Genomic DNA, 283,720 nt, shown 5'->3' on the forward strand with positions numbered 1-283,720 from the left:
TGTCCCAGCTGGCAGCCTCTAAAGGGAGAGCTTCCTCCCCTTTTCCCAGAACACTGCCATCTGGCCACCTAAGATAGCGATGAAGACCACTGCCTTCCTCCTGAGTGTGCTTTCTGGAGCTGCAAGTTGGGGGGTGCACAACAGGGTGTGGTTGCTGTCCCAGAAGAGGGGGCTGCCCAGGGCAGATGACAACAGTGGTAGTGATGACGATAGCTGATGACATTTACTGAGCCCCATGCTAAACACCTCCTGCTGCACTCACCCCAATTCTGGGGTTACAGAACAGCCCATCTCATTAACGCACCTCCATTACATGGAAATTCAGATGCGAATGGAGCCATCCACAGGGAGGAGAGAGAGGTGCGTTAATTTATGAACTTCGCAAAGGGACCCTTCTTGCTGGGGTGGGGGGATCTAAGAAACAGCTCCCCCTGTGTGTTTAGGGTAACAGTCCATGTCCAAAATGTCAATTTTCCTGCCTGGATTTAAAGAACGTGTTTAGAGAACCAGGTCAGCTTTAGGGTCTCTAGACCACTGGCCTACAGCCAGGAGAGGTATTTCAGAACCCTGAAGAGCGCCTTGGACTCCAGGAGGTGGGTGGAATGAGGAGGCTGTGTTTTTAGAACTGGCTGGTGCTGCCAGGCGAGGTGGCTCACACCTGTAATCCCAGCACTTTGGGAGGCCGAGGCGGGTGGATCACCTGAGGTCAGGAGTTTGAGACCAGCTTGACCAACATGGAGAAACTCCATCTCTACTAAAAATACAAAACTAGCTGGGCATGGTGGCACATGCCTGTAATCCCAGCTACTCGGGAGGCTGGGGCAGGAGAATCACTTGAACCTGGGAGGCGGAAGTTGCCATAAGCTGAGATTGTGCCATTGCACTCCAGCCTGGGCAACAACAGCAAAACCATCTAAAAAAAAAAAGGGGGTGGGGGGGCCTGAGCCCTGAAGGAACATGACTTGCCCAAGTCATTCAGTGGGTCGGCCTCGCTGCCTGGGGCTATATCTCCTGAAGCAAAGGCAAGAACAGGAGCAGCCCAGCTTGCTGCTTTGTGCCAAGTCTGCAAAGACACAGGTGTCTTATTTTCTGCATTCTAGAAATTGTGAGCAAATAGTAGCTGTAAGTCAAATCTTATCCCCAACACCATCCTGCATGGCTCTGGGCTTGAGAGCAGCTCTAGGTTGTTTTTATAGGCAGGATGTTGAATGATTATAGTCACAGCCTCTGCAACCTCACTGCCTGAAATTAAACCTGGACTCTGCCACTCAGGCTGTGAGACTTCAGGTGCATTAAGCACCGTATGCCTCAGTTTCCTCATCTATAAAATGGGGATGATACTCACTTCTACATGTTATTGTGAGAATTAAACATATATATATATATATATATAAAACTTAGAGCAGTGGTTGGCATGGACTTATTGCTGTAAAAATGTTATTTTTAACCCCAAGCATTCTGCCCCAGCTCTGATGCATGGCCAGGTTTTTCCCACGGTACCCCTGCTCTTACCTCCAGGGTCAAAGGCTGGGAATAGGCAGATAATCCTTGGGCTCGTAAGCCATTGGAGTGTCTGCAAGGCTGTCTAAGGAAGTATTAGTTTGGGAGACTGGAGGCCCCACTGCCCTAGGCCGGGGAGTCTGGGACCTTGAGGAGATGCTGGGCCTTGGCACCAACTTCCCCGTTCTTTCTTCTTTTTTGTAGTGGTTCCAAGCATGGTCTTTAGAGCCAGGCTTAAATCTTGGCTCTGAGGTTTACAGGCCATGACCTTGGCGAGTCATAATTAGCCTCTTGGAGTCTCATCTGTGTATGGGTCTAACAGTACCCTTGATGTGGTTGTTTAGAGGATTACAACGAGAAAACGTAGTGCAGGCTGAGCACGTGTGCATGCTGTAAGTGCTTCATAGTCGTGGCTGTCACGTGGTTGTTCTCCTGACGTCTCTGTCTCACTTTGGGTCTCTGCCACTCCCCTCTCCCTCCCAGTGGGTGAGGCTCTCCTTCCTTCTTCTTGACTTCCAGGCTTGGAAGCACCAGAGAACTTGGAGACTTTGGATCTGGCCTGCCCAGACTCAAACCTCAGGGAGCGAGGCTTTTAGAAGACAAGATCGGGGGCTGGTCTCTTGTGGCTCATTTCTTGTGACCTCACTCCTTCTCTCTGCCTTGTCTTAGTGTCAGTGCTCTGGAGTTCTGGACAACTCCTTTGTGCCTTAGCCCTGGCCAGACACCCCTCTTTACTCCCAGCTCTGCCCCATTCTAGGAGAAAGTGACAAACATTTACCTTACTAACAGCTCAGATTTGACAAGCATGAACTGAGCAGGTTGTGTGCCTTACCACGTGAGTTAGTTCATGTATAATCAGCATTTAATTAGCATCTACTTTGTGTCCAGCATGGTAGGAAGCACTTTATACACATGTTCTTGTTTAATCATCCAGCAGCCTCTAGAAGTGGTTATTATTACTAATTTCATTTCTTAAATTTTCTTAAAAAATTTTTGTGGATACCAGGTGAGTCAGTCAGATATGATTATACTTTTATCTCACAGGGGCGGACAATGAGACCCAGAAAGTTTGGGTGATGCTTGGGCCTCATGGTGGGGAACCTTGGAGCTACAGGGAGGAAAAATTGAGCTAAAGCTTACGAAGCACTTGGCATCATGCCCAACATACAGAAGGTGCTCAATAAAGGGGACTAGGCCAGGCGTGGTGGCTCATGCCTGTAATCCTAGCATGTTGGGAGGCCGAGGTGGGCAGATCACTTGAGGTCGGGAGTTCGAAACTAGCCTGGCCAACATGGTGAAACCCTGTCTCTACTAAAAATACAAAAAAATAGCTGGGCACCTGTAATCCCAGCTACTTGGGAGGCTGAGGCAGGAGAATTGCTTGAGCCCAGGAGGTGGAGGTTGCAGTCAGCTGAGATTGTGCCACCACACTCCAGCCTGGGCAACAAAGTGAGACTCCATCTCAAAAAATAAATAAATACATAAATAAAAATAAAAAAATAAAGGGGACTAAGCCCTGTCATCCTGGATGCCCCATGGGACCCTCAGCCTGGTTGACTCCTCTTTGTGCCCTCTTTCCCACCCTTGTACAAGCTCTTCCATTGGTCAGAGAATGTATTAATTTGCACTTGGGTCAGACGCAGCAGTGGAATTTCAGTGAGAGTTGGGTGGGGAGACACAGAGGGTGGCCACTGGCTCCACGACTGAGGCTTCTCCTCGCTTGCTCCTGCGGGCAGATTCAAGCAGGACTCCCAGGAGCCGGGCTGCAGAATCACCCATGATGATGTGGTTCTAGATACTGTGATGTCTCTGGTTTCATGAACTCTCACTGGTCGACTATTCATTCTGCCCAGGAACTTGAGCACAACCCCACTCCCTCGCTCCTTCCCTGCAAACTCTCTGGGCCTGGGGTGTAGGGGGAAGTGGGCCAGGGCTTCAGGAAATCTGTTCTCTTTCTGCCACTGTCACAGGGCCTGGCCTTGACCAAGATGCCAACCTACGTTGCACAGAAGACCTAGCTTCTCAGTTCAGCTCTGCTATGAACAATTCACCATCAGACCCAGGGCAGGTATTGACCCTCTTTGAGCCTCAGTGTCCTCATCTATAAAATGGGAGGGGAGAACTGGGTGTTCTTTGAGTGTTCTCCCAGCCCTGCCATGCAAGGCAGTAGAGAATCCCCGTCCTCCCCTCTGCCTGCCCCATCACGGGGTATGTAGCCAAGGACAGGGACAGAATAGGATGCAAGGAATGAGGCAGGAGAGAGGGAGAGTCTCAGATGACTCCTAACTCTCTGACTTGAAAAACTGGTAAACTCAGGTACTGTTTACTGAGATGAAAAAGGGGCAAGGGTAGACTTGGGGAGGGATGATAAGTTCAGTTTTGAATCCACTGCATTTGAGGTGCTCAAGGGATGGGCCTAGGCAGCCAGCACAGAGCGGGGCTGGGATTTGAACCAGGGATGTCTGCTTCAAAGGCCATGCTGTCTCTGGCACACACCACATGCAGAGGGTGAGGTGCACAAAGTCAAACTACTGAGGGCCAAGGAGGGGCCAGAGAGAGTTCATGTTCAGAGCTGGGAATAGTAGAGGTGGGGAAAAAAGAAGGCTTCATCATGGAGGGCTTCCTGGAGGAGGCCATTGACCCTCGCGTTTTGAAGATACCAAGAGAAGGTGAGTCCTGAAGGAGAACAGTTGGAAGGGTCCCTGAAGGCTATACCCAACAAGAATATGTGACTTCCCCGAGGTCACACAGCTAACAAGTGGCAGGGCCACGGTTCCAGCCAGGCCTGCCTCATTCCAGGGCCTCTGCTGTCAACCTCATAGGACAGTGCTCTCAGGGATTGGGCCCTGGCAGCGGGAGAGAAGCCACAGAGTTGAGGGGAAGACTTAGTCTCTCTCAGGTCAGGCCATCTTTCCCCAGCCCATGCATGGTCAAGTTCCAAATAAACAAAGAGACAGCAGAGCTTTGACTCTCAAAGTGGCAGGACACAGAGCTAGGATTGTTCCAGTTTTAAGACAGACCTGACTCTAAGTATAGGGCCGTCCATGAATGTAGGTAGGCTGGGCAACTACTCAGTACCTGTGGGACGAGGTGCGCTTAGAGTCTTCCCTGCCCCTTAAACTGCTCTGCCACCAAGTCTGAGAGTCCATTCACACACCCTGACTTTGGAACAGACATTGTCCAACTGGGCTCTTCCCCAGGGGAACATATTTTTGGCCCTACTCATCTCACACAGAGGGAACTTACTAGACACTTTTCTCCTAGGCGGAAGGGGTGGATGATCCTGCAAGGGGACCCTCTCTCCCAGCTTTGCAGAAGGCCAGTCTGCCATGCAGGGGACAGGCTCGCCTGACAGAAGGGCAGGGAGCCACTGGGCACACCAGGCTGCAGTAGTAGCAGCAATGGTGAATGCCAGCAGCTCACAGCGAGTGTGCAGTGTCAAATGGGGTGCATTACTCTCCCTGCAAATTAAAAATTAAAATTAATCAAACACTCAAATTGATTTCCTTCCTGTCTGTTTGCTCTGCTGTGCCAGTCAGATGCCGGCCTGCCCACCCAGCCCAATATATCCCATCCTCATGCCAGAGCTGGACAGCTCAGGCAGCTGCAGGGGTCTCTGTGAAGGGCCTGGGGGAACCTCAGGTACCTCATTCCAGCCATGGGAAATTGGGTAAGGGTCAAGCCAGCCAGACTCGTGACCCTGAGACCCAGTGCAGGGTTTGGAAAGGGGGGCAGGCAGAAAGTGAACATCACTCCTGTCCAAAGGTAACACCTATGTTGGGCTGGAAGGCAGAACTCTAGAGAATATTCCTGGGGCCATCATTAACTGATGTCATGAGCCTGGGCAAGTTTTGTTCTCTCTCTGACTTGTTTCTCTGTCTGTGGAATGGGGAGAGGGGGCAGATGGAAGAGGTCCCTGTGGGTTCCAGTGCTGGCCTGTGGGCTGGGCCAGCCTTACCTGGGGACTGACCTCTCCCACCCACCTTCAGCCACCTCGGGGCCCTGGTCTTCTCCTTCCCCAGCCGGGACCTGACCTGCCACTTATCAGCTGGGCAACCTTGGGCACAATGGGCACGTCATTTAACACCTCTGTGCCTCAGTTCCCTCATGGGTAAATGGGGATGATAACACCAGTGTGGGCAGGCTGGTTCCCTAGAAAGCAGACTCTGAGGGAGATCCACGTGAAGGCAGGCAGGATGGGGCCAGGGGAGCTGGGCCATGATGCCATTACAAGGCAGACTCTGTGAGGAGCTCTGGATCCAAGCTGTCTCTGCAGAAGTGTTCTGAGATGGGACAAAAGGGGCAGCCTTTATCCCATGCTTGGAGCAGTCATTGGATGCAGCTGTCCCTAGAAGGGTAAGGCCTTGGGCAAGGAGGCTCTCTCTTCAGCCTCCTCGTCAGGGGGAGGGTACTCACCTGAGGCCTATCAGCTCTGGCATCCCTGCAGCAGGGGAGAAGGCCACTGCCCAGAAGCCCCTTCAGGCTGCAGCACTCCTGCCCTTCCAGGGGCAGCTGCATCCAAAGACTGCTCACAGCAGGTGTCCGGGTGAGGGTTCCCTGGAACAAGGTTGTGAAGCCTGGCAGGGGTCAGCTCCCAGGAAACAGTTAATCTGCTGAAAAGGCCTGGGGGTCCCCTCCAGCCCCACCCCACTCACCATCCTGCTCCTTCCCCAACAGTGGAGGTACTTTCATAGGTTTCTTTCTGTGCTCATGCTGGTCCCTCGTCCCTCCCTCTCTCCCTCTCCCCGCTCTTCTTTCTTGCATTCTTGCATTCAAACACGTCCATGTGGCCAGCACATACTCCTTGAACCCCTGCATCGGGCCAGGCCTGGGCTGGTGGGAGTTGAGGACTCAGAAGGGACATGGACCTAGTCGTGCTTCCTCCCCCAGGGTACTCCCCATGCCCCAGGCCCTTTTCCCCAGCCCAGTGAACCATCGCCTCTCGCCTCTCTGGGAGAGCCAGATTCCGCTGATGCCTGCATAGATGCGTCGCCAGGCCATCCCTTCCTCAGGTCCAGGCTCCATGGACTCCTGACTCTCAGTTCTGTGACACTGCTGGCCTCCAGGCCCCACCCCAACACAGTGCCCACTCCAGAACTTGGAACCTTGGCCTTCCTCTGTGTGCATGGCTATCCATGTGCCTGTCTGCCCACAGCCTGTGTGTTCCCTGAGGATAGACCCCATGGGCCCAGCACAGGGCCCACCGTGGTGAGTGGGAACTGCATGGCCGGTCAGTTCCCCAAACTATGCATAATCCCAGGTCTCCAGATTCCCACCACCCACCCCCACCCCACTCCTCGGCCTTCCAAAGGGCAAGATCAGTCCTATCTCTATCTCTCAGTAACAGGCAAGGTCCACTCTCTGCCCAGAACCCTGACACCCACAGCTCCTGCTGCCCTGCTGCCTCCAGCACCACCCTTTCCTGAGGCCCTGTTGTGTGACTGTGCTGGACTGCAGGGATCCAGCGTCCAGATGGCCATAACCTTGCACCTTGGTTTATTTATCTGTACAATGCGGATAATCCCTGTTCCTGCTTCCCTGGGCTGTAGGGCGCCTTCCCTGAGAAGACACGTACAATTAGACTTGCGGACAGCAAAGCACTCCCCACGTTTCAGGTAGGCATGATCAGTATAAAAAAAGCTGATGTGGCAGACTGTGGATTGACCTGGGCCCTCTCAACAAGCTGGCCTGGCCCCTGCTCCATGAGCTCAAGGCCCTGTGCTGACCTGGGGACAGCACCTTCAGGGCCATCCCCACCTCTTTAGGCAGGGCCCTTAACAAGGTAAGGCAGCCTCCCAAGCAGAAACTGCAACTCACACAAAAGAAGAGGCCCCTCACACAGATGGCAGGGTGCAGTGTCACCTGGGAGGGAGCAGCTGCTTTCTGAACCTGTGAGGGAACGCAGTGGGGGATGGGAGATGGCACCGCACACAGTCCTGCTCCCCTGGACCCACCCAGGCAGTCAAGGATGGGGTGAGGTAGGAGGGCTTGCTGTGGTGGCCTGGGCCAGCCCCTTCTGTCTGGAGCCTCAGTTTTCCAGCTGTTAATGGGCTCTATAATCTTGTCTCTGCTCACTGGTGCCCACGACGGCAATACAGTCCTACTCAGGGGATGCAGCTGGCTACAACTTTTCAGGGAATGTTTTATGGGGTCAGCTGGTGTGTCTGTGGCCCACGGTGGTGCTGACTTCAGGGTCTCAAGAAGATGCTTGACAGGAAGGAGCACTCCGGCAGAGTAGCTGATGGTTATGACAAGAATTCCAGTTCCCACCGTCCTCTCCTGTCCAGGGAGACAGGAAGAGTAGAGAATGACACCCTTCCACAGCTGGAAAACCAGAGGCCCAACAGTCCAGCTGAGCACTGACAGGCCAACAGGGACTCCCGGGCATCTGATGCAGTTGCCAGGCTGATGGTGGAGACATGGGTGAGGGTGCAGGTGAGGTCTGGAGTGGGGAGACGAGGAAAGCTTCCCGGAGTGCCCTCCTTGGGAAAGGCCAGGGGAGGCAGGCTCAGGGGTGGAGGAGGGATGGGAAGGCATAGGCCAGCAGCAGGCCTCAGGCAGCCCCTCTGCCCACTGCAGGGCCAAGGCCCTGGAATCTGGCCTGGGTGGAGTCATGCTGTATCTTCTCCATTCCCTCATTACAGGCTATGGACGAGGATCAACCAGAGATGGCAGAAGACGATCAGTCCATTCTTTATAGTTCTGGGGGACACGGAGGGGCAAGTGCTGCCCGGAGGCATCCAGCTAGCATCTGACGAGAGGCGGGGCCAAGGCCTCCTGCTCCGTCATGAGGCTGCCCACTCAGACTCCCCAGGATGTCTCACCTTGTGCCAGGTCCTGGGCATCAGAGAAGAGGGTGGAAGTGGTCCCTGGGTGCAGAGCGGTGGGCCGGGAGGTGATAGTTGGAGGAACAGTGGCAGCACTGTCCTCTGCTTTGAACCTCCAGGGCCAGCCCAGAGCCTCTAGGCTAAAACCCCAACTCCTTCCTGGTCCCACTAGAACCTATTGTCCTGACCCATGCCACCTGCACCCCCATCTCTAATCCTCTCTCTTCATGCTCTGGCCACATGACTTTTCTCTCTTTCTTCTCACCATGGGGACTTTCAACACGTTATTCCCTCTCTCTGGAGTCCCCACTTCTCTGGGTCATTGTCTACTCCACCTCTGGTGCTACGTTGAATGTTGCATCCTGCAAGAAGCCTCTCCTGACTCCCTAGTCCAGACTAGACCAGGTCCCCACAGACCTTGTCACAGCACTTGTCCCAGTTGTCATTTTACATGTTTGCATGGCGGTTTGGTTTCTTCCTGTCTCATCTGGAATCTGAGGTCTCCACCATGTATTCCCCATGCCTGGCACAGTGTGTGGCATGAAGTAGGCCCACAACACATGTTCATGGAAAGAATAAAGAATGTTAGCTCTCAGTTCAAATCCTGGAACCTCTCCCTGAGCCTTGCTTTTTTCTTCTCTGAAATGGGAATGATAACACCAAGATTAGCGTGAGGGTGAGCCAATGAATGAAAATCTCCTGGCCACACTCTGCCAAGAGTAAAGAGAAGGAGGGAGGAGGAGAGAGATCGGGTGCTTGACGCCAGCTGCTTAGGGATGGAAGGACTTGAGACATGTGGAAACCAAAAGTTGATGGGGACAGGTGGGGAAAGACGTGGAGGTGGGGAGATTGGATGTGTTTAGAGACGGCAAGGAGACAGCCCAGCTGGGTAGGGCATTTCTCTGAACCCTTGGTGACCTACTTTTCAGCCTGGCTTAGGAAACCAGGGGGTTTCAGAGGAAGTGGGTGGGAAATGCCCACTGCCTCCTCGAATTCCATGTGGGCCACTCTCAGTCTCAGCTGGACCTGGTGTGATGATTAGATCTGGAACACTGCCAAAGTTCTCCATGACTGGCCCATGAAGATGGCCGGAAACAGCAGAGCGGCCCTGGGCAGGCCTTTGTGGGGAAACTGACCCAGCCTCTGTGGTGGGAAGCAGCCAGCCACCAGCCCCTGGTAGAGGAGCTACCTCCTGGAGCTAGCTGCCCAACTAGTCTTGTTCCTGGTCCCTGCCCCAGGCCCCCAGCTACTACTGCTCTGGCCGTAGAGTGGGCCTGGTCATTATTCATGCCACGCCTCTCTGTAAAGCCTGCTGGAACGAAGAGGTGGCAATAGCCTCTGGCCACCAGCACAAGGGCAGGACACAAGGGGATCCCAGAGCAGCCTCTGCACATGACTGCCTTTGTGCAGAACTCCTGGATAGAGGGCCTAGGCTTGGACTTGCTGGGGAAAATAAATGACATAGACTTAGGTTCGTCATCCCTGTGGTGCATACCTGCTTGCTCCCATACTTACGGAAGGAGTTAAGGCTCAGAGAAAGTGTGCCACCTATTTGAGTTTGCACCTCATAGCTGGGCATAAATTCCCAAGCACGGACCCAAAGGCTGTGTGGCTCCCAAGACAGCAGAAGTAAGCGGGAGATCTGGATGGTGAGAAATGGATGGGGATGCAGGATGAAATCGCTGCTCTGCATGGATGTCAGAGACTCTGGGGAAAGGCTGTTTGTCTCCGTGTGGCTTCCCTAGGGCTCACCTGGAAGCCCTGGGAAGACTCCTCAGGAGGCGTGCTGAGCCAGAGCAGGCAACAGCCACGAGCTCATCTCCCTTGAGACCCCCAGGAAGTCTGGTAGGGAGGTAGAAGGAAAATGGCCAGGGAAAGAGGGAGAGGGGAGACAACAGGGACTTTGGGATGGGCCACAAAGCCAAGCTTTGTGGAAGAAAAGACATTTTCTTCTTTTCTTTTTCAAGACACGGGGAAGAAAAGGCCATTTGCCGCATGCCCGCTGTGTGCTGAGCCATTCCTGAGCATCGTCCCTCGTGGATTCTTTGCCAGTCACGTTACTGGCAACGTATTTTTATTCCCATTGTACCGAGGAGGACACTGAGGCTGGAATTGATACTGGATCTGCCTGATACCAAAGTCTGGGGTCTTCACAGGGTACCTTCATGATGGGTGGGTACAGGAGCCTGGCCCTTCTGGACTCACATCACAGCCACAGCGCAGCCTGGGCTTCTACTTCCAGCTCCGGACAGCAGGGGGAGGCTGTGCTGCGTCTGGCTGTGGATATGGGCGCAGAGGTTGGGTCTGGGCTTAGAGGGGAGAAACAGAAGATGGGGTGGCCTCTGGCAAAAGCTGCTGGGTTTGGGAAGCCCTTAGCCATACCTGTGATGGCTGAAAGGTGGGGGTGGGGGCTGCTGCCTAGATTTGCCAAGCGGCAGCTCTGCTGCTGCCCCAGAACAAAGTCGAAACTCCTCACATCAAGGGTTTATATTTTCTCTTCCCTCCAAAACACCCATCACTCCATTTCCCACTTCCAGGTCTTTGCACATGCTCTTCTCTTGGCATGGGATACCCTTCCTGTTCCTTTCTGCCTGGCCAATTCTTACTCATCCTTCACTACCTGGCTTCAATGTCACCTCCTCCAGGACCTCCTCCACCCCCCATAGCTCTATCATACCTCCCTTGTTCTTATTTTCTGAAGGTAGGAATGTGTCCAAATCATCTGTGTCTCCAGGACCTAGCACAGAATGGGGCACATGACAGAAACTTCCTAAACAATGGGCAAAATGCATCCCTCTGCAGGGTTGGAGAGCAAGGGACAGCCTGGGTGGGAGTAAGGGTGGGGAGGGGGCCCTGAAGACGAAATGCTCACGTGCCAGACTTGTCCAGGATCAGGCTGACCGGGAGCGTAGGGGTGCACTTTACTTCCCAGGGGTGTCATGAGGGTCCAGGGAGACCTTGGATGTGAGAGAGCTCTGCAAACGGTAGGTCCCTATACTGACTCAACTTTGCCTGGTTCCCTAGTTCCCCTGACGAGGCAGTTGGAAGGAGGAGGCAGACCAGTCCTGGTGAGTGTCCGGGGTGGCAAGGATTGCAGTCTCAGCGGTGGCCTCAGCTGTCACAGGCAAGGAGGTGGGACTCTGGGGACTGAGGGACTACCTTGGGACTCCCCCTCCTATGGGGACCTAACACCATATCAGAGCTGGGCATGGGCTCAGAAATGATGGAAGCCATGCCCTTCCAAAGGGGGTAAACTGAGGTGCAGAGAGGGGTCGGCATTTGCCCAAGGTCACACAGCAGGAGCGGGACGCCAGCCCGTGAGCCCTGTCCTCCCAGCATGACAGGTGTCTTCACCTGGAGTTCAGACTCAGACGGCAGCTTCCCTGACCCCCCTCCCCGGCCACGCAGTCCAGGGCGCTCAGCCTACACCGCCGCACACCCATTGTCGGCCCAGAGGCTTGGCCGCTGAGCGCCCCCTGGATGGCGTGGTCCGGGCAGCTCCCGACCGTCCTTCTCCTTGACTCACCTCCAGCCCCGAGGGCCGGGCTCCACGGCGGCGGACAGGGCGTCGCCCGCACGGTCCCGGCTGCGCCACCTCCCCGGACTGTTCCCGCGCGGCGAGGTCCCCTCCCCGGCGCCCCCGGGTGGGGCCGGTCGAGCCGGGTGCGCTATCCCTTTAAGCCCGGGCGAGATGAGAGCTGTCAGCGGCAGCCGAGGCTAGCGCGGGACGTCGCCACCCTAGAGCCAGGCCGGAGCTAGCAGCCGCGGAGCCGCGGAGAGCGGAGGGGGCGGCGGGTCCCCTCACCGCCCACTGCGCGCTCGAACCCTGGGCCCCGCGAGCGGCGGGCGGCACCCGCTGTAATGCGGAGAATGTGAGAGGCAGCGCAGGGCGGTGGGGCGGAGGGGGCGCGGGAGAGGGCGGCGGCGAGACAGACGGGGAGCAGCGGGGAGAACGAGGACCGGGCTGGGCAGGTGGGAGAAGGCAGGGAGGCGCCGGAGAGGCCGGACTGGAAGTGGGGAGAAGGGCAGCGGCGCCGCGGAGGGGGCCGGCGCTTCCTGCAGGAGTGCGGGAAGCCAGAGTCGGCACCTGGGCCCGGGTTCGGCCTGGGAGCGCGGCCGCGGCCCAGCCAGGCAGGGTGCGGGAGCCGGGCCGCTCACGGGGTCCCTCCGGGGAGCAGCGGGGCACCTGAGGCCGGCGGGGCCCAGGGCTGCCCTCCGCAGGCTCCGGCCGTCCCGGCAGGGGGTCTTTGTGAGCGCTCCAGGAGGGCGAGTCGGGAGTGCGGAGCCGGGTGTGCGCGCCCGGGCGTGCGCGTGTGTGGGCGCCGGGCAGTGGGGGCGCGCGGTAGAGATTCTGCCGGCATCGCGGCGTGGCGAGCAGGAGGCAGGAGCGGGACGCGCAGGGGAGCCGGGACCCTCCCGCGCACACGCACATGCACACGCTGCGCGCTCTCACGCGCACACACACGCCCTCCCTGCCGCGCTCGCCGCCGCGGCCACCATCGCGGAGCCGAGCCCTGCGGAGCGGGAACCGGAGCCGGAGCGAGGACCGGAGGCAGCCGAGCCGGGGGATGCCGGCCCGGAGCGGAGCCGCGCGCGGACGGCGCGCCCGGGACGGTGAGTGTGGCCGGGCCGGGCCGCTGCAGCGGGGCCAGGGCCGCAGGGGCGCAGGCCGGGGAGCCGGTTTGTCTGCCCGCCGGCGGCGCGGCGTGCGCGGCCTCTGATTGGGCGGGAGCCTCGGGGGCAGCGGCGGGGGTGGGGTGCTGGGTGCGCGTCCGTGGGGGGCGTGCACGCTTGGGGCTGGGATGGGGCGTGCTCGGCACCCCAGGCCGCGGCCCCGCCTCACCCTCACCTGCCGCTGCAGCCCCGGCGACTTGCAGCAACTTTGTGGAGCCCCTGGGCCGCGGCGGGCCGGGAGGGGTGGGGACGGAGGCGCTTTCAGGGTGCAACTCCGGCCTTCCTTTCCAGAGAAGAGAACGCGAGGGGAGCGAGGCGGGGGCGCGGGCCAGGCTGCCTGGCGGGCGGAGGGGTGCGCCTCCACCTCCTCAGTCGCCCAGCCACCGGCTCTCTGGGACACCCACCTAGGCCCGCGGCGCCGCGCTGGAGCCGCTCCGGGCGCCAGACTACTGTGACCCCGCCAGGGTCAGGCGGGACCGCGCGGCGACAGCTCCCAGGCCCAGGGCCAGGGAGGTTGTCTTTGCAGGCAGGCGGAAGACACCAAGGTTCAGCTGGGGGAGTGCGGAGACGTGCCCGGGCGTGTATGTGTGTGTCCCCGCGCCTTTTGCTCCTCAGGACGGTGGCTGGAAGAAGGGAACTCGCCGCAAGGCGCGCCCCACCAGACCTGGACCCTCAGGAGCTCCCAAGAGGCCGGGGATGGGAGGGGGCGTCTCCAGGTCTGCCGGCCTGGTGCCCCATCCCTGCTTGTAGCCGTGCCCCCCCGCGTGCCTCGCTCTGCATTGAGGTTGTGGCTGTGCTTTGTACCCTCTCTCCTCGTGAGTCTCCTCCCACACTGGACCTGTGCTGGCTGCCTGAGGGAACCTCCCCACACCCCTAACTGCCAACCCAGCCAGTCCTGTGGAAGATGGGATGGAAAGCTGTGGTCCAAGATGGTGCCTCTGAGAGGGAGAGAACCCCGTGTCTCCTGGAGTGAGAGGCCCAGGGAAGGGTCTGGGGTCAGGACTCCTGCAGGGTCCTCATCCTCCTTGTTTCCAGGGCGGGTTTTTCCTCCTCTAGGAAGCCTTCTCTGGTTGCTCCTGAGTCCTTCCAGCTTGGACTTCCCTGGGGTTGTAACTGCCGGGATCCCAAGCAGCCCCCATCCATATGCCTTCTTTCCTGCCACTCGCCTGTGAACCTGTGTGGTTAGAAGTCTTGATTTCAGCCTGGATGCTGCGTGGAGGGGTGTGGTGGCTGGACCAGTCAGTATCTACCTGGGTCTCTGGAGTATGGTAATGTCTATGGTAATACCAGCTTTCAGGCTTAAACCTTACTTCCACCTCCATTATCCTTCTGGAATCTCTCAGCCACTTTGTGAGAATGCAGGACCGGTGGGCAAGTTTCTTATGCATTTCACAGAGGAGGATTTTGTGGCAGAGATGGAGGTAGTTTTCTAAGTCTCAGGACAGCCCTTTTCCACTGCGAGGGTATCCGCCGACGCTGGTCTTTGGTGAGGCATGGAGGGCACCCAGGCCTTCTTTATTGGCCTGGCAGGCGGGCTCCTGCTGCGTGTGGCACGTTTACTGGGCCAGCGGCTGTTCTCAGCTGGAGGCAGTTGAGCAAAAGCTCCTGACCTGTGGGACCTTTTGACCCTAGCTTGGTTAAATATGTGCTTCCTGGATTTGGGGCCAGAGGCTGTCTGTGCTTTGCCTGATGGTTTGGAAGCCCGGATCCTGTCATCCTCTGCACAGCTCTGGGATTTCACTACCATCCCAGGGATCCGAATCACTCCCGCCCAGCCTGGCACTCTATGCTGGGTCCTGGCATTGTCCTTGTGTTTGGGCCCCAGAAGCCTTCCTACCCTCTCCATCCTAGAGCCCCTCTGTGGGCCAAAGATGCCCCGTGGAGATCTAAATGTGCACTGGGGGAATTGGAGAGGACTCTGGTGGCTATCGTGGCCACTTCCTCCCCAGGTGGCCCACCTGAAGAACAGGAGGTCAGAGCTGTCAGCCCCAGGCAGGCTTCTGTGACTTCCCTCAGTCCTGCTGGCAGCCTGGAGTCATTCCCAGGGCCTTCCGGGTAAGAGCTGTTGCCTGGGAGTTACCACTGGGGGTGGGGCTAGGCCTGCTGGATCCTGGCGGTGGCCTCCTCAGCCTTTGCTGGCTTCCCCCTCCCAGGCGGCCTCTCTCTGCCTCTCCCCGCTCCTCCCTTGTTGGCTCTGGCTGATAATGGCCTTTCTTTGCCATTGTTTTTTCCTTCTCTCTGTCTCTCAGCTCCTCTTCCTCTTCCCCTGTGACTCCCTAAGCTCCAGACTTTTGCATCCTGAGTGTTGACCAAAGCTCTGGTTGACATCCAGGTGGCTGGAGCATGGCAAGACGCCTAGCTTGGTTCCACCCCTATCATCCATGCCTGCTTGAACCCCTGCCCCGGTTCTTCTGGTACCTCCACTCCCACCTCAACCAACTCCGCAAAATGAACCCTTCATTTGGGGTCCCAAGCCATGGTGAGGGGGAGACCAGGGGCACTTATTTGGCACCTGGTCTATTCTGCCGGGGGTGAAAATTCCAGCCAGGGGCTCCCAGACCCTACTGGCTGCCACCTTTAGGAAAACAGCCACTTCCTCACCCCAACCTCCTGACTGGGAGGGAGCAGTGCCCAGTGTGACCCCCTTAATTTCCCTCCCCAGGCAAGACCTGACCCTGCTATATTTGTGTTTTAAATTGCAAAGATATTCTAACAAATCCAGTGATAAGAATTTATTGAGTGGGCTGGGCCTTGGGGTGACTCAAGGGGAAAAAGCTGCCCCTGACCTCTCAGGCATAGCTTTGTGGGGGCTGAGGGCTACCCTGACCAGTCTCAGAGTTTCTTCCGTGGGCTTCTGGGGCCCAGACCCCTGTTCCCAGGAACCACACCTTGGCTCTTACTCTCCATGGCCTGGTGCCTCACTTCACATTTGGAGGTATCTTCTGGCTTGAGACCTGGACTGAGTGCTGGGGATACCAATGATGAGCCTGGGCCCCTCCCCGGATGGGCTCTCAAAGGGGAAACAGATTTGGACCCATACCTCTGAGTATTAGTGAAGCTGGCTGGGTAACCGAGAGGCTCCGTGGGGGAGTGGCAAGGGGCTGTTTCAGAAGGAGGGGACGGGCAGGGCCTTGACCTGCTGAGATTTTCCTGCACTTGATCGATGCTCAGTAAATAATTGTTGACTAAATGAGTGAATGGAGAATGCGAACGTGAGTGGGGGCTTTCTAGGAAGATGGCACGGTGCTGGCAAAGGCATGGAGGTGGGAAGCGCTGGGCAAGGGTAGAACGTATTTGCAATGGGGTAGTTCACACGGGGGCATGGAGAAGGTTGGCACCAGACAGAAGAGGATCCTCAGTGCCCATCTGAGGAGTGTGGGCTGATTCTGAATTCAGGGCTTGCAGGGTTGAAGTTCTGGAGGAACACAATTAGATTTGCAATATAAACCACTTCTCTGGTGGTCTTGGGTGGGGTTGTCCAGGGGCTGGGAAGACTTGGGTGGGGTGATCTAGGTCATCAGAGTTCGGCGAGGGCTCAGGATTCACCAGTCCCACCACCTGGGCATACAGAGGTGGCAAGTGTCCTGAAGTCATAGATGCAGCATCCAGTACTGGCCCTGCCACTGTGTGCACTTCAGTAAGCCCCTGAGGCCCATGGGTCTGCCTCAGTTTCTATGTCTGTAAAGTGGACACGTTTGTCTCCATGGATAACTGGAGTGAGTTTGAGTGGGATTTTGTAACCTCGGAGGAGGGCTACAAAGGAAAAGGGGTAGAGGGCTGTTCAGCATTGCTGTTTGATAGAGGAAGAGCTTGAGGCCTAGAGCGGGGCAGTGACTAGCACAGGGTCACTAAGCAAGTTGGGAGTGGGCACTGCAGTCTCTGGTTTTTCTGGCTGTGCCTGTGCTTGCTGGGCAGGGGTGGGTGGGGTGGCCAGGGCCTCGGGGCCTCTGCAGAGGACGTCCTTAGGCAGTCGTTTCAGCACTCCAGCTGTCAGAGAGCATATGAGGCCATATGGTCACATCAGGGGAGGTGCCAGCCACTGGAGGAGGGATAACAGCTGCCACCATGGTCTTCTGGATCTATGTGGGCACTGCCAGCCACCAGGGTCAGGGCGAGAGGGGTCAAAGTGGAACTTCGGTGTCCAGATTGGTTTGGACATGGAGGCTGGGCCTTGGCAGGTGGCCCAGTTCCAGCACCCATCTGCCAGGGCAGCCAGATAGGCAGCTCCATGCCCAGGACTGATCCAATTAGCTCAAGGCCAGCTGTGCCAGCCACCCTCCTCACATGCCCCACCCAGCTCTGATGGCCTTACCATGGGATGGCAAAGTGCCTCTGCTGTCAGGGTCACTGGCCTCAGTGGAGTGTGTATGTATGTGACATGTGCCCACACCCTAAGCGCTGATTCTGAAACTCTGAGACTTTGGGGTGTGGAGTGGCTCCTCGAATCAGCCTGGCGGATCCAAAGGGCCTGGGCTTGGATGCCAGATGGAAATGGGTTTGAATCTTGGCTCAGCTGCTTCAAGCTGGGTGAGCTTGGGCAAGTCACTTTACTGAGCCTCACTTTCCTCGTGGGTGTCATGGGGAGATGATGTCTACCATAGCCCACTTGGAAATAATGCATGTAAAGCAGCCACTAGCCGGAGGCATTGTAGGATCTCAGTAAATGTTAGCTGACATTTTGCCCTCTGCAGGAAAGGGAAATGGGTCAGGTTGGAGTTTCAATGTCCAGGTAGAAGTAAAGAGGAGCCTTATTATTATTATTTTCCAAGGCGAAATCTGCTTTATAATTTTGTGTTTTTATACTCCTTCTTTTGTTTAGTCCTCATGGTAGTTCCAATAAAGTAGGCAGACAACATTGTTCCATTTCACAGATGAGAAAACTGAGGCCACGGTGGGAAGTGAGTCTCCAGAAGCCACACAGTGGGTTAGGCTTGACCCTGTTTCTGGACTCCTGGTCCAGTGTTCTTGCTCCACAGTGAGGCTTTCCAAACTTCTGGGGTGGAGACTAGGGGAAGAGTGGCTTTGTCTTCTGTCTAGACCAGCTTGGGTATTCTAGAGACCCCCTTCTCGGCCCTGTTTCCATTATAGGTGCAAGGACAGGCTGTCATGGACTGGTAGCCAGTCTCAGCTGGGGCTGGAATGAGGCATGCTCAATGAGGCAGCATCTGCTGTATTTCTCCATCTGCCCCAGCACAGCGAGGGGCTGAGATTGGGGGGCTTCCTGGGGGCAGGAGAGCCCAGGGATGAGTGAGGGGTGGACCTTCACCTCCCAGGCAACCCTGGTCATGCCAAAGCAAGCAGGCCTGAGCCTTCTGGGACAGGGTGGGGAGGGCGCTGGGCCCTGGCCCTTTCTGGTGTATAACCTTAGATCACTATCCTCTTTGAGCCTCGGCTTTCCCCTTTGGACACTGGGCAGAATGATCTCCCTGCCTGCCTTACAAGGCTATTTTTGAGGCTCTAATACGTATTTTTCTACGTGGCAGGGCATTATAAAAACATGCTATTTCATGGCTGTAATTCCAGGACTCCCCTGTCCTGCAATTTGATGATCTATGATCATTCAATGAATCACTGTTTGGGCGCCTCCTCTGGGCCTGGCTGTTCTGGGTGCTGTGGGGACAGAGATGAGTAAGACCAGCCTCTGCCCTCTTGGGGCATGCAGCCTGGTGGAAACCATAGACAGATCTTCCCAAGCCCAGGCTGGCTGTCATGCTGTCACCCAACACCCTTCCAGCACTCCCTGTTAACTCCAGGCTGGCGTTCCGACCCCTCGGCACCTTGCACAACCCTATGTCCCACCCCAGCCCTCTCTCCCAAGCACCTCTCTGTGTCCCCAGGCTCCAGCCAATCAGGTATGCTGTCGCTGTCCTCCTCCATGGCCCTTCCACCTGAGAGTTCTCCCCCATCTCTGTCCATGGAGATCCCACCCACTTTTTAAGGCTCAGCCCAAATGCCACATTAAAAAAAAACCTTCTATTGGCCACCCCTCCTGGAATGAGCCCATCCTTCCTCAGAACTCTGAGAGCAGTGTATCAGCTTTACCTTTAGGGAACATTTATGATTTACTGTGTACCCACTGTGTGCAAGGCCTGGGGGTGCTTTGTCTTTATTTTGACTTGGGAGCACCTTGGTGGCAGGGACTGGGTTTATCCATCTTGGGTTCCTTGGGCGTGCCTGGGGGCCAACCAGGCTGATCCCGGGCATGCAGTGCCTCCCTTGGGGCCTTTGTGGCCACTGCCACTTCCTCCCTGGGTAGTCCCTTGGGCCTGGGGATTTGGGCTAGGCCCAAAACATCTGTTTGAGAAGCTCCCGAGTTATGGGCTGCTTTGCTGCTGAGATGCTCATCATAGATACGGCCCTCCTTGTCCCTGAGGGCTGTGCCAGGATGGGGCGGGGCCACCCAGTCACTGGCCATACATAACTCTCCCCGATGAATTGCACAGCTCTCAGCAATTAGCGATTGATCATTTGGGGTACTGATAACTCTCCATTTTCGATCCATGGAGGCGAGCCTGGCCAGTGATGGCGAGGGTCAGCTGGGCCTGGCTGGGAGATTGCGATCATGGCCGTTTATTTCTGACCAGGAAGCTCGATAAACAGGAGCCAGAGAAAGAGACGCAAACCCCCATCTCCGACCCACACTGCCAGGGTGGGGATAGAGGGCTGGGGAGGAGGGGGAGTTGGAGCAGCTGGGGAGCTTTTGCCCACCTCCTCCACCCTCTGTTCTCCACCTGCCTTATTTTGCTTCCAGTCTCTTCTGGCCCTGGGCCTCAGCTTTCCCATCTGTTAAGTGGAGATTTCAGTCTCTTTGTCCGGTGACACTTTGCCTTTGAATGAGATGCCCAGGCAGTTACTGACTTGTCATCATTTCTGCTCCACCGGTAGGGGCATCCTGAGGCTCTGAGAGGATGGAATCAGTATCAGGACCCCCATCCCTGGGCTGCTCTGCAGAGGGCATGGGGAGCCTGGTGGGTGGGGGAGGTGTGGTCACAAGACAGCAGTCACCTCAATAAAGGGCAGCGTCTGGCTTCTGAATGTGTTAAGGCTTTTAAATGCGCAGCTAGGGCTCAGTGGAATTTGTGAAAAGCGATTTCTAGGGAAACAACATAAAGGAGATGGCAGGGGGATGTTTAACCTACTTCAGAGACCCAGTTGTCTTTCAGGCATACCAGGAGCACCAGGCATTGTGTGTGGGGCTCCTGCCTGGCTCACGTGACTGTGCTATTTTTTTTTTTTAATTTTGTTGGGAACATTTTCAGACATACGAAAAAGTAGAGAGAATAGTACAGGGAACTCCCATATACCCCTCATCTAGATTTAACAATTGTTGACATTTTCCCACATTTTGCTTTATCTGTTTTTTCCAGAATATTTTAAATTATAGACATCAAGCCCTTTCACCCCTAAATATTTCAGCATCCATCTCTAAAAAGTAAGATAAAATATTTCTGCCTAATCATAAGTGGTCTCAAATTTTTTTCATTTTGTCCTTGGGAGATAAAGAATCTGACAGATGAGCAGACTGGGGCCTCTGAAGCGACTTGGCCTGTCCAAGGTCACATAGCAGCGAAGGGGAGGGTCCTCTGCAAAGGCCCTGAGGCCCCGGCCACCCCACCCACCCCTGCCCAGCAAGCCACAGGCACAGCCAGGAAAACCCCAGGCTGGAGTGCCTGCTCCCAGCTTGCTTAGGTGGGATCTAGGAGGCAGGCTGCGGATGTAGCCCAGGATTGGACAGACACAGGAGAGGTGGGGGAGGGGAGAGGTGGTCTGGAGCTGGACTCCTCTGAACAGGTTCCTCTGGCTCAGGCTGGAGGTTCCACCTGGAAACAGGAAGTGACTGACCCTCTTTTGGGCTAATTATCTCTTTCTTTTATTTGCTGTGAGGATTAATCAGGAACTGCAGTGTCAGGAAAATCTAAAACAACTTCTTGTTTATTGTTTAATTTAGGAGAATGTTATCAGGCTCGGGCCATGCAGGGCCAGGGGAGCTTCTATTGGCACAAGCAGCTGGGCTGCCCCCACCGGCCACCCTGTGGGTGCAACCAGGAAGGTGGTGGGAAGGCTGGCCTGGCAGGAGGAGTTGGGATCGGGTCTGGACAGCTGTGGGAATTGGGGTGGGGGGCGGTGTTGGGGGCTTGGGGCTGCACCTGAGATCTGGGCTGGACCAAAGACTCTGTAACCTCGGAACAGAGATCGGAAGTGAAACTCAAGGGGGTGAGCTTCTGAGGGATGTGTGGACATTGGGGAGGGCCTTGGGCTGCCTGAGGCCCTACTGAGGAGCTCTCCTCTGTCTTCCGGCCTCCTGCCCGAGCCTGGACTCCTCCCTGGGAGGCTGCAGCAGGATGACTGCCATCTACCAGCCTAAGGTAGCTATAGGTCTCCCTGGGCTTCCCTGCCTCCTTGGGGTTAGGGTGATCTCTCCCCCAGCACTCTCCGATGCTTGGGACTCCCTGAGGGGTCCCAGAGGTCACAGGTATGGAGTCACAGAATGCTAGAACTAGAAGACATACTTAGAGATGATCTCATTCCTCCTCTAGGTTCCAGATAGGAAACTGAGGCACAGGGAGTGGCCAGTTCTGTCTCTCGTCTCATGGTGAAGTACTGCAGAGCCTTGGCAATAAGTCAGGCGTCTGGCTTCTCAGTCCCAGGATCCTCTGCTTCCAGGCCACATGGGCTTGTCGTTCAGGACCCACTAGTGCTCTCCTGGGTACAGAGCCGGGAGGCTGGATCAGCTGCGGAAGGGCTGCCAGTCATCCCAGGGGGTGGGCCTAGGATTCCCCTATTAGGGTCTGCCCTCCTCGCTCTCCCTCTCCTCCCTAGATTCCTGTGTGTGTGTGCACGTGTGTGTGAGTGTGTGCACGTGTATGTGTGTGTGTGCGCCTAGTTACTTACCTGTGTGTGTGTGCTTGTGTATGTGTGTGTGTGTGCATGTGTATGCGTGTGTGTGTTTGTGTGTGTGCCTAGTTACTTACCCGAGAGGAGAAGAGCTGTGCAGGTTGGGGAGGAGGCCTCGGTGGAGTGTCCTGAGGCTCAGCCATCTGGGGCTGAGACTGGTCTCCTGTCCATAGTGAGCCCCCACAGCAAGGAGGAGTGCCCCGATTAGTGCCAGGCTTACTGCTGGGCTTATTCTTGAGGTCAATGGGGGAGTAGGGTAGGAGAGGCCACTGGGAGAAAGGCAGCCAGAGCGGGAGTGAAAGGCAGAGACATCAGAACACCTCCTGATCCCTGCTCTCCAGCCCTGCAGCGCCACCGGACCCACAGCAAGCCTGTGTGTTCTCTGCAGTTGGCGAAGAAGAGGAAACCACCTTACCTAGGACGAGTGGCTCAATGGGAGCTGTGAGACGGGGGCACGTCGCCACCTCTCCTGGGCAACTGTTTCTTCCCTGGCAAAACGAGGCAGGGGCTGGGCCTCTGCTCTGAGAGCCAGGTGGGGAGGACGGGACATGGCTGGCTGTAGGTTGGTCCTTCACCCCCCTGCCAGGCAGGAAGTAGACTGGAAGGGTCACAGGAGACAGCACAGGTCCTTGGTGTCCCCTCAGCCCGCCAGGCCTTCCCTCTGTTCTCCCAGTGCTGTGGGAGTGGGGGGAGGGCACCATGCTTACAGTCCAGGAATCAGGGGTCAGCGTGGGGCATAGCCTCTGTGTGTTCCCACAGTGACTATATGCTAGATCCCAGAGGGACCTGGAAGAACGTTACCCTGATTTGTGTGCACAGCTGTTCTGCAAGGTGGGCATTATCGACTCCATTTTACAAATGAGGAAACGGAGGCTCAGGGTGGTCACCCGCCTGGTTAGGGCTGGGGGTGAGATTTGAGCCCAGGACTGCCTGGCTTCCCCATATCCCGCTGTCTTTGAGGCCTGGTTTCTGCTCTCATCCTCATCACTGCCTGCTGGGTCTTGGTGCTTGCCTTTGTCCAGTAGGGCTGGGAGGATGGCTGAGGGCTGACCTGCAGGCCTCGGGCTGGAGGGAGGGCGTGCTCTTCGTCCCTCTGGGAGGCTGAACCTCCATTCACCTCCTCCACCTGGCCTGGCAGATTCTAAGAGCTCTGGCTGAGGCTTACCAGCATTCTTGGAGGAATCCTTCCTAAGCCAAACAAAATGGGAGGATCCTGGCCCTCTGCTCAGGGATTGGGCCTCCATGTGTGTGCAAAGCTCTTAGAGCCTCCAGTGCCCTTTGCTCCTAGACGGCACGTGCCTTCCAAGTGAGCATTTATTGGGTGACTGCATGTGGAGTAGGAGCCTGAGTGCGCATATATGGGCCATCGGGGCCTGGGGAGTCACACCTGAGGGTTGAGCGTGAAATAAGGCAGAGGAGAGTTCGCTGAACCCCTGTTAAGTGTTGGGCAAGTGCCAGATGCTTTACCTGTATTACCTCATTTAATCCTAACAGCAACCCCATGAGATGTGCACTATTACTATCCCCATTTAACAGATGAGGAAACTGAGGCTCAGAGAGATTGAGGGACTTGCTGGAGATCATGCAGCTAACGAATGGAGGAGCTGGCATTTGAACATAGGAGCATTGCTTCTACAGGAGGCTATGTCTGTGTGCCAGACAGGGGAGTCTGTGCTGCAGCTGGGACGAAGGCAGTGCGGTTTCAGGAAGAGGTGTCTGCTCTGTATTTGGAGGGAGGAGGTCAAGGGTCCAGCGAAAGTCCAGGTGAAGGAGGGATTCAGCAGCAGAGGCCTGGCTGGCAGGCCAGCATTCGGGTCTAGGGCTGTGTGATCTTGGCTCAGCTTCCCTTCACTGGATCCAGATCCTCAAACCTGCCTCACCTCCCTCTCAAGGCCTTTGCCCCGATACAGGAATGCATCCTTATGCTCCTATATCTGGGCAAAGGCCTTGCGGTGAGACTGACTGTGGCTGCTCAGAAGACAGTCAGGGCAGTGTGCCACATTGGGGAGCATCTGCAGATGAGGCTGGAGAGGGGCCCAGGCTGTGCAGGCCTCCAGTGCCAGCCTGCAGTGGTGGATGTTCTCTGGATTTTGAGCAGGGGAGAATTGCGTCCAGGTCTGAGGTTTACAGGATGGATCTCTGATGGCTGGGGGCCATGGGTGGTGGGGAAGGGGTGAGTTAGCAGGGGGCAGCTGGGGGCTTCTCTCCCCCTTGCCCCAAGCCTGCATGGGTAAGTCTCATCTCCTTATCTTCGATTCTTTCCATCCCATTCCTTGCCTCCTAGAATGTGGAGCTGGGTGGGGAGCAGAGGAGGTCCTTGGCCCCTTCCAGGCCCCTCCCTCAGAGACTGTAAATATTTTGTCTCCACCATCTCTGCTGCTGGAAATTGCTGCTCTTAACGCCTTTTTTCTTTTGCTTGATACAAACGAACGCTGGAAAAATTCCGTGCCGGGCGCTCACTCTGTTGCTTCTGCTCATGCCCAGAGTCCCCTCCAAAAACTCTAATTGCTTTTAAGCTGTGATAGTTGGCAAAAGCAGTTTTCTTTACATTATGGAGGAAAGGGGAAAATCCACCAGATTTTCTTCTTCCTTTCTTCCCCCCTGTTTTGACTCTAACCTTTCGTTTTGAGTTCTCTGCACTGCTGCTGTGGTCCTGGGAGAGAAATGGAGTAGAAGAGACGTGTGCAGGGAGGCAGGAACACCCATAAACAGGACATTTTGCCTCTTTGCACCTCAGTTTCCCCATTACAAAGTGATTATATGTCCATTCATTCATTCCCTAGAGGTTCCCTGAGCACATCCATTTGAAGCAACTTGAGGGCCAGGACTGGCTGCTGCCTGACACATAGTGGGTGTTCCATTAAGGTTGGCCAGTTGGATAAACAGCTCCACTGGCAGCCAGGCACTTTGCCAAGCACCAGGAATGCGCAGGATGAATCTGAAGCAGCCTCTGTCCAGGAGAGCTCACTGATTAGAGGGGGCACCACCACACAAATATAATCACTACATTACTGAGTTGCACTACAGGTGGGTCCTGGGTATGAGGAGCCCAGAGCAGGGCATGCCGGGGGACTCGGGAAAAGCTGCAGGAAAGAGAAGCATTTGGACTGCGCCTTGAAGAAGGGGTAGGAGATGGGATGAACTGGGCCAAGGAGGAAGGAATTCCAGGCAGGAAACAGCATGCGAAGGCAGGCAAGGGTGACCTCTGAGAAGCTGGGTGTGGCTGGAGCCGAGGCTGCCCAGATGGGCCTGAGCTGCTAGGGAGAGCTTTGCATGGCAGGTGGGGAGTTTGGACTTGATCTCAAGGTAACGGGCAGCCCTGGAAGGGTTCCAAGCAGGAGACTCATGCAGGGAAGATCCCTTTGGCTCCACATTGTGGATGATAGGGGAGGAGAGATGCTGGCTAGGAGGCTGGTCACCACGAGCCTGGGGGGAGATGGGAGGATGGTAGTGTGAATTTGAAACAAGCCTGGAGACCCAGATCCTGGCACTCACCTCCTCTGCCTGTGCTGTGGGGAGAGGCACTCCAGGTCTTCCCTGGACTGGGGGGTCAGGGTCCCCTAGAGTATCTGGGGAAGCAGGCGTCCAGTTCATAGGCCTCTGCCGCTATGGTTGGGTTTGCTTCATTCTCTGTTCCTCAAGTGTATAGCCCTTTACAGTTTGTAAAGCCCACTCACCTCTGACCCCTAGATAGATCTGAAAACAGTCTCCTGGGGTGGGCAGAGCAGGATACCCATCCCCTGTGGACAGATGTAGGTCAAGCTCGCCCCAGGGCCCTGAAGGCAGGTGGAGCTGGGGAGGGGATTTGAACCCAGGCTGCTGCCTGCTCCACTTCTGCCGAGTACCCCTCCGCCCTCGACCCTCTTCCTCACCTCTCCTCCTGAGCCCTGTGCTTCTTCCCTGTTTGCAGAGAATGTGGGGCTTTTCAAAAGCCTTAATGATAGAAAATAAATTGGAATCGGAGAGGAATCATCGCTGGGCATTCTCGGAGGGCCGCCTCTGCCCTCGCGTCTCTCAGCCATATTGAAGCCGGCAGCCGGACCGGAATATGAATGAGTCTGGGGCCAGCATTGCTCTTAATCTGCCGGGAAGCCCTCCGTGGTCAGATGGCACTCACCAGTGGCAACGCTGTTTGCAATGAGGCTTCGGCAGCTGCTGGACATCACCAACCAGGACTGATTTCTCCAGGATGGACTCACAGTCCATGGCTGCTGAGGAGAGGTGGAGGGAACCTCAAGCTTAGGTCCCCACTCCCGCCAAAGCCCTCTGCTGGGGTCACAGCTCTGAGGTCAGCCCCGGGTGGGGTCAGGTATCCCTGCCTGAGGAGAGGGGGTACATGGAAGACCATCAGTGGTTCTGGGTGTCTGTGTGATCCTCATCTGGGTATTCAAGGCCTCCTGTGAGTCCTTGGCCCTCTTGTCCTGTCTCCTTCAAGAAACCTTCCTTGATCAATGCCCAGCTCACACTTGCTCCCATTTTTAAGCTTCTTGTGGCCTTTGGAGCCTATAGGGGCCCGGCAGGAAATGCATGGAGGAAATGCATGGAGCTGGCTGGATGTGTTGCAATATGGGGTGATAGAGACTGTGGCAACACGGAGGCACCAGGACCACCAGTTTGGAAGCCCTACGATGGGCACTTCCACACAGTTTTGCTAAGTAGACAGTGCCCTTGCTCCACAGCCGCAGCTCTCATCTGCCAACTAGCAGAGAGCCCCCTGAGGGCAGGCCCCAGTCTCTGCCCTGCAGCTTGTCCTTCCACGGCAGGCCCAGCTAGGCATGGGCTGGGCACCTGGGCAGGCCTCCCACAAAGCATTAGACTCTGGGGACCTGGGGTATCACTCAGAGTAACCCTCTTGCTTAGAGATGGGGAAATTGAGGCCCAGAGATGGAGGGTGGGTGGAAGGTCTCTGTTCTGTTCTGTTATATGGTGCACCCCTGCCCTTATTAATCTTCCCAGCAGGAGTAGGAGGGCAATTTTTGTATTGTGTTTTAGAGAGGAGGAAACAGGCTCAGGTGGCTGGATCCAGGGAACACTGCAGGCCTGCATTTGAATTAGTCTGTTGGAACCCCAATGCTGGCCATCTCTTTCTGGCAGAATTAGAGGGTGCTGAGGCATGCACAGAATCATCCAAGGGGGACAAGTTGCATTTGTGCCCAGAGTAAGCCCAGCCGAGGGTGCGAGGCGTGGGATCCTGGCTCAAATATACCACCAACTCCCTGTGTGACCCAGGCCAGGCTGAGGGAGGCCCCTGGAGGGGTCAGGAGCAGTTGGTGGGGGGCCACTGAGGCCATGTGGCGTGGGCTTGGCTGCCAGCCGTGCTCAGCACTCCCATCCAGCCGCTGGGCTCCCTTGGCCCCAGGCTCATAATGAACCCTCTCACTCCTGTCATCTCTATGGTCACTATAACGTGGGAGGTGGTAATCGTAGTACCCAGGAGGGACCTGAGGCTCTGCAGGCTCACTTAGCAGTGTGGGACAGCCCAGGCAGCCAGTAGCCTGCTGCAGCTGGGAAGCAGGAGGATGAGAGAAGTGGGCCTCAGGCCGCTGCTGGGTGGGCAGACTGCACAGACCTCTCAGCCCTCCAGCCTGGAGCCGGGGCCAGGCCAGCCACACCCCTGCACATCCTTGCACACACTCAGACTCACGTGAACCACCTTGTCTAGTGAGACTCAGGGTTGTCGCTTACTCACTCTGACCTCTGCCCACCCAGCCTGTGCTCTCGCCCTCCCCGATGGGGAGGGGGAGCTCACCCCTTACCCAGACAGCTTGCCTGCCTTGGACAGCTCCCTCACCTCTCTGGCCATCTACTTCTAGTGACTCATACATGGATCCTGGCTTGGGGCCCGGGGCCACAGGACTTGTCCTAGTCCTTCCCCCCAGCACTCTCTCCTGATGTGCGGCGCATATCGTGCCTGGAGTCTGCGTTCCTATGGGGGTTAGCCTTGCCCTGTTCCTGCCTGGTGCTTCTGGATCTTTGGGCTGGGGGCCCCTGGAGGAATCTGATGAAAGCCATGGCCCTGTGTTAGAGACTGCAGCCCAGCCCCTCCTGCATGTGTATCGTCATAGCCAGTTTTGTGCAGTTTCGGGGCTCACAGACCTCTGTAGTCTTCCCTCCCTGGGAACCCTGTTGGGAACTCCTGCTTTACTCATTCCCCAGGTGACATAATTAATGTCACCTGTTGTGCTACCTAGGATGAGATGCAAGGTGTCCCAGCCCCCAGGCCACACCCTTTCTGCTCTACCCTGCTGCCTTAAGAAGGTCCCACTGTGTGTGGCTTAGGGGCTGAGAGCTGTGTGTATTAGGCTGTTCTTGTGTTGCTATAAAGAAATTCCTGAGACTGGGTAATTTATAAAGAAAAGAGGTTTAATTGGCTCATGGATCTGCAGGCTGTATTGGAAGCATGGTGGCAACATCTGCTCAGCTTCTGGGGAGGCCTCAGGAGCTTTTACTCATGGCAGAAGATGAAGTGGGAACAGGCACTTCTTTTTTTTTTTTTTTTTTATTATACTTTAGGTTTTAGGGTACATGTGCACAATGTGCAGGTTTGTTACATATGTATCCATGTGACATGTTGATTTCCTGCACCCATTAGCTCGTCATTTAGCATTAGGTATATCTCCTAATGCTGTCCCCGCCCCCCCCGCCCCCCACCCCACAACAGTACCCGGAATGTGATGTTCCCCTTCCTGTGTCCATGAGTTCTCATTGTTCAATTCCCACCTATGAGTGAGAACATGCGGTGTTTGGTTTTTTGTCCTTGCGATAGTTTACTGAGAATGATGTTTCCCAGTTTCATCCATGTCCCTACAAAGGACACGAACTCATCATTTTTTATGGCTGCATAGTATTCCATGGTGTATATGTGCCACATTTTCTTAATCCAGTCTATTGTTGTTGGACATTTGGGTTGGTTCCAAGTCTTTGCTATTGTGAATAGTGCCGCAATAAACATACGTGTGCATGTGTCTTTATAGCAGCATGATTTATACTCCTTTGGGTATATACCCAGTAATGGGATGGCTGGGTCAAATGGTATTTCTAGTTCTAGATCCCTGAGGAATCGCCACACTGACTTCCACAATGGTTGAACTAGTTTACAGTCCCACCAACAGTGTAAAAGTGTTCCTATTTCTCCACATCCTCTCCAGCACCTGTTGTTTCCTGATTTTTTAATGATGGCCATTCTAACTGGTGTGAGATGGTATCTCACTGTGGTTTTGATTGCATTTCTCTGATGGCCAGTGATAATGAGCATTTCTTCATGTGTTTTCTGGCTGCATAAATGTCTTCTTTTGAGAAGTGTCTGTTCATGTCCTTTGCCCACTTTTTGATGGGGTTGTTTGTTTTTTTCTTGTAAATTTGTTTGAGTTCATTGTAGATTCTGGAGGGAACAGGCACTTCACAGGGTGAAAGTAGGAGTGAGAGAGATGGGGGAGTGCCACACACTTTCAAATGGCCAGATCTCAGATCTATTGAGAACTCACTATCACGAGGACAGCACCAAGTCGTGAGGGATCCACCCCCATGACCCAGCCACCTCCCACTAAGCCCCACCTCCAACACTGGGAATTACCTTTCACCATTAGATTTGGAGGGGACGTCCAAACTATATCACTGTGAGAACCCATTCATTCATTCTATAAACATCTTTTTTTTTTTTTTTTTTTTTCAGATTTTTTGTCTGTTTGTTTTATTTGGAGATGGGGTCTCGCTCTGTCGCTCAGGGAGTGCATCGGTGTGGTCTTAGCTCACTGCAGCTTCAAACTCCTGGGCTCAAGCGATCCTGCCACCTCAGCCTCCTGAGTAGCTGGGACTAGAGGTGTGTGTCACCACTCCTGGCTCAGTCTATAACATTTGTGCCCAATGCCTCCTCTGTGCTAGGCCTAGGCTGGGTTCTAGGGTACAGAGAAGAGCAAGACCCAGCCCCTACCCCTGGGGAAGTCAGACCTGTCAGCAGTCACAGCTTAGGGGATGAAGGTGGGACAGAGGTGAGTACAGGGTAGGTGTACCAGAGGGGCTTCACCCCAGCCCTGTAGGGAGAGGCTTCTTAGAGGATGGTGGGGACTGGTCAGGGAGGACAGGCATCCCTCAGGGGGAACAGCAGGTGCAAAGGTTTGGAGGCTCAGTTCTGTTGAGGAACACAGGAGGCCCAGTCTGATTGGAGGGTAGTATTGGGAGGCACTGGGGTCAGGCATGAAGCTGAAGGCCACTTGGGGATGGGCCCCAGGGGGCCTGGTGGTCCCAGTAAGGAGTGCGGGCAGGGAGCAATAGGGAGCCATAGAAGGGTGTGGAGCAGGCAGCCATGTGGTTGGATCTGCATTTTGGAGTGCTCCCCTGGTAGCTGCAGATGGAACATGGGTAAGTGTGGAGGTGGGGAGAGGAGACTTCCAGGAAGCTGTGTTAGTTGTGGCTCAGACCCAGGTAGAGAGTGTCATTCACCACTCATCAGGAGGAGTTTGCTGGTCCCTGTAGTCCCTGCTTCTTGGAGGAAGGTGGAACACGAGCTGTGCAAACAGTTGTTCAAGGGAAGGGGGCCTTCTGGAACTGGAGGGGGCTTTATGCTCCTTCTGGGCAGTTTTCTCTGAATTTATTGATTGACTCACGAGTGGGAGGGGCATTTCCAGCATGGCCTGATCTCTGCAGTTTCCCACCTGCTCCTGGCCCCTCTGCAGGCCTGCTGGCTGCCTATACCTACTAACATACACACAAACACACACACACACACACACCTTGGGGAACACCTGGGGGCACAAGACACACCACACACACTATGCACACATATACATGGGTCTGCTGTGTTCCTCTCCCTCCAGACACACACATGCTGTCTCTTTGCTGTCATCCCTGAGAGTGACAACACACATACACACACACTGATTCTAGATTACAGACACGCCTCTGCACCACTTGGAACCCACACACCCTCCAGAGTTCACCTCCGCAGACCCACATGTGCCCTCTATCTGTAAGCACCACATACCTGCATGCCCCAGTCACCTCCACGCACCCCATGGGCTCATCCCCCCACTCTCTGTACGTATAGGGAGAAACACACCCCAGCTTCTCCCTCTTTTCCTCCCTCTCTCTCTCCCTCCCTGCAGCACTGGAGCCTTGAAGCCCCCCTTTCCTGGAGTTTTCTGCAAAGGCCCTTTCTATTTTCCCTTTATCCCTCAGCCCCAGTTCTGGGTTCCCCAGGGCGGTGACCATCTCAGGGTTTTCTGGACACCTAGAGAAATCCCTGACCCTCACCCGGGAGGGCCGGAGCCTTGCTGAGGAGCCACAGGCCCTGGCTGCCGGCATACCTTGAGCAACCTCCTGCCCCTGTCAACCTTGGCCTGGGGGAGCGTAGGCATGGGTTCCACAGTCTCCAGCTGAGGTTCTCAAACTGGTCCTAGAGCCCTAGCGTTTCCAGAAGGGGCCTCAGGGATATGAGGGTGGGGCTGGGGTTGGATAGGGCTGAATAGATGGATGTTGGTCCCCTCCCCCTTCAACCAGAGCAGCCCTGCTTAGATCTGCATTTCCTATTAGGGTCTGAGAAGGATTAAAAAAAACCCCATTAACTCTTTATTGATTTTGTTTTTCTGATTACAACAGAAGACCCAACAATACATTTGTGGAAAACAGGCCCTGAAAACCCCCTGTCCCACCGCTCGGAGGTGATTGCTGTAAAGCCTGGCGTATTGTCCTCCAGCCTTTTGGGGCATATAGCAACAAATCGTTAATTACAGAAATAGGCTCATGCTGAAATAGCATTTTACAGCTTGATTTTTTTCTCTGTTGTTATACATAGACGTGCCTCACTCTGTCAGATGGCTGCAGAGTGTTCCATAGCGTGGACATGCTATATTTTATTTGAACTTTCCCTTATTGATAAACGTTTAGGCTGTTTCCAATTTCTTTTTCAGTCTTACCAGCAATGTTTCCATGAGCATCCTTGGGCATGTATACGTGAATGCTTGTGCTATTATTTCATGGGAGAGGCTCTCAGAAGTGAAATTACTAGGTTGTAGAGTGTTTGGGTTAAACTGTTAATCAATGTTGCCAAATTACCCTTCCAAAGGTTGAGCCAATTCCCCCTCCATCCAATGGTCTGGGAGTGCTCATTTCCCCACATCCTCGCCAGCACTGCTTGTTATCAATCATTTAAATTTTTCCCAATCTGATAGGCAAAAAATGGTAGCATGTTGCTTTCATTTGCATTTCCCTGATTGCTAGTGAGATAGAACATCTTTTCATGCATTTATTGGCCAATTTAATTCCCTCTCTGCAGATTTCTAATTCACTGCCAATTTTTCTCTTCTTTTGACTTTTTTCTTATTGATTTGTAGGGGCTCTTTGCATATTAGCAGCATTTTCTTCCATTGTCTCATTTGCCTTTTAACTTTGTTTATGTGTCTTTTTCTGTACGGATGTACAGTAGTTGGATTTGTTGAATTTTCACTTTATGGCTTCTGGATTTAATGTCTGGCATAGAAACGCTTCCTCCACTGCATCAGATTTCATTTCAAATAAGAATTTTATTGCTGAAAAATCTTTGCACAGCCCTGGTTTGTAGGCTCCTTCCCAGCTGTGTGTCTGTTCCTCTTGGCAGCTGCAGGCCTGGCTCTGGGGGAGGGGAGGGGTGGCCCCATCCATCCATGCTCCATCTCCATCTTCAACTCTCTACTCTTCCTCTGTCCAGCTGGCTTTGGGGTCACTGCTGCTCTGTCTCTTTCAGAGCCTCTATCTCTCGTATGCTCTGCCCCCACTCCTCTGTCTCAGCTGTTTTCCCGTCCCCAGCTGGTTTCCCATCAGGCAGCAGTAACTAGGGACGTGAGGTGGCAGTGGTGGCAGCCCTTAGTGGGTTGGGGACAGAATGTGCCCCCCTTGCCCTCCACCTGCCAGCCTAGCACCAAGTCATGTGGGCTGGAAGGGGAGGCCCTAGCCTGGTTCTCTCTCTGGAAGAGACTCTTTTCCTGCCAGAGCCCAAGGGAGGGCTCTGAGCCAGTCCTAGTCCCTCCTGCATCAGGAAGCCTTCCAAGACAGCTTCTTCGTCCCTTCCCACAGCTCTGAACCTGCCCCTCCCTTCTTTCCTTGTGGGTCTTTCCCCGTCCTGCCTTCTCAGTGCTGAGCTTCCTGGAGTCCACCTGGCCACCTCTCAGGGCCTTGGTTTCCACCTGTGTAACATAGGTCCTCGGCAGCTGTTGCAGCTGCTGGGAGGCATGGTACACACAGAGCTGGTGGGTTTCCAAGCTAAACTCTGGAAGGTGTTCCCTCTTACTCTCTCAATACAGCCCCATCCCTCAAAACAAAACCCACTAAAAATCACAGGGGAGAGCTTGCATGCTGCCGACAAAGAGATAGGGACTTGTGTTCCTTCTGTCAGGATGGTGGCCAGCAGGGCTTACTGGTTCTCTGCTCACCCCAGGTGCAATGTCATGCCTGGTTTATGGGAGGTGCCCAGGAAAGAGAGAGAGAAAGGGCAAGGACCTAATGAACAAAGCGGGAACTGCTGAGGCTGGGGGAGGAGGAGGCAAGTCTGGGGCCCACATTCTTTGAGTTACTCCTGGGTAGCAAGGCACTTTCTTCACAGTCCCTCACTCCTGGGGCCTGGGGTGCTAATGAGAAATACCCACCTTAACCTCCTGGAGGCGTGGGCCCCAGGTGGACTGTAAGGGGGACTTGGGCTTGGGGAGCAGCTGGGAGAAAAGCTGGGGAAACTCAGAGGTCTCTTAGAAGCATGGCTCAGAAGTCCATAACCTAAAACTCTGAGGGACCCTTCCCTGGGCTCCTGCAGTCCCTGGCCTTCTGGCCTGGCGCCCACCCTCTGATCATGACGGTCTGTCTCCTCTGAGCAAGAGCAGTGTCCTTTATATCTCTCTGTTCCAGTGACCAAGCACATGGTAGGTACTTAACAAAAGTAGAATGAATAATGAGGAAATAGCTAGGGGTATTGATCAGAGGGCTCAGGTATGGGGAAGAGGAGACCTGGGCTCTGGACTTGGCTTTTTGGTTGACTTTCTGTGTGACCCTGACCCTGGTTGGACCTCAGTCTCCCCATCTGTACAGTGGGCGTGGGCCTCTCAAGATCTGTGATTATGCACCATGTTGTCCAGAGCAGGCACAGGCCTATGTGACATACCCACACAGCACACATGCCAGGGCCCTGCTTTCTGATCAGTGTTTGCTGAGTGTATACCGGGTGCCAGCCCCGCTCAGTGCTGAACCCACTTTGTCAGAGTCCTTGAATAGCTGTTTCTGTGGAGGTCTCACGTTCTCCGGGGCGTTTGTTCATTCTGCTGAACACACAGACTACACAGGCTGAGAGCTCCCTGGGCTCCACTGAGGTGGCAAGGAGCCAAGAGGGCAGATAAGAGGCCCCCAACCTTGGCTGCAGCCCCCTCCACCCTCCTTGGCTGTGAGGCCTGCAGTTGGGGTTTCATGTCTTTCTTGGGACCTGGCACACTGGCAGACCTCGTGTCCAGGAGAGTGCCCGGCTCCCACTGCGTCTCCTCCCCTGCCCCAAATCATTGTCATGCTTTGCCTGTGGTCCCATTTCCATAGCAACTCCTTGTGATGACACAGAGGAGAGTGGGAGCTTTAGGAAGGTTTGGAAGGTTTTGGGGGAAGGGAGCGGGAGGCCCATTCATTGTCTTGGAGCATGGCCGCTGGGGGCCCGGAACGGCACTGTGGGGATGGCTTACCCTGCCAGCTCAGGTGGAGCTGGGCTCAGGGCCGCCAGCCAGGTGGTCTGGAGGCCTTCCAGGGATAGGGCTGCCCGGGTTGGCCTGGGCCTGGCTGGCTCGTGCCAATCTATCGGGATCCAGCTCGGGAGGCCGCTGACAGCGCCCCTGTCTGACTAGACCTGGCTTGGGGTACCCGGGCCTGAGAAGCTGCCCAGGCTGTGCTACCCCTCTGTCCCAGGTTGGCACCACTATGTTCTGTCCTGTCCTCCAGGATCAACAACCAGTGGGATGCACCCAGGGCCAGCTGGCAACAGGGGCCTAGTTTGGGGCTGGTGAACCGTGGGACTGGGCAGGCCTCTCTTCACTGGTCTGGGCTGCTTCGTGGCTCTGTTGTTAGGATTGGAAAGCCAAAGTGGGCCCTGGAGCCTGCTCAGCACCCACTTCTCTGCCTCCTTAGAGAAGTCTGCAGCCCATAATATAGGAAGACCCTGGCCCCAAAGCATCTCCTACGTCTTCACCTACCACACGGCTAGAAATTCCAACATTTGCATCTTAGATTTGTTAGAATGTTGATTCTGGGAGGGACCCTGAGGGCTTTTCCATCTTCTGCCCATATTATAGCAGTCACCTGGGAGCCCCATCCACCCATCCTTCCATCTATCCCATCCGGAAGGCCTTGTGAATGCCCCTGGGGTCCTAGGCCTGTGCCGGACGGCACCCAACAGGGAATCGAGCAGAAAGCAGGGGCTGGCCTGGCCCTCCAGGGAAGACAGAAGCTGCTTGCCCTCTCAAGGGCTGCTGGGAGCCAGGTGCTGGGTTCGATGCCAGCTTCCTGAGCTTCCCTTTCACCATCACAGTTGAAGCCACCCCTGGGCACCACCTGCACTCGTGTTTTCTTAATCCTTGTCTTTGTGTTGACTTATGTTTGAAGGTGGATTACCATGATGCTCCCCAAGCACACATCCAGGAAATCACACCTGTGATGTGCCTGTCATGTTTTTCTTTTCCAATACACAGAAAGAGAAACACGTAACTATGAAAACGAAAACATTTGTCTGCACACCACGAAATCCCCTTGTGCACCCCTAAAAGCGCACACACTTTTCCTACTTTGGGAAACACAGATCTAATTGAAACCTCTCGGCAGCAGCTCAGAAAGATATTTGGGACTTGGTCTGAGAGGTTGAGGACACTGAGGTACAGAGGAAGAAGCTTTGCCCGGGGCCACCTGGCCAGGAGGAGGGAGAGCTAGGAGTTAACCCGCCTCCTTGGACTTTGAGCTGAGGTTATGTCCTACACCATGGAGGCCTCAGAGCCTTGCCAAGTAGCCAGAACTTCCTAGTGCCCTCCCCTACTCACAGAGGATGGAGGGTCTGGTCTAGAGGAACCCTTGGAGAATATATGACGAAGAAATAAAGCAGGATGGCTGGGCATGATGGCTCCGCCGATAATCCCAGCACTGCGGGAAGTCGAGGCAGGAGGACTGCTTGAGGCCAGGAGTTTGAGACCAAACTGGGTAACATAGTTTACAAAAAAATTAAAAAATTAGACAGGCGTGGTGATACACACAACTGTAGTCCCAGCTCCTTGGGAGGCTGAGGTGGGAGGATTGCTTGAGCCCAGGAGTTTGGGCTACAGTGAACTATGATGGCACCACTGCATTCCAGCCCAGCCTGGGTGGCAGAGCAAGACTCTGCCTCTTAAAAAAAAAATGGCAGGAGAGGCTGGGGAATGGGAGGGTGAGTAGGTGGGGGGGTTGAGAAGTTGAGGCTCAGGCCCAGGGAGAGGCACCCTGGTGCTGCCCATCATCCCCTCTCAGGGGTCAGCCTGGGGCCTGCCTCCTGGGAACTGGCTGGGGAGGAAGGCAGGCAGTGGCATTGGCTGGACACCTACTGTGAGCCAGGCCATGTGTGCCTTCTCTCTATCTTCCCTGCAGTCCTGGCAGGAGAGATGGTATCTCTCTTTTATGGATAAGAGAAGTGGCTTTCCCAGGGCCACAGAGCCGGTTGGTGGGAGAGGCATAGACTCCAGCCTGCCTGGGGCCACAAACTCTGCCCTTCCCAGAGCCCTGCCTGCCCCCAGCGAGTGCCACGAGTGTGTGTGTGTGTGTGTGCGTGCATGCACGTACAGGCATGCACAACTGACAACACATCTATGTGTGTAAGCATGAGTTTGCCAGTGAATGAGAGTACATGTGTGAGTGTGTGCAAGTGTGTGTGTGTCAGAGAGTGTGTGTGGGGGATGTATGAGTTTTTAATGGCTCAGCCAGACGGGATCAGACCCCATTTGCAGGCGTGGCCCCCACTGCACCCCAATCACTGGCTGCCCTGCTCTAGCTGACAGCCACCTCTTCTTTCTCCCCACAGCCTCTGGCACCCACAGGCCCTGAGGCTCCAGTGCCCACAGGCAGAGAGGGCGACTGAGTCCAGCCCAGGCTGAGCCCTGCCCAGCTGTACTCCCCAGACACCCACCCAACCCGAGGTAAGATGCCACTCTGGGTGGCGGGGCATGGAGGGTGTGGGGTCTGTAGGGGAGGCTGTCATGGGGCCCTCTTTCTGGGGGTTTCCTCATCAATCCCTCCCCACATGCAGCCACGTCCAGGAGGTTTGCTGTGGTGGTGCCACTTGCTGCCAGCTCTGGCTGAAGCAGGGCTCCGGCAGGCAGCTTGGAAGCGTGGGGCGTTCTTCCCAGCAAGTGGGTTTCACGGACTGTGCCGGCTAATGGGTTCCCGCGTGGCATGGAAGGTCTCCAAGGGCAGGCTGCAGGGCTCTGTCCTTGGTCCTGTCACATTGTTGACCAAATGCGTGTCTGACTTCAGGTCGGGAGGGAGCCAGAACATGTGGACTGAGACAATCAGGGTCCAAGAAACTGTCAAGAGGCTGACATTGGCTCTAATGTGTGGAGTTTAACAGGGCTCCACACCAGAAACAGCATGAGGGTCCAGACACCTTCAGAGCGAGATGAGGCTCAGACCCCAGGTGTGTTTGTGCGACAGGCACTGGCAGCCAGGTGACCTTGGCTCTCTGTGAACAGAGGAGATGTGTTCTTGGACTGTATCACGAGGAGCAGGACCCCCAGAATGTGGGAGGTGACAGGTCCTCTCACTTCATCGTCCATGTGAGGGGATGTGGAGAAACGACAGCATGTCCCAGAGAAGTGGGAGATGGGGAAGGAGGGGGACCTGGGTTGCTGCCTGGCTTGACCCCTGGCTTGCTCATGACCTTGGACAAGTCACCTCTACCCCATATCTGGGCCAATCCCCTGTTCTCAACAGGCCTCTGTCACCCATGACAGGGCTGCAGAGGGACTTTGCTAAACAGAGGGAACCGTGGGGTGGGCTCGGGGCAGCAGGCTGGCTTGGCGTATTGTCCTCATTTTTCAGAAGAAGAAGCCTGGTGGCAGGCTTGGACTCCCTTCTCCTGAGGGGTAGGGTGACGGTTGTATGTGGCTGAGGCTTAGCCAGCCCTGTCCTCACACTGGGAAGCTGGTGGGAGCAGAGGCCTGGATTTCCTTCCCAGACACTAGGCCTTGCTCCGAAGCCCAGTTAGCACCATCAAAACATTTCTGCTTTGGGAAGCTGAGGCAGGCGGATCACAAGGTCAGGAGATCAAGATCATCCTGGCTAACATGGTGAAACCCCATCTCTACTAAAAATAAATACAAAAAATTAGCAGGGCGTTGTGGCGGGCGCCTGTAGTCCCAGCTACTTGGGAGGCTGAGGCAGGGGAATGGCGTGAACCTGGGAGGTGGAGCTTGCAGTGTACCGAGATCACGCCACTGCACTCCAGCCTGGGCGACAGAGTGAGACTCCGTCTCAAAAAAAAAAAAAAAACCAAACAATGTATATGTATTTCTGCTAATTAGTTGGCTCTGGGTAGAATGAGCAGCTAATTAGTCCCTCCAGTTTAACCTGTAATTGCTGCTGGGAGATGGGTGAGAGGATGGGGTCAGGGTTGTCTGTGCAGCAACTGGGGTGACAAGGGCAAGGGGCAGGGGTGTGAGCAGCCTCCCCACTGCCGAGGCAGACGGCGGCACCCACAGGCACCACAGCCCGGGGGCATTGGGAGCTCAGTGGGCGGGGAGATGCAGGCGAGAGCTGACGCAGGGCAGGAGGGCCACAGTCAGCTGGGGGTCTGGCAGGACTTGTTGGAACAGGTGACACCTGGGCTAAGCCTTGAAGTCTGTAAGGTGCTTTTCAAACATTTTATTTTTCTGGTTATAAAAAAAGTAATGTGTGTTCTCTATAGAAAAGTGTGAGCGCTTGGGTGTTTAGCGCGTCAGTCTTCTACAAAACATGTATTTATGACATAATTGGGATCAAGCTGTACTTACTGTTTTCTAACTTGCCTTTTACACTTAATCGCATACCAAGATCGTTTTCCCATCATTAAATATTCTTCTATAATGTGATTTTTAATGGCAGTGTAATGTTTCAGCCTGCATGTACCATAGTGCGTTTAGCCAATTCTCTGTTGTGTATTTTGATGGTTTCTGATGTTCTGTCATTATAAATAATGCCTGAATGAAGAGAGTCATGGATGTAGGGTTGTGATGGGCAGGGAAGGGTTAGGGCGGCAGGGTAGGCCCAGCCTGAGCAAAGATGCAGTGGTAGGGGAGTTTGGAGTGTGTCTGGGGAGTGGTGGGGCCAGAAGGGGCCAGGGCTGGCATGGAGCACCGGAGGCTTGCACCGGAGGCTGAGGAATTGGAGGTTCACTCAGCAAAGCTCTAAGCTCCTGGAGGAAGCTCAGGTTTGTCCTTGCTGCCCGTGCTTCCTTTGCTCCCTCCCTCGGTGCTCCAGTGATTAGAGGGGAGGAGGCAGGATGCTGTGTGTTTGGGAGGAAAGGGCAGGCAAAGCTGGGGGTCCCAGATGACCTCTCCCTCAGTGGTGGGATCTGTGGTGTTTAAACCAAGCCCCTCTGCTCTCTGTGGAGCCTTGCCCAGGTCTCCCCCTGCTAGGCAGGAGGGATGCAGGCACCAGCTCTGAACACTTATGGACTCCTGGGTCAGCGCAGCTGGTCAGACCTGCCTCTCCTTCATCCCCTCGCTGGGGGTTGGCTTATGACAGGGACTCTGGAGGGCCAGGGAGGAGGCTGGAGGTGGTTTGTCGTTTCTTCTAGGAAGCTCCCCTGACCTCTGGGTAGAGCTGGTGGCCTCTCCCTAGTGCCGCCCTCCCTGTGCACATCTGTTGGCCCCAGCACTGCTGTCGTGCTGGGTTGGGATCACCCGTGGGTGTGGGCCTGTTTCTCCCAAGGATGAATGTGCAGTGGTTTGTTCATTCTTCCTTCAGCCCATACTCACTGAGCGCCTGCTACACATGAGGCATTGTTCTGTGTGCCCAGCATGGCATCCATGGGTGAATAGGTTAGACCATGGCATTGCCCTCATAGAGCCTAAATTATAGCAGAGTAGACAGAAGAAACCAGATAAGTAAATCCATAATATAAGATTAGGGAGTAATAAATGCCACAGAGAAAAATAAGGTTGGAAAAGGGGGCAGGCATGAAATTGGAGCTCTTCTCTGGAGCCCTTCTCAGGAAAGGCCTCTCAGATGAGGGGACATTTCAGCAGAGGCCTGAGGAGAGGGAGCAGGCCCTGTGGAGCTCTGGATGGGCTTTGAGCTGGGTCCAGCACAGAGGCCCTCACAGCTGGGCAGCCCTTGAGGAGGAGGGGCTGAGAAACGAGGCATGCAGGGCCAGGAGTTACAGAGTGATGCCTACTGGAGAAAGGACTGTAGGGTGGGTGGGCAAGAGTAGAAGCTGGCAGGCCAGTGGGAGACCCCAGCATCAGTCCAGACCACAGATGGTGGGGCTGGGCCTGGGCGGGAGGAGGGCTTGCGTTTGGAGACTTCGAAGGGGTTGCTGAAGGATGGGCTGTGGACTGGGAGAGGGCCAGCCTGGGAACGGGGTGGGCACTGGAGCCTTGGCCGGAGCCGAGGAACAGGAGTGAGTGTGGGTTTGGAGGGAGAAGCAAGATCCTGCTTGGAAGTGTTTCAGGTGCCGGCATCATGAGGGGAGGTTGCACAGACAGTCAGCCTGCAGTTGTGGGAAGAGCTGGGCTGGAGAGGCAGTTGTTGGGGGAGTCAGCATCTGGGTGGTTTCTGAAGCCTCTGAGCCTGGATGAGATGATGTAGAGAAGAAATCTGGGCCTCGTTGCTTGGGGTGAATCCAGCCCTGGGGAGCTTCCTGCTTATGGGTGGGCTGTTACTCTAACTTTGCAGACAAGGTCCCCAGATTTACCAGCCTGGAGAAACTGCTACCAGCTTGCCCTCCCGGCTGCTCCTCCCAGTTGGCCTAATGGCTGGCACCATCATTCTGTAACGCTTGTCAGGGCTGCTGTTGGCAGAAAGTGTGGGGCTGATACTAGGCCTAATCCTCTCACCCTTTCCTCTTGCAGGGGACTCTTAACTGGTGAGTCTGGAGCAGCCCAGGCCCTTCTGAGCCCTACTAGTGGTGATTACTGCAGACCTTCCTCCAGGTCATGTTCCCCCTCAAGAACCTTCAGTGGCTCCCTGTTGTTTAAGGTTGACATCAAGAATCCTTCTCCTGCTTGTACAAGGCCTTTCATGGTCTGCCTCAAACCCATACTTTCTTCCCGCCCTTCTTTCCAGCAGGTGACTCTCCTCCTCCATCCCCCACACACCAGGCTCAGCCTCACCTTCCATGTAGAATGCTTTCTTAACCACCAGCAAATCTCACATTTTCCAGAATGTCTTCCCTGACCCCCCGCCTCCCTAGGCCTCCTTGCATGTCCACGTGTGCCTTTCGCCTGTTCCCCCAGGCCTCATGGCTTGTGGTGAGCTATCCTGTCAGGTCACCCCAACTCATCGATGTCGTGATCCTCAGCTTGTCTTCCTCTTTGCCCTCCTCATCCTCTTGTCCCTCATGTCTCCTGTCTGCATGCTGCCCCACCCTCAAGTACTGTTGTCAAAGCTCTTCCCAAACAGAATCCCATTCAAACCATGGTGCTCTGTGGGCCAGGGTGCCCAAGCCTGGCTCTGCATCAGGACCACCCAGCGATGTTATTAGAGACAGGGATCATCTGAGGTCCACCCAGACCTTCTGATCCAGGGTTGCTGGGAGAACCCAGGAATCTGCATGGTTCACAGCCCCATAGTCACCTTTTGATGGTCAGCCAGGTTGGGACCCATTGGCCCAACCCAAGCTCATGATGAGGGAGTATAGGTATCCTTGAGATCATGGTCCTCTGACCTTTACTTGCACACCTTCAGGGACAGGGACCTCACTCTCTCCAAGGCAGCTCAGGCCATGGAGGGAGCTCTTATATGGCTCTTCCTTATACTGACTGAGCTGAATCTGCCTCCCTGAAGTCTCCATGGATGGCTTTAGGGTCCACATGGGGCAGGAGCTATGTTTAGCACCTGGAAGCTCTCCTTTTCCACCCCCCCAAGCCCAGCGGGGGGCCCAGCACCTGGTGGGGATTTCGGCAATGTCTGTGGCTTGGTGGAGGACCTGCCTCCCTCCACCCCTGCCTTCCTGGGGCCTCCCCAGGGCATTGTTCTCATCTGTGCCTCCCCAGTCTTCTCTTAAAGAAGAGAACTCACGGAGCAGTGCAGGGCTTGGAAGACCCCCCTCCCCCACCCTTACCCTCAGGCCCTGGCTGAGGCCACACCACCCAGCCCCTCTGTGTGTCTGTTGTTCCAGCCATTGCCACAGGTGTCGAGAGCTTTAGTATTTCCAGAACACAGCCCATCCTACATCCCATCTCCTCCTTATCACAGCCACATGGAAGATGGATGCCGCCATTCCTGTTCATTCTTCCAGCCAGCATTTACTAAGCACCTCCTATGTGCCAAGCAGTATTCTGGGGATAAGTTGAACAAACTAGGGTTTAGAGAGGGGCAGGGGCGTGTCCAGTGTCCCAATGTGAGGGGCCAAGTCAGCACTAAAACCCAGGTCTGTGGGTGTATTAGTTTGGTAGGCTGCTATAGCTAAGTACCACAAACTGGGTAGCTTAAACAGAAATGGATCGTCTCACAGTTCTAGAAGCTGGAAGTCTGAAATCAAGGTGTCGGCAGGGGCTGGGCACTGTGGCTCATGCCTGTAATCCTAGCACTTTAGGAGGTTGAGACAGGAGGATCGCTTGAGCCCAGGAGTTTGAGACCAGCCTGGGCAACATGGCGAGACATGGTCTGTACAAAAGATAAAAAAAAAAATAGCTGGTCGTGGTGGCACACACCTGTGGTCCCAGCTACTCGGGAGGCTGCTTGAGCCTGAGAGGCTGAGGCTGCAATGAGCTATGATTGAGCCACTGTACTCCAGCCTGGGTGAAGAGCAATACCCTGTCTCAAAAAAACCCCAAAGCCCCAAAGCCCCAAACCCCAAGGTGTCAGTAGGGCTGGTTGCCTCCAAAGGCTGTGAAGGATGATCTGTTTCAGGCCTCTCTCCTTGGCTTGTAGATGGCTACCCTGTGTCTCTTTACACAGCCACATTGCCAAATTGTTCTCCGTACAATATTTAACTATTTAATCATTTTTTTTTTTTTGAGATGGAGTCTCACTCTGTCACCCAGGCTGGAGTCCAGTGGCTCTATCTCAGCTCACTGCAGCCTCTGCCTCCTGGGTTCAATCAATTCTCATGCCTCAGCCTCCTTCATAGCTGGGACTACAGGCATGTGCCACCACACCCAGCTAATTTTTGTATTTTTAGTAGAGTTGGGGTTTCATCATGTTGACCAGGCTGGTCTTGAACTCCTGACTGCAGATGATCCACTTGCCTCAGCCTCCCAAAGTGCTGGGATTACAGGCATGAGCCACTGCGCCCGGCCATTGTGAGCCACTGCACCCAGCCAGTATTTAACAATTTAGACTGTATCTCCAAATCCCTCCTTCTTATGGGCACAATAGTCGTATTGGATTAAGGGGCCACCCTACTCCAGTATGACCTCATCCTAATTAGCTAATTATATCTCAAATGGCCCAATTTCCAAATAAGATCACATACTGAGGTATTGGGGTTAGAATTTAAGCACGTCATTTTTGGAGGCACACAATTCAATCCGTAACAGCAGGCGGCTAGAGCTATGATTTTCACAGCAGTGAACTGTCCCCTGGCAGCCTTGGCGGTGGTGAGCATCTCATGCCGTGGGGTGCACAGGAGGAGTATCGAGGCCGCCCTAAGCTGTCAGGAACATGGAGAGGAGGTTCCTACCTCATGGCCAGGACCGGGGCTTCCCTGAGACCAGTTTCAGCCTGGGGTGTTAATTGGGGCCCAGGAACATGGTACATGGTGTGTACTTGTCGTGATCCAATCCCCGTATCCTTTGGGTGAAAGGCAGGTTCCCATCACTGGGTTAGGAGGAAGAACCCCTGGGCTCTGCCGCCTCTTAGCAGGGTGCCCTCAGGTAGTGGCTTCCACTTCTGGGCCTCTGTCTACCGGACTGAACTGGGGACTAGTCTGCCTGCCTGTTTTTGTCACAGGCCTATGGTTAGGCTCACAGGACAGAATGAATAAGAAGGTGCTTTGTTTTTGTTCTTTTTTCTGTGTATTCACCTTACAAACAATTACTAAGCTCAACTGCATGCTAGGCCCTGTGCTGTCCCCAGGGACACAGAGATGGTCCTGGTCCTGGCCCTCAAGGAGGACAGAGGCCATGGGTGGGGCAGCAGGTATAGGTGGTAGTTGAAGTTATGACCACTCTGGAGCCAGACTGCCGGGACTCAGTCGCAGCTCTGCCATGCGTCAGTGGTGTGAATTTAGACAATTTCCCTAAGGCCTTTGGGTCTCAGTCTCTTCATCATCTGACTGGGAATAATGAGAACGTCTACCTTGCGTGGATAAAGTAGGTTGAGGCATGTAAAGGGCTTAGAGCCGTGTCTGGCACATAGTAAATGCTTGATAAATATGAGTGGCCAGTCAAGGGGAGCATGATAGAGGGCTGCAGAGGGGGTTATGGGGGGCAATCATTGAATCATTGAATTTAGGCTCTTGGAACCCGACAAACATGGTGGCCCAGGCAGGGCAGGGTGGGGCTGGCATCGCCTTCATCTTTGAGCTACTTGCCGCCCTCCACTCCAAGTGTCCCGCTGTGGGTTGGGGTGATGAGGAGGGGTATGGAGCAGGCATGCCCATGGGGAGAGGCAGGAGCCTCCTCACAGTTGGTGGAGCTCCGGGGGTCTGTGTGGCTCCCGGGTTCTATGCGGTGGCTCAAGGCTGCCTCTCCTGTCTCTGGCCCTGGACAGCTCCACGTCTTAGGAGGTTGGCAGCTGGTGCCTGGTGCTTGGCTTTGTTAGCCTTTGCGTTTAGTCTGCAGGTTCTGGGGAGAGGAGATGGTGAGGAAGCAAAATTAAAATTCCTCTTTGAGAAGTTAACAACTTCCCAATTAAAGGATTCTTATTTGTGAGATGCCTTAGAGGCCTTTTCAATCAAGAGGCTCTTCTGAATAATAAAAAGGCTGAGCTGGGGTTGGAGTGGAGCCTAAGCTGCCGGCAAGGAGGTGGGGACGCTGAAGATGGGCACACCGGCCTCGTGTGGGATGGGGTGGCAAAGGAGTGGAATGCTTTTCCGCTCAGCGGTTGGCAGGGAGGTTGGCATGGGGAGGGCAAAGAGGAGGGGACTGTTCCCACCCCCACCCTGCACAGCCCTGAAGCCACTTCCAGTCCCCAGCCTGAGCCGCATGCATGGGACTCCTCCACCAGGACCCCTGTGTCCTTCTGGCCCACGCCCTGTGCTTAGCCTCTGCACACTTCCTGGAGGCTCCCTGCAGCTGTGTTTCTTGTCCTGCTTGGCTCTGGGTTTTATCAGTGCCTGACCACTTCCTGACACTCAGCTATCCCGGGAGCACCCTGCCAGGCTCCTCTGGCTCTTCCCCTCAAGCCAGGAGAGAGGAGGGGGCAGGTGGGAGAGGCGAATTGGGATTTGCTAAGGATGGTATGCAGCGGTGGACGCAGGCCCGACCGTGCGCTCTGGATGGGGGCAGCGTCCTCTTGGCTTCTGAGACCCCAGCTCCCTGCCCATGCCACACCTGCTAGGCTGTGCTCTCACAGGGGTGGTTTTGTTGCTATTTGTTGGGTATGTCTACCTGCCTTCAGCCGGGCACCCCCACCCAGTGTGATCCAGCTGGTTTCCTGGGAGACTCTTGGGTCTGTCCCAGTTGGAGCTGAGTGTCTGTGGGTGTCCCACGAGAGGCTCAGCCTCAGGTCCTGCGGGGCTGACCAGTGTGCAGAGTACCCTGAAAGTGCCAGGCCCGGCTGAGTGCTTCCCATCTTCACAGCACCTGAGAGGCAGCTACCACTTCCCTTCTTATAGAAGAGGAAGCGGAGGCTCTGCGAAGTGAGGTGACCCTTTATGCAGAGAGGGGTTCTTGCTGAAAGGACTTGTCATCTTGTGTCCTCCAGGGCCTTCCAGGTCACTAAGCAAAGAGGAATTGGAGACATTGGCCGAGCCCCTCCCCTCAGTGGCCAGCCCAGGCTTTGACTCTGCCCCAATAGGGGCTGCCCCAGCAGTTGCCAGGGTCATTTGAGGAGATGATGCCACGGGTGGCTCCTCTGTCCAGGCAGCATGGAGGGCGGTGGGAGTGTTTGTAGCCCACACCTGCCATCCCCTCCCTCCTCTGCGTGGCCTACTTTCCAGGCGCCATCGCAGCTGAGGCCGTCTGTGTAAATACCCACAACTGTAGGAGCCTGGCCCCTCCAAAAGGTCAAATAGCCATGCAGGCACTCCCTAGAGGCCTGGGGTTGGGGACAGGGATGGGGCTATCTAGCAGTCTGGGCTACCAGGGAGGGAAGAATGGATCCTGCGGACCCCAGGGGTCGTGGGTGGGATGAGGTGAGGTGTCCTGATTGGCTGCCCTGACCAAGTGGGAGCTGAAATAATTTGGATTCAAGTCCCAGCCCTGCCACTTACTGGGTGGCCTTGAGCAAGTGACTCAACCTCTCTGGACCTTTTTTTCCTCCCAAGTGGCACAGTAAACTTCCTGAGGGATGGTGAGGATCAGATGGGATGGCACAGGTGAACTTGCTGGGCCCAGGGCTGGTGGGTCTTGCATGTGGAACCTGGATTTGTGGGCTGTGTCTTAATGGCACTGTTTGGTGGTGCTGGTTCCTGTCCCATCCCTGCTTGCTTCTTGCAAGTGATTCCTTTCGCCTAGTCTCAGTTTCCCATATGCACAATGGACATAATGACACCTACGTCACGGAGGCATTGTACTCCCTCAGCGGGAGTCCTCTGTGCCCTTCCCCCGCATCATTGAATGAGCCTGTCCTCCCTAGGTACACAGTGGGATTTGCCTGGGGTTGGCCGCCACATCATGAGTAGGTGACATGGTCCTTGCCTCTGGGTAGCAACATGAAGTTAGAGGGATCAAGGAGAAATGCCGTGAGCCTCAGGAAAGGGAAGGAGATAAAAGCTGGGGAAGTCAGGGAGGGCTTCCTGGAGGTGTCTGGTCCTTAGAGCTCAGGAGGATTTGGGGAAGCTGGGGGTGGGAGAGAGTGACAGAGAGCATGTGTGGTTGGGCAAAGTGTGAACAAAGACCAGGTAGGAGGAGCAAGCCCAGGACAGGGCGTGAGCTGTCCGAGAGCTGCTGGGGGCTAGGGGTCAGAGCCCTGAGAGGTCCCAGCCCTGGAGCCCTGGTAGGGGTAGAGGACCAGGAGTTGGGGGTGGAACCACTGTCTCTTGACTAAGGGCAGAGGGACAGCAAACATGCAGCCAGGGTCCTGGGACACAGCCTTACCTGGGGGCTGCAGGGAGGGGCAGGATTTAGCATAGGGTCTGTGGACAGGACTGCCCACACTCCAGGGCCTCAGATGGGAAGTGCAAGGGCCTGTGTAAGGCCTGGGAAGAGGCTGGTGGCTGCTGCCCAAACTGGCAGGACCCCACTTGTGGAGGTCAGCCTGCGGGCCGCCTTCAGCCAAAATGTGTGAACCAGGGGCTCTGGCTGCTTGAGGGCCAAGAGAGGGAGATGTGGGAGGGGTCTGCAGTGGGCTGAGAGGGCTGGGAGGCTCACCCTTGTGGAGCACCCACTGTGTGCCAGGCCCTGAGTCAGACTTGCTCCCAACTTGGGTTTGTGTAATTTGCATGACAGCCTGGAGATGGCGCTGGCTCTTAGACTCATTCTAAGGAGCTGGAAACTGGGAGAGGCGAATGACTGGCCTGCCCTGGCTGTGTTTCAAATTGAACTCCACACATCATGCTTTTTCAGTGGCCCCATGCTACTCCCCAGGGCTGTGGTTTTTAGAGGTGATGACCCCGGACTTCCCTGGGCAGGCTTGGAAGAGCTATACCCAAGTATGCAGTCTTCCTTGGCTTTGCCTCTCTTAGGGAGGCTCAGAGAGGTCGAGGGAGTGACCCAATGCCACACAGCGCTGGGGTCTGCAGTACCTGGCTCCCTGGAGGGCATGTGCCATGATCCCTTCTCCCTGGGGTCTGTTGGCCCCAGCCAAGCCCTACCAGGTCTAGGAACCCAGGGGACCTTCCCAGATATAAGACTACTCGTGCCTCTGAGCCACTGAGAGAGGCTTTAAAATCTCAGCCCCAAATTAAAACCTATGAGCTCCTCAAAACAATGAAAAATTTCCCTAATAAAAGGAGAGGCACACTCAGGCATGTCCTAAATGAATGGAGTGACTTCAGGGATTAATTCAGGATGTATGGGAGGGCGCCCAGCCGGGAAAAGTGTGCAGCGGATATTGTAACAAATTGTTTGCTCACAAGAGGAATAATTCTTAATGTGCACTGGCTGCAAGGGGAAGCTACCTTGGCTGCCTGCAGCATGATCCCTCATCAGCCGCGCTCTGGGCAGGGTCTCTGCTAGGGCAGCCTTACCCGTAAGCCTCTTGGCCTTCAGTGACAACCTTCCAACCTCACAAGCTGGCCTGAGTGGGACTGAGTGGGCCCTGCGTGTGTCCTTAGAGCCCCATGGCCTTCCGAGTTCTGCTCTCTCCTGCTGGCTCTGTGCCTTTGGCTAGGGTGGGGAAGGTGCTGGCTGGAGGCCAATTCCTCCTCCTCTGCTATGCGAACCAACTCTTCCGTTTGGGACCTCCCGGAGACCCCGGCCTGCCAGTCCCCCCACCTCAGACCACCCAAAGGAGGGTCCTGACAGATTGTCTCTCAGCATGCCTCAGTTTACCTGTCCCAGGCTTGGGCAGCTGCCTCCTCCCCAGCTCCCTTGCTTCGGGGATGAGTGGGGTGGGGGCAGCACCGTCCTCCCTGGCCAGCTCTCCCAGCTTCCTAGTGTCTCTGTGCCAAACCTGGAGGAAAGGCGAGGCAAAGTCAGTCTGTACCCAGGAACATAAATGAACACCACTGAGGTGCAAACGGAGAAAGGCTTCCTGTATCCCACCTCCCACTCCCGGCTGGAGTGGGTCCAGCACAGAGGAAAAAAAGCACTGGCTCCTGAGTCAGGCGAGCCTGGATTTGGGTCTAGCTTCCCTGCTTTCTGACTCTGGGACTCCAGGCAACTCCCACAATCTCTCCAGCTTCTTCCTCTATAAGAGATAGGATTTGTTTTAGCAGCGGGAGCAGCATCTCACAGTTTTGAGATACCGTCTCATCCATCCACACAGCAGTCCTAGAAGTTGGGACCTGGGATTATCCCCATTAAACGGACGAAGAAACCGGGCTCAGAGAGGTGAAGCCTGGTTCTCTCTGCTTCCTTGTAGCTGCTTCGTGAAGTTGTTTAGAGAAAAGGGCCCTGATTATAGATTCTGCTCCATGAATGTCGGCCCCACCTACTCCCTTTCCTGAGCAGAAAAGGTGCTGAGGCCCTACCAAGGTAGGGGCAGGAGACTTTGGGAGCAGGGACCCTGATCCTTCTTACCTGTCCCGTCTGGCTTGGAGCCAGACTGCCCTTTCATTCACTCCTTCATTCACCCGCTCATCAAGTGTTGATGCAACACCTACGAAGTGCTGTATCCCCAGCAGCTAGAATGTTATGCACACTGCTCCTCCCCTCAGGTAGCTTCCCGTCTTGAGGGAGCGACAGCATGGCAAACAAGTAATTTGAGTAATCTCAGACTGTGCTGAGCTCGGGAGGGAAATGACAGGGCCGTGGAATAGGGAGTGGCTGGGGCGGGATGAGCGGCTCCGATGGGCATCCAGGCAGGCCTCTCTGAAGAGGTGACTTTGAGGCTGAAGGGGCTGAATGTCAAGGCAAAGGCTGGGAGGTGGGAAGTAGCTGGCTGTGTCTGGAGACCAGGAGGAAGACAGTGTGGCTGGTGGGTGGGGAGTGAGGGAGAGAGCAGGGACAGGGGTGGGAAACAGAACCTTAGCCGCCCTGCTGAGGAGCAGGGGGGTGCTCTGGAGGGGATTAAGCCAGTGAGTGACAGGGCCTGATTTGTGCTTTCCAAATTCCTTTCTGGCCTCTGGGTGGAGAGAATGGATTAGAGGCCATGGCAGGGAGAGAGGGAGCCTTGAGGGGAGGTGGGGTCGTGGCCACAGGGTGGGGGTGCAGATGGTGAAGAGTGGGTGGCTGGGGGAGGGGTTGGAGAGTGGCCATGGGATGGGAAGGCTTAGAGTCCTGGTCGGGGCGGGGTCACTTTGGCCCGAGTGGCACCGTTTTCTGAGATGGGGAATACAGCACAGGTGGAGGTGCAGGCATCCTGGTTTGGACTTGTCAGGTTTGAGGAGCCAGTAAGCCATGCAAGTGGAGCATCAGGCCTTTGGTCAGCATCGGGGACCTTCTCACTTCTGGTCCAAGGTCAAAGGCTTTGCCCTAATATGTGGGTCATCTCATTGTCAGCCCATTTTTCAGATGAGGACACTGAGGGGCTCACCGCAGTCCTTAGACCGCACATGGCCTTCTTTCAGACCCCTGGCGTGGGGCGGAGAAAGCAAGACCCTGAGTGGTGCCTGATAGGAAGGTGGCAGGAAAACTCGGGGAGTGGGAGCCTAGAGCCACCTCCTGCTGATGCACATGTGTATGCGGGCACGTGTGTGTGTGTATGTGTGTACGCGTGCACACACTTAAGCATCGTGTGGAGCCCATTAACAAACAGAGAAATAAATTAACAAGTATTCAACCCACCAAATGTTCCTTCTGTTCTGTATAATAGAGCACAGGAACATAATTTTCCCCTGGAGCAAATTGCTACAGCTGAACCTGCTCCTCGTTTTCCTCCAAAAACTGCTTAAAATTCTGGAACGCTTGTTGATTTCGGGTCCTTTCCCTTTCTGGCTCCTGTCCCCAACCCCCAGGCTGCTTCCCTCCGCCTTCCCGTGCAGGGCCTCTGAGGAGCCAGATTGTCACAGCTCCAGGGCTACCATTTTGCAGATGGGAGGAACCTGGGAGGCGGCAGCTCCGGCCGGGGGCCCTGAGGGCAAGAGAGGCTTTCGGTGTGTGGAGCATGAATGAAATATCCAGGACTGGCAGAAAACACCGGCAGCTCCCCACTGGGCCTGCCACAGACCACTGTGTGACCTTGGGCAAGTCACTACCCCCTCTGAGCTTCAGTTTCTGCCTGGCAAACACGGGGCTGATCACACCTGCCATCTCCATGTGAACATGCCTGGTGGTGTGTGGAGTGCGGAGTGTGATGTAGATGTGAGCTGCTTCCTTCTGAGGCACCACGTGCAGTGACTGGGGGGCCTCCCACCCCCAAGCGTTCTAAGGAGCCTTTAGATTCAGGGACTCTTGGCCTGCTTCTGAAATCCTCTAGGGCACTTCTAATTTTCTTAAAGCAAATTAATTTTAATCCACTTTAATTAAACATGTCTTATGAAAATGTATATTTATTTATAGAGCTTCTCACTGCATTCCTGATCATTGCTGCCATTCAGAGCCCAGCTCAGATCCCCACTTCCAAGCAGCCTCCTTAGGCGTGGGAGCTGGGTGAGAGGGAGGCTTTTGCACATTGATTCCTGGCTGGCTCCAGCCTGGCTGAGTTACCTTTGCTGGAGGCAGAAGAGGAAAACTGGAATCCAGTGCTCAGGAGCCAGAAATTCCAGCCCCCTACCCATGCCTTCAGGGAACCGGCTGGACTTTATGCAAGATGAAAAGTTCCATCAATCTGGGGACTGCCCCTGTGCTCCTCAGCAGAGAAATTAAATCCCAAAGAAATCACTGAGGATTTGTGGGCCGGCTGAAGGATGGGCCTTGGCCAGGTCTGCGATGTCCAAGGTACAGTCAGCCCAGGCTTGTCTTCTTTGCTATGACAGCCCAAAACCTCATCTCCTTCAGGAAGCTCTCCTTGACTTCTTCATCTATCTTAGTCCATGCAGGCTGTGACAATAGCATACCAAGACTCGGGGGCTTGAACCACACAAGCGCAGTTCTGGAGGCTGAAAGTCTGAGATCAGGGTGCTGGCATGGTCAGGGTCAGAGGGAGGGCTCTCTTCCTGGCTTGCCTATGGCCACCTTCTTGCTGTGTCCTCACATGGTGGGGGTAGGGGGAGGAGAGCAAGTGTTATGTGGTGCCTCTTCTTATAAGGACACTAATCTTCTCAGATTGGGGCTCCATCCTTGTGACCTCATTTAACCTTAATTACCTCCTTACTCCAAATACAGTCTCATTGGGGGTTTGGACCTGGACGTATAAATTTGCCAGGACAGAGTTTAGTCCATAATGCCACCCCTGTACTCCTGTCCCCTGGCTATATTGCATCCACACAGGCTGGCATTGTGTTGCAAACTATTTGGTTTAGTATTCCCCAAGGTCTCCTCCCAGCACAGGCCTGGGCATACTAGACACTCCATAATGACACTGTAGCTTGAGCTGCTTCCCAGATGAGGCTGCACTTGGGGGCATTTCCAACCGCTTACCTTGGTGTATGATAGGTGGGCCCTGTACCTCAGCCTCTCCCCATGCCTAGGCTGCGTGTTGGCCATCTGAGTGGGGAGCCTTCAGACCCACACACCTACCATGTTCTCCCTTTCAGTGGCCCACCATTGTCCATGGGGAGAAGCTCAACCCCCCTGGCCTGCTCTCCAAGGCCCTCAAATACTTCCTGCCCAGCCCACTGGCCTCACTTCTTGTACCCTCCCCTGTGTCAAGAACACATCCTACTATTTTGTTCCTGGTGTTCATCCCTGCCATTCCACCTGCCAGCTGCGAAGCTGTCTCTTCCAGCCAGTGAACTCCTACTTATCCTGTAAAGCCCTCCTCAGCATGGCTGTCCCTAGCCCCCTGGGCTGAGTTGATCTCTCCCTCTGAGCTCCTGTGGCACTCTGGGCTTCCCCATCACTGTGTGTAAGACCCTGGATGGTCCTTATCAGGGGTGGTATCTGGCTCACCACTGGGCTCCAGTATCCTCCTGGTGCCTGGCTCCATGCTAGCCTACAGGGTGAATGGATGGGTGAATAGTTATTGAGCACCTACTAGTCCAGGCACTGTTTTAGGATCTGGGAGGCTGTCATCACGGAGCTTGCTTTCCAGTAGGGCCGGGGTCCACAATCCCTGGGGACCGGCCCTGTTAGGAACTGGGCCACACAGCAGGAGATGAGCAGCAGTGAGCGAGTGAAGCTTCATCTGTCCTTATAGCCACTCCTTATCGCTTGCATTACGGCCAGAGCTCTGCCCCCATAAGATCAGTGGAGCCTTTAGATTTTTATAGGAACAAGAACCCTATTGTGAACTGTGCATGTGAGGGATCTAGGTTGCACTCTCCTTATGAGAATCTAATGCCTGATGATCTGTCACTGTCTGCCATCATCCCCAGATGGGAACATCTAGTTGCAGGAAAACAAGCTCAGGGCTCCCACTGAGTCTACATTGTGGTGAGTTGTATAATTATTTCATTATATATGACAATGTAATAATAATAGAAATCAAGTGCACAATAAATGTAATGCACTTGAATCATCCCGAAACCATCTCCCTAACCCTGGGCTGTGGAAAAATTGTCTTCCACAAAACTGGTCCCTGGTGCCAAAAAGGTTGGGGACTGCTGCAGTAGGGGAGAGAGATATTAAACAAGATAAATAAGCAAAATATATACTGTATTAGGTAGTGATCATGTCAAGGAGAAACAAATACAAGGAGAAGTGGGGAAAGGAAATGTCAGCAGTGGGGGTGCCTCCCTGAGAAGGAGACTTTTAGGCAAAGTGGGGTGTTGAAGTCAGGGAGCCACATGGAAGCCTGGGGAGACCATTCAAAGCAGAGGAAACAGGGGCATCCAGGTGGGCATGTGCCTGGCCTGTGTGAGGAGCAGCCAGGGGAGAAGGAGGAGGCCAGAATGGGTAGAGAAGGCGGTGGGGGTGAGTGGTAAGAGAGGGGAGGAATTGTTGTCAAGGAGCAGATGGGTCCAGAACTTGGAGATCGCTCTCAGGGCTTTGGATTTTGCTCTGAGTGAGACTGGAGTCACCGCAGGGTTTTAGCAAAGGAGTGACACGCCGTGACTTGGGTTTTAAGGATTCCTCTGGCTGCTATGTGGAGGACACTGTGGGAGGCAGGACAGAAGTAGGAAGCCCTAGGGGGAGGCTGTTGCAATAATCCCGGAGGGAGATGGTGGCTTGGTCTGTGATGGTGGCCGTGGAGTGGTGAGAAGTGGTTGATTCTGGATAGATTTTGAAAGTTCAACAAACAGGCTTTGCTGATGGCAGATCTGCTGCAGGATGAGAGAAAGAATTGGCCCCACAGTTTTTGGCTTGGGCAGCTGGAAAGATGGAGGTAACCTATCTGATCTGAGAGGGGAAGTCAGCAAAATCAGCTGGGGTGAAATGAGGCACTCAGCTGTGGTCATGTGAAGTTTGATGTGCCCATTAGTTGTCTGAGATGCGGTGTTGAGCAGGTAACTGTGGCAGGCAAAACAGTGCCTTTCAATGATATCCAGGCCCACATCCCTGGAACCTGTGAAATCTGCCTTACCTGGAAAATGTCTTTGCGGAGTGATGGTTAAGTATCTTGAGCTGGGGAGATGATTCTGGATCACCTGGGTGGGCCCTGAATGCAATCACTAGTGTCCATATAAGAGGGAGGCAGAGGGAGATTTGACTGCAAGGGAGGAGAAGGCCATGTGACCACAGAGGCAGATTGGAGTGATGTGGCCACAAGCCAAGGGATGACCATGGTCACCAAAAGCTGGAAGAGGCCAGGAACGATATGCTTCTGGAGTCTATGGCAGGAGCCAGTCCCCCCAACACTTGGTTTTGGCCCAGTGAAACAGATTTTGGACTTCTAGCCTCTAGAATTGTGAAAGAATGAATTTCTTTCCTTCTTTCCTCCCCTCCCTTCCCTCGCTCCCTTACTGCCTCCCTCCCTCCCTTCCTTCATTCCTTCCTTCCTTCCTCTTTTCTTTTGAGACAAGGTCTTGCTCTGCTGCCCAGGCAGGGAGTACAGTGGTACAATCATGGCTCATGGCAACCTCAACCTCGCTGGCTCAAGTGATCCTCTCACCTCAGCCTCCCGAGTAGCTGGGATCACAGGTCTGTGCCACCATACCTGCCTAGTTTGTTTTACTTTTTGGAGAGCTGGGGTCTAAGTTTCCTAGGCTGGCCTCAAACTCCTGACCTTAAGAATCCTCCTGCCTCGGGCTCCCAAAGTGCTAGGATTACAGGCATGAGCCACTGAGCCTGGCTGAGAATAAATTTCTGTTTATAAAATTTTTTGTTTTTAAGCCACCAAGTGTGTGGTGATTTGTTACAGCAACACTAGGATACTAATACAGTGACAGGCCTGGAGGGAGAGTGAATGGCGTGCACTCACACTGTATTCCGAGGCTGTGTGTGTGTGTGTGTGTGTGTGTGTATATGTTTGTGTGTGCACGTGTGTGTATATGTCCAAAATCTGTATAAGTCCAAAATCTGTTTCACTGGGCCAAAACCCAGTTGTGTGTGTGTGTGTGCATATGTGGGTGTGGTGTGTGTATTTGTGTGTGTATATGTGTATGTGTGTATGTGTGTGTATGGGAGGGGCAAGTGTGTGCCCCTTTGCAGTGGCGTGTGAAGTCAGAAGGCCTACAATGATGGGGTCAGACCCCCCACCGTGGTAACGACAGTAATCAATAATACCACCACATACCACTGGCTGGTTGACCACACCGTAAATATTTGATCCTCACTATCCCCTGTAATTGAGGCTGGGGCTGGGGAAAGGCTGGGGTGAGCACCTTCCATGTGGCAGGCCCAGCTCCTGGGCTTCCTCCCGTAGTGCTGTGTCAGCAATGAGGGTCATCTCTGCAGGGTGGGCCCTGGTACAGGACTGAGATTTGCCTAGATGGTGGGAATGCCCCACCTGGCCAGGCTGGTAGTGGCTCTAAGCAAAGTCTTTAGAGCCAGGCTCTGGGTCCAGCCTGCCTGACTTTGAATCCTGCTTTTCCACCTAGAAGCTGGGTGGCCTTGGCTATGCCTCAGTGTCGTGTCTGTAAAATGAGTGTATTAGCAGTGCTGACCTCATGGGGTCTAGTGAGGCTTATATTAGTTAAAATATGTACAACACTTAGAATGTGTCAGCTCTTAACCCTCTGGCCTTGAGGGCCGAGGCTGTGGTAGAAGGAGCTTTGCAGTCCAAAGATCTGGGTTCAAATCCCAGATTGCCTCAAGCCGGGTGTGGGACCCTGGACAAGAGGCTTGTTTTCTTCTTGGTAACACCAGCCCCCTGCACAGCCATGGAGGACATGGTGGCTGATATGCAAAGGGCTTATCATATTGGGGCCCCAAAGTTGAGGGTTCAGCCAGAGTCAGCTCCCTTCCTTCCTGCTAAAGCCCCAGGACAGGTGACCTGCTCCCCAGACCACCTCCACCATGAGCAGATTCTGTCTTAAGGCTTACAGGGCAGGAGGGAATCCATGGTAGAAGGGGTGCTGGGAGGGCCCTGGGCATGGCAGGGAGGGTGGCCAGGGCAGTCAGAGTGATGCCTTAATGCGCCCAAACAGCTGTGGCGGTGCATTCATGGTTGTGATGACCTTGGGAACAGCAATGTATTCAGGCCCCATTAGAATCTGCAGGGAAGACGTAATATTTACAGCCCAAGTCTCCGTCCCCATAAAGGGAGGCAGGGGGAGGAGCTGGGAGGGGGAGGGAAGGGCTGGGCTTTTGGATAATGTCATAAATGGAGACTGTCTCCCTGGAAACAGCCGTGGTGGTGGCGGCCACAGGCTGACAGATGTGCACGCTGTAATATGGGTCCATGGAGGCGGTGACGAGGACATTGAGAGGGATGGATGGGCTGTAACTCACCAGGCCTGGGGCTCAGAGACATCAAGTTGTGCTAATGAGGGCAAGGGGGGGGATGCTGACGGAGGAACGAAGGCCTGGAACTGGGTGTGTGTGGGGCAGTGGGGTGCCCGCTGCTGTGTGGGGTTTGGGGAGACCCTCCAGCCTCTGGCTTATGGCCCAGGGCCAACCTCAGAGACAGGCCAAGCTGGCTGGGAGATATTTTCAGACTTAGGAAACTAACTCTTTAGCCATGTTGGGCTGGGTCTAGAGAGGCACAAACAGAGGGAGGAGGGCTAGAGAGCCTCGGCTCAGGCATGGGAGGCTGTATGACAAGGAGCAATGAGTGTGATATGAAGCAGGGGATGACCCAGTTATGCCTGCTGTGCACGACCCTGTCAAGAGCTGGGTGTGGTGGGCCCACACTACCAGAGCTGCTGGGGCCAAGGCTTTCCTTAAGTTGTCTCATTTCAGAGAGAGGGAGGACCTGGCCTTCAGCCACCCAGCCAGTTGATGCTCCACTCTGAGCCCCACCTAAGCCCACAGGGACACTAACAGAAGGTGGCAGGCAGGAGGGACCGGGACCTGCAAACTGGGTACTGGTAGGCTCAGGGGCTGCACTTGCTGTCTAGGAATGTCTAAGGGCCTGGAACCCTTGCCCCAAACTTGGGCCTGCAGTGGGCACCCACTGCTGCAGGGCAGAGCCAGGTCCAGGGAGGGGAATCTCAATTAGAGCTGCAGATGGATGGGCTGCCTTGGGTAGAGGTGTGCTTGCTGTCATCAAGTGGGAGCTTGAAGGCCATGGCCAAGGAGACTGGAGAAGGAGTTCTTGGTGGAGAAAGGGGCGGGTTGGAGGCCTGTCCCTCTAGCCCTGAGGTGCTGCCATCTCCAGTTCCCTGCAGTAGGATGACCCATTGTCAGCATCAGGCCTGTGGCTCTGCTGCCCTCAACATGCATCGCCTCTGAGCCCCAGCCCCAGGTGATGGGACGTGTGGGTTCTAGTCCCAGCCAGGTTCTGACTTGCTGTGTGACTTTAGCTGGAGCTCTTGGCCTCTCCAGGGCAGGATGCAGGAGCACTGAGGCTGTGAAGGTGCAGGGCTGTGGAGGGAGAACACTGGGCACTGAGGCTGGGTGCTGAGTCCAGCTCCTTTTGGGCACTCTTCTCTGTAGGTGGATAGAAATCCAGGCGCACCCACTGATGACCTTGTGACCAGGGTCAGGACCCAGTACGGGGTCAGCAGGCTTCTTTTCATCTCCTTCTGCTGCATGGCCATCAACCCTGTTAGCCTGCTGCTCTCATTAGTGACATCACCACCCTGGGGCCCAAACTAGGTGGGCCGATGGGCTCTGTGTGGTGGGTAGGCTGCGCTGCTGGGCTCATGCCCTGCTGGGGATCAGGCACCCGGGATTGTGTGTGTGAGTGTGTGTGTGCACTGAGTGTGGGCAGCCTTGCTTGATCTCACAGGGCAGCCCGTGGAGTTCCCGTGGGGTTCCTGGCGGGGTTGGAGAGGGCTCCTGTAGGATGCCCTGCTGCCTGTGGTGTCTGGGGGCTGGGAGTGAAATTGGTGGGGGCTGCTCCTCGATTCTGAGGTGGAATCTGATCGGAAGGTGCTTGAGGGGAGATGGGCCCTGGGAGAGGTGGGCGGAGGGCTGAAGGCTGTTGGCAGAGTCTGGCTGGGGACCCAAGTGGGCATCTGGCAGTCAGGCGAAGCCAGTGCCAGCTATTTCATGTGAATGAAGACCCCCATTCCCCTGCTCAGCTGTAGATCTGAGTTAACTTCCTCCCTGCACACTCACCACCCTCTAGGCTGTGCCCCCGCACCTGGGGGAGGTGTAGGGCTCACCCATTCTCCCTGTGGAGGGCATCAGCAGGCCCACAGCATCCCTGGAGCCTCCGTCCTCAGGAGCTGTGCAGCCAAGGAGGGCAGTGGGTGGGTAGGGGCTCCCCATGTCGGGTCTTGCAACTGCTGCTCCCCTTCAGGAACTCCTGACCCCGTGTCCCCTTTGGAGCCATGGAGGCGTGGGACTGAGGAGGGATGTTGTTTGTGAGGACCAGCAGGAGCCTGAGGGGGTGTTCTCAGGATTTAAGGGAGAGAGTGGGGAGCCAGAGACCCCTGAGTAGGTAGGACAGCCAGAGAAGGCCACTGCCCCTTGGGAAGGTCCCCAGACTGAGGGCTTTAGAGGAGAAGCTTTGCCCTGGGCAGGGCCTCCGGGGGCTGACCGGCCCCAGAGTGAGTTTCCAGGGCTGTGAAGTCACAGAGAGGTCATATGCTTAAAATCTTCACTGCCCAGGCCGTGTGACCCCAGGCAAGTGCCTTCGAGCCTGTGTATCAGTGCTGGGCAGCCTTGGTCAGCTTCTGTCTCCAGGGTCGCTTGTGCTGAGAGGTGCCCAGGCTGGAGTCATGCCTGCCTTCTTGTGTGGTGAGGGAGCTGAGGCTGGACTCCAGGGCTGGGAAGGATGGGCTTCCAGGGTGGTGGAGGGGCACAGGAGGCCAGGCATGGTTTGGACTGCATTGGTTCAAATCTCACCTACCAGCTGTCACCTAACTTCACTGGACCAGCCTCATCTGTAAAGTCGGGACTCTGCCAATATCAGGGGCTGCTGTGTCAAGGTCAAGTGAGTCATTTCACTCAAGCCCGGCACACAGTGGGTGTTCATTCATGCTGGCCACATTGTTATAACGCTGGAATTGAAATTGCTCAGAGCTCCTGGCAACTCCCTTCCCCCACAGCCTGCTGCAACATGCCAAAGCCTCCCAGGAGTCCCATGGATCTTCAGCAGTCACATGGTCCAGCCTCCCATTGCTCAGATGTGGAGACTGAGGCCTTATAGGATAGGGCTATGGCAGGGACCTGGGCTCTGGGGCCTCCATTTTGGCAGTCTCTTCTCTGGCCTTTCCACAGCCACCTTCTCCTCCCTTCATGAGCCTATTCTCCGTTGCCATGGGGAACGCCCACCTTGGCTCGTGACCAGGTGTCACCCAAGAGCAGATGCCCATAGACCAGGTGAGGCTGAGTGGGTAGTAGGCTGAGGGATGGTAGGAGGTGAGGGAGAGACTGAAGCCCACTCCCCTGGTCCCCCAGTCCCCAGAGCCGAAGCTGGTTCCTGCTAATTAGCGCCTTAACGAACCATGCTAAGGCACTCCCCCTGAGCCTGCTCCCAGACAGGTAATTACATGATGTTTTTGGCTGCTGGGGGCAGGCAGCTGGAGGTGGGGGGAAAGAGGGCTTTTCTGGCTTTATTACTGTCCACAGGGATTTTCAAACTTACCCACTCTCGCCTCATTTGGAGAAGGAAAAAAATGTGTTAATGGACCTTTTTCTGCAGCTGAGAAGGACAATTATGATAGAGGTGACAAATTTCATTTTAATGAGAGGCAGATTCCACTTTATTTTAAACCATAGACCCCCACCCCAGCCCCCAGCCGAGTCTGTGGATTTGGGGCGTTGACAGCAGAAGCCAAGGTGTCAAGTTGGCAGGACCTGGGGAGGCTGACTGCTCAAGGAGCAGTCAGAATTCCCACCTTCAGAGCCGCAGCGTCTCCCTGCTCACATGCTGCGCTCCTGCACACTCAGGGATGCTGGAGGCCGGTGCTTGCACCCTCCTCCTACGGATGAGGAAACCAAGGTTACAGGAAGTTAAAAGACTTGCCCTAAATTGCCCCGGAATTTTAAGGGTTGGTGGGTGAGATTGGAACCCAGGCTGCCTGACACCAAACTCCATACTCTTAGCACTTCATCTCACTGCCTGACCCTGGTGGGAGACTGTCCACCCAGGTCACTCTCAGGGACAGGGAAAGGAAGCTCAGGTTCGATAAGCCAGGTAGAGTCTACCAGCCCTGGCCAGCCCTGGCCCTGGAGCACCTGTGGCTGCACTGGCCCGGGAGGAGGCCCAAGGTTCCTCTTTCTGTATGGAGGGTACTGCTTGGATGGCATTTGCTGCAGGCCTAGAGGTGGGGTGCACAGTGGAGGTGGGTGTCCCATCTTCCCTGCGGTCTCTAAATCAGAGAGTGGTCCCTCCAATGAGTCTACCAGATCTTGGAGCCAGGCTGGAGGGGGATGGCCCAACCTGTGAACGAGGAGAAACTCAGGGCCATTGAGGGCAGGCGACCTCGGGGCCTGCCAGGACCAGAGTCAGGAAGGGGAGCAGGTATCCTGTACACAGGCATGCGGAGCTGAGCCCAGGCCTGCCCCTTCCCTAGTTGCTGCCCCTGTGGAGTTTCCCACAACACCCTGTCAACATGCAGGCAGCGGGTGGCCATGGCTTCTGGAGTTCCCAGAGTCCCATTCCTTCCTGGGCCCCACCCCAGCCTCCTAGCCTAGCTTCCAGGGGTCTCCTCCTCCTCAGGTGTCCCCATGAGCACTGACTTATCTACAGAACTCGGTGGGGGTCTTGGAGGCTGGGACCAGGTTGGAGGCTTCCTTCCCATGATCCGAGAACTTGCTGTGGAGAATCCTAGGACTGGGAATTCAGTGGCTCTCAGACCCTTGGTTTTCTAGGTCAGAGGAGTCTATTGAAGACTCTTGCCCTGACCTGGGATAGTGTGAAACATGGGGACACTAGACTGTGGGGTCAGTGTCCAGTGGCTCCACATCAATGTGCCGGAGTCAGACCCCAGCCCTGGCCCTTATCACTGGGGACCTTGGGCAAGTCTCGTTCCCTCATCTGGAAAATGGGTGAAGAATGCCATGTCCTGCTGGAGTTGGGAAAGGTGTGAATGTGATGCTGTAATGATATTGCATGTGTAGTCAGTGCTCAAAAGTGGTTGCAGATATAAAATTCCCAGGATCATGATATCTTAGAATCCCAGATGTTTGGAGGTCCAGGGGGAGGTCGGGAGGAACCTTATGAGCTGCGGGTTCAACTCTCCCTAGAGAAGGGCTTCTCCTCCTCCAGGTCTGTGATACTGTCATCCCATCTCTGTTTGACCCCTCCTCTCTCTCACCCTGCCTCACTTTGAGGTGCTGGTGCACGGAGAGGTGCTGTGTCAGAGGTGGGGTTCAGCTTTCTGAGTGATTTGAGCCCAGAGAAGGGTCACAGTCACTACTCAGGGTCCTGAAGATGGGGACCAGCCCACTGCTTCCACACCCACTTCCCTGACTGGCCTAGGCAGGAGGCTGGGTAGGCGGTGGGCATCTGGGTGCTCTCTCTGGCCCTGGAAGGCAGCCTGCCAGGCCAGACTGGGAGTTCCCTTCTCCTGTGTCCCTGGCCCTGGCCAGTCTAGGGCTTAGGAGGGCCTGTTGATCCCTGTTGAAGTGAGGAGGATGCATTGTGTCCTGAAGGGTCCCTGGATCTGGAGTTGGGCTTGGATTTAAACCCCCTCTTCCTGGAGTGAGGCCTGGGTGGCTTTCTTAAGATCTCAGAGCCTCAGTTTCCACCTTTTTTTTTTTTTTTTTTTTTTGAGACAGAGTCCCGCTTTGTCACCCAGGCTGGAGTGCGGTGGCACGATCTCTGCTCACCGCAACCTCCACCTCCTGGGTTCAAGCAATTCTCCTGCCTCAGTCTCCTGAGTAGCTGAGATTACAGGCATGCACCACCTCGCCTGACTAATTTTGTATTTTTAGTAGAGACGGGATTTCTCCATGTTGGTCAGGCTGGTCTCAAACTCCTGATCTCAGGTGATCCACCTGCCTCAGCCTCCCAAAGTGCTGGGATTACAGGCTTGAGCCACTGCGCCCATCAAGTTGCCACATCTTTAAGTGGTAGCAACAATCCACTCCTCTGGGCAGTGGTGAGGATTCAACCAGATCCAGTCAGTAGAGCCCCACCCAGCGCCTGGTACTTAGTAGGGTCTCTCCTTGGAAAGAAGGCATTGGTTTCAGAGCTTGCTGCTCTGGGGTGAGCCTGGGAACACCATAGGGTCCCCCTCTCCAGCTGAGGGCACTAAGGCTTGTTTGCTTCCTGGGACTCAGGCCCCAAGTTATGTCTTTCTATCCCAGGGACCCCCATCTCAGGTGGACCCCGGGAAGAAGAGCTCCCCAGGACAGCATATTTGGCCTCAGGTCCTGGCCCACCATTTACTGCAGTGTTTCTGTGGACAAATCACGAAACCACACTGCGTCTTGGTTTCTTCACCTGAAAATGGGGCAGATCAGGTCTCAGAATTGCACAGGCTCATGTGTGCTGCACACGTAGGACACGGCAGGTCTTTGTGAGGTGCCCACACTGGGAGAGACTTGCTGATGGCTGCTCTTTCAGGTCCTCCCTCCCTGGCTCCTTTTCCAGGGAATGCCTCTGCCCATAGCGTGGGGTTGGGGCATGAGGTGAGTAGATAAATAGCCATCCAGCACTGTTGGGTGGGGGCCCTGTCCCCCAGGGGTGGGTGGGGGCTGAGGTGCTTGGCTGTCTTCCCCCAGCCTCTCTCCATGGCAGTCCTCCTGCCTCCATCGTTGCCTCCAGTTGGCTTCGACATTGCCCAGTCCAACCTGGGGTATGGCTGGATATGGGGAGAGCCAAACCCTGATAGCTCCTCCCATGGGAATATGCCTTCTCACTCCCTGGCTGACCCTGGCCACTCCATCAGCCATCAGATCTGCCAGAGCACGTCCCAGGGTGTGCGAGCGGGAGGCAAGAAAGGGCCCAGTCACAGGGGAGGCTGGCAGGGGACCTTGGCGGGACTTGAAGATAGTTACTGTGGGTAGGTAGGAGAAGACAGGTGGCCCTGCCAGAGGTGGGGATGAGACAAGTGGGGTTTTCTTCCTCTCTTTGAGCTCCTGGCAAATTTCTGCTCATCCAAGCCTCAGCCTTGGTACAGCTCCGCTGGAGGCCTTTGCTGCCTTGAGGCAGCCAATGGGGGCTTCCCACCCTGGGCCCTACCCTGTCATGGATAGCCTCTTCTGTGGCTTTGTGGCCCTGAGGCCCTGAGCCTGGCCTGGTGCTGGCTGCGGCCAGGGTCTGGAGCAGGGAGGCCAGAGACTCAGGTAAGGGTTGCACACCAGGGCCCATAAATTGTCCCTGACAGCAGCGGGAGCCATTGAAGGGTCCTGGGCAGTGGAGGCTGGGATGACAGCAGGGTTCTATGGAGGGGACAGGGCAGAAGGCCCTGCAGTGATGGGGCTGCAGTGGGCTGAGAGAAACCCCAGGCAGGGGGACCGGTGGCCACACCCCTGCTGCCCCGCAAGGCTGCAGTGCCTCATCTGCCCTGAGTGGGGGATGAATCCACGGTGTAGATTACCCTGGCGAGTGGGCATCGATTTCCATTAAAGGGCTGGGTCGTGAATTTTTCTCTCCTGCCGTCCTCTGACAGGCCCAGGGCTTGGCTGCCGAGAGGGGTGGGGAGCAAAGGAGGGGAAGAGAGACAGAGCCGAGGGGTAGGGACATTCATGAGCCTCTCTCCCCCATATATTCCTTTCCTCCCTCCTCCAAGTCCAGACACACAGGTCTCTGTCACCATCCCAGCCTGCCCCCAGTGTCCCTGTGAGTAAACCAGGGCTCCCCTCTCAAAGACCTGGTTCTCTTCCTTCATGGCTCTCCTCACAATGTGTATTTATTGCTTTATTTGCTTAATGTGAGGACAGAGGCTGTGGCCGCCTTTTTCGTAGTCTTGTCCCCAGTGCCTGGGATGGAGGAGGCACTTGAAAAATATTTGTTACATGAAAAATAGAAAGAAAAGTTCATTAGGCGTCTGGCGGGGCCTCCCACCTTCAGGAGGCACCAATCAGGGAGGAGGAAGCTGAGGGCCTCCTGTCTGCCCAGGGGACCCTGCATCTGGCCCTTTTATGGGAAGGGATGGGAGGGACCCAGGTGTTCGCTGGAAACCCCGCAGGGGTGGAGGCAGGGGCTGCTGGGAGGCTGGGGTCCTGGTGGGTGGGTGTACGCAGGACAGTGAACATTTGCAGGTTAGGGCAGGAAAGCAGGTGTTTAGGAGCTCAGGGTGGCCCCACAGAGGGGAGGGAGGTCACTGTGTTGCTTTATCACAAACCCACAGTCTTCTGTCCTTCCCTGGGCCGTTTGCTACTCCTCTGGCGCAACCTCTTCCAACAATTTTTGTGGATTGTTTGAGTGTTTACTTCCCTACTTCTAAATAACTGGCTTATTTGCTGGTTTTTGGTTTTCCTTTTTCAGGCATTGACTATTGACTTTTTCTATATAGGCTGAGGATTTAGCTTCCACCCCACTCACCCACATTTTTGATTGGCTGAGCTATGTAATGTACTCTGATTACGTTTCCTTTCTTGACAACTCGGTTTTCCCCGGAGTTAATGACTGTCTTTTTAGGGGGGTGGAGAGAGGCTTTCTGAAAATCACTAATTCGGTTCCCAACTTTCCCCAGTTGAGTACAACTGCTCTCAACATAATACATGAAAGCCTCTACCAATGTTATCTTCTTGAAGAAACTCGCTCCCTGAGCCTCTGAGCTGCTCTGATTTGGTTTATTTTGACATCCTCTGTGCAGCAGACATGCAGGATCTCCATCTCCATGACCCTGGGGATTCCTCTCACCACTCTTGCATTGGCCCTCTTGCTCCCTGGACCCCACGTCTTCCTCTTGGTTTGCACTCCCATTTTGTGAAGCACACGCTGTAATAGCTTCCAGAAAAGTTGCCTGGGAGGTACATTTTTGAGACCTTGCATATCTGAAAACTTCTTCATTCTTTCCTGAATCCTGACAGTCTGACTGGATGTAGAATTCCAGATGGAGATCTTTTTTCCCCCGGAATTTTAAAGGGGCCCCTCTCTTTAAAGTCATTGCTTACAGTGCTGGTGTTAAGAAATCACAGTTGCTCTGACATTTGATTCTTTGCATGCTACTGGGAATTTTTATTTCTGGAAGCTTCTAGAACTTTCTCTTGCTCCCTGTGTTGTGATAATTCACTATATGCTCTGTCTTGGTGAGGGTCTGCCTTTTCAAATTGGGAATCCATGTTTTTCGCTCTGGAAAAGTTTTTGTATTGCTCCTTTCATGTTTCCTAACCTCTGTGTTTTTCTCTTCTCATTTTCTGGAACCCTAGGTAACCAGATGTTGTGCTTCCTGGAGGGAACTCTGGCTCCCTTATCTTTTCCCTCCTTTATCATTTTTTTAAAAAATATTTATTCTCCTCTTTCTAGGAAATCTCCTCAATTTTATCAATCTGTCCTTCCAATGGATTTTTTTAAAAATTCTGCTTTATCAATATTACATTTCAAAGATTCTTTTTTATTTGGTGAATATTCTTGTATTGGTCCATTCTCACACTGCTATGAAGAAATATCTGAGACTGGGTAATTTATAAAGGAAAGAGGTTTAATTGACTCACAGTTCTGCATTGCTGGGAAGGCCTCAGGAAACTTAGAATCGTGGCAGAAGTCAACCTTCTTCGCAAGGCAGCAGGACAGAGTGAGTGCAAGCAGGGGAAATGCCAGATGCTTATAAAACCATCAGATCTCATGAGAACTCACTCACTTCACGAGAATGAAAGGGGAGCCATCCTCATGATCCAATTACCTCTACCTGGTCCTGCCTTTGACACGTGGGGATTATGGGGATTACAATTTGAGGTGAGATTTTGGTGGGAACACAGAGCCAAATCATATCAATTCTCCTTAAAATATATTGCAGTCAGTTCTTATTCATGGATATCGTATTTTGGGTTTTTTTGTGGAAAATAAGGATAGGTTGTTTTTTTTTTTTAAGCTTCCTTCTGTCTGCATTGCCCATTTATTTTCTTTCTTTCTCTCTCTCTCTCTCTCTTTTGTTTGTTTGTTTGTTTGTTTGTTTTTTTTGAGACAGGGTCTCCTTCTGTCATCCAGGCTGGAGTGCAGTGGTGCAGTCATGGCTCGTTGTAGCCTCTATCTCCCAAGCTGAGGTGATCCTCCTGCCTCAGCCTCTGGAGTAGCTGGGGCTACAGGTGCACGCCACCATGCCTTGCTGACCCAGCCACTTGTTTTTTTCACATTGCACTTTTGTTTCTGTTTGCTTCCCTGTTTGGGACTCTGTCTTTCATATTAGAGATTCCCTCAGTTAATTCCCTTAGCAAACATTTATTGCGTACCACCTATGTGCCAGCTCCATTCTCTAGCCCTGAACAAATGGTCAGAAGTCCCTGAGCTGGTGGAGCTGACATCCAAATGCTTGACGATGCTCAGTGGGTTGTTTCTGTTTAGGAGTGGGGTGCTAAAGGCTGGTGTCCCTTGTGCAGGGGTGGGCCTGTCAACCATGGCTGCCCCGTGGCTGATCTTCCTGGGCCAGTTCACAGGGAATCCCCAATGGCAGCATCTCCTAGAAGGACTCTGATTCTTCTGGAGCGAGTGGGAGAGGAAGGCTGGGATCTGGACCTGAAATTCAGCATGCAAACTCAACTACTCCTTCAGTTTTCAGTATGGGTCCTCACTCTCCACCCAGGCTGGGTGGGCTGGGTGCCTTCCAGGCCAGAGACCCTCAGTTTGATCCTCCCCACTGGAAAAAACTCACTACCAGTCTTCCCTGGGCAGAGGTAGAGAAGGAGCTCCTTGGGGTCTGTCTGCTTCTCATACAGACTTCCAAGCAGTCTTTCATTCCTGTGTCCAGGGGTGCCTGGTGCTACCAGTTCCTGAGCCTGGATTCTACCAGTTAATAGGAGAGGGGCTTAGGACTCTGCTTTCACAGTTCTGGTTTTTGGTTTTTTTTTTTTTTCCTTCTGAGACACAGTCTCGCTCTGTTGCCCAGGCTGGAGTGCAGTGGCATGATCTCGGCTCGTTGCAGCCTCGACCTCCTGGGTTCAAACAATTCTCATGTCTCAGCCTCCAGAGTAACTGAGATTACAAGTGTGCATCACCGCAGCTGGCTAATTTTTGTATTTTTAGTAGAGACGGGGTTTCACCATGTTGGCCAGGCTGGTCTCCAACTCCTGACCTCAAGTAATCTGCACGCCTCGGCCTCCCAAAGTGCTGGGATTACAGGCATGAGCCACCGCGCCAGGCCTGCTTTCCCAGTTCTGCCAAACAAATCACCATTCATCCATCTGCTCTCTTAACTTTCAAAACCATGTTGCTGTTTCGTCTTCTTTCATTCTTGGTCCTTGTGGATTTATGCACAGAAAAGATTCTTCACTGTTGTGATGGGGTTTTGGAAGGAAGTGGAGGTAAATGCAATGCATGCCTTCAATCTGCCGTGGTTCATCTGCACATCCACATGGACCTCCTTTCCTGCTGGTGGATATCTACAGCATTCCTCCTTTTCATTCTTACAAACATGGCTGCTGTGAGCATTGTGGACATTCCCCTTGTGCATGTGGGAGACTCTTGGAGTGGAACTGCTCTGTGATAGGATACATGTATCTTCAGCTTCACAAGATAAGGTCAAATCGTTCCCCCCAGTGCTTGCAGCACCTTCCATGGCCAACAGCAACGTATGAGAAGTTGGTGTTGCTCCAACGATGCTTGGCACTCTCTGGCTTTTTAGCTGTCCACCAGCTTAATGAGTGAAGGATTGTGGCATTTCTCGGAACTCTGCTGAGCTTCGGCAAGCCTTGTCATGTGTTTATTGGCCCTTCAGCGCTCCTCTTCTGCCAGTTGCCTGTTCCTATTCTTTGACTTTTTTAAAAAAGTGGGTGATTTGTCTTTTTCTTATTGATTTGCAGGATTCTTTATATAGCCTGGAAACAGTTTTTTTGTCAGCTATATATGCTGCAGGTATATTCTTCTGGTCTGTCTGTGGCTTGTCTTTTCCCGTTGTAATGTCTTTTGTTGAACGGATGATTTAAATGGTAACAAAGTCAAATTTCTCACCTTTATGGCTTATGCTTTTTATTACATGTGGGGGATGAGCATTTTTAAGGCTCTTGATGTATATTGCTAAATTATCACTGAGAAAAGTTGTCCTAATTTGCCCTCGGAAGGGGCAGAGAGATGACGGGCATCCCAGGTGCACATATGGTGGGCATGAACGCAGACAGAGTGGGGATCAGGAGTGGGATAATTAATGAACAACTCAAATGCGTACAGTGCACAAGGCTTCAAAGTGCTGTGGGGGAAAATGCGTTACTTGATCCTTGACACCCTCCTAAAAGGCCCCCTTCTTTGTTCTCCTTTGGAGAACTAAGGCCTCCCGCCATGGTCACAGGTGACTTTGATTCAAGCTCAGCTCCAGCTGAGGTGTCTGGGCTGGGAGTTGAGGAGGCTTGGGGGAGGGTGGTTAATTAGTGTCCAGGGGAAGGGGGGATGAGTGGCCACCTTTTCCCATGGCAGAAGCCCTGTGTTTTTGCTGGCAATGGGGTGTTTGTGCTGCCTGGGGAAGTGGGAGGGGCTTTGGGATCACAGAGCCCTGGGTGCTGCCTCTTAACAGCTCCAGACCCTCAGGCAGGCTCTGGACCTCTCTGAGCCTGTCTCCTCCCGGATAGAAAGGGAATGATGCAGATGCTGCCCTCAGGGAGCTGGAGGGCTGAGTTAGATAATGCAGGTAAGAGTTCCTGAAGCCAGAAAGGTGCTCTCAGGTGGAAGATCTGTTCCCCGAGGAGAGCTATGGGGGAAGGGTGGGCACCTGGGAGAACGGCAGAGCAGTGGGCTGCATGGGGACACATTCGAGGGTCAGTCAGTGGGGGGTGGGCAAAGCCTGCAGTGGTGGTAGGAGGGATCCAGTGCCCTTCATTTCCGTGTAAAAGGTCCTTTTTGAGAAACTGACCTTGGTCCAGTGACTGGGGAGAGGGGATGGGTGAGGGCTGGGGGAGGTACTAGGTCCCCAGAGTCAGGGGGCCATCCCCATCCCCAGCCTCTTCTCACTTGTATCCCTGTCCCTCCTCCTCTCCGGGCCCCAGGCTAGCCTTCTACCTCCTGGCACACCCAGGCCTAAGGGGTTAATTTTGAGGCGCCTGAGCGAGCCTGGCGTGGCAGTATGTAAATCCATACACTTTCATAAACTGCTTAATTAAGCGAATGTTAATGAGACGTTAATTACTGTTGTGCCCGCCGATCCCACAGAAACGGGGATTATGTTTCTCTTCAAACATCCCGTCTTAATTATAACTTGTGCTTAATTCTGCATCTTCCACCAGCCGGGCGAGGGCGGGGTGGGCACCTCCCTTTCTCGGCAGTTCTCTGATGGCTCCTCATTTTTGGTCTTCCATTCGTTCCTCAGACATCTGGTAAGCACCTACTATGTGCCAGGCACAGTCCTGGAACTGGTGCTGGGGTGACAGAGGGCAATCAGCCTCGGTCCCTTAGGGAGCTCCCTGCCCTGTAGGGAGGTGGGTTTGTAAGTGTGTATTGCAATGAAGGCCCTGGGGCAGGGAAGAGGTATGGGGGGCTGCTTGCAGGCACGGGTGGTCCCAAAGAGGAAGTGGTTTGTCTCTTCGGGTGGTGGATCAGGGAAGGCTTCATGGAGGAGGTGATCTGTGGACTGAGTGTTGAAAGTGGAAAAGTATTCACCAGATAGATAGGAGGCGGCTGAGAGTTTGGGTGGAGGGTGGTCCTGCTTGGCCAAAGACCTGGTGTTCAAAGCCTCGACCCCTGGGTGCTTTCCCTCTCTAATCCAGATCTCTTAGCCTTGAAGCCCAGGAGTTTAGGGGGCTCCTCAGAGAACCTTGGCTCTGCCCAGGGCCACCAAGTGGCCCTGGGCAGGTATCTGCTCCTCTCAGGGCCTCACTCCATCTTACTCTGAGGGCCTGGCTAGGAATTGATTTGGGTCTTTGGTCTCAATCCAGGGAAGAAGGTGGTCAGGATAGGCTTCCTGGAGGAGGCCTCTCCACGGCCTGCTCCTCTGGAGCTATGAGACTCTGTATTTTGCTCTTGCATTTGAGCCTCTGAGCGTAGCACACACATGCGCTTGGTGTGTGCCATGGCCCCACCCTCCAGGCCTGACCACCATAGCCAGGAGCCTAAAAGACTAGCCTGCACACACTGTCCTCGTGCCACAGCTTCTACCCACCCCTTGGTCCACTGTGCCTTCCCCTAGCAAGGACTGCTTAATGCTGCCTCTGCCTCTCCTTGCTCTCTTTCACCCTCAAGTACCAGGAAGCCTCAGCCTGTTCTGGCTGCAGCCAAACCTGCCAGGGTGAATTAAGGGCCGAATCATCAAACTCTAGGTCTCAAAAGACCCAAGAGGTCATAAAGCCCCATTTTAGAGATGGGAGACCTGGGGCCAGAAAGGGTCAGGGCCTGGCGTGGAGTTGCACATCACATCCAGGCCTCACTCCATCACTCATGTCCACCCCACAGATGGGAATACTGAGGCTCAAAGAGGCTACATGCCGGGGATGGAGGCTCCAGGGGCTGGGCATGTGACAGGGCGTCAATGAGCTTCTTTGGGTCATCTCTTCTGATGCCATTCCCCTGGAGAGGGGACCCTTTCGAACAGGCTACAGACACCTAGTGAGAGGACTCCACTCCATGTCCCTGAAGCTGAGAAGCTGCCTTGGCTCCCCAGCCCTTGGGGCCCTTTCTTCTGCAACTCCTGTCAGAATCTCTCCTTTGAGCACTTAGTTATGGTGGGAGATGATTTACCTGGAATGTCCTGTACCTGACTTGGACCAGATTAATGGCATTTGTAGTTTTGGACATCTTAACTCAAAGGAGCACAATCACAGAGAAAAAGGCCCTTTAGCCCATTACGTGTATTTGAACAATTACAACTCAGCCCTTTAAACTGGTTGTTATATCCCCAAATATGAAAATAAAGAATGCCTGTCCCAACTCCTGCGCCATCAGCAAGACTGTGAGGACAGCGTTTGGTTGCAAGTGGTCCTGTGCCTGTGGACTGGGCTGCTGTGGCCTTGTTCCTCACAATTTGCATTGTGTTCACAATTTGATGGTGGGTCCCTGTATTACCCCACCCAATGCACTGGAGCAAATTTTTGGTTTAATAGAAAGGTGTGAATTAAAAATGGATACTTGGGCCAAGCGCAGTGGCTCATTCCTGTAATCCCAGCACTTTGGGAGGCAGGTGGACTTCTTGGGAGGCTGAGGTGAAAGAATCACCTGATCCTGGGAGGCAAATGTTGCAGCGAGCTGAGGTGCCACTGCACTCCAGCCTGGGTGACAGAGTGAGAAAAAAAAAAAAAGATACTTATTAACAGTCACAACAAAATAAAGCTTTTTAGCAAATTTCTGTGGTTTCTGTTTCTGGCCATATTCCCAGTTTGGGCCTGGTGGTGAGTCCTATTACCCTCACCTCCTTTCCCAGCACCCAGGATGTATTCATTTATTCCTCCTCCTGTGTCCCAATTCCTCCAGCCCCAGGCAGGACACAGCGGGAGATTTAGATATTTGGAACCTCAGAACTGGAGTCTGGCTCCCAGTGAGTGGCTAGCCTATGGGTCTCAAACTCAGATGCCCCAGGGGCCAGGCAAAGGGGCTGGAAATGAGCAAAGCAGGTTGATAAGGACTGTGGATAACTGGAGGGCCACCCATCAGCCCCAGCGGATTGCTACCATGTGGAAATAAATGCGGGCCCTGTGTGGCCAGATTCAACTTTTCCAAGAGAAACCAGAAATCCAGATTTCTATGTAATTTGCAAAAGTTGGCAACTGATTCTAATCTTTTAAAAAACCACTGAGCAGGCCAAGCAAAACATTCTGCTGCTCAGTTCGTAACCCCTGTTGCTGGTTCAGCCCCTGCATTTGCAGACAGGGACTGGAGCCTGGTGGGGCTGGGGGACGGGACCCTGGACACCCTTAGTGGCTGGGCTCACTCCAGAGGCCCCCTGGTCTCCCACCTCCTTTAGCCTCTCCATATTCAGCCTGGGCTGTTAGATGTTCCCCTCCCCTCCCTACCCCAACCCCGGCAGGCACCCCGCTACCTTCACCACGGAGGAGGGAGTCATCAGGTGTGTGGAACGACAACCAGAAACACGGCTGCTGCAGGGAAACAGGCATGAGTCACTGCCGCGCTGTCTTTTAAGGAGGAAAAAAAGCCGCCTCCTTAGAATCGTCACCCAGGCCCACTCTGAGAGGCGGTGAGTGGGGCTCTGAGACCTGGCAGTTTATTTCCGGGCCACGTCCCCTCTGGGGTGGGCCATGGCTGGCACCAAGTGAGCAGTAGTGCCCTGGTTATGGGTGTGGTTCAGGTGCCAGGCTCCCCACGGCCATGGCCAGGGCAGAGCACTCAGCATGTTTGTTCAGTTATGACTTTAAAAAATAACACAGGATTCTTTTATTAAAACGGCTGTATTATCAATCAACACGTTTTAATAGGACACTCAATTAGAGCAAGATTTACAGAGAGGTAGATGCCCCCATGTAAACTGGCACCTTTCTCCCCAGTCGCCGGCTCCAGCGCGTCACTGTCTAATGTGGTCTCCTTTCTCAGCTGGGCGTGAGACGAATACTTCTTTCAGCTCTCCTGCACTTCTGAAGTTAGGGGAAGGGGCATCGAGGTGAAGGCGACACTTGCTGAGCACCTATGGTGTGCTGGGCACTGGTCCTGGTGCTTCGATATATAACCTCACTTACTGTTGACAGCCACCTCGTGAGGTCGGTGTCATTGGCTCCATTTTTTCAGGTGGGGAAACTGAGAGAAACTTGCCCACAGCTTGCTGCCTCAGGCCCACTTGGACCGAGTTGGCTCTGGTAGTTGGCGAGTTAGCAAGCCTTGCGGGCCCCTGGCCTCCCTCCCAGCTGCCCTCGAGCCTTCAATCTGGGCAGAACTTTCGAGTCCATACCTCTCCTCCATGCCAGTTCACTCTCAGGCCCAAGGGTGCTGGGGGCCACAGGGGGCTTGTAACCTCAAGCCAGAGGCCAGTGAAGGAAGGGGAAGCTATGTGCAAGGAGTGTGTGGGTGTGCGTGTGCATGTGCGTGGGTGGCTGCACACACATGGGCATTTACTCTGCATAGGTCACGTGCCCATCCCCTGGGTGCCTGCTACTTACTTGCCTGCCCTGCTGTTAAGTGCTCTCCAGGTCTTCAGAGAAAGCCCTGATTTTACCCCTTACTCAGGGAGGGTTGGGTGGTTTGGTCTCAGGTACTCCCTCTGTTAGGGGTCTGGTGGGCTCCCTATGGGCTGAGTGGAGTGGACCCTACTCTGGAACACCTCAGACAGGCCCAGGCTGAAGTGGGGATAGCACTGGGGAGATTCGGGACCTTACCCAACTATTTCCCTCCTCCCCTTCTGGCTGCCCTTTCCTTGACAATGGTGATCCTCTCATTGCCGTAGTTCTTCCTCTCTGCCAAGCACGGTATGAGGGGCTTCTCATAGATGGTGGCCCCGTCTGATGCTCCCAAGACCCCCATATAGGAGGCAGTCTCATCGTTTTTCAGATGAGGAAACTGAGGCACAGAGAGGGTAAGCAGCTTGCCAACGTCACAGAGTAAATGGGAAAGCAGGGATTTGAGCCCAGGCATCTCACTCCAGATAATGTGCTCATCAAGAATATGAGGCTTGGCTGTCCTCCTGGCCCAAACTCAAGCCTCTCCTCCTCCACGAAGCACACACCCTGACTGCCCCTGCTGGCTCTGAACTGCCCCAGGTACAGCTGTCTCTCTCTTGCAGGGTGGCTGTCTTGGCCATTCTCCTCTCAGAGCTTGCAGATGGGCCACACAGTAGAGGAAATACCCAGGAGAGGTCAAGTGAGTTGGCTTTGGAAGCTGGAAAGGAAACGGAGGCCTGCAGATGGGGAGTGCCCGCCTTGGGGCGCACAGTCAGTGAGGGGTGAAGCCAGACTCCCAACCTCCAGTCCAGCACTCCTTCTTCTGTACCTACTTGTTGCACTGATTTTATTTCAGAAACATGCCCAGATGCATGATGGGGGAGAGACCAGAGGGGAGCCTGGCTAAGACCCTTTTTCCTTTCCTTTGCCTCTAACCCTCAAACCATGCAGGCTTGCACATTTCCAACTTCCCTCCCATCCTTCACCTTCCCACCATTAAAACAAAAATTGGGAGGCGAGGGAGGGGCGAGCCGTTGACTTAAATGTTTAAATTAGCCTCACTTTGCTGAAAGCTGGGTGTCAGGATAAATCCATTCCTACAGTGTCATATATCTTTTCCTGAGTGGGAAGTTGGTGAATAAATGAGTGTTCTTCATATATTATTATGGCCTGACACAGCTGAGGCAGGAAAAGGCGGCCCACGGTGATTAACGAGCAGGTCTGGGCTAATGCGCCGGAGGTTGGGCTCCTTATGGGGGGCCTATGTCTGGCGCCTGGGCCAGGGCTGGGGACTGAGCCCCTGTTCTGGGGCATTCCAGCCAGCCCTTGCTTAAGCTAGGAGGCCTATGGTGCCTTGCCTTCTCCTCCTCCTCTTCCATCTGTCCCTTAGGACAACTCCCTGCCCCTGCTGGCTCTCTTTGCCCTGTCCCCACACCCTGTGTCCTCTTATCTGGGGACTTGAAGTGACATCTTTCTGGTTCACGGTCCATGGAGGGAATAGAACCCTGCAAGGAAAATACCATGAGACCTTGACATCTACGTGGTATTAATATTTTTAGATTAAAAGACACCTTGACTTGGTCTTCACAGTATCCCCATCGACCAATGAAGGAACTGAGGCAGGAAAATGGAAAGGAATCCCTGTGAGCCTGTGGGGGCCCAGCCTCTGCCTCTGTGGTGCTCCCACAGCCACCTCAGTATTTCTGTGGCTGAGTGGACCCCCCCATATGATGCTGGAGTCAACCCCTGTGCATGGTCAGTGCCTGACAAGCCCAGCCTTGGCCACTCTTGTTCTGGGGGCTCAGATACTCTGTCCTGTCAGACCAGAGCCTGGGCCCCTTCGGCAGACTGCCCAAGATAACCTGTCTCAAAGATATCAAAGTCTCAAATGTCAAACCAACATGATCCCTGAGGAGCCGGAGAGGCCTCCTAAAGGAGGTGGCCCTTGAATCAGGGACACTGACACTGGTGGGGAGGGGAAAGCAGGGTGGCTTGGCCAAGGAGCGGGGAAGTAGGGCCTCCAGCATCTAACTTTGCCCAAGAACTGTGGGATCCTTCCCAGGCTTGAGCTTCATTTCCCATTGCCCCTCTCCCTCTCCCAGACTGTAGGGGCTGAAGGTATAGGTGGGGAAACCTGCACAGCAGAGGTGGGGGCCCCTCCCCAAGGCTGAGCTCCAAGGTGTCCCTGAGGGATGAGTGTGTGAACATGGATGAGTCTGTGTGGGAGGTGGTGCACGTTGGCATTGGGGGGCGGTGGAGTATCGGGGTGTACATACGTGGGGACATTCAGTGCCCTCTAGGGAGGCGGAGTGGGTGACATGGGGGTTCAGGGTCATTCCCCTGAGCACGTTCTCCTAAAGTGACACCTTTGCAATTGTCTTTCAAGTTAGCATGTTGATGTTCTTAACACTGCGATGAAAATGTGCAGAAGTAATTGAAAGCCAGACAGTTAGACGCCAGATGCGGGAAAATGGTCACGTTCACTCCCTCACCAACCACGGCTGCTGAGCCTGAGCTCCCACCTCCGGCTTGGCCCTCCCTTGATGGTATGTGTGTGTATGTTTATGGTACCTTGTCCGCAGGAATGTGTATGTGTGTGTGTGTGTGTGTCTGTCTGCATTGTATGTCAGTGTATTGTGAAACCATATATGAACACATTTATGAGTGTGTGTCACTGTGTGTTTTGTTGTGTGTATGTCTGAGAATGCATGCTTGATTGTGTCATTCCTCTGTGTGTGGACATGTTTTTGCCTGTGGGTGTCAAAATGTCTGAGCTTTTTTGGGCCCAGTCTTCCTTGTGGACCTTAATGAGAGTTATGGGCTCCATAACTGTAAAGCATTGTCCACATGTGATGATGGGTCATTTGCTGCGATCACAGGAGGAGGGATGCAGAGATCAGGACCCTGCAGTGAAGAAAGTGGGCTGGGTGGGGCAGGGTCTAGCCTGGGCCTGCCTGGCCCTTCTGCGTGTACCTGGGCCCACGCCCTCCCTGTCGCTGAGGCTCTCTAGCCTCTCCAGCCTTGCCTTAGCCTGGCCTCAACACCCTGCCGCCCCCCTACTTCCCACCAGCAAGCCTTTGCTGAGCCACACTGTCCAGACAGGATGGGGAGGAGACCCTGCTCCCACCGAGGAGTCAGGATGAGGAAGAACTTGGGAGCAGTTAAATGTTAAACTGCATTGGGCTGGATCAGCCTTTGGAAGATTGAGGGGGAATTTAGCTTTGCTGGGGGGAGGAAGGAGGAAACATCAAGGGCAGATGTGTGACATCAGGAAGGAGGTGGGAGTGTGGGGGAGATAGGGAGGCAGCCAGGTGGGGTGGCGCCACTGACAAAGGCGCGGAGCTGGAGAGGTGGCTGCAGAATGCCCAGCGCATAGTAGGTGCCGAGGAAATATCTGAAATGCAGCTGGGGGTCCGGTTATGGAGTTTTCCTTGTGACCTTGGGAAGATGTTAACCAGAAGGTGTAACTGTAACATAAACAATGATAGCAACTCTATTTCCTAAGCCCCTGCAGTGCAGGCAGCACTGTGCCTGCCACCCTACACATATTATCCCAGTGTATTATTTCGTTTTACAGATAAAGAAATGGGGGGTCAGGGAGGTAGTGGCCTGCTCAAGGTGACAGCACAAATCAGTGTTGGTCCTAGGATTCAATTCCAGGTCTGACGCCAAAGCCTGTGCTGCTTCCCCTTCATGCCTCGTTTTCCTCATTTCTACCATGAGGGCCTGGAAGAGAGGACTTCATATTTGGCTTGCTTTGGGGCTGGAGCCTGTTGACCCCAGAGTTCCCTCTGCTGAGTAAGACTCTGTGCCTGGCCTGGGGAGCGTCCTCCTTCCCCATCAGATCCCTGGGGCCACCTCCTTTCCCCTAGGCCAGCATGGGGCCAGGCCTGGGATGGGCAGGAGCAGAGTACCGAGAGCCTTTTGGAGGGAGGGGCGTTGCTGCGCTCCTGAAGCGAACTGAGTGGGGACCTGGCTGTGCTCCAGTCTGGTCCTAGAAGGAGGGCCTTGGCCTCAAGGGAGTTGTGCATCCATCTGTGGCTTGGTCTCCTTCCCTACAGATGTGGCTGGCAGAGGGAGAGGCCATACCTTTTGTGTGCACAGCCCCCAGATAAGTCAAAAAGTATCTGCATTGCCTGCCTCAAACTTCACAACAGCCTTGGGAGCTGGAGACCACCAGGCCCCATCTTTTAGGCAAAGACACTTGAGTTTCATGGAAGCCCGTGAATTTCCCAGGGTCCTCAGTGACTGAGGACAGAGCAGGGCTAGGCCGTCTTCTGCCTACCGGACCTACCCTCACCATGGGCCTCTGACAGGCCAGGCCAGGGACTCTGCACTGTGGGGCACAAAGGGCAGCCCTGACTTCTGAGGAGGTTGCCAGAGGCAGGGCCTAGGGCCGGAGGGGCCACTCTGCAGGCTCTTCCTTCTCAGAGCCCCACCGCCAGAACCCCCAGCACAGCCTAGGCTGGGACTGCCACCCACTGTGCACTCCAGAGGCAGCTGTGCTGAGTTGGGTGGAGCGTCCTGTCGCCCTGTCCCCAGGACGTGGGTGTGCCTAATGAATTAATTAATGTTGGCAAAGCACTTGGAGAACTTGGGCTGAAAGGTGCTCAATACATGCAAATCAGAGTGATTGTTATTATCCATAATTATGGAGTTTCTGCCGGAGAAATTATTCAGAAGCGGACGGCGGCTGGGCCAGCACAGGGCCCTGCCAAGATCTGCTTCTCAAGAATGGGGGAATCTGTCTTCCTTCCCTCCCTTCCGCTCTTCCCTTCCTCCCTTCCTTCCTTCTCCCCTCCCTCTCTTCCCTCCACACTTCTTGCCATCCCCTTGCCCCCTCACTCCCTCCCTGCTTTCCTCTTTTCCTTCCCTTTTTCCCTCTTTTCCATCCTCTCTCTCCTGCTCCCTCCCTCTCCCTTCCTCCCCACTCTTTCCCTTCCTCCTTTTCCCTTTTCCCCCTTTTCTTCCCCCTTGCCTTTCTGCTCTCTCTTTCCCTCATCCCTGCTCCCACTCCCTCTCCCAGCTCTGGGCCTGTTTCCTGCTTTTCCACAACAAATGCCTTCTTTGTCTTGTCTCTCATGAAGACAGGCACCTGGCAAGGTTTGGAGAAGGAGGAGACTGGGCAGTAGCTTCTCACTCACTGGAAGTGGGAAGGATCCAGAAGCTGAGCCTCACTTTTTTCCTCTGTTAAATGGGTACATAAGGGGTTCCCTGCCTCTTTGGGTGAGTGGCAGTGCCCAGGAGGGCACTCTCTGGGTTGCAAGTTTCACGCTTGTAAGGCTCTGCCATACGTTGTTTAGATAAACATTGTGTGTGTGTTTGTGTGTGCACACTTGGTGTGTGTGTGCGCCTCCAGCCCCCTCCTCCCTCAGACCGTCTTCTCAATATGGCTTTGTGTCTTTGGCTGTTGGTTCCCTGATGGCTGAGGCTGACCCTCCTCCACCAGACTGAGCGAGCGGCCCCATGCTGACAGTCCTTGGCAGTGCCCAGAAACAGCAATCCAAATAAACTCTCTCTCAGCTGCACCCTACTTCCCTCCCCCTACCCCCAGTCCTCTGTCTCCATGGCGATGTTCATCTTTTGTGCCCACCAGCCCCAGGAAGGGCTGTTCCCAGATTCAGCACCATGAACAGCGCCTGTCTCAGCTGGGCCCACAGTCTCCTCCCAGCCAAACACAGCCTCCACAGGTCATTCTGACCCAAGCCCTACCTCCACAGCCAGACACCAAAGCCAGGAGAATGCCAGTGACTTATCCAAGGGCCCACAGAAGTTTAGCTTTAGAGCTGACCTACAGCCCTGGTCTCTGAACTCCCCGTTGCATTACAAGGAGGCTTTAGAAGGACTTCCTAGTGTTTGGTCAGCAAACACTGGGCAAGCACCTACTGTGTGTCTGCCTCTATACCAGGTTCGGTGATGGAGGATAGTTGGAGGCAGTCAGGTCTCTGTTCTCTTCAGCACACGGGACCCATGAAACAACAGCCACAGCCATGACAACAGCGAGAGAGCCAGGGATAGCAAATATGACAGTATGTATGTGCTTGATTTTGTGGTGTCTGTGAGAAGTACTTGAGAGATATGAGGCAGAGCAGGTCCCTGTAGGATGGAGCACTCAGGAAGGCTGCTTGGAGGAAGTGGCACCCAGCCTAGAGAGGCAGAAGGGAGGGGGAAGCTGGTTGCTGAAGAGGGGGCTGGAATGAAGCTGGTCTGTGTGTGAGTGACGGTGAGAAGTCCATCCAGTGGGCTCAGGGTAGCTGGTGGCAATGAGCCTGGGAAGGTCTGCAGTGCCCCATGAGGGGCTGGTCTCTGTCCTGTGGGCACATGGGAAAGCTGACCAGCACAGGGACACAGTGGGATTCCCCTCCCCTCTACAGTGCTACAGCCTGCTCTGGTATCAGAATCCGAGCCTCTACCTCTCCTTCCCTCCCTTACCCAGGGTTGGCTGATTCCATCTGGAAGTGACAATAAGCTTTGGTTGTCTATGGGGCCTTTGTGCCATATCGCCCAACCTGTAATCTTTCCCATCCAACACAGGCTCCTTTCTTTTCCCTGGCATTTGTCAAAAAGATGGGACAGAGCCCCAGAGCCCTGTGGGGAGGCTGGGCCAGAGAAGGCCTCTTGCTGCCCATCGATTTGCGTTGCTTTTGCCAGCTGCCTGAGCGGGTTTGCCGGACACCATGGGGCTGTGTTTGGCTTTGGATAATGAAGTAATGTCTTCGCCGAGGAAAGGAGAAAGCCTTTGCTAATTAGCTCAGCTGCCTACTTTTAGGACAAAAGTCTTTACTGTTCGCTCCCGTCGCTGGCTGAGTGGTGAGGCTCTGCGGGGAGCCTGTGGGGTGGGCAGTCCACCTTGGGGGAGACAATGGGAGGATGAGAGGGGCTGGGGCAGGCAGGGCCAACATTTTCCAGGGACGCTATCTCCTTGGCCTTCTGTCCCCCAGCAGCATTTTCCTGGCACAGGTGCAGCATGGGGTAACGAAAGGCCTTGGGATGACGTAGATCCTGGTTCTGTCCCCAGCCCTGCCACTTGCAGGCCTCGTGGCCTTGGGCAAGACACAGCTGACTCTCTGGGTTTTGCGTCACCTCCTCTGAAGGAGGCATGGTCACATGTGAGAGGGCGGCTCTTGGGCTTGGTGAGATGATGGAACAAAGCACCCGGCACACAGTGGGGACTTGGGAAATGTGGGTGGCTTCATGTTCATTACTTAGGATCACAGCCTTACCTTGCTATTGGCTCGGACCTTGTTCATCTAGAGCTCAAGTGCCCCGCTGTCCACCCATCTGACCCCGTAGAAGGGTGAGATCTTCTTCCCTAACTTCTCCCAGGGACTGGGAGGCAGTGGGGCCAGTTGAATGGCTGTATTCAAAGGCAAAAGCATTTGAAGTGTTCCTTCCCCTACAGTTTAGGCCTTAAGGCTAGTGGGAAGGGGCTGAAGATCAGGCCAAGTGATCAGAGGAGGGAGGGCCAGGATGGAAAGGCCTGAAGCACTGACCCTTCTCCAGGAAGCCCTCCAGGGATGGGCTGGAGGTACTCTTTCTCTGTGTCCCCCCTACCCCATAGGCTTTCACTGTGTTCTTCCCTGGGCATTGCCCCCCACTATCACAGGTCTTATGCTCACTCCCATCTCTGTGAGGCTTTCTGGTATTCTAAATTTCTCATACCTGTGACTCGTGAACCTCACAGGCGAGGTGGATAATAGGAGCAGTAGTCATGGTGTTCAAGGTAATGATCCCAAAAGCAGCCAGCCTTGCTGAGGACTTACCATGTGCCAGGCACAGGTCAAGGCACCCTGCAAGGATCACTCCCTTACTTTTGGTAGACACGGTGGGATTGACTCCCATTTTACAGAGAAGGAAGCTGAGGCCTGAATGGGAGAGGGGCCTCTTGAGGGCATAGCATGAGTAAAGGCAGAGATTCACACCTGTGCTCACACCTGGCTCAGGTCAGTTTAGGCTGACAATCATGATGGCATGCCCACTCTGTGCCCCGCCCTGGACACAGAGAGAGAGATGGTACATACTCAGGCCCTCAAGCAGGTTATGGTCCGCAGAATACCCTCCACGCTGCCCTTGTTCTTCCTGACCTCCTCCTCGCCCCAACTCAGAGGTGCCAGCTGCGTCTCTCCCACTGGATTGGCCCTGCCTCTGACTCTGGGGTCCCTTCAGTGTACGCTCCACAGGCAGAGGCTCCAGTCTCATTGGCCAAAGTATTTCTGGCACTTACCAAGCCCTGGCACGCAGTAGGGGCTCACCTAATACTTGTTTAGTGGTGGAATAAATGTCATTGTGTGGATTAAATGAGACCATGTATATGAAGTACTTGGCACTCAACCAAGTATTTATTGAGTGAAAAAATATCTTTGGGTGGAAAGGAGGTGGTGCAGGGTGTCAGGTGTCTGGCTCGTAGTAGGCTTAGCACAGGGGAATGGCAAAAGCCGTAATTGTTGGCATCCATTCTTCTGGAAGGGGTTGGGTGGGTGGACCAGACCAGAAGCAGGCCCAGGAGATGGGAGAGAGAGACAGGGAGAGAAGCAGGCACGCACCGGAACTCCCAGGAAGAGGCAACAGCAGGGAGAAGGCTGGTTTGCAGCTGGGGGCCCTGACACCTACTCCATGTGGAGCTGAGGACTGGAGCGCGTGCGTGTGTGCATGTGTGTGGGTGGCTGTGTGTGTAAAACAAATAACTGGAAAATGAATTTAATTATAAGGCACTTTTAATAGTTATTTATATTTAATCCTGCTAATTCTGCTTCTCATGTAGCCAAACTGTAATGCTATTCTTCTTACTCATTTGCTAGTGAGAGTAGGGGAGAGAAGGGAGCAGGAGGCAGCCTCATGGGAGGGCAGCAGGTGTCCCCCGACCCTGGGGTGGGCCCAGCTCAGGGGTGGATACTGAGGGCAGTGAGGAAGGGGCCATTGGCGAGGCTTTCTCGGGGGGCATCTGGGACGTGGCCCCTACTCTGACTCTAGGGCACGTGTTCACTCAGCCCCTGGGGTGGGTGTTGGGGAGTCATGGAGAGAGCCCAGCCTGAGTCAGGCAGACCCAGGTTCAAATCCATGTGTCTTAACTTCACAGGCTCACTTTCTCCACCTGTAAAGTGCTATCACCCACTCCCCACCCCACCCTGAGAGCTGCTAGGAGGATTAAATTGGAGAGAGCCGGCCTGCCCCATGGCAGCTTGTCCAGAAAGGCCGGTTCCCCACCCTCCTATCTCTCACCAGCCCTCAAACTGGCCCTTGGGCTCCGGACACGCCCAGCCAGCCCTCAGCTTATTGGCAGAGAGAAGATGTTTGACTAACTCTATGGCCAATAACTGACTTCTGCCCCTTATTTGAGGATGACCCCTTAGGAGAGCTGGAGGGCTGAGTTGGGTTGGAGGGAGCAGCTTCACTGGGCAGCAGGGAGTGGTACACGCAGCAGCCGTGGGAGTGGGCAAAGGGGATGACACATTCCTAAGAAGGGTCCATGGCATGGGCCACATGGTGGCTTTGGAGGAAGGAGGTCAGGAGTTAGAGACCCAGACCCACTCTGCTGTGGAGAGTCTGGGAAAGCTGGTAGCCTCTGCTGAGTCTCTTGTTTTCTTACCAGGCTGTGAGGCCAGGATGTGAAGGACTGAGCGATAAAACCAGGGAACAGCTTCAGGCAGGTTTAAGGCCTGGAGATGGGGCTGCTGGGAGGTGCTGAGTACTCACTGGGCCCACCTGGGGAACGGCATTGGGCTTGTTTTCTGACAGTGCTTCCTGTGGCCAGGTTGAAGGCAGGGGCCTCAGAGTAGCCTGGAGTGGAGCAGGCAGGTGATGCTGGGCTCAGACCTCTCTCTAGGGACCCCATAGAAATTGGGCTGGGGGGCCAGGCTCAGTGGCTCACACCTGTAATCCCAGCACTTTGGAAGGCTGAAGCAGGTGGATCACCTGAGGTCAGAAGTTCGAGACCAGCCTGACCAACATGGCGAAACCCTGGCTCTACTAAAAATACAAAAATTAGCCGGGCGTGGTAGCGTGCACCTGTAATCCCAGCTACTCAGGAGGCTGAGGCAGGAGAATAGCTTGAACCCAGGAGGCAGAGGTTGCAGTGAGCCAATATCATGCCAGTGCACTCCAGCCTGGGAGACAGAGCGAGACTCCAAAATAAAAAAAAAGAAAAAGAAAAAAGAAAAAAGAGAAGGAAGGAAGGAAAATAAATAAATAAATAAGGCTAGGGGCCAGTCACTGTGGCTCTTGCCTATAATCCCAGCACTTCAAGAGGCCGAGGTGGGAGGATTGCTTGAAGCCAGGAGTTCAAGTCCAACCTGGGCAACAAAGCAAACCTCTGTCTCTCCCCCACACTGCCCCCCAATAAAAGAAAAGAAAAAAGAAAAAAAAAAAAGAAATTGAGCTAGGACTGGGGTCCATGACCTCCTCCTGGAGCAGGGTTGTGGGGAGGAAAAGGCAGGGGCCTGCCTTCCTCCATGTGTTGCTTCTTCCCATACTGTCCTGGTCCCGCCCACTATGCTGGGGCCACCTCAGGGTTCCTGGGCTCTGCAGGGCATCAAAGGGGTTGGCCACGCCCAGAGGCTACCCTGAGGGCGGGCCCTGAGCCAGGCTCTGTGCGGGCTTCTTCCTGATCTTCTCTCATGGAATCCCTGCAGTGACACTGTAAAGTGGGTGCTACTATCCCCATTTTATAGATGGGGAAACCGAGGCTCAGGGAGGTTGAGGGACATGGTTAGAATTTGGGTCATCTGACTCCAAAGACAGTTCCTTTGCCCACTGGCAAACTCTGGTGGCCCAAGGGGAGGAGGAGGACGGCATAGTCAGAGTGCAGGGTGAAGGCACTGCCCTCTTAGGAACAGCTCAGAGAGTGTGGTGCTGAAAAGGTTTCCAGTCCTGGTGTTCACACCCCCTGGGGCCCAGCAGTGGTCGCTCTGAGGCCCTGCAGGGCTGTTGGTGTGGCCAGTGTCTTAACCCACTGGAGAGGGTGCCTCAAAGGGGCAACCACAGTCCCTGTTTAGAGTTGTGTGGAGGGTGAAAGGTTGGCTTTGGGCTCTGTTGCACCAGGGTTCAAATCTTGGCTCTGCTACACACCAGCTGTGCGCCCTTTGGCTGACCACCTGACCCCTGATCCTCAGCATGGCCACTGCTGTCTGGCATGCAGTACACACGTGGTACCACCCACCCACCCTCCTCCTCCCTGCCTCCTTCCTCCACTGATGTGTGGAGGTGGGTAATGACTGAGGGTATGATTCTCTCTGGGATAGTTTCACTTTAATAAGAGACTTTAATGTCTCCAAACCCCAGTGGAACGATGTTTCCCTTTAATGGTGACATTTCAGGCGTGGTGACAGCTGTGGGGAGATTCTGGAGGCGGGGGCCCGCCTGGCTCTGCATTGGTGCAGCCTCCTTCTCTGGCCCTTCTTCCACTCCCCTCCCCCAGGGCTCACGCTGCTCTCTTGCAGGCAGGTCAGTGTTTCGTTAATTTGATTGAGGGATCTGTTCTGAGTGTGCTCACTCTACAGCTCCTAGAAGCCCAGATTGGGAATTGGTGGGCATTCTGACACAGACAGGGCCAGCCTGAGCTCTGCTCTTCTAGGCAGTGAGAGGTTATAGCAAAAGAATGAAGAGGCTTGCAGGGGGAGTGATTGATCTGCTTGGGAGAACCCTGGAGGTCTTGTCCCAGGGAAGAGTCTCTGGGCATGCTGAGCTGAGCATGATGGATCTTACCTGTTCATTAAGACAGCACCCACCCCACCCCCAGGACCTGTCTGCACTCCAGACGACTTGCGATGTCCCCTCATCCACTCAGTGCTACCAGAAGTGCTCCCAAGCCCTGGCTGTGTTGCCAGGGGAGAGGAGGAGGAAGAGATGTGGCCCCCTGCTAGGCCTGGGCAGGGGACCAAGGGACAGAGGATTGGAGCTCTGGAGGAGCAGTCTTGGGCCTGTGGATGGGGTGGTTGGGTATTCTTCTTACCTAACTCAGTGGAGCTAAAGGCAGGGAGGGTTTGAAGAGGTCCCGAGGGAGAGATCCATGGGCCGGGCCTAGGTGCCTGTGTTCTAGTCTAGATTTTGCAGCTGATTCCTGTGTGACTGTGGGTAAGTCCCTGCCCTCTCCTGGCCTAAATTTTCCCATCTGTCCAATGGGGGTTTTGGTCTGGGCCGGCTAATCTATGGCCCCTTTCAGCACTCTCCTTCCTGGGAGTGGGGGGTGGTCTCTGGAGCTCAAGGAGCTGGAGAGGGGTGGGAGGCACATGTATGTGCTGCTGTGTGCTGTGGCCAGCACATTCATTAAGCATCTGTAAGATGGATACACCCCCCAGTTCACCTGGCACACGAGCCTCTGGATTTATTTCTTCCTGAATGGTGCCATCCATCATGTTAGCTTTGCTGCCAAGGGTGCAGCTGGCTCCTGCCTGAGCCTCCTGCAGGGTAGGGTGCCTTGTTATCCTCTAGGCAGGGCTTCTCGCCCCCAGCCCCCAGCCTTGCTCCTGCACCTGACCGCCCCTCAACTTGTGTGGCATGGGGGCAATTCTACCCCTTAGGTCTGCCTCAGTCCCCAGCCAGACCACAGGTTCAGGGTGCTCTAAGGGGTTCTGGGGCAATCAGGGCTGGCTTCTTAAAGGAGGAAGGAGGTGGCAGTACTGGCTTTAGACCTAAAAATGTATCTAGGCAGGAAGTGGACAGGTGGAAAGAAGACTAAGTGCTTTCAGTATTGGCGTTGAGGGAGGGATGGAATTCATGGAACAAAGTGAGGGAAGTCCCACCCTTATACTCACGTTGTTTATACCCATTTTGCTTATGAAAGGTGCCCAGGCAACAGTGTTTATTGACTGACTGATTGATCCTGTCCCCAGTTCATTTTTTTTTTTTTTTTTTTTTTTGAGACAGGGTCTTGCTCTCTCTCCCAGGCTAGAGTGCAGTGGCGTGAACACAGCTCACTGCAACCTGGATCTCCTAGGCTCAAGTGATCCTCCTGCCTCAGTCTCCTGTGTAGCTGGGGCCACAGGTACATGCCACCATGCCCAGATAATTTTTTCTTTTTGTAGAGCTGGGGTTTCACTTTGTTGCCCAGGCTGGTCTCGAACTCCTGGGGAGCCTCCTAAAGTGCTGAGATTGCAGATGTGAGCCACCGTGCGCAGCTCCTGGTTCTTATAATTTCCTGTTCTTTCAGACTCAGGTGCTCTTTTACCCTTCCTAAGTGGCTCAGGAACTATCTGGTGACCCCACCCCAGCCTCTATCACACAGTCCCCCACAACATCCATCCCTGCTAGAGGCATGCAGAATATGGCAAAGTTTGCCCCACCTTGGATAAGCCACTTCATCTTTTGAGCCTTGGTTTCCCCTTCTATGAAATAAAGATGGCTGGTCTTGCCTGCCAGGGTTGTGAGGAAGAGAAGAGCAATTATGTATGAGGTGATCGGCATAGGGTCTCGTCTGCAGCAGGGTCCCAGTGCATGTGGGTCTCCTCCTTCATCCTGAAAAAGACCTGCAGGTTTCACTGAAGAAAGGACATTTGAGATGGTCTCCAGGAAATGAATAGAAGCTCAAGCTCAGTGGGCAGAGCCAGGTTGGGGTGGCAGTGGTTCTGGATTTTGGCAGGACACATGGAATGGTGCTAAGGGTCTCTGCTGGGGACAGCTTTTTTTTGTTTTGAGACGGAGTCTCGCTCTGTCGCCCAGGCTGGAGTGCAGTGGCGAGATCTCGGCTCACTGCAAGCTCCGCCTCCCGGGTTCACACCATTCTTCTGCCTCAGCCTCCCGAGTAGCTGGGACTACAGGCGCCCACCACCACGCCTGGCTAATTTTTTGTATTTTTAGTAGAGACGGGGTTTCACCATGTTAGCCAGGATGGTCTCGATCTCCTGACCTCGTGATCCGCCTGCCTCGGCGTCCCAAAGTGCTGGGATTACAGGCATGAGCCACCGTGCCCAGCCTTTTTTTTTTTTTTTTTTTTTTTTTAAAGACAGAGTCTTGCTTTCTCGCCCAGACTGGAGTGCTGAAGTGCAGTGGTGCAATCTCGACTCACTGCAACCTCCACCTCCCAGGTTCAAGCAATTCTCATGCCTTAGCCACTCAAGTAGCTGGGATTACAAGTGGGTACCACCATGCCCGGCTAATTTTTTTTTTTAAAGTAGAGATGGGGTTTCACCATGTTGACCAGGCTGGTCTCGAATTCCTGGCTTCAAGTCATCCCCCTGCTTTGGCCTACCAAAGTGCTGGGATTATAGGCGTGAGCCACTGTGCCCGGCTAGGGAACAGCTTCTTAAGCAAGGTGCAGTGGTTAAGGGTGAGGCCTCTGGAGCCAGCCTGTCCAGCTGTGATCCTGGCTGCACTCAGTAGCTCTGTGTGCATGACCTTGGGCAAAGCACTAGACCTCTCTGTGTTTTGATTTCCTCCTCTGAAAGGGGACTACTGATAGAACCTAGCTCACAGTCTTGTTGTGTTGATTAGATGAGTTTATACATGTAAAGTTTAGAATAATGCTGATTACATATTAACTGTTTAATACAAGTTAGCGGCTTTTATTTTATTTTTATTTTGATATAGGGTCTCACTTTGGTTGTCCAGGCTGTAGTGCAGTGGTACCATCTTGGCTCAGTGCAGCCTCAACCTCCCGGGCTCAGGTGATTCTCCCACCTCAGCCTCCCGACTAGCTGGGATTACAGATGTGCGCTACCACACCAGCTAGTTTTTTGTATTTTTAATAGAGACAGGGTTTCACTATGTTGCCCAGACTGGTTTTGAACTCTTGGACTCAAGCAGTCTGCCCACCTTGGCCTCCCAGAGTGCTAGGATTACAGGCGTGGGCCACTGCGCCAGGCTGGCTTTTGTTATTCTTACTGAGGGTCAGAGAGGTTAGGGACTTGCTCATAGACACGCGGCTTGTTAATTCCAAAGCTATGCTCTTTCCTCTGCTCCAGGCAGCCCTGGTGCCTGCCAGAGGTGCCTGATATGCAGCCAGTGTCCAGGCCTCATTTGGGGAGAGGTTAAAGCAGGCTCTGCCCACAGTGAGTTCTCTCCCGAGGCTCTTTAAGAGCAGGACCTTGTCTGTCTCACTCACTTCGGTATCCACTGGGGACCCTCAGGGCCTGGCATATAGTAGATGCTCAAGAAATACTTGTGGCTTGGCTACAGATGGATCAATAAGTGAAGGCAGGGAGGGTTACCTGGTTGCTTCTAGGGCTCCTGGTGCTCACCGTGGGAGCCCCTCATACCTCCATCTTCTGTTCCAGATTGGGAGGACTCCCCCACCCCCACAGTCTGGCTTTCAGCAGCACCCCCTTCTACCCCCTTCGGCCCTTTTGATGCCCACCCAGCTGCCTGCCTCTCCCTCGGAGGCAAATCTTCAGCCTCCCTCCTGCGTCCCTGGGTTCTCCCCGCTTGCTTGTTAACTCGAGAATAACTCCCCAGCCAGCCCTGAACACGATGCTTTTGCCTCTGCTTTTATCTTGCGTTGTAATTTGACTGTCTAAAGGTTCTTAGAGAAGAGAGAATAGCAAAATCATTCCCTACTCTGTGCCCAGAGTAGATTTCTGTCTCCAGGAGGGATGGGGCGAAACCTCCCAACCCGCTTTAGACTGGGGGTCTTTGGAGCCTACCTGTCTTTAAGGTAGGGTACAGGGCACAGGCCTGAGGCCAGGAAGCCTGGGCTCTGACGCTGTCCCCTCAAGAATCTGTGCCCCTCTTAGCCCCTTGACTCCCTGTAATGGGGGAAAGGAGTCATGCCCCTCCTTTTACAGAGAACATAGGGGCCCTGGAGCTGTCTGTCCCCTCTGCCCTGCCCCTGGAGAACGTTGGGTGCTTGTGCCAAGCAGAGTGAGTTCCCGGTGAAGGTGTGCTGGAGGTGGGCATAGGTGGATGGAGGGAGGAGGGAAAGGTGCTGCCTATAACTCCTCAGTGAGGCCCTCCTGGCAGGGGGAGCATGGGGTAGGGGGTAGTCAGGAGAGCCAAGGCAGCATGGAGCCCAGGAGGGCTCTCCTTCTGCCCCCCACTCTTTCAGTCACTCCATCTCTCCCACCTTCCTCACCAGATTCTTCTCAACTTCTGAGAAGGCGAGGTTGGGCATCAGGCTGGGGGCCCTGTGCACCCGTGCACCACTGTGGGTTCTGTCCATCCTCTCGCCACACCCCAGGCTTTCTTGGAGCATCATGGAAATGCACCGGCTATGAGGGTGGACACCTTGTGTCTGGAACTGCCAGGGCTGGTCCACACCTAGCTGCTGAGAATTCCTCCCCTTCCAGCTGTTTCCTTCTTATCCTTCCAGCCGTTTTGGCAGGCTCTCTTCTACAGTCTCTGCCAAAGGTGAAGCTCGCCGTGCTCCCACTCTCCCCGGACAGCACACCAGTCTTTGGAATTCAGTCCCCCTGACTGCCTTGTAACACCAGCTCTCCAGCAGGCTGAACGAAAGTTATGGTTTTGCAGAATATCCAGCTTTTTCTCGTTTTTAGCTGGGAGGGATGCTTTGTGGCTTCTACATCCTGGATGAGGCAGAATCCCTCTGTCTCTGGCTCTCGTGGTTAACAGCTTTGGATTTACCCAGATCTGGGTTCAAATTATGCCTCCACCAGGTGCTGGCTATGTGCCTTAGGTGAGTCATCCCAACCCTGCACCTTAGCTTCTCCTCTGGAAAGGGGGATACTGGTGCCCAGCTCAGTGAACTGCTGAGAGGGAGGTGAGCTGATCTGCCCGGCACCTGGAAGTGCTCAAGAAGTGGCCATCAAGTGACTCTGTGAGGCCCTGTTCACTGTGCCTCTGCCTCCCAGAGGCTGTGGGGAGGAAGGCCAGGGAGCAGCTCTGGCTGGGCTGGCCTGCAAGCTGGGGTGGGGGCCAGCCTGGGCCTTCTCACCTTCAGAGGCTCTGGAGAGAACACTCTCCTCCACACGTGTCCCCAACAGCTTCTCTGGCCCAGCCTGAGCTAGGCTTGTGGGGCTCAGCCAGGTCCGTTAGCTCCCTGGGAGCGGCCCCTCTGCCAGGCCTCTCATCTTACCAGTGCCTGGCAGTAGGCCCCACCCTGCTTGGATGGGTCCATGGAGCTCCTGGGCACAGAGGGTGATGCTCAGCACCTTTGCCCAGCGTTGGAGGCCCTGCCCATTGTGGATGGCCCAACCCCCTCTCTGCCCTTCTCCCTTGCCCATCTCTTTCTCTCCATCTGAACCCAGGATTCCTCTTGGCCCCTCTCCTCTCTGGTTTCAGCTGAGGTCTTGGGAAGTCTTGTGTTTTGACATTCTAGGTGAGAACATTCTAGGCCAGGCTTTCTGAGTATGTATGGGGACCAGGGCTTCTTTGGCCCCCAGAAGCAAGGCAGGGCTGGTTGCACAGAGCTTCCTTTACCTCCAGCTGTACCTGATGCCCACAGAGCCCGCAGCCTCAGGGGACTGCACTGGGGAAGCTGAGGCGGGAAGCTACTTGTCTGCGGAACCACAAGGTCAAGCGGTTTTGTTTTCTGCTGGCAGTGGTGGGCCCTGGGGAGAGCGGCTGGCCACAGCATAGTCTGTGGGGCCTGCGGCCTGCCCCTCCTGGGTGGCCAGGCCCTGTTTCCAGGGCTGCTGTTGGAGATGCTGGGGCCTAGGCTCCTAAAGACATCAGGGAAGGGTGGCCAGGGGCCTTCCTGGGGCAAGAGCCCTGGCCTCTGCTATATCCTCTAAAGGTGGCTGGGGTAAGGGGTCCTCAGGGCCCAAAGGCAGAGGGCGGAAAACCTGAGACTGGCCAGGGAATGTTCCAGGAGTTTCCCAGCCTCTCAGGACAGTATAATGTGGGTGGGGCGGGGGTTGGTTCCCTAAAGGCTCAGACTTGGGGTGCTGCTGACTCATGTTCCCAGGAGCTCAGCCAGGCCAGAAGCCTAGAGGGCAAAGAAGCAAATCTAGAGGGGGCACCTCTGGGGCTTTTTGCAGGGTGTCCCCTGCTGAGAGTGCCTTCCCCAGCCCAGCCAATGTCTCCTTCCTGGAGAAGCACTTCAGGTGTCTCTTGCCCCCGCGGGCTACTCCTCCAGAATCCTGGTTCCCTTCCTTGGCCACATGGTGTGGTAGCTGCCTGACTCCTGATGTGTGAGCTCTTCTGGGGGCGAGGACAGGGCTGGGGGCTGGGAATGCCTGAGCCCCAGGAGATGGACATACGTGGACAATGACTGCTTAGGGACAGGAGGGAGGCTGCTGCCACCTTTGGCCACTGTTGCCGGGCCACATAGCTCGGCGGAAGCACTGCCTTCTTGGAGCCTCAGCTTCTCCTTCTCCTCCTGGCCTTTTCGGGGGTTGAAGGTTAGAGATCTGCTTGGGCAGGCCTTGGTCTTTAGGTGCCCACCTCTGCAGGTCTTTTCTGAGCCTCTGTCCCTGCTGCCCTGGACTCCCCACCCTACTATCCAAGTCCTTGTGTATTCAAAGCCCCGCCCCACCCCTCCAAGAAGCTCTCCCTGATGCCTCCAGCCCTCGCTGATCGGAGTCAAAACCTCCTGAGGGTGCTTCCAGTTGTTCTCTTCCCCTTGACACACACCCTTGGCTGTGAGTGGGGCACCAAGTACGCAGAGGCCCCACAGCATGACCCGTGTGGGCAGGTGAGCCTGTAACATCCCATAACAGGCCAGCATGGTCTGTGCTGGGTGGGGAGGAGCACAAGCATGGGGCCATTGAGGCAACATTTGTGCTGCATCTTGGAAGGAAACGCTGGAGACAAGAGGGTCTTGGGGGCAGACATCAGGCTAGGAAAGGCCTTGAATGCCAGGTAAGTAATTTGGGGACCTGGCCTTTCTCTGCAGGCAGAGCACCAGGTGAGAGGCTCTAATTGGATGGTGCACTCCTGGGAGCAGACCCTCACCATAATACCTGGAGCCCTCCACCCACACCCTCTGCCTAGCGGTCTCATACTTGTTTTTCAGACCTCTCCTCCAAGGACACTTCCTCAGGGAAGCCCTCCCTGACCACACTGTCCATGCTGTCAGAGCTCCTTGACTTTTCCTTTAAAGCCCTCATCCCAATGTGTCTCCCACCCAAGTGTGGCCATTGATTAATGACTGCCTCTGCCACCAGGCTTTACAGCCACTGAGGGCAGGAATCAGAAGGGTTTGGTGGTCCCCTGGGTCCCCAGCTCTCAGCTTAGTGCCTGGCACAGGATAGGTGCTCCATAAACGCTGACTGAATATGTGAATGCATGCAGGGCACAGAGCCCAGGAGCAACTGGCTGGAGGGGCTGCTGGCTGATGGGTTGTGGGGGAGGCACAGACCTTCAGGAAGCAGGGGCAGCTCCTCTGTTCCAGCCGTGCCAGCCAGCGCTGTGCTCCCTTTGTGTATCATAGGTGGCTCTTTAAAGAACCACTTGCAGGAACAAAAGCTGTCTTTGGCAGCACCTCAGTGGGTGGGCTGGGCCTCCTGAAATGCTTTGAGAACAGGTGGACTGAGCCAACTTGTCACCCCCAGGCTGGCTGGTAACTCTTGGGAGAGGGGGCGGTCACAGTGGCGGGGGCCGTGGGAGGCAGGGTGATTGGTGGACCCAGCCCTGACCTCACCAAAATTATTTTTAAAGCCTGCAAGAGAAAGGGGATATTTTTAACCTTTGTTCCATCAAGGCATCCCAAGGGAAAAAGAAGGGGAAAGGAAAGAGATGGGGAGCTGCAGAAGGGCACAGAAATAGGGCCAGGGGCTTCTGAGGGAGGGGAAGCAGCCCCCGAGGCCCCCAAGGACTTGCTTTTTTGTCCCTAGCCCTTTTAAATTTTTTAAAAGCTCCAAACACCAAGAGGGACTGTGGAGTTCATTATATCGAGTTATCTCCTCCGTTTCAGGCAAAGATCAATCTTCTGGGTCTTGCAGCTCCAAGGGGGGAAGGGAAGAGAAAGAAAATGGGAGGCGAAAGGAAAAAACTCCCTGGACCAATTTCCGCTGTGAACACAATTACTGGGCTGCCTGGCAGCGGCGCCAGCTGTTGGCAAGCATCCTGGCCCCCCGCCAGTCGCGTTCAGCTGCCGGCCGCCCCCAAGGCTCCCTCCTGAATGGGACAGGTTGGCAGGTGTGAGAGCCGCAGACCCCCTGGGGTGGGGGCTGCTGGCCCTGTTATCCCAGGGAGGCTGGGGCCCCACTGCTGTGCAGTGTGTGCCGCTGCGCCAGCTGGCCAGTCCTCAGTCTCGCTTCCACCTCCCTGCCTTTGCAGTGTGTCCTCCCTGCTGGGTGTGCCCTCTGGCTCCTGCCTGCTTCTTCGTATGGGAGGCAGTTCGTGTAGGGAGTAAGAACACAGGCTTCGGAGTCTGGTAGAGTTGGCTGTGGCCCTTCCTTCGCTTCCTCCTTTTCCTTTTCCTCTTCCTCTTCCTCTTCCTCTTCCTCTTTTCCTCTTCCTTTCCTTTCCTTCCTTCTTTCCTTCCTTCCCTCCTTCCTTCAGCAAATATGTATTGACTGTCTCCTGGGTGCCAAGCACTGCACATAGTACAGAGGTGAATCCAGAGGTGAACAAGGTGGCTTCGGGCCCTGCCTGCCTTATGGAGTTTATGTTGTGATGAGGAGGCAGACAGGAAACAAGGCCACACATAAATAGACAATATAATGTCAGGCGGAGGAAATGCTCAGAAAATTGGGAGAGACTGGGGTGCATGGTGGGCATTTTATGTAGGGTGCCTAGGGATGGTAAGAGGGCTCATTTGAATGGGATGGTAAGAAAGTCTGGGGGAAGAACCTTCGGTAGAAGGATCGAGAGGGCAAAGACCCTGAGACTGGCCCGTGTGGGAAGGAAGCCGATTGTGCTGGAAGATGATTTCTGAGAGGTGGGCAGGGACTCGAAGGCTTTGGAGAGAGTTTGGACTTCAGTCTGTACCATGGGCTTATGGCAGGGAGCCACAGGGCCTGATTCTCTCTGTCATCGTGCTGCTCTGATAGTTTGGGGCCAGAGGTGGAGGCAAGAAGCTGAGTGAGGGAGGAGGCTGTTTCAATAATCCAGGCAAGAGCTGGCCAGGGTGGGGCAGAGGAGCTGGGGGAAGCAGTCAGGTTCTGGATGTGTTCTGGGATAGACATGATAGGGTTTGCTGATGGCTTGGGTAAGGGCCAAGGGAGAAAGAGAGAAGTCAAGGCTGAGGGAGACGTAATTTGGGGATAAAAATGAAGAGTTCTGTTTTGGACAGGTCTGTTAGATGAGCAAGCGGAGATGACAAATAGGCCTCTGAACACGAGCTGGCACTCAGGAGGGAGCTGAGGCTGGTGAGAGGGACCTGGGGGCACAGCAGAGGTTTAAGCTGAGGAGTGTGCAGACAGGATGGGATGGAGAGGAGGTCCTGGTGAGCCCTGGGGCCTCGGATGCTTGGAGGGAAGTTAGGTAAGAGGGGAGAAGGTGTAGGAGGACAGCCAGGAGAGGTCAAGTCCTGGAAACCCAGAGATAAGATGTTACCTGATGGAGAAAGCAATCAGCCATGTCAGATGCTGCTGAGAGCTCAGGGACCAGTGAGGGGACAGAGAATGACTATTGGGCTGGGCAAAACTGAGGTTTCTGGGGGACCTTGATAAGAGCAGTTTTGTGGAGTGGTGGGGACAGAATTGGAGAGGGAACTGGAAGTGAAGGGGTGGAGACAGTAGAGACAGCTCTTGAGTTTTGCTATTAAAGGGAAGCAGACAAATGGGAGGGCATGTGAGGTCAAGGAATTTCTCTCCCTCCTTCCTCTCCCTACTTCCTCCCCTTCCTCCCTTTTTCCTTTCTTCCCTCCCTTCTCTTCTCTTTTACAATATTGAGGCAAATTGCTATGCTCTGTGACTTTGGGCAAGCAGCGTAACCTCTCTGAGCCAGTTTCGTTTTCTGTAGAATGGAGGTGACAACCCAGATGTTACTGGATCTGATGCACAACAGGTGCTGAGTAAACGGGAACTGTTCTAACTTAGGGCTCACATGGGGAAATGGACAGTTGCAGATCAGTACAGATGTTTTATGGAGGTCAACTTGGCAGCAAGTATCTACATGTAAAACGTGTATACCCTTTGATCTACCCTTTAGGAAGGCACCCAGAGAAATACTTACACGTGTATGCAATGAGACAGGATGTTTTTTTCCAGCAATGTTTGAAATAAAAAATTAGAAACACCTAAGCACTCATCCTTGGGGGCCTGATTACACAGGTGAGGGTACACCCCACCTGGCATGCCTCAGTGCAGCACCATGAGAGCTCAGCTGTGACAGTCCATTGGGAAAACATGCTGGAGCTTCACACCCCAGATCCAAACTTTGGCTCCACTATGCCCTGGCTGCACACTCAGGCGGCTTACTGGTCACCACTCTACTCTGCACCTCAGTTTTCTTTTCTTTTCTTTTTTTCTTTTCTTTCTTTTTGGTTTTTCTTTTTTGGAGATGAAGTCTCATTCTCTCACCTAGGCTGGAGTGCAGTGGCACGATTATAGCTCGCTGTAGCCTCCACCTCCTGGGCTCAAGTGATCCTCCTGCCTCAGCCTCCTGAGTAACTAGGACCACAGGTGCACACCACCATGCCCAGCTAATTTTTAAAATTAATTTATTATTTTTTTTTTGTAGAGACAGGGTCTTGCTATGTCACCCAGGCTGGTCTTGAACTCCTGGGCTCAAGCGATCCTACCCCTTCAGCCTCCAAAGTGCTGGGATTACACGTGTGCGCCACCACGCCTGGCCCACTTCAGTTTCTCATCTACAAAATGAGGATCAAAACAGCACCCATTTAGGGAGCTATTAATAGAATCAGATGAGGTAAGAGGTACAGCACTCAGCCCAGGGTCTGGCACACAGTAGGTGCTCAGTGAGCACAAGCATGGTTATTGCTATGTATGGACAGGGAAAGGTCTCAAAAATCTGTTGTGAAGTGAGGAATGCAGGTGCACACAAGCACAGGGGCTGTGCTCCCTGGTATATACCCCCATGTCTGTGTGCACCTCAAGCGATCCTACCCCTTCAGGTAGGATTGCACACACATTTGCACATGTGTGCAAATGCACAGTTAAAGTTTCATGCCAAAGGGATGGCAGTCAGTACCTCTGGAGAGGTGACTGGGAATGAGAGTATTTACTGTACAGACTACTGTATTTGAACCTCTTAAAAAGAGAATGCTTTCATGTGTTATTTGCATAATAAGGCCATAATATTTGAAGGTAGTCATTTAGGTCTTTGCCTCTTTTAGGAAGCCTTCCGTGACTGCACCAGCCCACAGCCCGCCCCTGTCAGATTGCCTTAGTGTTCAGAAGCCACATTTCCACTGTGTCCACTGGGAGTGAGATGTGTGTGCACGCATGCATGTGTGTGTATGAGTGGTCTCCCATTTAGCCTGTGAACTCCTTAAGGGTGTGGTGTGGGCTTTGTACTTTCCAGGCTGGACACATCTTCAAGGCCAACAGTTCTCAAAGTCTGATCCCCAACCAGCAGCATCAGCATTACCTGGGAGCTTGTTGGAAATGCAGATCCTCAGGCACCCCCACCCTCAGGACCTGCTGGTCAGAAACTCTCGGGGTGGAGCCCAGCAAGCTGTGTTTGCACAAGTCCCAGCAACTCTGCTGCACCTGCCTGTACTGATGGGAGGCACAGTGAGGGGCCCAGGGTGAGCCAGTGACAAAGCTGAGACTGGGCCCAGGTAAAGGCCTCAGGCAGACATGGGAAGGTGGCCGTGGGTACTCCCTTCCCACCAGCTCCTCTGTGCTCTTTGGGACCATGAGCCACATGCGGCCTCAGGAGGGAGGATTTGAGGTTCAGCCCTGTGTGTCCAGGAACCAGAGAACTGTGACTTCCGCTGCACACAGGCTTGGATAGGTGGGGGCTGCGCTGCAAGTCTAGTTTGTGTGTCCTCCGGGGCTGTGCAGGTGCCTGAATCCCAGCCTGCTGTGGCCCAGGCCCTTGCTTTACCAAAAGTGCAATCTGACTCTGGAATGAATGTGGCATCTTTAGGCTGCCCGCGAGCTTCCAGAGGGCAGGGTCCAGGTCTCCTCCTGCTCTATCTGGCCCAGTGCACGGGAAAGCCCAGGCTGGGCAGAGACTTGGGTGGGATTGACTGCAGGACGGTCTACAGGCCCCAATCTGACTGTCCTCTCACCTCTTCCCTGCTGTCTCTTTGCAGGTGTCCCACTGAGGAGGCCCTGATCTTGAGCCCGGAGCCCTGAGCCCTGAGCCGATGCTTGAGTGAGTTGAGCAGCTGCTGTCTGTGTTGGTGGATGCAGCAGGGCCAAAGGGTCTGTGCAGAGCAGCAGCCCTCTCTCTGCCACCTCATTCTCCTCTCCCATCTCCTGGACCCCCCTTTCCCTTCCCTAGCCATGTTCCAGGGGAGGGGCACTTTTGAGTCACTGGGCGAGGTAGGGGGTGGGAAGGTTTGGGGATCAGCTTTTAGGAGAAAGGAGGAAGGCAGCTCCCTGGTCTGATGGGTCAGGGTTATAGGTGCTGGGGGCCCTTGGAGAGCAACCGCTGGGGCCCCGGGGAGTGTGGGTGCCTGGCTCAGGCACCAGCCAGCCTTGAACTTGGAGATCCTGGAGGCTCCTCCTGGAGGAGGAGCAGAGCTGTGGGCCACTCAGGTGAGGTGGGCAGCCTGTGGGGGACAGGCCAGGAATCTGTTGGGTCTGGGGGTGCTCTGGGTGGTCAGGCTCTGACCTTAGGGCCTGGTTGTGCTCTGTGATAAGCATTTTTCAGATACTATTCCTGTGTCTGGGGATCGCTGTTAGATGAGGGGCAGCAAGGCTGACCCCAGTAGCCCCCAACCTCGACTTCAGTTCCAAGGACACTCTGTCGTGGGGATGATTACAGGGAGGGTTTCTGGTTTTGTTTTGTTTTGTATTTTAATTAAAAAAAAAAAAAAATTCCATGTTCTCCCTCCCTCTCCGGAATTCTGGCCTTAATTTGGTGTCAAGGGCCCAGGTGTCTCTTCTGAGTCAGCCTTACCTGTGTGCTCAGGAGGGAGCAGAAGGGGTGTGAAGTTGGGGAGACGGCACCCCTCCTCACAAGCCTGCAGCAGCAGCACTAACAGATTTGAAGTAGTGGGGGCTGGAGGGGTGTGGCTGTCCATCCTCCACCCTCCCCTGGCCTAACTTGCCGCACGGCCCAGGGCAGGGGTTAACTGAGATCAGGAGTTAGGGCTCTGGCTTCAAATTTCGGTGTCTGTAAAAGAAAGCTCCTCATAGCTCATCCTCCTGAGCACTGTGTTGTGTGTAGAAGGCCAAGTACCAAGAGCCTGGCACACAGTTGGTGCTCAGTAGATGTGAAAACACACAGTCATTTTGCAGCAGAGCCTTGGAAGGAGTTTGAAGGACTCTGGGGATCCAAGAAGTGCAGCCCTCAGCAGCTCAGATGCCCCTGCAAGGGCCAGTGCAGCCTCCTGTCATTTGAGAGAGGAGAAACTACGCTCAGTGGACCTGATCCAGGCAGACTGCCTGGAGGAGGGTTGCTAATTGTGATTAATTTGTGATGGTTGATCATCTCTTTTTAAGCGTACAAGAAACCGTCTTCATACTTTAATTAGCTCATTAATCTTAGCAACAGCAACCCAGGAGAGGGAGCACTTTGTTCCCTTCCTGAGGCCTCGGTCGCGAGGTAGGATTTGGTCTTGGTCTCCACTCCAGGTCCCATGGGTCTATCCGTCTCTCTCGCTACACTTTGTCTCCCAGTGGTGGGTCACCTGAGAGGAGGGCTGTGGTTGGAGGCCACGCCCTTGGCCACCATATCCTCTGGTCAGGCCCTCAAGGGTCATGGCATGGGGGTGGGAGCTGGAGGCTGCATCCATGAAGATGTGTGTGTGGACCAGGCAGCCACAGCCAGCAAGATTGTGAGGGAGCCCCTGGGCTAGTCTCTCGGGTTCTCTGTCTCTGGGGCACATCCGTCCTTCCTGGACATGCCCTCTTCCCTCTCCTCCGCACCTGGTCACTAACAGCCCCCTCTGCTCGGAGTGTGCCTCCTCTGAGAAGCTACCCCACAGTAACTGCCCTCAGCTGCCATCCTGTGGGTGGCTGAGTGGGCCCCAGCCCCACTTGGTTCAGTGAGAATGAGTTCCAGGCGCTTGTCCCGACCTGGATGGGGGAGCTGTGGGGGTGGCCGCTGCACGCTGAGAGGGCCTGGAAACAGGAAGGAGGGTGGGCAGGCAATTCAGGGATCTACAGACACAGGCTTCAGTGGAAGGGGTGCCATTCAGGGGAGAGCTGGGAAGGGGCAGGCTCCAATCCGGGAGGCCGGCCGCGGCCGGTGGGGAGGGCTATCAGTCAACACACCTGGACGCAGCGTCAGAGCACCTTCGATTATTTATAACTCGTGGGATGGCCTCGTGAAATCTTTGAAATAAAAGCAGCCTGTGTGCTGGATCAGAGCCTGAATGTGCGTGCTCGAGGGCATGGGAGCCGGAAGGAGGCATTATGCAAACCCGGGAGCCACAGTTACAACAATGGCATCTGTGAGTGCAGAGCAGGGAGCCACCGTGGGCTCTGTGTGCAGGCAGGGCTGGCGTGGGGTGTGGCCAGCCTTGGCCGGAAGCTCTGCCTCAGGGGAAGCCACACTCGAGCACTAAGGGGTGGACACCCATCTGACGGGACTGCACATGTGAAGGCCACTCCAGAAGGGACCTCAGTCCATCTGGCACAGCCCAGCAGGCCTGGGGAAGGGGTCTTGCTTGGATGGGTGCATTTGCTGGGCACCTCTCGCCACCCCATCATCACCACCAGAGTTTACCGGCCTGACATTTTATGTTAGCCTGAGACGCGGATGCAAGCTAGCGCTATCTTCATTTCTAAAACAGGAGAGCAGAACCACGGGGGTGGGTGTTAGGCCAGTTCCCTAAACAACATCCTATACTTGGGGACTTAATTTTTAACTTTAAGGTCAAAATGTGTCTGCTGCAAACACTGCTGTTGGTTCTCACCTCAGTCCAGTGCAGAAGGGAGGCCCCGTTGCTCTTTCTGCCAGCCCTCCGGTCCTGGGCATTTCTGAGGAGCTGTGGGTGGACCTAGCAGTAAAGTGTAGAGTGCAGACCTCAAGTCCTGAGCTAGACTTGGGTTCATGGTTTCTCTGTGCTTCAGTCTCCTCATCTGTAAAATGGGCACAGCAGTTGTTTTCTCATAGGCATATTGGGAAGAGGAGATGAGATGATGCATGACCTGGCACGTGGTGAGGGCCTGTCAATGGAGTTGTGATTGTCATTGCCGTGGTTGGTGGCTGGTGGGGTGGGCAGCAGAGCCAGTTCAGTCTGAACTGGGTGACATTCGGGTTCATGTATCCAGGCTGCTGTGGTTGTGGTGGGGGAGGCGGCTCCAGCTTCTTCCCTGCTGTCACCCTCTGGGTGTCAGTTACTGAGGGCTGCCAGGGATAGTGCTGGACAGGAGGGAGCTGGATGTGCAGCTGGAGAGAGCTTGTCCCTGCTTCAGTGACAGGAGCTTTCAGCCACCTGGGTAGGGGAGGCACAGAGGGATGAAATCTCTGAGCCTCGAGGAAATAAGGAGGCTGCTTTAATGGGACACAGAGAGGTAGCAGTGGCAATGCTGGGGTTGAGCGGAGAGGCCTGGCACATTGGGATGGTGGCAGGGAGGAGAGTGAGGAGAAGGAACTGGCACAGGCTCTTCACACATGGAACATCGTTGGTTCTCACGTAGGAGAGGGATGCCATGATTCCTGTTTCCCTATGAAAAATGGAGGCCCACATATGGAAGCTGAGTTGACCCAAGTCACAGAAAAGGCAGAGCTGGAATTGAATCCCCTTTCCCATGTCCTGTGCCCTGGAGGGGCTGAGGGCACCAGGAGCGGGGCTGGCTCTAGTGCCGGGCTCTGGCTGTCCCGGGCAGGGGACACGCGTGGGCCTGGATGTGCATGCGTGTGCATGTGCATTTGTGTGCTGAGTCTCTCCCCACTTCAACAAGGAAGCTCTCTGGGAAACTAGGGCAGTGGGGCGGCTCTCTGCCACCTCCTACAGTATTGGCACCTGGGGGCGGCTTCTACATTGGATCCTGGTGTCTGGGCCCAGCCTGTTCTCCCGCACATGTGCCTCCCATGACTCTGCCCCCACCCCAGCCTGCCTGCCAGGATGGAGGGGTGTCTGGGGGGCTGGAAGTTACCCCAGGGTAATAAAAATAATTCTCAGCTAATACATTGTATGCCAAGCATGAGTAAACATCATTCTCCCGTTATCCAAGGCCAGAGGGGCAGAGTGACTTGCCCAAGGCCACACAGCTAGGCAGTTGTGGGGCAGGATTCTGACCCTAATGGTGGCCAGAGGTCCTGGGGGACCCAGCTCTGGTTTTTCTCAGTGGGCAGTCCCAGGATCAGCACTTCAAGGTGCTGAGGAGCCAGGACCCTGCCCCAGCTGTCATTTACCAGCCTTTCTGTGGCCAGGCCTGAGGGAGGCATGGGCCACACCTCCCCTCAGCCTAACCTGCCTGCAGGTCCTTCCTGTTCCCATGTTACAGATGTGGAGACTGAGGCTCAAGAGGGCCCCATGCCATTCTGATGCCGAAGTCTGGCTTTTTTCCCCCTGCCTTGCTGCTCCAGAGCATCTACTGATGCCCTCTGCCTGCATCTCCCCCAGGTTGATGCTGTGGCCCAGGCCTGATGCTTGCCTGTGCGGCTAGAGGGAAAGAGAGAGCCTGGACCAGTCTGGATATAGAGGGACAGAGAGGCAGGGGCAGCCCCGGCACAGACGGGTACGGGGCAGGCGCTGGACCATCTCAGTCTCAGAAAGTCATGTGCACCGCCCGAGCCCCTGAGGCAAGATGGGTAGCTACTGAGAACCTGGTTTGTGGCATCAGACAGCATAGCATGAGTCCCAGCTCCAGTACTTACCAGCTGTGTGGCCTTAGACATGTTACTTAAGCTCTCTGGGCCTCAGTTTTCCCATTGGGTAACAGGAAAATGATAGCAGAACCCACCTCACAGGGCTGTTAGGGGATAAATGGCATAGTCAGGTACTGCGCTAGGAATGACACTTGGCATGTAGTAGGCACTCAGTAAATTCTAGTCAAAGTTGGCATTGTTATTAGCAGGGCTATAGAACATTCTAGGGTGAGAGCAGAGCCTTCCTAGCTCCTATGTGCAACTAGATGCCAGAGCCAAGAGGGACAGGGCTGGGGCCTGCTTCAGCCTTCCCCTACTCCCCCCACAACACTCCCAACCCCTGACCTCCAGTCCTGAGTTTTTCATTCCCTGGGGAGCAGGTAAATGTGGGGGGGACGGAGGGGATTTGCCATTTTGCACATTAACTATTTTTATATTTATACCTACCTTATTCCAATAAGTATTTGTGAGAGCTAAGCATAATTGTGATACCAAGGTAGACAATCCAAGGCAGGGGAAAATAGGATGCAATAGCAAGGAAAAGCTTGGGGAGCATTAGAACATGGACACAGAGGGTCCAATCTTGGGCTGAATAGTTGATTCTATGACTCCTGGTAGTCAGAATGAAAAGGGAACTATCAGTTACGAGAACTGTGCTGTCCACAGGAGCAAAACAGCATATAGTCCTTGAGAAGGAGTAGGTTTCCTGGAGGAGCGGAGCCATGTCTATTCAAACATCTCTGCAGCCCATGGCAGCTCAGAGTGTGGGGAGTGGAAGTCAGATGTCTGACCTGGGTCAGGGGGCTGGCCAACTCCAGGCAGGGAGATCCTCTTCCTGCACAGAGTGATCTGGGGCCCAGGACAAGGACCACTGGGCCAGGAGGGTCGGGTCGGGTAGGCACTGGGCCACAGCCCCTGATGCTTGCCCTGCTCTCCCTCCACCAGCTTCCCAGCCCTCCCAGCTCTGGATTCTCCTGTCTAGCTGGGTCTGCACAGGTAGGAGCAAGGGTTAAGCTGGGTCTGCACATCTGCAGTCCTGGGCCTGAGACCAGCTCTGCCTGCTCTGCCCTCCTCCTCAAGGACCCTCAGTGTCTCTTCATTGGCTGATAATCGGCTGCGCCTCCCTGCACCTGGCCTCTGATCTCCGATCCTGAGCCTAGCTCAACCCTTGGGGCTCCTTTGCACCCCCTTCCTTAGCCCAACTCTGCAAGTGCTCTCCGACCTGGATGTGCCTCCATCATCCTCCCACTGGCACCGAGCTGCCCAAAGGCAGAGTGGAGTCTTCCCAGCTTCCTTCCCAGTGCCGGCTGGGCCCTCCTAGTGCCAGCTGGGCTCTTGGGTGGGTGTGGGTGCCATAAGCCTTGCAAGGAAGGAGGGTTAAAGAGAACGGACATTCAGCCATCACAGAGGGTGGGTTTTCCACTTTGCAGAATACCTTGCATATACTTGGCCAAGTCCAGACCTCAAAACAGCTCTGTGAAATAGGACAGCAGCAGCAGACCGAGCGTAATAACAGCTCCTGTTTCCTCAGTGCCCGCTATGTGCCAGGCGTTGTGCTAAGCATTTTACAAATAGTTATTTATTTAATCCTCACTACAATCCATGAACTGTTTCTACAGAGAACTGAAGTGCAGACAGAGGATGAGAAACTTGCCCAAAAGTACAGTCCTTAAGTGGCAGAGTGGGGATTTGAACCCAAGCAGTCTGGACTACATTCCAAGCATTTGTCTTCATTGCTCTTCCCAAGGGCTGGTGAGGGAGAAGCGTGATGCCCACATTGCAGACATGGCAACGGGCCCAGAGACAAGGAGGCCTGCCTGAGGTCACATAGCTGGGAGGGAGTGGATGAGGTGGGGTTCCCATTAGCTGCATCCCATCCCCAAGCTGGAGCTGGAGCTGCCCTTAGACCCCTCCCTGGAAGCTGGGAAGAGAGGGTAGGAGTGAGGCTGTGAGGGCCACAGGAAGCCCCCTTCCAGGTGTGGCCCCTGTGTGTGGCACCCACTCCCAGCCCCCAGCCCTCAGCAGCCGAGACGAGCGAGGCTTTGGTCTCTGGCCTGGCCAGAACAGGGTGAGCTCTGGGGGTTGGGACTCAGCAGACGCTGGTGCAGCCCACCTGCCTCGAGCTGGTGAGCATGTGGCATGTCCGTGATGAGTGGGCTCTTCGCAGGGTGAGCATTAATCACACTGCCAGGCAGCAGGAGAGGCAGCTGCCTGAAATGCCTGCACCTGGGCAGGATCGATCACCGCCAGACCTGGCCGGGCCAGGAGGCTGAGGGCAGCCAGGGGCCATCTCTGCCAGGCAGGCAGTCAGGGAAGAGGCCTGGACTGGGGAAGGAGACACAGCCCTGATCTGGGGGTCTCAGAAGAGGCCTGGTAAGAGGGGACTCCTCCTCTTCTCCCAGGGACGGCCCTTTAGTGTGCTGCAAAGCCATTTATCGTGTTTTAGGATGCATGGTTAAGACTTGCCTCCTCCAAAAGCTGTTGTAGAGTGCCCATGTGTCAGCCCTGGACATTTTCTCAAAGGAATGTGTAGCGTCCCCGGGAGCCAAGCAAAAGGGCTTTGAATCCGTGTTGTCACCTGCCAGCTGTGTGACCTTGGGGAAATTACTTCACCTCTCTGAGTGCTAGTTTCCTCATCTATAGGATGGGGATGAAGCTCATTTTTTCCTTTTCTTTCTTTTTTTAAATTATGCTTAAAAAAACATATAAAATGTATCATCTTAGCCGTGTGTAAGTGCACAGTAAGGCAGTGTGAACTGTATGCCCCTTACGGTACACCAGATTCCTTTTCATCTTGCATGACCAAAATTTTGTACCCACTGGACAACAACCGCTCCTTTGGCTGTCCCCACAGCCCCTGGCAACCTTCCTGCTACTTTCTAAGAGTTTGAGCACCTTAGATACCTCATACCAGGAAACCATATATATGTGTCTTTTTGTTACTGGCTTATTTCACGTAGCATAATGTCCTCTATGTTCATCCATATTGTGGCATGTGACAGCGTTTCCTTCCTTTTTTAAGGCTGAAAAATAGTCCGTCATCTGTATACACCACATTTTGTTTATCTGTTCATCTGTTGATAGACAGTTGGGTTGTTTCCATCTCTTGGCTATTGTGAATAATGCTACAATGAACATGAGCGTGCACATACCTCTTTGAGATCCTGTTTTCAATTATGATATGTATATATATGCACACACATACACACACCCAAAAGTGGGATTGCTGGATCGAATGGTAATTCTATTTTTAATTTTTACAATTAATTTAGTGGCTGCCCCATTTTACATTCCTACTAGCAATACACAAAGGTTCTGATTTCTCCACGTCCTTGCCAATACTTATTTTTCTTTTGGTAGTGACTGTCCCTATCTGAGGTGAGGTGAGACCTCCTTGTGGTTTTGCTTTGCATTTCCCTGGTGATTAGTGATGCTGAGCATCTTCCCATCTGCTTGTTGGCCATTTGTATATTTTCTTTTGAGAAATGTCTATTCAAGTCCTTTGCCAATTTTTGATTGGATTATTTTTGTTGTTCAGTTGTAGAAGTTCTTTATGTATTCTAGATATTAACCCCTTTCAGATATATGGGTTGCCAACATTTCCTCCCATTCCGTAGGTTGCTTTTTCACTCTGTTGATTGCTTCCTTTGTTAAGCAGAAGGTTTTAAGTTTGATGTAGTCCCATTTGTCTATTTTTGCTTTTGTTGCCTGTGTTTTTGGTGTCATGTCCAAGAAATCATTGCCAAATCCAATGTCATGAAGCTTCTCCCCTATGTTTTATTTTAGGAGTGGTATAGTTTCAGGTTTTGTGTTTAGGTCTTTCACCCATTTGGAGTTAATTTTTGTATATGGTGTAAGGTAAGAGTCCAACTTCATTTGTTTTGCATGTGGAAATCCAGAAACTGAACAGAGGCCATAGCAACTGCAAGCTCATTCTTTCTTGTGCAGGGTCTGGATATCTGGGTGCCCTAATGAGGACAGGACCTGTGCTCCTTCCTCCTGATGATGGCTGTTGCTCTGGCCCTGAGTCTTTCCTCCTCTGGGTCTTTGGGTCTTGCTGTACCCAGGCCAGGTGGGGCAGGATGGGGTGCCTGCGGGGTAGGCAGGATGGGGTGCCTGCAGAGTAGGCAGGATGGGGCTGCCTGTGGGGTAGGCAGGATGGGGTGCCTGTGGGGTACGCAGGATGGGGTGCCTGCGGGGTAGGCAGCCCACTGCAGGGATGCAGGCTTCTTCCTCACCCATCTCCAGTGCTTTGGAGACCTCTGGGTGGGGCCAGGAACTCCATGAGACACCGGGGGCGGAGACACAGGTGCTCAGTTCACTCAGGAGGACTTGTGTAGAGTCAACAGCCCAAAGGGTCAACACTGGACACTGGTCTGGGGGAGAAAAAGGTCTCAGTGGGGCAGCTTAGGGCTGTGGCCTCCTCCTGCCCTAATCTTCCGGTGACTCACATGAAGGTGCTGAGTCCCACATTTGCCAGTGAGAGGCAGTTCTCACCGTGGGTGCTCGGCTGGCGGAAGCTCTGAGCTGAAACCTACCAACCAAATGGAACTCTGCAGCCAGGAAAATGAAGTTTTGCACTTGGGCTCAAAAACTCAATGGCCAGGGGATGGATGCAGGAGTAGGGGTGGGGCGGCCGCTCCATGTACGCTCCCTGGGCATGCTATGCTGGAGCCATCTCAAACCAGCTCTCTCTTAAGCCCACGGACACATGTTCAGGAATTTTCCAAGCCAGTTGTTCAACACAGGAGTCCACCTTCCAGGCTCACATCCTGGCTTTCCCAGGTCTGGCAGATGCAGGCTCTACCTCTCACAGGAGCTGCCTGTCGCTTTCTGTGTGACCCAGCAGGACTTTTCTCCACTCTGGGCCTCTGTTTCTCCATCTGCAAAATAACCATTGTACTTTTCTCAGGGAAGTTGTGAGGGTTAAACAAGATAATAGATTATTTGTTTATTTATTTAGAGACAGGGTCTTGCTCTGTTTCCCAGGCTAGAGTGCAGTGGTATGATCATAGCTCACTGCAGCCTCGACCTCCTGGGTTCAAGTGATCCTCCTACCTCAGCCTCCCCAGTAGTTGCTACAGTAGTTGGGTGCAACGCCACCATGCCTAGATAATTTTATTTTCTTTTTGGTAGAGACAGGGTCTCGATATGTTTCGCAAGCTGTTCTCAAACTCCTGCGCTTGAGTGATCCTCCCGCCTTGGCCTCCCAAAGTGTTGGGATTATAGGCATGAGCCACCTCGCCCAGCCAAGATGATGGATTTAAATTCCTCTGTGGAGAATAAGTACTGATGGGGAAACTGAAACCCCCAACCCCCATGGCTGAATTCCCCATTCCGGGCTTTCTGTCCTTCTCAGGTCCTAGGGCAGAAAGTCAGCAGAGCCAGTGTAGACCTGCCTCTGGACTGGGCATACCCAAACCAGCTTGGACACCCAGAAGGGAGCCCCACCATCAGGAAAGGGTGGGTATGGGAGTGAGGTCCTTCTGCTCTGATACTTCAGCACGGCTAGTGTGACCAGCACTGGGAGGCCTGGGAGGAGGCCAGGCCTTCATCTCAGGCTCTCCTGGGGTGGGGCGGTGGCAGGGTCCACCCACCATTTGGGAAGCAGTTGCTGATACCTGCCCTGGGCTGGGTGTGGGTGATTTGGCTGTGGGCTTTTTCTTGAAGGCCTGCCAAAGTAGACTGTGGGGGAGGGCATAGTTCAGCCCCTGAACATGAGCCTGGAGCCTGGCCCAGTGGTGGGCTGTGGCCAAGGGAGGTGGTAGGGAGAGTCGTGGGTGCTTACTGCCCCTGGGTGCTCATGGCCCTCTCCCTAGTTATGGAAGCCCATGTTAGGCACTTGATGTGCCTCCCCCTCATCCAGTCCTCACCATAGCCCATGAGGTGGGTGCTGACCTTATCTCCACTTCACAGATGAGGAAACAGCCCGGAGAGGCAAGGTTGAAACTAGAAAGTGCCTCTGCCACTGCAGGCTTGCTGGTGACCTTGGCCAGTGCCAGCACAGTTTCCTCATCTCAACAACGGGGACACAGACGGGCGCAGCTGGGGGAATGTGTTCGACATTAGTTGCGTCTTCTGAAGTGGTAAAGGGCCCACAGACCTGATAAGTCCCCACGTTTACAGACCAGCAAACCGAGGCTGAGAGAGTCATAGCCAAAATCATCTCCTGGCCTGGCTCATGCCACCCTCCCTGCCCAATTCACACCCCTAAGGTTGCTCTGGACCCCTCGAAAGCCCCTGATGCTGAGTTGGTGCGGATAGGCTTCAGTCACGTGTGCATCTGTATGTGTGCATGTGTGTGCACAGGTGTGTGCTGGTATGGGGGTACCTGGAGGAAGCGGGCAGAGTTGAGCAGACCCTGGGGCCATTGAGTAAGAGGAAGGGGCTCCCCTCCCCACTCCCCGCTCCTCCTCCGGGTGCAGGGAGTGGGAGAAGCCCCGGGTGACTGGGTTTGTGCCCACTATATATAGCCCAGCTCAGACACGCACGCCTGGCTATTTCTGTGTTCCTCCTCCTACTGAGGCAGGGGGAGGGGAGAGAAAGTAGTCCATCTAAAAATATAACCTGGGGAAAAATATCACAACGCCTGAGCTGAGCCTGAGAGATCTGTCTCTTTCTCTCGCCTCCCGCCCCCGCGCCCCGACTTACCTCACAGCCGCCTCGGCTCCGTTTGGAACTGTTGCCCCCTCCCCCACATGTGCCACTTTCCCCTGATGCCCCCAGCTGGGGCTGGGGTCGGTCCACCCACATGTCACAGGTGAAGAAACTGAGGCCTGGGGAGGGCTCGCTTGGGTGTGGCACTTTGTGCTGCTCATCCCTCCAGGATGCCCAGGCCTGAGGGGCAGTCCCTCCCTGCCCTGCTGAGCCTGGACTAGGGTGGGGCCCGAGTCCAGGACCTGGCTGTGCACTCACTTGTTTTCATCTCTCTGAACCTGAGTTTTCCCAACTAAAAGGGGACAGTGATACCAGTTGCCTCGTAGGTGGTGCTAAGGGTTGATGGAGAGGCGCAGGTAAGGCCCGGGACACGCGCCAGGCACGTCAGTCAGAAGCACGCAGAAATGTCAGTCTCGGTTATTGTCATTGTTATTATTTTAATTATCCACCACCTTCATCCTGGCCACAGAAATGTCTCTTCCCCTAGGAGCTTCTTGAGGGCAGGATGACTCTTAGCAGGTCTGCATCCAGGTGCTCGGCAGGAGGCCCGCCTGCTCACAGCAGCATTCAATAGATGGCACGGTTGTATTTAGGTTCGCAGAGGAAGGCAGGGGACTCTAAGGTTGATGAAACCCCTGCCTGAGGCCACGCTCACTGCTCTGTGGCTGTCTTGGTCCTCACACTTACTCCCCTCGGTGCCTGCCTCGGGGTGGGGGCGGGGTGGGATGGAAGGGGAGGATGGGATGTTGTTACCATCCCCATTTTAACGACAGACAGAAAACTAGAGCTCAGAGAGGGAAAGCGATGGGCCCTGGGTCACACAGCTGGGACGGAGTCTGGACCTGAGATGGGCTGCCTGACTCGAGGCTCCCAGGTGTGCTGGTCCTGAGAGCCCCTGACCTGTCTGTCTCCACTCTGTGAACTGCAGGAGCCTCCAGGGGCACTGTGAAGGCCCAGCCCCGGAGCACCCTGCTGGTGCTTTCCACTGCCCTGCTGCTGCCCTCCCGGGTTACTGCGTGAGGGGCTGGAGAGTGCACCCCTGGGTTACTGAGCATCCATTGGGTGCCCGTGTGATGGTTCTCAAATTCCATGCTCTGTCAACCAGCACCAACTTATGACCAGCCCTGTTTCCTCTATGCCCACGCACTCTCCACCACCACCAGGTTATTTTGATGTTGTATAATTTTTTCCATAAATATTTCAGTGCATATCTCTAAAAGATGAGGACCCTTTAAAAGACAGAACCGTGATACCATTACCACACCTTAAAAATTAAATGTTACCTGGCACAGTATCCACTTCCTGAATCACTCTTAAAAATTGCCTTGAGGTAGGAGTTAGCATCGCCATTTTATAGACGAGGAAACTTGAGGCCCAGAGAGGATTAGTCACTGGCCTGAGTTCACATAGCTTGTAAGTGGCCAAGCAGGGATTTGAACCTGGGCTACTTGACTCTAAAGCCAGTGCTCATTCCTCTTTCCTCGGCCAGGCAGGGCCCCAGCTTGCCTCCTGCCATCCCCAAAGGGTTGCCATGCCCTGTGGCCCTAGGGCAAGGAGCTCCTGGCATATTTTTGTTGGGGGACAGTCTAGTGCCCGGGCCTGCTGAGAAACCGAGAGTCCAGCCCCGAGGCTCAGCCAGGTTGTGTGCTCAGAGACGGGCTGCAAGTGAGCTGTCTTTCCTGGCCAGCGTGCTGAGCTTTACGGGGGCATTAACAAGCCATTTAAAAAGCGCTGACAACACACTTTGCAGGCTCCTATTTAAGATGTACTAAAAAATAAGCACCTTTTCAGGGAGGAAACTGCAGCATGTCGGGGTGAAGTATGTCCATGGTGTCACCTACGCACGTGTCACCCTGCAGGTGCAGAGGGGCGGGAGCAGCGAGCACCCGGCCTCATCCCCCTGACAGGCGGTCTTGGAAGGTGAGCAGGTACTCGGTGAGCAGGTGGATTTGTCAGCATTTCCGGCTCTGCAGCGGGAGGAGGGAGGCCATGCTTTGGGGGGTCATGTTAGAGGTTGGGGTGGGTGGGGGCATAAGTAGGGGGCAGGAGAAGTTATCTGCTCCAGGCTGCCCATTTCAGATGGAGAAGCTGAGGCCCGGGGTGGGAGGATGAAGTTGCGAGGTCACACATCCTGAGAGCTGCCTCGAGCCTGGTCCCCAAGCCCAAGGCCGACACTATGCAGGAGGTGCTCCTGTCTTCCTCTGCCCCTCCTCATCCCACCTCAAAACAGACTTTCTCAGACCTAGAGCAGGCCTGGACCAGGAGCCGAACACTGTGGTAGGCACTGGGGATATAACAGTAAACAAATAAAAAATACAGTCAATCAAACTGGGTGCTTCATGGAGCTTCTGTAGTTGAATGGAGGTGACAAATAAAGAATGCCAACAATGTCGTGAAGCTGCGGTGTATCTACCACCAAGGGGCAGATGTGGGGTGCTGTCAGAGTAAGAGGAGACCCACCAGGTCGGGGAGGCAGGGAAGGGCTTTGGGAGGAGGTGACACCAGGGCTGAGCACTTCAGGATGAATGTGTGAGCCGAGAGGGTGGGAGGCAGTGGCTGGGGGAAGAGGGGCAGCAGGCAAAGGGAAGAGCACATACCAAGGCCCTGTGGCAGAGGCCCCAGGGGATTCTGAAAGGCCAGTGTGGCTAGAGTGGAGTGAGCTTGGGAAGGTGTGGCTGGAGGGGGCTAGGGCTGGGTCTCACGAGGGCCATGAAGGGGGACGACTGGGGCAGGAGGGTTAGACACTTGGATTTGTGGTATGGACAGATTTCTGGCTGTCACAGGAGGAAATGACCTTGGCTTTGAGTCAGGAGTGGACTGGGGAGTGGGTAGGGGTAAATGTGAGCATTGAGGCAGGAGGGGCGGTGGCTCAGACTATGGTATTGGTCAGGCTGCCCTCTGGCTCTCCGTTGTTTCCCTGTGTCTTCTCCAGGCCTGCTGACCCAGGAGAGTCCCGGAAGCTGTCTGGGAGGGACAGTCCTTCAGCCGTAGCTGGAGAGATGAGGGAGGCAGGGAGGCTTTGCTGAGCCAGCTGTGAGAGGGAGTCATGGTGCTGGGCCCTAGGCCTGGGGCCTTCCCTCTCTGGAAGGCAGCTGAAGAGGCAACTGGGGTGTGAGCACAGGAGCACGCGGAGGTTGTCACGTCTGCCTGGTCTCCACTCTGAGATCTAACCCAAGGAGGAGCGGGTGCCCGAGAGGGGAAGGGAGCTCAAGAAAAAAAAAAAAAAATAGCTCGCTTGACTTAATTATGACTGATTGTGACAGCTTGCATCTTTAGTCTGAAAAGTATCTATGGGGTAAGGACTGCTTTTCTCAATTGGGATAATTATGTTAATTAAAATGCTTTCTTTATAGCAGTTCTGATTAATAAAAACAGTTCCACTGCTCTCTTTAAACACTCTAACCTTCTGTTGCATGGGGAAGGAGGCCCTTTCTCAACAATTTATGGTTCTTCATGCAGATTCCAAGAGGCGACCTGCTGCCGGGTGGCCTGGTGGCAGGCACTGCGCTCACACACGTGGGGGTGGATGCAGGCAGAGGGGCAGGCGCGTGGACCTGGTGGGCGGCGGGACTGGCCGTTGGGGCAGGGACAGGCCGGGGCACCGCTTGGCTGAGTCGGCTGCAGAATAAAAACGCCACTTACTCCTCTAATTGCTGTTTATTTCCTCTGGAAAGCATGGAGATAATTAATGAGCTCCCAATTAAGAAAAATTACATGTAGGGGACTGAGGTGCCAGGGCCAGGATCGGTACTGGAGTGGAGGGGTGGGGTGGGGCTGGTGGTAGGAGCAGGGGTCCTTGGTGAAGCCAAGGGGGTGATAGTGTGTGTGCTACAAGAGGTGGATGCAGGTCAGCGGGAGGGGTGGTGAGGCAGGGGCTTCACTGCCAGGGAGACTGAGTGGACGGGAACAAGAGCTTTGAGCACAGCTTCACTGTCCCCAGCCTCAGTTCCTCTCTTTGCCTAAGTTAGAGGTCACAGGTGATGGCTCAGAGGCAGAATCTGTCTCATAGTTGTGTGTGTGTGTGTGTATGTGTGAGAGTGTGTATGTGTGCACGTGTGTATAAGTGCCAGTCTGCGTGTGTGTGAGTACATATATGTATGAAAGCGTGTGAGTGTGCATGTGTGTGTGAATGTGAGAGTTTGTGTATGTGTTTACCTGTGTGAGTGTGTGAATGAGATTGTATATATGTGCGTGAATGTGAGTACACATATGTATGAGAGCATGTGTGTGTGTGTGTGTGTTCTAGCCACAGAGTGTGGCAAAAACCTCAGCCCACAGATCGTTGGAAGATTGAGAGGTTTCTCATCAAATCTGGCTTCTGGAGTCTCTTGGAAAGTCAGAGGCCCAGCAAGCATATGCCGGCGGGAGCCAAGGGCTGCGTAGCGGCTGCCCCCGTGTGTCTCCCGTGACTTCCCCGTCCTCATCTCCATGCTAGCCTGACCTGGGAGGCGTTTGTGTTTCATGGCACTGTGTGGCTCTGATCTGCCTGTGAGGGTGGAGGTGGGGGATGATCTTACATGGAGAAGGGGCACTCAGTTGACCACCATCCCTTCTCCTAAAGGGACCGAATGGAGATGGGGTCCCAGAAGCCCCGAGTAGAAGTGTCTTGGTGCTGGTGCTGGCAGGAGACTTTGTGGGGTTCCTCACTTCACCACCCAGCCACCCGAGGCCTGGGGAGCCGCTCAGTCCTGTCACTGACCAGAGGGGCTCAGGCAAAGCTGGCCTCACTCTCAAGGAGGCAGTAAGGAGGACGTCCCAGGAGGTGCCCTTGGGAGGGAGAGTTGACTGCCCACTCCTCCCGGAGGCCCCAGTTCTCTCTAGACCCTCTGCCCTGCCTGGACAAGCTCCTCATTTACGGAGGACTTTGGCTGCTGTGCCGCTCAGGCAGGTCCACACTCTGCCCCAGACACAGACTGAGGCCTTGTCAGTTTCCCCAGTTCCCTCCACCCCAGCCCAGCCCCAGCCTCTCTTGCTGCTAGAGATGAGGAAATAAGGTTAGGGGCTTCTTCTCAGCCCTACCACCTGGTTGAGGAAGATGCTGTGGCAGTCAGGGAGGCCCCGGTAGCCCACAGAGTACATGGACCAAGAGGGTCAGGGGCTTGGGCTGGGGTCACACAGCTGGGAACCAGGGGCTGGGGCAGGCACAGAGCCCAGGCATCCTGACCCCGGCGGGTTATGAGGGTGACCAAGGCCACGCAGTTGTGACTAAGGGGTCTGTACTGCCAGAGGAAGTGATGCTGATGGGTCCCTAGACCCCTGCCTCTTTCCCATGAGAAGACTGCAGGCCGGCTCCCAGCATGCATCTCTGGGGTCCAATTTTGGGGTCCAGAGGCTTGCCTGTGGACGTGTGTGTGGACATGCACCATGCAAATATGTGTGGATGTGTGAGTCTATACATGTATAGGCACACAATACATACGTGTGTGGTCCTGTACACACATACGCACATGGACGTGTGTGTGTGAGCTCATCCAGGTGTGCATGTTGACACGTGTGTGTATACATGTGAGCGCTGTGTGCATATCATATGCACAGCCATGCGTGGGCATGCTCCTTTGTATACATGGGATGGGCATGGGTATGCATGAGCATGTGCATTCATACATGTGGCTGTTAAACCCGTGTGTCTGGGGTGCTGCACTTCTCCAGCTCTGTCCCTGCATGTTCACACATACGTGTCTTCCTGCGTAGGTCTGTGTGTGAAGCTGAGGGCCGTGGCAAGGCCCCTCCGTGGGCCCTGGAAGAAGGTGGCTCCCTAGGTGGGTGGTAACGAGTCAGTGATGTGAGCTCAGGCCTGGGCTGGGAGCCCCGCTCCCATGGGGGATGGCGCCGTCTCTGTAGCTGCTCGTGAGCATCCTCTTGGGCACCAGCTTCTGGGCAGGCCTCGGCCCTGCTCCCAGCTCCCTGGGCCTCCAGCCCTGGGAAGGTTCTGCCTGTGCAGAGGGAGCAGAGGCTGTATCACCTGCCTCATGACTCCACTGCCCAGATGAGCTGATGATGGAGCAGGGGCCTTCCTTGTCCACTCGGACCCTCCTTGGGCCCCTCTGAGGTCCAGCCTGGCTGGAGTGGGCCTTTCCCCACCATAGTGGAGCCAGACCCTAGGTATCCAGTGGGGTCTGAGGTGGGCCTCCGCTGCACCCTGTCTGCTGAAGCTGCCTCCTGTGCAGAACAGCCCAGGCCTGGGCTTGGTGGGGGCCACCCTGCCCCAGGCTCCCGAGGCCGTCTTCCTTCTTAGTGCCGGCTAAGGTAGAAGCGGGCTGAGCCCTCCCTGCCTGTCTGCCTCTCCTCCCCATTCCTCCCCAACTATCGGGGCTGAGCTTCTGACCCTCTGCCAAGAGGGAAATGTGCTTTCACAGGCAGGACAGTTCTGATCCCCTCACACGTGGTGTGCCAGTGGAGGGCTTTTGAGCACTGTGAGCACGGCTGGGGCGCCAGTTCTGGGCAGTAACACCCCCCTCGCCTTGGTAGACACACTGGCTCCTACATGCATGTGGCGGCCCCACAGGCTGGCTGGCATCTGGGCCTGCCATCCCCACCTCTGCCCGCCTGGGGGCTGCCCCCCCCCACCTCCACTGTATTTACGTGTCTATTTTATGATTTCAATTTTTAATGCCTCTGCTCTTTGAAGACGCTTAATGCTTTCGAGTGGAACATTTCCTTCCAGGACCTGAGCGCAGATTGAGGACAGAGCAATAAATCAACTAATAACTGGAACCTCATTTTCTGCTCCACGGCAGAGAGTTAACCCCCGCCTTGCTGCACTCCTCTGGGTGGCAGCTGTGGGCGAGGGGCGCTGGGGAGCAGAGTGCTGAGCTGAGCACCCCGCGGCTCAGGCTTCCCCTCCTCCGCATCTCCTCTCCTCCTGGGTCTCTCTCCTCTTTCCTGTTTCCCTTCTTTCTCTTAATGTTTTCTCTTCTCTTTTTATTTACGTCCTACTAAAAGCAAGTGAGAATAAGGGAAATTGCTGGAATCCGAGATTCTGGAGGTGACCCTGGGAAGCCATGGGGAAGCATTTGTTGGGAACTCCCTGGGCCCTGACTTGCTGCATGAGCTGAGGGGAGTGTCCAACCCTCTCTGAGCCTCGAGGTTGCCACCATTACAAAGGGATCTTATCACATGGGGGGACTGAGGTTTGAAATGCTGACATCTAGGACAGACTTGGCAGTGGAGGTGGACAGTACCTGAGTCTCCACCATTCGCTCCCTGCCCACCTTGGCTTGGGAGGAGGAGAGTTGGGAGACAGAGACACTCAGGCGATGAACTGGTAGTAGATGGCTCTTCACTCATGTTGTGTATGCCTGAGTCTGTGTTACTAATGCTGCATAGATGTGTGTGTGTGTGTGCGTGTGTGTGTGTATTCCTGCACGTGTCTTGGACTCCAGGATCACAGTGTATATAGCCATACACCTAGGATGACTCTTGACTCCCTGCAGGACTAGTGAGACGGCCCAGCTGGATGTGGTGGTGCACACCTGTAGTCCTAGCTTCTTGCGAGGCTTGGATGGGAGGATTGATTGAGCCCAGGAGGTGGAGGTTGCAGTGAGCTGTGATCACACCACTGCACTCCAGCCTGGGTGACAGAGTGAGACCCTGTCTCTAAAAAAAAAAAAAAAAAAAAGAAGAAGAAGAAGAAAGAAAAGAGCCCAAAGTGGGGAGCTGTGTCTGTATTGAGAAGCCGAGAGGAATGGACACTCTGGGGCCACACTGCCTGGCTACAAATCTGGCTTTGCCATTTATTGCTGTGAGACTTTGGAGAAGTTACTGAACCTCCCTGTGCTCAGTTCCCCCTTCTATAAAATAGAGATAAGTGTGCCTCCCTCATAACTCATTGTGCAGGTTCAATGAGCTGGTCGCCTGTTAAGTGGCCGGCACATAGTAAATGCATGTTAAGTATTCGTCGTCATTATTGCAGTACACATCCACTCACACACAGTATGTTTCCCTCCCTCAGCTGACCATGAGATACCAGAGCCGTACCAGCCTCAAACACCTGATGTGCACAGCGTGCCAGTGGAGAGGAGCCCAGCCCCCTTCAGAGCAGCCAAGGACACCTTCCTGGAGGAAGTGGTCCTAGCACTTGTCCTGAGATGAATGGAGAGGAGGGTGGCCGTGGGCACCTGTTGGGGACAGGCAGAAAGGATATTTGGAGACTACTAAGGCCCAGGTGGAGGTATTTATGAGGAGGAAGTAGGAAATGATGTGGGCCCCAGCTCAGGGGGGGCTGGGCTAGTGTTTAGTAGGCACCTACTGCATGCAGACATCTTTTTCCCATTATTTCTTTGTGGAGATTTCTTTGTGGAAACTGCGTCTGAGTACTGTTATGTGACTTGCCCGGGGTTGCCCAAGCTGTCAGTGGTACAGGTGGGATTTGAATTTGTGTCTGTTTGGCTCTGGAACTCCACTCTTCTTGTGGTCCAAGTCCCAGCATCACAGGGCTGGAGACTCTGTTCCTAAAATGCCCTGCTCTGCTTGGACACCGCTGGTGATGGGGAGCTCACTACCTCTCAGGACAGTTAATGACATTTCATGTAATCCCACTCATTCCAACAGTGATGTTCAGGCTGGGCCCAAATCTGGTTGTCACAACTGACTGACTCCTCAGACCCCTCCTAGGTCCCCAAGCCACACCCTCTCCAGCCCTGAGGCCGCCTGCTGGGCCCACGCTGATAGGGCTGCCCCATTTCCTCCTAGCGCCCCATGGATGTGTGAAAGGGGTGGAGAGTACCCCATATGGGGTACGTGCAGCATGCCAGCCATGAAGTGTGGCATTGCCACATCCCACGTGTGACCACAGTCACCCTGCAGAGTAGGCTGGCCAAGCTCGGGTGGGCTCAGACCCAAGAGCTCAGTGTTCCAGACAACCAGGCCCACCATTGGCATCCAGGACCACTGGGAATAGCACTCAGCCCTGGAGTATTTGGTTTTCAGAGTATTTAAACAGATGACTCGACTAGGTGATAATTTTAGCACGTTACGGCTGATGTCTTCTTGGGACCATAAAACAGCAAACTTTTACCACTGGAAGCAGCTCCCAGCCAAGATGTGGGGAAATGATCATGTCATCCAGTCATCTGGGTATCAGTTATTGTTTGGGGGAAAGTGGAGTGTGTGGGCGCGTAGAGACGTGCGCACCCTCCCCCATGCCCAGGCAAGCCAGCCTCATCGCGGGAGGAAGAGAGGATGCTGCTGAGAGGGAGGAGAGCAGGGAGAGCTCGCCCATTCACTCCACAGACATTACTGAGTGCCTGCCACGCTCCAGGCACTGGCTGTGCACGCTTCTCATGCCAGTGGGGCAAACAGGGAATGCTAATGGTGCAGCGATGGGATGAATAGGGACAGCTCGTAAGACGGGGCAACAGGGCCCTCAGGTGAGGGAGCACCTGTGGGAGGACCGTGAGGGAGATGAGGAGGCTATGTGGCAAAGGGCAGTGGCAGGGGGAGAGAGGGCCAAATGAGGGCATTTGCATGGCACTCTGGGGCCATGGGATATTTTCCAAGGGGCAGGGGGCAGTGAATGAGCTTGGGTTAAGCAAGGGTGGTGACAATCTGATTTAAGTTTTAAAAAAGATCTCTCCAGCTGCTGCAGGAAGGGCCAAGTGGGGAAAGAGAGTGAGACAGACGTGATGGAGGCCTAAGTCAAAATGGTAACCATGGTGATGGAGGTGGCAGACCCCATCATGGCAGCAGAACTGGGGACAGGGAAAGGGTCGTGGAGAAGGCAAGAAGGATCCTCAATTCCTGGCTTGAGCTGCTGCGGTCATCCTCTGAGATGTGGAGGTGCAGTGGAGAATCAGGAGTTCGTTTTTGACCACCTCCTTCTGCAGAGGTGTCCTATTGACAGTTGTGGTCACAAGCCTGGAGCTCAGGGGAGAGGTCTGCATAGGTGATGGGGACATGGGAACCAGCAGCTGTAGATGGTGTTTAAAGACCTGGGCAAAGCCAAGGACCACCCAGGAAGCAACATGGATGGTGGAGAGAGGACCAAGTCCTGGACGCTGGGGTCACCACCATTTAGAGTTGAGGGAGGAGAAGGAACCTTCACAGAGGCTGGGAAGGCACACCTAGGGGGTGCGAGGAAAGCCAAAAGGATGTGGAATCCCAGAAGCCAGGAGAGGGTTCCTAAAGGAAGGGCAAACTCAGTCAGCTGCGGGCATGATGATGCGTATACCTTTACCCAGCCTCATATAACTCCAGGACAAGATCAGAGACAGGTCACTGACGTTGGCACAGTCCACAAACCTGATTCTAATTTCACTAGTTATACATGCACTCGTGTGTGTGTGTGTGTGTGTGTGTGTGTGTGTGTGTGTTTATATATAGTCCTGTGTGTGTATCCAGCACCACAATGGAGACGTAGATCTGCGCCACACTACAAGACTCCCTGTGCCAGCACACCCCTCCCCTCCCATCCTTGCTGCCACGCCTCCCGCTTGGCTGCTACTAATTTGTCCACCTCTGTAATTTTGTTATTTCATGAGTGTTACATAGATGGAATCATACAGTATAGCACCTTCTGAGATTGATTTTTTAAAAACCCAGTATAGGCTGGGCACAGTGGCTCATGCTTGTAATCCCAGCATTTTGGGAGGCCGAGGCAGGCGGAGTGCTTGAGCTCAGGAGTTCAAGACCACCCTGGGCAACATGGTGAAACCCTGTCTCTACAAACACACACACACACACAACTAGCTGGGCATGATGGTGTGTGCCTGTAATCCCAGCTACTTGGGAGGCTGAGATGGGAGAATTGCTTGAGCCTGGGAAGTGGAGGTTGCAGTGAGCCAAGATTGTACCACTTGACTCCAGCCTGGGTGACAGAGTAAGACCCTGTCTCAAAAAACAAACAAATTAACAAACAAAAAACCAAAACCTCAGCATAATGAAGGAAGGGGATTTTTAAAGGATGGCGGATACCAGAACACAATTGTTTGCTGCTGGGAAGAACAAAAGACCCAGAAAAGAGGGAGAGACAGCTGATGTTGAAAGATAATGTAATGATGGGAGGGAGCTGAATTCCTGAGGACAAGAGGGGTGGGTTCAGAGTCCGAGTGGAGCCATTAACCTTTAACAGCAGCGAGACCCCTCATCAGGCAGGAAGCGGGGTGCAGGCTGAAGCTGGTGGGCTTCTAGAATGTGCAGGGGCAGAGGACTGGGGTTCACATTTGCTGGCTTCTGCTTCCCCAGTGAAAACAAAGTGAGGTCTCAGTGGAGAGTGATGGGTCAGATGGAGGAAGGGAGGCAGGAGGAGGGTGGAGGTGGGGCCACTGCCAGGTTGGAGAGTGGGGAGGTGAGCTGGCCAGTGGCTGGAGCTGGGACTGCTGGGCAGTGCTGGAATTGCTGGAGGTTTGGGATTCAAGCTCACAGAGGGCACAGCCTGCACGGTGGGGTCATTTCTCTAGCTGTATTTGGCCTCCCAGCTATAAGTGCCAAGATGTTTTTTGGGTTCATCCAGGTTGGGGTTTTATGAAAGTACTGCTTAGGGGGAGGGGGGCAAGGCATTTCAGCATCCATTATGCTGATGGACCATGGAACTCAAGCTCACCAAGGGCAGTGAGGGCAGAAGGGCAGTGATGGAAGGTGAGGTGCGAAGGTCTGGGTGCAGTGAGAGGATTGTAAGGAGAGGAGCTGGAGGGCCAGCTGGGAGGTTTGACCAGGAGCCGTGGTGGTGACAGGCCAGGGTGTGGCCTGGGATAGAGGCTGGAGGGAATGGCAGCTGCAGGTGACTGGAGGCAGGCGGTCGGGGCACCCGCAGCATGGGGAAGTCACCTAGAAGGATGCAAGGGTTGAGGTGCAGGGAAGGACAGACAGGAGCCCTCTATGGGTGAGGGGAAGTGGCCAGGAAGTTCCAAGGCAGAGGTAGGGGAGGCACAGCCACCTCTTAGGCCCCACAGGGACAGAACCACTGTAGATGGGAGGAATTTGGACCTGAGGTCTGGAAGAGCCCCGAGGAGCAGGGAGCACATCAGCCTGTCCTGGCCAAACAGAAATCATCTGCAGAATGTCGCTGTGTGCCCACTCCTCAGAGGGGAGAACAGAGGCCCAGAGAGGGTAAGCACATTTCAGAAGGAACAAGCTCCGCTGAAGTGTGCAGAGGGTCTGCTTGAAAGTCAGTGGCGTGGTGGAGGCTGGATTCCAGAGCCACCTGTTGCCTGGGTTTCAGTACTGCCTCCTCCAACTTTTCTGGGCCTTTCTTAATTTGTGAAATAGAGCAGAATGACAGTCCATACTCCCAAGGTGGATGTGGGGATTGAGTTTTAATACATGCATCCTGTGAATCCTCAGGCTAACCCTGTTTACAGATAGGGAACCTGAGGCTTAGAGAAAGGAATTGACTTGTCCAAGCCTCAGTGTTCCCCAGCCTCCCTGTCTTTGCCCCAGGGCTGCCATCTTTACCCACACTCATTCAGCAGCCTCATGAAGGAAGCAGGATGCAGGCCTCAGGCCCACTTGGAAGTTAGGGAAACAGGGCAGGAAGGTGTCTTCTCTCCCCGTGGCCCCCAGAGTGCCAAAGGAGGATGGAATCTTCATTATCAGCCAGTCTTCACTGTTAGGGACACAGAGGTGACACAGGCACCATGCCTCTCTTTAAGCCACAGTCTCATAGGGGAGACAGGACAAAATAATAAGCAAATAGAGTAATGTTAAACAATGGAACATAGGGCAAGTAGCAGTTGTTCAAGGAAACAGGGATTTGGGGCTGAAGTTCTTGGAGAAGAAGAGAAAGATCCAGGGACTGTGGTGGCAAAGGAGGAGCAAGGGTTGAGCTGGGTTTTGAAGGGAGGTGTGAGTTTAATGAAATGGATCAGAGAGGGGACATTCTGGAGGGGAAGAAGGGAGGGCTCTGGGTGAGCAAAGGCTCAGAGAGGGGGCTGGGGAAGAAGGCACCCCACTGGAACAGGAGAGGCAGAAAGCAAGGCCGTGTGGGCTGCCTCCTGCAGACGTCTCAATCTTCTCCCAAGAATGGTGAACCAGAGGCCCCTGAGGCCTGTGAACAGATGCCAACAGCGGGAAATTGGCCAGTGGATCCTCCATGGCCTGGCACCATCAAAGCTGCCAAGAGCAGAGAGGCCCTGCAATCTGGGGGCCTGGCGGCCCGGCACGGTTGGCCAGCTTGCTGTGTGACCTTGAGCAAGCACGCTCTGCTAAATGGGGTTACCCCAGCCGCCCCGTCCTCCCTCCCAGGTGGGCTGTGTGAGGTGTTCCAGCCCTGTGAAGTCTTCTTCAGCAAAACAAAAGCCAGCACTGTGGCAAAGTGAAGGAATGGAGGTGAAGGCTTTTAGTTCCCTGGCAGAGACGCCCAGCAGAAATCCAAGGCGCGTCAGAAAACGGAGTTTCTGGAGAACCTTTGATTTAGAGAACAAGGTTTTGGCATCAAACTGTGATCAGAGAACAGAGGCAGCCTGCCACACCGTGAAACTGAGTGCTGTAAACCTCATTAATCTGATGCCTCCATGTTCAAAGCAGTTCCTAATTAGGAGCCGAGACTGTCTACCAGCCGGGTGGCCCATTGTTCGTGCTGGACAAGTCCCACCAGGTGACTTCAAAGCCCATTCCTCACGTCCCTCTGCCGCTCAGCGCCAATTAACCAGCATTTAGAGCTGGGCCGCCTGGGCTGGCAAGCTTGGCCATGCTCCTGCTTCATTTGGTGTCGGAGCTGAGGGGCCTCCATGAAGTTCTCCAGCAATGCAGGCAGACGCGTGGAGAGTGGAGCTGAGTGCCGGGTGTCAGTGGGGATGAGGGACAGCCCAGGGCAGCCCCTGCCCCCCCTGGGGGTCCAGAGGCCTGGAAGGAGCAGGAGAAGCCATAGGAGCTGCAGCTTCCCTCGGCCACCCTCTCTTCTCCCTTCCTCCTCCACGGGGGCTCCTCTTCTCTGCTCCAACTCCCCAGTGCCCTTCTCAGACCCACCCTTTTGTCATCTCTTTCCATCCTCCTGAGGAGGGTCTGGGATGCCCAGTCAGAAGCCAAACTAGGTCTAGGGACACCATGTGGGGTCTCACTGGGTGGTCTGATATGCATGGACTCAGTCCCTGATATGTTGGCTCCCACCTTCCCTGTTTACCCCCGCCCTCCACTGTACCAGGGCTTTGTACACAGTAGGTGCTCATCAAGGGCCTGCCAGCCAGTGTAGCTTCTCCATAAGCCAAGTCATGTCTGTGAAGCCTGTGGCTCCATCAGGACAGGCACATCAGAGCAGTGGGCCTGCAGCGCCACTGGAAAGCTTCAGGAGAGAGTTGGGAAAGACCTTTCAGCAGTGATGCCACTTTTAGTCTGGAACAGGCAGATGCAGGGAGGCTGGGTTTTTCTCTCCCTTCCAGGACATTGAACCACAGTTGAATCTAGAGACAGAGAAGGCACAAAAGGAAGACCCAGGGCAGTGGGCCTGAACCAGCCCCAAACTGGCAGTCAGGATGCGGGGATTCCAGGCCTGCCGCTGTCCCTGACTGGCCACTTTGTGCTCTTGAGCAGGTTCTTGGCCTCAGTTTCCAAATCGGTGGGAGGGGAATGATGACCCTGTCTGTATGGCTCCCTGCATACAGTGAGGTCAAATGGGAGACTGTGAACCTGCCTTGGGAGCTGTCCAGAGTACTGGGGGCACTGGGGGTGCTCCAGCTTTGCTCGCACACCCCTGCAGGTGGGAGGCTCATCCCATTTTGAGGCCATTTTCCATGGCCAGATAGTTGCAGTTGTTAGAACGATTATTGTGTTAGTTTTTTAGAGCTCCCATAACAAATTACTATAAACCTGGTGGTTTAAAACAATAGAAATTACTCTCTCACAGCTCTGGAGGCTGGAAGTCTGAGATCAAGGTGCAGGGCCGTGCTTTCTCTGAGGGCTCCAGGGGAGGATGTTCCTGGCCTCTCCCGGCTTCTGGTGTTGCTGGCATTCCTTGGCTTGAAGATGCATCGCTCCAGCCTCTGCCTCCACCTTCACGTGGCCTCCTCCCCTGAGTGTGTCTATGTCCACGTTGACCTCTTTGTTGTGGTTGTTGAGACAGTCTTGCTCTGTCACCCAGGGTGGAGTGCAGTGTACGATCTCTGCTCACTGCAACCTCTGCCTCTTGGGTTCAAGCGATTCTTCTGCCTTGAACCCAGTAATCTCCCGGTCTCGAACTCTTGACCTCGGGTGATCTGCCTGCCTTGGCCTCCCAAAGTCCCAAAGTGCTGGGATTACAAGCATGAGCCACCGTGCCCGGCCAAGTTGACCTCTTGTATAAGAACATCAGTCATTGGATCAGGACCCACCCTATTCCAGTATGACCTCCTTGTAACTAATTACCTCTGCAAAGACCCTATTTCCAAATAAGGTCACATTCTGAGGTTCCAGATGGACATGAATTTGGGGGGGCACTATTCAACCTAGTACCTTCGTTTTCCTTCTGAGCCCAGACTTCCACCCTGTGGCCTCACCCCTGTGGGTTTTCCCTTGCTCCTGACCAGCCCCAGCTCCATCAGTTGCCTCTGCGCCAACAGGGTTCCAACCTCCTGATTCCCCACTCTGCACTTTAGGGCACACAGGGCTGCTGGTGTCACAGAAACTTTTCTGGTTAAGTGTCTGTCCTCCTTCCCAGGGCTTGCCATCCACCCTCCTGCTCTTCTTGCCTTTTATATGTGAAAACTCGTCTCTTCACTCCAGGACTCAGCCTGGGTCCCAGCAATTACCAGCTTCCTTGATGACTAACACTATAAACCCCTTCACCTCATTATAGGAAATTTCTTTTGAATGGCCTTTAAAAACCATCTCATTACACAGGAAGAACTGTAATTACCTTGCGCAAGATAGAAATTCTGGGCAAGCTGGTGCCTGGTGCCTGTCAAAACTGTGGGACAGGGTTCCCCGCTGGCTGGTTTGGCCATAGGAGAGAGCTCCTTCTCTCCCTCATCTCATCCTTTCCAGCTCCTTTTCTTCTGGGACCTGTGGTCACCCACGTTTCTGTTGGTGGCCCTAGAAGGTCAGGACCTCCCACAGAGAATAGAACCACCTTGGATTGGTGCCTGTGCTCCTGCCTGGCATCCTGGCAAACCTTGATGGTCAGAGCCTCCCCCAGGGGTTCTCAAGGGCTGCCCAGCCTCTTCCTGAGCCTGCCCTCCTGGAGGCTGCTGGAGCTTGCCCAGTGGTTGCAGAATGTCACAGCTGGGTGGGACTCTGGAGGTCAATAGGTTCAGCCTCCTGCCCTCAGCCACTTGTCCAGTCCTTTTGCCCACCAGCCTCTGGGGAACCATAGCCCTTCCTGGGATGAGGGTTTTTCCCCGACCTATTTTGGGGATTTTCTTGATGTCTGGCTAAAATCTCTGGTGCCCCAGTGCTGACCTGATTTTAAGCTCCATCTCTTGCTGGCGGTGCCACCTTGGGCAAGCCATGTGGCCATTCTGAGCTGTTTTCTCATCTGCAAAATGGTCGGGATCATTTGTGCTTCAAGAGTCACGGTGAGCAGGGTCTGTGGCCACAGGCCTCAGGTGCCCATCATTGGGCATGTAGCAGGAAGTGAGCCTACATTGCTTCTACTTTCCAGGGGAGCTTGACCATGGAGACCCTTTTCTTCTCCTCTGTGCCTAATGTGGGGTGGAGCAGACTTCCATTTGGACTTCTCCTCCTCCTCCCCACCATTTCTCCCTCTTCTTTCTCTCTGTCTCTCTCCTGGAGCATCAGAAGACATGGCACATCCTGTTCCCCTCCAGCATCCCTGCCTGCAGCCTGCCACCTGCTGAGGCAATTTGCTTCGAGAACACCCAGCTGCTGGCATGGTCTCAGTAGTTGCAGGTCCTTCTCTGCTCAGTCCCTAGCTGTATTGTCTCCTGCAGGGAATCCGTGTGGCATCCTGGCACAGCCACAGCCATGGGCATTGCCCACGGAGGCAGAACCATGCCTATCCATGTGTCTCTCCTGCCAGCATCTCCTCTGGGACTCTGGCTATAGCTTCTGGATCTGGCTGGGGAAGCAGAGAGGATGGAGTCTCTGGTCTGCTCCTCAGCAGGGATTCCTGCTTCTTGAACACCTGCTATGTTCCGGGTTCTGTGCTAGGGGCTAGGCATACAGTGAGCAAGGCAGCCATCGCCCCTTTGTGAGTGAAGCTCACAGTTCTTCTTGGGTTCAGGGTGGCGACAAGTAGTAAGTAAATAAACAAGTAAATGTATAATTGCAAATTGTAATGAGCGGAACAAGAGAACAATAGAGAATGCAGCTAGGGGGCTTCTGGCACACTGAGACTGGGCAGTCTGGGAGGGCTTCTCTGAGGAGGCGTCTTATCCCATTATCAGATGGATAAGAAGGAGCTATGTGCAAGGAGCAGGAAGAGCATCCCATGTCCTGGAGAACCTTGGTGTGTTGAGGAGCTGGAAGGAAACTTGTGGGGTAGCAGGAAGAGAACCAGAGGAGGTGGGGCTGGGTAGGTGGTCAGGGCTGGGTCAGACAGAGCCTGAGGCCAGTAGTGAGGAGGGTGGGTGGGTTTTGGTCTGAGAGAAAGAGGAAGTTGCTGGAGGGTTTTAAGCAGGGAAGGGACCTAATCTAACTTAGGGTTCAACAGTGCTGCCCTGGCTGCCAGGTGAAGAGCAGAGGGACACAGGGACACAGAAGAGTAAGGTGGGCCACTCCAGGGGGTCTGGCGGGCCGTGGTGGGCCTGGCCCAGGACAGGTGCCGGGTTGGGTGGGGATATCACAGGGAGGCGAGGTTTCTGGTTTGGGCAGCTGGGTTGGTGGTGGAGACGTTTGCTGAGGCAAGAGCCCTGGAGAAGGAGTGGTTTGGGGACGAGGAAGGATGAGGTGTTTGTGGGACATCAAGGGGAGATGGCAAGGATATTAGGATCTTAGTTGTGACAACAATGGGATTTATATATTATTATCCCCATCTTACAGACAAGGAATCCAAAGCTTAGAAAGGTAAAGTGTGGCCTACCCCGGGCCACACAGCTGGCAGCACTCCAAGCCAGGGTGGGACCCAGAGCTGTTGGCCCCCATCTCAGCTTGCATTTGAGAAGAGCAGTGCTTTGCCCCACAGGGTGAATGAGTGGTGGGATTTCAGGCATCAGTGGGCCCCTCACCTCCAGTGTGACCATGGTCGTCTTCACTTGGGGCTGTGTCTGGAGTCAGTGGCTGACTCTCCCCTAGGACACACAGCCCAGAAGGCCTCAGCCACCCTGCAAGCATGGGAACAGCTCAGCCCCTTGGCGCCATTGTGCCTGAGAGGATCCAGAATATCCCATTGTTCAGCCTGAGAAGAAGTAAAAAATTAGCTCCAAGTCAGGGCTTTCCAAGGGTGGCAGAGCCCAGGACAGGGTGGCTGAGCCCAGGAAAGGGTGGCTCCCCAAGGCTTTGCCAGCCCCTGCCACCTCACCTTCTTGGTCTTGGGAGGGTGCTTGGCACTTGCCTGCCCCTGCCACCTCACCTTCTTGGTCTTGGGAGGGTGCTTGGCACTTGCCTGCCCCCACCACAGGGGCCCTCCTCTGCCAGCTGGGTGGTGGGGGCACTGAGGGGAGGGAAACCCCTAGGCAGCCAGAGGACTGGGTGGAAAGAGCCCTGGACCAGGATGGGAGCCCTGGGGCCACCATGCACCTCCCAGTGACCTCAGTTCCCCCCTTGGGCAGTGAGCCCCGGGAACGAGTGAGGCATAGCACCCTTTCCTTCCAGTATTCCAGGAGTCCCACCTTCCTATCTTCTGAGGTGGGAGCCAAGGAGCATCTCCAGGGCTTGGGTTGTAGAGTTGTGGTCAGGGAATAAAACTGGTCAGGGAACCTGGAAAGCAAGGCCCAGGGTGCTGGAAGTGGACTGGTGTGTGTGTGTGTGTGTGTGGCGTGGCAGGGGGAGGAAGACATCTTGAGGCAGAGGCCATGAGGGAAGGTGTGGGGAGGGTGTGGACAGGGAACAAGAAGGATGGGCCCACAGGTTCCCCGTGCCCCTGCCAGGGATGAGCCGGCTTATATGACAGAAGATTAACCCAGCAACTGCTCCACAAGGAGTTGATAGCCTGGCCACTGTCCCTAGGGCCTAGATCATGACACTGGTCTCTGGTGCAAACTGGGCATGGTGGCTGGTGACTGTCAGGGCTGTGTGCAACCAGGGTCAGGATTTACATTGTGGGGCCAGAGACAGGGTTCAGGGTGGGACCAGGGCTCAGAGTGTCCACAGTCAGGGCTCAATATGGATCCAGGGTCAGAACGCTGTCTATGACTGGTGTTAGGGCTCGCACTGTGTGACCATTGCTTAGCATGTCAAGGGTTAGAGTGTGTGACGAGGGTCGGGGCTCAGTATGACCAGGGTCCGAGCCCAGTCTGTGACTAGTCTTGGGGCTCAGTGTGTGACCAGGGTCGGGGCTCAGTGTCTGACCAGGGTCAGGGCCCAGTGTGTGGCCAGGGTCAGAGCTCAGTGTGTGACCAGGGTCACGGCTCAGCATGTGACCAGGGTCGGGGTTCAGTGTCTTACCAGGGTCGGAGCTCAGTGTGTGACCAGGGTTGGGGCTCAGTATGTGGCCAGGGTTGGGGCTCAGCATGTGATCAGTGTCAGGACTCAGTCTGTGACCAGGTTCAGGGCTCAGTGTCTGACCAGAGTCGGGACTCAGTGTCTGACCAGGGTCAGGGTTCAGTGTGTGGCCAGGGTTGGGGTTCAATCTGTGATCAGGGTCAGGGTTCAGTGTGTGACCAGGGCCAGGGCTCAATGTGTGGCCATGGTTGGGGCTCAACATAATGCTCTATGTGTAGCCTCAGGGGCAGATTGGAGGCCCTGCCTCATCCACACTCCCTCTGAGCTCTCTGCTTGTCTCTCCCATGGGGCCTGTTAGTCAAGTGCTCAAGGCTGATGCCACCTCTCTGAGCCTTGATGAGCAGAAGCTTGAATGGTCGTAGCTTCTGCAGATCCTTCAGAACTTGCCGTGTGTGAGGCACCCTGTGGGCCACTGATGGTGGGTATTATTGCCCTCATCTTACAGAATAGGAAACTGGAACTCAAAAAGATAAAGTGTCTTTCTGAGGTCACAGCTAGTTAAGTGGGAGAGCCCGGGCTCAAACTCCTTGTCCCCTTGTTCCTTTTCAGGCTCCCTCAGCATTTCTCCCTGGGCCAGAGGGACCTTTGGCAGAGCTCTCTTCCTATGGGTCCCCCATAGAATCTTCTTCCTCTTTCTGCCTAGACTGGGGACTGTGAGTTCAGCCTTACTCAAGCCAAAACTTCCTAGGAAGGCCAACTAGGCCTGAGGATGGACAAGGAGACCTTCCTGCAAGGTCTGAGGCATGCAGGCAGGTCCTGTCACCAGCAGCTGAGGACTGGGCATAGCCTGTCTGTAGGGTCCCATAAACCCCAAGGATCGGGCCTCTCTGTTAGAGATTAAAGGAATGTGTCAGCCCCATTGGAGGCATTTTGAGTGTGGTGGTCCTGCATTTTAGAGCTCTGGAGGGTCCTTCCCAGCATCCCTGACATCACCCCACAAGCATTTCCTCCTTTGCTTCCAGGAAGTGGTGGGAAGATTGCCACCTCTCCTGCTGTGGGCCTGGACACCTTATATTGCAGATGAGGTTCAGAGAGGGAAAGACACTTGTTCCAAGACACAAAGTGTGTTAGTAGTGGAGGGGCCCAGAACCCTACCTCCCACTGCCAATATTCCTAGGTGTTCCCTCCTCCTGGCTCAAAACCCCGGTAGGAACTGAAAACCCACGAGGACACGAAACAATCACGTTCTAAGAGTGGGACTCTAGGCACTGTACCAGCTGTTCTCTTGGGCCTTCCTGACATTTCTCAGTTACAAGAATCCCCCCATTTGTGAGTCATTTGGAAAATTTCATGGGGGAGCTGGTCCAGAATTTAAGTGAAGTTCCGGGAGGAAGGGACTCAGGGAGAGTTGGAAGGAGGCCCCTGCTGACATGAGGAAGGAATAGCCCCTTGCCATGGCTTATCTGCGAGCCTGCGAGATGGACAGAGCAGTTCACTTCACAGCTGGGAGATCTGAAGCTCAGTGAGGCAAAGCAATGTGCCCAGCAGTTCCCAGCTCAGTTCTCATTCACATCTGCCTGGTCCAAAGCCAGCGGGTTCTTCCCAGTCCCCTCTGTGTGGCCGGACTGTCTCATAGAAAGAAGGAAAGAGACTGTCGCCTGCCCTCCAGGAGCTGCTGGGAGAATGAGATTTAAGTCAGAAGTATTAGGGAGCAAGAGCTGCATTGTTGAAGTCTCAGTGCTGTGTGGCACAGAACACAGCCATGCCGCTGAAGCTGCTGGGAAAAGCTGGGTGGAGTTTACATAGGAACAGGGATTGGGAAGAGTAAGCTTAGCCATTGGTGTGTGTGTGTAGCCCAGGCGGACTGCAGGTAGTCAGGTAGTCAGGAAGGCAGCTGTCCGGGGTGCTGAACCAAACCACCACCATGGGGCCGGTCTGCAACTCTTTCTGGCCACTTTGGTCTGAGCCTCAGTTTCCTTACCTAGAGAATTAGAATACTGATACCTGCATCACGGTCTCATTGAGAGGGTGCAGGAAGGCCATGGCACGTTGTGCTGAGCATGCAGCCTGTGTTCTGTTGAGGCTTTCCAAATGGGAACACCAACTGAAGGAGGCAAAGCCTCCTCCCCAGGCCCCTGGGGTGGAGGGTGGGGTCATCTGTGATACCTGACCCCAGGCACATGATCCCTCAGGAATGGGAGGTGCTGTAACAGGGTCAGCACTCCCGCTTGGCATGGGGAGAGGCAGCTTGTCTGGAGCCTTTCCACCCGCCTGATGCAGGTGTCCCCCAGCCTGTAGGCCTGGACACTTCATGTTGCAGACAGGATGACTAGGAACCAGAGAGGGCAAGACACTTGAGCCAAGAAACAGTGTGTTAGTGGAGGATGGGGTAGAGCTCCACAGCCCTACCATCCACTGCCAATATTCCTAGTTGTTGCCTCTCCCAGGTGCAAAAGCCTTGGGGGAACTAAACACCTTGGAGCACCCAAAGGAATGAAGCTCTAGTGTGGGCCTTCAGGCACCACCTGTGACACCTGTTCTCTTGGGCCTCCCTGACCCCCTCTACTAGCCTCAGCCCCCAGGTGGCTTGGGTCCTAGCTCTCGACTGGGCCTTCATCTCTCTTAAACCACACCCCCAAACTCCTGGCCCCATGCAAGCTCTCTTAGTCTGTTTGTGTGTTACTCTAAAGGAATACCTGAGGCTGAGTAATTTATAAAGAAAAGAAGTATGTTTGGGTCATGGTTCTGCAGGCTGTACAAGCATGGTGCTGGCATCTGCATCAGGGGAGGGGGCCTCAGGGAGCTTCCACTCATGGCAGAGAGTGAAGGGGAGCTGGCATCGCATGACAAGAGGAAGGAAGTGAGGGAGCCATGGGTGGAGGGAGGTGCCAGGCTCTTTTTAACAGTCAGTTCTCATGGGAACTAATAGAGTGAGAACTTGTTACTCGTTAGAGGGCAAGAAGGGCACCAAGCCATTCATAAATGATCTGCCCCTATGACCCAAACATCTTCCACCAGGCCCCACCTCCAACACGGGAGGGGGTCACATTTCAACATGCTATTTGGAGGCGACAGACACCCAAACTATATCACAAGGCTTCTCAGGCCTCTTGATCAACCTGGGGCCTCCCAGATTCCCACCCCGCCAGGGAGGTGGGATGCTTTGGGGCAGGAATTTGGTGGGTATAAAGCTGCTGGAAGCCAGAGAAGAGACCTCTCTCACTCTCCCCTGCCTCTTTTCTCCTCATCTCCTCAGCCTGCCAGACCACCTTGGCCCTGGACTTGGGACAACCTGCAGCCACTGAGAGGAAAGCCAGGAAGGGTTCCCCCCAAAAGACCCCCCCCAGGCCTGTTGGTTATGTTTGAGATGCACCCAACTCCTGTGTCATTCACCTTTCAGCCTTTGGCATCTCCTTGTCCTTTAGAACCAGACAGTGCTAAGTGTGCATCCCAGCTCTGTCATTTCCCCTGACCTTGGGCAAGGAACATATGCCTCAGAGCCTCAGTTTCCTCATTTGTCAAGTGGGAATAAGAACACCTATCCCACAGTGTGTGGTTTCATTGTAGGGGTGCGCATAGCAGGGGACACTGCCGCTTTCCTCCTGCCCCTGGTCCCTCTTCCATGGTGATGCTGGCCTCCCACCCACCCCTGCCTGTTTAGACCAAGAGCTGAAGCCTGGCCCGTGGGTGAGGTTGTCCTGCGGAAGACAGGAAGGGAGAGGCCACGGGTAGCAGGCCGCACATAGCACCAGTGTTTTTAACACTGTGAGGGCACCAAGCTGAGCTGCTGCAGCCATCTGTAACCCCTGACCTTGTTGGCCCCCAGCTTGGTTATGGAAGATTCCCTCCCCCACCCACCCCTGCTCACCCAGGTTTAGCAGGAGCAGCTACTTGCAGTGATGTGAAAAACACTTGGAGTAATACAACTCGGAGACTTTGACCACTGGTAACGCCGACCCCACCTACCACCCCGCCTGCAGCTGGCCCAAGGCTCAGGCCCCAGTCACCTCCTCCACCAGCCAGTCCAGCCAAACTAAGAGTTAGGAGGGTCAGGTTTGGCTTCAGCTCTGCCTCCATTTCTCTGAGTACTCATACAGAGCCTGGCACAGGTATATGCCCAAAACGCTTTAACTATTAGTAGCAATAGTAGTAAGAGTTGTTGTCATCATAGTAGAGCAATCCCATTTCACAGAGGGGCTAGGTGAGGCCCACACAGTTGAAAAGCTGCCACCTCTGTGAAATCTTCCCAGCTCTGCCCCTTCTCCCAGAGTAGGCATCTCCTTCTGACTTTTTTCAGTTTCTCTGCGATGTTCTTGTTAGGGGAGAGCTTGGTAGACAGTGGGATAGATTCTAAGATAGGGAGAGGTGTGTTGCGGGGAGGAGCTCTCAGGGCTGAAGGTGCCCTGAGGAGGCCTGGAGCAGGTTTAATGGGCAGGAGGCCGATCTGCCCAGGGACCCTCTACCTGGGAGTGCCCTGCCCTCAGCCCTCCCCTCTGCTGGTTCCCCAGCGACCTCCTGAAACACTGAGAATGCTAATGTGTGTGGTGACAGCAGGGCCTCTGCCATCCCTGTTACCTTGGCCTCTGTTGACTCCTTCCTTGCCCCCTGAGGCATCTGTCAAGTCCTCCTTCCTTTAGCCTCTTCCCTACTGGGTCCAATGGACAGAATTCTGACCTGATCACATTGCTAACAGCTGGTTAGCAGGTAAACTCAGCCCATAAAGTTAATTGAGCACTTAGTGTGTTTGAGACAGTGGGGATGCTGAGGACTGGGCTCTAAGGGGCCCTGCCACCAGGGAGGTGGAGGGGGGGAATGATGGTTAGTATGTGCTTACTGTGTGCAGAGATGATGGTTAGTAGGTGCTTACTGTGTGTGGGGATGGTGGTTAGTATGTGCTTACTGTGTGGATGGTTAGTATGTGCTTACTGTGTGCGGGGATGGTTGGTATGCACTTACTGTGTATGGGGATGATGGTTAGTATGTGCTTATTGTGTGCAGAGATGATGGTTAGTATGTGCTTACTGTGTGCAGATGGTGGTTAGTATGTGCTTACTATGTGCGGGGATGGTTAGGATGCACTTACTGTGTGTGGGGATGATGGTTAGTATGTGCTTATTGTGTGCTGATGATGGTTAGTATGCATTTACTGTGTGTAGGGATGACGGTTAGTATGCACTTACTGTGTGCAGGGTCTGGGCTAGTGCTTTCTGACCATCGGTGAGGTTGGAGCCACCCCAGTTTGCTAATGAAGAGAGTGGGGCCCAGGGAAGCGAGGGGACTACCAAGGTCCTCAGCAGCAAATGCTAATGTTGGGGGTAGATAGGGCTGGACTTGGGGGAAACGGAGAGGAGGAGTTGACCAGCAGCTCCTGTCGTGGCAGCGTGAGTGAGCTCAGGAGGCAGTCAGGCTGCCCTTGGCCTTTCCTGACACATCCCTGGGCCCTTAGGAGCCACCTCTGAGGAAGTTCTTCCTTCTCTCGGCTCCGTAGCCTCCTATTGAGCACAGAGCAGCCTGAGGCCACTGCACGGGGCACCCACTAGGGCAGTCCAGGGGCCTGCTCTTGTCCACAGGGACTCAGGGACTCTGCCTCCACCTCTCCCCTCTCACTGCAGGCACTTTCAAAGAGGCAGACCTGCTCCCGATCCTCCTGCTGTGCTCACCTGACCTTCTCACCCTCTGGCCCTGCCCGCAGTCTGCTGGGCCTAATGGCCCTGCCATTCCTGATCTGTGTCCCCTCACCCTTTCCAGCCTCCAGCCCATGGAGGTCAGCCTCTCTCCGCGACTGTGCCTCCTTCCACCCCACTATGTCTCTCTGGTTTCTCATGCCTGCCTTAGAGGAAGAGGTGCTTCTCCTCCAGACTGAGGCTCGTCCCTGCCCCGGAGGACCATGAGCCAGCCCCACTGTCAGGCATTCCCTTTCCACAGCTCCTGCCTGGCGTGTGACCCCACCCCTTCCCCAACTATGCAGGGCATCGGGGTTCCCAAACCGGTAGTAGGTCCTGGTCACTCCTGTAGAACTTGGGCAGCATCTGTGAATCTTAGTTTTTCCTTCTGTTGGGTGGGCCAGAATGGTGCCTGGAACGTAGTAGGCACTCAACACATGCTTGTTGAATTAATGAACTAAGTAAGCAGTAAATTCCTGGCCTGGCTGCCTCACCTGAGTGTTGTGCAGATCAAAGTAACTAATGGATTTTTTACAGAGTTAAAGATGCTGTTTGGACAGAAGGCGTGGGGGATGCTCAGTGGGACGCTGGCACTGTGGATTATAACTGCCGTCCTCACTTTGCAGTTTCCGCCTCCCAGAACCCTCCCTCATCCACCCTCCTCTATATTGCTGTACCCCACCTCTCCCCTGGCCACTGCCTCATTCCTAACTCACTTCCTCCTGTCCTTCCGCCTGCCTAAAATCCATCCTCCCCCAGGTGGCGGCTGGAATGATCTTTCTGAAGCACGAATCCAGACTCTGGGTACTCCCCACTTAGAACTTCAAGCTCCTGCTGGCTCCTAGGATAAGAGCTCCATCCCTCGTGGTGCCTACTAGGCCCTGCCTGAAGGAGGGGGCTGCCTCCCTCTCCAGCCACTGGGCCTTGTCACTGGTGCAGTCTGCGGTGCCCTTCCCCACTGCTTCCAAACCCAACTCGTTTTCCTTTAATACCCCTTCAAAGATCCTTTCACCCCGGAAGCCTTTCCCAAACCCCAGCCCTGGATCAGATGCCCCCTACCCTGTTTCCACAGCCCCTCAGGCTCCTGCTCTCACACAGCCCCCGAGTTGTCATCTCTCACCTTCCTGTGCTCCACCCCACATCCTGCTCAGGTGTGTTTGTACCCTTACTTCACAGAAAGCATTAGAGGGCATTTGCTGAATGAATGAGTGAGTGAATGAGTGAACTGGCAGCTCCTCCAGGCTGTGGGAACTCTGGGCTGGACCTTTGGGCCTACCGAGGGGAGTGGGCAACACAGCGTGCCTCTGACCTGTCCTGGAGTTGGCCTCCTTTCTGTGTGTCCCACTGGGCTCTAGGCATCTTGCCCTGGAATTGTCCCCATCTGCAGGCCCTGCAACAGCAGTGGCTGCATCTGCAGCGAGGGGTTCTGAACCATTCCAGGGATTTACTACAGGTTGAGGGTGGCATAGGAGCCCTGAGAACAGAGCCTGGGGTCTGCAGAACCTTGTCACCTTGTGCCCTGATCCCCACCCTGCCACCATCATCTGACCCTCATGCCCACACGCACAGGTCAGTTCTGACCCCCAAGACCTTTCCTGACCTGAGCTGCTCCAGCACCTATGCTGCCCTGCACCAGGAACCTGGCACTGAGCCCCGGCTCTATTGCCCAGGCTGGAGTGCAGTGGCATGATCACAGCTCACTGCAGCCTCAAGCTCCTGCCCTCCTCTCTGCTCCTCTGAACTGGCCCCAAGCCCTGCCTTGTGCCTTAGCCAGTCCTGCTGATGGTCCAGCAGACCCCCGTCCTGGGATTTCTGGCTTCCTGGCCCGGCTACCCTGGTGCCGACCACCTTCCCATGAGTGTCACCCCTCCGTGGGCCCCGCCCATGCCTGTGGTATCACCCTAACCCCTGCCTCCAAGCCTGCAAATTGGGGCAGGCCCGGGTGCCCAGTCCTGAGTGTGTGGGTGGGGGTTGGGAAGATGAGGAGGGGTCCGTTCTGCTCAGGGGAGTTTCCTAAAACTGAAGCTCCTACTCAGCCACTGGAAACGGAGGGCCCAGAGGTGGGGTTCTGGCTGTAGGTGCCCAGGGTGGGAGACACCCAGAGATAGGGGGCAGGGAAGGTTTCCTGGAGGAGGTGGTGGTGCCCTGGGTGAGCCGGTGAGGATGAGGAGGACAGGGGGGCCCTCTGCGGTGGGCAGAGCAGGCTGTCCACTCTGTGCTGGGCTCCATGCCAGCTTCACGCTTACCCCTGGCATGGCCAGCCTTTGGACGGATATTATTAGCTCCATCTAAGAGACAGGAAAGCAGAGATTCCAAGAGGCTCAGGGACTTGCCTGGGGTCACCTGGCTGACCAGTGGCCTTGTCAGGCCTCCACCCAGGTCTGGCATCATTCCAGGCTCTTATGGAGGGAGGAAGAGGAGAGTCTGGGGAGGAGGGAAGGGAGGCGGGCACCCGCCACAAACATCAAAGCAGCTGCTGGCTGTGACTCTCCAGGGTGGGGGTGTGGGATGGGGTTGGCTTTCTGAGTCGGTCCTGCTCCCCCCTCCCCACCGTGGGAGAGCCCTCACGATGCGAGGTTCCCACCGCCCCCTCCCTGGAGAGGCCGGCAGTTTGCCTCTTCAGAGGATAATTCCCCATTATACAGAGATATTTAGCCTAATAGAAGCCGACAGATCATTCAGGGCAGTAATGTACTCCGGCTTCAAGCGTGTAGTTTCCTCAGCCTGAACTCCCAGATTAAAGGCTCCTTGCCCAGCCTGCCCTGTGCCGGTGCCTGTGACCTTGACTGCAATGATGGGGTAGGTTTCTCCCTTCCTCCTTCCCTCCTCCTCCCTTGCCAGTTTCCTCCTCCCTCCCTTTCTCTCTCTTGAAAAAAAAAAAAAAAGATATTTTTCTTCTAAAATGTTCAGTGGAAAGGCTGTTGCTTAAACCTTGCATGCTCTGGGGACAGGCTGATGGTGCTGGGCTGCCAGCCGGCCTCGGGAACACCTGGCTGGCCCAGAGCTCAGCCACAGATCGGCCGGCATGGTGGGCAGCCTGGGCGGCTGGACACTCCAGCCAGGCTGGGGCAGGGGGAAGCTGGGAAGATGGCCCTGCCCAGGGCCAGAGCTGGCCCCTCTTCTCCCTCAACCCATTTCCCTGCCCCAGGGCTGGCCCACAGGGCCTGACCTGGGGCCTTCAACGAGTGGGGGTTGCCTTTAATGATTGGGGAGCACTCTCAATGATTGGGGGCTCCTTGGGCCTGGGCATCTGGGGATGAGCCCAGGGAACACTAATGGCTAGATATGAGGGGCAGATGGCACCAGGGTGGCCTTGCAGGCCTTGCGTTGATCAGGAGGGTGGCTTCCAGAGCTGCCTTCTTCTGGCCCTGCAGGGTTCCCCTGTCCATTCAGCAGTCTCTGCTGCTCTCTTTGTCCTTTCTTTGTCTCACCTTCTCCCTCCCACCCCACAACCGCCACCTCTCTCTGCCTCCCCCTGCCCACCCCATCTGCTCACCGGGCTGCCTCTTTGAACTGCCTGGCACTTCCACGAGGCAGCAGGGAGCAAGGGACATAACCAGATCTTTGGAATCAGTCGGCCCTGGGTTCAAATTCTGGCTCCAGCACTTACAAGCTGTTTCTTTCCATTTAATATTTTTAATTTGGACAAGTTCTTTAATCTCTCCCAGCTTTCACTGCCTCATCTGAAAAGTGAGATGCTCCCACTTGGCCCTCAAGACTATCCTGGGGTCTGTCAGGGCAAACTGCTGGTCAAAAATTAAAAAAAAAAAAGATTATCCCGAGTGTTCAGTGTATGATGTAGTGCCAGTGGGTGGCAGCTTCCCCACCTGGCAATCCCAGGCCCCCCGGGGAGACCCCACCTCCTGACACTCCTACCTGCCCAGGCGCCCTCTCTGCCTGTCTGGTAGGAAAGGGGAAGGTGGTCAGAAGTGGTCAGGTGGGCTCCGGTTGCCCCTGGCCCACAGCAGCTGTAGGTGTGGGGTAAGAACGACGCCTCATGGGAGGGACCCTACTTTATTTCATTTCTGGGCAAAGCCTATTATTTGGTACTGGTCTAATTTGAAGGGACCAACTTAAGGGGCTGTGGCAAAACCACCAGGGGTAAAGGGGGACAGAGTGGAGGATCAGGGCCTGTGTAACCAGGGGGGAAATCTTCTAGGCTGAAACCCCCTCTCAAGTTTTGGGGCAGAGGGCAAAGAGTGCCTCTAACCCCCAGGGATGGGAGTCTTGGCAGCTGGATGGAAGCCTGGGTGGAGTGGGGAGATTCCTGCGTCTTCCAGGGCAGGGGTGGCGGGGTGACTACCGGGAATGAGGGAGGAGAAGGTCCCTAGGTGTGAGGCCACAGAGAATCTGAGGCTGATGTGCTGTGGAACCCTGGGCTGATCCCACCCCCTCTCTGGGCCTGTTTCCTCATCTGTTAGACTGGGCTGATCATGCTGCCCTATCTGCCTCACAGTGTGGGCTGCAGATCCAGGTAGAGAATCAGTGGGGTCGTTCTGTGATCTGTAAAGTCCTAATAATAATAATAACTATTATGCTGGACGTTACCTTGCCTTCCCTTGACTCTCTGTAACACCCGCTTCAATCCATGCAATCTAGCCCTGATTCATGTATTGACAGAATTAAAGAAACTCATGGCAGAAATCAACCTCCCCTTTTAGTGCAAATCCCCACCCAACACACATGGTCCCTAGACCTCTGCTTGCATACCTCCAAGGACAGGAAGCTCACTGCTTCTCATGCTGAACAGAGATCTGTTTCCCTGGAATGTTTTCTCCTTAGGCCTAGCTCTGCTCTCTGGACACACACATGCCAAGTCTGTTCGTCAGAGACCGGAAGTCCTGATCAGGCCCCCGAAGTTTCTTGAGGGGTGGAGTCTGGTTGTGAAAGCAGTCCCTGTCTATGGTAGAAACTCTACGAGTCTTCCTTCATTACTCTCCTTTTCTTACCCCCACCCCCTCACATCCAGCTCATCAGCCAGCTGGTTCTGCCACAACACACTGCCCGAATCTGTCTGTTTCCTCCCTCTCTGTGCCATCACCCTGGCTGAGCCTGTCTTCTTGTCCTTGGGTGATTGTGACACTGGTCCTCTGCCCCAGGCCTGATCCCCTTGAGTTCAGTCTCCACTTGGCAGCTCTAGAGAACTGTTAACAATGAAGAAAACATCATAGCACTTCCCTGGTTAAAACCCTCCAGTTACTTTTCATTGCATTTGGGATGAAATCCAAAGCCCTTACCCTGGCCCTCAGGGCCCCAGCCTCCCGCTGCAGCTTCATTTCCCACAGAATAAATTCCAATGCGACCGCTTCAGAAAGACCTTCCTTGCCGCTCTAGCTTGAGTAACCCCCCAGCCCCAGCCCAAGTCTTCTCTTTCACATTACCAGGTGTTATGATCATTATTGCATGTCACTCTTTAGAATTATCTTGTTTATGTATTTGCTTATTTATTTACTTATCCCCTGTCCGCATGAGAGTACCAAACTTGTCTGTGTTGTACCCCAGTGAATCCTAGCCCCTATAATATACCTAGCATATAGTAAGTGCCAAATAAGTATTTGATGATGAATGAAAAATAACACAGAAAACAAGAAGAAATAGCAGATGATGCCATTGTGGCTGTAGTAGCAGTTAATGATATGACAGTTTTGTGTGTGTGCGTGTGTGTGTGTGCACACGTGCACGTGGGTGTGTAAGCTGGGAATCACCTGCCCTTTTAATCACCTGGGCCTGAAGCCCTGCGTGCGTAGGAGACACACGTGTCCCTGTGGGCCATGTTCATGCACACTCATAAGCACACACACAGGCGTTTCGTGTTCAGTAGCAGTGTGACCTCTGGTGAAGTCTTTCACCTTTTGGGCCTCCGTTGCTCCACCTGTGGAATGGGGCTGGCTGGGGCTAGAGGTAGAGGCCTGGATACCAAGGCGTCCTGAGGTTCAGCACTTGCCGGCATCTGGAGCACTGTAGGCAGCAGGGGCCCCGGAGGCGGGAGGGAGCCAGGAGGTGTTTATTGAAGTTTACCTCTGCCCAGGGCTGCTCCCTGCTGCCCTCGGAGGTGAGGATCTCACCCAGGCAGGAGGGAGTGGTCTCAGGTCAGGAAATTGGCAGAAAAGCCTAGGGACATGAGTTTTGCTGCTGGGAGGTGTATTACATTCACAGTCGAGGTCTCTCGGATGCATCCGCAACTTCAATCTGATAAGTTTTAATTTTTGTTTGTGTGCTTGTTTTTTAAAAAACCTTTTCCTTGCTACATTTATTTTACTTCTTGAACTTTCTCCATTCAGTTGCCATACAAAAGATTTGCCGTGAAATTAAAAAGGAGAAAAACTCTCCATCCGTGTTTCTACTCCTCCATGGCAACAGCCACTCCCTCCCTGCCCCTTTGTCCTCTTCCTGTGATGACAGTACTAGACCTTGCAGAATATTTGGGAAGTAGAAGTGGCCCCAGGTTACCTAACCTCTCTGTGCCTCAGTTTCCTCGTCCAAACAATAGAGGTAATCATTGTTCCCTCACCCAGTTGTTGTGCAGGTTCCATGAGTTAACTTTTAATTTGTGAAGTGCTGAGGAAGGTTCCTGGCACTTAATAAGTACGATGTACATATGTGTTTACATAAGATGAGTAAGTAAGAAGGAAAGGGCAGCCATATTGCTGCCATCATGGCACAAAGGGCAGCTGTAGAAGTCTGTCTTTGGCATCAGAAATCAAGGGTTCAAGCCCCACTCTGCCCACACTCTCCATGGAGCCAGGAGCATGCATGTGGTTGCTTTCTCTGAGCACCTGCTCCTCCTGTAAAATGGGTCTGTAATCGGGACCCTGTGATGCCGTAGCGTGGGTGGGGGTGACAGATGGGAGTGGGCGTCGTACACCCTGCAACCCGACCCCGACCTGCACTCATTTTGTCAGTTTTCTACCTCGTTATTGTCACGAAAACATTACTCGGTGTCACTACCGGTCTCTGCGTTGATCATTTTTAATGGCTGTGTAATACTCTCTTGGCAGGGGTGCCGTGAATCACTCCGTCATCTCTGTTATGGAGTATTTAGGCAGCCTGCAGTGTCTTGCTGTTATAAATAACGGCTCTGTGCCCAAGAGGCTTCCCTTCTGAGTGACAGTTTTCCGGGACAATCTCAGGACATGCATTGGGGCTGCTTTGCTAGAGCGGCTGAGGGAGGGTCCAGTGGCAGTGACTGGAGGAGGTAGGTCCCTTCAAGGGTGGCCTGACACCCTTCCCCAGGGACATCCCTTCCCTAGGGATGGCAGCATGGGTATCAGGACAGCAAGACACTCTGCTGGCGATGGGCATGATGGGAAAACACGAGGCCGTGGTGGGAAGGGCAATGGGTGCTATGGAGGGTCAGGGCTGGGAGTTGGAGGAACTGTGTTTGCCTTTGCCACGCTCTCACTGTGTGACCTCAGGCAAATCCCTTCTCCTCTCTGGACCTCAGTTTTTCCCATGTACTGTGGCCAGGAGGCAGGCAAGGGTGGATCCAGAGCTGTGTTGTCCAGCGAGGTAGCCACTGGTTACATGTGGCTATTTAGACTTAAATGTAAATTAATTAAAATAAAACAAAATTAAAAGTCATTTTTTTTATCACACTATCCACATTGCAATATCCGCATATGACTGGTGGCTGCCATATTGGACAGTGCAGAGGCAGAACATTGTCATCGTGGTAGAAAGTTCTATGGAACAGTGCTGGTCTAGAGATGCTTCCAGGGATCTTCCTTTGGTCTCACCTTCACCAAGGTGTGGCCACCTTCTGCCCTACTTCCTGTACCCCTCAGGCCCCTTGTGAACCCTACTACTCACTCTTATTTCTCTTCCTTTCTAGGGCTCTTATAACCATGACCTGGCTACCTTGAGTCTGTGGGGCTACATAGCCTTCAGCCTGCATCTCCAGGGCTCTGACTCTATCCAGCTCCTGGACCAGCTCCCAAGTCTACTCCTGACCCCAGCCTGGGCCAAGGGGACTCCTCAAGCTTTGGGACCCCGCAGGACACAGCAGCAGTCAGGGTAGGTGACATCCCCCGTCTACCCATTCCCTGGCTCCTGGAGATATCCAAGCCTTCTTGATCCCCAGAACGAAAGGGATACCTTTCTGTATACTGTATCTATCATGGTCCCTTTGATTGTAAGTAGCAAACTACAAAAACTAAAACAAACCCTACTTCATTAAAATGAAGTTATCAGCTCTTGTAACCAAAGTGTTCAGTGGTAAGATGGGCTTCAGGCAGGGCTTGATCCAGTGAGTCAAACGGTGCAACCAGAACCTGGTTTTTGTCTGTATTCCTTCATTCCTCTCCTTGGTGATGGCTCCATGCTTAGTGGCATTTGGCATGACATGGTCAAAAGATGCCTGGCAGCAGTTTCTGTGGTAACATGCTTCTAGGTTTAGAACTAGGGTTGGGGGTGGAGACAAAATCTTCCCTGATAGAACAAATGAAAGTCCTCGAGTTGATCTCGATTCAGCTCATCCTGAACCTTTAACTGGGTCCACAGGACTTAGAAACACTGATGGGCTGGGGCTCAGTGTCTGTCCTTCCCCAACCATGTGACCAGGAATGAGGGGTGAGTGTTTCCCAAAGGAATCTTGGGATCCTGCTGACAGGAGAAAGGAGACCCCTCCCCAACTAGGGAAGGCAAATAACAAATAATCATTCTAGATGGTGTCTTAGATGGATGTGGACATGCTGTGTGTCCTTCAACAAATCTCTATGCCTCTCTGAGCTTCAGTTTTCTCACCTGATAATGAACCTCACCTGGCAGGGATGCTGCGAGAACTACCTGAGATGATGTACAGAAAGGACTGACATCTAGCAGTTTCTCAGTAAATCCTTGTTCCCTTCCCCTTCTTGCTCCCCCCTCCAGGAAGTTTGGGACATCGCTGGTTTGGTTTTTTTGTTTGTTTGTTTCTTTTGTTTGTACTTAGAAGGGTGTATTGTTGATCAGAATCCTTAGAGGCAGAGCCTGAGATGAAGATTTGTGTACATGAGCTGTATTGAGGGCAGGGCCTCAGGGAAAGGGAGGAAGAGAAGAAATTGGGGTAGGAATGATAGCGCAGGCAAAGATGGGCCTTGGGCTGGTCCAGGGGACCCTGGAACATAATTCACACACATAATTACCCTTCCCACCCCCCACAAGGAGGTCGGGCTTTTGGGCCCCTGTATCAATCAGTCATTGGCTGTGAGCCACCCATGGGAGGGCCTGGGTTGCCCAGGTAAGGTGGCCCCCGTTTGTGGAGGGCAGTTCTCTAGAAAAGGGGGAGCATTGAGCTGCAGCAGCCCACCCTCTGGGCAGCTGGGGGACAGGGTAGCACACCAGCCATAGAGGGTGTCTGGGCAGCCCACCCTTTAGCGCAGGGAGGCGGGACCTGTGTCCCAGCCTGGACAGTTCTGGACCTCCTGAGTGTGTTTTCTCCTCTGGTTTTTGCTCCTCCTGCCCCAGAGTGCCGGTGCCTTCTACCTTAGGGGGCTGGCAGCCAGCCTGGGGGCTGGTGATGGGATGGGACCTTGGCCCCTCCTTTGGAGAAGCCTCTTCCACACCCAGGCTCTGCACTTGCCCTCTGCCTCTGCTGCTTCTCCTCTAGTAATTCCTCTTCTCTCCTCTCAGCCTTCACCTGCAGTTCCCCCTGCCTGTTATGCCCTTCCTCACTCTCTTTTCAAGGCCCAATTCAGGTCTCTTCTTCTCCAGGAAGCCTCTGCTGACTGCTCCGGCTTGTGGTTTTCTGCGTTAGTCCATCTTCCAGCTCCACCCTTTCACAGATGAAAGACCAAGGCCCAGTGTGCATTGCCTCATTCATACTCTGCTGGTCACTGCATCCCAGCACCAAAGTGCATTGCTGTCTTTGTCTTGACTGCCAGGAAGCTCATATTCGGTTTACGGCCTATTTGATAAGTGCCCAGGATGCTGTGGCATGCAGTTGCTTAATAACCTTGTCTCTGGCTTCTTCTTTCTCATTTTTCCTTTGTCCTGATTTCTTCCTTTGTTTTTCAGCATGTGCTGCTTCTGTTGTTCTCAGCAGCCTCCAATTCTTTTGGAGGGAGGTGGGGTATAAATAACCAACAGTGGCGGGAAATGAAGCATTCAGTGCTGACTGCAGCCAAATGCTAGGCCCTTGCTTTCCTAGGGGCAGCTCGGGTGGGAGGGTTTCCCCCAGGCCCAGGGTTGAGCCTGTCCCCAGGGAACACTGAAACCTGCTGCGGTGGCCCCAGTACAGTGCCCACTCTGCCCTCCAAGGGTCAGGACTAGCATTGTTCTGCTGCCCGCCCTCTTCCCTCCCTCTCCCCATCTTATCAGAAGCTAATGAAAGAGGCTGGGAAACCCAGTCCTCTGGTAATTAAATTTACTTAACGGGTATTCAAGTGGAGTAATGAGAAGTTTAATGCAGTGATTAGATTTTTCTTTAATTAATTAAAATGAGAGCCATGTGTCTTGCCAGCAGACCAACTTGACCCTCTGCTTGAGAGTAGCAGAGACAGTGGGGGGCTTGGCTGGGCGGTTGGGAGGCTCGGGGGCAGGTGCCGCCTCCTGCCCTGGCCCTGCTGTCCTCAGAGGCAAGCCCAGCTCTGATGTCCATCCAGGCCAGTCTCTGAATTGGCCCTTGTTTCTGAGGTTTGTAAGTGAGTAGGCTTGGGTCAAACCTGGGTCACCCAGGGCCAGGGATCCAACAGCCCATGCCCTCGGAGAGCTGAAAACTGAACCAGGATGGAGGTTTCAGACAGGGCGTCAGCAAGTGTGGCTTAAAAGCAAGGAGCCACTGGGTTGAGCCTGTCCGCAAGGATAAACTGAAGCCTGATGGTGGTGGCCCCAGGACAGTGCCCACTCTGCCTTCCAAAGGTCAGGACTAGCATTGTTCTGCTTCCCTCTTTTGGGAAAAAGGGATTTCAGGCCATGTGACGGGAGGAGGTATTTTGGGTCGTGCATCTCAGTGCTGCCATGTGCCAGCCAACACCCTCACTTTCATGTTCAGCCAGACCTGGGTTTACCTCCACTGGCACTGGATCACCTGGGCAAATAGAATGGGGCAGTGGGTGGATAACCCACTTTTTCGCTTTGGCTTGGGAGTGCATCCACGCTAGAAGGCTGACTGTCCTCGCTGTGTTTTTGAAGGCTAGGTGGGGAGGCAAGGAAGAGCTTCCCTGCTTGAGCCACTTCTGCTAGGGCAGAGGGAATCGGAATCCCAGCATAGCTGCCTGGAGTGGAGCATAGGACCAGCCTAACCAGGAGAGAAGGCAGGCATAGTAGGGGCTCAGGAGACAGGCCCTGGCCCCTGGAGGGCAGGTTATGTTAATTGTCAAAGCCCTGGGTAAGGTGGTAGAGAGTCCTGGGCTTTTCACAGTGGGGGACAGAAAATGTCCCTCGTTAAGACCTGACCCCAGCCCCACACTAAACCCTGGTCCTGGACAGATTGAACCTTGATCCTGGTTCTACAATGAGCCCTGACCTTAGTTGCACACTGAGCCTTGATCCCAGCCTCACACTGAGCCCTGATCCTGAATCAACTGAACCTTGATCCTGGTCCTGCAATAAGCCCTGACCCCAGCCACACACAGAGCCTTGATTTGAGCCTCACACTGAGCCCTGATCCTGAACAGACTGAACCTTGATCCTGGTCCTACACTGAGCCCTGACCCCAGCCACACACTGAGCCTTGATCCTAGCCTCACACTGAGCCCTGATCCTGAACAGACTGAACCTTGATCCTGGTCCTACACCGAGCCCTGACCCTGGCCCCACACTGAGCTCAGCATTGTCGTGGATATGCCAATAGAAAAGCAGGTGCCAGGGTAGAAGGGGTAAGTGGCCCTGTTTGTCCATTCCCACTGCCAAGTCTGCTGTCTCTGGGCAAGGCTCCTGTGCCAGGCCCTGCTCTAGGCTCTGGAATTGCCTAGATGAATCAGCCATGATCCCTGCCCACAGGGCTAGTGGGGGCACAAGCAAACAGGTGATGAAAGCACCAAGTGAATAGAGCTGAGGTAGGGGAGACCCAGGGGACTGGCAGGGACATGGCTCTGCATTCAGAGTGTTCCTCTGGCAACAGGTGAGAGATGGAGGTGCTGGAGGCAGGGGCCAGTGAGGAGGCTGCGATGGGGTCCCCGAAGAGGCAAGGATGGTGCCCATGGGCAGTTTAGGGAGTCTAGGGTAAGTGTTCTCCCAGCATAACTGACTGTGACCCCCCAGACCACCTCAGCTCATGGTGAACCAAGGGACTTACCTGTGAGAGGGCTGATGATGACACCTTGCAAGGGAGGCACGTGTATCCATTCCATGGAAGAAGAAACAGAAGCACAGGCACTGCCTGATGCCCCTTGGCTCGAAGTAGCCAGGCTGGGCATGTTCCCGGGTCTTGCCTGCCCCCAGGCCTGCACGCTGGTATTGCTGGGGGTGAACTTGCAGTAGGAGCTGGGGGCTTCTTTATGACTCCTCCGCTCTCGCCTGGGTGAACATAGCCTGGGCATCGGCGGGAGCAGGGGAGCCAGTCAGGGGAGTCTGGGCCAGTCAGCCTGGCATCCAGGGCTGGGGCAGGGCTTCCAGCACAGTTGAGGTTCTCAGAGCAGGGGGAGTGGAGAGGGCCTCAGTTGGGCGGGGGACGGGGGACATCAGGCTGAGGCCTCCGACCACAGACTTAGGGCTTGGGACTAGCCCAGGAAGGAGGATCTTCTGCCTCCTTCACCTTCCCCTCCCCACTCCGGGTCCCACCCCTTGGATTTCCAGGCACTCACACCCATTGCCCTCCTGCCATGCTCCAGCTGCTTCCGAATAGCCGGGCTGGAGAAGCCACCCAGACAGCCGCCCACCACCCACCTGGGGAAGCCCAGGCCCCAGGAGGGTAGGGACCTGCTCAGGATCATGAGGCTCTGCCTCCTGCATTGCTTTAAGGGGAAGAGTCTGAAATCCCATTATCTTGAATTTACACTTTTACTTATTTATTTTTTAGAGATGGGGTCTCACTGTGTCACCCAGCCTGGAGAGCAGTGTTGCGATCATGGCTCACGGAAGCCTCACCCTCCTGGGCTCAAGTTATTCTCCCACTTCAGCCTCCCAAGTAACTGGGACTACAGGTGCACCACCATTCCTGGCTTTTTTTTTCTTTTAAGACAGGGTCTCATTATGTTGCCCAGGCTGGTCTCAAACTGCTGGCCTCAAGTCATCCTCCCGCCTCAGCCTCCCAAACTGTTGGGATTACAGGTGTGAGCCACTGCACCCTGCCTAAAGTTGTACTTTAAACAAGGATTCTATGTGTTTGAATACCTACTCTGGGACGGGAGGCCTTCAGGGGCATGCATGCGTACGAGCTCGCTGGTACACAGGCAGACATCCCCAGGGAGCACCATACCCACACATGTCCACTGCCTCCCTGGGTTCCAGGTGCCGTAAACCACTGTCTCAGTTAGTCCCCTCAGCAGTCTGCGAGGTTGGGTTATTCGTCCACAGGTGAGGGAGCCAAGGTCCTGGAAGCAGGCCACAGCCACACTGCTAACTGCAAAGGCGGAGCTGGCCTGACAAGCTCAGATCCTCAGATCCTCGGTCAAGCTGCCTCCTCCACAGATCACCCCTTCCTTGCTGGGCTGGAGGCACAGCTCCTCCTCGATCTTTCTCCAGAGGCCTCTAGCATACCCACCCACGCCAGCCCCTGCAGCTTCCCACCTTGCTCCAGCCACAGCCAATGACTCTTACCCCCACTCTCCACACCCACCCCCTCCAGGCCCTTGCTGGAGCTGCCTCTGGCTCCTGGAGCTTCCCTCCCCCAACTCTTATCTGCCCACACCCCCCATCCTTCTAGGCTGGGCCCAGGTGCCACTGCCTTCATGGAGACCCTGTGCCTACTCACCCAGTCAGAACCCAGAGCCCTCCCCGGGCACTGCCCCGAGCTTGTTGCCCAGCGCCTTGTAGGCTCTGGCCTCCCTGCGTCTGACTTGGCAGCTCCATGGAGGGCAGGGGAGTCTCTTTGCCCTAGCTTCCTGGGCCAGTTGCCCCCTGGGCCTGGCACACAGTAGGTGCATGGGAGGTCACTGGGGTCCTTGCCTGGGGAGAGACTGCAAACCCATCCCTTTCCTTGGCAGTCCTGGGTCAGCTGGCTGTTTTGGGGCTGGTCCCCACACCCAGCCCAGCCCCCCACCCAAGAGACCAACCCCGAGGGGCCTAATTTAGTCCTGGCTGGCTGGGGACGGGGGCTGGCTTCTGAACCCAGCAGACCCTGGTGTACCCTCCACCATGCCCAGCTTCTGCAGTGGTGGGGGAGCAGTTGCTGGGGAAGGCAAATCCCAGCTTTGAGCTCACAGGCCAGTCTTGGAGCCTGGCAGGTACAAGGACCAGGGGTTTTCAGCCCTGTGTGCTAAGCACTAGTAGAAGCCTGCATAAGACCCTCTGCTTAGGTCCACCTACCCCCTCTAATTACTGGCTGTGTGAGCTTGAGCAAGTCATGTAACCTCTCTGTACCTCAGTTTCCCCATCTGTTAAATGAGGTGATAATAAACCTATCTCAGAGGGTTGCTAGGATGATTCAATGAGTCAATATAACGCAAGGCACATTGCACAGCCCCCAGTGAACGATGTGCACTTCCTAAATGTCGACTGTCACCACTGTTACATGTTACAGGAGCAATGGGCCCATGAAGGCAGAGTGTGGGGGAGTGTTTGGGGAGAGTTTCCAGAAGGTGGTGACACCTGAGCAGTTACTTAAAAGGCAAGGCACAGAAGGCAGGAAAGGGCATTCCAGGAAGAGGGACCCATACAGGACAAAGGCCTAGAGGCAGCTTGGGGGACATTTAAGGGAGTTGGGAGCGTCTGGATTTAAGGTAAGGCTGGAAAAAGGGAGACCAGGGCTGGGGGTGCCCAGAGGCTGTGTCCTCAGGATCCTAGGGTGCCACGCCAGGGAGTTTGAACTTTGTCCTGCAGCCTGTTGAGGGGTTATAGGAGGAGGAATATTTTTTTTTTTACCATAGAAGCAATATTTGCTCAAGCAAAATTAAAAAACGGAAACAATATAGAAGTGTGTCCTGTAAAGTAGGAAAGTCCCCCTTTGCCTTTAAAGCCCACTCTGCCCATGTCCTGCTGCTGTTGGCCTGGTATGTTTCCTCCCAGAACATTTTCTGTGCTGTTGCAAACATATTTATCGTGTATTGCTAAAAAAGGAAACGGAATCATATTATGCTTATGACCCCACCAGTTCCATTTTTCACTTCCCAGTATATTGTGGGCATCAGTCAATGTCACGGCACCCAGATCTGCCGTGTTCTTTTTAATCGTTGCCTAATATTCCATTGTTCGTACAAAGCATAATTTATGTAACTAGTCCTGGGTTGATGGATATTTAGATTGTCTTCCATTTTTCACTCTTGCAAATAATGCTTCGGGGAACATCCTTATATATATCTTGCTGACACCCGCAAGCCTTTCTGCAGGATAGATTTCTAGATGCGAGTGGCCGGGGTGAAGGGTCTGCTTGCTCAGTTTTTATAGCAACCTTGCTCTTCCCAAGGTTGAGCCAGCTGATGCTGTCCCCTTGGTATCTGAGAGTGACCATTTCCCCATACCATCCTCCACATTGAACATTCTCAATCTTTCAGATATTTGCCGATCTAGAAAAATATCTCGCTGTGGTCTCCACGCTCACTCCGCTTCTCCCCAGTGAGGCTGAGTGACTTTTCGTGCAGTTTTTGCCCATGGGTGTTTCTTCCTCTGTGAATGGACTGTTCACGTCCTTTGCCCATTTTTCTTTTCTTTTTGCCTTTTTCTTATTGATATAAAAGAGCTTTTAGTGCATTAGGAATTTAAAAACTTTTGTCTGTCTTGTGTGTTGGAAATACTTTCCCTAGTCTGCTGTTTGTCTTTTTTAACTTTGTCTGTGGTATCTTTGGCCATAGAGAAGCTTTAGATCTTTATTTAGTCAAATCTGTCAGGCTGCTCCTCAGGGCTTCGGAGTTTCGCGTCTGGCCTGGCGAGGCTTCCTGGGCGGGTTTTAAGTGGAGCGGGGATGAGGTCATATTTGTGACTGGGAAAGGCCGTTCTGATTGCCACTGTGTGGATGGGGGTGGCTGGCGGACTGCAGGCAGGAGGATAGGAAACAGCTGAGACCTTTGTGCCCAGAAGGGGGTGGGGAGAATTGGGGAGAAGATGAGTTTGAGAAATATTCAGGAATTGGCTGACTGTGGTGATAGGATGCGAGGTGAAAGAGGGAAAGAGAGGACTCTGGAGTGATGCTTGGGTGTTTGGCTTGGGGGGGCTATGTGACTGATGCCACCACCACCCTTAGTTGGGGACAGGACTAGGGAGGGAAATGCATGCAGGTGCACATGAGTGGTCACCTTGGCAGGGACACATGTACATAGGAGCACATACATGCACACATATGTACATGCTTAGAAATTCTGGAGATTGGTGCCTCTGTACCGTGGCCCCATGGGTGTCTGGTTTTTGTGAAGTGCCTATTCTTTACCAAGTACTGTACGAGACACCACACACACACACACACTTTAATCTCTATTGCCATATGAGTGTGGCATTAGAGATAGGGAACCAGTCCCAAAAAGGGTAGGTAATTTGCTGAAGGTCACAGAGTTAGTAAGTGGCAGAAAGAGGAATTTTTCTCCATCTTAGATCTGACCACCCACAGACAGAATTTCTGCCAATGGCATCGAGGAGGAGCTTCCATTCATTTCCAACCTCATCACTGCGGTTTTATCAGGGACTCTTAGGGACGAGTGCTGGAGCCAGACTGCCTGGGTTTGAAACAACCCCATTCCTCTCAAGACATTTCATCTTTCTATGCTTCAGCTTCCCCATCCTGGAAACCAGGATGGTCAGGGTACCCGCCTCGAGGGCATGTGTGGGAAGCAGATGAGTTAGCAGAAGGAAAGCACTTAGCCCAGGGGGCTCATTGGGTGCGATTTATGGGGACCGTGATGATTATAACAACCACAGTGGCAATGGTGCTCACCCCTCACCTGGGTGTCTGCCACTTTCCCTCCTCCACTCCCCTCCCTTCCACCCTCCCTCCACCTGTCCCCTCATTCCTGTGCCAGCACTTCCTCCATTCCCATAGGCGCTGCCTTCACCATTTGCCTCTGAACCTTTGTCCTCTGTGTTCAGCCCCCTACACCCTTGGCAGACAGTGAACTAAAGCCCAATCAATCAGCAAAAACCATTCAAGGGCAAACGATTCATGTTGCATTCAGGGACTCCTCCCTCAAAGCGATTCTTGTCAGGCATTTTCCAAGAGCCTGTGCATTCATCCCAACATTGCCTGGGCCTCTGTGAATTAGACCATTAAGTCGAAACCTACAACCCCTTCCTCCCTGAGTGAGATGCTCAGGTGAACTTTGGAGCTGAGGGTCTGAGCTGACCCCAGCCTAGCCAACTCCACTCTAGCCAGGAGCCATCCTTGCATCCCTGACCAGTTCCTTATCTCAAGCCTATTCGAGCAAATGCTACGGCCATGATGGTGGATGCAAAAGGTGTTCAAGCAGGGTGAAAACCTCAGCCTGCACCCAATTAAACAGGTCTCATTTACAAAGAAAAAAAAAACCCACAGAAATGACCGAGTGTACCATTTTGAATTTCTCATCATCAAAATTAACTCCCAAGTAGATAGATGCTCAAAACAAAGAATGGAGCAGAGACTGCTGGTTTCCTGGTATGACTTTGTTTTCAGTTGAGCTGGATCAGTCACACCTGTTGATTCTTGGTGGGTGGATTCCACTGCAGCCAAGTCTTACTTATTGGGGAAAGTGAGAAGTCGCAGGGGCATTTATCAACGGGAAGGGCTTTCCCTTGGGTCGCCCGCTAGTGCCCCTGTTATCTTAAGGGGTAGCCTCTTCTCCTTGTTCCTTGTGTTGTCCCATAGGAACACACAACATTTAAGGTGATAATTGCCAAAGTAAAACACCAGTAAGTTCAAAATATAAACCGGCAATTAAGGTGATAATTGCCAAAGTAAAACACCAGTAAGTTCAAAATATAAACCGGCAATTAAGCTTGCAGCTCCAAGGCCCTGTGGGAGTTATCCTTATCCCCCTGAGTTGTGGACAGATGAGTGGAGGGTCCCAGAGCCTTTCTGGGAGCTGGTCCTGGACCCAAGTCAAGGATAAAGCTCTGAAGATGCCCCAGCCTTTGCTCTAAAGTCAAGTTCAGGCCCTCGAATGTAGGCGTAGGCCCCAACTCTCATGGAGATGCCACTACCTGCCTCAGCTCACACCTCCCTTCTGCATGTGGGGAAGGTCCTGCTGGTGGAGCCCATTGCAGGGCCTGGAAGCTCCCCCTTTTCCTCGTGGATAGGGAACTCTTGAACTTGGGAACTGAGATTATTCTGCCTCCACTGAAATTTTAGTTACTTAGAAACTCCCAAATGGGGCTTAGTTCTCTCACTCAGAAAGTCACCCAAACATGTTCTAACAGCAAATGCAGCAAGGTGACCTGCCCACAAAGGGGCAGTGGGGATGTTGTAGGATAGGCCAGGTTGTGCTGCACTAACCGGTACTCTCTGAACTCTCAGTGATTTCTTGCAACAAAGGATCTCTTCCTTGCTCCGTTTACCACGTGAACTCACATTCCATGCCCGGTGTGGGATGTGGACAGGGTAGTGGAACTCTGCTCCACACAACAACTCAGGGACCTAGGCTGCCAGGAGCTCCATCATCTTGTAGCCCCTCCAGAACACGTGGCCTCCAGTCACCATGGCAGAGAAGAGACAATGACGAGGTTACGCACGGGCTCTGAAATGCTTTGGCTCAGCAATGACACGTATTGCTTTTGTTCACAGCCCATTGGGCAGAACTTCTCATACGGCCCAACTAACTCTAAAGGGGCTGAGGAAATGCCAAGGAAATGTGCTGACATTCAGTGAGCAATAAAATTCTCTGGTACAAAGGCTGTTGTGGGACCATTTTCAGAGGCAGGTTTCAGAAGAGCCAAGGCTGTGACTCCTGTTTATTCTCTCCACCTGGGGCATATCGAGTGGTTGCTATGGGCTGTGTAATACCCTGATCACATCTACACTGTCCGGAAGGCGAGGAAGAGGATGGATTCTAGTGGGAAGCTAATCAGGGAGCTTCCAGATACAGAGTTTACAAGGACAATGGATCCCTCCACGGGTGTTGCATTTAGGGCTTGGCCAAGGACCTAGTCAGGTGTTCTGACTCCGACACGTGGGATCAAGGACTGGCTCAGCCCCTTATTAACTGTGTGACCTTGGGCTAGTTGCCTCTCTCTACCTCAGTTTTCTCTTCTGTAAAATGGGAGTATTGATAGCATCTCTGTCTTTTGGGGCGGTTGTGAGGACTAAGTGAGTTACTATGAGTAAAGCACTCAGAATGGTGCTAGGCAAATGCTAAGGGCTCTATAAATGTTAGCTATCACCACCTCCACCAGCGTCATCACCACCATCATCGTCATCATCATTATCCAGTACCAGATGCTATTCTAGGTATTGGGGGAATAAATACCAAGGTCTCTGCTTTCACACGTGATAGAAGAGATGGAAAATAAATAGGTAAATAATTTAAATAATTAAATTAAGATGTTAATCTCCAATAGTGATGGCACTAAAAAAATAAATCAGATAGATGCTCATCATTATTAGTAATTAAGGAAATGCAAATTAAAACCACAATGCAGGCCGAGCGCGATGGCTCACACCCGTAATCCCAGCACTTTTGGAGGCCGACGCGGGTGGATCACCTGAGGTGAGGAGTTTGAGACCAGCCCGGCCAACATGGTGAAACCCCATCTCTACTAAAAATACAAAAATTAGCTGGGTGTGGTGGTGCGCACCTGTAATCCCAGCTACTCAGGAATCTGAGGCAGGATAATCACTTCCCCACCAGGGAAGTGGAAGTTGCATTGAGCCGAGATGGCGCCACTGCACTCCAGCCGGGGTGACAGAGCAAGACTCCATCTTAAAGAAAAACAAAAACAAAAACCAAAAAAACCCACAATGCAATACCACTACATATCATTACACTGACTTTGAAAATGGCTAATACCAAGTGTTGGCAAGGGTACAGAGCCACTGGAACTCTCCTAGGTTGCTAGTGGGAATGCAAAATGGTATAGCCAACTTGGAAAATAGTTTGGCAGTTTCTTATAAAGTTAAAAATAGGCTTACCACACAACTCAGCAATCCTACTGTTAGGTGCTTAACCAAGAGAAATAAAAACTTACATTCACACAAAAACCTGTATGTGAATATTTATAGTGGCTTTATTCATAATCTCCAAAAACTGGAAACAACACAAATGCCCTTCAGCTGCTGAATGGATAAACAACGGAGTACTACGCAGCAACAAAAAAGAAAGACATTCTGATTCAAGAGGCAACACAGATATTAATAAATCTGAAATGCATTATGCTGGGTGAACGAAACCAGACTCAGAGGGCTACATGTAGATGACTCCATTTGTATGACACTGGAAAACGCAAAACGACAGGAATAGAAAACAGATCAGTGGTTGCCAGGGGTAGGGGCTGGGAGGAGTTGACTACAAAGAGACAGCATGCAGGGATTTGGGGGTGAAAGGATTGTTCTGTACCTGGATGGCCATAGTGGTTATACAGCCACACGCAGTTGTCAAAACTCATAGACTGCTCTCTAGAGAGGGTCAGTTTTACTGTGGGGTAATTATACCTCAATAAACCTGATGGAAAAGTTTGCTGTGGGACGATTGAAACAAGGAAAACCAAATAACAAGTCAGTCTGTCAGGGCAGTGAGACATGGTGAGGATGGCTTCCTCAGGGGTGACCTATGGAGGACATTGGAGACCGTGAGAAGGAGGTGGTCACAGAGCTTTCTGAGGAGGTGGCAGGTGGCCGTGTGGTCTGGAGGGGAGGTGAGGGTGGCCCACAGGTCAGGGCTGGGTTGGGCAGTGCCCTGTGGGCCAGGTTAAAGGGCTTCACTCTCCTCTGGGCGTGATGGGTGCCACTGAGGGCGTAGGCAGAGGGTGATTGAAGCACAGGTGTGGGCAGGATGGTCTGGGAGGAGGGAGGAAGGGAGACAGCACCTGTGGCCATGTCTAGGATGAGTGACAGAAGTGTAGTGAAGAATGAGGAAGGGTGGATCGGGGTGTCACAGAGTATTCCCAAGGGGGGTCAGCTGCCAGAGACCACAGGCTGAGGTGGGAGAGCTGGGGGTACTGATGGGGTCCTTGGGGACCTTGCTGGGGATCTTGAGGGGTGCTGGGGCTGAGGACATGTAGGTGAAGCTTCCAGGAGGCAGGGGACACATTTGTTGGTAGCAATGGGAGTCTCAGAGAGAATGGGGTGGGGTTGTCCATCTGTGTATCTGTGCACGTGAACAAAACTTGCAGAGGTGGGCTGACCTTTGGAGTACATGGAGAGACAGTGAGAAGTTTAGGAGCTTAGACGGGGCCTTGAATGCCAGGCCAGGGAGTTCATGCTCCTGAGGATGTGATCCGTTAAGGGCTGGCCACTCCAGGGTGCTGGGGAGTGGGTAGGGATGGCGCTGAGGAGCATGTGCTGTGCTAGGAGGCAGCACCTGAGCCTCGCTGGGCTGGGCAATGGGGATCCCTTGTGGGGAGCTGTGCTGAGGTGGGCCTCACCCGGGGTAGCAGGAAGCCCCGTCTTTGCCCCACTAACCTTCTTGTTCTTCCCGCACAGTGCATGCTGGGACCGCGACGGACAGGCTACCACACCCCAGGCCCCCAGAGGCCAGTCTGTTTGCCTCCCAACGCCATCTGACCCAGGTAGGGGAGAGTGAGGCAGGCTCACCCTGCCTCATGCTTCTGTGCTTGGTGGGAGGTGCTGGGTGTGAGGATCAGGTCCCCCGACTCAGGCTGACCTTTAGCAAATGAGCCTCTGCCAGGGGCCATGGTGGGGGACACAGTGTGGGGTTTGAAGGCCCCAGCAGCAGAGGGGCCTCCTGTGGAGGAGTTCCTGACCTCTGAGAAGGAAGGCCACCCCTCAGCCATTCTTCCTCACCAGGCTGTGTCCCCGGGATGCTCAGAGGCACTGGGACACACCATCCCTGCAACCCCAGCGTTGCTGTCCGGTGCTCACTGTCTGCATTTGCTCAGGCTCTGTTTTGCGCCACACACCTGCCGAGTGCCTTGGCTGCAGGAGGTTTTGCATCCCAGGTTCAGCTCCCTTTGCCGTCACCTGCCTTTTCACTGCCGCTGCCCAGTGCAGTTCCTGATGGCGCTAACTCTGGAAGTTCCCAGCTCTCTGTGGGACATCTGGCAGCACCCGGAATGAGCCGTCTCAACTTTCAGTCCCCCTCTGTGGTGGGCCTGAGAGAGGCCATTTCTCCGCCACTCCTGGACATCCTAGGTGAAGGCTTTCTGCCTGGTGCCAAATCCCCCAAGGGATGGGATGGGGTAGCAGCTAGGGTTGCCAGAAAAAAAATACTGCTGTCCAGTTAAATTTGAACTTCAGATAGACAACAAATAATTTTTCAGTGTAAATATATCTCAAATATTACATGGCACATACAATTTTATTTGCCAAATCTGGCAACCCAAGTTGGGGGGCTGAACCCCCAGTCTCCCTCCTCCTCTGGCCAGACCTCTTTGCTGGGCTCACCCTGGCCTCCTCAGATCAGCTACCTCCAGTGGCTGTTGCGGGTGTCCTGGAGCCAGGGGCAGCCAGCCTGCCCAGGCCACAATCAAGGGCATTTCCTGATCCCCCAGCTGCCGCAGGCTGTCCCTAGGACAGAGACCTGGCAGTTCTCGCTGGGGTCTGGGGCAGCAGTCCTGGTCTTTGGGAGTGCTGTAGGGTTCCTCGTCTTCCCCCCTCTGGCTCTCTCCCAGCGGAGTCCAGGCTGAGGAGGTCATGGGACAGGGCGGGTTGGGCCTTTGTGCCTGTGAACAAAGCTGAGAGACAGGCGTGGAGCTGTGAAAGGAACCGGGAATAGAAAATTGCATCGTGAGCTTGGAACCCAGAGCACTTTGGGGAGCCAGAGTGGAGGTGGGGGTAACAGGGATGAGGCAGTGAGGGGTTATGGAGGGCTTGGAATGGCTTACTTCTGCACCCTTTAATATTGGGGAGTCACAGAAGGTATTTTCTCCCTAAGCAGAATCATTTTTCTGATTATTAAGGTAATATGTTCTCTATATGTTACCTATTATCTATGTATGTATGTATGTATGTATGTATGTATGTATGTATGTATGTATCTATCTATCTATCTATCTATCTATCTATCTATCTATCTATCTATTCATCCGTCTATCTATCCATCTATCTCTCGGTATTTAAAGCATGCAGTTCAAGCCCCTTCTGTAGTCTTTTCCTCCCAAGAGCTAACACGGATAACTCGTTTGATATGTCCCCTTCCAGACTTTTTTCTATGTACTTATCAACATATTTTAAAAGGAAAAACATGGGCTCATGTTAGTTATATTGCTCCAGCACTTGATTTTTTTTACCTAACAATGTCATATGGATCATCCCAGGTCCTTCCATAGAGTTCTTCCCCACCCTTTTACATCCCTTGTATGATGGTCTGCAAATTATTCACCAATTATTAATCCTGTTGGCAGCCGTTTAGGTTGTTTCTGGCATTTGGCTATTTATAAACCTCACTCAGGGAACCTCTGGGTTTGCACATCTGTGTGTGCTTGTGCTGTAGTTCTTTTGGGAATGTTTCTGGAAGTGGACTTCCTGAGTCAGAGGGCACCCACATGTCCACATTTGATTTGTTCTGGACAGCCAGATCAACCTGCAGAAAGTTGAGCCGATTTATGCTCCTACAAACTGTATGCAAAATGCCCCATTCCCTCACCCTTGCCAATCACAGGAATTATTAATCACTTAATCCCTGCCAATTTGACAGATAAAAATGATTTTACTTTATGTTCTTAGACTGCTAATGAGGTTGAGCATATTTGCATATGCTTGTTGGCCATTTCTGTTTCTTCACTTGTAAATTGCTTGTTGATGTCAAGTCCTCTGCTGCTGTATCCATTCATTCAGGAAGTTTTACTGAGCACCTACTATGTGTCAGACACTGCTTTGGTTAGGGACCAAACAGTGAACAAAACTCACGAAATATACCTGCTCCAAGGAATGTAAGCTGTGATGGAGGAGAGACAGACAAGGAAAAATACAGCATGTGTATGGGAGTGTTAAGTGCTAAGGAGAAAAACATCAAGCAGAGGGGGATGGGAAGTGTTGGGCAACTTGGACATGGTTGTCAGGGAAGGTCTCTTCGAGAGGTAGCATTTAAGTAAAGACCTGCAAGAAGCGAGAGACTGAGTTGTGTGGATGTTTTGGGGGGAGCGCCTTCCAAACAGAGGGAACGGCAGGTCTGAGGACCCTGAGTCAGGAGCAGACCTGGCTTGTGGGGACATGGCAAGAAGGCTGGTTGGTGTGGCCGGAATAGGGTGAGTGAGGGAGAGAGTGGGCCATGCAGCCAAACAGGGACCACGCGCTCATCACTGAGGGCCTGCAGGCCACCTGGAGGACTTGACTGTAACCCAGAATGAAGTGGGGAAAGCCATGGAAGGTTCTGCGTAGTGACATGGCATGATTGGAATTACATTTTAACCAGATCCCTCTGGCAGCTTTGAAGCAGGGAGATCCGACAGGAGGCTGTTTGTTGCAGTGATCCAGGGAGGAGGCGATGGAGGCCTGAACCAGGGAGTCTTGGTGGAGGTGGGTAGAAGTGGATGGATTCCACATGCATGCTCAAGGTAGAGCCAATAGGATTTGCTGACAGATTGCATGAAGTGGTGTGTGAGAGGGAGAGAAGGGAGCCAACCATGACTCCAGGGGTTTTGGCCCAAGCATCTAGGAGGGTGGGGTTGCCATAGATGGGGAGATCGGAGAGGAGGTGGGGAGATCAGAGAGGAGCAGGTTGGTGTAGGGGAGAGGAGTGGCTCAGTGGTGGACAGGAGTGCTGAACAACCATGAGTCATTTGGAAAAAATGGTTACATAATGTGTGGGACCCAGAGCACAGTGAAAACGGGTGACTTTTTGCTAAAAAAAAAAATTAAGAATTTCAAAGTGGGAGGTGACAATAGAGCATTAAACCAAGCCTGGGGCCCTTCTGAGTGCAGAGCCCAGGTCACACACCTGTGAGCCAGCCCTGGCAGTGGACACGTAAATTGTGAGATGCCTGTAGACAGCCTGGCAGAACCATGGAGTTGACAGGTGGATGTATGTGACTGGAGTCCAGGGGACAGGTCTGGGCTGGAGATACAAATTTGGGGCCATCAGCATAAAGATAGTATTTAAAGCCATGAGGTTGGACGAGAGCATCAAAGGAGAGTAGATAGAAAAGAACAATGTCCCAGCCCCAAGACCTCCATCAGTTAGAGGGTGGGGAGCTGAAGGGGAACTGAAAAGGTGACCGAGAAGGAGCAACCAGTGAGATGGAAAGGAACCAGGCATGTATGTCCTGGATGCCAAGGGTAAGACACGTTTCAAGCACGTGTCAAATGGGGCCGAGGATGCAGACTGAGAACTGGTCACTGCCTCGGCAACGGGGAGGTCGCAGGTGACTGTGGTTTCAGCGATTGGGGGCGGTGAAATGCATCTTATTGATTTGCAAGAGCAAGTGGATTTAGAAGAGGTTAAGGAAATTAACTCTTTATTTGGCATATGTGCAAATCATTATTCACAAGTTTTTTTTTCATTTAAGTTTATGGATTTATTTAACCCCTTAAAAGTTTTAGATTGTCCTGTGTTCAAGTCTATCACTCCTTTCCTTTAGAGTTCCTGACCTTATCCACTGCAGAATTTTAAAAATATTGGCCCATACTGTTTTCTGGTTGTTTATGATATTCACAAATATTTAAATCTCTAGTTCATCTTAAATGTATTTCTGTGTGTGGTTTGAGGTAGGGATCTAAGTGGTTTTTTCCCAGATGACTTGCAGTTGTTTTGGCACTGTTTGTTGGGTAAGCACCCTTTCCCTGCCGCTCTGAAGCTCCATTCCTGTCATCTGCTGAAATGTCCCCAAAGTCTCATGTCTGTCCAGACCTTGCTGTTTGATTCCATTGATCTTTGCCTGGGGAGACATTTAGGAAGTTGAGAAAATAGACTTGGTGATTGATCAGAGTTGGTGTGAGGAGGCGGAAGGAGTGGAAGCTGACACAGTTACCTTCAGTGTGGGAAGAGGCAAAGGGAAGTCGGGGACAACAGGAGCTCTCAGGGCTCCTGTGTGCTGGGCACACGGGGCCTTACCTGTCAGCCTGCAATGCAATTCTTCAAGGTCGGCGTTCTATCTCACCATTTGCAGATGAGAAAACTGAGTTTCCGAGAGGTTTCGTCTCATTTCCAGGGTCATCGCCTCACAGGTGTGGGACTGACACTGAAAGGCAGAGCTCTGGGTTCCCATGCCTGCCTTCTGTCCTCAGTGAAGCGAGAGGTGAGGAGGGGGTTCTGGAGGCTGAAAGGTCTCCAGGCACAGAGCGCCCCCCGACACCCCACTCTGCATCCCTGCCTGCCATTTGGCTGGGTCTTGAAGGTTTTCCCATTCCAAAAGCAACCTGTTAAGACCAAAATACTCCTGGCAGGGAATCACATGTTAAGTTTACAGCTAACATCTTAATTATCAGTTAACACCTCTGCAGGGATTAGCTGACAGCCAGCTGAGGACACTGAGTGGGGACTGGTGTGATGTGTATCTGGGTTGGGAAAGGCCAGGAGGGAGGGGAGGGGTGAAAGGGGAGGGGTGGGTACCCAGCAATTCACAGCTTCATCCAGGCCTGAGAGGGAGGCGGCACTGAGTCCATGTGGAGGGGAGGTGGGGAGAGCTGGGGAACGAGCACTGCAGGGGTGGGGGTGGGGGTGGGGAGAGGAGTGGCAGCTTCTCTGAGGAAACTTGGGGCTGGAGTTCAGAGGGGGAGCTGGCATCTATTAGACACCTGCTGTGTTCCCGTACCCATGTGCTTGGCCCCAGGAGGAGGAGGAGGAGGAGGAGGAGGAGGTAGAGGCTTGTCATGTGTTTGGTCTTTGGAAGGTCAGGAAATCAGCCGCCCATGAGCCACCTCGGGCCCAGCTGCCAGCAGGCACTCAGAGCCAGGACCTGTCTCTGACACCCACAGACCAGATCGCCACCCAGCCCTGTGGCGTAGGAGAGAGTGAGCCATCTGGGGCCTCCTCCAGTTCCCTGGGGGCCAGTCCACCCTGCCAGGGTCAAGGCTCAGTCTATAACCACAGTCAGGAGAGTCTGACCCTGGAAGTCTCACCCAGGAGGGTGGCTGAGCTCCTTAGGCTGAACTGGGACACAGCAGGAGGCCCAGGTGGGTACCAGGCAGGGACCGCCTTCCTGCCCACCGCTGCTCCCCACCTTACCGCTGCATGGGGACAGGGAGAATAGGAAGGAGACGTGACCGCTGGTCTAAAGCTGGGGCCTCTGTCCCAAAGGGGCTTCCTCCCCGCCTAGCTTCACTCTGCCCCGGGGCACTGATCTGTGACTTTGGGTGTCATCAAGTGTTTGAAGCTAACCGGCTGCCCAACTGCGTCATCACTGTGTTGGGCTCTGGCTTAGCCTTCCTGGGACCCTGGGGCTAAGAGCAGCCCCTGCTTCCTCTCCATCTCGCCCTGCCTCTTTTCTTCTCCTCCTTCCTCCTTTCTCACCCCCTCTCCTCCCTATCCCTCTCCTTCTCTCTCCCTCTATCTTCTCCCTCTTCTCCCCTCTTCCCTCCCTTTCCCTGCCAGCCAATCCTGGCCTTGCACCTAGTTGCTGGCAGTCAGACCCTGAGATATCAGACTTGCTTCTAGCTCAAGGCTGGCCCAGGTCCTGGGTAGCCCCGCAGTCAGGAACATGTCCCGCTGTTCCCTTGTATTCACCTGCACACCCTCCCAGAGGTGCTGCAAGGGCTCAGATGGGGAGGGGCCCTGTGGGAGGGGCAGGTGGTGATGAAGTAAGGCTTCTGGGAGGGGAGGAACTGTGCCTGGTGCCTGGGAAGCCTAAGAGAGCCTTCCAGGAAGGGGGACCTGTGTGAGCAGAGGCTGGAGGGATGATAGACAGGGCCTGGGCTGGAGGCGCTAGGGGTGGTGCTTGTCCATCAAAGGGGATTGAGGCCAGATCCAACAGGTGGACTTGACTCTGAGGCCCCAGGGATCTGGGGGCTTTGAGGCAGGAAACAGCCACAGAGCTGCCTGCCTTCTTGTGTCCATCTTCCGTGCCCAGCAGCAGCTGGCCCCCGACTGCCCTGGATCCTGCTGCACCGAGTCTGGAGGCCTGGCTTTTCTGCCCAGTTCTGCCTCCAGCTTCTCAAGTGACCTTAGGGCAAATGACCTTGAGCCTGGGCCTCAGTGGCCTCACCTGAGACTGGGGCCATGGCTCTGGGCCAGAGGTTTTACAGAGTATGAAGTGTGCCCTGGTTTAACGTGTTGCTGTGGTCACTGTTGTGGCTCAAGTGCCTGCCCTGAGATGCCAGCTCTGGGGACCATGGCTGTGCCTCGGGTAGGGCCCCACCCTCCCAGAGATTCCACTCTTGTGAGGGAGACAAATGTGTAAAATAGAGGTTGAAAATTAGAGGCTGCAGACAGACATGTGGCTTGTGGATGGGTTGTTCCATTTTAAACAATTTGGTTTTAAAAAATTGAAGTATAATCCACATGCCATAAAAGTCACTATTTTAACGCATACAGTTCAGTGATTTTTAGCATATTCCCAATTGTGCAACCCTTACCACTATCTAATTCCAGAGTATTTTCATCACCCCGAAAGGAAACCCTGTACCCTTTAGCAGTTACCCGCCATTCTCCCCTCCTCCCTGGCCCTGGCAACCACGAATCCACTTTTGTCTCTTCGGATTTGCATATTCTAGACATTTCATAGAAATTGAATCATATGATATGTGGGCTTTTCTGCCTGGCTTCCATTGCTTAGCACACAGTTTTTAAGGCTCATCCATGCTCTAGTGTGTGTGTATCAGTACTTCATTCTTTTTTTTGGCTGAATGATACTCCATTGTATGGCTATAACACATTTTGTTTATATATTCATTCATGAACATTTGGGTGGTTTTGACTTTTTGGCTATTATGAATGATGCTGCTATGAATATTTGTGCACAAGCGTTTTCAATTTTCCTGGGTCGATTTCTAGGTGTGAAGTTGCTGGGCCGTAAGGCGATGTGGTTTGAAAGGCATTAGACAGGGGCATGCTCTCCAGTTTGTGAGTTCTGCCCACTCCCTGTTGCATCATCTTTGCCCCTTCACTCACTTTCATTCCCTCCCTGGCCCCTGTAGGCATCTATGTTTTCAACCCTTGATTACTGAACAGTGATGGAGAGGAACACAGTGGGCTATGGGAGCCAGAGAAGGCTCCTGACCCTGAGAGCAGTCCCAGAGGGCTTCCTGGAGGAGATACAATCTGAGCTTAGCCTAGAAATGTGTGGACATTTTCTAGGACAAAAGGAGTGAGTGAGAGTGTTCCAGGGTCTCCAGGCCCCAGCCAGGATGCCCTCTCTCCCTTCTCTGGTGTGTACCTCTCTCGGTCTTCCCTGCCATTCACTCAGGGGACTACAAACACCTCGATGAGCTAGCGAGGTGAAGGGGGAAGATGAAGGAGTGAGATGAGCTGCGGCTCTGTGCTCCTGCTGAAGAGCTGAGGGAGATGCTATGGGGGGCAAAGGGATGGGGGACTTTGGCCCTTCCTCAGCTAGGGGCTGGCAGAGTCTGAGGACCTGGAGCAGAGGCGACCCTAAGCCAGGAAACTCCATGTCCCAAAGTGGCATCCAGTTGTCCTCCCTCCGGCCCGTGGTGGGAGCAGGTGAGAGATAGGATGGCCCTTGCCAGGCCTGCAGCAGAGGCAGAGGCAGTGGCCCAGTGGCGGCCCAGGCCAGAAGCTGTGCACACATCCTCCCAGGTTTCTGCTCTGCTACATAACGGGTAATTATACCCTGACATGCACAGCGGCGAAGAAGGGATTTTCTGTGAAGCAAAATCTCCTGTGAAATATTCAGGCCACGCTGGGCTTTGCTTCCCAGCGTCTAGTTGCTGCTGCTTGGCTTGTCCGTGGCTTGAGAGGCCACATGTATCTGAAGACCACATGGGATTTTTTATTTCCTTCTCAACAGGGAGAGGTTCCCAAGGGCTAGGAAGAACCCAGTTTGGGGCCTAAGATGCTGTGTGTGTGTGTGTGTGTGTGTGTGTGTGTGTGTGTGTGTGTGTGTCTTCCCCCGTGAGCTCCCCAGGGCAGCTCCCCTGTGTGTGTGTATATGTGTGTTGAATACCATACAGTGTATGTGTTTCCACGTGTGTCTTTGGGGCTTTGCTTCTGTGTGTGTGTGCTTGCCTATTTCTAGTCTGTGCACATCTCATGAACTTGCCACGTGGATGTATTCCTGCGCATGCGTCGTGACCCTGGCATGTAAAGTGCATTTCTCTGACAGTCCAGGTTGTCTCTAAGGGGCTTCTCAACTGGGCCCCTGTTTCTCTGAATAGGGGTGTGCACGCCTGGGAGATTCTCTCAGCGGATGAAGGGCTGCCTTGCGTGACAGTTCAGCCTGTGACTGGCATTACATGCAGGTTTTAGGGTGTGGATTGGAAGCCCTGCAAGTCCCCACAGGCTCAGGGGCTCAGAGACACCAGACAGCAACTGCACATTTGAGTCAAGCTTTCCCCTCTTCTCTCTGGCTTTAGTGTTTGTGTTTAGTGTTTGTTTGATTTCCACCAAAGTGCTTGATAGGGGATGGTTGGGGGGATATTTGCTTCAGAGAGTTCACTGAGCTGGGACATGTACCCCCCTTTGCTGGTGGCTTCCAGTTGCTCAGCTACCCCACGTGTCTCCTCCAGCCCACGAAGCCCCTGCATTTGCACCATGGGTCCTTCTAAAACCCTGATTTTGCACCTCATTCACTTCCTCACAAAGCACAAGGTAGGCAGGACTGGAATTATCATACCCATTTGTCAGATGAGTTAACTGAGGCACAAACAGGCATACATGCAGTCACTTGGTGAACCAGGGCTGGGAGCAGGATCACTAGTTCCTCCTCCCTTTGCCCTCAACCCCAACCCTGGGCCCTCAGTGGAGAGGACTCTGCCCAGAGGAAATGGGTCCTGGTTTCATGAATGAATCCAGCTGGAGGATGCCCCTTTCTCCATGTGCAGCTCTCCTTCCTTCTGTCATCACTCAGCTTCGTCCTGGAGAGACGACCCTAGGGCACTTTTCATCTCCAAATAAACAGGAGGGGATGCAGGAGGCAATAATATTGACGTCCATCACTGATATTTCCTTATGGTGGCTGTAATTAGCAATTCTTCCACGGCTGAGGCTCAACCTGGCAGACAAGTGGAGGAGCTCCGGCTTGTTAATGTCAGCCCATTAATGTCACACTGACAAGGCTGATGGTGGGATGGGAGGGGGTGGCCTTAGGTAGACAGCAAGAGACGCAGCGGGGCTGAGCAAGGGAAGAAAGTCCACCCACTTCCCTCCTGCACCAGGGACTTGCTGTCCTCGAGCCCAGTCCCCCGGGAGCAGCCCTCATCTCACATATTCAGCAGCTGCCTCCTTCACTCTGTGGCCCCTCGCCCCTCCCTATTTTGCTAGGATGGCTTGGCCCGAGGAGCAGGCTCCACATGCCTGGGAAGGTCCACAAACCTCAGCCCAGCACGCGCAGCCTAGGAGGGCTCCACTGAGGGCCATCCGGATAGCCGGAGGTGGGAGAGCAGCCCTCAGCCCTCTGCTCTGCTCCTCCAGTGGGAGAATGTGCTCCCTGCCTTGTGCCCGGCCACACTCCGATCTGCACAGCTCTGCTGGTGCTGACCTCCACAGCAAGGCAAGCACATGCCCCCTCATCCATGCACTATTAGGAGCTGAAAGGCTAGGATTAGCACTCCCAGACCCCATACCCTCCTTGCCTATCCACTTCAGGCTTCCCCTCCTCCTTCTTCTTATCCAGAGAATTCTTGGGTCAGTATCCTCTCCTCCAACCACATTGCTCGTCTCAGTGTGCCTCTGGCCAGACTTCTTTAGATCCTTTGATTCCTTGAACACAAGAAGCCAAGCCACCTATCATTCAGAGAGGCTGAGTTCCTCAGCCCTTGCCACCTGCCTGTCTCCTGTGCTGCCAGCCTCCCCAATTGCTGCATGCCTAGTCTGGGGCTGCTCTGAACTAATGATCCAACAACTCATAGTGGCAGGGCTTGTTTTTTGAGTGCTTATGATGTGCCAGGCACTGTTCAAAGCGTCTTACAAGCATTTGATCTTCATAACAATGCTATGAGATAAATACACTTAGCATTCCATTTTACAGATAAGGAGAACTGAGATGCAAGGAGATTAAGTTAGCTGCTCCAGATCACAAAGTTGTTAAGTGGTGGGCAGCATGAATCAGGCTGTGTGGCTCCCAAGCTCTCCTACTGAGCCATCACCCTCCTCTGCCTCCAGCTTCAGCCCCTAAGTCATTTCCTTCACCTGCATCTCTTCCCCTGTGTGCTCCCCAGGGCAGGCAGAGGCTAGTCCCCGGCCCCTCACCTAGTGCCGGCTCACGGTAATCAACAGATGAGGGTAGTAGTGATGACAGCACACTCGTCTTAGCCCCATATTACGCAGGCCCCATGGCTCCCTCCCATGTTCTCTGATGTGTGCCTGCTGCCCCCAGGAGTGCTGCACGCTTTCTGACAACAGGGCCTCCACCAGGGCTGTTTGCTGAACGAGAGGCGAGCCTCTGACTGCAAGACTCCCTGAGGCAGAGAGAGGCAGCCCTGCCCACCAAGGAACACCCACTCAAAGGGGACCTCGGAAACTTGTGTCTCAGCTCATAGACAGGACTTGGCGGAGATGTCCACATGTTCATGTCATTCATTCGTTCACTCATTCATTCATTCATTCAGCCAAAACTTGCTGGACGCTGTGTGCTCCGGGCCAGGCCCTCTGGGGGGTCCGAGCACACTGAGATAAACAGGTCCTCGCTGTGCCCTGGGAAGCTCATGGCCTTGGTGGTGGGGAAGCATAGCCAGGGCTCACCAGTGCTGGGGAAAACTTGCTCAGTGAGCCAGAACCAGAGCACTGTGTGGGGGTGGCTGGGATTGGGGAGAGAGGCTGCACAGAAGAGCAAACACTTGAATGGATTCATTGAGGAAAGGGAGGTGTTTTTAGGCTGAGAGAGAGGAATGAGCACCACAGGCAGAGGGAACCGCCTGTGCAAAGGCCCTGGGTCTGAAAGGGCCCAGGACACATGCAGGGCAGCCTGGAGGTGGATCAGCTCAGCATCTCACCTCACCTGCCTGGCAGAGGGTGCGGTGTGGGCAGGTCAGCGTCTGCAGGTGGGTGGGATTCCCAGCATGGTGACTGAGCCAGCTAGCTGTGGAGGGGATGCATGAGGACAAAGGATACTCCCTGGGTGCAGGAAAGGGCCGCTCTGGGCTGGGGCTGGTCTGGAGGGCACTCGCGACTATGGTTGCACTCATCTGTGCTAGGTCTCCCAGCTCTCAGAGCTCCCAGGCCTCAAAGCAGCCCCTCCAATAGGCAGAAGAGAGACTGAGGCCCAGGCAGTGGCAGAACCCTACCCAGGGTCACACACAAGCAGTGGGTGAGCAGGAGGTTCCCACTGCCCTCTAGCAGGATGCTGGGGTCCTCGACAAGGAGCAGGGCTCTAGCTCTCAGGGTACAGGGCAAAGCATGATATCTGCCAAGCATGGAGCAAGGCAGGAAAGGCCTGGCTAGAGAGGACATGACACAGAGCCCACCAGAGGGCTGAGGGTCGGGCAAGGGGCCTTGAGTGCTGGCAGAGGAGAGGGCTTGCCTCTGGAGTCACCTCTGGAAGCTTTTTGAGGATTTGGCTTGAACATCCTGTGGACAGTCTCTGGGGAAAATGTCTCTCATATACCTCATAGGGCTCAGAATAGCCCACAAGGGAACCAGGCGTCCCTGCCCACATGTGCACAGGCAGGGACCTGTGTGTGTGTGTGCCCCCCTCTGTACGAGCTCAGGCACATGTGTGTACAAGCGTGCCTCTGCACATGCAGATCTCTGTATGTGTGCACACGCAGCCACCTGTATACCAAGGTGTGTGCCCACCTCTGTATGAGCTCAGGCACATGTGTGTACAAGCGTGCCTCTGCACATGCAGATCTCTGTGTGTGTGTCACATGTGTACAGCTGTGTGTTTACAAGTCTGAAGGAGCATGTCCCTTCAAGTACAATTCTGTATCCGTATACACGTGTGTACAAGAGCCCCTGCCACGGCCAGCAGCCCCACAGGGACACACCCTTCCCCTCCCACTGGAGTCAGATGCTCCGGAACTTGCTGCTCTCAGGCCTGGGTCCAGCCCTCCCTGGCCCGTCTCAAGGCCCTCCCCCTGAGTCCTGAGGTTTGGCCTCCTGGGGACAAGGCCAGCCAACTTGGACCGGGTAGGGGCTCCTGGTGGCCAGCACTGTGGATAGAAGTAGGCATCAAAGAAAGAGCTCAGGCTGGGAGGAGCCCTCCAGCTCTCTTTTGTGCAAGCCACCTCCCCACACATACCTGAGTGCCTGCCACAGGATGTTGACCTACCCTCCCCAGCCACTTATACCGCTCTCCTGACTGGGAGCTCACTGCTTCCCAGGGAAGCGCCTGGGGAACCTGTGGGACATTGCCTCGAAGGGAGATGTCAGGAGTGCCAGAGGATGGGGTCAGGGCTTGGCCATGACCCCCCAACCATCCACAAGGCCTGGGGCCTTCCCATAACAGACAGGCCTGGGGCACCAGCTCCTGGTGGCAAGGCCAGGCCCCAGCATCCAGGGACTTTCACCTTGTTGTCAAGAGCGTATTTCAGCTATTAGTGACAGTGGCCAGGGATTTGGGGAGGATTTCTGTCTCATTTCCCAAAGCTTTCAGCAAGCCTCCTCCCTTTCCACCCCTCCGCCTGCCAGGGCTGAGAACGCAAATGCGTGCACACGCTCACATGTATACACACACACACACACACACACACACACACACACACACACAAACACTGCTCCTGTGTGGCAGAAGAGAGGAAGGGAGAAAGAAATCTGGGTCAGTCTCCCAGGGAAGGCTCTGTGGCAGCTCCCCACCTTCCCCAGCAGATGCTTGGTGTTGCACGCTCAGCCGAGGTCTGAAGGCAAGGCTTGCCCAGGTCCTGCCCCAGCCTCTGCCAGAGGGGCTCTGCCTTGGGAGCCCAGGCTTGCCCTGCTTAGCCCCTCGCTGGGCCTCCCTGTCCAGGTGACCTCACTCTTGGGCCTGAGCATTTCCTCTGCCAGGCCCCAGGACTCATGGGTCATTTATGCCACACTCAGCTGATTGCATGGAGGGTGACAGAGGCTCTCCCCATCCCCCACTGGACCCCCCAGCTTCAGCCCCTAGGACTTGGGATATGAGGGGCAGAGTGGTAGGGGAGGCCCGCATCTCTGGAACTGGAGCGTGTAAGAGCACCCCCATGCAGAGAACACCCAAACACTGAGGAAGGACCCTTCTGGTGGGATTTCAAGCAGTGGGGCAGGGGCTGGGGGTCTGGGTAGGATGCCTCAGAGGAGGTGGGAAGGGGTTTCTGAGAGAAGGGCAGATAAATACCTGAAGATATCACTGCCATTTCAGGATGCATCTTGGGTGGGAATTTAGCTAAAGCCTTGAGTGGTTAAATGGGTCCCCTAAACAGGACCAAAGTCCAGGGTGGAGTTCTACCCCACCAGTGAGCTCAGGCAGACGTTCACTGGACTGGGTGGCAGGGTGAGGTGGCAGGGTTTCCTGCCTGAACCAGGCCCTATTTAGCCAAGAAAACTGAATCATGGGGAATGACCACAGTTTAATCCACCCAGGGATCCTGGAAGCCTCCCCACCCCTGACCACTGATAGACATCAAAGCCACTTTCTTCTTCCGCCCTCGCACCGCACACAGTTCTAGGTGACCCAGCACATCTGTGCTTCCTTCTACAAGGGCATGGCCATGCGTGGAGAATGTTTACTGAATGCAGGAAGAGATGGTTGATTTGATTTAAGTTAGATATTAGGAAGGACTTCCAGATGCCACTGGGGCAGCCTTAGCCCTGGACTGGATGTCTATGGAGGTGAGGCTGATCCTCAAAAAGCCTGTCAGGTGGGGGGTGATCCCGGCATCCCCACCTTCCCCCAGAGGCAGAGTCCTGCCTTTTGAGTGTGGCGAAGCACCGGCTTCCTTCCTGCAGGGGCCTTGCTTGTCCCAGAGCCTCCATGCCCAGAGCCTCCTCTTTTTCCCAGCCCAGGGAGTGTGGGTTCCGTGCAGTGGTCAGCTGTTGAAATATTGCTGTCATCATGTGCATCTGTTGGTATACACATGTGCCGTGTGTGTGCCTGCATGTGACCAAGCTGAGGGCACATGTGCACAGGATGGCTCAGGAGTCAGTTCATTGACTTCAAAGTATTTTAAAAGATAGAACCAGAGAACTTCTGGCTTCAGAAGGGGCTAAAAGGATTGATTTTTATGTCACAGACAGGCAGGCAGGCCTCCCTTCACCCACCAGCCCTTCATGGAGTAGAGACCCCCAGGCTGGGCATTCAGGGAAACCCAGGGCCAAGGAAGCTAGTCCTTGGCCTTGAGCTGGGGGCTGCTAAAGAGGAGTTAAAGGGGGCTGGAAAGGCTTCAAGAGAGGGTGGAGGGTGTTGGCTTTGAGAGAAGGTGAGGGTGGGGTCATGTTCTTAGTTGGGGCTGGGCAGCCTGTTCCCTCTTTGAGAACCTCGTAGAAAAGGGTTTCCTGCCCCCTTGTCCCCAAGGGCTCCAGCCAACCCCATCCTTCCTGCCTCTGACTGCCCTTCTCTCATTCCCTGCAGCCAGGCTAAGCTGTAACTTAGTGCTCAGAGGCCCCTTGGGCAGGAGCTGGGGCAGCTGAGCGGGTTGGGGTGGGGGTAGGAGCTACCAGTACCACGCCTTCTCTCTGCTAACCCTACCTGACTGGGGCTGTGCACTGGGGCCCCAGAACTGTGTAGGCGAGGGTCACACACACTCACATATGTGGGTCCTCCTGGATCAATGGGGTATGGAGCTGGAAAAGGTCTAATTCAATCTGTCAGCCAGTTATTGTACTAGTTATTGTACTGGAAGTGGCTCTTGCCTCAACCTACCTACCATCTCCTCTTGCCCCATCCAGAGGTCATGGAAGCTCCCGTGGAAGGGAGTCGGGCAGGGTGGGTGCAGGCAGCATCCTGGGCAGGAGTGGCCCATGAGGATTGGGGAAGAATCAGAGACAGCATCCTCCCCTCCAGAACATGGGCCCTGGAAGAGTCTCCAAGACTCTCTGGGTCAGCACAGCCGTTGTCCACACAGGGAAACTGAGGCCCCGCAAAGGTAGAGGGCTGGCCTGTGCCTGTGTGTGATGGGAGCCATGCTGTCCCTGTTTGCTCAGGCCCTGCTGGGAAGGGCAGGAGGGAAAAAGAAGCAGAGGGTGGGGTGATCAGTAGGGGAAAGGGGACAGGGTCTAGGGTGCTGTGAGGCACACTTCAGGCTGTTTACCCAGCAGCATTTGAGCCCTCGGGCTAGAGAAGGGCTTGCTTTCTGCCCTCTCAGGGATGGTGGCGCAACCCAGGAAACAGATAGTGTCTGGTGGTGAGTCTCATTGGGGGCTTCATATGAACTGGCAAGGCACTGTTATTCCCATTTCATAGATATCCAAACTGAGACCCAAAGAGAGGCCTGCCTCTGGGAGGTCTTCCACAGCTGAATACCCTCAGCGAGGAGGCTCTGCTTGCTGCCTGAGGCAGAGCTGGGAGTGGCTCCTCTGGGAGGGTGGGCATTGGGGGCAGCTCGTCCCCAGGACTTCCCAGCCTTTCCTGTTTGTTCCCATGATGTCCAAGAACTTTTCTGCAAGTCTGACCACAATCCCTCCTGCTTTAATTTCATCCCACCACTCATGCGGGATCTTGTCAATCCAAAGGTCTCTCTGTCCCTCTGCCTTCTTGGTGTGGGGTAGGTCTGGGGGCTCAGGCACTGTCCCTGCAACCTGGCTGGCTGCTGAGGACAAGGGATGAAGCTAACCCACCCCAGCCTGCCCACCCAGGCCAGTTTGAAAATCGGCTTGCCTTTGCCCAGCATTGCCATTCTCATCACAGCCTCTGCCCATCTCATTTCTGTTAAACTCATTTGCTAGCTGAAGGCCTTCATTTTCCACTCCATTTGCCCATAATCACCCCCTGACCCTGTCCTGTCTCCCCAAAAATCTCCCTGCAGTGCCCAGCACTGTGGTGAGCAGGCAGCCAGGCTCAGGTGCAGCCGCAGCCCTCCCTCCCTCCCTTCCGCCTGTCTTGGGAAGAGGCCTGCCTCTGTGCATTCCTCTGCTCCCAAACCAGACACTGGGAAAACTACGGACAGACTCTCAGCCCTTGAAGGCTACTCACCCTCCACTCTCTCTGCCTGTCCACCCAGGCCAGGAAGGCACTGTTCTAAACACTGTGCATGTATGAAGTCCCTTAATTCATCCACTAGCCCAAATGAATTTCTAATTGGTGGGAGTTTAAGGGGAAATGTTGACAAAGGGAAACTGAGGGAGCAAGAGGCAAACTTCTCCCTCCTCCAGGGCTCCATCCCTGCTCCCACTTGGTACAGAGAATAGAGCCCAGCTGTTGCTACAAACCATGTCAGGCATCTGCTGAAGTCGCCTTGGGAGGGCAAGGGAGACTCTGCTCCACCCAGGGCTCACCATTCTCCCATGAGGTGCCTGCAAGGGTGGGGCTCCAGGCCAGGCACCCTCCCCTCAGGATCTCAGAGCACCCCTGAGAAAGTCTCTTGGCACTGAGTATCATCACACAGACCATGGGAGGAATCAGAAGTAATGTCCTCTGAGGCCTCCACACCCCTCCACATCTCACCATGGCTGAACCTCCGCCTGGCCCCCTGGACACCCTTGACTCTACTCCAGGCTGGACATGCCCAAGGGCCCATTTCTAAGCCTATTTACCATGAGCCTCAAACGAACCCTATAGAGTGAGTGGAGCTGGGACAAGGATCCCCATTTTGCCAGCAGGGAGATCGAGGCTCAGAGAGGAGAAATAACTGTGCCAACTCCTCCTCTTAAGAATGGTCTGACGATCTCTTCCTGGAGCATAGTGTAGGGAAGGGTTTATTGCATTCTAACAAGGACTTTCACTATTTTAAACAGAAGAATATGCAATAATGGTAAGATTCCAGGCCCCACCCCTTTCCTCTCTACCAGGAGGTCTCCTGGTTCCCACGGTGCCCTCTGCTGGAGGAGGCCGGGCAGCTGCTGTAGGCTGGCCCCACCCCACCCCACCCCAGCCTCTCCCGCCCCACCAGCTGTCAAGGTCAGGCTGCCTGGTAATACAGTAATTCATCTGGGAGACTTCCATTATAAATCGGCCAGCTGGCCAGGTGGCACGCCCCATGGCCCATCCCATCCCGCCCACCATGGTAATGACCACTCCTCTGTTCCTCTGTGGAAAGGTGACTGGCCACTCTTTGCTTCTCCCCATCCACTACCCCTGTAGGCAGGAGCCCAGGGACTCTGAACTCAGACAGAGGCGACACGGTTCTGAACTGACCTCACACTTCAACTGCTGTGTGGTCTCAGGCAAACTACATCCCCTCTCTGAGCCTCCATGTCCACAACTGGAACATGATTCTGGTCAGATGGCCTTAAGGATCCACTGTGACAAAGTGGGAACTGCAAGGGTGTCCATTGTGATGAGGGCTCCCTTGAGACCTCTGCTTGAGGGTCCTTGGATGGGGGAGTCCTAGGTAGGGCATGATTGCACCTGTCTCTCTCAGCAAGTCAGGGAAGACTTCTTAGAAGAGGTGGCATTTGGGCTGGGTCTTGGAAGATGACAGGACTCCCTAAGGTTTGGGAGTGGGGACAGTGGTGAATGGTGTTCTGGGGATGGCAAGAAAGGGTCCTGTACAGAGCCATGACCAGCCCAGAGCATTAGGGTTTTTTCCTTGCAATTCTAACCCCGTCAAGCCCTGCTTATACACTTCAGTGGCTCCCATTGCCCTACGGCTGAAGTCCCCACTCCCTGAGGAAGCTTCAGATCTAGTCCCTGCCAGCTTCTCCAGACACCCAAGCTACTGCCCTTGCCCCCAGGACTCCAACCTTAATAAATTTTTTAAATTCTCTACAATCTGTGACCTTTGCACCAAGCTGCTCCCTAGTTTGACTCAATTACCACAATAAAATTGAATCCTGTGACTAGATAAAATCTCCACTCTATTCCAGGACCCACAGGCCCTTTGTGATCCGCCTGCCTCCCTTTCCCCTGCTCCTCTCCCACTCCGTCCTCCTTCAGTCTTCCAGCTCCTCTGTTGCTCCCTGGATCTTCACATTGCTGGTTTCATCATGTTCAGGACTCAGCTCAAGTGTACTCAACCTAAAGTAGCCTTCAGGTGACAGTCATCCTGGTTTGCCCAGAACCGAGGTGTCTCCTAGGATGCAAAACTCTTAGTGCTGAAAGCAGACATTCCCAGACAAATGGGGATGATTGGTCACCCTCATTTCTTTCCAGTCCCTACTGCCAGGCCTGCCTGCTTTCTTTTCTTCCTCTTTCTTTTGTTGGAAGTCCCAGTTTGTCAGTCTGTTATTCGCGAATCGGCTGCCTTCCTCTGGCCTTGAGCTGCTGGAGAACAAGCCTGCATCTGCTGGTTAAGCACTGAGTCCCCCTTGTCCAGAACCATGTGCAGTGAGAACGGTGCTCAGCACCAGCACCAGAGCATGCCTTGTCAGTGTTTGTTGAGCGAATGGGTGAAGCGTGTACACAGACTGTTTCACTGTGGACCTCGCCGAGCCTCTCCTCTCTGGGCCTCAGTTTCCCATCTGTACTACAAGGGTGGGCTTTGGGAGTCCCAGAGAGGGCTCTCCAAGCCCCAGTGCCCCCAGATGCAGCAAGTGAAGAGAAGGGCTACTGCCCAGCTCGATGTGAAGGGCCAGGTGTGCGCCGGACTCCAGGGTGGGCAGGGCAGGGCGGCGCTGCTAAAGGAGAAGTGTCACAGCCCTTACCTTCCTAGACATCCTGCCGTCACCTGAGAGCCATTTCTGGGCCAGGCCGTTGGTCCAGACCCCGGGTTGGGGGCATCCAGAGTGATGGCGCCGACTGCCAAGCCCCACTCCCCTCCCACCCCCGGGAAACAGATGGCCCAAGCTTGGGCGGGCGGCAGAGACGGGGACTGGCATTTGTGTGTGTGTGTGGTTTTTTAAAAATCTGACACATTTTTGTCACGTCTTGGTGCATCAGAACAGTAAAGGAGGCGGGAGTGTGAAGAATGTTTTAACTCGCAACTTTGTAACAGTTCCAGTTTCTCCGGGCCTCCTCCCCCTCCCTCAAGCCCCCGCGGCGGAGCCTCCAAGCCCATCTGTTCCCGAATCTCTACTCCCTGCCCCCCTACATCCATCCCTCCTTCCTTCAGTTGAGGGGGAGAGATCCTCGGAGGAAGCGACTTGGGCCCTGGAGAGGACCCTGGGCAGGGAGGTGGGGGACCTACTTCTGGGCCCGGCTTTACCCCAGGCTCGCTGTGTGACCTCGTAGAGCTCTAACCCTCTCTGGGCCACATCTGTGTGCTCCTTGGGGTCAAGCCTATCCCCTGTGGGGTTCCCTGATTCTGATAGTCATGGGAATGTCTGGGGAGAAGGGTTGGAAATGGAGAGTGTGCAGGAGGGATCAAGATGGGGAGTTTGGGGATTTACGGCACGCAGAGAGAATGGCCCCAGGTGGTGGAGGGGCCACATTCATGAACACTGAGTAGGTCCCAACCTTCACTGTCCTCGGGCTTGGGGCTTGCGTTTCCCCACCCCGGCCCCTCATCCACCTAGCCTGCCCAGGGTGGTTCTTTCAAGATGCACCATGGCTAGCTGAGGTCTGGGGCAGCTACCTGAGGTCAGGGGAGGGAGGAGGAGCCAGGCAGTACCAGGGACCCAGGCATCCCTGTCTGTCTATTTGAGCCCTAGGAAAAGAGGCAGGATGAGTATCAAGCCTTAGAAGATTTGCTCCTCCACTGCCATCCCTCCAGTCCCCAAGCTTGCCCGGCATTAGCTTCCATTTTATATGTCATGGAAATGCCAACTGTCCTCGAAAACCAAGAGTCCACACAGCTGGTAGGAGCTGCCCTGGGTGGGCATAGGGAGAGTTTAGGGGCATGAAGGGGCAGTGTCCTGGGGCAGCTCAGCCAAGGCGAGGGCTCAAGCCTTGCTCCCTCACTCCACAGCTCAGAGACCAGGACTGCTGGGCACCTGTGCAGTAGCTTGGGATGGGGTGGGGCTGGCAGCCAGGGTGCCACTGCCAGGGACAAAGAAACCAGCTCCTGGCTGCACTCCTGTTTTCCCCATCCCTCCACACCTAACATGGAACTCCCAAAGTCCAGGGCATGTATCATGGACAAAGCCAGAGGGATGGGGGAGGCAGAGGGTGCCTAACACACTCTTTTCTACCTGTAGGAGCTAGAAGCAGAGTTCAAAGGCTGCCCCAGAGTGCTGTTGACCACAGAAAGCCCCCCACTTAGGCGGGGGCAGCTTCTGAATCACCCCACATATCTGCATCCTGGGGAGGGCCGAGGACAGGACTGGGAGTCCCTGCAGGAGGTGGTCTCGTGTGCCCAAGAGGGTGAGCTCTGGACAGGGCAGCCGAGGGAACCAACATGGCCCCTGTTGCAGCCCAAGCCCCGGACCCCAAGGCCCCGCTGAGCCGGTGCCACACGAGTCTCACCATATGGGCGCAGGGCGGCTGCGGGGGGAGGAGCTGGAGTTGCCATGAGAACCCGCACACTGGCATTTCCTCTTTTGGGGAGGCTGAACCATACTTCGCAGGCGGTGTAGGCTTCTGAATCCCATTTCTCTGTGTTTTTTAGGAAGGGAAAAAGGGCAGAGGAAGGGGGTGGAAAAAGACAAGGAGGGAGAGAGAGAGAGTCAGAGGCAGCCAGGAGGGAGCAGCGGAGCTGTCTGGGGCTGCAAGGGCTGATCAGGGACCTCTTTTCCCCAAAGCTCAGTCCAGGGCCAAAGTGGGGTCTGGAGTTCCCTCTGATTCGTTGTCCAGGCCTTGGGTAAACCTCTTCCTTAAAACACACAGCCCTGCATCCTGCCTGAGATTCAAGTCAACTCTTTGGTCCCTTTCTGGGTTCCTTACTGTCAACCCTGTCCCCTGAGTGCCCAGCCCTGTGGGCAGCCACACTGGAAGCAGCAGAGGGTAGAGGACGCAGACCCTGCTCCCAGGGTCCCAGCAGGGGCAGGAGTCCACCCTAACCTGAGTCCACAGCAGACTTCCTGGGCTTAGCAGCTTGGCAGTGGAACTCCACGTGGCCGGGGCAGATGTGGAAGGGTGCTTGGAGAACAGAAAACTACACAGAGGCAAGCAATGGGGAGGAGAAGGCTGGGAGGAGGGCGAGAAGGTGGGGAACTGGCAGGAGAGGCCGGCGTCCACCCATCAGCCCCACTGTCTCGTCAGGGGCCGGGGCTGGGTATCCTGAGAACACAGGCTTGGGGTAGACAGACCTTGGTGTGAGTCTGGCTCCATCTCTTCATACCCCTGGCAAATGAACCTCATTAGGCCTCAGTGTCTCCAATCTGTAAGATGGGGATGGTGGTACCTACCTTGAAGGTTTCCTGTGGTGTGCAGCCAGTGGAGCGGCCAGAGTGGCTGTCATTAAATGGCAGCTGCTATTGGTATGGTCACTCAGGTCACCCACTGGGGACATAGAGAGGAGCAAACGGATATGGTCCTGATCCCGGAGGAGTGCCCACCTTGAGCAGAGGTGTGGCAGTGGGACCCAGCGTGTCCATGTTTGGGGAGGTGGCATTGTAGGAAGGGGCTATCCTGGCAGAGGAGAAGGTGGGATGGGAGGAAGAAGTCTATGAATGATAAGTAGGCAGTTGGGAGCTGGGCAGAACCAGCCTGGGCCCAACCCAGGCCACATGGGCAGCTCTAAAGCAGAACTGGCCCCGTGGAATCTCTAGCTCTTCTCCAGCTCCTCTTCCTGGAACTTCACCTGCTGTGTCTGGGGCAACCAGCCCTCCTTCCAGGAAGTTCCCTCCAGACCCTGCAAATGGAGCTGCCGTGAAGAGAGGCCAGCACTGCGACATTGCTCTCTCAGAGCTTCCTCGGTGTGACACCCTCTGGACTGCCATTTCCCAGTTATAAATGGGGTTATGGATGGCTGCTTTTCCCTCCCCTAGGGGCTGAGTGGGAACCCATGAGATGAACGGCAAGCCTCCTTTAGGGTGTGTCTAGGGAAAACAGGAGAGAAGTCTGGCTTTGTTCCCTTGAGCAGAGAGGAAAGGGCGGTGGGGTGGAGCATCAGGGCCACCTCAGCTCTGGCTCATGCCTCCAATAGCAACAGAGCCCAAGTACTGAGTCCTACTCTGTGCCAAGATCTTTACATCTCATTTCATTCTTACAATAACCAGGGAAGTGGCATTTTTTCCATTTGATACCAGATGAGAAGACTGAGGCTCAGAAAAGGACAGTAACTTACCCAAGATTACCCAGCTAGTGGCAGCAGAGCCAGGGTTAGAACCCAGCTCTCGAGCCCTTTCCATGACCTCTCCAGGTCTCCCTCCCATGACTCGCTCCACCTCTCACAGACTGAAGGCTCCTATCTAGCATCTCCAATGGGCCACAGTGAGGATTTCAGGGGCACTGTGCTCAGTGATGGGTTGGAAATTAGGAGAAATAGGTGCTGAGACCCCAGCCCCAATCCCCACCAGCTGGGCTCTAACCATACCTAGCCAGCCTGAGGTAGCCCCAGGACCCCTCTACTTAGGGAAGAGCATGGTCTTCGCATCCAGTGGATTAAGACTGACTCTTAACTTTGCCACTCACTTACCCTGGTTCCCCCCAGCAAGTTTCTGGACCTTTCTGAGCCTCCCTTTTGTCATTCAGAAAATAGTGGCACTGGAGCAGTCAGGCTAGGCTAGGTTTTGCTGCAGTAACAAACAACCTCGAAATCTCAGAGATTTCAAACAACTCACGGTCATTTCTCACCCCCATTCCAAGCATGGGATATCCACTCCTCATTGAGGACCCCAGGCTGAGGAAGTGCCTACCATCTCGACCTGTGCATCCAGTTACCATGGTAGCAGGAAGAGGCGTGGCCAAGGCCACCCTGGGTCTTAAAGCCTTCTCTTGTAAGTGACACTTGTAACTTCCACTAACATGTCATTGGCCAAAAGCAAGTCACATGGCCATACCTAATGTTAAAGGGGACAGAGAACTGCAGTTCCGCACCAAGTTCCAAGAGGAAGAAAATTGGTATATTAGTTAACATTCCTTAATGACTCTCACAGGCAACTAGCACACAGGGATGCTGTGAACATTCAGTGAGCTGAAGGGAATGGGAGCTTGGCCCACAGAAGGTACCTAATAAATGTTACTCTTTTCCCCTCCACCCCCAGCTCCAAAGAAATCTAACCCCCCTTCCTTTCCGAGCCATCTCTTTCAGATGGACTGTTAGGGTTGATGGGCACTCCCTACGTCGAGCAGGAAGACTTTTGCTTCTAGGGTAGAGACAAGTAGCAACTTCCCAAGGGGCACATGGCATGGTGGCAGCTAAGGCGGGAAGAGCGGACGGACACCCTCACTCCCAGCTGAGTAACCTGCCCCTGGTCCCATGCCTCGTTTAACAGATGAAAAAGCAGCAGATACCAGTAATACCTTGACTTTATTAAGGGCTTCATAAGATCCAGATCAAATTACATCTCCTGCAATCGAACAGTTAATTCAATTCCACTCAACAAATGTTCCATTCAATACCAAGAGGGCCTGGGGTGGTCTGGATGGCCCACCAGGCTGGGGAGGCCCCTGTCACTCAGCAACTTCCCTCATTCCTCAGGAAGATACCATCCTCCCTGGCTGGAGGCCACAGGTCTGCCGTAGAGTCTAAGGTCAGTTCAAGATGAGTAGCCAAGGCCTGGTGGGGAGAGAACAGCAGGCACGGACAGTGACTAAGGACTTTGGGGTCACTTGAGCTCACAGAAACCCAGAGCAGCAGATGGGGCCTCCAGACCCCTGAAATCCAGAGCCACCTTGACTATCAACCTTGAGTCCAAAACCACAAGGCTGTGTGACCTTGGGCAAGTCACTTTTCCTCTTTGGGACTCAGTCTGCCCCAATTAAGGGGTTGGCCTATGTTCGCGTCCCCACCTTTGACATCGGGATTCTGAGAGCTTTTTTGCCAATCTGCATTTCCCCCTTCCCAATCTGAGGTGGCTCAAATAGGAGGGAGACCTGATCCATCCACCCTGTGTGGCCCTACACCCACTGGGCTGGGCCCTGAGGGTCAAACCATGCACTCCCCGGCAGTAGCTCACAGTCAGGGAAGGAAACACAAAAGCCAGGTGGGGCGACAGAGGCACACTCCCTCCAGGAAGGCTCACTGATTGCCAGCCATGGCACAGACCAGACAGGCTGTAGGTAAAGCCCAGTTTCCTTCCCTCCTCCCGCACTGTGCTGGCCATTGACCACCACTGGGCTGGAAAAATCCAGGAAGACTCCCTGGTGAAGGAGGAATGGAAGCTGGACCCTGAACCACTTAGCTGGGCAGAGATGGGAGCAGGTTCCAGGTGGGGAACAGCAGGAGCAACAGCTGAGAGGTAGGGTACGTCTGGAGTGGGTGTGAGTGACAGACGTCACCTGGAGGATATATTGACACAGGGAAATGTGATTTCTGTGTTCTGGCAACACACACACACACACACACACACACACACAGACACACAGACACACACACACACACTCCTTCCCCAGCTGCAGCTGTAGGTAAGAGATGCTGGAGTTGCTCAGGAAGACGAAAGAGCTGTCAGTCATAATTTCATAGTGCAGAGAAGGGATGTCCCTGGAAGCCCCAGAGACGCTTTCAAGTCCCCGGGGACTCCGGGAACAGACCCCCCTTCTACCCAATGAATCAATAATAGCAACAAGAATAGTAGTAACTCTTTTTGGCACTTTATTGTTAATGAAGCACTTTGGTATCCGTCATCTTATTCGATCCCTAGGGTGGCCCTGTGAGGCATAGTCTATCCCATTGATTCTCTGATTCACAGAGAAGGCAAAAGATTTACCCAAAGTTGGTGGGTTCACAGCATGCCCTTGCACTGTTTAACTCTGTGGTCTATTCGTGCCTGCTTTTCAGGAGTCCCTTGGGCCTTCATAGGGGGACATCTGCTCAGAGAGTGGATGGAACAGGGCTCTGGCATGAATGGGATGTAGATTCTGGATTTTCCACTCTGGCCTTTCTTGACTTCACCAGTTTGAGACATGTCCCAAGGCTACCCTTGCTCAGCCTCTGCCCACAGTCCCTAAGGGCCTGGCCAAACCCAGAGACCCAAAGACCTCAAACCTTAAGAGCACCAAACTCCCAATTCCTCTAGAGCCCTTTTCCCTTGAAACAAGGACCAAAGCAGCTAGTTCAACAGGTAAAGGGGTCAGCCACGCACTGCCCCAGACTGTGATGTCTTCACTTGCTGGAGTTGCTCATCGATCAAGCACTCTTGAGTTTGTATGAGCTTGTTCTTCATTTGAAGCTGTTTGGAAAGTGTGATTTCAAGGACTTCAAACTGTGAGGCTACCTTCACATACTTTGGAATCATTGCTTATTCATTCAGAGCATGACTTAAAGAACCCTGAACACCTAGATCCAACGTAGTGCCTTCTAGGTAGAAATTGACTGTTATCAGCCACTACCTGTTACAAATTTAGGCTTTTGTCATTTGACCAGAAGGAACTGTTACCACTTTTTCCGGATTTAGGTTGCCAGAAGCTCTGGGTATGCCCTGGGCCACCTGGTGTTAAGATTCTCCAGCCTCCTAGGCCAGTGACTTCGCCATTTGCTATTTTTAGGTCAGTGTGGTATCAATAGCTTGCTTAGTTCTAATGCAGCCTGCAAATTTTCAGAAAGAGGATGTTAACGCCTCCTTAGAGCTTCCATGTAGCTTTCTGAGCACTGTTCATTCAGTCTTCTGTCATTCATTCATTTATTCAGAAAATATTTCTTGAATGGCAGGCTCTGGGATACAGCAGTGAAACAGACAGCAAGCTCACAGCTACCTTTCCACAAGCAGAGAACTCTCTCTTCCCTACAATGCAGTTTCCACCAAAAGTGGCCTCTGCATGTGCACCCAATTGCGTGAATCTGCCATAGCTACTTTTTTTCCCGTCAGGATTTTCCTTCTCTACACTCCTTTTCTGCTTGACCCCTACTTTTGAAGCCCACCAGTGAGGCCAGATCCACTCTGGACCTAGCCTCTGAAATGTCTACTTGCCCTGCAGTAGCAAAGGCTCGGGGATGGGCTTGGGAGAGCCACCAAACCCAAGCCTCCACACAGTGCCCTGTCCACTCCAGCACCCAGATTCTTCCACCTTCTCTTTCCTATACCCCACCTCCCAGTCCTTATCCCATCACCTGTGTTAGCCATATACAGCCTCTGCCCTCTGTGACCACCCTGCAGGACTTCCTCACTGCCTCCAGCATACCCTCAGCCCCTGCCTTCACCCCATCCCCATCTTGAGATTCTCCATCTTTGGATGCAGCCCCCAGTCCTACCCTGGCCTAGCCCCTCTACTGGGCAACTCCAGTCTGCCCTCTTCCCCATTGCTTGTGGCTTGCAGAACAGGAGGAAGTGGGAGTCCATGACAAGGGTCTGCCTAGATTGAACCCAGCCCTGGCCTCTGGGTTCTGATGGGCTGACTCACACTGCTCAGCCCAGACAAACCTGTGGGGTCCAGGCTGCCCCCTGCCAGATGCCCAGGGTTGCCATGGCGACCCTCTGCTAGTCTTCCCTGCATGGAGACAATCACAAAATAATAGCAGGGACTATTTTATTCTGTGTCCCACCTGGGAGCCATTTAAGCCTCCCCACTCCTTTTGACACATAATTTTTTTTTTTTTTTTTTTTTTTTGCTTTTAAGATTATTCCTTCTCTTCTTCCTCACTCCAAACCTCCATGGCATAGTCTCTGAAGGCCTCGAGTCTTAAACACATACACACATACATGCATGCACATGCTGTACACAGGCTTACACACCACGCCGTAGACATCAAATCGGCCACCCCAGTGCCTGTTAATTGGCAACAAAGCCCCAGGGCCAGCAAAGCACCTTCATCTCACATTGTTCACCACTTAACAGTTTGCAAAGCCCTTTTACCTCTGAGCTCATGTGAGAATGTGTGGGTGGTATTTATCACCTCTCCCATTTTCCATGGAGAACACTGAGGCTTGAGATTTGGGGGGCATTGGCCAATGTTACCCAGTGGCTGGGTGGACCTAGAACTAAGTCTTGCTGGCTCTCTAGTTCTGTTTTGCCATAACCAACCCCCTGGGGTGATAGAGTTGGTGGTAGGAGTGGGGGGGAAATATCTCCACCCTTTCATCATCTCCACTCTCCCCTTGGTGGCCATCAGCTGCCCAGCCATGAGCAGTGTTGGGGGCTGCTGCACTCGGGGAGGCAGGCTGTGGGAGTCCAGCCTCAGCAAGAGTCCTGCCTGCCACACTGGATTCCAGAGCCCCTAACTGCCCTCTGGGTTCCCTTGGTTTCTGTCCTCCAGCTAGAAACCTTCCCCAGTACCCCAAGCCCCAGCTGACCCAGCTCTCCACCCTGACCCAGAAGCCAGAGTGCCCTACCCCTCAGCTCCTTCCTGAACCCCCTTCCTCCTCCAAATCACTCTGTTCTTTCCATGTGGTACCCCTGAATCTTTGCTCTCCTGGTCCCTGGGTGGAAATGACATTGCTGTTTCTCCATGGTGACTTCCATCTCTGATGGTTGATCCCATATTACAGACTCACATGGGTATTTGTCTCAACCTTACATTTGTACTAAACAGGCATTTCCACTGACTGCACATGTGTGTATTTCCATCAGCCAGACGTATCTTTCATAAAGTCCTCTGTCTTACCAAAGAATGGACATTTACATTGTATACAGGTGTCACCACCCAACGTGTTTACTTTGAATTTATGAGCATCTACATAGACCACACATTTGCCTAGAACATTCCCATTTATATGACCGTGTGTGTTGCTATTAAAACACATTTTCATTGGCCAGCCAAGGACAGTTCTGGGTTTGCAGACAATACAGACTGCTAGCCTATGTCACTACCATGTCTAGTCCAGATGATCTCTCTTAGCTTGGAGGATTAAAGGTCATTTCTTGGATGTGTCTGAAAGGCACTTTCCTATGTTTGGACTTGGGGTTCCACAGACCGGGACCCACAATAGCATGTGCAGAGCTGAGGGGTTCTGGGATGTGTGTGCAGGATTCCTGGAGGCCACTGGGGTGTGTGGCTGCAGGTTTGAGACCAAGGCCTGGGTTCCTGTTGTCTCTCTCTTTGGGAACTCTGTTTAGCAGGGCAGCAGGGAGCAGACTGGGGTCCCAGAGAATCAGGGGCCTGCCTGAGGTCTCTACCCTGAAGAACAGGGTGCACAAGGGGTGACCCTTGGGAAATGGGCATGCCCTGGGCCACCATGGGTGAGTCAGTATGGTCCCGGGGGCCTCAGTCCCACTTCATTTATTCTACCTACAGCTCCCCCTTTCATAGCAGGGCCTCTGAGGCCCAAAGAGGTCAGGCCAGAGGCTGAGACAAGCTGGGCCTGGATCTCTGTCCCCTTTGGCCACAGGTTGGGGCCACGATCAGGCTGGGTCCTGCTGTGGCTAGAACTGCTGTTTAAAGTTCTCTTGGCAGCAGCAGTCAACATGGGAGTAGAGCCCAGCCTTGGAGTAAGAACATGGATAAATGTAGGTTCAGATCTCAGCTCCACCAGTTTTCAGCCGGCTGGGGAGTGGGGAAGGCATGCAGCTGACACAGTGGCCATGTGCATGGTTGTGTGAATGGACATTGCCGCTCTGGTGTCCTGGCTGTGTGATAGTAGCTGGGCTAGTGACTTGCCTTCTTTGAGACTCAGTTTTCCCCTCTGTACAATGTTGCCAGTCATGGATCTGCCTCACAGGTTCACTGCATATGAAGTGTCTAGCACAGTGCCTGGAACGCAGCCGGTGTTCCTTCAATGCTAACTTTTATGGTTAATGTTAATATTACAATTATTATATCTGGGTGATCTTGGGACTCAGTCTCCTCCTCTGTAAAATGGGGTTAATGATGATACTGAGGGCCCCAGCTACCCACACCTGATACCAAAGTTCTCCCCACTTACCACCCTCTCTCTGTGGCTGCTGTCTGACTGCCCTTTCCTTCCCAGATCCCTCAGGACAGAGCCCAGAGAGCGGGAGGAAAGAAGGAGGCAAGGAAATAGATATCTCACTGTCCGTCCATCAGTTAGCAATGGTGGCACCAATTTTCATAGAGAAGGGGAATGTGCAACGTAGCCAAAAAAAATATTTCCTCTGTGACTCCAGCAGCCCAGCTGTTCCCTTCCAGGAAAAGTGCTGAGGGCCAAAAAGAAAATGAAGGGAACAATGAGAGAGAGAGACAAGGAAAGAAGAAAGGGAGGGGTGAGAGGGAAGGGCAAAGCAGTTAGGGACAAGAAGGGCGTGGGGCGGGGGAGCACAGAGGTGTGCAAGGTTTTGCCAGGGACTTTCCCGGGCTACCTGGAACAGCACTCAGCAAGGCTGCCATTGACCCAGCCCCTGCTCTGACCTGCCAGCTGCCAGCAGGCCCACCCTGCAGGAACCTGGGTTCAAAGGCAATTGTGATCCTTAGCACTGTAATTGTACAGACTCCACTTTCTCCAGCCTCCACACTCACACCTGCCATTCCCTCCTGCTAGAATGTTTGACCCCCTCTCTGCCTGTCGGATCCTACAACTCCTGCAAGACTGTCTCCTCCAGGGAGACCCCTGGGATTCCATCCCCCCACTACCCCCCAGCTGCTTTTCCCTTCTCTTCCAGCTCTGATCACCACCCACCTTGGGTCAGAACTTCTTGTGAGCTGGGTCTACCTCTCCCTTGGACTGTGCTCTGGCAGACTGACCCTTTCATCCCTGGCTTCCTAATATCTCCTGTCAGGGGCAGGACAGCCCAGGGGGCATAACCAGGACCTGATCTGAGAGCCACCCTGCCCATCACTAGACTCCCACCAGTGAAGCTCCTGACACTGTCCTTCCAGCCTCAGTGGGAGTGCCTGTAAACTAGGCAAGTGGACCAAAGAGCTCCAAGCCCCCCACTCCACACCCACCCAGCCCCGAGCCCTCCCGCACCTCCATACTCGTTAGCTAGAGTGAATACCGGGCGCCCGTCCCAGCTCCACTGCTCACTTCACCATGACCTTAGACAAGCTCCTTAGCCTCCCCATGCCCGTTCCCTCCCCTGTAAAGTGGGGATACTCACAGAACCTTCCTCATAGGGCCATTGAGAGTATGAAATGAGTAAATGCCTAGATTCTAGGCGGGTCCTGGTGTCTGCTGACCCAGGGGAAAGGGTTGATAGATATTAGACATTATTAATGTTTCCCAGGCTCTGTGGTGAGGGTCTGCCTCCTTTCTGGGCACAGTTTAGAAAAGGCCACCCTCCCTGGCCGTCAGCTAATCCTGTCCAGTCACTTCTGACTATCAAAGCTCCCATTCCTTCCTGGGGTGCTCCTGGGGACAAAGAAGCCCCAGGTTGTGGGGATGGAGATGAGCGAATAATCGGGGCAGACCCTGGCAGGGGACAAGGTGGGTTTATGCTCTGCCACATCTGCCCCAAGGAGAGAGGCTGGCCCCTGGTCTGTCCCTCCTGGAAGTGGGGGAAACCCCAGATTCCTGCCTGTGTGTGCCCCACCTGCTTACAGACTTATGACCTGTATTTGGGGTGCAGAGAGGAGGGAAGAAGCTCTCACTTTGCTATGAGTCACAGCAGAGTCTCCTCCCTCTTCTCGCCTTCCCCGCCCCCTAGCCCTCTTGGTCACCATGACAGAGGGGTGCTGGGAGGCAGAACTCCTGTGGGGATGAAACCAGAGGGTGCCAGTGTGGGTGCCATATCCACCTCCATGTAGGTCCGGATCCCCCGCCCACTGCTGTGTGGCAGGGCGGGGTGGAGTCCCTTACAGGTCACAATGCCTGGACCAGGCACATTTCCTTGACATGCAGCTAGACACGGGTGGGGACAATTGGGGCCTTTACTGACTATTTCACTACTCTACTGGGCCTAGAAGGTGGGGCAGGGGTGTGGATGTATTTGCCCCTTGGCAGCTGAGTGTCTGTTCCATCACACGCCACCAGGCTCATGCTGAAGCCCCTTCAACCACCCCCCCCTTTTATCTCGCCCACTCCCCAGCCTCTAAATGAGGCAGACACCATCCCTGCTTTGCAGATGGAGAAACCGAGGCCTGCTCATGCACTTGCTCATTCACAGGACTCACCCTGGGCTGCCAGCCACATCGAGGCCACCTGGCACCCCCAAGCAGTGGAGGTGTCTAAGGGCACTTGGGATCTTATACCCCTGGGCTGTCCCCTTCGTGAGTGAGGCTAGCTAATGTCCACCACAAAGGGAGAATTACCAGCAAGGCCTTGAGCTTTGCTCCTGTTTACACTTCAGTTCCCAGTGCACGCGGCTGGCTTCAGGAAAGGCCACCAGCTCTTCTAAAGTGGGTCTGGAGCCAGCTCTCTGGTGGAACCAGGAAGACGTGTATGGGATGCAGAGTGTGGGCAGGCTCAGAACCGAGGCCCACGGAGGCAGCAGCCCTGTGTTCACCAGTCAGAGACCCACTGGCCTAGGGATGGGAGGATGAACACAGTAGCCCTGAATTTGTTCGTGATATTTTCCACACTTCAGGCATTAGCTGGCATTTATCTTTAGCCATGAGGCATGCATGTCCACCTCACTCTGCCTTCAGCACGTTAAGTAAATGTGACTCTGCTGCCAAGTTTAAGCCTAGAAAGAGAGCTGGGCACTGGTCTGCTGAGTGGCCTGGGAAGCTCTTGGGAGAGAGGCAGTGATAAGGCATGGGCCTCAGGGCCATGCCTCCACCCTATCCCACCCACCCCACTGTGTGCCCTGGGGCCTCCTGTCCCAGCGTCTTGGGCTGTGATGTGTGGAGTCCCTACAAGCTGGCTGGCCAGGGCTCCTTCCTCCCAGTGCCCTCAGCCCCTGGTTTTGGGAATGGGTGGGCACTGCTCCCTGCACCGCCCGTTCTAAGCGTGTATGTTTGGGAGGAGGGGTGTCTGGAAGTGCAGAGAGGGGTCCACAGCCTGTGAGTCACTGGGAACTTCCTGAGAGCGCACCAGGCCTCTCTCCCCACTCCTGATGAGCCACCACCACCATGCAGGTATTTATGGCTGGTTTTCACGCCCCAGCAGGTGGTGTGAACACACTGTGTCTGAGTGTAAACGCCCATGTTTTGATTTGAGAGTGTGGGGAGCCCTCCCATCGTCTGGGGCCTTCTAGATCTCTCCACCTCGGGCTGCCGGCCTGAGCCACATTGTTTATCCCGTAGAGGAGAGCCCACCCAGGGGCCATTTATCCAACCCTAAACCGCTCATTACCAGGGCCAGGCCTAGCTGCTGGTCCTGGCTCCACCAGTGCAACTTACCTCACCCCTCTTAGCCCCAGTTTTCTCGTCTATGAAATGGGCACAGCAGCCACTTCTGTGTTTGCTGGAGGGATTGAGGGAGCCAGCCAGCGCTGTGTCCCTCAGCTTCCAAAGTGGCCAGTGAGAGGCTGACCCGGGCTCAGCCTGCCCCTGGGCTTAGCTCTGCTCTGGGACCCATTTCCTGTCATATTCCGGGTCCACATCCTGGGCTCTGTCTTGCTCTCCTGGGGTCGCTAGCACCTCCACCAATGCCATCCGTATTTCCCAGGTGACGGAAATACCACAGGCAGGTGGTGGGCCCAGAAGAAGCAGGTAGATGCTCAAGCCTGTCTGGGGACCCCTGGAACCAGGGTACCCCTCCTCAGCCACCTCCCCTGCAGGCTCGGGGCAGCCATGTTGAGGGGGTTGTGCTTCCAGGATGGCCTGGGCAGAGAAGGGATAGAGAGAGAGGGCGCAGCCCGGGTACAGCTGTGGCTCCTTCAGCACAGCTGGGAAGCCCTGAATGGGGGCTTTTGCCTGTGGACTGGTGAAGGAGCTGCAGAAAAGTTCTGCTCGGGACACCTACCCTGACACACATGACAGAGACACCACACACATGTTCAACATGACACATACCACAGAGATCTACAACACAACACAGCTACGTATCCTTCCTAAACTCCCCCAGAGGAGATACATTTGCCAAGCGGACGCCGCTGCCCCAGCTAGACTCATGGTCACAAGGACTCTCCCCTGGAGGGCTCATGAGTGCCGGGCCCTGCTCCGAGGCTCTGATGGATTCTCCCGGCGTGTCCTCACCACTCTTTGGAGCAGGTGCCACATTCAGGAATGAGGGTGGAGCGGGGAGGGACTTGGCCGAGTGCTCTGCCCAAAGGAGTCCACATTTCAGGAGGTCCTTGAGCCACTGCACCCCCGCCCCCATTTCCCTGTTTACAGCTGTCACCCCCTGCCCCCTCCCATGCTGGAGCAGGAAGAGGTGGGAATGAAAAGTGTCCTCCCTGGAGGTGGCACCAGACTCGGGAAGGAAGCTTTCCCTTGGATTTGCTGCCCCTGGGCCAGGGCTGTGGGTGCTGCCCTCTGGGGGGTAAGCCCTGAACCATGGTGCTGGGGTGTCCACCTTCAGTACCCCCACCTCCATGTCCCCCATGTGATGAGGGAGTTTCTCGGACACTTTGCTCATAACCAAAGGGATGGCATGCCTGAGAATGGCAGGGGAGGGGGTGGCAGGCCAAGGAGCCAGGAGAGCCCCTGCAGAAGCTCTGCAGGCCTGAGACTCCCAGCTTTCCCTCCTGCCATCCAACCCTGATGCCCCATGGGCCTGTCAGCCCCTCCCTGTAACCAGACCATTGCTGGTGTCCCAGCAGCCCTTATCAAGGTCTGACCTAGACAGGGAGGGGAGAGAGGGCCCTTCCCACTGCGGACCTCCCTACCCTGAGGTTTGCCTCTGTCCCCAGTCCTGCCCCAGGGCCGTGGGTCTCCCCTGACCCCATGGATAGCCCTGCTCTCCTGCCTGGTTCAGCCCACACAGCCGTCCTACTCCCAGCACCATCCAGGGCACCTGAAAGACATCTCCATCCCCTTTCTGACCAGGCCACCCCGACTGATACTGTAAGTGCCAGCCCCAGCTGCCCCCACCCTGATAAGCGGGTGGGACAGATGGGCAGGTGTCCAGGGCACGGGGAGTTCTTGGGCAGGAAGAGAGCTCCTGGGAATGCCACACCACCACACCACAGTGGCTGTCAGAGAGAGTGGCTGAGTGTGAGTCTCTGTCTCCTCCCAGAGCTAAGTCCAGTGGCGTGGGGAGAGGCACCAAGCCCAGGCTCCACAAGCTTCCTTGCTGACTCGCTGCGTGGCCTCAGGCAGCTAAGGCACCTCTCTGTGCATCTGCAAAGAGGCCTCAGCGGGATAGACCAAGGCTGCACAAGTGAGATAAGGGGGGGCAGAGAGGACCCCTGGGAGAAGAGGCTCAAAGCATATTTGGTAAGAATTTTTGGGATTCCCTCTTTTCCTCTGGGAGAAGGGAACCACTTGCAGAAGTAATGCCCTGCTGGGGGATTTCCGGACCCGGAGAGGAGCCTGTCTGCTGCCCAAGCCCAAGTGACGGTCCCAGCCTTGCTCCCTGTGTGGTATGGAGCAGATTATGGGAGCTCTGAAGGGCTTCCTAGGGCCAGGTTGGGGAGAGGGGCACCTTCCCTAGGCCCAGACTGCCCTCCTTGCCTTCATGTGGCCCTTGGCAGAGCTGAGCACTCCATGGGCACCTAAGTGTCCAAATTAGGCTGCCTGGAAGGGAACATCTCAGAGACTGCAGCCCCCCAGCCTGAGGGGAAGTGGGCTTCCAAGCTCTTCACATAGAGGAGCCAAAATGCCAACCTTCCCAGCTGTTCTTTCTATCCTCCTTCCTCCCTCTCCCCACACCATGGGGCCTCTCCCTTTTGGCAGCTCTGACTCAAGAGGCCTGCCTCTGTTTCCCTCCTCCACTCCCCAGAGGTGGGGGTCCCCCATGCATGGTGAAGCCTAGGATGAACCAAGCCCTGGCAACTGGACACCTTCCCCCTCCGCGGCTGTCTCCCTCCCACTGCTGTCCTGGACTCAGGTCCTAATGGAGCGTAAACAGCCAGGCAGAGGGAAGCCTCATTAGCCTGATCTAATTAGGAGCCCCTGAGATGGGGGTGGAAGGCGGAGGTGGAGGAGCGCCCCATTCATGAGGGCCTACTGTCCACAAGAAATGTCACACGCATATGCTCTTAGAACCCTTTCCACAACCCACCAAGATAGGCATGAGTATCCCCAGGTGGCATGAATGGAAAGTGACTCAGAGAGGGCAGGTGACTTGCCCAAGACCACTCCGCCAACAGGTGGCTTCCCTGGGATGTGCACCCTGAGTGTCCGACCCCAGTGTCTAGTTCTTCCCAGCATCCTAGCTGGCCTCAGCTTATCAGGCTGGGCAGGACCTCTGACATCCTCTGTCGCAGGTTTGTCCAGCTGCTATCTGAACCCACAGTGCTGGGACAGCCACAGCCCCATTTCTGGCTCTCTCTATCTCTAGGCCTCTTCTGTCTCCCATCACCACCTGACTCCACAGTGGGTCAAGATGGTGGGAGACAGGGTGTGGGGCCAGTCAGGCTCTCAGCCTCCTACCACGCCCACTCCTCATCTGTCTCCTTCTGTAATCAGGGAGGGTGTAGGGGGAGCTCATGCACTGCCAAGAGGCCGGCCGCGCCTTCGTTAGTCTTAGCTAACAAGCTGTTTATGGGTGCGACATGACACCTGCTTTCTTCTTTATAACTTCAATAATTTATAGGCATATTAGCGGCCAAGCAGCCGCCCTGGGTCCCAGCCAGACGGGCCGGGGTGATGCAGCTGGGTGCCTCTGCCGATATTTACTCTCTCCCACCATCAATTATTAAGGAGCCCTCCTTCGTTTTTGCACATAATTACATACACCGTTATGGTTCAAACTCCCCTGCTCTTAATCTCTCTGGAGAGGGGCCCAGCCTACCCAACAGGGCAGAGATGGTATGGGGACCCATCAGCTGGAGAAGAAGGCAGGCAGCCACCCTACCTGGGCGAGAGGTGGTGGCAGCCTCAGCCCTGCACCCCGCTCTCAGCTGAGGTGGCACCTCCTTGGCTAGCAGTGGCCTTCCTCGGGGCTGGCTGTCTCCCCCCTCCATCCCAGGGCCCAGCCTTTGCACCTGCTATTCTTCCTGGAGCACCAGCCTCTACCTTCTGTGTACCTGACTGATCCCAACTCACCCTTTGATTTCAGCTCAGCCATTGCTTCCTCCTAGATGTCTGACCTGCCTGCTGTATGTGTGCAGCCCCACCCCCACTTCTCCCACCTCAGCCTGGATCACACTAGGTTGAGTCTTGCCTGCCAGGCCATGGGCTTTGGGGCCTAGAGAAAACTGTGGCAAATGTTTGGCATTTGATAAATGAATGAATGAATGAATGAATGAGGAGATGAATGGATGGATGCCTCCACCTGTCTCACCACCAGTGAGCCCACTGAAGCATTTGCCTTCACCCTCCTCCCCCAGGAAGCCTCTCCTGTTTGCTCCACCTCCTCTGGACTCCTCCAGACTCTCCTGGTCTGTGCTGAGATCCCCCAGTGGGCACCAAGGCCTGGTCTCTCCATCTATGTCCCCAACACCAAACAGAGGACAGGTCAGAATGGAGGGAGGAGGGTACATCCTGACAATCTCAGCTGTCAGTGTGACCTGGGGAAGTTGCTCACCCTTCCTGATCCTGTTTCCTCAATGCTAAATGAGGATAATAACAGTCTCTCCTTTACAGGGTGTGATTGAGGCTTATATGAGATGATTTGTAAAAGCACCTAGTATGTGGCCTAGCATGCCAGAGGCGCTCAAGTAATATCCTTAACCTCACCCGTTGTCTGTCCGTGAATTGAGCCCATGTGAAATTGAACCATACTGAATTACGTAGGATTGAATTGTCTTATTTACACCTTCTCTTGTCCACACTTCCTTGTTTTTAGTCTCCCCTGCCATGTAGCTGGCACCAGGCTTGGCTCACAGGGTCTCTGCAAATATTCCAGGTTGATTAATCAAGACTTTGCGAGTCTCTCAAGCCACACCTATCAAGGGAAAGGAGTGAGCGTCTCCCAAGCCATAGAAAAATAAACTGAGGCCAGGGAGATAATGTGGACTCCTCCAAGTTAATGACAGAGTGAGGAACCAGGACCTGGCTTCCCACTAGGCTGGAAAGCCCAGGAATATCTCCCTGGATTCTGTGTGCCTCAGTTTCCCCACTGTAAGAAGAGATAGTAATAGAAGGGAGCCCATAGCGTCGCTGAGAGGATTGAGCGGGTTGCTGAGTGAGTGGATAACACACTTAGAACCACCGTGCTGCTCATGGTGTGGGGTTCAAAGTGTGGGGATCAGGGTAGGCCTGACTCTGCCATCTCCCCTTCTCTCTCCCTAGAGGTGACAGTCCTCTGGAATTGGTGTTAATCACTGTCCTGCATGTTTTAATACTTTTCCTATATTTGTAGGTATCCATATGCAGTTTATAGGGCTTGGGGCTTGAGATAAATGGTATACTTTGTACATATATTTTTTCCTCCACATCGTGTTTATGAGATCACCTATGCTGATGCAAGTAACTCCAGCATAGCTGTTTTCACTGCTGCATAGTATTCCATTGTGCAAATGTACCATGTTCTGTACATTCCTTTTCCTGATGATGGGCACTTAGGCTATTTCCTGTTTTTCACTATAACAAACAATCCCGCCATGCGCGTTCCTCTGCCTGCCTTCTTGTGCTCGTGCCTCAGGGAATTGCTGGGTCATAGAGTGTGCCTCTTTTCACCTTTACTGGATAACCACCAAGTTGCCGGGCCATTCCTTGCCCCCCTTGAGAGCAGGCACTTCGCCTGCCTTATCTCAGTGCCCTCGCCACACTGGGAGAAAGGAGTTATTATACCCATTTTACAGATGGAGCATGAGTTTAGTTATCTGTTGCTGCATAACAAGTCACTCCAAAACTTAGCTTAAAACAGCAAATATTTATTACCTCCCAGTTTCAGTAAGTTGGGAATCCAGGTGAGGCTTAGCTGGGTACCTCTAGCTCAGGGTCTCTCACAAGGCTCCCATCTAGACATCAGCCGGAGCTTCAGTCATCTCAAGGCTCAACTCAAAGGGGAGCTGTTTCCAAGCTCACTTGAGTGGCTATTGGAAGGTCCCAGGGCCTCACTGGGGGTTGACTAGAGACATCAGTTCCTTTCCATGTGGGCTTCTCGTAACATGGCAACTGGCCCTCCTCATAGCAAACAGCAAGTGATCAATAAAAGGTACCCAAGATGGAAACCACAGTTGTTTTGTAATCTAACCTCACAAGTGACATTGTGTCACTTCTGCTGTATTCTGTTCACTAAAAGTGGGTCCACTGATCCAGCCCACACCGAAGGGGAGGGGATTACACCAGCAGGGCAATACCAGAAGGCAGGGACCACTGGGAATCCTCTTAGGGGCTGCCTATCACTGGGCAACTGAGACTCAGAGAGGTAAAGTGACTTGCCTAGGGTGACACAGGAGTCAGAGACAGAGTCAGAACTGGAACCCAAGACTGACTGGCCCTGATGCTAGGCACCTTTCGAGCCACTCTGCTGCCTTTGACTTAATAACAGGCTCCGACTTAAGTTAATAAACAAGTCTCCTGCACAACAGAACTTAAGGCAAGCGCTTAATGAATGGATTTGCTAATAGTGCTGCCTGTTTGCACACATTAGCTCAAATTCCCCCTGACATGATCCATGGGGACAGCCGAGCCAGGCTCTCAGGAGGAGCCTCTCTGCCAAGCACAGAGCCCAAGTTCCCATGGAGCCAGGGAGTGATCTCCTTACAGTTTCTATTTGTTTTTTTTTGTTTTTGCTCCTAATTTTGTTTTAAAGAAGTGCACACTTCCTTGACTTCTTAAGAACAGGTTACTGCATCCCACAGTAACTCAAGGTCAGGAACACTGGGTGTTTTCCTGGAGGGACTTCACGGGGGTAGTGCTGAGGGGCCCTTTACGGACTGGCCCCAGACCAATTTCTTGCTTCTCAGCCACTGTAGACACAGCAGCCAGGCCACCCAGTGCAGAAGGGCCGTGGCAGCACTGAGTGGGGGCCAGGCCCAGACCTCATTTCTCTGCCAGGGCTTCTGTCTTGAGTTCTCCAAGAGCGTTTGGGCCTCCCCTGATTCCCAGTGAGATTCCCAGTAGAGGAGGCTGCCGACTACGTTGCTTCTAGACAAGTGACACGTCACTGGTGCTGAAACATTTCCTTGGAGGCAGGGGTGCACGAAGCCCCAAGGTGAGAGGGAGTAAGAAGTATGGATTCAAGAGTATCCCTGCCCCCATGCTGCCCTGGCCCTCCTCTCTAGGGGAATCTACTGGGCCTTCCTGTTTAAGAGACTTCAGTCAAGTGTAATTTGCAGACATCAGACCCTCTGGAATCAGGGCTCTGGGCTGGCTGTGGAAACTGGAGGAGACAAGATGAATCCATGCCCTCAGGGTATTCCTGATTTTCAGGGGACAGAGAATGTGGTCCAGGTGTCTCCGAGTGGGAATGCTGAAAGGGACCTTAGGATAGAGCCCTGACTTTACAGAGAAGGGGTCAGGAGGCAGCCAGTGACCATGACAGTCAGTATGATCACCTAAAAATACCTGCATTTATCAAGCTCCTACTGCATCAGCATCAGGTAGATACCAGCCACATGTTAAGTCATGAGACCCTCACACCACCCCGTGAAACTGACATTATCATACAGAGGAGGAAACTGAGACTCAGGAAGGTGTCCAGGGACACACAGCCCCGCCCGAGGGGAAGGTGAGGTTCTCAGCAGGTTTTTGGAAGGAGGGGGACACACAGGGACCTGAATTGGAAGGGGAGAGGATTTGAGGGGCTGAGAAAGCTATCGATGACAAGACAAGCATGAAGTAAATGCCAGGGAAGAGGATGCCCCAGTTAAGGGGGGTGGGCCCCCCACACCCTTGCCCTTGAGTCTTGGCCTCAGCCTGCACCCACCATGGATGCTCCCTGGGAACCTGCATATCTCCACACAAACTTGGGCCAGCCACTGTGGGGAGAGAACCCCTTCAGGTGAGCCCCTGTGCCTTCCCCATGTTGGCTGCCCCATGCAGTATGTGGAGGATCCAGACTTGGGCAGCACTGGATGAGGGACTTTCCTTTAAGATACTCAGGCCTGACCTTTTGTGACATGCTTACATGGGAAGCTGGTGTCCCCAAGTCCCCTCTGACTCTCGAGGAGGGGGTCAGGAGGGGGCACATCTCCAGGACCACCTCCAAGAAGGGACTGTCCCGCTAGCCCCCTCAGGTGCCTCCATCCCTGGCTGGCCTCCACAGTGCACCAGCGCAGGGCCTGACCTATGGATTTTCTGCCACTTCTCGATCCACTTCACTCTAGCCTAGTACTTCATTACACAGCGGCCTCAGCAACCCCACCATGGAGGGCTGTGGGTCTCTGTGGTGGCTTTTGGAAGCTACATGGCCCCCAGCTTCTGGACTTCAGCTTTTAGGGGCTCAGGGTTGTCCAAGGAGCCCTGAGCTTAGAGAACCCCCAGGGCAACCTCTCATTGCATAGCTGGGGAAACCTTGGCCCAGGGAGTGGCTGTGACCCCCTCAAGGTCACACAGCAAGTTAACAAGTTAACTTGTGGCATAAAGTAGAACACGGGGTCCACCTGAGCACCCAGCTCCACAGGGCCCCTCAGCTGGATGCTGGCTCCACCTCACTCCCCCAGCCCTGCTCCATGCCCAGTGCCAGCTGCCCAACCCCCACTCGCCTCCCAGGCTCCTGGTCTCCGTTTTTCTTGCTAATTAGAGGTCTCAGCAATGACTCTGCTGTCCCAGCCATTTTAGAGCCATCATTAATTTCGAGTGCCTTCAGAAATAATCATCATCGTAAAACCCTGCGAGCTGCTGGGATGCCAGTGGATAGGAGCAGCATAGAGCAGGCATGTAGGCAGGCCTGTGTGTGCCACCCTCTCCTTTCTGTGCCCGGGGGACCCTTGGTCCTCACCCCAGCTCCGCTTCCTGCCTCTTCAGCCTCTCAGAGTGAAAGGAGAGCAGGACTAACATCAGATACACACAGAGCTTCAAAGCCCAGCTCTAACTCTTGCACAGAGTGAACTTGAGCAAGTCACCAGCCCTCCCAGAGCCTCGGTCTTCTCATCTGTACAGTAGGGACAGCAATGCCAATCTTGCAGAGAGACGAAGATGTGAAGTGTGGCTGAGTCTGGCTTATAGTAAGGGCTGAATACATGTTGGAGGGCCTTATCCCCTCCTCCTGTGTTCCCCGGCAAACCCATTCCAGCTTCTCCGCTTTGCAGTGAGCAGTCAGGCTGGCTCCTTCCAGCCACCGGCTCCTGCTTTATTGGGACTTGCTGAGTTCTCAGCCTGCAGCCAGGGTCTGCTGTGTGCCCACCTTTGAGACACGCAGTCTCAGACCTGCTCTTGGGAGCGCCTAGTCTGAGGATAGAGGGAAAAGATTTGGGCCTTGCCTCTAATGTCATTTCAGTCTGAGAGGAGGCAGGAATAGAAGAGATGGGTCTTGGTTAGGTTTTGAAGCACAGGTAGAAATCAGGGAAAAGGCATGCCACGAGGGTGGTCCAGCGGGCACAAAGGCCTGGGGTGCGGGGGAACATTCTTCAGCTGTACCTCCTGGACACAATCCCCTGGTTGTGCCAGAGAACACTTGGACTAGGCCATCTCGGTGTGTCACATTCGCCATGGCCCTGAGACCCCTGAGAGGACTCTGCTGGGAACCACCCCACCCGACAGGAGAGGAGAGATGCCTGTTCCACAGCTCATGCAGAGGTGACTGGGTGGGGACCCAGTGACAGACCCCCTTTTCCTGGAGTCTCTAGGTGACAAAGTCAGGGACCCTTACTCTCACCAGGCCCAAACTAGACCCTCAAAAAGGCCTATCCTCCAAGTTGTTCCCCCAAAGCTCCCCGTCGTTTCCATTGGAATAAAACAGGGAGAGCTGGGAGGGGTCATGTGTTTTGGAGACAAAGGGAAGGGGGAATGGCTTGGATGCCATTGACAGTGGAGAACCGAGGCCAAGGGGCCCTTCCTCCCAGACACAGCTCTGTGGTCATCCCTGCTGCCTCCGAGGCGCGGAGGGATCATTGTGGGCGCCAAAACACCCCACCCCAGGACCCCAGCTTCCTTCGGTAGCACCTGGGGGTTGGCGAGGTGGAATGAGTGGGCTCTCCCCCATTTCTCCGCCGAGATCACTGAGGCAGGGAGCAGGTGAGTCGGGGGCGGAGAGATGTGGTGGCCGCGCCTTGCCTGCGTCAGTCACCGCACCAGGAATAGCCCTCGCCCCCGCCCCCGCCCCCCAGCGGGTCTGCGCGCCCGCCGGGTGCCTGGCGGAGCCTTTACGCAGGAGCCAGCGAGCGTCTATTCCTGTCGGGCTGGTGGGAGGAGGCGGCGCAGGAGGGCGGGAGCGCACGGGTAGCTCACAAACAGCCGGGGTGGGGGGGCTGGGGAGTCTGGGGAGGGGTCCAGGCCGCGCGGAGTTGAGGGACCGGGGAGCCGCCTGCGCTGGGCTCTGGCAGGGAGGGGGACTCCTGTGCTGGCCTCCCTGCTTCACCTCCCACCTGTAAGTCCTTCTGCCGAGCCTGCCCCCTGCTGGTCCACTCAGCCCTAGAAGACGGGTCCAGTTCCCTTTCCGTGGCTTGCTGGCTGTGTGACCATGGGCAGAGCCTGGAACCTCTCTGGGCCTGGGCTTCCCTCCCTCTGTCCCAGGGGAACAATAGTGCCTCCCCCAGAGTTGCTGGAGGGTGAACGTGCAGTTCACAGTAGAGCATAGCATGGACACATGCTAGGAGGGGGCTCTAGCTAGGCCTAGGTTGAGGATGGGCATAGACATAGGAGACAGGAGAAAGTGCTCCAGACAGGACTGTCCAGAGCAACGGTGTGCCAGAGAGACTGAGAAGTACCCAGAAATGGTGCAGCTGGAAGGGAAGGTCTGTGCAAGCCTTTGGGCTGTGTGTGAGGCTGAACAGCGGCGAAACAAGGTGCTGTTGGGGGTGGGGAGAGGTCCCTCCGTGGCAACCAGGCATCTCTGCAATGATGTTGGGCAGGCTTCCTGGGAGAGGGGGTGTCACTGGAAGTGGGATTCCAGGGTCTGCCCCAGAATCCGAGAGGCTTTAGGCTAGATCCCCTCCCCCAGCCTCAGCTGCCCCTGTGGACTCAAGCTATTAGGAGTATTCATGTGCTAATGGGTTGTTCCCAGCAGTGGAGAAGGGATGGCCCTGCCGAGTGGTGTCAGCATTGATGGTTATTCTAATAAAACTGGCTTGGTGTTAAAGGGCGTCTGGCTTCACGGAGATGGAGGAGGGTAGTACAGGGAAAAAGGTGAGGTCCTGAGGGTGGTAACCTACTGTGCAGGCTTTGCCAAGACATCCCTGCTGGCCTAGTTTCTGTATCTGAGGATCAAGGAGGATCTGGATCTCCGAGGACAGGTCCCATTCCTTGGGCCCATCTGAAGTTGTGGCCCCAGCCGAGGATCCCCGGGACCATTCCGGGAGGAGGGAACAGTCAAGCCCAGACGGAGGCTCTGCGCCGCCCCCTGCTGGCCGCTGGATGCAGGGCCTCCGGACGGAGCAGGCCAGAGAGGCCTGCCGCCCTCTGCTGGGCAGGAAGCCAGGCTGGGCGGGGACCCCAGCCGCGAGGAGGTACGCGAGACCCTGCTCCTGGGTAGAGCGGCCGGGCCAGCGCGGCTTCCTCGCCGTCCCCTGGAGCTTTCCATTCTGCCTGCCTCGCCCTCCTGCGCTAGAATTTGGGCCCTCTAGCCTTGCGGACTTTCGAGAGGAGGGGACGGGGACTCCCGGTCGGCCTCCCCATGCCGCCCTCCAAACAACCCTGTTCGTGTGGGGAGCCCTGTCCGTCCTCGTGCGTGTGTTCGTCCACAGCCCAGTTAACACGTGTAAACACACTCGCGCGCTCACATGCACACGCATGTGGCCACACAAAATCACACACAACGGTGTGCGCGCATACACCCAGGGAGGACCGCAGGCCGGACTCCCCGAGACCCGGCTGGCCCGGGACTCGCCCGGAGCCCCGGACCCGGAGGGGCGCGGAGCTGGAGCGCCTGGCTGGTGCGCCCCTCGCCTGCGCACCCCTGCCTGTTTCGCTGCCCTAAGCGTGCAGGGCAGCGGCTGGGGCGCCCCTCGCTCTCCACCCCTTCCGCTGAAAGGAGACGAACCACCCCCCCACCCCACCACCACCATCACCAGGTTTTGCGGCCGCGCCTTCTCCTCCCCCGCCCGGCTCCCGCCGCTCGCTCGCTCCCTCCTCCCTCGATCCCTCCTCCCTCCCTGGCTCGCTCCTAGCGCTCCCTCCCCGCGCCGCTGCAGAGCGCGGAGCCCGAGCGGGAGCCGGCGCGGGAGCCGGAGCGGGCGGCGGGCGACAGCGCAGGCAGCGGCGGCGGTGGGTCCCAGTCCCGGCCCCGGAGGGCGCGGAGTCCCCACCCGGGCCGCTCCGGCCCCTATCCCGACGCGGGGCGCCGAGCAGCATGCGCGGCCTCTGCCCGCCGGCCCCGGCCCCGCGGCGGAGCGCGCCCGGCCTCGACCCCGGCCCCAGCGGCAGAGGCGGCGGCGGCGGCTCTGGGCCGGCCCAGGGGGCAGAAGCAGGCTCGCGGAGCCCCTGTCGCGCGTCCTGAGCGCGCCCGCCCCTCCGCCCGCCGGGGCCGCGGCCTCCCACCTTCCCACTCCCGAGCCCCGGCCCCGGCTCCGGCTCGGCTGCCGCCCGCGTGGGGCGGACAGACGGCCAGCCAGCCCCGCGAGGGCGCGCGGACTGCCGGGCGGAGGTGTCGGAGGAGGAGGAGACGGAGGAGGGGGCTGGGCAGGGGCTGGGGCCTGGCCAGGCCGGCTGGAGAGACATGCGATTGGTGACCGAGCCTAGCGGACCGAAGGCGCGCCCGAGATGCAGGTGAGCCCGGCGGCCGCGGCCGAGCCCGGAGCGGGCAGCCCCGCGGCGAGTGCCCCTGGGGGCCGCCGTCGGCCCTGGCTGCGCCCTCCTGGGGTTGCAGGGCGCCTCGGCGCCACCCAGACCTCCTTTGGGGTCATAGGCCTGATTTCCCCTCAAGCCTCAGAAATGAAGATTCTTCCTTTCCCACCTCCCCTCCCTCCAACCCCAACAAATTCCGGGTTTGTAAGCTGGGAGCCTGGAGCTGGGGAGGGGCCCCCCTGGGGTCCCAGCCCTGCTGTGGTCTCCCCTTCTTGTCCCCGCTCCCATTCTGAGTGTTGGTCACTCTAGAGGGTAAGCCGCCTGCTCAGCCCTGGGTGGGTACCTCCCTTCGTGGACCCCAGGTGCTCCCAGGCAGCCCCCACCAGCACCAGACACTCCCTAGCTGGTGGACACAGGTCAGGGGCTGGGTTTCTCCACAAGCTCCAGCCTGGATGGCAGCTCCCCACCACACACAAGCATCGCCCCTTTCCAGCTCCTGCCCAGTGAAAAGGAGATGGGGAGTAGGGAGAGTGGAAGGAAGGGAGTTGGGGATTGGGAGCACCCAGGAACCCTTTAGGGGCCTCCCCTTTGTCTGCGTTCAGCCCGGGCTTCTCACCTCCTTCTGCCCCACTTTTCATTCTAAGGCAGAACGGGTGGGAGGTGGGAACCAGCTGAGAAGAGGGAGGTAAGGAGGGAGCCTCCTGCTCCCCCTCACGCCCTTTTCGGGGTGGGCTGTGGGCTCTCTGCTCTCAAGGCATGCCAGGAGATGCGTCCCTCTGGGCGGATCCCACTTTGAGGAGGAGGGGTGGGGCCAGGCCAGTGGGCAGCCCCCTCCCGGTTCCTGCTGGGGTCACAGCCCAGCCCGGTCCAGCCTGAGTGTGCCTGCACCTTCTCTTTGTTCTCAGAGGCCTTGGGGTTGGGGTGGGGCAGAAGGGGGCCTGAGAGGATGGGAAGAGCTCTGCCCTGAGCAGGTGGGAGTGCAGGAGGCCCTGAGGTGGGGGCTGTGGCATCTGGACAGCCCCTTCCTGCTCGCCCAGCCCTTCCTCAGTCCTCTGCTTGGTTCGGGCAGCCAGAGGGCGCATAGCCCAGCCCGGCCCGCGGCTCTGGGCTCAACCCTGTTGGTCATTATGCCAGCGGCTTCAGCACTGGTGCCTCCCATGCCCAGGGAGCAATGAGCCGGGACACCCAGGCGGCAGGGAGCCTGGGGCTTCCCCAGATCCAGCGCAGAGTGTCAGTGAGGAGAAGAGGGCCAGCTGCTCCCAGACCCTTTGTCCTTGTATAAGCCAGGAAGGAGCTCAAAATCCTCACGCCTCTGGGAAGGCGCTAGCAGCAGGTCTACTGGGACGGCATGCCTGTCCTTCCTGCTTTCCACCCATGGCCCGAGGTGGGAAGGAGGGTATAGGGTGGCACAGGGGAGAGACCAATAACTCCTTGGAACCGTGCTGAAAGAGGGCACAGACTCACATCAAGGATCCCAGCAGCACCCAGCTGCCCCTCCTGGAAGGGGCTTAGTGAAGGCAGGGACAGGCCCCCTGTGGGGTTCTTGTTGTCTCTGCCCTCCTCCCCACCCCCTGACAATTTAAGCATGAGCCCCTGGGTAGGGCTTAGTTAAAGCTGCAGTGTTCCCCAGGGTCTGGAGTTAAAGAGTGGGAACCAGCTTTCAGGGGGATGGGCATGTGCTTAAAGCCAAGAGCCCTGTGTGACTGGGAGGGAGGTGGAGAGACTTACCCCTTGCGATAGTCCTCTTTCATCTGGGCTCATCTTCATCCTCTGCCCTCTGGGCACCCATTTTTCCTATATTGGGTATAGTTTTCTAAAACCCAGACTCCCAGAGGGACACCTCCCCCACCCCACCCCGCCAAAAAAACAACCTCTTGTGGAGGTGGGTGGTTGTTCTGCATGAGGCCAGACAGCATCCCTGGTGCCGGTGAGGGCTCATGTGTGGTGCTGCTCTTCAGGCGCCTTCGGACGCAGATATCTGGAGAAGCACAATTGGGGTTGGGGTGCGTTCCTGTTGGGAGATAAGGCAGTGCAGTCATTCGTGCAGGGTCCCATGGAGGCATGAGGCAGCGTGTCCGGTGGAGGGTAGAGAAAGTGGAGCCAGGGAAGGGTGGGGGGTGGTGGGCAGTAGGTGTGGTGGTTTCAGAGTCAGGGCCTTAGCTTGCTGGCTGGAGTCTCTTGGGCTAGCTGTCCTGTGTGTGGCATGCTGTGGAAGTGGCCTTCCAGCCCCACCCACCTCCATGGTTAGTCTCTGGAGGCTTTCTGTTCTGTTTCCACCAGTTCCTCCACGTATCCCCCCATCCTCACCTGGCTTGGCCCTGCATCCCCTGACAAAAGGTCCTTCAAGAAGCCTCTCCGCCTGCTTCAAGTCATTGCCCCTCCTTCTCCAGTCACCCACAGCATAGAACCACACTTGTTTGCACTGAATATTGTACCAGCCTAGTCACACATGCATTTGTTCTGCACATCCTAGCCAAGCTGCCTGCTCGGCTCTGGGCTAAGCACGATCTGCCTTGAACACCCTGAGCAATCCTAGTACCCTTCCTTTTGCCCTCCTGCCTGGCCCCTGGGATGGGACAGACCCTTGGAGGTACAAGGGAGTAGCTATTGGCTAGTGGTAAGGAGTACCTGTGCATGAATGCACAGAGCTAGATGTCAAAGATGCCCCAGGCAGGGGTTGGGAAGAGACAAACAGGGTACTCAGTAGCCCACACAGGCACTCAGAGAAGGGTGAGATTTCTCCCTGGGGGTTGAGGTTGTCAAAGGTGCTTTAGGAAGAGAGGGAGGCTGGCTGAGTCCTAGGGAAGTAGCAGACTGCAGAGACACAGAGAGCAGGGGACTCCAGAATCAGGGAAGTTTCTTTGTAGAAAGAGTGTGAGAAGGCAGGTTCATTTCCCAATACATTTAAGGCATTATTGATGCTGACCTTTGTTTAGTTGTGGAAGAATGAATGAATGAATGAATGAACGAACGAACGAACGAACAAGCGAACGAATGAATATCCCTGGGTGCTGTGGGCTCAGTAGAGCTGTGCTGACAACAATCTACTTGTGTGTGTTCAGTTTCTTCAATGTTATTTCATAGTGAAGTTGTCAAGAGTGTGGACCCCAGAGCCAAAAGTCTGGGCTCAAGTCTCAGCTCCACCATTGCCTAGTTCTGTGACTTTGGGCAAGTTGCTTAATCTCTCTGGGCCCGTCTCCTTATCCATAAAGTGAGGGTAACAGTAGTATCCACCTCAAGGGAGGACGTGACAATTAGGTGTGCTAACATAGGCAAAACATTTAGAACAGTGCCTGGTACACAGTAAGCCTGTAATAAGTGCTGGCTACTCATAGTTTACATCAGTGATACACTCATGATCTTATCCTTGTAGGTGGTAGGTGCAGAGGTTTGATTTTATACCCAAGAAAACAGAGCCAGAGAGGTGGCGAGTGACTCGCTGTAAGTCCCCAGCTTGCAAACCTGCGGTTCAGTCTGGAATGCCTTCTTCCTGACCTCTAGGCTGGGGCTCTTACTCACTAATCCAGGCCCAGCCTGTTAATTAATCAAGACATTTAGTATTAATCGTAGTAGTAGTATTAATACTGTAATGAACACTGTTACCCTACTCTCCAACTTAAACACCAGCAATCCAGTAATGATGTACATCTCCCCATGTGCTCCTGCACACTCCGTCCCGTTGCCTCCTTTTCAATGACTACTCAAATTATGTATTTAACAATCCCTTTCCTCTTTAAAATTATATATTTTAACATATATAAGTAGTTCAGTTTTAGTTATTTTTGAACTTTTTAAAAAGAGCATGAACTATATGCAGTCCTCTGGAATTTGCCTCTTCATCACATTTAAGCTTCATCTATATTGTTGTGAATAATAGTAGATGTAGCTCATTTTCACTGATGTATAATGTTCTGTCATGTGATCATAAAAGTGTAATTAACATTCTCCTACCAATGGACACTTAGGTTATTTCCATTTTTTGCTCTTACAAACAATGCTGCCAGGAACCTTCTCATCCCATCTCTGAGGCAACGTGCAGTGTCTCTGGGGCACAGAGCTAGGAGCAGAATTGCTGGCCTGTATGGCATGTTTGCATTCACTCTTACTAGGATATGTGCCAAAGTGTTTTCCAAATTGGTTAGACCAGTTTGCATCACCCCAGCAGATGAGTGTTCCCATTGCACCCCATCCTGATCAACACTTGGTATTGTCAGGGGCCTTGATTTTTACTGATTGAATGAATGTAAGATGGTATTTCATGATGGCCTTGATTTGCATTCCTGGAATTCAAGGTTTCTGGTATATGAAATGTAGGCTGAGAGATGGGCAGCAGCCCGTGTGTACTAGGTGCTCACTAAGCAGTCATCCCATCGGCACCCGTTCCCCCAGTGGTGAGGATGCTGTCTCTACCATCCCTGAAGTCTGGGATGGATACGAGCAATCAGGGAGGACTCCACAAGCAAGTGGGATGAAGGAGGAGCAAGAAGGGGTTAAGTCCCTGCATGTTTAGTGCAAACAAAGGACAGCAAATTCCAGGAACCCCGCAAGGCCCTCCAGATCCTTGCCAGCCCAGAAGGTCTGAGAAGCTGGGTGCTGGGAGGCTAATTTGGAGCAGCTCCCTCTGCCAGCCTGGTACACCAACGACTGATTCCACGCTGCCTTTCCCGCCTGGGCCTGGGCCCCTGGAGCTGGTTAAAGATGAGCACCGGGGCTGGCAGAATAATTATGCCTATTTCATGTGACACCCAAATTGATTGCCGCCAGGGTGACATTACCAGGGCATTGTTCCTCGTCTCCAACCTCTTATTACATGTTATTAGGGTGTGTGGTGTGTGTGTTTTTCTATTTTTTCCTGTTTCGGGGAATTAATCTCTCTCTGCCACCTCCTCTGCTTCCCTCTGCAGAGAACCTGCTCTCAGCTCTGGGAGGGGTTGGGGGCCTGGCCATCAAGCTTCTTCTGCCTAGCCCGGTGCAGGGCTGCAGATGTGGGAGTAGGGGGGTGGGGACTGGCCATCTCAAGTTCCTTTACTTGGATGCAACACAGGGGCATCTCAGAGCTGAGAGGGGCTACTGAGGTGTAGATCCCAGCAGAGGAGGCCTCCTGCAGTTGCCTCGATCATGGTCTCAGCTTGCATGCCTCCCATGATGGGCTGCTCACTTACTACCGAGGCAGACTTTCTGTCCTGAGCCATCTAATGTCTCATCAGATTCCTCACACTGAGCTGAATGGGCCTCCCCGTGAGCCCACCCATGGGTCTTGGCTCCCCTCTCTGGGCCTGCAGTAGACCTTTGCAGCCTTTGCCTTGATATGCTCCTTAGAGATTTGTGGAGGTGCCAGTTCCTCTCCCAAGTCTGGGCTTCTTATGAATGGGCAGCCGGTTAGTGGCATCCATTGTGCCTGAACAGGACATTCCTCCTGTATATGTCTGACTGGAGGCTCCATCACCTCCTGGATACTGGGCTCAGTTTACCAGGTTGGAAAAATGGACTCTGGCAGTGGCGTGGCCAAGATTCATTTGAGTAGAGAGGGCTTTGAACTGCCAGGGCTGGGAGAGAGGCAAGTGTTTTATTTATAATCTGCCTGTCCATGTTATACAGAACTCACTGGACCTTGGTTTGTGATGTTTTAGAGGGTTGTTTTTCAGTCTTTTCCCCTTTTGAGGCAGAAATAACCCAAACTCTCACCTGTCCCTGACCCAGCCCCGCCATGGGGTGGCCATGTGACCCTTGTATGATGTTGGGGAGAGAAGGTGGCTGCGGTTGGGATTCTGGGGTCCTTCCTAGGCCCTAGCCCAGAGATGCTGTGGGACCTTGGACAAGTCCCTGATGCCCCTGGGCCTCAGTTTCCTCATCTGTGTGAGGGTCTCTAAGGGTGTTATGCCTTTGGAGCCAGACAAGCTCAGGACCTCGGGCAGGTGAACTAATGGCTCAGAGCTTCAGTTTCCCCATCAGTGAAGCGGGTGTGTAACGTGGTGAGGGTTGGTGGGGTAGTTCAGCAAAGCACTTAGTGTGTGTGCTCGATGTAAGTGTCTCTTCCCTTCCCTCTCCCTGAACTCTAAGCCCCCAGCAGTGAGGGCAGTGTGATGTCTGCCCTCCCCGCTTCCCAGTGAGGAATTTGTGGTCCCCAGAGGCAAAGCCACTTGCCCAAGATGACGAAGCTCAGCAGGCCCCTGAACCTGAATCAGAGGGAGGCAGTATGCAGGAGTGGGCAGGACAGCTGGGAGTCTGACTGCCTCAGGCTCAGTCCCAGCTCTGCCACTCATCACTGTGGGACTTCGGGCAAGGTGCATCACCTCTTGGCACCTCAGTTCCCTAATCAGTAAAATGGGGATAATACTAGCCTCTTAGGGTGGTTATGGAGATCATACAGGTTCATGCCTGGCACATAGCTGATGCTATGTTAGTGTTAGATTTAAAAAAAAAAAAAAAAAAGGCACTATAGGGAAGTGATGAAGAGCATCGACTCTGGAGCCAAACCACTGGGGTTCAAATCATGCTAACACTGACCTCGAGCAAGTTATGGAATCTCTTTGTGCTTCTGCTTTTTCCATCTGCAAAATGGGGATAATGGCAGCACTTACCTCAATGGGTTGGTGTGAGATTAAATGAATTTTTATATGCAAAGTGCTTGAAATAATGCCTGGCACACCAAAGGCCACCTATGAGGGGTTTCCAATCATCATTCTCATCATCATTCTATTTAGCTCTCTGGCTAATCCCAAATCCCAGGCTAGTTCCACCACACCCCTCAGCCTCTCACTGCCAGCCTCAGTCTATGAGGCTGTGACACCCGCCACCCCAAGCACAAGGCCTATAGCTCTCCCAGGTGGGGGTTGGCTGATTTCCAGGCCTGAGCTATTCCCAAATAGAGAGGCCCTGATGGCTGGGGCTGCAGAGAGGGGTCCCCCTGGGGGCCCCAGGAAGGTGTGAAAGGACGAGTGGGGATGAGGCAAACGTGTCCCAAGGGGCCACTGGCCTGGGCAGGGGATGGCGCTGGGGGCCTTGAGGGGCATCTTCCTGTCCCCAAGAGCCTGGGTTGGCATCTCAAGACATGAGAAGGGAGATACTGGGGTGCAGGACTGGGGTTGTCCTTGGGCCCCTCTCAGGTTACCCCCCCCCGAATAGGCACTTGCCTGCCCCACCTCAGCTCTGGGACAGCTCCCATCTAAGTGGGGGTACTGGGCAACCTTGTGCAAGGGGCGGGAAGGGCCCAGAGTGGTCCACGACTCCCCTGAGATCACACAGCAGGGCGGGGTGCACTGGCTGGAGCCCATTTTGCTCACCCAGAATGGGCCTTCTGTCAGCCCTGCCCGACTCCCACTCCTCTCCACCAAGCCTGCCGCTCCTGGAGGGCAGAGCCTATATATAGAAGCCTTTAAACATTAAGATGCTCTGACAATTAAAATTCATAATTTATCCCGCAAATGGCCGGGGGCTGCGAGCTGGCCGGAAGGCTGGCGGCTCTCGAGATGGCTGTGCCTTGGTGAGGTGGGCAGGGGCATTCCTCCCTTCAGTGCAGGGCGGCCGAGTGCTTGCCTAGGGTGACCCAGGACAGACAGGCAGACAACCACACCATGCCCAGTAGGCACCTCCAGCAGGCACTGAGGCCAGTGAGCACGTGTGGGGAGGATGGAGCTTCCCAGAGCTCACCTGAGTGATGGGGCTGGGGGCCGGGGAGTGGGGGAGGAGGGGCAGCCAGCACACACACATAGAGGCCACTCACACACAGACACAGATACACCACACTCACACACAGAGACACACCACACACACAGGCCACTCACACACACCACACACACACACACACAGGCCACTCACACAGACACAGACATACCACACACACACACAGACACACCACACACACAGGCCACACACACACACCACACACACACACACAGGCCACTCACACAGACACAGACATACCACACACACATAGAGACACACCACACACACACAGGCCACTCACACACACACCACACACACACAGGCCACTCACACACAGACACAGATACACCACACTTGCACACAGAGACACACCAAACACACACAGTCCACTCACACACACAGAGGCCACTCACACACACAGACACACCACACTCACACACACACCACACACACACAGACACCACACACACAGAGGCCACTCTCACACACACACACACACACACACACACACACACACACACACACACCCCGGGGGCCCAACAACTTTTTGCCAGAACCGAAAGCGAGAGGAAAATAAAGAATTATACATGACAAAGGACATGACCTCAGTTTTCTGTCGGGTTGGTTTTTCTGTCCCCATGGGGGTCTGAGGAGGAGGAGGGCACACACATACCACACTCACACACAGAGACACACCACACACACACAGGCCACTCACACACACACCACACACACACAGGCCACTCTCAGACACACCAAACACACAACACACACACAGGCCACTCACACACCATACACACACACACACACACACAGAGGCCACTCACACACACAGACACACCACACTCACACACACACCACACACACACAGACACCACACACACAGAGGCCACTCACACACACACACACACACACACACACCCCGGGGGCCCAACAACTTTTTGCCAGAACCGAGAGCGAGAGGAAAATAAAGAATTATACACGACAAAGGACATGACCTCAGTTTTCTGTCGGGTTGGTTTTTCTGTCGCCATGGGGGTCTGAGGAGGAGGAGGGGAAAGGGGAGGCAGGTGGGGGCGGGGCGGACCAGCCCCCGGGAGACGGTGGACACTGGCTGCCTGGCTCCAGCTGGTGGAGCTGCGCAGTCCGCCAGGCTTTCTCTCCTGCAGGGGCTCAGCCTGGGTGCAGGACTGCAACTCTCAGGGTTGCCTCACCACCTCCCCATGGGCCAAGAGGCAGCCCCCCAGATTAGACTGGCCAACGATGGAATTATTTCTCCCATTAGCAGCTCCTACCTTATGCCATTATCAGCCATATAAATCAGCCATTCACACCTCAGCGGGGATTAGCCCTGGAATGCCAGAATGGAGCATCTTTAAAAGGAGTCCAGGGACCGGGGTCAGGATTGGGCTAAGAGAGAAGCCATTAGGAGTCCCAGGATGCTCTCAAGTTGACCAGGCTACAAGTCCCTTCCCCCCTGCACACCTTTGCTCTCACAGTTCCCTTTGTGGAAATGCCCTCCCCCTGCCTCTTCTTTGGCCTGTGGAAAATGTTTGTATTTCAGCCTGAGCTCACACAGCACCTCCCCCTCACCACGAAGCCTGCCTTCATTAAGAGCTAGGTTGGGAGTTGGAGAGCAGAGTGTGAGTCCTGCCCCTCGCAGCAGTTGTCTGGTGGGCTGTCTCTGCTCCTTTGAGGTGGGCGCGTCTGCAGGCAAGGCCTGGGAGTGTGGAGCTGTATCAGGCCCGGTCCCACTTCGGAGGCTGTCAGTCTGGGGACCACAGGAGAGGAGGCCGCAGAAGTGCCAACGGAGCTGGGAGAAGCCCAGCAGCAGTGCGGGCAGAGGGTGGCCGGAGATCCAGAGGGGACCCACCAGAGGCTGTCGCTTCTTCCCAGGCTAGAGGAGAGCCAGCGTGGGAGAAACCCTGAGCTGCTTCTGAAGGCCGAGTAGGAGGCCCCTAGGCATGGGGAATGGATGGTTGGCCGCTGCGACAGAAGGAAAAACCCAGGCCAGGGTGACCGTCACAGTCCTCTCTAGATGGGCCCCACTGCGCCCCCACTCCTGGCCACTTGACCCCAGTCATCTCTGGGCATTCGCAGTTCCCGCTAACACACTTTATCGTTTCCTGAAACGGATCCCGCATACTGAAGCTGAAGCAAAGAAGGGACCTCAGGCAGGCAGGGACTTGGGGCGAGGACAAGTCACAAGGAGCCCAGGCTGGGCTTTGCTTCTCTTCCTTGGTGATCCGGCGTGAGTCCCCTCACCTTTCTGAGTCTCCCTCCCCACCTGGATATGCAAGTGCTCAGACTCACCTGGTGGAGTGGCGAGGACGGGGCTGTGTTAACAGGCCCCAGGCTGATGCACAGGTGGTAGGGGCTGGGAAAGTGGTTGTGCCTGCAGGACAAGCTCTGGCCTCTGTCTCTCCCTTCCCTGCCCCCAGCCTGTGTCCCCATCTTTCTCCCCTCCCCCAGCTCTGCTTTCTCTGCTTCCTCTCCTCTGCAGCCTCACCCACCATGTGTCTCCCAGGTGTTCTTGGTTTCTGTTTCTTTCCCTCTCCTGCTCTCCCCATCATTTCTTGGCAGTGGATCTGGGCAGAGCCCTGGGCAGACTTCCGGAAGTGCTCTAGCCCCTTTCCCAGGCCTGCTGTCCTCCTCGCTCCGTCCCTCCTGCTGCCCACTCAGTCATGGGCACGGCGGGCATCAAGGCAAGACGAGGACCATGCACACCCACCTCGTTTCCCCGTGAGAAGCTGCCCTGGCCACACAGCCAGGCTGAGCACCCGGAGGACCCTGGGCCCCAGCCTTCATGGGGCAGACGCCTCCATGCCAGATCGCATGCCTGGGTGTGCAGGGGGTCCCTGCGGTCCCCGAGGAACGCTGAGTGGGAGCACTGTGAAATACTGATACCATAAACCTAGAATAACTAAACTTGCCATCCTGTGCTTCAGCCAGCCCCACATTAGGTGAGATTCAGGCCCAGGCAGCAGCCGCAGGCACAGGAAAGGAGTGTGGCGGAAAAACACTGAGCACACGTGGCACGTTTAATACACCGTTTTCTGGAAGTTGGGGAAAGGCTTTTGTCGGGTTTGGGGGCAGATGCCTGGATGTAGCTCTCTGAGGACTAGGGCCTTCCCTCAGCCCTGGGGCCTCACCCTAGCACCACCCTGACAGGACAGCCCCTCCCCTGGCCTGGCCTGCAGAACCAGGCAGCTCTTGGAGCAGGCAGCCCAACTAGGAGACACAGAGCTCTGCCACCCTCTAGCTTTGTGACCCAGGCCCAGGGCAAGCAAATTCCCTTTCAGAGCCTCTGTTTTTCTCATCTGTAAAATGGGTAAGAAAGATCTCTTTTGAAAGCATTTCTGAGACAATGTGTATAAAGCCCCAAACCTCAGCTGGGCACAGTGGCTCATGCCTGTGATCCCAGCACTTTGGGAGGCTGAGGTGGGTGGATCACTTGAGGTCAGGAGTTCAAGACCAGCCCGGCCAACATGATGAAACCCTGTCTCTAGTAAAAATACAAACATTAGCCTGGCATGGTGATGCACACCTGTAATCGCAGCTATTTGGGAGGCTGCGGCCAGAGAATCACTTGAACCTGGGAGGTGGAGGTTGCACTGAGCCAAGATCTCGCCACTGCACTCCAGCCTGGGCAACACAGTGAGACTCCATCTAAAAGAAAAAAAAAAAGGCCCTAAACCTGGCCCATAGCAGGGGCTGTCCAAGTGTTAGTCCCTCCCCTTTTCTAAAGAAGGTGTCTGGTGGATGAGCCTGTAGAGGATGCTGTGGGGGAGTCACGCCCCTGCCCCCATGGGCCTCCAGATGCTGCCTATGGCACAGAGTGATTCCTGAGCCCTCTCAGTGTTCTCTGAACCTGTCCATGGGTGATCCCAGGCCGCTTCCATCTCCCCTAATTACCCTCCTTCACCCTGAGACCCTGGGGGCACACCCTGAATGTGGTGCCCCAAGGAAGGGAGCCCACCATCCTGAGCCCCCCTCCCACAGAGAGATTTTTCCAGCCCCAGTGAAACTGCAATTTTGGGCCTGAGCCTCCCATTCCCCTTTACCCTTTAGCAAGGTTTGAGGATGTCGACCTTCCAGCTGGAAAAAGGCTAGTTTCTGGTGGCAGCACCCTCAGGGACCCTGAAGTGGAGCCCTTACTGTACAGGCCAGAGAGGGCAGGCATTGCCGAGGTCACACAGCAGGCTGGCCACAGAGAACTGCATGTGTCAGGGAGCATTGCCTGAACCAGGCCGTATCTGCCCCGGGACATGAAGGAGGGTGTGGCTGGTGGCCAGCAGCCTGTCCCTCCCACTCTGCAGCGCAGAGCCTGGGGCCTGCCCTCTGCAGTGCTGGTCTGATGGCTCAGGGTCCCCCACTGCCCTGAGCCTGAGAAGGACTCTGGATGCTTTAGGTTGTGTGTGTGGTGCCCCAGGCACAGCTCTCTGCTGCCTGCCCACCTGCCTGTCTTTGATGTTTTATTTCCTTTGTATTTATTGGTCCAATTTTTAAACTCTTACCCTTGTAGGAAGCCCTTCAGGGGGCAAGGATCCAAAATAAAACACTGATTAAAATGCATAAAATACCTCTTCTTGACAGTCGCAGGAGTAGCCGGCAGAATGAACGGTGCCAGGATGGCAGGAGCAGCACGTTGCCCACTCAGCAGTTTGGGTGACCCCTCAGACGTGACTCTGCCAGCATCCCTAGATGACAGGGACCCCATGGGGGTGGGAGACCAGGAGACTAGGCCCAGCGGAGACTGTGCCCTTGCTGTGCCAGCTTGGGCAGGCATCCTAGCCTCTCTTAAGCTTCAGCTTCCCCACCGTTAGGGCAGCCGCACGTAAGAGGCATGAGATGAGGCATCTCAGAGCCCGTACCCTCCCAGAGCTGTCCTGCTCCCACGGAGCATGGCCCATGGCTCTGTGGGACCAACTGCCAGGCCTGGGGGTGGCAGCTGTACAGGGCAAGGCTGACCAGCTTTTCTACCAATGTATTTCTTTTTTATTTTATTTTATTTTATTTTATTTATTGTTTTTACAGATGGAGAGTCTTGCTGTGTTGCCCAGGCTGGAATGCAGTGGTGCAATCACAGTTCACTGTAGCCTCAAACTCCTGGGCTCAAGGGATTCTCCCACTTCAATCTCCCTGAGTAGTTGGGACTATAGGTGCACCCCACCATGCCTGGCTAATTCTTAAATTTCTGTGGGAGGTGGGCATCTCACTATGTTGCCCAGCCTGGTCTTGAGCTCCTGGCTTCAAGTGATCCTCCCGCCTCAACCTCCTAAGTAGCTGGGATTACGATGGGATAACAGTGGGATTGCAGCGCCACCATGCCCGGCTTCCAACATACTTCAATTCCTCAGGTTTCTCGTTGCTCATTGGGCCTGATGTAGGGTTAGCCCCATCCGCAGGGCTTCCACCCCTGCAAAAACTCACTCATGCGCATGTTTCCTTTCAAAGAACGTTCACGGAGGTCTGTTCTGTGCCACACTTCACACTGAGCTACAGACATACTCTCTGCCCTTGGGTACCTCACTCTCTAGCAGGTGAGACACACACACCCATGACTGAACCAGGATTAAACATACATTATGAGGCTTTGGAGCATATTTCCCCCTTTGCTCAAGGTCACTAGGAAGCTCTCACCTTTCATCATTAGGCAGGACTTGGTGGCATTCTTTCCTGACTGACTTCCCTTTTTTAGCTTTTAGCTTTTTATCATCTTGTAGCATAATTTTTCTGTCATTTGGTTTAAATCACTTTGGGAATGGGGTGTGCTATACACCAATTACATAAAATCACTGCTATAAGAATAACAATGTTGGGGACAAGAGGTGATATCTGACTGAGTAGGTCAAGGATGGCCTCCTGGAGGAGGCGGCCTTTGGGGTGGAAGGTTACAAAGGCTGCTGGGGCAGGAGTCTGGGACAGTTCTCCAGAAGAAGGTGGTTTAGAGGTAGCAGTGTGCAGGACAAAGTGGGGAGGCCCAGGTAGCTTTGCTCAGGGACTGGTGGGAAAAGAGGTGAGTGGGCAGGTTGAGGCCAGGTGGTGCAAGCTTCCTGTGTGCCAGATTCGTGTCTGTATAAGAGGAGCTTACCAGCACCTCGGGGTGGCCCGTGTCCTCACTAGCCCCCCTCATTCCCCAGCCTCCTCTCCAGCAGCTCCCACCACCCGCCAGCCCAGCCCCAAGCTGGATGCTTAAAGTACTATTTACCTATTAAGGTCCCCAGCCTCACACCCGCGCCAGCCCCAGCTGCCGGCCCAATTACTTATTGATCGCCTGTCAGGATGTTTGCTTTTCTGGTGGGTCACTGGAGCGTGTGTGACTGTGGAAAATAGCCTGGTGGGGGTGGGGTGGGGAGAAGCTGAACTGCAGAAGAGCCTGGAGAGAGGATGAGAGGGGCTGAAGGGAGGGTCAGGGTGGACAAAGCCCTTGGGGATAACAAAACCCTTGCAGATTCCATAACATGTCGGTGACACCCTGAATCCTGTCTGCTTAATCAGTGACTTAGTCAATCAACAATCACGAAGCTCCCGTCAGTCCTGGGAGACTGGTGGAGCATTTGCAAGTGTGTGGTTTTGTGGACAGACCAGAGCTCCCATCCCAGAATTCCTCCCTCTACTGGCTGGGTGTCCTTGGACAGCCACAGCCTCTCTCAGCCTCAGTTGCCTTAATGGCTGATGCATGGATGACAAGGATGGATGGCCTGTGGCCATGAAAGCAGGGGCTGTTTGAGGTGTGGGAAGGGGTAGGAAGGGTCTGAGCTAAGGTGGAGAGGTGGAACATCCAGTCTGGGCTTCCTCCTCCTGCACTGAGCCCCCTCCGGGCCATGAGTACAGGGTGTGGACACAGCAGCAAAGCCCCAGGGGCACTGGAGGCTGCAGTAGAGGAGCAGGGATGGGTCTTTACCCCACCAGCAGCTAGATGACTGCAGCTTGGCTCCCAGAGGCCATCTGATCCATCCCTGGAGCAGCTCCTAGGGTCTGACCTACCCTCCCCCCACCCCCCTACTCACCCTATTTGCCAGGCCAGTTTCTCATGGGGGTGGATGGAGAGAGAAGAGGGAAGGAGGAGATGGGAGGCAGTTTGGGGCAGAAGTGGGGACAAGTGGTCTCTGAACAGGGGGTGGGAGAGGGTCACGGAGGCTCCCACATACCCCTTGCTCACTCCACCTGCAGCCTCTATGCAAGCTGGACCCCGCTCCTGGCACGATGTCTCATGTCACCACCTCCCAAGCCCTGCATGGCTTCAGGGCCCAGCTTGAACAAGCCTCGGTCCTGTAGTGGGGGCAGACTCCTCCAGGGTTGCCTGGCTGTCCTGGCCTGTGGGAATCTGTGCCTTCCTCAGACTAGCAGCTGTGCAGAACTCTGGTACTAGGAAGAAGGTGATGGGAGCCCTGAGAGACAGACAGGTGAAGGCTGGAGGGTCTTTCTAAGGGGAGCACACTTCACTTCTTATTGGGTAACAGAAAACACTTCTTAGAGCAGCGGACTTCAATTAGGCCCTGTGGATGGAATTTCAACAGCCAGGGATGGGGCATTACCAAAGGAAAGAAGTGCAGGAGTCAAGACCAGGAGGCAGGAAAAGACATTCTCCGGGCCCTGGGCTCAGGAGCCTGAGCTGGGTCACCGATGGGACCCAGAGGAAGTGGAGAGTCACAGATCCCACCAGGAGTCCAGGCTGGATTTGGATTTGCAGGTGCAGGGGGAGGAGGGAGGGCAGCTTCAGGGCTGGGCCTTCTGGATGAGGGTGTCCCCCAGCAATCCAGGAACCCCATGGGTGACAGACCTGTGAACAGTGTCAGGTGCCATTGGTTTACTGCAGACCCAGCCACACAGCTGATGGGGAGGGGGCATGGCGTCTGCACCTGGGGAGGCTCAGGGCTCAGGGCTGAGCGAATGGGGCCCCCAGCAGCCTCAGAAGCCCTGGCCGTGCAGGCTAGGGGTAGCCACACTCCTGGCTGCTCTGCTCTGGCTTCTTGGGGGCTGTTCCTAGAGGCCTCAGCCCTTGAGCCCCTTTGATCCCCACTGTGAGCCCAAGGGCGGCTCAGCAGGTCTGGTTTTATCCCTGATGAGCACCAGGGGAGCTGTGATTCAGGGCAGGGTGTGTGCTTGGAGTCAACCGCCTGTGAAATGTAAAGGAGGTGGCACCAATGCCAGGCTGTCTGAGGTGACCGGCCCCTTCCCTGAGCCCCTCCATTCCAAGGATGCTGGGAGGGTCCTTTGGGAAGACTCCAGACAGGGTAAGAGGCAAGGAGGGGGCAGCATGAGGAGGCCAGAGGCCCTCTGGCCTGGGCCTCTGGACCCTGCCTCTCTATCTGCATCAGGGTCATCATGACAGGGCAGGAGGGGCCCAGGTGGCTTGGGGTGGGGTCCAGACACACACTGCCCCCTAACTGCCACCTCTGTCCTGTGCTTGCTCCCGGCTGCAGGTGAGCGAGAGGATGCTGGCGGGGGGCATGAGGAGCATGCCCAGCCCCCTCCTGGCCTGCTGGCAGCCCATCCTCCTGCTGGTGCTGGGCTCGGTGCTGTCAGGCTCGGCCACAGGCTGCCCGCCCCGCTGCGAGTGCTCCGCCCAGGACCGTGCTGTGCTGTGCCACCGCAAGCGCTTTGTGGCAGTGCCCGAGGGCATCCCCACCGAGACGCGCCTGCTGGACCTAGGGAAGAACCGCATCAAAACGCTCAACCAGGACGAGTTCGCCAGCTTCCCGCACCTGGAGGAGCTGGAGCTCAACGAGAACATCGTGAGCGCCGTGGAGCCTGGCGCCTTCAACAACCTCTTCAACCTCCGGACGCTGGGTCTCCGCAGCAACCGCCTGAAGCTCATCCCGCTAGGCGTCTTCACTGGCCTCAGCAACCTGACCAAGCTGGACATCAGCGAGAACAAGATCGTTATCCTGCTGGACTACATGTTCCAGGACCTGTACAACCTCAAGTCACTGGAGGTTGGCGACAATGACCTCGTCTACATCTCCCACCGCGCCTTCAGCGGCCTCAACAGCCTGGAGCAGCTGACGCTGGAGAAATGCAACCTGACCTCCATCCCCACCGAGGCGCTGTCACACCTGCACGGCCTCATCGTCCTGAGGCTCCGGCACCTCAACATCAATGCCATCCGGGACTACTCCTTCAAGAGGCTGTACCGACTCAAGGTCTTGGAGATCTCCCACTGGCCCTACTTGGACACCATGACACCCAACTGCCTCTACGGCCTCAACCTGACGTCCCTGTCCATCACACACTGCAATCTGACCGCTGTGCCCTACCTGGCCGTCCGCCACCTAGTCTATCTCCGCTTCCTCAACCTCTCCTACAACCCCATCAGCACCATTGAGGGCTCCATGTTGCATGAGCTGCTCCGGCTGCAGGAGATCCAGCTGGTGGGCGGGCAGCTGGCCGTGGTGGAGCCCTATGCCTTCCGCGGCCTCAACTACCTGCGCGTGCTCAATGTCTCTGGCAACCAGCTGACCACGCTGGAGGAATCGGTCTTCCACTCGGTGGGCAACCTGGAGACACTCATCCTGGACTCCAACCCACTGGCCTGCGACTGTCGGCTCCTGTGGGTGTTCCGGCGCCGCTGGCGGCTCAACTTCAACCGGCAGCAGCCCACGTGCGCTACGCCCGAGTTCGTCCAGGGCAAGGAGTTCAAGGACTTCCCTGATGTGCTACTGCCGAACTACTTCACCTGCCGCCGCGCCCGCATCCGGGACCGCAAGGCCCAGCAAGTGTTTGTGGATGAGGGCCACACGGTGCAGTTTGTGTGCCGAGCCGATGGCGACCCGCCGCCCGCCATCCTCTGGCTCTCACCCCGAAAGCACCTGGTGTCAGCCAAGAGCAATGGGCGGCTCACAGTCTTCCCTGATGGCACGCTGGAGGTGCGCTACGCCCAGGTACAGGACAACGGCACGTACCTGTGCATCGCAGCCAACGCGGGCGGCAACGACTCCATGCCCGCCCACCTGCATGTGCGCAGCTACTCGCCTGACTGGCCCCATCAGCCCAACAAGACCTTCGCCTTCATCTCCAACCAGCCGGGCGAGGGAGAGGCCAACAGCACCCGCGCCACTGTGCCTTTCCCCTTCGACATCAAGACCCTCATCATCGCCACCACCATGGGCTTCATCTCTTTCCTGGGCGTCGTCCTCTTTTGCCTGGTGCTGCTGTTTCTCTGGAGCCGGGGCAAGGGCAACACGAAGCACAACATCGAGATTGAGTATGTGCCCCGAAAGTCGGACGCAGGCATCAGCTCCGCCGACGCGCCCCGCAAGTTCAACATGAAGATGATATGAGGCCGGGGCGGGGGGCAGGGACCCCCGGGCGGCCGGGCAGGGGAAGGGGCCTGGCCGCCACCTGCTCACTCTCCAGTCCTTCCCACCTCCTCCCTACCCTTCTACACACGTTCTCTTTCTCCCTCCTGCCTCTGTCCCCTGCTGCCCCCCGCCAGCCCTCACCACCTGCCCTCCTTCTGCCAGGACCTCAGAAGCCCAGGCCTGGGGACCCCACCTACACAGGGGCATTGACAGACTGGAGTTGAAAGCCGACGAACCGAGACACGCGGCAGAGTCAATAATTCAATAAAAAAGTTACGAACTTTCTCTGTAACTTGGGTTTCAATAATTATGGATTTTTATGAAAACTTGAAATAATAAAAAGAGAAAAAAACTATTTCCTCTAGCTAGTCGGAATGCAAACTTTTGACGTCCTGATTGCTCCAGGGCCCTCTTCCAACTCAGTTTCTTGTTTTTCTCTTCCTCCTCCTCCTCTTCTTCCTCCTTTCTCTTCTCTTCCCCAGTGGGGAGGGATCACTCAGGAAAACAGGAAAGGAGGTTCCAGCCCCACCCACCTGCCCACCCCGCCCCAGGCACCATCAGGAGCAGGCTAGGGGGCAGGCCTGGGCCCAGCTCCGGGCTGGCTTTTTGCAGGGAGCAGGTGGAGGGGACAGGTCTGCCGATGGGGGTGGGAGCCTGTCTGCTGGGCTGCCAGGCGGCACTACTGCAAGGGGTGGGAGCCTGGCTTGGGTGTGGCTGAGACTCTGGAGAGGGGCTGGGGTCCTCCTGGGGGACAGCACAGTCAGTGGAGAGAGCCAGGGGCTGGAGGTGGGGCCCACCCCAGCCTCTGGTCCCAGCTCTGCTGCTCACTTGCTGTGTGACCTCAAGCAGGTCACTGGCCTCTCTGGGCCTCAGTCTCCACATCTGTACAAATGGGAACATTACCCCCTGCCCTGCCTACCTCACAGGGCTGTTGTGAGGAATTGATGAGATGATGTATGTGAAACACTTTGTAACCTGTAAAGCGCTGTGCACACGTGTGGGTGACTGTTCTCATTATGGTCATTATTATCTCACTGTGGGGGATGGGGCTGCCGAGGGGCCCTCCATGGGGGTAGGGCTGGGGGCTGTCAGGGGGAGTGGCGCTCCAGGGACTTCCAGAGGCTCCTCCTAGGACAGCGGCTGGGGCTGTGGCCGGCAGCACTGGCTGGAGAGAGGGGCTCTAGACCTGAAGGGGATCCTGAGGCTGTGGGCATAGAGAGTCCCTCACCCCTGGTCTGGTGGTGGGTCTGACTGACAGGCCTGATGGTAACAGCTCTACAGGGCTCAAGGCTTAGCTCCCCAGAAGCTGGAGGCCCCCTACAGCATTGGCCTAGACCGATGCAAGGATTGGGAGCACAGCTCTCCCCAAGCCTTCTTTGCACAGCATTTATCAAGCACCTACTGTATGCCATTTCCCATGTAGAGTGCCCAGGCTGTGGGGACTGGGAAAAGCAGTTCTGGGGCTGCCCTTGAGGCTTCCCAGGCCCAGTCTAGTCCCATCTTCCACCAGGCCATGCTCTGAGCCTGTCCTGGACTGTTAGGGCTTCTGGGTTGGGGCTGGGATCCACCTGAACGTGAGCAGACCTGGCAGCTCAGAAAACAGCTCCCCACCCGTTGCTTCCAGCCCTGCCCGTTCAAACCAAACCCAGCAGCTCCAACCTTGACCCTGGAGAGGGATGCCCCTGACAACACAGTGTGAGGAGCCAGGCAGTCACCTTGTAAGTTCCCTATCGGCCATGGACCTTGACCCAAAAAGCTGGGCCAATAGGTCAGCCAGCAGACCACCCCCAATCTCTGTCAGGAAGGAGGGGCTTCAGGGTCAGGGAGGCCTGGTTTCTCCCCTCCAGGTTCCCTCTTTCCTTGGGAACTCCTTGGATCCTGCCCCATAGTGGACCCAGGGTGATCCTGTTGCTCATTCTTCAGGCTAGGGGAGAACCCCAGCGATGCAAGAATCAATGGGCACAGACCCAGCCGAACGTGGAGGGGGAGCAATAGGGAAGTCAGCCCTCACAGCCAGGAGACTTCCGGGATGCAGCTCCTCCCACCAGGGTTCTTCCCAGGGCCCACGCCCCCACCCAAACTGGCACAGCTACATGCCTAGCACCTTCTAAACCAAGCCTCTGGTGGGATGGCATGGTGGGCGGAGTCTGGTATGGAGTTGGCACTCAATCAATTGAATTATTCATTCAATCTAAAGGCATCTCTGAGAGGCTGCTTGCCTCCTGGTTCCAGCTGAAGCAGTTGGTAGCCATAGCTGGGCCAGCCTGCCCTCTCCCCCATCTCCCAACCACCACCTAAGACTGTCCCTGGTTCTGGGGGAGGCTCAAGCCCTCTAAACTATGGCTTTATCCCCTGAGAAGAAACAGGATCCTCTCCCCATAGGATCCTGGACTATTGGTGTGCAACGGTTGAGGGTCCCTGTGGGCATCCTAGACTAGTGATTATAAGGCTGTAAGGTTTGAGGTCAGGTCTGAGTTTGAGTTCCATTTCCAGCACTTGCCAGCTGCTCGGCATTGTTACTTAACTCCTCTGAGCCCCAGACTTCTCGCCTGTAAAACAGACGATGTTACTTGTTCTGGTCATTAGGAGGATAAAATGAAAGCACATGGGTTGGCTTGTGGATTGGTGCAGTGCCTGCCATTCAGTCAGTCCTCTACAACTGGCAGTGGTGGTGATGACCCCACTCTTACACAGATGCAGAGGGGGAGGGCCAGAGAGGGTGGCAGCTTATCCTAAATCGCACAGCTTCTAAGTGACCGATCTGGGGCCTGGTTCCAGACTCCCAGAGCCACAGACTTCTAAAACTGACTCAAGGCTTCTCAGAGCCACTTCTGGGCAGGAGAACATTCAGAGGAGCACGAGGGACAGGGGGCGGGGTCCTTGGGTCTGTATACAACAGGAGGCCATGTGAGTCTTCAAGAACCCCACAAGCCTGCCCCTCCTCCCAGGGGAGACCAGCGCACAGGCCCCATCCATCGTCCCAGCCCTGGAAGCCCAGCTGGCACTGTCCTCTGCAGGAGGCAGCTTAATATGGGTTCTTACCCCTCTGGGATGCCTCAAGGCTGGTAAGAGCAGGGAGGTCAAGGGGCCAATTTATTCCTGGCTACTGGGAGAGAACGGCCCCCTCAGGAAACTCAAGAACATGAGAAAATTACTAGGTTGTTTTCAGATGGGGGCAGGATCAGTTTAGGGGAATGTGAGTGCCCAGGGCCCATGGACTGGGTTTGCCCAAGCAGAGAGGACTGGGGACTGGGCAGAGCCCAGGTGGGTTTTAGTCCAGGTGCAGCCCCTTCCGAGCTGTATAACCTTCTTCTGTGGAGGAGGGTCATGAACTCAACTGCTGCCAAAAGTACTGCTGGAGTTAAAGGGCATCGTCTGGGAAGCCAGGCTGGAGAGGCTGCTTTCTTCATGCCTGGACAGCCTCTGAGATGGGGAAAGGAGGAGCAGATACTGCTTTGCCCTGGCACACACACAGCTGGAACCTGAGCCCAGAGGTGGTTTGAAGGGTCAGAGCCTTCCTGGGCCACCCACATTCCCCCAGAGCCCTGATGGCCCTGCTCTGCCTCGGACCCCATGGGGTATTGGAGTCAGGACGCCCTGCTGCCTCAAACCCTATTGGGAGCCCACTGCTCTGCTCACCTTTTAATCGGGGGCCAAGGGGATAAGGTTGGAAGAAGCTCTTGGGGAAAAGGCAAGATATTGAATCCTGAGAGTCCAGCCTGCTTTCCAGGAGACTGAAAGAGCAGCACAGCCTCCAGGCCCGCTCCTCTATGAGGCAGACATGCCTGAACCAGAAAGGATGCTGAGACTGGGAACCTACCCTCGACATGCAAGTGGACCCGCCCAAGGGCGGCACCAGGAAGATGAGTATTTGAGGGAGCAGCGAGCACCAGGACCCTTCCCTGGTTTACTCCTCACAAGTCAGAATACAAGGCTCAGAGAGGGAAAGTAACCTGCCTAGAGTCACACAGCAGAGTGGCAGATGGAACGTGGGCTTTGGAGTCAGGCTGACCTTGGTTCAAATCCCACCTCCACCATTGAGTCCCACATGCAGAGTAGGTTAAATCCTATGTTTACAGGGTGTCTGGGAAGATCAAAGACAGTGTTGTAAAGTGCCCACCTACACAGGGTGTGGCACCTGTTGGGTACACTAATGACCACTGTTACTAGCATGACATCTTTATGGGCAAGCAAGGGAGTGGTAGCTGAACTCAAGAACTGGTAGGGTAAGGGACTGTGTGGGACACAACAGGGATGGCAAATGGGTTGGGGTAGAATCCAAACCTGGCCATACTCTCTGCTTTGCCACTGGAGGCCTCAGGGCTGTGTGGGGAGGATAGAAGCAGACTCCAGCCCATGAGCCCTGTTTGCCCAAGAGTGAGAGTGGCTGTGCCCTGGGGCCATGGAGGACAAGGAGACAGGGGAGTATGTCACAGAGAGCAAGGGAGAAGGGGTAAGAGGAGGAGTGTAGGCCCCTGGCTGGTATCAGGAGTCCCTGGGGAAGTTCTGCCACCAGCTGGCCAAGGGCCCTTGAGTCTTTTAGGGCCTGAAGTCGGGGTTCATGAGGTACAAGGAACAGGGAGCACAGCCCACTTGGAGCTAAGTGATTTATGGAACCCTCAGAGAACCTGCTTGCATATCACCTTTCCTGCTTCTTTCCCCAACTTGGTGCCCTCTGATGACATGACAGCCTGTACAGGACTGAAAGTCACCCACCTCCCCAGCCCCAGCTCCCATTCAAAAACCCCAAGCTCCAGCCTCCTTTGTAGTCTGGCTAAGGCCTTTGATTTCTTCATTCCTAGTCTCCAGAGAAAAAAAAGTCTGAATGGTCACTCACCAGCCAATCGGTTGGCTGCCTTGAAGTCAGGTGCCCATCCCCTTGTCCAATCAGCTGGGGCCAAGGAGCTCAACCTTGCACAAGCCAAGTTGGGGTGAAGATGGTGCAGAAAGCTTGAAGGATTGGATCAGTTATCTATTTCTGCATAACGACCACGCCCACAACTTAGTGGTTTAAAACAACTGTTTATTTGTTCCTAGCTCTGGAACTTAGCAGGGCCTGGTGAGAACAGCTCATCTCAGTTCTGTGTGGCGTCGACTGGGGAGACTCCACTGCCACTGAAGGTCCCAGATGGCTTCTGACCGTGTCTGTTGCCTCGGCTGGGAGGCTGGAAGGACTGCAGGGCCTCTGGCTCCTCTCTTTCCACATGGTCTCTCTGAGTTTTAGATTTCTTTAGGCTAGCTCAGCACTCCAAGATGACATAAATGGAAGCTCCCAGGTCTCTCAAGGCCGAGGCCGGGCAGACCCATAGCACCACATTGGCTGCATTCTATTGGCCAAGGCAGTCTCAGATCCCCCTAGATTCAACGAGAGGGAGGACAGAGCCCAGCTCTCACTAGGACAAGCTGCGGTCACACGCAAAAGGGCACGCAGGGTGTGAGAGTTGTCATGGCCACCTTTGGAAGTCAACTTGGAAGTCCCTGGAAGTCACAGGGACCTCTGTGGTGCCTTATTCCTCTGAGGAACCACTCATGGGTGCACAGCCCTGTACGGTTTGCTGAGGAGTAGGGGGCTTAGAGAGAGATGGTGACTGTCCCAGCAATCTACAGCTGGTAAGGAAAGAGCCAGGACCTGAACCCAAGTTTGCTGTGCAGTCTGAGTCCCTTTCCATAGCGAGGGTACGGGGGAAATATGGCAATAATCACAATAGCTACTGTTCATCGAGGGTTTGTGCCAGGCCCCAGGCCAGATGCTCTATGTGGCTTCTCTTATTTCATCACCCCAGGAGGAGGGGCTTACAGGCTCCCTTTCAGATGAGAATACTGAGAAGTGACTGTCTGGGGCCCACCACCAGGTAGGTGCTGACACCAGGATTCACACTCAGGGCGCCAATACTTCCCTGAAACAAAGCACCACATTGGGCCCGAACCACTCCAGGCTCAGCCTTCTCATCTGTGAAGCAGGCATGGCCTCCTTTCTTTGTGGAAGTTGGGGGAGGAGGGTGTGCTGTGGCCTGGGTGGGTGAACACATGGTGGTGGGGGCATGCTGTAAGCTTCTGCCAGTCGATTCCCCTGTCCTGGCCCCCAGCCCACCTGGCATTCCTGTAGGGCCCTGAGACCCAGGCCCCGCAGCCTTCTCTGAGGGACTGGCACTCTAGGCCTGGCCTGGTCCCTGCTAGGCCACTAGGGACCATGGGGCAGGGGTCTAAGAACAGCAGCCACACAACACATCCCTAGGAGTACAGGGCCCTCCCCCGGGGCCTGCCTGAGGGAGCTGATTGCTCAGCCTGGAAAGGGATTTACAGCCTCCCCTTAAGCCTATTATGGCTCATCCTGTGGCCCCAGCCCAGGCCCTATCATCCTGCCAAGTGACGGTGCTGGCGTCTGAGAAGGGGCCACAGAGACTGAGGGATGCCCCAGTGCTCGGCCCCAGCTCCTTCCTACCCCAGCCTTCAGGCCAACCCAGGAGGCCTCTCCATGCCCTAGATGTGACCCCAGCAGGGACCCAAGGTCTGGTTCTCCCTGTACACCCACTGCCTACACCCCCTCACTCCCGGTCTGGACTGTGACACACGGCCACGGAGACAGCCAATCCTGGGGCTGGATTGGCAGGATGTTCCAGAGGAACAGGAGGAGGAAGAAGCTGGAGGCAGAAGAAAGAGAAAGCCAGGCAAGAGAGAGGACAGGCGGGCCCTGCCCGTGATGCATCCCTCCTGGTTCCTGGGGTCCAGGCTCAGCCCAAAGGCAACGGTCAGCATGGCCGGCTCCCTATTCTGCTGGTGAGAACCACAAACCTCAGAGAGGCCCAGCCACTGCCCAAGGTTGCATGGCTAAGCCATGGAGCCTCAGAAACCACAAAATGCCCCTTGTGTGCGCACATTCTGTAAATGAGGAAATTGAGGTACAGTGAGGGGAAACTGAGGTACAGCATTTTGTGACAGGCCTAAGGTCACAAAACAAGTCAGTCGGCAACAGCACCAGTTCTGACTCAGCTGAACTGGGAGGTGGCCATTTCCATGGCATCCAGAAAACCTTCCTATGGGAAACACAAGGTCAGACTGGCCCCAGGGGGACACCCATTCCCCGGGGCGGGGGCGGCAGCTAGAGGCTCTGACTTCCTGCCTTTGCTGTCTGACTTGCAGACATTTACATAGCTCATTAAAAAATATGGTGTCGTAAAGAAGAGAGAGCCGGCACCGGAAAGCCTCGTTCCCCTGTTGCCTGCCAGCCCTCTTGCAGGACACTCCAAGGGCGCAGGGAGCAGACCTGGATGGGAGGAGGCATGCAGCTGCCCCTCCGCAGCACCCAGAGCTGGGGCTGGAGGAAGCTTTCGAGGCATCTGTTTTCTTGGGCTCTGTCCACAACCCTGTGCCAGGAGGTGGTGTGACCTTGTATAAGACCCTGAGCGTCTCTGGACTGGCCCCTCCCAAGGGCCTAGGAGAAGCCTACACTGGGTATCTCACATTCTTCCAGCTTCAGGGTTCACCCCAGGCCTCAGTGGTGTCCCCTATCTAACTTCCCTGCCCCCACGCCACTGCCAAAGTGAGGCAGAGTCACAGCCTCTCTAGCAGAACGAACTTTATGGCCCAGCCCTATACCTGGGCCCATAAATCCCTCTCTCCACGCCATGCAGTCTCCTGGAACAGAACAAGGGGTCTGCTGACCCATCCACCTGCCCCACCCTGGCCACCTCAGGACCACCTCTTGCCCATTTCTCAAGCACAGCTCAGTCCAGAGCCAGGATGCCCAAAGCCCCCAGGATCCTTGCCATCAGAACAGTCACTCCCCTCTGCCCGGAGGTCACCTTTCTGGAGTCTTGTGTCCTTCTCAGGCAGCCTGCCAATCATTGACCACCTGGGGGGAGTCCTCGCCCCTCTGCCTCACTTTCCCTCTCTGTACAGCCAGAGTTGGATACAACGGGCTCTGAGATCCCAACCGGACAAGATGGTCTCTGGGGAATAACAAGGTCCTCTGCCCATGGTGAGTCCAGGCAGAGCCTCTAGCTGGGAAGCAGGGACTATGGGGAAGCCCTCGGCCAGAAGCGTGAAGCAGGACTGCCTGACCACTGGCTGGCACCTGGCTGGCCAGGAGCCAGGAGGACAGTTGTTCCCTTTCTCCTGCAGGGCAGCTGGAAGGGACAGGGACGCTGGAAGGTTGATGGGCTCCCAGGGTCATCCAGAGGCAGAAGGGACTGCTGGAAGTGTGGGGTAGATGGGGAATTGTTCTGTGTTGAGGCAAAAAGCTGCAGGGGCCAGGACAGCCGTGATGGGTTGCCAGGTCCCAGCTGTGCCCTCCAGCTGACCTCCAGCCCAACCCCCACAATAATAGAAAGCTCTCCAAACACTTTTGCGGGAAGACGAGGACCACACCCGGGGAGCACCCTGAAGCCATGCAGCCTAGTGTCCCGCTGGCAGTGGGGGCGAAGGGACAGTAACCATTCATGTAGAGAGAGGAGATCAAAGGCAGGCACCAGCTTTGCAAGTGTCCCCAGGCCCTTAGCTCCAGTTCCCCTGGCTTAGGATGAGGAAAATCTGCTTTGAATATTCCATCCTTGCCCTTGAAGACTCCCCTGTGCCAGAGACAGAATTGCCCCCTCCTTCTGGCTCTTGCTGCTCATGTGGAGTGTAGGACGAGTGTGGGTGGTTAGAGAAGCTGAGGCAGGGTGTTCTGTAGCGCACCACCCAGGCAATGGGGAGCTATGGTGGGTGCTTGCGCATGAGAGGGACACATCTCAGCGTCTAAGGAGGAAAGATTTGAGGTGTGGGAACAGAGGAGACAGAGGCCGAGGCTTTTCTTTAGGATGAGTATGCACACCTCTATGCTCACACACACAATGCCTCTTGTGTGCAGGCAAGCACAAGTGGGCACACGGAGGAGCTCACATATGTACAGCCTCACATATTCTCCCACAAAGCCAGGCAGCAATTCGGGTCCACACAAAACCTTTTCACAGGCACCCATACAAGCACAACCCATCAATGTACACCAGATAAATAGCTGTTACATCGGAACGCTTACACGCGACACTCTCACCCTTGCATTGACACGAATGCATAGACCCACAGAGCAGCCCCTCCTGCACACACACAGAGGCGCAGACACATGCGCATGCCCATCTCCATGCCGCGGCCTCCCTCCTTCCTGGAATCACAGTGCGGCCAGGCTGGCCCCTGTGCTCAGTGCTCACCTCCCTCTCAGACAGACAGACAGACACAGACACACACACACACACACACACACACACACACACACACACACACACACGGACTTGAGGGGGTCAGCCCCCCGGAAGCCTCGCTCCTGCCCTCGGAGCCTCGGCTGGCCAATGAGAGTGCGCCGGGCACTGTCTCCTAGGCGACCAGCTGGAGCTGCCAGGCTACGGGATGGGAGGGGCCAGGGAGGGGCGTGGCCACAGGATCGCTGTCCCACCCCCCCCGCATCACTCGCGACCCTTGTGCCCTCGAACCTCATTCTCAAAGTGTTAGAATGGGGCTAGGCTGAGGGCAGGAGTGGCAGGGGTGCCTCAGAGGCGCCTGATAATGAGCCCAAAATGAATCCCAGAGATGCCCTTCCCTGTGGATGGGCCAGGGACAGGTGCGCATTCTGGCCAGAGGTGAACTGTGTGGCTGCCAGGGGACCTGGCTCAGCCTCCAGGAAGCCTCTGTGACTCAATCCTGTCACCTCACCTCCGCAGGATTCCGAAGAGATTACACTGACCTCCTTTCTCTTCCACAGATGCCCAAGCTCCTTCCCCTCCAGGTCTCACCATGTGTTCCTCCCTCTGCTCGGAAAGTTCCCTACCCTTTCTCCCCCATCTCACATACACGCACACATACACACACGCTCCCTTTTTTTCTGGCAAACTGCAGCTCATGGTATAGGACACACACACACACACACACACACACACGCACGCACACATATATTCAAAATCAGTCCCCTGGTTTACAGCCTGTGTAAATGGGGACTAGGCACTACCAGTCCTTGAGTTTTTGATCACGTTGAAACACAAGGCATATGTTGAGGTGGAGGCTGGTCAAAGCGGCTAAGTGCATGGCTTTAACAGCATGGGATCTGGAGCCAGATGACCTGGGTCCAAATCCTGGCTTTGCAACCTACCAGCTGTGTAACTTTGAGCAAGTTGCCCATGTAACATAACATATAAGGAGTAAGTCAGATAATTCTTGCAGAGCACTCACGAAAGTGTCTGGTGCAGAGCAAGTGACCAATAAATGTTGGCTTCTACTGTTATTATTCTTGGGAATTCGTCACTCAGCTTCCAGTCCCCAGACTTCATTCAGAATATTCAGAACTGTCGTGGGCCCCTAGACCAGGTGACTCACGGTGAAGGGCAAGCAGGGCATGTCCTTGCCACACAGCCAGACTCATTTCAACACCAGGTGCCCTGTCCAAAAGGGAGACTTGTCTCATTGGGGTAGAAAGTTAGAGTCCGTGGTAACCACCAGTCATAATTGTCTTTGACCACATTGGATGGACAAGCTTATCTGTCTCTCTCTGTAGGAACATTATGGGCAAGCATGATTTCTAACAGGCCCTGTGCTGAGACCCTGTAGGCCTTTTGCAGTCTCCAGCTCGTGGCCCATCTACTGCCGCTACGGGCCTCAGAGAGAGCCGTCACTGTTCATTCCTCCTGCTCCCACTGGAATGGGAGGCTGTTCCTCACCAGAATGTGATCTCGGCTACAGGAAGGGGCTTTGCTCAGGGTGTCCTCACCGCTCCTTCATTCCACACCCAGTCCGTATCTATACATTTATCCCGGATTGCTCATACCTCACCCATCTTAGAATCTCACTCCTACTTTTCTCTCTGGGTCCTTTCTCCTGACTCTGGGTCAGGTTCTAGCACAGATCAGCTGTCATTCTCTGTGACCCCTGTCAGTTTCCCCTCCCTGAGTTTTCCTTTCCCCATCTATAAGATGATGTAATGATTCTTGCTCTGGAACACTGTCTCCCTTCCTCCTTCCCACTTACTCATTGAACACCTACTTTCATTAGTCACTGGCTAGGCATGGGAATATTATGAGGAACAAGGTAGGCAAAGCTCCTGCCCTCAGGGAGCTTACAGTCTGAGAGGGAGACAGACTCCAAAGAGGGGATCACTCAAATAATACACATTTGAAAATTGTGATCAGGGATACCAGTCCCTGGCATTATGAGAAACCATGCCGGATGGCAGAGGAGCAGGACCTGTGGTTCACCGAGTGCTCTTTAGCCTGGATGACAGCGACAGTAACGATGTGAGTAATCATAGCTTCCAGTCTCAGCTTCCACGCGCACTGTGTGTGTGGACTGTGGGCCCTGCCTCTTCAGCAGCATCTCTCGGGGCCTGGGCCCAAGTGGAGCTGTCCTCAATGGGCAGCCCCGCCTTCCTCTCACACCCAGTCCCCACTCTGTGGACAGGCAAGCAGCAGCCCCCTACTCCCTTACCGCAGCAGGACCTCCACTCTACTCTGTTGTGCATAATTGGTTTCCAGTGAGATCCACTGGAAGGATTTGGCATACCCAGGTTTATGTCTCTGCCCTGCACTAACCAGCCAGACACCTTGGGGCACATTACCACACTTCTGTACAAAAGGGGATAATCACTCCCACCTTACAGAGTGATTATTGTAAGAGTTGTTGGGAAACTTGTACACAATGCCCATGGAAAGCACCTGGCTTGTGGATGTTCCCAATAGGTGCCAGTGCCAGCTGCTGCCCTGTGCTGGGCCCTCCAGGGAATGCAGTGTGGGGCTCCGGGCTGAGACAAGTTTTAGCTTTCAGTGCTCTGTATCCAAAACTATTTGACTTCAAGGAACAGTGTTTGAAGACATCCTCTAACAAGGAGGTTTCTGTAAGGATAGAGTCTCAGGGAAGCCCAGGCCAGCCTCGGGGATGGGGATGCACTCCCTCTCTCTCCCCTTGGCTCAGCTTCTGGCTGCACATCAGCTCAGGTCACCTGTCCCTCTCTGCAGAAGGAGTGGCTTCCTATTCTGCCCAAGGTGTCTAACTGAGCACAGTTACCCTAAGATGGCAGCCTCAGCTCCCTGGAGCAACTTAGCCTCTGTGTTCAATTCCAAATTCCCAAAAGAAACTACAATGGGCCAGGATTAGGTCGGGTGTCCACCCTTGGTCCAATTAGCTGAAGCAGGACCAGAAGGTCGGGAAGGCCATCTTTTCCACGTTTTGGGAGAGGCAGGATCTTGCGGTAGGAGTGTGGGTAGAGTGAAAATGATGGTTTTCCCTAAACCAGTGGTCCTCAATCCTGGCTGAATGTTGTAATCACCAGGGGAACTTTAAAACATACTGATATCTAACTCCTGAAGATTCTGATTTCATTGGTACAGGGTGCTGCCTGGGTAATAAGTGTTTCAAGATTTCCCCAGGTGATTCTCATGTGCAGCCAGGGTACAGACCACTGCTTTAAAGACCTCCTGGTAAGTAAGTCCATGCCGCAAATGGCATTCATTCCTCTAGTTAGGTCTTATTTCAGGCCAGGTGAGAGGTTTACCCTCCATGGCCTAAATCAGGGTTTCCTGGCCAGTCACAAGAGAAGATAAAGTCAGAATTCTGATTCCCAGACCTAGTCCAGCCCTTGTGAATCAAAATGTCTGAGAAGGACCCCTGGTGAGTCTTGTCACCAAGTAAGCTGGGGAACACTGGGCTAAGTGGTAGCTTTACCTATCAACACACCTGCCATACAATCATGGGAGGAAGTCAGCCCAAGTGCAATGAAAACTTCTGGGTAGCCAAACAGGGAGGATGCTAAGTTTTTAGCCAACACTGCACAATTGTCATCAACAGAGGCTAACCAGGCCCCTCTGCTTTTCCTGAGAGCAATAGGTGGTAGGAGCAGGCCTGACCTCCCCAGATCTCTGTGTCAAAGAAGAGTGGACATTTTTGTGCGTGTCTGCACAGAAGGGCCCCTGTTTATGTAAGGTGTTCCTTGCCCTGCCACCCCAAATCATACAACATGAATAGAAACTGCTGTCTTCTTATGCAACCCACTACCCTGGGCATGGCCTGGTCTAGGGGAGGGCACCTGACCCAAGCTGGGTCAGTCACACCCACATCTCCTTGTTGCTATCTGTGGACAAGGAATTGGCACCTGCCTCAAGTGCTGCTAAACAGAGCCCTTCCCTAGGATAGTTGAACTTGGAACCGGAGAATGTCACGATGAGTTTTTCTCTGCAGCGGGGCTGGGAAAGGTGAGCCTGGGGGCCACCAAGAGCCAAGTCTGCAGGTCACAGAGGATGTGAGGAGGGGCAGAGCCAGGCTAGGGGGAGTTGCTGATTCTGCTTTTCTCTGTGATCCCATGAGTCTGGCTTCCAGCAGGTCCCGAGGTCTGGGACCCAACACCTACAGGGCATGGCGTAATGAGCGGCTTTGCTATCACATACCACGGATCACAGACTCCCCCCTTCATTCTTTCCCAGCTAACTCTACATCTTATCTGAGGGTCTATTTCTTGTCACCTCAGTCCTGGTGTCAGTCTCTGTCTTAAGGCCAGTTTCAGTGGATTTCTGTCCTTCTCAAACAAAGTGCCCTTTGAATATAAGGTTACAGAGAAATTTTAGGAACCACAGTTGCAGAATGAACTGCCAGGCCTCCCTCTCCCAAACTGAAAACCACCTATCTGTGTCTATCTCCACCTGGAGCTGCAAAGTCTCTCCTCTCTCTTCCCTCTGCATGTCTGTTCCCTTCTCCTCCTTGTCCCCTCTTCTCCTTCATTTATCAATTTGAACTTAGCTGAGCTTGACTACCCCAAAATGGCAGCCCCTGCCGGGAGCCAACACACCTTGTGTTTCAGCTCCCTGCAGCTAACCTAATCTCTGTGCCCTGATTTCAAATTCCCATGAGACACACTCTGATTGGCTGAGTTGAGTCAAGTGGCCTCAGCCTGGCCCAGTCAGCTGGGGCTGGAGGAGGGCTGCCATGGAGAACTAGCTGCCTTCCCGGCTGGGGAGAGGGAAGCAATGACTAGCACAGCAAGCTCTGGGGGTAGTGACTTCTACCCTGGAGGCACCAGAGACTATGGGCCTCGGAAAGGCTCCACCTTATTCACTAGCTCCTGGACACCATCGCTGGAACTCTGGGACATGAGGGAGGTTACTTTGGACAGATTTCCTCCATGACAGCTTGTTCTTTAGCAAGTCAAGAAGAGGGTGGGGGTCTCAGCCAGGGGGTCAGCTGGTTCTTCCAGCAGTGCCTAGTGGCTGGCGAGGAGGGATGGGCAGGGGTGACCCTCACACTCAGCTCCTAGGCAGCAGCTGCAGGCCTGCTTTGCATCCTGTCCAGATATTTCCAGTAAATAAACATTGACGTTTTCGATATCATGTTAATTTCACAGGCGGCTGCTCTGCTGACAGTTTCCACACTCCGCCAGCGCCTCTTGTCACTTTTATACTCACAGGCGGACACCAGCCTTGCTTGCAGGCCGCCCGACGTACAGACATAAAAGCAAATGGCTCAGAAAAGCCCTGGCGAAGGGATGGGAAAGACATAGATACCAGGCTGGGGAGAAGCGGTCCTGTCCAGGGTACTAACGTCAACTAGGGCAAGGACCAGGCCACAGGCTTACAATCCACTAGTGTGACCTTGGTGAAGCATCTCCACCTTTCTGGGCCATAGTTTTTGCATCTGTGAAAAGGAGTCATGTTGTAGGAATGCTTCTTTGGGAACCTGGGCGACCCCTGCCTCTTAAAGCCCCTTAAACTTTCCAGGGGAATCCAATCCCAGTAATGATTGTTGCCTGGCTTTGACCTTCAGCACAACCCTGGGAGACAGTTTAGGCAGAGATTTATCACCATTGTACAGATGAGAGAGTAGAGGCCTAATGCAGGCCAGTAATTTGCTCAGAGTTACAGCAGAGACAGGAGCAGAACCAAGGCAGGAACTGGGGTTCCTGCTCCTTCAACAGCTGTCAGCTGTATAAGCCAGGGTTCTAGGGCCACAGGGGTGGTAGGGCTGGGGACCCTGTCTTGTCCCAAGCATAGTTGAGCCAGCCCCGTGGAGCCTCTGGGCTTCTTCCTAGCATGCACAGTCATGAGGTCTCGTGCATATGCATGGTTATTCCTATTCTAAGCTGAGCTAGGTGGAACTTTCCAGCTAGCACCTCCTCATCACAGGGGTCCTCCTGTGCTCTAGGACTCCCACTGTCCGCCCTGTTCCTGGGCCTCAGGCTTCCCTCTTACCAGCAGCTCACCAGCAACCCACCCCCAGTCCCATCCCAGCCTCCAGTGGAAGCTAAAAGGGGGGTAGCCAGATGCCAGGTTAACTCCTTTCCTTCTCTGGCCACCCCTGCACCCTTCCTCCAGGTGGGAAGCGATGCTTGTGTTCACTGGGCCAGTCCTGCTGCACATCCCTGCACCACATCCCCAAAGGCCGAGGTTGGACCCCAAGAGGGACCAGGCTGCAGCTAGATCACAAGCAATTGCAGTGACCGCCCACCTCCTTGTCTGCCATTTACTCCCTGAATGAAGGCTTCACTAGCCTAGGATGACATCTGGGAGCACTTCGGCCCAAGGGTGGCGATGGGGGCAGGGGGCTGTATCTCAGCCTCCCAGTGGCTGTCCAGGCAGGCTCAGATGGCCATCTTTTCTCGGAGCAGGGCTCTGGGATGCCCGCATGGCACCTCACACCCACGCACTCCTGGCGCCTGCTTCTGCTCAGTAAAGACTTGTTAATGGACCAAAGTGAATTAGAGTCATTAACACTGGTATCAGAGACAGGCAGAGGTCGGCGCCTGTCCTCCAGGCCCAACCCACACTCTGGGAAACTCGGGCAAGGTCTTCACCTCTCTGAGCCTCAGGGCCCTCCCCTGTAAATCAGGGCATAAATGTCCCCCTCAGATGGCTTCTCATCACCTGCAGGCTGCTGAGGTCAGCATTCAAGGCCTCCTGACCCAGTTCCTTTCCATCTCCCCAGGCCCCTCCGCCCCACATACAGATTCATGTGCTCACACAGCCAGCAGGACACACCAGGCACCAGTGTGTCTCCAGCCCTCACACACATTGTTCCCTCTAACAGGAAATTCATTTCTTTCTCCCTCACCCTGCCCCCAGACTGCTAAACTCCTGAGTGGACTTCAAACCTCTGTGACACAGTTACCTCCTCCAGGATGGCTTCCCTGACGTGTCCCCACCCCAGCCTGGCTTAGGTGGTCTGCTCAGGGAGGGAGGCTGGAGGGGGCTGTACACTTCCTTCTTGCCAAAAACCCTTTGGAGAAAGGGCACCAGAAGGGGCACCTGGAACTACCCCCCATTGCCCGTTCTGAAAGTTCAGCTGGGGAAAGCGCCTACTGTGCGCTGGAGTCTGCCTCCACCCTGGGGTCTGTTTCTCACCCAAGAGAACCACTCATAAGGGAAGTTATGTTTTGAACAAATTTGAAAGAATCTCCAGTTTCGCCATGAGCAGTCACCCAAGAGAGCTTGTTCTTCAGCAAGCCAAGAAGAGAGCAGGGGTCTGGAGCAGGGATCCTGCTTCCCTCTGTCATCTGCAATAGAGTTCTTGCCTATTTCAGTGTCTGCCTCACCCACCAGGCTGCCCACCCGCTGCGTGAAGCCAGAGCCCAGGTCTGTCTTACTCCAGGGCTTGGTGCACAGTAGGCATTTTCTTTAGCTGGGCTTCCAGAACAGGCAATGAGGGGTAGTTCCAGGTGCTCCTTCTGGCACCCTTTCTCCAAAAGGTTTTCAGCAAGAGGGAAGGGCACAGCCCTCTCCACCTCCCTCCCCGCCCCCGACCCTGTCCCTGCTCGGCACCTTTAGAATCACTTAATTTTTACAGATTTTTCCTCCTTAATTATAGCCCATATAACAATAAATAAACTGGAGGGAGGAAGGGAGGAGGGGAGGGGAAGAAGTACAAGGAAGCCGCCAATCTCTTATTGCCACATTTCAGGAGCTCTGAGCCAGGACAAAAGAAGGTGGGAGGGAGGAACAGAGGCTTTCAGGCTGGAGAACAGCTCGCTCTCTCAATCTCTTGCTGTCTTTCTTGCTGGTACTATGACCCTCCTCCCCTAAACCCTCACTCCCCAACCCCAAGTGCTAAGACATGATGCACTGGGGCCTCTCCAGGCCACAGAGAACTTCTTGACCATACTAAGCAAATAGAAACTGCCTAGGCCTCTCCCTTCTCTGGTTCCTGGGGAGGGAATTATCTCCTAAATAAAGATAATCAATGACAATGGCCATTTTTGAGGGCCTTTTATCTGCCAGGCAGTTCGCTCACCCACTACTTCTGACCCTCACCCTAAGCCATTCTGCAGAGGAGGATACTGAGGCCCAAAAGATTAAGTGATCTCCCCTTATGAGGGGGTCTGATTGCAAAGTCTGCACTGCTCACAAAATCACACAATGTCCCACATGAGCAAGCCTCCCTTGTGGGAGGGATCAATACCCCACCCGTGGTTGGGGCACCTCTTGGGGGTTTTGCACCATCATTTCTGATGCCCAGCAAGGGAAACACATTTTCTCTTTCTTTTTTCTGTTGTTTGTTTGTTTGTTTGTTTGTTTTTGAGACAGAGTCTCACTCTATCCCTTAGGCTAGAGTGCCATGGGATGATCTCGGCTCACTGCAGCCTGAGCCTCCTGGGTTCAAGCCATTCTCCTGCCTCAGGCTCCCAAGTAGCTGGGATTACAGACACCCACCACCACGCCCAGCTAATTTTTGTATTTTTAGTAGAGACAGGATTTTGCCATGTTGGCCAGGCTGGTCTCAAACTCCTACCTCAGGTGATCCTCCCACCTTGGCCTCCCAAAATACTGGGACCACAGGCACCCGGCCCTCTTCCTTTTTTGTCTCTGGCCTATGTATAGACAAGGCAAAGCCACTGAAGTCCTTTCCCTGTCTTTCACTGCACAAGCTGGACGGGTGGAACTTTATTGCAAAGGATGTAAAACCTAAACACAAAGTAGCCCCCCCACCACCTTAAAAAACCCAAAACAAAAAAAGAAAACTCGTATTTTTTTTAAAGCATGTAATCATGATGGCCAAGTCCTGACTTCTAATCCGTCAAAGCCATAGCACCCTATGTGGGACAGGCAGAACCTAGTGTTCACTGGGCCTGACTCTGGGGTTCTGAGTCACTTTGCCTGCCACTGACAGACTCCCTGGAGAAGAAGTGGACACTGAAGAATAAACCACCCAAACCCCATCCTCCCCAGGCCGAGGCTGATTCCCTGTGTACATCAAGAGCCCTGTCCCTCAGAGGAATCTGGACTTCTCTGGTTTAAGGAGTGGTGAATTCCTGTCTACTTCCCCTACCCCCAAGGCTCTTGGCAACAGGAATGGACAGTGGTGGCTTTGGCCTCTAGAAGGATGGGAGGAGGCAGCACGCTGCCCTGAGACACACTGGTGCCTGGTGTGTCCTGCTGGCTGTGTGAGCACATGAATCTGTATGTGGGGTGGAGGGGCCTGGGGAGATGGAAAGGAGCTGGGTCAGGAGGCCTTGAATGCTGACCTCAGCAGCCTGCAGGTGATGAGAAGCCATCTGCCCCCGGCCCATGGGCTCTACCCAATGTTCAACTCTGTGGCAGGGCTCACAGGAAAAGGCACATCTCTGCTCTCGGGAGCAGCCAGGCCGGCTGGGGAGGCAGCAGCTAGGGCAGGAACAAAAGGCAGCCATGCAAGGTTTGGCAATGCATTCATTCATTCATTCATTGAATGTTTATTGAACATCTACCGTGTGCCCAGCAGTGCACTTACTGCTGTAGGCATGGGGGACATCTTGAAGAACAAAACTGACAAAAGTTCCTGCCTTGTCAATCTTGTAATCTCACACAGAAGTGGTATATATTTTTTGTAAAGGGCCAGATAGTAAATATTTTAGGCTTTGTAGGCTACATAAGGCCTTGGTTGCATATTTATCTTTGTTTGTTTTCTTACAACCTTTTAAGAATGTAATAATTAGCTGGGCGTGGTGGCTTATGCCTGTAATCCCAGCACTTTGAAAGGCCAAGGCGGGGGAATTGCTTGAACCCGGGAGTTCAAGACCAGTCTAGGCACCATACAGAGGCCCCATCTCTACTAAAAATAAAAAAATATTAGCCGGGCATGACGGTGGGCACCTGTAGTCCTAGCTACTCAGGAGGCTGAGGTGAGAGGATTGTCTGAGCACAGGAGACTGAGGCTGCAGTGAGCCATGATCCTACCACTGCACTCCAGCCTGGGCAGAAGAGCAAGACTCGGTTCCAAAAAAAAAAAAAAAGAAGAATGTAGTAACTATTCTTAGTTTGTGGGCTGCACAGAAACAGGTTGCTGTGTGAAGCTGGCCCACAGTTTGCCAACCCCTGTTCTAGAGCAATGCTGTCCAATAGAAAAATAATGCTAGCCACATATTTAATTTTAAATTTCTAGTAGCCACATTAAAAAAGCAAAATTAAATAGGAGAATTAATTTTTGTAAAATCATGTATTTAAACCAATATATCTATAATATTATCCTCTCAACATGTATGTAATATTTTTAAATTAATAAGATATTTTACTTTTTTGTACTAAATCACAACCAGATTTTGAAGATTTATCAAAAGTATTTTATACTTACGGCATATCGTCACTGGGACTAGCAGCATTTCAAGTGATCAAACGTGTGGCCAGTGGCTACAATATCGGACAACACAGGTTTCATAGGAGGAATAGATAATAAACAAGATAAGTAAGTAAAATATATAAAATATTTGAAGTTGGTAAGTGCCGTGAGGGAAAACAAAACAAAGAAGGGGGACAGGGAGTGTTGTTTAAGAGTCCCTTTGACTCCTGGGCAGCCCCCCAGGTCTGGGAACTTCATTCAGGACCAAGGATCTTGTAATTCCCAGGGAAGCAGGAAAAAAGTCTGCACACTGTTGAACCTTATAGTGGACGAAAACAGACAGATGGCATCCCGCGCAGGACCCGCCCAGGGCATAGGATGTCTTTCCAGCCCCTTGACAGATGCCCATCCAGCCTCTACTTATTCACCCCTCAGTGGGAGCTTGCTGCCCCACTAGGCAGCCCCTTCTTCTCAGCTGGTGTCTCTGATTTCACCCCTTCCTCCTTCTTGACTTCACACCAAGAGTGATATATTTTTTCTCAAATTTTTTATGGTAGTAAAATACACACAACATGCAATGTACTAGCTCAACCATTTTTAAGTGTACAGTTTGGTGATATTGAGTACACTCATATCATTGGAGCAATATTTTTGTTTTTTTTGTTTGTTTGTTTTTTGAGACGGAGTTTCGCTCTGTCGCCCAGGCTGGAGTGCAGTGGCGCCATCTCGGCTCACTGCAAGCTCCACCTCCCGGGTTCACGCCATTCTCCTGCCTCAGCCTCCCAAGTAGCTGGGACTACAGGCAAATGCTGCCATGCCCGGCTAATTTTTTGTATTTTTAGTAGAGACAGGGTTTCACCGTGTTAGCCAGGATGGTCTCGATCTCCTGACCTCGTGATCCGCCCGCCTCGGCCTCCCAAAGTGTTGGGATTACAGGCCTAAGCCACCGCGCCCGGCCTGGAGCAATATTTTTGTTTTGTTTGCTTTGGTTTTGAGACAGGGTTTCAATCCCGTCACCTAGGCTGGAGTGCAGTGGTGTGATCTCGGCTCACTGCAACCCCTGCCTCCTGGGCTCAAGCAATTCTCCTGCCTCAGCCTCCTGAGTAGCTGGGATTACAGGCGCCTGCCACCATGCCTGGCTAATTTTTGTGTTTTTTGTAGAGATGGGATTTCACCATGTTGACCAGGCTGGTCTTAAACTCCTGAGCTCAAGTAATCCACCTGCCTCAGCCTCCCAAAGTGCTGGGATTACAGGTGTGAGCCACCACATCCGGACTAGAGTGATATTTTTTTAAAAGAAATATTTTCGGCCGGGCGCAGTGGCTCAAGCCTGTAATCCCAGCACTTTGGGAGGCCGAGGTGGGCGGATCACGAGGTCAGAAGATCGAGACCATCCTGGCTAACATGGTGAAACCCTGTCTCTACTAAAAATACAAAAAAAAATTAGCCGGGCATGGTAGCGGGCACCTGTAGTCCCAGCTACTTGGGAGGCTGAGGCAGGAGAATGGTGTGAACCCAGGAGGCGGAGCTTGCAGTGAGCCGAGATCGCGCCACTGCACTCCAGCCTGGGCGAGAGCGAGACTCCGCCTCAAAAAAAAAAAAAAAAGAAATATTTTCATGTTAAAATTCTTCAATGGCTCCCCATTGCTCTTAAGGTGAAGTCCAAAGTCCTCACCACAGTCTACACAGATGCATCAGTCAGGAAGCTTTGGGCTGCAAGTAACAAAACGTCCAGGTGCTACTGGCTTACACCATAAAGAAACGTATTGTCTCACAAAACATGAATACTTACGTAGGTGGGCCTCAGGGCTGGTTGATTCAGCAGCTCAAAGATGTAATTCCTCCTTACCTATCATTGGCCAGAATTGGGTCATATGCCTATTCCTGAACCAATCACTGGTTAGGGAATAGAATCACCAATTTGGCAGCATGGCCTCCCATGATCAGAAGTCAGTTTTCCAAACTGCATTGTTGGAGGAAGGGCGGGGAGGATGTTGTGATGCCCATTGTGTCCACTGTACACCCCTGGTGATGGGTTCACCTCATGCCTCCAGCTCCACCGCACCACACCCTGCCTAAGTCTCCCTGATCCAGCCTCCTCTGGCCCACCAAAGTGCCCCCCTTTGCCTCTGAGTCTTCACACATGCTGTTCCATCTCCTTGGAATGCTTTTCCCATCCTCTGCCTCCCTCCCTGCCTTTACTTGGCTACCTTCTCTTGTCCCCTAAGCCTCAAGCCAGATGTCATTTCCTCAGGAAGACCATCCTGGTCCCCCAGTCAGCTCAAGGGTTCCATGAAAAAGGACAGGGACCACAGCTGACTCACTTCCCTGTGCCTAGAGCGGAACCTGTGCAGAGTAGGCACCCGATAAATACTTGTTGAATCGGACTATCTTTGGGCACAAGTCCCAGATCTGCCTCTGATCTTGGACATGACCTTGGCCAGGTCATGGGCTTTTCTCCAGGCCTGATCTGGGTTTGGGATGGTAGGTGGATGGGTGTGCTAGGCACTGAGACAGGCAAGCAAACCCAGCTCTGTGTGGCCAAGGGCCACCGGCTGCCCCTCTGTTTAAGGCAGGGCCTGTGATGCCCGCGGAGCTCATGCAGAGTCAGGGCCTCCCCAGCAGGGACAGCTCCGAGGCTCTAAGTGAGTGGGAGGCAGGGAAAAAGCAGGATTGAAATTCCATCAGGCACTCACCGAGCCTGCTCCCTGGAGCCCCCACGCCTTTGTTCCATTTAATCAATATGTAATTAAACTGAAATCCCAGCTTAAGAATTTCCAGCGGTGCTAAGACCAGGCTTTCAGAGGGTCTGGCAGAGCCGAGGCTCCTGGGTCCTCCAGCTATTAGCCCCTCACCAGCGTGGCCTGCCTCCGCCTGCTGGGCCTCAAGGTCACCTTCTCCAGCCGGCCAGGCCAGCACAGGACTCCAGTCTTCCGCTCAGCTTTCCAGGAGAAGACACATGCTCACTGGATCCCCCACCCACCCTGGGCCACCAGGGCTCTGGTCACACTCATGTGAACGGGAAACACTGAGACTCAAGCCTGCCTGCCCCAGCCACCACCTCCTATCTCCTCCCTCCTTAGAGTGACCCAGACAAGCTCACCAACGCCGCCAGCTGTGTGTGCTGAACGCTTGCTGTGTGCCAGAGGCGTTTTGACTTCTCTACATGCATTAACCCATCTGATCCTCACAACAACCCCATGAGGGAGGCACTACTGTTAACTGCAGTTTAAAGGAGGAAACTGAGGCACAGAGCACCAAGGGCCACCTGCTAGTTGACAGCGGAGCTAGGACTTGAACTCTGGACCTGCTTGCTCCACAGCCATTATGCACAAGGGCCCTAGTATGTTGCGACCTCGCTAAGGGCTGCCTTGGAGGGCACAGGTTCCTTGACACCCCCTCACCAGGAGCGGGCAGAGCCCTCAAGCCCCTCCTCCGGCAGCTCTGCCACACCTGCCACGTGGCCTCCACACACCCCAGAGCTTGCTCTCAGGAAACAGGCAGAAACTCCTGCCGGTGTTCACAGGATCAACACCAAAAGGTCCCAGTGATCCTGCAGGCAGCGCGGCGTTCAGGGAAGTCTGAAACTCTGCCCTTAGACCAACACAGGCCCAGAGAAATATAATATGAGCCACACACAAAAGGCACATATGGAAGCTAAACTTTCTGGTAACCACATTAAAAAAAGAAGTGCAATGAATTTTAAAATATATTTCACTTAACCCAGTATATCCAAACTATCATCGTTTCAACAATAGGTATTAAATATTATTAATGAGATCTTTTATGTGTTTGATTGTTCTGCACTTCTGAGATCCAGGACGTATTTGTGGTTGTTTGTTTGTTTGTTTGTTTGTTTGTTTGTTTTTGAGGTGGCGTCTCACTCTGCCACCCAGGCTGGAGTGCAGTGGTGCAATCTCGGCTCACTGCAATCTCCGCCTCCTGGGTTCAAGCGATTCTCCTGCCTCAGCCTCCGGAGTAGCTGGGATTACAGGCGCCCTCCACCACTCCCAGCTAATTTTTGTATTTTTAGTAGAGAGACGGTTTTACCACATTGGCCAGGCTGGTTTCGAACTCCTGACCTCAGGTGATCCGCCTGCCTTGGCCTCCCAAAGTGCTGGGTTTACAGGCGTATTTGTGCATTTTACGTTCACCACCCATCTGGATTCAGATGAGGCATATTTTAAGTGCTCCATAGCCACATGTGTCTAATACGGGTGGCTCCCCTATTAGACAATGCAGCTGTAGAGAGTAGCACCCTGTGTTCTGTTAAAATGCTCTGGGAAAGGAGAAGTTGGGATTCCTGCTTTCAGGGCACTCTGAACTCACTCAAGCAGGGGACCTGTGGGAGAAAATCTTCAGGGTAGAATGTAAGGTAGCAGGTGCATTCCCTGCCACCTTTGGGGGTTTCTGGGGAGGGGAGAGCACAGGAGTTAGAGCCTGGAAAATCCGGCTTTGGGGGTCTAGGCAGGTAAGGGGGATGGGGGAGCAGGCAGGAGGAGGCCGAGCCCCTCGCAACCGCATCCCCTGCTCACTCTTCTCTCCCTGTCCCTACCTGTCCCAGCAGATGCCGCTCCGAGACTTGGGGGTCTCTGTAGGGGAGAAGAGGGAGCCAAGCCTGAGGCAGCCCTGGCCCTCTCCCCAGAGCGTTTGAGAACCCAGGCACAGGTGAGCAGAGAGTAGGTGTCCCCGATCCAGGCCCCCTCACCCCTCCTGCCCCTGCGCCCTTGGCAGGCAGGGAAAGCTGCCCTGGGCTGAGTCGCTTGTCACTCCTCATAACAAGCGTGCTATTGCCTTAATCCCCCTCAGAGTCTGGCACAAGCCCAAGGCCAGTTCCCAACAGGCCTGGCCTGGCCCAGCCCAGGGAAAGGAGGAAAATGGCTCTGTCCCTTCAGCAAGCAGGGGCCACACTTTCCAAACATATCAGTGCTTTACCTTCAGAAACATCAGAAGCTCAAAGGCAACACAATCAACATCTTACGGTGACTGCCCCCATGCCCTGAATCAAGCCCAGGGAAGTACGCCGTGCACTCCCCCACCCGCCCCCCACCGACCCCCAGGCACAAGCCAGCAAGGCAGGGCCGCTGGGACCTCAAGAGTTGGGAAGCCTCACTCTTGTACTCTTCCAATCTGTTCTTGGAATCTTCCACTCCTTAGAATTATCGTCACATCTGGCCAGGCGTGGTGGTTCACACCTGTGATCCCAGCACTTTGGGAGGCCAAGGCAGGCGGATCACCTGGGATCAGGAGTTCAAGACCAGCCTGGCCAACATGGAGAAACCCCGTCTCTACTAAAAAAACACAAAAATTATCTGGGCATGGTGGCACGTGCCTGTAATCCCAGCTGCTTGGAAGGCTGAGGCAGGAGAATCGCCTGAGCCTGGGAGGTGGAGGTTGCAATGAGCTGAGATCACGCCACTGCACTCCAGCCTGGGCGACAAGAGTGAGACTCGGTCTCAAAAAAAAACAAACAGAATTGCTGTCACATCTTAGATCTTTCCAATTTAGGTGTTGCAAAGATGCTTGGAACTAAAGTGTGTAAGTACATCAGTCCCTTAGAAACGTCTCGTTTGAAGAGCTCCCACCTGAGCTGGACTAACGTGCTGCCCTTGCTTCTCTCTCCTCTGCTGCGTCTGCAGGGGGCTCAACTGTAGCTGAAGTGATCTGCCTGGACCCGGGGCCATCCCAGGACTTCCCATCCAAATGGGCTGTAGTTGGGACCTATTTCCTTTGCACGCCTTTGATACGTGCCTTTGTGAATGTCTGACTTCTCAGCCCTGGGACCTGGGGTGCTGTAGTGAGGACTCCACAGCTGCTCATTTCCCAGCTCCCACACTCCCTCTGTCCTGGGCTTAGTTTCCTGTCACAACCCCACTGCCCAGCCTCTTGGCCTTGGTACACCCACATTCCTTAGAGGAGGGGGGCTCCTGGAAATTCTCCTTGTCATTCCTGATGTCCAGGAAGGGCTGCTCCAAAACTCCCTAGAAATGTGACAGATTGTCTCCCAGCGAACCCAGAAGAAGACAGCAAAGGAGCAGTGAGGTCCTTCAGCCAGTGCCCAGAAGAAGCTGGCAGCCAGGCACCCACTTTCCAAGAGTGAAGGGCACATAGCTGGCAGGACAGCCTCCGTGACCAGCCCTGCTCTCTGCTGACCTAGCCTCGTAGGTCAAGTTCTGGGGCCAGGAAGGAACAGCACCCCTCCTTCCCCATGTAGTTTACAAAATCTGGTTAAGACACATTCCAGTGAGCCATCCAGGACCTCAGTAACCAGCCTGAGCTGCCCTCAGACAAAGACTAGAATTAGATGGGGGAGGCCAGGCCAGCCAGCCTGGGGTTTCTGAGTGGACACATCTGTCCAGGGTCCATCCCCACTCCTCCCCGTCCCCAGGTAATGTAGTAAGTGGATGGTAGAGCCAGGGCTAGAAATGGGTCTCAGCTGGAGGGGCAGGCATGGGGGGAACTCAGGCAGCTGGAGAGGAGTCAACAGGGGTGCCCCTGGGCAGGCAGCTGGGCGCCTAAGTGCCAAGTAAGGGCACCTGAGAAGCCGTGTGTCCTCTGTCCTCCTGGTCCTTCTGGGATGTGGGCATCCCAGGTGGATTCCATCAAGGGATCCAGGACCAGAACCTACACACCACCCTGGGACTTTGACCCTGAGGGAGGCCGGGGGCTGGGCCCAGGGACGTTAGCCCGGAAGCAGGCAGCAGCAGTCTGACCAGGCCACTTTGATCTTCTCTGGCCTGGTCAGATTCCAGTGGAGATGCTGACACAGTCCTGGAAGAGTCTTTTTAAAAGGATGCTATCTGTGGAAGCACCCGGAACCTTGCTTGGAGTATAGGAGCTCAGCTCAGTGCACTCTTCCTGAATCCAGACCTGTAGGCCTTCGGGTTCCAGTGCAAGCGCCCAGCGGGAGAGTGGCCAGAATGGGACCCCAGTGAGCAAACGGCACAGAATGTATGTGTAGGGCAGTGGGGCCAGAGCTGTGACAATGACCCTGCTCAGAATGACCAGCCCCAGGCTAGGCTGATCTGGCTGGACCGTACTTGTACTGAGCAGGGCAAGAGGGCCCCAGCCAGCCCCGAGCTGGATAGGGGACTGGGCAGATCCATCTTTCTTGATTGGAGCCACCACAAAACTACCAGGGCCAAAGGAAACCTCTTTCCTGGGGACGTCCCTGCAGGCTGCTCCCCTCCTGACCTCCCTCCCTCCTAGCTCACGCCAACCTTTAAGGATAATCTATGTGCTGCAGGTGGAGAAAGGGCATGTTGAGATTGAAGAGAGAGCTAAGAAAATGTGACGACAGTTCAGCTCCCAAGGGGCAGGTAAGAGTGGGAGGCTGGCTCAGGGGTGTGACAGCCATGGTGATTATAGTCCTCCCCAGCCTCCTCCCCTCCCACCCTCGCCAGGACCCTCCTTTGGACTAGGTGGCAAAAGCTCTTCGGCTCCTGTTCCAAAGGCATAGCCAGGGGATCTAGCCTTGTCTGGCCTGGAGCCCTATCTCCCAGCTCTTAATTAATCTTTCAGCTGCCTCTGAAATAGCACCTGTAGTTACCAGAGCAGGCAGGATGAGAGGAGGGGTCAATGGAGCAGGGTTGGTGTGTGGAGGTGATTTTCAGATTCAAGGGCCAGTAGGTGCCTGTAGACCCTGGGAAGCACGCAGCATCGCTGAGAGCCCTAGGGCCTTAGCACATCAGCGTCTGGGAGGCATGGGCGTCATGCGCAGCTGAAAACGAGCCCCCCACTTTAGCCCAGAGATTCCCAAACTGCAGTCATTCAAGGCCCACCTCATGATTTTTGCCAAACCATCACGCAATCTATATTATTCTTTTTTTTTTTTTTTTTTTTTGGAGGCGGTGTCTCACTCTGTCGCCAAGCTAGAGTGCAGTGGTGCAATCTCAGCTCACAGCATCCTCCACCTCCCAAGTTCAAGTGATTCTTCTGCCTCAGCCTCCTGAGTAGCTGGGACTACTGGCATGTACCACCACGCCTGGCTAATTTTTGTATTTTTAGTAGAGGCGGGGTTTCACCATATTGGGCAGGCTAGTCTGGATCTCCTGACCTCGTGATCTGCCCGCCCCAGCCTCCCAAAGTGCTAGAATTACAGGTGTGAGCCACCTTGCCCGGCCGATCTATATTATTCTTTAAATCAACTTATTTATCTAGAAAGTTTATTTTAAAAGGGACTTTTATCTTAGTACCCAAAACCTGGTCTCAATTTTCCCAAATAGAAGGCAATATAAAGCCGGGCGCGGTGGCTCACGCTTATAATCCCAGCACTTTGGGAGGCCGAGGCGGGCGGATCACGAGGTCAGGAGATCGAGACCACGGTGAAACCCCGTCTCTACTAAAAAAAATACAAAAAATTAGCCGGGCGTGGTGGCGGGCGCCTGTAGTCCCAGCTACTCGGAGAGGCTGAGGCAGGAGAATGGCGTGAACCCGGGAGGCGGAGGTTGCAGTGAGCCGAGATCGCGCCACTGCACTCCAGCCTGGGCGACAGAGCAAGACTCTGTCTCAAAAAAAAAAAAAAAAAGAAGGCAATATAAAACCAAAGACAACAAAAGTAATAGAAACAAAACCACATTCTAAAATATTAACTGGACAGAGAAGCCAGGAGTCTTTGAGTGTCTGGTCATTTTTGGTTAAAGTGAGAAGGTTTGCAAAAGTTGGAGGTGTTGAAGGCCTACCAGCACCAACTAGAAACGTTCTCAATGTTTCCAGAAGGCTTGAAACCAACTGAAAACAGAGTAACGTTCTAACCAGGTGACGCTTTGATGACGTGATGACGTGTCCGCGTGTGACCCAGAATCACCTCGCTACCACCAGTCATCACCTGGTCCTCTGCTTTCAACTTCCCACCTGGACCGCCATCATCTCTCACCAAGGTTATTACAGCAGCCTCCTCATAGTCTCCCTGCCTCCACTCCTGTCTCTTCCCCACAGTGCAGAACAATCTGTTAAAACAAATCAGGTTCCATCACTCCTCTCCCCAAAACTGCAAGTGGCTCCCACCTGGCTCAGGAAAAGCCAAAGTCCTCCCATGACCGTGAGACCCCGTTTCTTCTTCAACGGCTCCTCGTGACACTTCCCAGCTCCCTCTACTCTAGTCCCCAGACTACTGCCATGAGCCCACCGGGGCCTGGGCACCTGCTCTCTCCTTTGCCTGGCTGGTTTTCCCCAGGGTCTCTTCCCTCCCCTCCTTCAGGGGCCAGAGGTAGCCCTTCAGCAGGAACTGCAGTTACTTGCAGGGGGAAGCTGTGGTGTGAGCAATCAAAGGACTAATGGGGGCACTGGCAGGGCCCTCCAGCACCCGCCACACAGTGATTGTCGAAACGTCACGTAACCTCTGAGCCTTAATCTCCTCACCTACAAAATAGAGACAATAGCAACTCCCCTAAAAGGTTATTTTGAACTTTAAATGAGATAATAGTAGCACAGTGCACAGCACATAGTGAGAGCTCAATAAAGATGTGCTTCCTTCTTTGGCAAGATTGTTGACTATTCAAGGCCGTTTTGGGGCTTTGGGAAAAGAAAATCCATTGGTAGGGTCATTGATGACTGCCTAAGCCACAGTCCACATTAGAGGCCCAGGCCTTTAAACAAAGACATCGGTGATTATTCTTCCGTGCTTATTCCCAAGCCCTAAGATGGTTACCTGGTCCTCTTAGGGAGTACAGTTCCTCCTGGGCCTCTCCTTGCACCAGTAGTGCCATTACTCTTGTACCACTGTTCATGCATGATGTCTTAGCCCGTCGGGGCTGCTGTAGCCAAATACCTTAGACTAGGCGACTTACAAACAAGAGACATTTATTGCTCACAGCTCTGGAAGCTGGGAGGTCCAAGATCAAGGTGCTGGCAGATTCAGTGTCTGGTGAGGGCCCGTTCCTCGTAAATAGCCCCTTCTCATGGTGTCCTCACATGGTGGAAGGAGCAAACAAGCTTCCTTGGGCCTTTCTTTAAAGGGCACTAATCTCACTTGTGAGGGCTCTGCCATCATGACCTAATCACCTCCTAAAGGTCCCACCTCTTAATACTCTTGCACTGGGGATTAAGTCTCAACATACGAGTTTGGGGGAGACAAACATGGGGGAAGACCATGGCACATAGGCAGAGAGGCCTGTAAGGTGTTACCCGGGAGTCTGGGGGCCCGTAGAGAGCAAGCCCTGTCCCCTCCCCATCCCAAATCCTGATTGTCAGAGAGGCCACAGCTCCAAAGCCAGGAAGGTCAGGGAGGAGGAGAGGTAGACTGCAGAACATGGAGCAATCCTGGGCCCCGACTGCAGAAGAAACCTCCTGGTGAGAAGCCAAGGAGATTATGGCAGGTCTGCTGAGGGGTCAGCGCCCCCTTACCTGGGAGGCTGGGGAGGAGCCCAGGAGAGACTCCATGGAGTGGGAGCCTCCCCCACAAGCCCTCTGGCTCTATTCTACTTCCCCTCCACATCAGCCTGTGGGTCCCCTGAGAGGGAGTCAGGCCAAGCAGCTTCCTGGCCCTGCCCTCAAGACTCCGCTGCTGGCCCAGATGGAGGCTCAGATGTCATCTGGAAGGACAGGAGGGAGAGGCTTCTGTCAATATCAGAAGGGTGAGAGCCAGACAGTGGAGTTTATGCAGCTTCCTGGATTCCAGCCAGGAGGAGTGGGGGCCGGGCTGGAGAGTGGGGAGCCAGGCTGGTGGGGGCTTATCTTCTCTGTCCCCACTCTATTCACACCAGAGGTGCCAGCCCCCTGCAACTGGCCTAGGATCCCCAGCACAGCCATTGTCACTGCCCCTTTTATGGGTGGAAAACGAATCAGAGCGAGGCTGTCTCCCCTCAATTGTGTTCAGGGCTCCCCTTGCAAGAGAGGAATAGTGGCACTAATGGGTTGTGGATTTGTCTTCCAGGATCTGCAAGACACTAATTGGGGTTTCTGGTAGCCTCAGGCGTCCTTGGGGCAGGGCTCTGAGAGCACCCACAGAGCCCCCCAGAGAGTGGTGAGGGGTCCTCCCGCTGCACTGACCTGGTCCTCTCGCCAACATGAGCGCCCTGGCTGGTGTCCCTCTCCACCTGCATCCCCACCCACATCCCTGAAGGAGGAAGCTCACAGCACTGGGCAGGTGCAGAGAAACTTCCAGCCCACTCTGGGGCATGTCTGTGCTCCTGTCACGTCTTCCTGGCACACACCCCTTAAATGCGGCTGCACGCTTGCCACAGAAGAAGACCGTGGAGAGAGGTCCAGGTGAAGAGGGGACTAAAGGCTGGCTGCTGGGTGGGAGGCCCAGGCCTTGTCAGGGCCCGGGGTGACCTCTGCTGCTTCTCCTCCACTCACCCCCACGGTGTGGGGGTGGTCAGCCACCGTCAATCCAGGTGAGACAGGCCCCTGCCTGAGCCCCGCACTTTAGAGGACCCTGGAACTCTGCCAAAACGGGCTTCTTCCCTCGGCTCGCCAATGTGCACACTCAAGTCCTGAGGGGTGTCCTGGGGGCGTGTGCAGCGGGGAGGGAGTGGGCAGAGCTTGGCCTTGCCAGCCGGGGTGTCTGTCCCCACATATGTGAACAAGGTCCTTTTAAGGGTGGCACAGAGCTCAGGGTAGGGTAATAGGGGAGGGGCTGGGCCAGGGCCTGGGGCTGGGGTCTGAGGGCCAGTTTTTCCCGACAATTCCATAGCTGAGCCTGGCCTTCCAGGTTGCTGCTTGGCAAGAGAGGATCCCAGAACGTGTTTTATGTAACACTTTGTTTGCTTGATTGATAACCTTTAAATATCTAGACACATGGTATGTGGGTCTCCACTGGTACCATTACCCCACACCTCACAAGTGTTAGGGGTGGGCCGGGGCAGGGGCTAGGGTGTTACACAGGAATTCCCTATGCTCTGCGATAACATCTCTTAGCAGTGGGCGGCAAAGAGTGACTAAGGGCACAGCTGCCAGCAGGCACCAGGCTACGGAGTCTCACCTGCTGGCAAGAGAGACTTGTTCAGCAATCAAGCCTCCATTGTACAGATGATGAAACTAGAACCTAGAGGGTGGCATGGGCTTGTTCAATGATGTGCAAAACCCCATGGGCATGCACGGGTGTGTGCAAGTGCAGGGCACCCACGCGCGACAGGCGGGGCAGTGAATGCGTGGATGCGAGTGCTCACAAGGGCGTGGATTGCCGGGTTGGTGGGCTTTTGTTCTTCTCCACATTCGTTCTGCATCAGAGAAGATTCATCATTTCCTTTTCCTGTAATGATGTTGACCTGATTAAAATTTTTATTGGGTTTCACAAAATAATTTCATATACAACATTCCCTGGGGACCCTGCTGGAGGAGGCGATGGCAGAGAATGGTGGGGATTGAGTGGCTGGGGGGCTAATAGGAGAAGAGCTAGTGACAAGTAGATTTAGAAAGAGGTTGAGTTGGAAAATAATTCATGTGCTGCTGAAATGGTCGGTAGGGGACAGGCCGGGCAGCAGGTAGGTTAAAAGCCATGCCTTTTAAGTCATACTCTTGGGAAGCTGCAAGTAGAAACATTGACATGGGCCAGCCGTGAGAAGATGTCGGATGGCCCTGGCAGGGGGCCTGGCAGAGGACAGAGAACAGTGCGGGTCCACGGCTTTAGGAGCAAAGAGTGGATACTCATATATCTCTCCCAGTCCAAGCCTCTGGTCCATCGCTGGGTCAGGAATGTCAAGGTCTGGGGGTGCACTGGGGTCTCAGGGCCAAAGCCAACAGTCTCCAGATGGCGATAGCTGAGGGCAGGCCTTGGAGGCAGCCCCTTTCTGCTCTTAGCAGCCATGTCGTGGGTACATTCCAGGACGTGTGGTACAACTAGCCTGGCTCAGTCCCCCACTGGCCGGGCGACCTTGGGAAAGTCATTTCACCTCTTGAGCCTGAGTTTTCTCACCATAGGAAGTATGACAGGATTCAAAGAAATAGTAGATGCAAAGTTCCTGGCACAGGTGGGTGCCCAAACATGACAGCTGCTATTGTTATTATTACTACTGTAATTTAGTCATTCCTTTGTTTATTCTATAAGCTCTCATTCATTCTACCTACTCTCCTATGCACTGGGGATAGAGCAATGAAAAGTCTCTGACCTCGTGGGGCTTACATTGTAGAGGGGAAACCAACACCAAAGGAAATAAGTGGCAGGGTCTCACTCTGTTGCCCAGGCTGGAGTGCAGTGGTGCAATCACAGGTCACTGCAGCCTGGACCTCCTGGCCTCAAGAGATCTTCCCACCTCAGCTTCCCAAAGTGCTGGGATTACAGGCATAAGCCATCATCCCCACCCATAAATTGTATTTGAGATGGTGATAGGTGCTATGGAAAACAATTCAGCAGGGACTTGGGGGTGCTAGAGAAGGGCTGTAATTTAAAGAAGTGGTCAAGGAAGGCCCCACTGAGAAGGTGGTCCTTGAGTATGGATGCAAAGAGGGTGAAGCCATGAGTCCTGGGGGGCCTGAGCTAAGAGGATCTGAGGCCACAGGAACGTCAAGTGCAAAGGCCCTGAGGTGGGCTCGTGCCTGGCGTGCAGAAGGAACATTGACAAGGCCAGCATGGGGGAAGCAGTGTGAGCTGGGGGTGGGGGGAGCATGAACCCACAGGTTAGAGAGGAGAGGGGGCCGAACCAATATGACCATGTAGGCTGCCGTGAGGACTTGTGCTTTTCTCCAAGTGTGACAGAGCCTCGCGGGGTTAGCCTTCTCCCCGCCAGAGGCTGGACTGCATGGGGGCTTGTTGTGCCTTTCCCAGACCCAGTGAGCCTGGTACATGACATGCCAGACAGAATGGACATGCCAGTTTTTGACTCTTCTCAGGAAAATCCCCAGAGGCAGCCACAGCCTGACGCAGGGAAGGATTGGGGTGGGGGTGAGGCTGAGCAGGCCCCAGGCCCCAGGAGTGCATGGCAGCCCCGCCTCGGCATCTGCCCCTCCCTGTCCCAGGTTCCAGCCACCTCTCCTGGCTCTTGTTTCCAGGCCCTCCCTATCTGTGTCACCCCAGCTTGTCAGTTCCAACCGTGGTTTTTAAATTCAATATAATTTTATTTTTAGAGACCTGGTCTCACTGTGCTGCTCAAGCTGGTCTTGAATGCCTGAGCCCAAGAGATCCTCCCATCTCGGCCTCCCAAAGTGCTGGGATTACAAGCGTGAGCCACCGTGCCCGGCCCCCCACAGTGGTTTTTGTTTGTACAGTGTCACCAAGAGCAGGAGTGAAATCAGTACAGTCCCTGGGGAAATGAGCATGCTCGAGGCCAGACAGAGCGCCAGCTGGACCCAGCCAGGTGCCACGGAAGCCCCATCCGTGTGAGTGCCCTGTTGCCACAGCTGAAAGCACCCAAGACCAAGAAGAAAACTGAAACCCGCTGTGGGGGCTGTGACCAGCTGGGGCAAGAGGCAAGAGACAAGAGGCCCCTGTGAGGGACAGGGCTCACTCTTCCTTAACTCAGCCCACTCCCTTGAGTGCCCACTCTGTGCCAGCCAGCCCCAGGGACACAGTCAAGACAAGTGCATTCCAGGATCACCGTGCCCAGCCGAGGGGGAAGGGGCTGAAATCTAGCCCATGTTCCACTTGCCAAGCCTTGCACCACAATGTGAAGCTGTGGCCACCCGGAAAAGGGTGTCTAATTCTCGCAAAGGTGCTGTGCAGGCTGGCAGCCCTGGCCTCTGCCAGGAGGAGCTCCTTAGTGGTGGTGAATGGACCAGGACCAGGGCCGGGGCCTGGATGGTGTGAGACAGATCAGTGAAGGTAAAATCACTGCTCGGTGTTGGAGGGACTGACGGGGGCCAGGCCAGGAATGCCAGAAGAGCTGGCCTAACCTGAGCATCCCCAAGAACGCGCTGGGAGTAGCCAGGTTCAAGTACCCAGCTGGGGGGCTTGCAGGCGACACGGGAAAGCCTAGAGGATTCTAAACAGGATGTCGGGGGCAGCAGGTTTGCATTGTAGAGCAGGCTCTGGGTTCAGTGTGCAGGGTGAATTGGAGGAGCCAAGAGCACCATTAAGGCCTCCAGGTGAGAGATGGGGTGCTGGAGGGGGGCAAGAGTTAAGGGGTGTGGCGTGAAGACCACTGGGACACAGATGTTTCCTGAGTGGGGAGGGAGGAGCCAGGTTCCAGCGGGATGGATAAAGTGGGGATGCTGCAGGCCCAGGACTGAGATGTGGGGCAGAGCCCTGGGGCAGAACAGATCTGAGGGCCAGGGAAACAAGGGTCAGTTGGGGCACGCCTGCTTGAGCAGTGTGTGCAGACTGCCATTCCCACCCATCAGAGGTTTGGGATCCGGGTCTAAACCTGGGCCTTCTCACCCCTCAGCTCTTGCTTCCTCATTCCACTGGCCCCTGCAGCCTTCTCGCCCTCCTCCCTCTATCTCTGCCAGTCCCCCACTTACCCATCCAAGTCCCCAGATAGAAAGCCCTGGAGTAAGGGGTCAGTGGAAAGGTTTTTGCTGAGTGGAGTTATTTTTACTAAGTGCCCAGATATTTTCAAAGTAGGCAAAGCTGGCAAGGTTGCATGCTTCTAGGGTCTCACTAAATCGAGGATGGGGGCATGGACCAGCCTGGCTGGCCCAAATATTTGCCGTGTTGCTGGGTAACCACCAGTCGGACTGCAAGCTGGCATCTGTGGAAGCAAGGACTTGGAAGGAAATTCACACAGCCACAGGGGGCCTGGAGTCAGTTGGCAAAGCCAGGAAGCACCCCAAATGTCTCCTGAGAGTGGGCAGGCTGATCTTCCGGAAGCTGGCCCCCAGGAGAGAACAGGCGTGAGATGGGATTAGCAGCTTCCTACGGACACCCAGTGGCTGCAGGAGCCCACCTGCACAAATGAGCATCACGTGGCTCCAGCTGCATGGCCTAGAGGGGGAGGCTGGCTCACTGCTCCATTCCCAGGCCCTGGTTTCTCTCTCCCTCTCTTCTTCTGGGCAGCTGCTGTGGTCACCCACAAGGGAGTATTGGCTGTCTCTATGAGGATCTGCCCATCCCATGTCCAGGGAGAACTTGGGGCAGGGAGAGGCACATAGAGAGAGGAGGCAGCCCACCACACAGTGAGGTTGGAGGAGCTCTGAGAGGATACCTACACACACACACACACACACACACACACACACACACACACACACACTCTGATCACCTGGCCTGCCAGAAATTCCACTATTAGGCATGGAATTCCTTAAGAGTTGGGAAGGACATCGGAGGGGGCCAGGACACCTTACATGCAGGGCAGCGATCCCAATCACACTAGCCCAGGCCCAGACAGCACCAGCCTCTGCATGCACATCCTGAGAGCTGGAGAGAGCACCACCCTCAGAAGCATTTTGTCATCTTGGAGACAGCAATAACTGCTAGAATGTTTCTGAGCCTGAGCTTGACTCTTTCTCTGTGGGAAGGCAGGGGCTATGGGAACACCAGTCACATATGAGGCTGTGATGACCCAAGTGGGCTTTCCTGCTGCCCTGAGAGCCCACAAAGGAGGGCTCAATGGCCAAGCTCTGGGAGAACAGTGTGCCAATGTACAAAAAGTAAGACCTCTACCTATACTTCTCTAATCACAGAGAGCAGCTGGGCAGGCAGAGAGCAGAACCTGTGAACTCTAGACCAAGCACCCCCAGGCTGGGAGAACCAGCGGGGCTTTGCTTCTCTGAGCCTCTATTTTCTCCTCTGCAAAATGGGTACAACATGAGTACTGCAGGGGCCATGGCGAGCAGACAATGGTTAATGGTCATAGAGCTACCAGCAGGGGCTGTGTGAATGGAAGATGAGGAGGTGTCCCCTTTCCCTCTCTGGGTGGCTCCTGCTCTGACCCAAGCATGCCTTATTTCCTCTGGCATCAGAAAGCCCTCTCCTCACTCTATTCCATCCTCCCTCCTTCCTTTCTCCCCTTCCAGCTGAAATCCTCCACACGTGGTTGCCATGAGCCTGCTCCTTGCAGCCTGGACAGCTGCCTTCCACTCACCTCCACCACTCAGCAAAGGCCTCAGTCTCAACCCCAACAGGCCTGTCCTCCTCCCCCTCCTCCCCCTCCTCCTCCTTCTCCTCCCCTTTGTCCCCCCTCCTCTCCCTCCTCCTCCTCCTTCTCTCCAGCATGAGGCACAGCTGACCATGTTCCTTCACACATTCTGTCTGCCCGAGTCTTTGTGGGCTGTGGGCTCCAGCCTCCCCCTGCTCCTCCCTGACAGTGAGGACAAGGGCTCTGGCTTAGAGGACATTTGCTGAAGCCCTGTCTTCTAAAATTTTATTCAGTTCTCCCATACCTCTGGCAGCATGGCACACAGGTGATATTCTGCCCATTGAACAGATGGCAGAACTGAGGCACAGGGAGAGGAAGGGACAGGCTGCAACGTAAAGAACCCAGGGTCTGCAGTCTTGGGTTCACACCCCACTGCCATTTGCTAGTTGTGCCACTTTAAGCAAGTTGCTCAAGCTCTCTGGGTCTCAGCCTGCTCATTTGTAAAGCAGGGAGGAAGATAATCATATCTTTCTCCTCGAGTTGTTAATTAGCGAGTGAAAGCACTTAGCCCGGCACCTGGCTTATCGTGAGTGCCTGGTAAGTGTTGGCCCTTCCCTGGGGCAGAATCTCAATGAGGAGGAGCCTGGCTCTGCGGGCCCCACATGAAGCCCGGCAGCACAGGGTGTGGGCAGGGCAGGGAACTCCAGGCCTGAGCTGCAGCCTCAATCCTGGACCGGGCAGCCAGGGACCTGAGTGAGCAGGGAAAGTGCTGAGCTTGTTGGAGGTGGGAGGCGGGAACGCAGACTCAGCAGTTCTGGCCTCCAATAGGATGGGATGGGATGGAGGGGCCGGGCAGTTGGTGAGGGATTCTGCTAAAGTGGGGTTTCTTGTGTCTGCAATGACTCCCTTCCTCTCAGCCTCCCTGTTTAAAAAAAGGGCCTGGCTTACTCAGGTTTGTTGGAAGGAAACTCACGGTGCCCTGCCTACCTTCCTTCAGAGCTCAACTCCAGCGCCTCCCCTTCCTTATACCAGTGGCCACCACCATCCCTTCTGCTCATTGTCTTCATTTTTTAGAGGCGGGTGGCTCAGGGCTCTGTATCACTGGGAGACATGGCACCCTGCCCCACCAAGTGCCCAGGAACTGTGGAGCTGGGTTCAAATCCCACCCAAGCCCTGCCTTTGTTCACAGAAGGAAGAAAGTTCCCATCGCCAGGCACCCACAATGGGTCCCCATCCATAAACTCATCAGTCCTCACAAACCTCTCCCTTCCGAACCTCCAGATCCCCGTGTTTGGAGTTGGTACCCACAGATTCATCCAAGGAAGGCCCTGCGTGGGCAGCTGGGGTTGCTGCTCGGTTCTCCACTTCTTTGTCTTCTGGGAGGAGTCCCTAATATTCCCCAAGGAACCTCCCCCTTCCCTCAATCCTTGTAGTGGGGCTGACTCCTCCCATGCCCCAAGGGTCGGCATGTGACATGGGCTTGACCACTGAAAGGGCCACATGCTTCTGATCACAACACTTGGTTCAGCTTTGGGCACATGGCCCAAGCTAAATCAATACCACTGCATTCTGGATTTTAGCTGGAGCTGGTGGGAAGATGTTCTGATTCTCCTGGACTTAGAGCCAGTAGGACATAACACTAGCATTTCCAGGGGCCATGGCAGGGAGGGAGCCAGTTTAAGCCACCACTGAGGAAAGCAGGGTAGAAAAGACAGAGAGAGACAATGTCCTCATGCTAGTGTTTGAGCCTCTAGATCCAGCTGTGCCTGAAGTCCATATACCCCTGGATTTCTCAGTTACATTGGAGAGTAAATCCTCTTTTTTTATTTTGCTTAAAACCACTTGGAGTTCATGCTACTTGTACCCAAGAAAGCCTTAACTAACCTAAGAATAAAAATGTTGAAAGGGCAGGGACAGAGCAAAAATGTTGAAAGAGCAGGGACAGAGCGCTGTGGCACTGCTGTAGGGACATCCACCTGGACTGACAGTAACTGTGAGTTGGTTCCCTTGGGGGCAGCTGCTTGACCAGGCAGTCATAGTCTGTGCCCTGTCCTGCGCCTTGATCCTCAGGGCACTATCCCAGCCTCACCAGCATCAAGTGCAAAGCCTCGTGGGAGCCCAGACACCTGCCTCCTCGTGCCCTGTCAGAAAAGAGGCTTTGTTCACTCTGGCCTCACCTACTCCTGATGAACCACGTAGAGCTTTCTCAGCGTCCTCAAATCTCCTTCGTGATGGCCCCTTGGAGGGTTGCACGGAGACCAGTGTCGCAGTTCACAGGCAACTCCACTCAGCAGCTGCAGAAGGGCTCTCTCTGGGGACCCAAGAAAGCCTGGGAGGCCCATCCACCAGCCCCAGAGAGGCAGGCAGACAACAGGTTGACGGGCCAGACTCAGAGCAAAGGAAGGTAGGAGGGGCTGTGGGCAGGAGAAGAAAGGGCCACTTCAAAGCTCATAAAATCACAGCCAATTGTACTACCCTAGATGAGCACTGGCTGGTTCCTAAATTATGCAGATTTGTGCAAATGTTATGCAAATTAGTCACACAAAGGTGGCAGGGGGCACTTGCTGACAGCCTGGCTCTGCAGCCTTCTCGTCAGTCAGCCTTGCCTTGTTCAGGGAGTGGAGGAGCTGTCATCTGCCAGGCAGCAAGAAGGGAGGGACAGGTTCTGCCCTATCCCAGCCTTCTGCCCACCCTTCCACTCTGGGGGGCCCTCTTCAAAGGCAGGCCCGCCCCCCCATCCTCCACTTCTGGCTCCTGCCCTGGACTGCCAGCCCAGGGACAGCCACTCACAGCTGGGCCTTTCTGGTCACCTGGTCCAGCCACACCTTCCCATCACACAGACGAGGAAAAGAGAGGCCCAAAGCTGGAAAGGACCTGTCCTGCCTCTTGAGGCTCCGTGGACCGACTCAGCCTGATGCACCCACCCGTCACCTGCTTGAAGAGGTGGTCTTCTGCACGGTCACAATAGGCAAACATGCACTTACTTCCTACTCCGCCCTGGGCCCCAGACATCTTTCCCAATCCCTTCACCATACCTAGAACCGATGGCATTAGTCATTAGAGAACTTGGGGCTAAAAGCAGGCAAAGTTTGGTCCCCAGAGTATGGGTGCTGGGGCAGGGCCCTAGATAATTCAGCAACTTCAAAGCCTGTGCTTCCCTCCTTGTGCTGGGAGAGGTGGAGGAGATTCCTCCAGCCTTGGTGCTGTTAGTCCCACCTCGGCAGCCACCTAGGCAGCCTGCCCCTCCTTTCTCCACTGTTTCCTATTCGTCCCATCCCCTAATCACAGTGATGGAAATAGCAACCCAGTGGCTCATCTTGGCTGAGCAATTGCTTTGCACCAGGCACCACTATAAACGTTTGGAATCCTCCCAACAGCCCTCTGGGTTCGAATCTATTATTACTCCCATTTCATAGACAAGGAGACTGTGGAGCAGAGCGGCAAATTCCCTTGTTTATGGTTGCACATCCTATAAGTGATGTGGTGGTATGCTTGGCATCAGGGCACAAGCTTCAGAAACCCGTTCAGTGCAGTCTCCCTCCTCCTCCTCCAGGAAGCCTGTGCTAAAGCCATCTGCCAATGTCAGGCCACATTCACTGACTGATACTCAGGGCTGCTTCTTTATTCCTCTTTCTTGAACTCCTGTAGCCCCAGTGTCCAAATCCTATGGCTTGGCCTGGAATTTGTCTACCAGGCCTGGCCAGGGCTCTCTGAGAAAAGGGCAGAGCTTACCTCCACCAGAATATTTCCCTGTGGTGGGCCAGCACAGAACAGTTGCCCACTGGGGGCCCAAGCAGATCTGGGGCCTGAGGGAGAGCAGCAGGGGTGTCGGGGGCCCCAAAGCCTGGACAGCTGTTCCAGTGCCAGATCCACAGAGCCCAGTGAGCCACATCTGGATTCTTCCTCCCTGCCGAGTGCCATTGGTGGAAAAGAGAAACAAGAGACTTACCCTTGCGCCACCCTCCAACTGCCCTCATACCTCCTGCTCCCCAAAACAGCTTCCAGCTCACCTGTTCTTCTGTCCCCCAGAGTCCAGGGACCCTCCAGCAGCCCCGACCTGGGCCTCCCGGGATGCTCCCCTGGAGTACAAAGGAAGTCCAGCTGCAGCTTCCAGGAAGGCCCTGAGAGATATTGGTTTGCAACCCCTGACGGTACAGCTGTGCGTGCTGAGTTAGGGTAGAGGTGCAGTCTGAACCATCTTCTCCCTGCACCAGAGAATATGCCTTAGTCCGCAGAGTTAGAACCTCTTTTAGGGTCCCAGATACTTTGGAAAATCTGAAAAAAGCCCTAGACCCTAACATGGAGAATCAAGGAAGGGCCTTCACTTTTCACACCCCACCAACAGGGTCTCTGGCCATTCTCCTTGACTTTTGACCCCAAAGCCGGACTTGGACCTGCTGGACCAACTCTACCTGGGCCCCACACCACTCCAACACCAGTCCAGATCCTGGGGGATGCTTCTTGCTATGCCAAGTGACACCACGATGGGAGGAGCCCGGGCAGCCCAAGGGTCCTAGACGGTCCGTCACCGCTAACCGCTTCCCCCGACAGCCGCCAGGGTGGCAAGAGGCCTGTGGGGCTCTAAACCTGGCTTCAGTTGGGGGGCCAAAGGCCAAAGGGAGGCAACCAAGGAAGATGGGAAGACTTGGGCTGCACAGTCAGGCAAAGCAGCTGTGTAGCCTGGGACAAGTCACCTCACCTCTCTGGGCCGCATTACCAGTGCCTATAAATGGAATCATTGCTACTACCCAGGCTTGAAGTAAAATTGTATCCAAATGCCCCAGCACAGTGCCCGACACCGAGCAAGCACTCAGAGAAGGTGAACTGCCTGCTTTTTACCCTGGCTGTGACCTTGGAGGGTGCCCATCGTGGACGTCCCAGGCAAGCCCCAAGCTCCCCTCAGACCAACGTGGTTTGCAGCCAGTGGTGCCATATCCACCCTCAGATCCTCAAAATTCCTCCTCTGAGGCTGCCCTGGGCAAGAACCGGAGACAGTGGGCAGTTAGAGGCATGGCATGATGTGAGGGGTAACAAGATGAGCCCACCACTGGCATCTCACAGCCCCAAATGCCACCACGCATGCATCAGCTGTTGGGCTCAGCATTCTGCTCCTCCCCTAGGGGGAGGGGGGCAGGCCTCAGCCCCTTCCTACTCCGGTAGTGTGTGGATCAGACGCTGTCCTTTGTCCAGGTGGGCCCTGTGCACCTGGGGGCTGAGGGAAAGTCTGAGCTGGGCCAAGAGGACAGGATCATCAAGGATGTTCCCAGCGCCACCATTTGTCATAGCAAAAACCAGAAACAACTCAAGTGTCCATTAATAGGAAAATTGTTAAAAGAAGGAAGGCCCAAAAAAATTTGCACAAAAATACTTCGAAGCTACCGGGCGTGGTAGCTGACGCCTGAAATCCCAGCACTTTAGGAGGCTGAGGCGGGCGGATCACCTGAGGTCAGGAGTTCGAGACCAGCTTGACCAACATAGAGAATCCCCATCTCTACTAAAAATACAAAATTTGCCGGGTGTGGTGGCTCATGCCTGTAATCCTAGCTACTTGGGAGGCTGAGGCAGGAGAATCACTTGAACCTGGGAGGCGGATGTTGCCGTGAGCCAAGATCCTGTCATGGCACTCCAGCCTGGGCTCAAAATTTTGTCTCAAAAAAAAAAAAAAAACCTCGAAGCAGTTACAAGGAGTAAGGTAGATCTACATTTAACATAGGACAATTTTCCCAAACATATAGGGAACAAGCAAATTCCAGAGCAAGATATATCAGTAGGACCTTATTTATGTTACTTAAAAAACACCATATCTGTGCACATGTAGGTATTTCATACGGTTTTGTTTGTTTGTTTGTTTCTGAGACAGAATCTTGCTCTGTCACCCAGGCCAGAGTGCAGTGGTGCGATCTTGGCTCCTGGGTTCAAGCGATCCTCCTCCCTCAGCCTCCTGAGTAGCTTGGGATTACAGGTGGGCGCCACCATGCCTGGATAATTTTTGTATTTTTAGTAGAGACGGGGTTTCGCCATGTCCCAAACTCCTGACCTCAAGTAATCCGCCCACCTTGGCCTCCCAAAGTGCTGGGATTCCAGGCGTGAGCCCCCACACCCAGCCAGTGTTCTGTATATTAATATGATATGTGGGGAAAGTCTGCAAGGTGTATGTCAAACTGCTAATGATAGGAAATGGTGGAGGCTGCTCCACAAGGTCAGGCAGCCTCCTGTGTAATGTGCTGGTTGTTTGAGTTTTTGTGGTGAAAATTTATTCGTGGATTACCTGAATACATGTGTAAATATTTTTAAGATCCTAAGATCATAAAATGGAATGCACACACACACATTTCAAAAGGCTGCATGGGGGTCTGGAGGCCCCACCACAGCTCCCCTGGTGCCAGGTGGACCCCCTGCCTGGCTGCTCTTGGCTGCCTCCCTCCCCATCTCCCCTCCCCGCACCATCACAGCCAAGCTCATTAGTTCTCACTGCTGCCCTTGTTCTGACCTCAGGGTTATGGAAACGTCAGCTCTGTTTTCACAACCTTCCATCAGCCGTGCTCTGTGGCCATCCCTCTCCCCTCATCAGACTCCAATCCCATCAGCTTTGTAACAGCTGCTCCCTCAGGCCCTGGCAAGAAGCCACAAGCCAGGGACAAGCTGGGATGAGGCCTGGGGGTCCTGGCTCTCAGGCCATGGGCCCCTTAGATCCCACGGAAACGGCTGCTTCCCAGAATAACCAAGCCATGAATCTGCTGTACTATGAGGAAGGAAAAGCCCGAAGCCAAACTGCCCTATGTGTGGGAGGTTGGGGGTGAGAAGGGAGGAAAAGAAGACCCAGCCCCGCCCTTAGGAGGCCCCAGTCTGGAAAGCTCGGGAGACTCCCCTTGCGCAACAATCGGCAACAGAACTCAGTAATCGGCCAGACCTTTCATTTTCAGGTTGAGTAACAGAGGCTCAGGGAGGGAAACGGGTTTGTTCAAGACCCCCAGTGAGTCTGCACAAAACTTCTGCCTCACCCCAAGCTCCTGCTCCAGCCCTGAGCTTTGGCTTCTCTGAGTCCTTCCCTGCCAGCTCCCAGTAGCAGAAAGGTCGTGATCCACCAGCAGGAAGCTGACCAGGAAGGGCGGCCGGGTCCGCGGGGCCAGAGGCAAGATAGAAGTGTGTGCATCTCTGCGGTGGCCCAGGGAAAATATTGACTTTCTGGCTAATAAAGCCAAATTCCATGGAAGCTACAGCTCCGGACTGAGAAAATCCATCAGTGTTTCATAAATATTTGAAAGTGTCCAATGGATTCTCACCGTGCGGTGGCTGCAGCCTGGGTTTGAGGGTGAACAGGGACAGAAAGCCCAGCCCTCACACAGCGCGGAAGCTCCAGAGTCACTTGGCCATCCATTCAGAAGCTGCCCGTATTTGTATTTGCTTTTGAAAGCAAAAGGAGCTCTGAAAGGACACACAGGAAACGAAAAGCAGGGTTACAGAGTAGGAAGGCGGAAAGGCTTCTTACTCTATGCTGTGTTATCTTGTTTGGATTTTGAAACACGTGAATGTAATCCGTTTTCAAAATAATAAAAAAATTTTAAACTGCTTCTGGGGCCACTGTCTCCCTAGTCCTGTCTGGGTGTCGAAGGGAACTGAGGAGGGTATAAAACCAGGCCTGGCCTGGGGGCAACCAGCAGGGGGCAGGGGAGATCCAGTTGTCCGTGCCAACTTCCATCACCGCTTTGGCCTGTGATTGTCTATGTGCCTCTCTCCCTGCAGGCCTGTGAGCTCTGGAAGGCGCAGAGCTCAGAGGAGCACATTGTTGTTAAACAATCCTGAATGTTTTAGGGAAAGCCTCTCCATACTGCAGACGCAGAGCAATGACAGGGTCATACAATACATTCATGACAGGTAGGGGCCTACGACTGTTTACCCCCACTGTGCCCCCAGAATTCCTGCCCATGCCCCCAACCCATGCTGCTGGGTTGGTCTTCACAGCCTAGGGTTGCTAGCCTCAGCCTTGATCATAGTAACAAGGCATTTGAGCCAGACAGGCCCTCGGGAGTCACCCAGTCCCGAGGGAGTTATCTGGCACCAAAGGGCGTGTCAGCGGCAAGGCTGGTCCTGGAACCTAGATCAGTTTATGATGTTTAAACCAAACTTCAGCCGGGCGCGGTGGCTCAAGCCTGTAATCCCAGCACTTTGGGAGGCTGAGGCGGGCGGATCACGAGGTCAGGAGATCAAGACCATCCTGGCTAACACGGTGAAACCCCGTCTCTACTAAAAACACAAAAAATTAGCCGAGCGTGTTGGCGGGCGCCTGTATTCCCAGCTACTCGGGAGGCTGAGGCAGGAGAATGGCGTGAACCCAGGAGGTGAAGGTATCGATAAGTAAAGATTGAGCCATTGCACTCCAGCCTGCGGGACAGAGAAAGAGACAGTGTCAAAATAAATAAATAAATAAATAAATAAATAAATAAATAAATAAATAAATAAATAAACCAAACTTCTTTCCCCAATGCATGGCAACCCTTCCTTTATCCAGATGTCCTTGGTGACGAGGACGTCACTTAGCCAGCAGCCTGTCCTCCCCAGAGCTTCGCCGAGAGACAAGGAGACTAGAACCAGACTCCGTCCCGGGTCCTCAGGGCCTTGCTAGGTGTTATTGAAGAACACAGCTTCCTCAGCAGCCTCAGGCCAGCATGGAGACTTGTCCCAAAGCATCAGCAGCTTCTCACCAGCAGGTCCGGGGACCCTTGGGCCTCTGCCCCAGCATAACTCAGCTTCCTAATCACTGCTGTGCACAGCAGGCTTCCTAGGGCCCAGCCTGACAAAGACAAGGGAGAGCTTCTACCTCTTCCAGAGCAGCTGGTGGTCAGCCTGAGGCCTGCAGAGAGCGCCCATGGTCAGCCCCAGCACAATGGTTTCAATTCCAGCTGCAGGAGCATGGGGACAGAGGAGCATGTACTGGAAATAGATGGGTGGGAGTTCCCTAAGGGAGGGGGCTGAGCTGGGGCTTTGAAGGCTGCTACTCATCACTTCAGCTGCAGATCCAACCCCTTCCCTCATGGACTCACGCCTGTATGTGCACACACATATGAAAGCCTGAACAAACATGCACAAACACATCGTGGATGTCTGTGTGTGTTTCCATATGTGCCCAAGTACACAGGAACATGGAAAGTACATGCACATGAACAAAATGTCCTTCAACGCACACAGGTAGACAAGCAGGGGGTGCAGTGGAGCTTGGTGGGCGCTCGAATCCTCAGACAGGGAGGCTGGGATGGGGCAGAGTTGGAGACTCTGGCAAACAAGGGCCTCCTACGTCCCAGCTCCGGATCCTTCACCTGCCCCCAGGTCTCTCATGGGGAGAGGAGAAGCGGGGAAGGGAGGAAGCCCTGCACCCCGCCTCTAGCACATGCTTGCATGCCCACACTCCCTTACACCACGTGGTGTGGGCGTGAGCTAGAGTCAGAGGGCCACGTTAGGACATTGTTCTGTGCTAATTAGTTTCTGCAGTGCAGGTCTGCCTGGCGGAGATAGGAGACCCCCTTGTGGCCTGGCCCAACTCCCAGCCTGCCTGCTGTCGTGTCTGTGCCCCCTGTCCAGCCCACGATCTTCTCTCTCTGCCCTCCTCCTGCACCTACCCCATCAACCCTCAGCTCTCCCATCTCGGGGGGTGAGCTCTGGGGGTCTCCGTGGGGTTCCATCTGCCATGTGGAACACTCCTTTCCAAAACCTCCCAGGCCACAGACCCTTGGCTTTGAGCAGATCCCAAGGGCAGTATCGACACTGGCCGGTGGGGCTGCTCCAGCTCTGCTTCCCTCCAGGGACCGACTGCAGCCCCACTGCCTGCGCACCTGGGAGAGTCCAGTGGGATGCAACTGGGATGACATCTGACATGGCTCATTTCATCCTCTCAGCAAATTCTGGTTACAACTTTTATTCTTATTTTATTAGTGACAGTGGGGAGGGAGGTGTGGTCACAGAGAGTCTGAGCTAGGAGTCACACGTGTCCAAACACCTTCTCTTCTCTCTGTCTTCCCAGGCAACCTCGTCCATTGTGGGGCCTCAAACACCCTCTCTATGTGCCTCAGACACAGTCCCCAACCTGCCCCTCCTGCACTCTCTCCCATCTCAGGAAATGTGCCTCTATCCACTGGCCCCCCCATTGACTCCTTTTTCTTCCTCACCCCGAATTCCAAGTCCTGTCTGCCTTTAGGATCCCTCTCAACCCCTCCTTTTCTCCATGTCCACATTAGACCGTCCTGTCCCAGGCTGCTGTCATCTCCCCAGAATGAGCGCAACAGCCTCCCCCAGCTACTCACCCGCTCTCACTCCTCTGCATGCTTCTCTCAGCCAAGCAGGGAGATCTTTCAAAGCCATCAATCAGATCTCATTTCACCACCACCCCTCCCTTGAAACCTTATAATCCTTCCCTGCTCTTAAGGTGGCTGATAGCACCTGTGAGGCTTCTCTGGGCCGGTTCACCACACATCCCCGAAGCTCCCTGCCTGCCAGCCACACTGGCCATGCTGCCTCAAGGCCTTTGAATAGCATGGGCTCTTCCCTCCACCTGAACTATCCCTGCTGTGCCCCCAGCAAGATCCCACTTCAGCCTCAACCCAGGCCTTTCCTTTCCCCGAAAAGAGGGCTTTCCTGAACCCCCAAAAGCTACTCCCTTTCTCTTTCTCATTCTACACTCTTCCTTTAGAGCACTTATCCTAACTTATTACATATTTATTCCTTTTTTTGTCTAATATCCGTCTCTTTCAACAGATGTTAGCCATGAGAAGGAACCAACATCTATATTTTACCGATCACTAGAGCACTGTCCCTGGCACAAAGTCGTTGCTCAAGAAACACTTGAATGAACGAATGAATGAGTGGATGAATGAATGGTAAGCCTCCTTGGCTAGAAAAGAGTGGAACTTGGGTACCCACAGAGGACAGGAGTCAGTACAGGGAGGGTAGCCTGGATCTGCAAAGACAAGGACCCTGGCCCAGCCCAGGACGTGGCTCTGGTTGGAGGGGGCGGACAGTGGAACGAGCCCCCTCGGCTGCTCTGCGGGCAGCGGGGTCAGGGTGCAGAGGAAATGGATGGGAAGGGCTGGGGTGGGCTCATGTGCTGGTGTGTGTGAGCGCGCATGTGTGGAAGGAGTGACGCGCGCGCTGGCTGTCGCGTGGGGAAGGGGGAGCCAGCCTCATTGCTGCAGATTTGTATTCCTGCCGACTTTTATTTCAGGCCTTGTTTATTTCTCCTTAAAACGCGGCTGCTATGCCAAGAGTCGTACCCAAATTAGCTGCGAGTGTGTAATTTTACAGCTATTACCCGGGTGTTTCTGTGACTTGGGTAATAACTAGGGAAATATAAACAAACAGCAGCAAAGGCAGTTTAGCAAGGAGGCCTCCGAGCTGGGTGTCTCTGTTTTGAAGTGGAACAAGTCCCATCTCTCCCCTGTCCCCTTTCCCACCACCCCCCTCTGAGTCACATCAGGCCCAGTAACTGGGGAATGGGGGGCCCAAAGGTCCCAGACCCCCAGCCATGAAATCCTCCTCTTGTTGCCCCTCCCCCGGGAAAACAGGCCCATCCCCAGAGGCACAGTCCCTCCTACCCACAGCCAAGACCCCCTCACGCTCCTCCTCCACAAAGGCAAACAAAGGCTGGCCTAATTCTGTGATATTTCCCTTCTCTGGTGGCTAATGGCACCAGAGCGTGTGTGACATTTCGCTCTCTCTCCTCTTTTATTCCTGCTTATTATCTGGCTGCTGCCGGAGGCTCTGGGCTGAGGCCGGCACTGGCGCCCACCCCACCCTATCCCTCCTCCTCTTTGCCTCTGTCCCTTTCACTCTCCCTCACAGTACCTCCGTCGTCTCCTCCCAAGAGGGACAAAGCTTGTCCCTCATCCTCCAGGGCCTCTCTGAGGAAAATGGGTCCCAGCAGAGGTCTGTGCTGGGAGGGGGTGGCCTTGGGCACCCAAGATGGGGGTAGGTCCTCAGGACCCCGCCTCTCACCTTGGCTCCAATGCAGCCTCACAGAAGCCTCCGGTGTAGCCCTCCCTCCTCCGTGCCTCAGTTTCCCTCTATCTGTGCCATGAAGAGGCAAGTCCGGATCCCGAAGGCTCTCCCTGCTCTAGTATTGAAAGCGAACCCCTAAAGGCTTGAGGGATGTGTAGTGATGGCAAAGCCATCGAGGGGTTTTATGGGGCTGTGGGGAGTCGGGGCTGTGGGGAGTCTAGTCTGTGGGATTTGCAGCGAGAGGGGTGGGCTTGGGCCAGGAGTCGAGGCAGAGCCAGGGAGCCAGGGCAGAGGAGAAAGAGCTGGAGATCCCTGTGTGGGCAGGGATCTTTCAACATACGCAGTCTTTGAAAATGCTAACTTTGTTTTTCTTCCAAATAATCTTCATTTTTAAAAAATTACAAGAAAGAAAGCAAAAAACGTCAAACTCCCTCTTGTCTCCCCCAGAGGCAACCCCTGTGAATGCTTCACTGTGTATCATTGCCAGCTTTTTCCGAGATGTCCCTGTTCTATATATTCTTATACACAGACTTTTTTTAAAAAAACAAAAAATGGGTCATGGCATACATATTGATCAGCCACTTGCTTTTTTCCCTCACCAATATATCATGGACATCTTCCAGGTTGGTACACAAGGATCAGTTTTTAAACGGGCACGGGGTGCTCCATTGTACTGCAGGACCACCAGCCCCACACAGAGGAACATCTGGGCTATCTTCAGTTTGGGGCTGTATCTGTTTTCTGGCAGAATAAATAATGGTTACCTGACAACCCAAAGCTTAGCGTCTTAAAGCAAGCGTTTATTATGTTCGCAAGTCTCCAAGTCAGCTGGGCAGCCGTGGCCTGGGCTGGGCTGGGCTGACTCCCAGATGGGCTCCCTCACAAGTCTGTGGTCAGCAGGAGGATTGACCAGGGCTGCTGGTCTAGGATGGCCTCACCTGGGATGACCCACTTCTTTTCCTCATGTCTCTCACCCTACAGCAGGCCAGCTTGAGCTTGTTCTCATAAATCATGAGTGGAAATGAGAGTTCAGAAAGAAACCCTCACATTATGGTCAATTGACTTTCAACAAGAGAGCCAAGACCATTCAATGGGAGAAAGAATAGTCTTTTTGACAAATGATGATGGGACAACCGGATGTCCACATGCAAAAGCATGAAGCTGGATCCCCTTCCTCGTGACATACACAAAAATGATCTCAACATGGGTCAGAGACCTAAATGTCAGGGCTGAGGCTAGGGAAGGCCAGGTTGCTGGGGCCAGAGGTGGAAGAGAGTTGGATTGGCCCCTAGTAAGGCCCTCTGGGTCTTCTACAGTGATTGCCACGATTACTTTTTCCTTGGACTTTTGAGGTTGGCAAGTGTCAGTAACAGATCCTGGGGTGAATCAGTTGACACAAGAAGGCTTTGTAAAGATTTTTCATCCCTCTCCCAGTTTATCTGCTTTGGGGTTGGTGGGAGTGGGAATTGGTCCAAACTTTGAGGGACAATTTTGCAGTTAATCGCACCATCCCTCAAGAATGCAAGAACCTTAGCACCCCCTCATCTCTCCTTTGCCACCTACAGAAATACCAGCCTCATGGAATAGAATGGTGTCCCTCACAGAATTGCTTCTAACCGCCTCTTTGCAGATCAATCACAAAAGTGGCCCCACAGCTCCCTGTATCTACCCCTTTCCAATGTCACTTTGCAGCTCAGTCCATTAAGAGGTGGAGTCAGTTTCTTCATCCCTTGAATCTGGACTGGCTTTGGCCATTGAATGTGGTGGCAGTGACTCTGAGCTAGTCCCAAGCATACACCTGAAGAGTTTCTGTATGCTGCCACTGGCTTTCTTGGAAGCCTGGTCAGGATCTGCTATGAATACTTGCCAACCTCAAAAGTAAAGGAAAAAATAATCATGACAATCACTGTAGAAGACCCAGGGGGCCTGAATAGGGGCTAACACAACTTTCTCCCGCCTCTGGCCCCAATAGCCTGGTCTTCCCCAGCCTCAGCCCCGAAATTTAGGGCTCTATCCCCATGGACATTACAAACAATATAACAAAGGGGTGTACACCCTTTGCGATATTGAGGGACATGTCATCACCCCCCCTAAATATTACGAACAATATGAACACCCCCTGAGATATTGGGAGTAATATCATTCTCTCCCACCCTGTATATTATGAACAATATCACCAAGGGTGTACATACAGGGTGTTTATAATATTGAAAGTAATATCATCTCCCCCCCAAATATTATGAAAAAGATCACAGGTGGGTGTACACCCCTTGCGATATTGAGAGTAATACCATCATCTCTCCCCCTGGATATTACAAACAATATAAAAGTGGAATGTACACACCCTGTGATATTGGAAGTAATATCATCCTCTCCCCCCCGGATATTACAAACAATATCACAGAAAAGTGTACACCCCCTGCGATATTGGGAGTAATATCGTCGTCTCCCATTCTGGATATTTCGAACAGTATCACAGGGGGGTGTACACCCCCTGCGATATTGGGAGAAGTATCATCCTCTCCCCACCTAATATTTCGAACAGTATCACGGGGGGGTGGGGTGCAACCTCTTCGATATTGGGAGTAGTATCATCCTCTCCCCCACTAATATTTAGAACAATATCACAGGAAGGTGTACACCCCCACTGGGAGTAATATCTTCCTGATATTACAAACAATATCACAGAGGAGTATACACCCCCTGTGATATTGAAATTAATATCACCTTCTCTATCCCCTTGATACTGAGAACAATATCACAGGGGGGTGAAAACAACCCACAATATTGGCAGTAATAGCATCCTCTCCCCCCACAATATTACAAATAGTAACACAGAGGTGTGTACACCCCCTGATATACTGAAGATAATATCATCCTGGGCCCCCCTAGATATTACCAACAATATCACAGGGAGGTGTACACTCCCTGCGATATAGGGAGTAAGATCACTCTCTTCCCCCCTTGATATGATGAAACTCATCACAGAGAAATGTCCACCCCCCACAACATGGGGAGTAATATCACCCTCTCCCCACCCGGATATTATGAACCATATCAGACACTCCGCAATATGGGGAGTAATATCACCCTCTCCCCCTTTGGATATTACAAACCATATAACATGAATGTACACCCCCCAAGTTATAGGGAGTAATGTCACCCTCTCCCCCCGTGGATATCACAGACCATATCACAGGGGGGTGTACACCCCTCACGATGTGGGGAGTAATATCACCCTGTCCCCTTCAGAATATGACAAACCAGATCATGGGGGGTGTACACCCCCACGATATGGAAAGTAATATCACCTTCTCCCGCCCAGGATATTAGGAACCATATCACACCCCCTGTGATATGGGGAGTAATACCACCATCTCCCCCATGGATATTATGAACCATATCAAAGGGGGGTGTACACCTGCCGCAATATGGGGAGTAATATCAGCCTCTGTCCCCTGGATATTATAAGCCATATCAAAGGAGGGTGTATGTGATATGGGGTGTAATATCACCCTCTCCCACCCTGGATATTACAAACCAGAAAACTGGGGGGTGTACACCTCCCACGATATGGGGAGTAAAATCCCTCTCTGATCCCCTGGATACTACAAACCATATCACACCCCCGCAATATGGGGAGCAATATCATCCTCTCCCCACCTGGATATTAAGAAACATATCACAAGAGGGTGTACCCCTCAAGTGATATGGGGAGTAACAGCACTCTCTCCTTCCTTGGATATTACCAACCACATCACAGGGGGGTGTACACCCCCTGCAATATGAAGAGTAATATCACCCTCCCCCGGATATTACGAACCGTAACACAGAAGGGTGTACACCTCACGCGATACGGGGAGTAATATCACCCTCTCCCCCACTGGATATTACGAGCCATATCACAGGGGGTTGTAGAACCTCCACAATATGAGGAGTAATATCACCCTCTCTCTTCCTTCATACTACGAACCATATCATAGGAGGGTGTACACCCCCCCTGGTATGTGAAGTAATATCACCCTCTCCCCGCCTGTGGATATTACGAACCACATAACGGAGGTGTACATCCACCGCGATATGGGGAGTAAAATCTTTCTCTCCCCCACTGGATATTATGAACCATATTACCGCCGCCCCCCACCCCTGCAATATGGGAAGTAATGTCACCCTCCCCCACCTGGAACCATATCACAGGAAGTTATACACCTCCCACCATATGGGGAGTAATATCACCCTCTCCCCTCCTGGATATTATGAACCGTATCACAACCCCCGCGATATGGAAAGTAATATCACCCTCTTCTGCCCCGGATATTAGGAACCATATCACACCCTCAGCGATCTGGGGAGTAATATCATGCTCTCTCTTTCTGAATATTATGAACCATGTAACAGGGAGGTGCACACCACCCGCGGTATGGAGAGTGATATCACCATCTTCCCACTTGGTTGTTAGCAACCATATCACACCCGCCAAGATATGGGGAGAAATATCCTCTCCTCCACTGGATATTGCAAACCATATCACAGGAGAGTGTACACCCCCCGCGATATTGGGTATAATATCACCCTCTCTCCCTCTCTGGATATTACGAACCACATCACAGGGGGCAGTACACCCTACGCGATATAGGGAGTAATATCACCCTCTCCCTCTTGGATATCACAAACCATATCACAGGGCAGGGTACATTTTGTGCGATATGGGGAGTAATATCGCCCTCTCCCCTCCTGGATATTACAAATCGTTTCACAGGGGAGTGTACACCTCCCGCGATATTGGATGTAATAGCACCCTCTCCCCCCCCCCCCCCCCCCGGATATTACGAACCATATCGCAGGGAGAAGTACACCTCCCGCGATATTGGATGCAATATCACTCTCTCCCCTTCTGGATATTATGAACCATGTCACAGAGGGGTGTACACCCCCTGCGTTATGTGGGGAAATATCACCTTCTGCCCCCCGGATGTTACGAACCATATCACAGGGAGGTGTACACCGCCTGCGATATGGGAAGTAGTATCACACTCTCCCTTGCTGAATACTATGAACCATATCACAACCCCCGCAATATAAGATGAAATATCACCCTCTCTCTTTCTGGATATTATGAACAATATCACAGGGGTGTGTACACTTCCCGCGATAGGGGGAGTAATATCACTCTCTCCCCCCTGGATATTATGAACCATATCGCAGGGAGGTTTACACCTGCCACGATATGGGGAGTAGTGTCACCCTCTCCCCCTCTGGATATTACAAACCATATCACAGAAAGTGAACACCCCGGCGATACAGGTAGTAATATCACCCTCTTCCCCACCCTGGATATTACGAACCTTATCACAGGGGGGTGTATACCTCCTGTGATATGGGGAGTAATATCACCCTCTCTGCCCCTGGATGCTGCATACAATATCACAGGAGGGTGTACACCCTCTTTTATGTGGAAAGTAATATCATCCTTTCACCCCTAAATGTTATGGACAACATCACAGCAGTTTGCACACCCCCTGAGATATGGAAAGTAATACCATCCTCTCCCCCGCCCAGGATGTTACCGACAATATCACAGGGGGGTCACACCCCTTGCGATATAGGGAGTAATATCATCCTCTCATCTCCTGGATGTTAGAAACCATATCACAGGGGAGTGTACACCCCCTGCAGTATTGAGAGTAATATCATCCTCTCTTCCCCTAGATATTACGAACAATATCACAGGAGGCTGTACACCTGCGATATCGAAAGTAATATCATCCTGTCCCCCACTGGGTATTAAGACAAGTATCACAAAGTTGTGTACACCCCCTCTGATATCTCTGATATTGGGAGTAACATCATCCTCTCCCCCGCTGGATATTAAGAACAATATCACAGGGGGGTGTACACCCCCCTGTGATATTGGGAGTAATATCATCTTCTTTCCCACTGGATATGACAAACAATATCACAGGGAATTGTGCACCCCCTACGATATTGGGGGTAATATCATCCTCTTTCCTCCCTTGATTTTACGAATAATATCACAAGGCGTTGTACACCCACTACGATATTTGGAGTAATATCATCCTCTGTCTCCCTAGGTGTTAAGAACAATATCACATGAGGGTGTACACCCTCTTCGATAATGGGAGTAATATCATCTTGTCCCCCCCCGGACATTATGAACAATATTACAGGTGGGCATACATACACCCACTGCGATAGTGAAAGTAGTATCAACCTTTCCCCCCCGGATATAACGAACAATATCACAGGGGCGTGTACACTGCCTGCGATATTGAGAGTAATATCATCTTATTCCCCTTTGGATATTAAGAACTAGATCACAGGGGCGTGTACATCCCCTGCGATATTTGGAGTAATATCATCCTCTTTCCCCCTGAATGTTATGAACAATATTACGGGGGGGGGACACCCACTGAGATATTGGGAGTAATATCATCCTCTCTCCTTCTGGATATTATGAAAAATATTACAGAAGGGTGTACACCCTCTGTGATATTGGGAGTAATATCGTCCTCTCCCCACCTTGATATTATGAAAAATATTAAAAAGGATGTACACACAGGGTGTTTACGATATTAAGAGCAATATCATCTCACACCCCTGGATATTACAAACAATATCACTGGGGGTTTGCACCCCCTGCGATATTGGGAGTAATATCATTCTCTCCCCCCTTGGATGTTACCAACAATATCAAAGAAAGGTGTACTCCCCCTTCAATATGAGGAGTAGTATCATCCTCTCCCTCGCTGAAGATTACAAACCATATCACAAGGGGGTGTACACCCCTTGCGATGTTGGGAGTAATATCATTCTATCCTCCCCTGGATATTATGAAAAAATCACAGGAGAGTGTATACCCCCTGCAATATTGGGTGTAATATCATCCTCTCCCCCCCGGATATTACAAACAATATCACAGAGGGTGTACGCTCAGGGTGTTTACGATATTGGGAGTAATATCATCTGTTTCCCTGGATATTACAAACAACTGCAATATGGGGAGTAATATCATCCTCTCCCTCCCTGGATATTACAAAAAATATTGCAGCAAGGTGTACACACCCTGCGATATAAGGAGTAACATCATCCTCTCCCCCCCCGGATATTACGAACTTGTACTTCCCCTAGTAGTCTATGCGGCCTCTGATTTTCAGGCCCTTGTTCACGCTGACCCTCTACAAGGAATGTCCTCCCCACCCAGTCTACTTGGAAACTCCTATGTCTATTTCTGACGCCCAGTCAAGTCTCTCCTGCTCTGCGCCTTCTTCCCTGATGCCCACCTCCCCTCCCCACTCTTGAACCACCATAAACCGCCACTTCATATGCTGACTCTTCCTTGTCTGTTTACATATCTGCCTCCCTCTTGGGTCTGTGAGCACCTTGAGGTCCAGGCTTAGAGCAGGCAGCAACATGTCTGTGGCGTAAGTGATTGAGGGAATGACAGGAGGAGGGAGGCAGGTGCAGAGCCCGTGTCTGCTCCCTCTCCATCCTTTCCTCTGCCTCTTCTTCTCTCCCACCTGCTTTGCCTTCCTGGCTTGCTCTTGGCCCACAGACTCCTTGCAGGGCCTAGTACAGTCCTGGGTCTGGTCCTGATCAGCTCAGCATATTTGTTTAAATTTATACTCAGGACTAAACATCCAGTCACCCTTTAGCTTGATGTCGCCTGTCCTTCCAGTCATCCCTGCTCCAGTCAGAAGAAGGAACTTACTGTGGGGGTGGCAGGGGGTGTGCTTCAAGAGTTTGCTTTCCCATGACCAGCAAGGTAGAAGACCTAGGAATTTGGTTCTATTCTCGTTTGCTTCTCTGAGCCTGTCCATGCCCACTGTCTGCCAGTGTCAATCTGGCCCAGCTCCAAGAGTCCAGAGGAACATGTAGGACATGGCAAGTTGACCCTTGCATCTGTCAGAGATGGCATTCAATGGGCCTAAGACACAGGGGGCAAGTAATGTGCTGGCCGCACACCTCCTACACAACTCTCTGAGCTGCTTTGGGAACCAGCGTGGTGAAGTCAGGCCATCTGGCCACTGACCACCCCCTCCATTCCAGCTAGGCCAGGCCCCTCCCTACCCCATCTCCATCCTTCAAGGACCCTTCTAGAGCCTGCCCAGATGAGCTGAGCCTGTGCCATTCACAGCTGCTCTGTCCACCCTGGCCTGCAAGCTCCCAGAAGACAGTTTGGCTTCCTGCAGCCTAGTCTTGAGCCTGACCTCCACCCTGGGCACACTGGAGCACTTCGGGGGTCCTGGTGGGATTTGATAGTCCCATCACTGTACACAGCAAATGACAAGAGCCATTGTTCAGTGTGTCAGATAGTAAAGGCTTTATACTGTACTCATCATCCCATTTGACCCCCATTCCCATATGTGGGAATGCTATTATCTCATTTTACAGAAGAAGAGATGGTGGCTCAGCCCTTGGAAGTCGTGTGCCTAAAGTCTCACAGCCACGACTCACATGTGGAGTGCCTGTCTTAGCCACAGTGTCACACTGCCTTCGGGCGGCTGTTTCAAGCCCAGAGTGCAATGGACTAACACTGAACATCATGCAGGACTTGTCTCAGGAGGTACTCAAGGAAGAGGGCTTAAGCGGCACCATCTCTCTAAGTTTCCCTGTCCTTGAACCCCTATGATCCTGGCACACAGTAGGTGCTCAGTAAATGTCGACCAGTGAGTGATGACATGAATGGAACCTGAGGGTCTGAGGCTACACAGTCTGTTGCAAGCCGGGGACAAAGACGTGGCACCGGCAGTGTGGGGAGGGTGGAATGCTGGCCCAGGGTAGCCGTGCCCCTTGCTGGCCTTATCAGGAAGGACACTGGGCCCCTGTACCACCTTCGCAAATCCTGCCCCGAGCCTGCCACCTGGGGAGTTCGGCAGCCACCAAGGCTGGCCTCACTATCTCTCTGCGCTCCTTGGGAGGGAAGCCTTTATCAGCAAACACTGCATTCGAAAGCCCTAATTGTCAAGCATGGTCCCATCAAAGCAGCCAAAAGCCAGGCCGCCCCCATCCCTCATGGCCCAGCAGGCTTAACTGGTTCCCCACGATGGCTGGCGGGTGTATATTTTAAAATATCTAAATGCAGCTGAAAATAAAAATTATTTACACTCCCCAACCCACCTGGCAGGCTGCTTGCAAGTGCATGTTAACTGTGCCTCTCCCTCCCCATCTCTCCCTCGCTGATAAAGGGCCATAAACAAGGCTGACACATTTATAATAACCTTTTTTCTTTCTCTCCTTCCTCCCTCTCCTGGGCTCCCATCTTGGCCTCTCACTCACATGCTATGAGGGATAATTTTTTATTATTCTGCCATTAGCAGAGAATAGAGCGTTTGATGGGGGGGAATAAAACGTCAAATCATTTAGAAAGAGAGGGCGAAAAAACAAGCCAGCAACTTCTATTTTTCCACGTTAGCGGCGCCTGTTGGGACGTCACCAGCACATACAGGGTCTGGAAACGTCTTTTCCAATGTCTCCCCCTCCCCTGCCTCCCTTTTATTTCCTACTTTCTTTCCCAAGAGGTGGGAGCTGAGTCCACGGGATTGAGGCTGGGGGTTGGGGGTGCTGGCTGGGTTTTTCTGCCAGGTTGCAGAGGGAACCTGGGCCCAAGTGGAAGGTGGTGAGGAATTTCTCGGGACATGAAGAGGAGCTCTGCTGAGTTTCTGCCCCGCGGGGCTGGGCATGTCTGGGAGCAGGTGTGGATGCTGCAGTGTGCAAGCCTCTGTTTATATGGGGAGATGCGAGGGCAGCCAGGGGGCTCTGGAACAGCTTGGCATCATGGTACATGGTGGGGGTGCTGTGTGCAGAGCCTGGAGGGGCTGATGGCACACAGGCTGGAGTCCCAGAAGCAGGTGCCAAAGCACAGCAGAATTGGGATGAAGGGCCTGTCTGTGGATCTCCATAGACCTGCCTGGCAGAACCTTGGTATGGTGGGTAGGATGGGGGGATCTAGGGGTAAAAGGGACATGGGATCTGCCTTCCCAGTGGGTGCAGACAGAAGGGTGTGGTGAGGCTCCCCTCTATACAAAAGGGGCCTTTCCAAAGAGCCTGGATTCAGAAGGCCACAGAGGCCCTGTGACTTTCAGAGCCTGCTCAGCTGCACCAGGGACCTTTCTAAGGCATTTTCTTCTGGAGCTGGAGCATGAAGCAAGCCGTCTTCTTCCCTAGATGGCTGGCAGGAGCCTGCTCTTCCCGCCCTGCCGAGGGACTGAAATCCATCAGGACCTGCCCATGACCTGGCTGCTGCCTGCACCCCAGGGCCCCTCAAGCACTGATGGAGACCTGGCTGGGTCTCCCTGAGTGGGCCCTCTCTGGGGTGTGACAGTGGAGGAGAGGATACTGACCTCCCCACGGGTGAAAGTGTCCCCCATCGTGTAACCACGGCTCCTAGGTGGGACGCCCAAGCCCAAAACTGCTGTCACCAAGGGTGGGATGCAGGCTTCACATCAGGTGCGGTGCAGGCACCAGGCTGGAGGTCAAAGGGCTTCGTGGAGAAGCCTGGTAGATTTGGGTTGCTGAGAGAAGGGGCAGGGAGAGTTTCAAGGCCCTCACTTCACTAGCGCAGAGTGCGGTGCCCACACTGTGGTCATCCTAGATGTGTATGTTTAGCATGACATTTTTCAGCAGACCGGCAGAAAAGCGTCTGGAGGAAGGAGTGCCTTTGCTGATTCTCACAAGGGTATCCTATGGCCTAGCACTGGTGCTGCAGGCGCTCCAGGCAGGGCAGCTAGGTGAGCCCAGAGTAGAGGTAGGACTCAGAGGAGCCCAGAGCCTGAGAGGGCAGAGAGTCTCAGTCCTGCTGGAGTGAAGGCCCAGCTGGGGCAGGGGGTGGAGGCCCTGCACGCACATTCTCGAGGCCCATACACGTGTGCACACGCACACGGGCGCAGTGAGACACGTAATAGCCAAGGTAGCCGCAGGCAAGTGAAGTGGTCACTGTACCTACTCTGCCCTAGCTCCCAACATACGACGCTGTCCTGTCATTGCTGGACTGGCTGACCCCCATTTAGCCAGCAGGACGGTGGCCCCACTGGACTTCAGCTGCCAGGAAGTGGCCAGTAGGCGACCCCTGATCCCGGGACAGCTGCCATTCCCTTGGCAGTTGGAGCCCCAGTGATGGGTCCGGCTTCACTGTCCATTGGAAGTGGAGGACGTGACATTCATGATGGACTCTCCATTGCCTGGATGGCCACAAAGAGGAGATTCGGTCTCCCCTGCCCCCTCCCCACCCTTGCTGTACAAGATCCTTTCTTCTCACCATCAAAGGGACATCTGTCTCTCTGTGGGAGGGAGACCAGCATCCTGGGAACACTCGGCTTTGATGTCAGGCTCAGCTGACTTGGCCAGGCCAGCAGCAGCCCCTCCTCCCTCCCCACTGCCCCGGGCTGCGGGCCCCTCCCAACGTGCTCCCTCACACACTGTCCATCTGGCTCCCTCCTCTGAGCCCCCTCCCGCTCTCATCTCCACATCTGCCCCTCTCCGCTCTGTCTTCAGCCCTAGCCCCCAGGATCAGCCTTGGCCAGGAAGCTCCACCTCCACCAGCCCTTGATCTGGATAGGAGGTTCCAGGGGGGTCTGTCCTTGTGCGCTCGCTCCCCATGGGCTGGCTCTACCCCAACCCAAGTCCTCCACCAGGCTCATTTCCCCATCATCTCACTGTGTTTTATGCACATGTGCGTGTAATGTGTGTGGGTGAGTGAGTGTGCACATGTGTGTTATCTGCTGGCCTCTGACTTCCAGGACAGGGAGACACTCGGAAGTCAGAGCCTGGGTCCCTCTCCTCTGCCCTCAGGCTGGTCCCCATGGTGGAAAGCCTGCCTTGCTTTCTTGCTGTGCCCCAGCAGGGCGAGCCAGGGCTAGGAACCAGTGAATGAGTAATGGGGACCTGGGGAAGCAGGTGGAGAAAAGTGGGTGCTATAGCCGAGAGGAACTCCTGGAAGCTGGAGGTGGGACTCTAGGGAGGGAGAAAACCACAAGAGGGCCTCAGTCCAGGGCCCAGGACCCCCCCAAATGGAGGTGGCTGGCCCATCAGGAGCACGAGATCAAGGCAGCGGGGATAGGAGGAGTGGGCTGACCTGTCTGTCATTTCTTCGTCATCTCTCCCGTGAGGCAGCAGGAGGCAGCAGGTCTGGAGCAGAGCCAACAGACAGGCTGGAGGAGCCGGCAGTCACCTGAAGGGCAGTGGGCCCCAGGAGGACAGGCCCAGGCTCCCTGAGATGGGCCTGAAACTAGTTTCACTCTGAGTCAAGGATGGGCAACCTCCCTGGAGACCCTTCTCAGCCGCCGGATGCAGATCATTCCCTGAACCTCTGTCCCCTGCCTCTCTGTTTCTCTTTCTAGGCAATAGGACCCAGCTCCTTCCAGCAAGGGGGTTGGAGTGAGAGAGTTGTGCAGGGTCTGGGATGGGGGGCAGAGTTCAGAGGAGGAAAGGCCACCCTAATGATCTATGCTCTGGAGACATCAGGCTTTGTTAAGAGACGTGGGGCACCAGAGGGAGGGAAGCAACGGGTCCCATGTTCTGGGTTCATCCAGCACACACGCACACATACACACACATATGCACACACATGCACACACACAAACGCACACACACGCCCACTCCCTACACACACCCTACAAAATACCACACAACTCACACACACATATTATACATATACACATATGTACATGCAAACTCAGACATGTTACACACACACACACCATAGACATAGCCATAGACACATATACATGCTCACACAGGCACACAGATACACATGGGTACATGTGCATGGTCATATTTGAATGCCGTACGCTTAATAGCCATACAACACACTATGCATACACACGTACACACAGACGCACCAGATGTACACACAGCCCCTGCCTGCTCCCTAGGCTCTGGCAGCAAAAGATCTCACCTCCTTGCCTTTGCCTACCAAACCCTCAGCATTCACAGGCCCTAAAGCAGACAGAACCCGCTCTTCTCTCCTCTAACCCCTCCACTTTGCTCACAGACAATCCTGCCTCAGCCAGGTCCCCTCCCCTCCCCTCTGAACTGCATCCTCACACACCAGGCGCTGCTTTGCCCCAGGCTACCCCATCCTCCCCTGCTGGCTTCTCTTTTTTTTAAGCCCGAGGACTACTACAGTGGACAGGGCAGAGCATGGAGGGCTGCGGACAGCAAGGGGAGGAGCAAGGCTGTTCTCTCCATTTTATAAATGAGGCCACCAAGGATCCCACAGGGTAAAATGGGCCTGTTGTCTGTAGTCATCCCAGATCAGGCTTCTTTGAACTGCAGGGAAACCCCAGCACCCCACACCCCGAAGTGTGAGGGCCAGATCGTCTCCAGGGAGGAACAGCAGGCTGCAGCCCTGGGCCTTGTGGATGGAGAGGGTCAGAAAAGGTGGACATGGCGGTGGAGGGGTTGGAGGAGTCAGTCCTTCCAGGAGGAAGTAACAGCTTCAGCCAAGGCTGGGAAGTGGGAAAGTACAAGGTCCAAATGTCACAAAGTCCAAAAGAGGCCTCCTGACACACCAAGGCCACCCCATCCAGCCTCGTCCAGCCCCAAACCCCACCCCAGCAATCCCAAGAGTACCCAAGATTGAGAATCTGCGTCAGTGTGGCTGCCAGAGACCCAGCCGAGCCCCTGTGGTGCCCCCACGGAGGCCAGAACGCAGAGCAACAGCCCCCAGACCTGACCCCATGTGAGCTGGTGATGCTGCTATCTATCCTGACAGAGGGGCAGCTCCTGGCGTGGGGACCTGGCTCTCTCAGCCAACCTCCCCATCTGTCTCTTGGATCCACGCCCTGAACCCCTTCTCCCCATGTGCCTAGCCCTGTGCAGGCTGCTGCCAGATACTGTGGAAGGAGTGGGCAGTCCCTGTCCCGTACCCTGGCATGGGGGTGGCCTCCTCATCCCTGGGCAGGTGCAGGCCACAGTTGCTGCTGGGCAGCAGCCAGAGTGTGAGCCCCAGAGCCGGCTTCCTGGAGGAGGCAGCTGTGCAGGGAGAGAAGCAACGCTCGGAGGTGGAGGGGTGCAGGAGTTCTTCCTGTGGTACCTCCTATCCTTAGGAAGCAGAACGCATTGGCTCCGTTTCACAGATGCCACCACTGAGGCTTGAGGCTTGGAGGGGGCAGGTAGTGTAGGGAAGGTCACAGGGCTGGTGAGGGACAGGATCTGGCCATCTGAAGCACCGTTACAGCAAGGTCATGGGGCCAGCAGGATGCAGGCTGAGGAAGGAACAAGGAGACAGCTGTGGGAGGAGGAGAGATGAGGCCTCGAACCCCCCGTGGTGGGGAAGAAGTCGGGGATTGGACTTACCCTTCCCCCACCCTTCACACAGCCGGGACCAGGAAGGCTTGGGGAAGACTGTGGGGTGATAGAAGGGCCCGGCACACGGGGCGATGGCTCCTCAAGGCCTGGCCTCTGCCTCCACGGCTCTGGGAGGCTGGGAAGGAGAAGCGGCCCCCGCCCCACCGATAGATTCCTCTTTGATCATGTTTTTGTGACCTTTGTAAAAGGCAATTTAAATTCTAATTGTCCTGTGAGTACCAGAGGAATCAATTAGAGACAAGAGCCCGCTAATAGTGCAGGGGAGGTGAGTGGGGGGCAGGAGGTGCCGGGAGGTACAGGCATCCAGCGTCCCCACCGCCTGCCTGGCAGCCGGCACTCAGCCTCTCCTCTCCCGTCTGAGGGTGGAGGTTGTCAGGGTCCTGGGGCCGCAGTGCTGGGAGGAAGCTCCTGGGGCCAAGCAGAGAGCTGAGCAGGAAGTCCCCAGGCCGCCCGCTCCGCCTCTAGGCCCTCCCATAGCAGCAGCATCTTCCCTCCACCCCTTCTTCTGGCCCTGCCCACCCCTCCCACCCTCAGGAAGAAGGTGCCCTCCTTCCTGAGCCCTGCCCTGCCTGGGTCTATGGGTGGAGGGGACTTAAGGGATAAGACCCTTAAGGAGACAAGCCCACCTTGCCCACACTGGCATACATATCTGTGTATACACCTGGACTCACACTCATCACAGAGCTCTGGGATATAGGACACACTCACGATTAGTCCTGATGTTCAGGGCTAGGCCTGGGGGAATGGTGGTCCCTGCCCTGCTCTTCCACACTGGAGCCCTGCCTGGTTCAAGGCAGGTGACCAGTGAGCACAGTGCCTCAGCCTGACCTTGAAGACCTCTATCAAGGCTCTCGCCCACACCCATGCCTGGCATAGGCCCCCTCAGTCAGGGAGCCCCCTGGGCCCCCAAGCCTCAGTCACACCTCTGCTCACAACATTGCCTGGCACAGAAAAGCTTCAGGCCTCTCCAGTCTCATCCTCTCTGAGCCTCAGATATGTATAAGATAAGGATGACAATTGTGATAATATTATATATTACCCTCTTGTAAGGATTATGTAATATGTGTAAAGTCCCCAGAGCAGGGCCTGGTACACAGTAGGCACTCAGTAAATGTATTTGTTATGAACACTCATCGTCCCCCCAACGGAGTCCCTCTCACTCACATTCCCCCCAACACAGCACACACAGTGTGTGTTAGGACGATCTCTTCACAGAGAGTATACTCCCTGAGAGCAGGAATGTGGAGTTTTCTCTCTGTCTCACAAGTGCCCAGTACAGAGTAGACAGAAATTAATTGCCCTTGAACTGTACTGGTCTCCCAGAGCCTGAATACTGGCCTCTCTGAGGTGTTGTGATCTTTACAGTGTCAGCCAAGCATGCATCAATAAGCAAAGTTATAGCAACGCCCAACCCTAAGAGAGCACTCACCACATGCCAGGCACTAAATACTTAATATAAGTGAACTCCCTAAGGGGTAAATGCTATTATCACCCCCACTTTCAGATGAGGAAACTAAGGCACAGAGAGGTGAAGCAGCTTGCCCACGATCACACAGCTGGGATGGGCAGAGTCAGGATTTGAATTCCAGGCAGTCTGGAACTCAGAGCTTGGAACTCCTAACCACAACCCTAGAACTCACTAAGGGAACTCTTCTGTCTATGCCCAGTATGTCACAGGATGCAGTGACACAGGGACAGCAATATACCCAGGACAGTAAATAGCTCCATCTAAAGGCAATTGTGTCCTGAGGACCCAGACTGCTCAGTAGTAACTGATGAGCTTTTGCGAGCATGTGAAGCATCTGATGCCACAGTGATGACCACCAGGACACTGCCGCTGGATCCTTTAGGGTGGTTTTGGATCTTTTTTCTTTTCTCTTCTTTTCTTTTTTTTTTTTTAGACAGGGTCTCACGCTGTTGCCCAGGCTGGAGTTCAGTGGTGCAATCACAGCTCACTGCAACCTCCACCTCCTGGACACGAGCAATCCTCTCACCTCAACCTCCTAAGTAAGTGGGACTACAGACGTGCACCACCACGCCTGGCTAATTTTTGTAGAGACAGGGTTTCACCATGTTGCCCAGGCTGGGCTTGAAATCCTGGGCTCAAGCCATCCGCCCTCCTTGCCCTCCCAAAGTGCTGGGCTTATAGGCATGAGCCACTGTGCCCAGTGAGTCTTTTCTCAATGGTGCCACTGAAAGTTCCAGTGTTCACATGTATGCCATGAACCCCCAAAAAGCTGAGGATTCCTGGGCATGCACATTGGAAGTGCTGTATCTATCTTGCCTTCAGTACTCCAGGCTTGCTTCCTTGTCACTACTAAGCTCCCTCTCCTTCATCCTCACCTCAGGGGAGAAAAGGGGGAATGGAAACCGGAAGGTGTTACCTAAGAGCCTTGGATTGTGACAATGATGAGGGCTCAGACTGTGAGCAGGATCAAGGCTCAGTCTATTAGCAAGGTTGGGATTCAGTTAGAGTTTCTGACCCTCAATCTCCACAC

At 54.4% G+C, this 283,720-nt stretch overlaps 1 protein-coding gene across 6 annotated transcripts; it reads left to right on the top strand.

Moving 5' to 3' along the window:
- Positions 1–11,917: 11,917 nt before the first annotated feature.
- Positions 11,918–219,500, top strand: LINGO1 (leucine rich repeat and Ig domain containing 1). 6 transcript variants are annotated; one of them, XM_032174744.2, is made up of 6 exons: positions 11,918–12,199; positions 36,928–37,042; positions 97,356–97,417; positions 141,590–141,771; positions 155,372–155,457; positions 216,613–219,500. In XM_032174744.2, exon 6 carries the CDS (start codon positions 216,625–216,627, stop codon positions 218,467–218,469), a length of 1,845 nt encoding a protein of 614 aa, XP_032030635.1. In that variant the 5' UTR covers positions 11,918–12,199; positions 36,928–37,042; positions 97,356–97,417; positions 141,590–141,771; positions 155,372–155,457; positions 216,613–216,624; the 3' UTR covers positions 218,470–219,500. The 6 variants fall into 6 exon arrangements, with proteins under 6 accessions (XP_032030635.1, XP_032030634.1, XP_032030636.1 ...); XM_032174743.2 differs by lacking the exon at positions 11,918–12,199 and adding an exon at positions 12,218–12,941; XM_058427619.1 differs by lacking the exon at positions 11,918–12,199 and adding an exon at positions 34,757–34,799.
- Positions 219,501–283,720: the final 64,220 nt, after the last annotated feature.

Source organism: Hylobates moloch, unplaced genomic scaffold, assembly GCF_009828535.3.
Source record: "Hylobates moloch isolate HMO894 unplaced genomic scaffold, HMol_V3 SCAFFOLD_14, whole genome shotgun sequence".
NCBI classification, from domain to species: Eukaryota; Metazoa; Chordata; class Mammalia; order Primates; family Hylobatidae; genus Hylobates; species Hylobates moloch.